At 39.5% G+C, this 288,358-nt stretch overlaps 4 protein-coding genes, 1 long non-coding RNA gene and 1 pseudogene across 7 annotated transcripts; 3 read left to right on the forward strand and 3 right to left on the reverse strand.

Moving 5' to 3' along the window:
• Positions 1-2,077: 2,077 nt before the first annotated feature.
• On the reverse strand, positions 2,078-2,541 carry LOC117016033 (40S ribosomal protein S17-like). Its single transcript, XM_033095034.1, has one exon. The coding sequence runs from the start codon at positions 2,536-2,538 to the stop codon at positions 2,131-2,133; it is 408 nt and encodes a 135-aa protein (XP_032950925.1). The 5' UTR covers positions 2,539-2,541; the 3' UTR covers positions 2,078-2,130.
• A 2,132-nt stretch (positions 2,542-4,673) lies between these two features.
• LOC117015717 (uncharacterized) lies at positions 4,674-35,593 on the forward strand. Its single transcript, XR_004421785.1, has 3 exons — positions 4,674-4,759; positions 31,426-31,521; positions 34,183-35,593. It is a non-coding gene; the product is annotated as an uncharacterized LOC117015717 (long non-coding RNA).
• Positions 35,594-39,475: 3,882 nt separating this feature from the next.
• XRN2 (5'-3' exoribonuclease 2) lies at positions 39,476-124,695 on the forward strand. The gene is made up of 30 exons (XM_033095033.1): positions 39,476-39,654; positions 57,457-57,584; positions 57,669-57,780; positions 59,690-59,801; positions 61,318-61,376; positions 61,453-61,542; positions 62,750-62,822; positions 62,972-63,022; positions 63,501-63,658; positions 64,495-64,569; positions 64,656-64,789; positions 64,889-64,946; positions 65,030-65,137; positions 69,589-69,633; positions 71,067-71,198; positions 74,545-74,663; positions 77,888-78,023; positions 79,729-79,836; positions 79,924-80,013; positions 80,656-80,728; positions 84,779-84,862; positions 86,009-86,106; positions 86,752-86,831; positions 88,057-88,113; positions 95,934-96,002; positions 96,097-96,228; positions 98,263-98,390; positions 114,790-114,853; positions 119,583-119,721; positions 124,174-124,695. The coding sequence occupies exons 1-30, from the start codon at positions 39,580-39,582 to the stop codon at positions 124,237-124,239; spliced, it is 2,853 nt and encodes a 950-aa protein (XP_032950924.1). The 5' UTR covers positions 39,476-39,579; the 3' UTR covers positions 124,240-124,695.
• A 6,318-nt stretch (positions 124,696-131,013) lies between these two features.
• Positions 131,014-132,403, reverse strand: NKX2-4 (NK2 homeobox 4). Its single transcript, XM_033094242.1, has 2 exons — positions 131,929-132,403; positions 131,014-131,624 (listed from the first exon to the last, which is right to left on the reverse strand). The coding sequence occupies exons 1-2, from the start codon at positions 132,401-132,403 to the stop codon at positions 131,014-131,016; spliced, it is 1,086 nt and encodes a 361-aa protein (XP_032950133.1).
• Positions 132,404-207,039: 74,636 nt separating this feature from the next.
• Positions 207,040-208,363, forward strand: LOC117015710 (ATP synthase F(0) complex subunit B1, mitochondrial-like; annotated as a pseudogene).
• Positions 208,364-259,645: 51,282 nt separating this feature from the next.
• Positions 259,646-270,373, reverse strand: NKX2-2 (NK2 homeobox 2). 3 transcript variants are annotated; one of them, XM_033094401.1, is made up of 5 exons: positions 270,242-270,373; positions 268,044-268,197; positions 267,106-267,248; positions 262,032-262,697; positions 259,646-261,100 (listed from the first exon to the last, which is right to left on the reverse strand). In XM_033094401.1, the coding sequence occupies exons 4-5, from the start codon at positions 262,288-262,290 to the stop codon at positions 260,538-260,540; spliced, it is 822 nt and encodes a 273-aa protein (XP_032950292.1). In that variant the 5' UTR covers positions 262,291-262,697; positions 267,106-267,248; positions 268,044-268,197; positions 270,242-270,373; the 3' UTR covers positions 259,646-260,537. The 3 variants fall into 3 exon arrangements, with proteins under 3 accessions (XP_032950292.1, XP_032950294.1, XP_032950295.1); XM_033094403.1 differs by lacking the exon at positions 267,106-267,248; XM_033094404.1 differs by lacking the exons at positions 267,106-267,248; positions 268,044-268,197; positions 270,242-270,373 and adding an exon at positions 266,387-266,729.
• Positions 270,374-288,358: the final 17,985 nt, after the last annotated feature.

The raw sequence follows: 288,358 nt of genomic DNA on the forward strand, positions 1-288,358 counted from the left end.
AGTCTTTTTTCTTCAGCATGCATCTATCTTATCTCCATTCCCCTTTGCAAATTCAGACATTTATCCCCTCCCCTTTTGTTTTGTTGTCCCAAATTATGACTATTTATGCTGTGAGTTCATTTCTGAGTTGCAGTAACAAATTGTCTCTTTTCTTTCTCATTTATTAAAATGTTTTTATCTCCTTTACCCTTTATGTTATGTTTAAGTGTACAGTGCCCTATTCTGGGTCGAGATTGCAATTTCCTGCTTCTGTATGTCTGTTAGTAATCTTTCTCATAGTTTTGTATCTTTGTCTTTTTGTTTCAGGTAGAATAGCCCCCTTCAGTATTTCCTGTAACACAGGCCTTGTGGTGCAAAATTCCCTCAATTTCTATATATCTGGGAAGATCTTTCTTACCCCTTCATTTCTAAAAGGTAACTTTGCTGGATATATTATTCTTTGCTGGTATTTTCTCTCTTTCAATATTTTGAATAATTGATTCCACTTCATTAGCTTATAGAGTTTCTGCTGAAAAGTCTGATGATAATCTAATGGCCTTTTCATTATAGATTACCATCTTCTTTTCCCTGGCTGCCTTGAGAATTCTTCCTTTGTCGCTAATTTTTGACAGCTTCAGTATAATGTGCCTTAGAGAAGGCCTTTAAGGATTGAGGTAATTAGGTGTTCTGTTTGCTTCTTGGATTCAAAGATACAGTTCTTTCCATAGGTTTCGGAAGTTCTCATTGACTATTTGTTTGAATAGGCTCTCTGTGTCCTTCTCTCTCTCTTTTCCTTCGTTACACCCATTATTTTTATTTGCTCTTTCTGATGGAGTCAGATAGTTCTTGTAAAGTTCTGTCATTTATTTTAACTCTCAAGTCTCTTTCTTCTTCCATGTGCATCATTTCTAGATTTCTATCTTCGATGTCACTAATTTTTTCTTCCATCTGGTCAGTTCTATTTCCTAAGCTCATTATTTCATTTTTCATCTGTTTTATTGAGTTTTTCAGCTCCAAAATTTCTATTTGCTTCTTTTAAATTTTTTAGTCTCTTTCGCATTCATTTTGTTCATTGATTTTATTTGAGCTCATTAAACTGCCTACCTGTGTTTTCTTGCATTTTGTTGAATTTTTTAAGAACTGCAATCTTGAATTCTCTGTCATTTAAGTCACATATTTCCTTGTCCTTAAGTTTATTTTCTGGAAAATTTTCATTTTCTTTTTGAGGTGTCTTGTTACCTTGGTTATTCATAGTAGTTGATGGATTATTTTGCTTCCTGGGCATCTACAGAAACGAATTCTGCAGCAGTTTAATACAAATAGGTCTTTCTTTTTTTCCCAATAGGTGAACTACAAGCTGTGTTTGTGGCCCTGTCTCTACACTTCTCCTTTCCCTCCTCTGCTGTTTACCCTGCATCACCCATCTTCAGATGTTTCAATGCGTGATCTCTCAGATAAGTTTGTGGGTTCCACAGGGAATCCTTTGTTAAATTATACCTGTTCAACTTGTTGTAAGTTCAAGGGGAGAATTCAAGAAGGACATCTCCTGCTGCCATGTTTGACATCTGCTACTTCTTTTTTTTGAGGGAGAGGTCCTCCGTTACTTTTTTTTTTTTTAGTTTCAGGTGTACAAAACAATGTAATAGCTAGACATTTACACCCTTCACAAAATGATAACCCCCTCCAATCTACTACCACCCTGACATCGAATATAGATGTTATAATTCCATGACTATATTCCCTATGTTGTACTCCACCTCCCGTGGGGAAAAACATATATGTGTATGTGTGTATATATTTAATTATAGTTGACATCCAATATTATTCTACTTTAACTTCAGGTGTCTAGTGCAATGGTAAGGCATCGACACATCCATGAAGTGATTTCTCTGAGTCCAGTACCCATCTGGCACCCCACATAATCTTTACAACACTACTGATTGTATTCCCCAAACTGTATTTCATATCCCTGTGGCTATATTGTGACTACTAATTTCTAATCCCCTTACCTACTCTCCCATCCCGAACCCCTCCCATCTAGCAACCATCAGGTTTTTTTCTCCTGTATGTCTCAGAGTCTATTTCTTTCTTTTTTTTCTTTTTTAAGGTTGTCCATGGTTTATTGAAACTATGACAGCACAGAAGAAAGATTCAAACGGCTCCACGAGGTGTTTTGAAATTCATCCCAACTGTAGGCTGAGTGACCTGCAGGTTGGACAGACTGCCAAAGTCCAAGAGTTTCAGCATTTCCTTAGTATCTGGATCAACTTCAATGATCTCCTGATCCAGGGCTGAGACCTCAGGCACATAATTATCTCTCCTTTCTCTCTCCTCTTCCTGCAGCTTGATGGAGATACCTCTTACCGGGCCTCTCTGAATCCGCTTCATCAGATGTGTGACATAGCCAGCTATTTTGTTGCGGAGCTTCTTTCTTGGAATAATGGCGATCTCCTCGCACACGCACTTGTTGGTGTGGAAGTCATTGCCCAGGCACGTGCAGTACTTCTCGATGATGACCCTGGCCGCCTTCTTCACGGTCTTAGTGCGAACGCGGCCCATCTTGGCGGGTCCCTGGTGAAACTCAGAGTCTATTTCTGTTTCATGTGTTTGTTTATTCTGTTCTTCAGATTCCACATATAAGTGAGATCATATGGTGTTTGTCTTTGTCTGTCTGACTTCTTTCACTTAGCATAATATTCTCTAGGTTCATCCATGTCATTGCAAATGGTAACATTTCATTCTTCTTTATGGCCGAGTAATACTCTGTTGTATAAATATATCAAGCTTCTCTATTCAATCATCTATCGATGGCGGCTTTTGTTGTTTCCATATCTTGGTTATTGTGAATAGTGGCACAATAAATATAGGAGTGCATATATTTTTTTTGAATTAGTGTTTTGGATTTCTATGGATAGATATCCAGGAATGGAACTGCTGAGTCATGAGGTAGTTCCATTTTCAATTTTTTGAGATACCTCCATACTATTTCCATAGTAGCTGCACCAATCTGCAATCCCACTAACAGTGCACCAGGGTTCTTTTGTCTCCACATCCTCGCCAGTACTTGTTGTTTGTTGATTTATTGATGATAGCCTTTCTGACCGGGTTAGGTGGTATCTCATTGTAGTTTTGTTTGCATTTCTCTAATAATTAGTGACATTGAGCATTTTATCATATGTCTGTTGGCCATCTGTATGTCCTGTTTAGAGAAATATCTCTTCATGTCCTCTGCTCATTTTTTAATTGAGTTGTTTGTTTTTTGGTGTTGAGTTAAACGATTGTTGTACAAATTTTGGATATTAACCCCTTATCAGATGTATCATTGGTTAATATCTTCTCCCATTCAGCAGGCTGCCTTTGTGTTTTATTGATGGTTTCTTTGCAGTGAAAAAACTTTTTAAGTTTGATGTAATCCGATATGTTTATTTTTTCTTTTACTTCTTTTGCCAAAGGGGATGTATCAGTAAAAATATTACTCAGGGTTATGTCTGCAAATTTACTCCCTATATTTTCTTCTAGGAGTTTTATGATTTCGGGTCTTACATTTAAGTCTTTAATATATTTTGAATTTATTCTTGTATATGACATAAGAAGGTAGTCAAGTTTCATTTTTTTGCATGTATCCGTCCAGTTTTCCCAGCACAGTTTATGAAATAGACTGTCTTTACCCGAATGTAAATTCTTCCTTCATTGTCATAGATTAAATGACCATATAGGCATTTATTTCAGGGCTCTCTATTTTGTTCCACTGATCTAGTGTCTGTTTTTATGCCAATACCATGTTGTTTTTATGACTATAGCTTTGTAATATGATTTGATGCTAGGTAACACAATACCTCCTACTTTGCTTTTATTTCTTATGATTGTCGTGGCTATTCTGGTCTTTTAGGGTTCCATATAAATTTTAAGATTCTATATTCTAGTTCTGTGAAAAAATGTCATTGGCAATTAGATAGGGATTGTGTTGAATCTACATATTGCCTTGGGTAATATGGAAATTTTAACTATATTAATTCTTCCTACCCAGGAGCATGGTATATATTTCTATTTATTTCTGTCTTCTTTAATTTCTCTCTTCAATGTCTGTGTGGTCAGTGGTTTCTACAAATTCATTGTAGTCTTGGCTCCTGGACAGGTGTTGGGCCCAAGACCTCTCCACAAAACAAAGCATAAAACAAAACAAAACAACAACAACAAAACCCCACAAATACATGCACACTCAAAAGCCACACACAAAATCAAAAGAAACAAAAAGACAAGAAAACAAAAGCAAAACAAACCAGCAAACAAACAAAATAGAAAAAACTAAAAAAACACCAAAAAATTCAAAACAAAACAAACAGAAGAAAAACAGAACAACAGAAAGAATACAAAGAAAGAAAAAAAGAAAGAAGAGAAAAGAAACAAAGGAAAAAAAGAGAGAGAAAGAAAAAGAAAAAAAAGGAAGAAAGAAAGAAAAATAAACTAAGTCCAGCCACTGCCTGTCTATATTGCAGAGTAGGTTTCTGCTTAATGCCCTCTCGCAGTCTCCCCAGGACTTGCAGGTTGTCCTCTGCTGTAAAAATTCCAGGACTTGCAAGTTGTGGAGGTGGGGCCTGGCAATGCAGCTTAGGTGGGCAAGGCAGGTTTCCAGGGTGTTATGGGGTGTGGTCAGTTGTTTCTACAGAGTCAGTGCAGTTTCTGTACCAGCTTGCGGAAAACGCGCTGAGAACACCACGGCCAGAGCTTCTGAAATCCCAGATTCCCCTGCAGCCCATGTTGTGCTCTGATTACCCCACAGGTATCCACTCAGAAAGGTGGGGGTGGGGTGGGATATGGAAAGGCGGCTGGTGCTTGTGGCTCCAACTAGCCCAGAGCTGTCTTGTCCTCTCCCTCCCGCCCCCCCAGCTTTTCCCTCTCACTGGAGTGCATGGGACTATCAGTGCAGTTCTCAGGGTTGTAGATATTTTGTTCTTTAATCCAACACTGTTACCAGTTTCTTCTCAAGCCCACTTTTAACTCTGGGAAGGGCAGGGGTGGGGCGAGCTCCGAGCTCCGTGAGGGTGGGAGGGAGGCAGCCAAGCTCTGTTACTTTGTTTTCTGTTTTCTGCCTGCCATGTGGGCCTAAACCACAGTTTTCACTTGAGGTCTCTGCCTGGAAAGCTGGATTCAGTGGCCTTGTATGCTGATACTTCAGGCAGGCCGGTGGATCACAAGGGTTGTGTGAATTCTTTCCACTCCCAAGGCTGCAACTCTGGTCTGTGTCCTGGACCCCCAGCAGCCTGAAGCCCTGTCTTTGCACTTTTCCCCACAGTACGAGTCTCTCAGGCATACTTGTATGATGCGCAGGGAATTCTTTGTTGAATTATAGCTGTTCAATTTGTTGTAACTTCCAGAGGAGACTTCAAGAAGCACTCCTCATGCTGCATTTCTGTGATGTCTGACATCACTTTACTTCTAATCTCAGAAGATTAATGGTAGAAAAATGAGACAGAGAGATGGAGTGTGTCACGCTTGGGCAGAGGCAGGTGGTAGTTAGCTTGCATACCAACCCTGCCAGCTTTTCAGCCAAGCAGGAGAAGAAGCAGAGGGAGAATGAAGGGAAACCTTGCTAGCAGTCTGGCAGTTGGCATGGGTGCAACTTAACCCAGCCAAGGTAAGTGTGGTGGTGATAGGTCCTCCTTTTGACAAACAGCCTGCATCCTAGTAAGACTGGTTCTGGCTACACAGTTGTTCATGGAACCTGTTTTTTCCTCTGGATCAAGCCAACTGGTCCCCACAGAGATGTTCCTACCACCTGGCTGTCTTAGGCTACCGTTCCAATCCTGGGTCTCCAAGGAACAATTCCAAAAGTCCCTCATGCCTTCTCTTCCCTTCTGCCATGTACAAATTCCCTGAGAAATGTTTATACCCAGTGAGGAGAAGAGTTCAGAACATGCTCAGGAGCTCCCACTACGCAATTTCACATTTCCTTTAATGAGCACATTCTTTTTTCCCCCTTTTGGTGGTCTCTTTTCTTGTTTCTATTGTTATTTCAACATTGTCCTTTCCCCCATATAATCATTCTAACAATTTACTAAATGTAGAAATGAAAACACAGCAAAAAATGACAGTAAAGCCTTAGCTTCCCAAGCAAGCACTTTAAATTTTCAGCTTCAGTCTCTTCTAGTTTCCCTATAAAATTTTGTTTTAAGTGCCCAAGTAACACATGGATAGGTTCTCATTCTATAATATTCAAATAATAGGTAAGTGTCCTTAAAGATATTTTGTTGTGCATTTACAAACATGTGCAGACACTTAGGAATTTAAATTTCATGTTTCTGGTTACAAAAGTGCTACAGTTTATAAAATATTACTACCTATAACTTTACCTTGTCTTTTAAAATTGCTACAGAGTACTCCTGTATATCAATATACCACCTTTGTCTAACCATGCCTCCTTTCTACTATAAAGAGTGCTGTGTTGAAATGTTCTGTACCTGCCCCTTTTGCCCCCTCATGGGTTTAGACTAGAGGTGATTATCTGAGACTCAGCCTTTCCTGTTGCTGTTCCAACAAACTGTTGCTAAGGGAACCTGCAAAAACTGCTTTGCTAATCAACAAAAAGGACAAGGTGCGAACAACATTGTTCCTTAAAGCCATTTGTTTTTCCCCAAAAAAGAAACTCTGCTGCTTGAACCCTGGAGATGTGGCATCCATCTCTTACCTGGAGGACAAGCACTGTGGGTCACTTTGATTTGGACAAGCAGCCTCCACTTCCCCAATACAACTTAACCATTTATCTTAATTTTGTAGTTTCCAAGGAAATAGGATCCTCCTTCAAAAACAACCTTTGCTTTGAGCCTATCAAAATACTGCTTTTTTTAGGTTTTACCTAAACTCCACCTTTCTCCGATGCGAGAATGTCCCTGTCCCTTCCTTTGTTTGCTGAGGGGTTCCACAATTCCCCTGGAGTTATGTGCCTTATTGCAGCATGCTATCACGTCTAACTTTTGTTGGACTTTAGATTTGTCCCTGATAGTGTTTAGCTGTTAGACTCCATCACTGGCTACAGCATGACTTACCACTTTCTACTGCTTCCAGGCCTGGGAATTCCTGCTCTGACCTTTGGCTGCCAAATCCCTGGCTCCCAGACTAATCAGCATCAATTCTGGTTTGTAGTTTGTTTGGGAAATAAGAAAGAAAAGAAGCCCCTGGAGACTCTGTTAGCCTCTTGTGAGCCTAGTAGTGCCTCAGGGTGTGTAATGTCTAGTTGTTGTAGGTCTAGAGAGGCCGCAGAGAAACTTGATTTCTTATGACACTGGAATCAGAATCTACTTCTATCTATCTATCTATCTATCTATCTATCTATCTATCTATCTATCTATCTATCTATCTATCTATCATCTATCATCTATCTATATTTTAACATACAAAGCTTTAATATGTTATATATACTCAAACAATTCATTTTCTTTTTTTTTGTAATTTCCACTCTTCTGATACTAAAAAAATTTCTCTTCCAGTTACCTATTGATTTTTAACAAAACACTCCAACACTTAATGACTTAAAACAACAAATTATTATAATTTATCACAGTTCCGTGGGTTGACTAGGCTTAGCTTGGCAGTGCTTGCTTGGGGTCTTGGATATGGTAATGCTATGGCTGAAATGGAAGTCATCTGTATGCTTAACTGGGCTGGAAGTAAAAAATGGCATCTTTTTTGATCATTATTTATTTACTATTTTCAGTGACAGTTAATATTTAATATTATTTTATATTAATTTCAGGTGTATAGCATAGTCTATATAAATTAGACATTTATATAATTTATGCAGTGATCCCCCCGATTAGTGTAATACACCCCTGACACTATACATAGTTATGACAACATTATTGACTAGGGGTGGCCGGTTAGCTCAGTTGGTTAGAGCATGGTGCTAATAACACCAAGGTTGCCGATTCGATCCCCATATGGGGCCACTGTGAGCTGCATCCTCCTTTAAAAGAAAAAGAAAAAATTATTGACTATATTCCCTATGCTGTATTTCACATCCTTGTGACAATTTTGTTACTACCAATTTGTATTTCTCAATTTCTTCACCTTTTTCACCCAGGTTCCCAACTCCCCTGCCCTCTGGCAACCATCAGTTTCTGTACCTATGAGTCTGTATCTGTTTTATTTGTTCCTTTATTTTGTTCTTTAGATTTCATGTATAAGTGAGATCATATAGTATTTGTCTCTGACTTATTTCACTTAGCATAATACCCGCTAGGTCCATGTTGTTGCAAATGGTAAGATTTCATTCTTTTTATGGCTGAGTGATATTCCATTGTATAACAAGGTGTGATCAAAACATGTGGTGAATGCTACTGACAATGCCATCCAATGGAAAGGCAGGGATCTTCAATAGGGGAAGTGGCACATCGAATCTTAATAACAGTGTGTGACAAGTTTCAACTTGTTTGGTGCAGTCAGTTCAGTGTGAACTACAGTTGAGAGAAGGTGTGTTTTAATGTGTGCCATAAATCATGGATTAGGAACAGTACATTAACAAGAAATGGGCAAATGGTTTCATCCTCCATCACGACAATGCTCTGTGTCACACATTGGTTCTGGTATAGCAGTTTCTTTCAAATAATATTACTGTGTATCCTCATCTACCTTATTCATTGGATCTGTCACCGTGTGACTTCTGGCTCTTCCCCAAAGTCAAAATAACCATGAAAGGTAAGTGCTTTAAATTGATTCAGGACATAGAGGCAGCCATGACAGTGCAACTAAAGACACTCACGAAAGAGGAATTCCAGAACTGCTTCAGAAAGTGGCAAGAACGATGGGATAAATATGTTTGAAGCAAGGGGTTGTATTTTAAGGGGGAATAAAGGCAATGTGTCTTTTATTGTAATAATTTTTATTTATTTAAACTTTCACCATATTGTTTGATCACACCCAATGTATACCACCTCTTCTTTATCTTGGCTATTGCAAAGAGTGCTGCAATGAACATAGGGGTTCATATATCTTTTCGAATTAGTTTCTGGATTTCTTTGGATAAATGCCCAGAAGTGGAATTCCTGGGTCATATGGTAGTTCTATTTTTAATTTTTTGAGGAACCTCTAAACCTTTCCCCAAATTGGCTGCAACAATTTCCAATCCCCCAACAGTGTATGAGGGTTCCCTTTACTCCACATCTTCACCAACACTTGTTGTTTGTTGATTTATTGGTGATAGCCATTCTGACAGGAGTAAAGTGGTATGCTGTGTGGTTTAACTTGCATTTCTCTGATGCTTAGTGACATTGAGCATCTTTTCACATGTCTATTGGCCATCTGTATGTCCTCTTTGGAAAAATGTTTATTTATATCCTCTGCCTATTTTTTAATTGGATTGTTTGCTTTTTGGTGTTGAGTTGTATGAGTTTTTAATAAATTTTAGATATTAATGCCTTATCAGATGGATCATTGGCAAATATTTTCTATCATTCAGTAGGCTGTCTTTTCATTTTGTTGATGGGGTTTTCTTGTGGTTTTTTTTTTTCTTTTTTTTTTTTTTTTTACAAAATCTTTTTAGTGTTATGTAGTCCACTTATTTTCCCTTTCTTCCTTTTGCCCAAGGAGCTATATCAGAAAAAATACCACTACGAGCAATATCAGAGAGTGTACTGCCTATATTTTCCTGTAGGTGTTTTATGGCTTTGGGTCTTACATTTAAGTCTTTAATCCATTTTGAGTTTATTCTTGTATATGGTGTAAAAAGGTGGTCCAATTTCACTTTTTTGCATGTATCTGTCCAGTTTTCCCAACCTCATTTATTGAATAGTCTGTCTTTACCCCTTTGTGTGTTCTTGCCTCCTTTGTCATAGATTAATTGACCATATAGGTGTGGGTTTATTTCAGGGCTCTCTATTTTGTTCCATTAATCTCTGTGTCTGTTTATATGCCAGAACCATGCTGTTTTGATTATTATAGCCTTGTAGTATAGTTTGATGTCAGGCAGTGTGATGCCTCCAATTTTGTCCTTTTTTCTCAAAATTGCTCGGGCTGTTGGGGTGTTCTGTGGTTCCACAGAAATCTTAAGATTGTTCTAGTTCTGTGAAAAATGCCATTGGTGTTCTGATAGGGATTGTGTTAAATCTAAATATTGCTTTGGGTAGTATGAACATTTTAACAATGTTAATTCTTTCTATCCATGAGCACAGTATATGCTTCCATTTATTTGTATCTTCTTCAATTTCTTTCTTTTGTGTCTTATAGTTCTCCAAGTAGAGGTCTTTTATCTCCTTGGTTAAATTTATTTCTAGGGGATTTTTTTGTTTGTTTGTTTTGTTTTGTTTTTGATGCAATTGTAAATGGGATTGTTTTCTTAATTTCGCCTTCTGATAGTTGTTATTGGTGTATACAAATGCAACTGATTTCTGAATATTAATTTTGTATCTTGCTACTTTTACTAAACTCATTTATCAATTTTAATAGTGTTTGGTGGAATCTTTGGGTTTTCTATATATAGTATCAGATCATCTGCAAATAATGACAATTTTACTTCCTTCTTTCCAATTTGGAGGCCTTGTATTTCTTTTTCTTAGCTAAGTCCTGTGGCTAGGACTTATAATAGTATGCAGAATAAAAGTGGTGAAAGTGGGCATCTTTGTCTTGCTTCTGATCTTAAAGAGAATGCTTTTAGCTTTTCCCTATTGATTATGAGATTAGCTATGGATTTGTCATATATAGCTTTTCTTCTGTTGAGGTATGTTCCCTCTATTCCCACGTTGCTGAGTGTTTTTATCATAAATGGATGCTGGATTTTGTGAAACACTTTTTCAGCATCTATTAATATAATCATATGATTTTTGTCTTTCATTTTGTTTATATGGTGTATCAAGTTAATTGATTTGCAGGTATTGAACCAACCTTGGGTTCCAGGAATAAATCCCACTTAAATATGGTGTATTATCTTTATAATGTATTGCTGTATTTGGTTTGCTAATATTTTGTTGAGGATTTTTGCATCTATGTTTATCAGAATATCAGTCTACAATTTTCTTTTTTTGTAATGTCTTTTTCTTGTTTTGGAATGGTGGCCTCATAAGATGAGTTTGGGAGCTTTCCCTCCTCTAGAATTTTTTGAGAAGGATAGATTTTAATTCTTCTTTGAATGTTGGGTACATTTCATCGCTGAAGCCACTTGGTCCAGGACTTTGTTGAGAATTTTTTGATTATTGATTCGATTTCATTAGTAGTAATCTGTTGGTTCAGATTTTCTATTTCTTCTTGATTCAGTTTTAGAAAATTTTTTGATTCTAGAAATTTATCCATCTCTTTTAAATTGTCCAATTTGCCGCAGTATAATTGTTTGTAATATTTTCTCATAATCCTTTCTATTCAGTGGTATCAGTTGTCACTTCTTCTTTTTTATTTCTGAATTTATTTATTTGGGTCCTCTATATTTCTTGATGAGTCTGGCGAATGGTTTATTAATTTTGTTATCCTTTCAAAAACCCAGATCTTGTTTGCATTGATCTTTTGTATTGTTTTTGTAGGCAATATTTTTTTTATTTCTGCTTTGATCTTTATGATTTCTTTCCTTCTACTCACTTTGGGCTTTGTTTGCTATTCTTTTTCTAGTTCCCTTAAGTGTATGTTTAGATTATTTATTTGAGAATTTTCTTGTTTCTTGAGGTAGGACTGTATTGCTATGAATTTTCTTCTTAGGATCACTTTCGCTGTGACCCATAGACTTTGAGTTGTTTTTCATTTTTATTTGTCTCAAGGTATCTTTTAATTTCCTCCTTGATCTTGTTGTTGACCTATTCATTGTTTAGTAGCGTGTTATTTAGCTCCCATGTGTTTGTGCATTTTTTAGCTTTTTTCTTGTAATTGATTTTAGTTTCATACCATTGTGGTCAGAGAAAACACTTGACATGATTTAAATCTTCTTAAATTTATTGAGACTTGTTTTGTGGCCTAACATGTGTTCTATCTTGGAAAATGTTCTATATGCACTTGAGAAGAATGTATATTCTGCTGCTTTGGGGTGAAATGCTCTAAAAATATCAATTAAATCCATCTGGTCTAGTGTGTCATTTAAAACCACTGTTTTCTTGATTTTCTGTCTGGAAGATCTGTCCATTGGTGTCAATGGGTGTTAAAGTCCCCTGCTAGGATTGTATTACTGTGGATCTCTCCCTTTATGTCAATATTTGCTTTATGCATTTAGGTGCTCCTATGTTGAGTGCATAAATGTTTACAAGGGTTATATTGTAACCCTTGTTGGATTACTTGTTGGATTGACCCCTTTATCATTATGTAATGTCCTTCTTTGTCTCTTATTATAGCCTTTGCTTTAAAGTCTATTTTGTCTGATATAAGTATTGCTACCCCAGCTGTTTTTTTTTTTTAATTCCATTCATATGAAATATCTTTTTCCATCCCTTTACTTTCAGTCTGTGTGTGTCTTTCATTCTGAAGTGAGTCTCTTGTAGACAGCATATATATGGGTCTTGTTTTCTTATCCATTCAGATACCCTATGTCTTTTCATTAGAGCATTTAGTCCATTTACATTTAAAGTGATTATTGATAGGTACATAGTTATTTTCATTTTATTGTTCATATTTATGTTCCCTTTCCCCCCCCTTTAACGTTTCTTGTAATACTGGTTTAGTGGTGATGAACTCCTTTAGCTTTTTCTTGTCTAGGGAATTCCTTATCTCGCCTTCAATTTTAAATGATAGCCTTGCTGAGTAGAGTGGTCTTGGTTGTAGGTCCTTGCTTTTCTTCACTTTGAATATTTCATGCCAATCCCTTCTGGTTTGCAAAGTTTCTGTTGAGAAATCACTTGACAGTCTGATGGGAGCTCCCTTGTAGATAACTAGTTCCTTTCTCTTGATGCTTTTAGGATTCTCTTTTAGTTTAACCTTTGCTATTTTAATTATAATGTGTCTTGGTGTGGGCCTCTATGGGCTCATCTTTTTGGGAGTCTCTACACTTTCTGGGCTTGCATGTCTATTTCCTTCACCAGGTTAGGAAAGTTTTCAGTCATTATTTCTTCAAATATTTCTTCTCAATCCCTTGCTTTCTCTCTTCGTCTTCCCTATGATGCAAATGTTGTTATGCTTGATGTTGTCCCAGAATTTTGTTAAACTATCCTTATTTTTAAATTCTTTTTTCTTTTTGCTGTTTCGATTGGGTGTTTTCTGCTACCTTGTCTTATAAATCGCTGTCTTGATCTTCTGCTTCATCTAGTTTGCTGGTGATTTCTTCTAGTGCATTCTTTATTTCATTTATCATATTTCAGGTTTTTTTTATTCTTCACTTCTAACTGGCTCTTTTTATGGTTCTTATATCCTTTTTTTATGCTTGTCATCTCTTTGTTGAAGTTCTCATTAAGTTCCTAAAGAATCCTAGTAACCATTGTTTTGAACTTGGTATCTGTTGGGTTGCTTGCCTCCTTTTCTTTTAACTTTTTTTCTGTAGTTTTCTCCTGTTTTTTCATTTGGGACATATTTCTTTGTTTTCCAATTTTGCCTGCCTCTCTATGTTTGTTTCTATGTATTAGGTAGAACTGCTCTGTCTCTCGGTCTTGGCTTGGTGGCCTTATGTTGTAGGTGCCCTGTGGGATCCAGCAGCAGTCTCCCTGGTCACCTGCACCAGTGCTTCAGGAGTATCCTTTGTGTGGGTTTTGTGTGCCTTCCTGTTGTAGTTGAACCTTGGTTGCTGTTTGCATGTCAATGGGATGGATTGACTCTCAGGCTGACTGGCTGTGGGATTTGGCCAAGTCTACAACTTACAGGGTGCTCTGTGGGGGCTTTCCCCATTGAGTGAGATACACCCTAGTGGGCTCTCATGCCTGCTGAAACTGCCCTTTGTGTGAGCCACTTGTGATATTAATTGGGTGGTGCTCTGCTGTAGTCTAAATACGACCTCTGTATATATTGGTTTTGGGGCCACTTGGGAGAGACTTTTGTCCAGGCCCAGGTCAGCCTCTGCCTGTTACTGGCCATGGGCTCTCTGGTAGGAGTACAAAGCAATCTGTGGTTGGTTGCTTCCTGTGCTGGACCTGGAGGCACATGCAAGATGCCATGTTGCAAACTGAGGGTGGCTTCCAACAGTAACTGGCCTGGGGTAGCTCAGCAAAAATCCCAGGATCCCCTGAGGCTTGATGTCACCTGCCAGCTCCTGTAAAGCTCGGCTGCTGAGAGAATATGAGAGTTGGGTGAGGTGGGGCCTCAGGGGTTCACCAAGGTGGGACCAGTGTTCTCCTCGTTAATGTAGATTCTCTGTTTGGTGCCAATGCTGAGCCTGGAGCTGCTCAGTAAAAGTTTCAGAGCACACTTAGGCCAGCCGCTGCCTGCCTGGGGCCCAAGAACCCCCAAGAGTTGTCCAAGAAGGAGTGCAATACTAGCGGTGCTCACTGCTTATTGAGAATATGCCTCAGGCATTGAATCAGTTGGGTGGGGTGGGGTCTCAGGGAATCACGAGAGTAGCATAAGTGGGTGGAGTGAGTGAAGTTCACCAGGCCAATGCAGATTCAGATTTGGCTGTGTGTGTGTTGGGGTGGGGGTAGGGGGAGCTCAACACAGGAAATATTGTGCCTGCCTGCCAGCTGCACAGGAAGAGGGTTCTATACAGGGAAAATGGTGATTTTTCCTCCAGTCCTCACCTGGAAGCCATATAACTCAGTATCTCCCTGTATGTCTCTGTTGCCTCCTGAGTCACTGTCCCTCCACCAGAGTCCAGGGTGAGTGTCTGCGAGGGAGTGAATTTGCAAGCTGATGCTTTAAGAGGATATCTGGGTTTCCTGCAGCCTTTTGTCCCACATAGGTGGTCGGAATCCCCACTGTTTTTCACAGCCAGATGATGTAGGGGCTCCTCTTCCCAGCACTGGTACTCGGGGCGGGGGAGCCAATGTGGGGCTAGGGTTCCTTGCTTCTCCAGGGTGTTGGGGGGTGGGAAGAACCTCTGTGGCTGAGATATCCCTCCCGATTCTCAACTGCCACAGGCAGGTGTGGGGTTGCTCATTCCGCATCTTGGCCCCTCCTACCAGTCTCAATGTGGCTTCTTCTTTATATCCTCAGTTATAAAACATCTGTTCAGCTAGCCTTCAGATGGTTCTCCAGGTTGATTATTCTATAATTTAGTTGTAATTTTAATGTAGTCACAGGTGGATGCAAGTACAGCATTTATGTACTCCACCATCTGGGATCCTCAAAAAACAAAAAATTAAAATGGGTTCTTAACTCTTCTGTCTGACACCTGGACTAAGATGGCTAGAAAATGCTGGATTAAAAAAAAAAAAAGGATTAAAGTATAAGAATACAGAATAAGTGAAAGAAAAAGGATGGGAAATTTCTCATCTGGCAATTACCTTTAAAAGCTAGTATAACTATATTAATGTTATACAAATTAGATTTTTATGACAAAATAGTCACTTCATAAAGATGTAACACTGTAACAATTCTAAATTTGAATACCCGTAACAACGTAGCCTCAAAATATGTAAAGGAAAAAAAATATTGACAAAACTACAGAGAGAAATAAATAAAATCACCCACTAGTGGGTAGTTTTAACATGCCATTTCCAGTGATGAGTAGATCCATCAGACCAAAATATAATAAGGAAAGATATAAAGGATTTGACACAATTAGCAGGCTTTATCTGACCTATACAGAATACTGCACCCCTTTACTGCAGACAACATTAATAAACATTAATTGCATACTCAGGCACAGAGCAAGTTTCAACAAATATGAAATGATTTATTTAAGTGGCAGGCTTCACAGCTGCACTCAAGGAGTGTATCAGCTGCATTGGACACAGCTGTTCACTCTCTTTTTGCATCATGTTCCTCTGTTGGCCTCCAGGACACAGTCTCTTGATTTCCCTCTCATCTCACTGGCAGCTACTTTTCAGTCTCGTTTGAGATTTTTCATCTTTTTGGTCTCTAAATACTGGAGTATGCTGGGGCTCAGTCCTCAGAACTCTTCCTTATTAACACTAGCTCAAAGTAATTGCATCCATATTAATGACTTTAAATACCACTTATATATTATTGACTTCCAAATTTAAGTCTCCAGCCAAATTCTTCCCATGGATTTCAGACCCACAGATCCACCTGCCTAATCAATATCTCTGCTTGGAAATATAATCAGTATATCACACTTAATATGTCCAGATCTGAATTCTTGATTCCTTCCCCATCCTCCCTCATTCCTTCCCCTGTTCCTCTGTCATTCTTCCCATCTCAGTAAATGACAACCCCATTATTCCAAGTGCTAAGGCCTAAATCCTGGGTGTTGTTCCTGTGTCTTTTCTCTTTTACTCCACAATAACAAATCTTGTCATCTCTCTTCTTACTGCCTCCACTCCTACTACCCTGAGCTAAGCCACAAACATCTCCCACTCAGATTAATAGTCTCCTAACAAGTTGTTTCAGTTATTTATTGTCATGTAATGGACAATCTCAAAATTAGTGGCTTCAAGTAGTAACAGTTTATTATTTCTCATGATTCTGTGGATTGACTGGGTGGTTCTACAGTTTTTTGTGATGCCAGCAGGGTTGCTAGGATGGCTATAAGGACTAATATGACCTCACTCTCATGGCTGACAGTTGATGGTGATGGCTGTCTATTTGGGAGCTCAGCTGGAGTTGAGTCCCTGGGGCTTTGGTTTTCCTCCACCTGGGTCTCATTTCACCACATAACTGTATAGTTTCCTCACAGCATGCTTCTAAAAGGATGCTGCACTGAAAGGAAACATGCAAATTTCTTAAATTAAAGCCTTAGAAGTTACACTGAGTTATTTTTGTGTATTCTTTTTAGTCAAAGCAGTGACAAACCTGCCCAGGTTCAAGTAATGAGAAATAAACTTCACCTCTCTATGGGATAAGTGAAAAAAATTTGTGGCCATCTTTAACCCATCACACAGTTGTCCCTGCTTCCACCTTTGACACCCCAGAATTCTCTACATAACTTCCAGACTTCCTTTTAAAACATAAGTCAGACTATGTCACTCCTATGTTAAAACCTCTCCAATAGCTTCTCCTCTCATCCAAAATAAAACCTAAATTTCTCACCATGGTCATCAAGACTCTATCTGATCTGGTCTTACTCTCTCCCAGATCCTGTCTCCTGTTCACTCCATTCAGGCCACATTGGTCTCTTTGCTGTTTCACAAAATCACTTGTCACATTGGCCCTCTGCCTACATCACATGGATATTTGCATGGATCACTCACTGCCTTACTTCCGGCAGGTGTCTAATCAAAACTAATTTTATCCTAAGGGCCTTCCCTATCTAGAATAAGCAAAATCAATCTATGACAGTAAAAGTTAGAGAGAGTTACTTCTGGGGCCGGCCCGGTGGCTCAGGCGCTTGGAGCTCCATGCTCCTAACTCCAAAGGCTGTCAGTTCGATTCCCACATGGGCCAATGGGCTCTCAACCACAAGGGTGCCAGTTCGATTCCTCAACTCCCGCAAGGGATGGTGGGCTGCGCCCCCTGCAACTAACAACGGCAACTGGGCCTAGAGCTGAGCTGCACCCTCCACAACCAAGATTGAAAGGACAACAACTTGATTTGGAAAAAGACTTGGAAGTACACACTGTTCCAAAATAAAATCTTAAAAAAAAAAAAAAAGAGGTACTTCTGGGTGAAGGAGGAATTAACTGGAAGGAGCATAGGGAACTTTCTGGGGTGATACTTTATTTTAGATGGTGATTATATGGGTGTTATCTTTGTTATCTATTGCATTGTAACAAATTGCTTCCAAACTCAGTTGACCAAAACAACTATTTATTATCTCTTAGAGTTTCTATGGAATAGGAATTTGGACAGGGCACAGTGGGGATAATTTATTTTATGATGTCTGGAACCTCAGCTAGAAACCTTGAAGGCTAGGGGTTAGAATTATCCAAAGACTCATGGTGGTTGATCTTCGATGTTGACTGGGACCTCAGCTGGGACTGTTGGCCAGAACACCTACACATGGCCTCTCCATGCTGTAAGGGTAACACTTAGAAATCAATAACTTAGCCTGTAGCTTGATTCACCTCATAGTTTACTGTTTAGCTGTTTTCTCTTTGTTTCTCCCCCCTCTCTGCTTGAATTAATGACTGCTTTGTTCTTTTACTCAAGGCTACACATACTTTGCTAATCCAGTTAATCATCAGAGCATTAACCGAAAAAAAGTACCATATTTTGCCATATATAATGTGCTCCAGCATATAATGCACACTCATGTTTTTGGCTCAAACTTTCAGGGAAAAAAAAAAGTCTTTTTTTTTTTTTTTTTTAATAAACAGGTGTTATACTCTCAATTATTTTGTTTTTAAATTCTGTCACAAGGGAATTTTTAGACTTTTTTTTAAAAAATTTTTTATTGGGGAACAGTTTGTTTCTCTAGGGCCCATCAGCTCCAAGTCGTTGTCCTTCAATCTAGTTATGGAGGGCACAGCTCAACTCCAATTCCAGTTGCCGTTTTCAATTTTTAGTCGCAGGGGGCGCAGCCCACCATCCCATGTGGGAATTGAACTGGCAACCTTGTTGAGAGCTCATCCGCTGCCCTTTTGTTTTAATTTTTAATTCAAATTTTTATTTGTTTACATTTAGGTAATTGTTTTTTGTATTATAAAGGAATATTAGCTTTTATTTTTTAACATATTTTGGTACAAGAAATTTTATGTAACAAATAATTACGAAACACAAGAACAGATACAAGGTACAAGAAATTTTATGTACTGGTAACAAATTTATGATATTTACACATCATAGAAGGCCAAGAACTCTTGGTCATTGCAAATTCGTCTTAAGTTCAACAAAACTGATTATTACATTCCAGGGTGTTATTTTGCATACAGATATTGTTATTGATTTCTAGAGTTACACTTTTAACTCATAAGCATAAATAAAAGAATTTAAAACATTTATATAGATACAGAATTAGTACTGAAGCAGAGCCCGGTTGGCAGTCCCATAGTAGAGGCCTCTCCACCTCCCCAGCCTCACCCTTACTTGAGCTTCCTATAGCTTAACAATAAATCATCCCCCTGTGGCTTAAGCTAGGAATGTCCCTGTCCCACCCAGTTCCGTTTTAGAAAATTACCCTTATGATTAATACCCTTAGGCTTATTGATCACGATCTCAAGGGTCTACCAGGCTAATCCCATCATTGTTCCTGGGTTGCTGATTCCATCATAGAATCACGTGGCCACAGGGAAAGCTCTATGCAGACCCCCAACCCCCGAAACCATTACTAGCCTCTGGAGGAATGCCCAGATTTTCCCTTAAGTATCCCAGGCTAGTCTGAGAATGTTAAGGCAGTTTTTGGAGGTGTTAACCTGCTGCCTTCTCAGACCACCAGTGCTCTGATAATAAATGCTTATTCTATGATCCAACTCCTGTGTTGGTCTATTGGTTGAGTGGAGCAGGCAGCATGAGCCCCGGACTCATTTGGCCTCTGGTTTCAGTACTACCCATGTATAATATGCATCCTTATTTTCCCCTCACAAATTTGGTCAAAAAAGTGTGCATTGTACACAGCAAAATACGGTAATTCCTTAGTCCTCAGGCATCCAGGTGCCAGAATCCATTTTGTAACTCTCTTGCAGTTTTTACTGGATCCATAAAGCCCCAGGCGCCAGTAGCTGAGTCTGGAGATAACATTATCTTAAAACAGAGCAGATCCCCCGGGAAGCAACATCAGCTCTCGGACCTGTCTGACAAATTCCCCCTTTCCTTTGTTCTGCTTCTTCTTAAGTACTTATAAAACCTTCTGACCATTGTAGGAACAGGGAGATGGCCTTTGGACAGGAGTCTGCCATCCTCCCAGAATGCTGGCAATCTGAATAAACCTGCTTTTCTTTCCACCAACCTTGTCTTTCAATTTTTAACTTTTCAAGTGGCAGACAGCCAGACCTTAGCACAGTAACAATGTGGCGTGGGCTTCCTCACAGCATGGTGGAGGAAGAAGAAGTGAGATAGAGATAGAGATAGAGATAAAGATAGAGATAGAGGTAGAGATAGAGACAGAGATAGGAAAGTTGTATTGTCTTTTCTAACAAACACAGAAGTCATATCATGTGCCTTCTGCCATATTCTGTGCATTGAAATCAAGTCACCAAGGCCAGTCCAAATTCAAACGAAGGGAATGATAAGAGTGCCACAAACATTTCAGCTATGTTTTAACACTACTACAGGTCTGTACAATTGTCAACTGAACATTTAAGAACTGTTCATCTTATGTGTTAGTCACAGCTGGAGGAATGAGTCCCGGGAGACCAAAGTTGGTCTGTTAGAACTTATTTGGCATATTTGAGCTGCGGGAGGTCAGGCTAGAAAAGACCATAACTTCCCTGAGCAAAGAGGGGTATGGAGTTTTATAGGAGGGGGTAAACGAGGCTGTTCCCCCTTCAATGCTTTAGGGGAGTTTTCGTTGCATTATCTCTAGCAACCAAGGGTTTTGGGACATAACCAAGCCCTCGGACTCCACACCCTCCTCCCCAAGCATCCGTCTGGACCGCCCAGGCCTGCTCAGGCCCGCTGATCACAAGCCCCTAGGAGACAAACAAAGTACAAAGCAGGACAGGATAAGATGGTTTCTATATTCCAGGTGGCTTCTCCAGACCTACGGCAAACATAAGTCAGTAGGTACAAGGTACAAAGCAAGACAAGATGGCTTTTAAGATAAGAAGGTTCCTGTTCCTGACCTAAATATGGCCTAACAAATTCCCCCTCTGGATTTGGTAACTATTCTTAGGAAAAGGGGCAGTGATCAGTCTTCTGTAAGTGCTTCCTGCTGAGTGGGGGTGTCAATCAGGGTCCCTAATTAGAGTTTTGGGTGAGGGGGCTGTAACGGTGTTCTTGTAAGAGCATGGTGAGAACAATTTGCCTGCCGATCATTTTGACAAGCCGGAATAAAGGGTTTGGGGATTACAGCTCAGTTGGTATATAGTCCATAAAGTTCCCCCGTCAAAGGCCAGTTCCCAAAAACTTGTCCAGCACGTACCTGTGAGGTCTTATTACTCATGTGGTCTGTTGCTTACGTATTGTCACCTTCATGTTCCCTGCCTGAGTGCAGGTATAAAGGTCTGGTGGAGTGTCTGGCTGGGGTCCCTCTGGCTGCTCCAGCTTCTGTTGCTTTTTGTTGGTCTATGTCCCAGGTTGCTGGTTCCGGCGCCCTTTTAAGCCTAGATAGGTAAATTCAAGAAGGTATTCCTAAAAGTTTGGCTGTTGTGGGGGTTGGTAGGATGACCTGATAGGCTCCTTCCCATTTGGGATGGAGGGGGTGAACTTTGTCTGGGAGAGCCTTCAAGAGGACCCAATCTTCCGGTTCTAGAGGAGTTGCTGGAATTTTAATTCCATCCTGAGGTGTGGGGAGGAAGGTATCAGTGTGGTAGCAGAGGAGGTGCCGGGTGAGAGAAAGGGTAGGGAGACAATCACCAAGGAGAAGTGAAGAGGAAGGGGGTATGTTGCCAAGGAGGAAAGGGCGACCATACCTGAGTTGAAATGGGCTGAGGAAAGTTGGAGCGCGGGGGGCAGTGTGGAGGAGGGAAAGGCCAATAGGGAGGAGGGCAATCCAGTCCTGGTGGTGTTCTAAGGACAGCCTGGTTGATTGAGTTTTGAGGGTAATGAGCCCTTTCTACTTTTCCAGAAGTTTGGGGATGATAAGGGATGTGCAGTTGCCATTGAATACCGAGAGGTGGCAACTTGTTGGGTGATTTGGGAAGCAAAACTAGGACCATTGTCACTCTGGATGGTTGAAGGGAGGCTAAAATGGAGGATAATGTGGTGGAGAAGGGCATGTGCGACTGGGGAGGATTTTTCAAACGTGGCGGGGAAGGCTTCTAGCCATCCGGAGAAAGCATCCAGGAAGGTGAGGAGATAGCGGTGTCCGCGGATGCGTGGCGTGTGAGTGAAATCAATTTGCCAATCTTGGCCAGGGATGCGGCCACAGGCTTGATGGGATGGGAAGGATGGGGGAGGCTGAAGGCCCCCCTGGGGGTTGGAGAGGTGGCAAATAGAGCAAGCCTGGGTGAAGTGGGCTAACAGGGAAGAAAGACATGGGTGAGTGATAAAGGGATGCAAGAAAGTGAATAGAGGTCTATGTCCAATGTGAAGAGAGTTGTGGAAAGCCGCAAGGATGTCTAAAGCCTGGCTATCAGGCAGGATTAGTTTGTTGGCAGAGGTAAGCCAGGGGCCCTCCCAATGGCTCCTGACTGGTAAGGGAAGTAATTTCATCAGGAGTGTATGTGGGATGAAGGTTAGGGATGGCAAGGATTTGGGTAACAGGTTCTCGAGAACCGAGGAAGGCGGCCCTGCTGTGCCTCCCAATCAGCCTTGTTGTTACCAGTGGCAACAAGGCCAGAGCCCCTTTGGTGGCCCCTGCAGTGTATAACAGAAACACAAGCAGGGAGTTGAAGAGCCTCAATAAGCTTGAGGATTAGGCGGCCATGGGCTACAGGGGAACCTTGGGAGGTGAGGAAGCCACGTTTTGCCCAGATTGCAGCATGGGAATGGATAACATGAAAGGCACATTTGGAATCTGTATAAATGTTGACAGAGCATCCTTTGGCTAGAGTTAGGGCGCGGGTAAGGGCAATAAGTTCAGCCTTCTGAGCAGAAGTGTTGGAAGGGAGAGGGGAAGAGTCTATGAATTCACAGGCAGAGGTAACAGCACGGCCTGAGTAGGGCTCTCCGTTACGAATGTAACTGGACCCGTCAACAAACCAGGTGTAGTCGGGATCTCAAGAAGGGGGTTGTCAGAAAGGTCAGGGTGAAGAAGCCAGGAAGATTCGAGTTCCTCAATGCAGGAATGGGATACAGAGGTGGAAACAGGAAGAAGTGTGGAGGAGTTAAAGGCAGGGGACTAGAGAAGAATAATGTGGGGAGAGGTCCGAAGAGGTTGATAATGAGTAAGATGAGAAGAGCTAAGAAAGGAAGGGGTTTTATTATTAAGAAGATTAAGGACTGAATGGGGCGAGAAAACAGTGATAAGTTGAGAGTAAGTAAGTTTGGAAGCTTCTAAAGTGAGGAGGACAGAGGTGGCAAGAGCATGGAAGCAGGGGGGCCAGCCCCGGGCAGTGGGGCCTAGTTGTTTGGATAAGTAAGCGACGGCTTTGAGACCAGGGCCTGATGTCTGACCCAAGAGGCCTGGAGCGAGCCCCTGAGATTCATGGGTGTATAGGAAGAAAGGCTTAGTCAGGTCAGATAAAGCAAGGGCGAGGGCAGAAATGAGAGCCATCTGGAGTTGAGAAAAAGCAGAGGTGGTCTCTGAAGTAGGCAGGAGAGGTTCCTGGAGGGGGCCAGCAGTGGCCTGGGCAAGGGGTTTGGCAATGAGGCTAAAATTGGGGATCCAGATGGGAAAATACCCAACCAAGCCAAGGAAAGAGAGAAGATGCTGTTTAGTGGAGGGAAGGGGATAGAGCGAATGAGCGTTTTGCGTTGTGTTGTGGTTTCCTGGCGACCTGGGGAAAGGCGAAATCCTAGGTAGGTGACGGTTGAGGTGGAGAGTTGTGCCTTATGGTGGGATATACGATAACCGATAACCTTATCGAGGGAAGCCAGATAATTAAGGAGCCAGCAGGTATGGGAAGTGGAGATATTAGGTGTAAGGTTACAAAGGGGATCATCAACGTATTGGAGAATCATAAGAAGACCATAAAGGCCAGTTCTAAAAGATCTGTTTGGGATGTGTGAGGACCCCTCTCTAGTTTCTGAAGCTTCCTGCAAATATCAGGGGCCAACTAGGAGATGAAATGCATCTGGCGTCTGGAGAGTCAGGATTACTGTTAGTGTAGGTTTGTAGGGCCTCTGAAAGGCGGGAGATTAAAACAGCTGGGTTCTCATGGTGGTCCTGGTAGATTTCCCTAACTTCTTCAAAATTGACCCCTTTCTGAATGGCTGCCTTCATGCCCTGAGGGAGACTATTAACTATATGGTCTCTCTTTAGGCAGTCAGGATTGGGCTGGGGGTGAGTCTGCTCATTCCAGTTAGGATCCTGGGTAGGAATGGCTGTCTTCCTAGGGGGATAGGTGTTATTATTTTGGTGACGCATGGAGTCTATTTTCCTAGCTTTTTGAATGATACGATCCTTTTCATCAGAGTTAGTGTATGTGGAGAGAATAATACAGATGTCCCACCAAGTAAGGTCATAGCTAAGGGTGAGGTATTCAAACTCTTTAGTAAAGTGGGAGGGATCCAAAGAAAAGGAGCCCAGCTTAGATTCAATCTGACTCAGGTCCGTCATCGAGAAAGGGACATGGACCCTAACAGGGCCTTCAGCACCTGCTACTTCCCTGAGAGGCATCTGGGCGCCTGGAGTGCATAAGGTAGCCCAGGTCGGGTATGAGGAGGGGAGGAAAGGTCGGGAGCAGGCCGGGCAGTAGTGGAGGAAGTATTGGGTGGTATGTGGAGGCAGCGGGTTGATACAGTGAGGGGATTTGAACTAGCGGAGATAGGGAAGGAGAGGAAAAATCAGGGGGGTCAAAAGGATAAGCTAAACCTAAGAGGTGTGATTCGCCCTTAGGTGGCAAAAGGGACAAGTCCCGTTGCAGCTCAAAGAAAGCCAGGAGGTAGGGCACCTTGCTCCATTTACCCTGCCAGTAGAGGAGGTTGTCTTATATTGTGGCTAGGCCACACTTGAAAAGGAAATAAGGCATTTAGCCCCTAAAACAGGGTAAAGTCCTGTCTTAATGCAGTCCAAAAGCACTCCCAAAGGGGAGTCCCTGGGGTAAGAGGAGGAGCCGCAGCCCATAGTAATGAAGGAAGGGAATAGGGGGCTAAACAAGGTAAAGTCCAGACCCCCTTAATCACCCAGAGGACAAGGGAAAACGGCAGGGTGTCCCGCTGTCGGTTTCCTCAGGTCCGGAGGAGGACCTGAGTTGGAGGATGAAAGAGGGAAGGCTTACCTAAGTCATTCACCGAAGGGTACACGAAGAAGGCTCCCCATATGGGCCACCAAATTGTTAGGTACGGCTGAGTCGCAGGAGGCCAAAATTGGTCTATTAGAATTTATTTGCCCTCCCCCACCAACCATCAGCTAAAGTGCTCTCTGTGAAAGTTAAGAGATTTTAAAGCCGGTTCTCCTTAAGTGATTCCATGATAGATAGAAACACGTTACTGCCACCCACTCACAGAAAAGCTGTTGGATCCTTACCTTTGTTACATTTCTGAGAGCACTGATTAATTTAAGGCATTCTCCTATTGTGCTGTAATAAATTCTGGAGTATGAGCTGCTCCCCACATTGTGCAGCCATAAGCGAAATAATGACTCCTTTTTGCATAACACAAGTGTCCAATTCTGTTTTAGTTCTATTCAAGTTTCTTGAATGATTCTATTTATTGATTAATTTATTTTTTTATTAGTTTCAGGTGTACAAAACAATGTAATAGACATTTATCATTTATATCCCTCACAAAGTGATAAAGCCCTTCCCCCAATCTACCTCTGATATCTCATACAGCCATTACATTTCCTCTATCTCTATTCCTAATGCTGTACTCCACTTCTTGTGACTATATATATTTGAGATATATATGTAAAATTATAGTTGACATTATTATTCAGCTTCAGCTTCAGGTGTACACTGCAGTGGTCAAGCACCTACACCGCCCATGAGTGGTCTCCCTAATAAGACAAATGTCCATTGAACACCCTACAAAATCTTTACATTATTGATAGTCCCCAAGCTGTCTTTCGTATCCCCGCGGCAATCTTGTGGTTACCGACTGTGCTTTCTAATCCCCTCACCTTCTCCCTCATCCCCATCCCCCCTCTCATCTCGCAACCCTCAGTTTTTCCTCTGTATCCCTGAGGCTGTTTCTAATTAGTTTGTTCATTTATTGAATGATTTATTTAAATAACATATGTTGGGACAAAGAAAATGGCTAGCCCAGGTAGAAGACTCATTTCAGAAAAGAATATGGGGATGTGGATACAGAGACCAGGACAAACCAGGTTTAAAAAAAATGGAAGAAATGGTGCTTGCACCCTTTCTACACTAATATATTTTTTCTTTCAGATGATATCATTGTCTTACAAGCAAAATGGGACATTGGTGATTTTTAAAATGCAGAATTCTTTTCCCCTCTATCCTTGTTTTCATCTTCATGATTAGCATTACCTTGTAGAAACCACAGGCTGAGCTCAGGGGACAGTACGAGGCAAATCTTGCCCATGATGACGCTTCTAATAGCGACAGACTCCATTCAAATTCAGCATCACCAAATGGAAGATTTAAGTTTATGTGCTTAAGCAATGAATGAGTAATGAGGCAGGTGGGCTGCATTTTGCTTTTGTCTTTCTCCTTGTAATTGTCATGAACCTAGTTCCTATTTTCCAGTTTGGGCTTCAGTTAAAATCACATCAGCCCACTTAGTCACTTCAAGCTAAGAGTCATCTGCTACTTTCCCTCTTTTAGAACTTCAGTGACTCACTTCCATATTTGTGTCTCCCACAAAGCTCTGCTAATAGTAGATGCTCACTAAATGTTTGTGAATGGAATCTATGAAGAGAGATTGCCCTCTGTACTCCTCCCCCTTCAAAAAAGGGATTTCTGAAATCCTGGAAACATGTTGAGAGAAGTAAAATTTCAAAATTAATCATATCTGTGACATTTGTCTTAAGAATGTGTGAGTCACACATCTAAGTTAGTGCCTAAACCATCACATGGACAATGAGGCAAAAAGAGGAGCTGGACTAATGTAAATTCATTTGCAGTCCTGGAAGCACCGTCACTTATGTGTGGTTCCACTGTGGATGAGCTAGTCCAATGGTGTGTGAATGAGTGAAGTGAGCATATACCAGAGCAGTGGAAGGTAAAGTCTGAAAAGCAAAATACGGACCAATGGCAGAGGGCCAAACGTTGCTAGACTAAGGAGGGTGATTTCCATTCCACAGAAATCAGAGAGCCTTCCATGGTTTTTAACAATGACAACAAAGCTCATGGAGGCCATTCCTATAATCACCAAGCATATATTTAGGTAATGGTACAACTACTTTGAAAACAGCTTGGCTGTATTTTACAAAGTTAAACACATACCTATCATGCAAACTTTATTTCTAGTATTTGCTCCCAAGAAAGTAAAGTGTATTTCCACAAAAAAACGTGTACACGAATGTTCATAGAAGCTTTATTCCAAAAAACTGAAAACAACCCAAATATGCATCAAAAGGTAAATGTGTAAACAAATTGTGATACATCTGTAGCATACCACAGTGATAAAAAGAAAAAAAAGATTGTTTCACACAACACGGGATGAATTTCAAGAACATTATACTTAGTATGAAGCCATACAAGACGATAAATGGTATGATTTTATTTATAGGAAACTTTACAAAAACTAATCTAATCTATAGGGACATAAAGCAGTTCAGTTGTTGCCTGTGGCCAAGGGAGTTGCAAACACACAGGAGCACAAGGAACTTTTTGGGGCAATGGAATTGATCTACATCTTGGGTGGTTACAAATGGTGGTTACACATTTGTAATCATTCTATATCTTGATTATAGTGATAGTTACCCAAATGTATGCATTTTTCAAAATTCAATGAACTGTATACTTAAAGATAGCTGCATTTTAATGTATGTAAATTATACCTCAATACAGTTGACTTGTGCACAAATAAAAGAACTTTGGAAACATGGCAAAGAGGAAACAGGAGACTTTCCTAAGGTGCTTGGTATCTAGTGTGAAGATGAGGGGCTGCCCTGTTACATAACGACCCTACAGTGTGGATGGCAGTGTGAAGTACGTGACCAAAGAAGTGTATGAACAAAAAAGTAGAGGAGAGTGTGCTCACGTGCATGTGTGTGCGTGTATGAGCATGTGTGTAGGGGGGTGGGTAGGATCATGGAGTAATGGCCTGGAGTTAATGACATATTTAGGTGAAGATCTTATTATTTATGTCACTCTTTCATCAAGACCTGTTTCCAATCCCACTTCCTCCATAAATTCTTGCTTGACTCCCAAACCACAGAAACTTTCTTCTTTTCTCCTCTGAACTCTTATAGTAAGTTCTGTTTGTTTAAATTGTTTAGAAATAACCATGGCTTTTTTTTTCTTGAACGGCTATTCAAATTGCTTACCTCTACTTAATTTTAAATGTGGTTAAACCTTATCTCATCATCTATACAAGCTCCTTAAGAGAGAACTGTACCCTGATCTTCCACAGTTCCTGAACCATAGCAGCCAGGCAGATTTTGTAGATGTTCCTGATTCAGCCTGATTTTCAGTTCCTAAAACTGGGGTAAGTGTTAACAATTTGGAGTAAGAAAGAGACATCTACAATTCTGATTATAAGTAAGCAGGGAGATATTGAGCTTTGTGAACCCCTTGGCAATTCATCTCCACTTCTACTTTAAGCGACAGACCATAATTACTTTTACAAAGCCAAGAAAGACCATCTTTAGACAATGTCCTCTCTGAGGCGAATTGAAATTGAGTTGCTATATTTACCCAACAATTTCACACCTCAATGGGTTTTCTTTCCAATCAGAAATTTTAGCAAGGGCAGTCACATTTGTATCCGTAGCCTGCCAACTCTGACCAGAAATCAGGTTCTCGGTGTATCCATACCTTGACAAGTGGATCAGATGTTCTAGTGAAAGGAACATAAATGTCACTCATCTCACTATAAAAAATAAGTCTGGGCCTGCTTATCTGCTTGTAGGGTTGAAGTCTTACCATCAACACTTCTGAGTGCTTTACACTTTATTATCCTTTAAATGAGGTCTTTTCCATCCAGCTATCTCCATTTATACCCTCAGATGGAATTATTACCATTCAACTCTTTGAAACATGTACCTTCTGTCAACTACCTATCTTTTGCTTTGGGAGACAATACAACCTGTGGCCTTAAACATAAATTTGCCAGACTTTTCTCAAATGTTGTATTAAGGAAAGAAATGTAGGAGGATCCTTTTTCATAGCGCTGGATCTAGGACGTCTTGTACCTGCTTTACAAGCAAATCATGTTCTAGTGGGCTTTCACTGTTAGGGATTATGTTTTAGAGCATGGGATTTGTCATTGAAATCCATGTAATAACAAGTATGAATTTAGATTCGTGGTTTTGTCAAATCCTGTTCTTTGAAACCTAAGTATATACAGCCAAAGCTTCCTAAAACATCAGTAGTGGCCTGTCCACACTTCCCAAAGTGTGCATCATTTCCCAAAGTATCTGAGGGATACAAGGCCCATGAACTATCTTAGGTTTTCATGGTTACGTAAGTTTAGAGAAGAGGTATACAAAAGGCTCCAAGATGGCCACAGAAATGCAGTTGGCTTAGCTCAATTTAACCCAGAGCTCCCAAAGTTATTTGACAACAGATCCCCTTTCTCAAACACTTTGGGGTACACTACTCATTGTTATGTCTTCAGTTAACTTAAGGTGTGAGCATAGACTGAGAAAGTTTAGAATTAAATAATCTTCCTAAATACAACGTGGACATATTGAGGCCTTAAAAACACATCTTTCAGGTACCTGCATTTCTGTATTACCGTTCAGTACCTACCTTTCTGAGCTACATTCTGAAGCTCAATGAGTATAAAGCTGAATATAAACAAACATTTTGTATATTTGCTCACCAATGTCATGTTCATTTATACGAGGTCAACAATGAAGTTTGTGTACTCACTCTAGAAAAAGTGCTACATACCTCATTGCTGAATATCACTACAGTCACTTTCAGAGTAATACCCTTGGGAGACTATGCACTGATGCCAGAGCCCAGTCCACCCTTCAAAGCAATTTTGGAACTCTTTTTCTAGAATGGCCATCAAAGCTGTCATCGTATTACCCTTGATGTCCTGAATGTCATCAAGATGCGTTCCTTTCAGTATTTCCTTTATCTTCGGGTAAAGAAAGAAATCACTGGGGGCCAGATCAGGTGAGTAGGGAAGGTGTTCCTATACAGTTATTTGTTTACTGGCTAAAAAGTCCCTCATAGATAGTGTTGTGTGATCTGGTGCATTGTTGTGATGCAAGGGCCATGAATTGTTGGCGAAAAGTTTGGGTCATCTAACTTTTTCACTCAGCCTTTTCAGAACTTCCAAATAAACTTGGTTAACTATTTGTCCAGTTGGTACAAATTCATAATGAATAATCCCTCTGATATCAAAAAAAGGTTAGCAACATGGTTGCAACAAGTTCACAAACTTAATTGTCACACCTCGTAGTTGTGAATTACACACAGTGATAATGACTGCAGATTGTTGCAGGTAGCAAGGAGTATTTGTGACAATATCTGAATACATCAAAATCCTAGAAATTTGAAAAAGTAGGTTTGGATGGGTTCTAAGAGCAGGTTGTAGATTCCATTTCTATTTTTATGATCTAAGACAGAGGTTCTCAAAATTTTTGGTCTTAGAACTCCTTTATACTCTTAAAAGTTACTGAGCACCCCAAACTTTTGTTTTAAGTGGATTATACCTATCAAAATTTACCATGCTAGAAATCAAACCTGAGAAAATTTAAAAATACTAATTTATTAATTCACTTAAAATACCAAGAAACCCATAGCACATTAACATACTTTTATGAAAATAACTATATTTTCCCAAACAAAAAAATTTAATGAGAAGATTGGCATTGTTCTACAGTTTTGAAATTCTTCAATGTCTGCCCTAATAAAAGACAACTGGATTGCCACATCTGCTTTTGACAGTCAATCTATTATCTCGTCATATAGCCTCTGAAGATTTCTACAACACATTTGGAGAATTAAAGAGGGGGAATCACATTTTAATATTATGAAAAAAATTTGGACCTCATGGACCCCCTGAAAGGATCTCTGGGACCCTGAGTGTCCCTGGACTGTATTTTGAGAATTACTACTTTAGGAATTCAATAAAAAAATTTATTGAGAATCTACTGTATTCCCACCACAAGATAAATAGCTCCCTGCCTCCAAGATACTTATGTAGTGTCTCCTTCTACTATTTCCAACCAAATCTTACTGATATTTCAAGACTCAGTGTTGTTCTGCTTTCTCCCTATTATCTGATTACCCCTTTAGATGACATCTTTTCTAAATGTCTGTAACAATTATTGTCTGTGCAGTTCATTTGGGATTTTATCATATGTATACTGCATTGTGAGACTTCTTCATTGTTGGTCAAGCTTGACTTGTATTATTATTTCATATTTTGTGATTGTATCTTGTCCTTGTTACTGATTTTTGAGGGCAATAACTTATTTTACTTATGGTACTCAACATATGTATCAAAGACTGTGGACCTTAAATATATGTATCTAATAATTTGATTTGCAACTTAAGAAGTATGGCAGAGGTAATTCTACGTATTCACCAATCCTGTTTAATTTTCCTATTCTTGGGCATTCAGTAATACTATATTTCCTAATCTCCTCTGCAGTTGGGTTGGGAACTTGTGACTGGGGTTTGGTCAAGTGGATGTGAGTAGAAATAGTGTAAGCCACCACCGAATATGCCCTTAAAGACAGCCCTCCTGACCTGTCATCCTTTTTGGTAGTGACTATGGTCAGGCAGAACCACAGGATGAAAGTAGCTGGATCCCTGAGACACCACATGGAGGACAGCCCTGGAGAGTAGCCCAACCCCATATATGGTAAGCTAATGAGATTTCAGACATTACTTGTTACTGCAGCAAAGCCTAGTTTATCCTGATATACGTGTACCTTGGAGATACTATGGGTTTGGTTCCAGACTACCACAATAAAGCGAGTTGTAATCTTTCGCTGGTGGAGAGTCCTGCCCTCAATTTGTTAAAAAAAGCAAATTTGTGAAGTGCAATAAAGTGAAGAGCAATAAAACAAGATATGCCTGTGCATTAAAGGAAAGAGAATGTTCACAAGTGAAATAGGAAATAAGACATAATACCATATGTTAGAAGTCAGGGAGTGCCATGGAAGTTAACAGTAGATAGGAAACAGGTTTGGGCTTGTGTATTGGGAGAGATTTATGGAGAGGAGAGAATAAGAATTTGAATTGGCAGTATAAACTCAGTATGGTGGGAGTGAGCAGGAAGCATAAGAATAGAGAATGAACACACCCTTGATGTTAGAAAGTTAACACTAGATGGGGCCTGGGAAAATGAGGCTCTATTAGATTATTAAATTGCCCAAAACGTTTTAAGTAGAACATGCTAATATGATTGTGGGGCTTCTTCAAGGCAAACAGTGTGAAACCCAACAGATACCCATCCAATGGCTAACAGTTGCTGGGTGCTTAGAATGTTTTGGGTTGTGCTCTGAGTGTTATATCATTGAATCCTCAGAGAAATCCTGTGATGTCTATAATCCTCATTTTAAAGATGAAGAAACTAAGGTTTAGAGAGGTTAAGCATTTTGCCCAACATATTAGTCAGGATTCTCCAGAGAAACAGAACGAATAGGATGTACATGTGTGTGTAATACTTATACATTATATATACAAATACATAGGTGGGCAGGTAGGTAGATAGATAGATGGATAGATAGGTAGGTAGATAGACAGATAAATGGGGGGTGAGGGTGATTTACTTAAAACAAATGAACCCATGCAATTGTGGAGGCTGGCAAGTCCACAGGCTAATTAGGCCGGCTGACTGGAGACTCGGGGAAGAGTGGCAGTTCAAGACCAAAGGCAGTCTGCTGGCAGAATTCCTTCTTGCTCAGAAGAGCTCTTTGTTCTATTCAGGCCTTCAAATGATTGGATGAGGCCTGTCCACACTATGGAAGACAATCTGCTTTTTTACTCTACCGATTAAAATGTTAATCTCAAATAAAACACCAGAATAAAATTTGACCAAATATCTGAGTGCCCTGTGGCCCAGTCAAGTTGACACATCAAATTGACTATTACAACTATTATTTTAAATACATCAGTTTATTTATAATGAATTTTGTAAGGATAATGAGGGATGAAGCACTTGATAATCTATAGAGCAATAATAATCATCACAGATTACTATATTACAATATACATGGGGCTTTAAAATGAATTTATGAATGCTTACAAACATTCTGGTTTTTATATTCTATGTATTTAATATTATTCTTCATATTGATAAAATCCAGATATCAGCTGGGGTCTTTCCTCCTCTGCCTTGAGGTCCAGGCAAAAATATTTCAATACCTCCTGGTTCCCAGCCTGCAGAATTTCAAAGCCTGGTTCCATGTTCCTGTAGATTTCCAATATTTATAAACTTTCCTCGCCTCTTCTGCTTCCTGAGCTCGGCTATGTTGCCCAGCCGTGGTTCTGGACCACAGTGACCTCAATGAGACTTATCCTGTCTTTGATTTCTATAACAACAACAAAACCCACAGCAAGCCTGAGTCTGCTAGACTTTACTAAAAACATTATGCTGGGGAAGGTGTCACACCACTTAGCCTAGATCCTCTTGTCACCTTTCAGATCCCCTCTCCTTTCTACTTTTCACCCTCCCCTTTTCTGAGTGCCCAAAATTCCAATTTTTGTACCTCTTTTACACAAAGCAATTTTAGCACCCAGGTTAACTAGCTGTGTAGTCCCCAAATTTTGTTACTGGTTTGTTTGGACTCTTTCCTTTGCAAGGGGTAGGAATTTAGTCCAGACTAGCTTAAGGCAAAAAGAGAATTTATTGACTAGTGGAATTAAAGGACAGGTTTACCAAACAACTGTAGGAATGAGACAGGTTAGTTAGTATGACATCAGGCAGTTAGAGACTCCTTGGTAGACAGAGCAAAAACAGAACACAGGACAACTGTACCAGGACAAAAATGTCATCAATCATACTCTGGGACAAATGGGTTTGTTTTAATGGTCTCACTTTACATTCATCATAGGTGGAAACAAAACAGTTCCCAATCACAATGGCAACCCCCTACACCTTTTTGTTTTGACCAAATGCCTTCCTTAAAAGCTTTAAGCATGTATTCCCTCCTTAAACATCTTTATTTAGAAGGCCACTATTATATTAATCGTGCCATCAATTTTTGTGATGCCCAGAGTTACGGCATACACCCCTCTACCTTAAAGCACCTCATTATCGGCCACAGCCTTTACTGACCTGTGGGCCAGCACCAGATGTTTAGGCGGGGACACACACACCGATTTGGGTAGGTGCCCACCTGGAGGCACGGGCCGGGCAGCCCAGGAAAGCACGACTAATCCTGGTGTGCCGTGTCTCCCTACTAGCCCTGGAATCGGTCGTGCGACGTCCGTGGCCCATGCATCTGGGGGACGCCCTAGAACAAGTTGTGGGAGATGAATTGCAAAGGGATGCCTTTCTGTTCTTCCTCTCTTCCAGATGGGCAATCAGCCCTCACGCGTCTTCACCCCTCTAAATTGCATCTTGAAACATTGGGACAAATCTGATCCTCAGACTTTGAAGAAGCGGCGTCTGGTTTTCTTTTGCTCCGAGGTTTGGCCTCAATACAAGCTGGAAGATGGGGAAAGTTGGCCTTCTGAGGGAAGTACTAACTATAATACTATAATGCAATTAGATCTATTTTGTAAGCGGGAAGGCAAATGGTCAGAAGTTCCTTATGTATAGGCTTTTTCACCCTAAGGGACAACCCAGATCTCTGTAAGAAATGTAGAGTTGACTTGGCTCTTTTGGCTGTGAGCTCTTGCATCCCTACTCCTAGGGAGACTCTTTTTAAGGAGACTCTCCCTAAGGAGACCCCTCTTAAAGGGACTCCTTCAAAGAAACCCCCAGCGGGATCCTCCTCTCCTGAGGAGGTCCCTTTAATAAACACCCAGTCAAGGGATCATCCCAAAGCTCTATACCCTACTGTTCCTCTGGAGCCGGCTCCTACCCCAGCTCCGTCTTGTTGCGCTACATATCCGGGACCTCCTGTACAAAGGCGCTCCCAACTAAGAACAAATCTCCTTCCCTTACAGGTGATGCCAGGAGAATTTGGGCCTGTCAGGGTTCAAGTCCCTTTCTCCCTACGGGATCTCAGACAAATAAAGGGGGACCTAGGGAAGTTTTCAGATGACCCTGACAAATAAATAAAAGCCTTCCAGAACATAACCCAGGTCTTTGACCTTTCTTGGAAGGATGTTACTTTTAAATCAGACTCTCACTAACTCTGAAAAGCAGGCAGCTTTATAAGCAGCCGAAAAATTTGGGGATGATCAGTTCCTGGAATATCATGATGAACAAACAGAACGAGACCCCACTCTGGAGCGCTTCCGTACAGGAGAGCAAGCAGTACCCGCTACAGATCCACAGTGGGACCCTGATAAAGCTATGGGAAACTAGCAGAGAAAACACATTCTGGCATGCATTTTAGAGGGTCTGAGGAGAACTAGGACTAAGCCCATCAATTATTCCAAACTATCTACCGTTAGCCAGAATTCAGAAGAAAATCCCTCAGCCATGTTAGAAAGACTCAGGGAGGCCCTAATCAAGTTCACTCCTATCGGGCCAGACTCCCTTGAAGCAGAAACCCTTTTAAAGGATAGGTTTATAACTCAGACTGCCCCAGGTATCTGCAGGAAATTACAGAAATTGGCCATTGGTCCCAAAGGCACCTTGGATCAGTTACTCAGGGCAGCCAACATTGTCTTTTACAGTTGGGACCAGGAGGAAGCCCAGGACAAGGAGAGGAGAATAAGAAAAAAGACGGAGGGCTGGCCCAGTGGTTCAGGCAGTTAGAGCTCCGTGCTCCTAACTCTGAAGGCTGCCGGTTTGATTCCCACATGGGCCAGTGGGCTCTCAACCACAAGGTTGCCGGTTCAACTCCTCGAGTCCCGCAAGGGATGGTGGGCTCCGCCCCCTGCAATTAAGATTGAACACAGCACCTTGAGCTGAGCTGCCTCCTGGATGGCTCAGCTGGTTGGAGCACGGGCTCTCAACCACAAGGTTGCCAGTTCGATTCCTTGACTCCCGCAAGGGATGGTGGGCAGCGCCCTCTGCAACTAGCAACGGCAACTGGACCTGGAGCTGAGCTGCGCCCTCCATAACTAAGACTGAAAGGACAACAACTTGACTTGGAAAAAAGTCCTGGAAGTACACACTGTTCCCCAATAAAGTCCTGTTCCCCATCCCCAATAAAATGTTTACAAAAAAAAATAAAGACCCCACTCTATTTCCTCGCCAGAGGCAATACCCTCTAAAACCCGAGGCACAGAAAGGACTAACACCAATCATTACCAGTCTCAAACGACAGGGCCTTCTTAGAGAATGCAGTAGTCCTCGCAACACCCCCATCTTAGGAACTCCAAAATCCAATGGAGAATGGAGATTAGTTCAAGATCTCTGAGTCATCGAGTTAGTTATTCCTCTACTCTCTACAGTTGCAAATCCTTACACGCTCTTAGCCCAAATATGTGCCAGATGGTTCCCAGTTTTAGACTTAAAAGATGGCTTCTAATGCTTACCTGTACCCTCTGACTCACTATATCTCTTTGCCTTTGAGGACCCTGAAAGCCAGACTTCACAGCTCACCTGGACGGTCCTTCCCCAAAGGTTTAGACACAGTCCCCACCTCTTTGGACAGGCCCTCTCTAAGGACCTGTCAGACTTTTCTTATGACAGTTGCACGCTCTTACAATACGTCGATGATCTCTTATTATGTGCTCCATCTGAAGACCTCATCAGCCGGAGCACCATTGCTCTTCTGAATTTTTTAGCCTCTAAGGGCTACAAGATTTCCAAGGTCAATGCCCAGATACGTCAGACTGCCTGTCAATATCTTAGGCTAATTACCTCTAAAGGGACTAGGGCCTCGAGAGAAGACAGGCTCCGTTCCATCTCCATGTATCCCCTACCTAACCCTTAAACAACTAAGGCCCTTCCTAGGCATCACCGGCTACTGCTGCCTATGGATCCCAGGATACGGAGAAATGGCCCGTCCTCTCTATCAATTGATTAAAGACACTCAGACTGCAAATACCCAGCTGCTACTTTGGAGCTGAAGCAGAACACGCTTTCAGCCTTTTAAAACAGGCTCTTTTAAGCGCCCCAGCTTTAAGTCTGCCAACAGAAAAATCCTTTCACTTATATGTAACAGAGACAAAAGGAATGGCTTTAGGAGTCTTAACACAGCCCAAGGGACCCTCATAACAACCTGTGGGCTATTTAAGGAACTAGACCTTGTGGTGCTAGGCTGGCCAGCTTGCCCTCAGGCAGTAGCAGCAGCTCTTCTTCTGGTCCCCGACAACCAAACTTAAAATGAAACAAGAGTTAGGATAGGTCAGAGAAACAGTTCTTGAAAACAGAGCTGCCACAGACTACCTACTCCTTAAACATAATCAAGGATGCGAACATTTTAAAAGATTATGCTGTTTCAATCTTTCTGATAATTCTCAGCTAATTGAGGATAAAGTTCAACAAATTCATAACATAGTTTCCAACATTAAATAGCGGACAGGATTTTTTGGCGTTGATCTATCCTTTCTTATTTCCTGGCTTCCTAGCTTGATGGGATTTAAAGAAGTTTTTCTAATTTTTCTTTTGTTCACTATTATAGAAATTACTTCATGCTGTTCCCTATAGTGTATCCTAGCTTGCAGACCAGCCCTCCGGTGGCTATGATGGCTGAGAAACAACGCTGCCCCCATTTGAAATCGCCCATCTACCGGGGTCCTTCAGAGAGACCTCTGGACCAGCCCTACCTGCCGGTCTCTCTACGCCCCTCCTCAGCCTGAAGTAGCCAGAGCAGTCATCACCCCCATGCCCTAACGGCAGTTAGGATTTTATCTTCAGAGGGGGAATTGAGACAGGTTAGTTAGTATGACATCAGGCAGTCAGAGACTCCTTGGTAGACTGAGCAAAAACAGAATAAAAACAGAACACAGGGCAACTATACCAAGACAACCGCACCAGGACAAAAATGTCATCAATCATACTCTGGGACAAATGGGTTTGTTTCCATGGTCTCCCCCCAAGCTGAGCAGTAGAGCTAGTCTGGGAAATACTGTATCCATAGACACCCACATCCCAACATCCCCCACCCAGGCAGAAATAAAGGTATATAAACACAAGCTTTTTGCCTTAGCTAGTGGGCATCCCATCTTCAGGTCCTCCTCCCGCTCGGGAGCTGTAACTCTGCTTACTATAATAAACTATCTTACTGTGCCACTCTTTGCCTCTCCTTGATCCGTGTGTCCATTCTTCGGCTCCACGAGACTACGAACCCCGGCATTCACTAAGCAACATCCTACATCAGGAAGAGGGATTTAGCTGTACTTACTCACTGAACCAGGGACTTAAATCTACTTCTCTCATTGCAGACTAGCAAGTCCATTCTTACCTTTCAGTTTTCAATCATCTGGGAAGGACTACCTTACTTTCCTTATGGTTTGAAGTTCAAAAATGCTGGGCAAGGGCTGTCATGGCCCAACTTGTCCAGTTGTCCATCCCTGTATCAATCGACTATGGTGTGTTTGCTCCAATAAAAACATAGCACCTACCAGGGGAACCAAATACTTGATGAAGAGGGACTATTTCCAGGAGAAACGAGGGAGTTCACCAAAGACATAATATTCTGGAATAGTTTTCACTATCCTTAAGTAAAATATGGGCTAACCATTTCTCTAATTGTCACGGCAGTTTAAACAAAGTGGCATCAGACCACAGAGGAGAGGGCAATGAATATTGCATGTCAGGTAGCCCAGAGAAATACTTTCATAGAGACCTGTTGAAGTGAGTTTTTAGGACTGAGTGTGATTTATCAAGCCAAGAGAGGATTCCAGAGAGAAAGGCTTCCAGCCTTGAGCAAATGGACATAAACACTTCTTCTTCCAGACTTTTTACATGCTGAAAAAAATATATTTGAAGCCATCAGAAAACAAAAGATGTAAGTATGCTTTTAGGGCCAGGACAGAGGATTAAATGATCTTTCCTTGGACTGAACCACACGCAGTGTGAACAAGCAAATGTCTTAACCCCTCTACAACTTGGCTTTCTCATCTGTTATGTGAAGATGGTAATAGCCCCCTCAGAAGGCGCAAGTGACGATTAAATAAGATAATCCTTTAGCTAATGCTTTAGCACATTGTAAGCGCTCAAATAAATGGAGACTGAAATCAGCAATTATTTTATACTCATAAGTGTAGCTAGAAGGTTGAATTAGATGCTAAACACCGGCTAGATTCCATCTAATAACTCAGGTGAGTTACTTATGTAAACCAGCCATCATTAGTACAAAACACTCCTTTTGAACGTACTGTAGCACGAAACCAGGAAACAGAAATAACGAGTTAGTTTAAATGCCTTGATTCTACTCTGAATTGAGATGGGTGAGAAAGAGGTAATCAAACCCGCTAGGAAGAGGTCCCCCAGAAGGCTGCGGAGCGCGGAGATTCCGTCCCAGGGGAGCCCGAGGACTGGGGAAGCGAGACCCCGGGGGAGACGTGGCGAGCGTGAGCTCGACCTCGGGCTCGGGGAACGACGCCACCAAGAGCGAACGTACCACGCAACGCAGGCCGCAGCCCTAACCACACGCTACACCGCCGAACCCCACCTCCGACAACAAGTTCGGCCGCGCCTGGCCCCGCCCCGCTCGGTCGCGGGCGGACGTAGCCGGTTTTGAGACTCTTTCCCGGCTTCCCCAGCGGTGGTACCGCGACATCACTTCCTGTCGCTGGCGCGCACGTGGGAGGAAGTGCCGGTGCCCGCTACCGCCGCTCCTGCCTGTTTCTCAGGTTACGTTCGTCCGCGGACCCGGCTGCTGCTTCCAGCTGGACCGCCGCTATGGGAGTCCCGGCGTTCTTTCGCTGGCTCAGCCGCAAATACCCGTCCATCATTGTCAACTGCGTGGAAGAGAAGGTGAGGGGCAGAGCCTGGACTGCCAAGCTCTGAAACGACGAGAGCCCCTGCTTGCCTAGGCCGCGGCCCTCCGGGCCAGCTGCCTGCCCTAGGGCGCGGTGCCCGTCTGCGCCGCTCTGTCGGCCTCGCGGACAGCCGCGGTCCGACGCGCGGTGAGGCGCCGGCATTCTCCTTCGGGGTTCCCGGACAGCGGCCTGGGCGGGGCTAGGGCCGAGCGGGACTGAACTGCACGGGAGGCACTCCTCCCCTGCCCGCTTTTTCCCGGACCGGAAGGCCCCGCCCACGGCTTTGTTTCCTCCGGGCACCGCGCAGTTTGGGTTTCGAAAGAGGTTGGGAGGTTGTTGGGCCGCACTCCGCTGTTCCGTTCAGTTAACTAGTTCGGGTTGCGCGGATGCTGATCCCAGCCTTTAACAACCTTGTAAAGTAACTCGGCGGCGAGATTTTTGTTGTTTACTGGCCGTACCTGAAAGGTTTTGTCGTAGTGTGAGAGACCGTTTGTTGCTGTAGTTAGATCGTACGGTGAAAGCAGCACTTTAAAAAGTCTAGGGCAAGATAGAAGTCTGATCAGTGCCCCTTCCTTAAGGTTCCCCGACTGCTGGATGGCATGCTCGTTGAAATTTTCAGAATTCCTGCATATACTTGAACGACACTTTCTGTGGTCAGTTTGTTAATGTGTGTGTTGACTTATGGCCATTCTTGAGTTTTGTATTTTTGTATTTTCCATGATTCCGTCCAAGTTCGATTTTGTACTCTTAATTAGAATTTATGGATCGAGAAGGGTAAGGGCCGCATCTTGGCCCCCACCCCTTCGTTTTTTGAAGGAAGTGCCCGTCTGTCGCTGTGAACGGATTTCTTTTGCTTAAGTTGGTTGGTGAGAGACTGATTTTTGTTTTAGTCCCTATCCAAGGAGGGAGGAACCAAAAGCATTGTTTTGATGACATGAGATTTCCTGCGTTTTTCTCAAAGATAAACTGTTTAGCTCAATGCTCGTTTCCTTTGTTTTTAAAACTTTTATCAAACTTTATTAACTTTACTTGAATCTCATCACATTTTTACTCTCCAGTGATAACCACTTTCAACTGTTTTGGTTCTAGCTCTAAATGTCATGCTTATACCTGAGTCCTTGGTTTTGAAACTATCTGTTGAATTCTAGCTGTGTTAAAAGAGGTTTTGGTCATTTAGGCAGCCCCTCCTCCCCTTGCCCGTCCTCCTAATAATAGTAAGTCACATCTTTATTTCTTCTGTTGGTCAACTTTGTAACTTTAAGTAATATGCTTTGTTTAAAAAATTTCCTCTCATATATAAAATATCCTTGATTTTTCACTTTCTGTGGTTAGGTATTATCTTTTCTAGCTCTGCTGCCCTTATTCCTCACCCCAAGCTTGTCAACTGTACTTTTGTCCTGTTGGCATCCAATACTAAATTGTCAGGGCTTTGGCTATACAAGTTTGTTTTAAAAGGTGAAAAATCAAATGGTATTGTTGATTATTGTCATTGTGCAGATGCAGTTTATGTACTGTGATTCTGCTGCTTCTGCTACTTTTGCCTTTTTCTTGGTATTACTGGTCTCTTTACATGACTCCCCTTCCAAACCATGTTCTATCAGATATTCTCTCAAATCCTCTTTTCTTCTTAGAGACTCCTTGAGGTCTTTATTTCTGTTGCTGTCACACCTGGTTGTTTAGGCTTTCTGGAAAGCTGCCTGAGATTTTTGAAAATTCCTTTCCGCAGTTGGAGGTACTGTTTTCTAATCACGATCTTTCTGGGCTTAAATCCTTCCTTGCTTTTTCTTCTCAGTTGAATTCTCAAGAGATGCTGTGTGGGATGTGAGTTTTTTGAGTCCATTCTACGTTCATGTACACATGAACAGTCATTAGCTAGCTAAGCATAGCGTTTGAATTCGAAAATTAGTTTCCCTCAAAAGTTTGGAAGCATTGTTTTTTTTGCTATTATCATCCAGTATTGATGAGAAGTTGAATGTTAATGTGATTGATTTATTTAACCAACACCTAGGTGGTGTTTACCATACACCAGGCACTGTTCTAGGCACTTTACAATTATTAAATCTTTATAACAACCACATGACATTATTATTATTCTTGTGTTATTATTGAGAAAACTGAAACACAGAGGGGTTAAGTAATGTACTCAAGGTCATTCGGCTAATACATGTTAGAGCTAGTGTCAAATCCAGGAAGAACATGCTCTTAATTTCTATGTTCTGATTTCATTCTTTTGTAGTTGATCCGTTTTTCTAATTTTAAAGAGATCTTTATCCTTGGTAGTGTAAGCTTTCATGATTTTGTACTTAAGTGTAGATTTTTAAAATTTAAATTTATTTATTTATTTTTAAAAGATTTTATTAGGGAAGGGGGACAGGACTTTATTGGGGAACAGTGTGTACTTGCAGGACTTTTTCCAAGTCAAGTTGTCCTTTCAATCTTGGTTGTGGAGGGCACAGCTCAGCTCCAGGTCCAGTTGCCGTTGTTAGTTGCAGGGGGTGCAGCCCACCATCCCTTGTGGGAGTCAAGGAATCGAACTGGCAACCTTGTGGTTGAGAGCCCACTGGCCCATGTGGGAATCGAACTTGTCAGCCTTCAGTGTTAGGAGCATGGAGCTCCAACCGCCTGAGCCACCAGGCTGGACCCTAAAATTTGAATTCACTTACATCAATACTTTGCTGACTCTCTGAGTTTGGAGACTTGTCTTCTTCAGTTGTAGGGAATGTTCTTTGATTATTTTATGTATGTTTTACCTCCTTTTTTTCTGCCCTCTCTGAACTCTGGATACTGGTCCTCCTAAATTGATTTATTTTTCTTTTTTCTCTCTGTTCTCTCTCCCCAAACCCACTTCTTTCCCTTTCCCAGCTTTATTGGGGTATAATTGACCTACAATAAACTGCACATATTTAAAGTGTCCAATATAATACATTCGATGTATGTGTATATTCATGAAACCATCACTACAGTCAAGATAATGAATATCACCGGTAAAACATTCATCTTGCCCCTTTCTTATTTCTTCCTAACACCTCTTCCTGCTACCTATCTTTAGTCAACCACTGATTTATTTCTGATTCTATAAATACGTTTTCATTTTCTACAATTTTATGTAAACGGAATTATACTATTTTTAACTGCTTACTTTTCATTCAATTATTTTGAAATTTATCCACATTGTTACATGTATTAATAGTTCATTTCTTTCTATTTGTGAATAGTATTCTATGTTGCACTTATGCGTATATCACATTTCGTTTATTCATTCACCAGATCGACGAAAATTTGAATTGTTTCCCAGTTTTTGGCTATTTTTTTTTTTAAAAACTATGAACATTATTGTACATCTTTGTGTGTACATATGCTTTCATTTCTTTGGAGAAAATACGTAAGCATGAAATGGTTGAATTGTATGGTGTGTGATTATTTAAAAAGAAAAACTTGCCAGATTGTTTTCCGAAGTGGTTGTGTCATTTTACATTGCCCCCAGCAGTGTATTAGAGAGTTCTAGTTGCTCCACTTCCTTGTCAACACTTAGTATGGTTAGTCTTTTTAGTTTAGCCATTCCAGTGTAGTGTTGTGGTTTTACTTACTGTGTTTCCCCGAAAATAAGACCTAGCCAGACAATCAATCAGCTGCAATGCGTCTTTTGGAGCAAAAATTAATATAAGACCCGGTATTATATAAGACCCGGTCTTATAGTAATATATAGTAATTTTTGCTTCAAAAGATGTATTAGAGCTGATTTTCCAGCTAGGTCTTATTTTTGGGGAAACAGTGTAGCAATTCTCTAGTGACAAATGACTTTGAGCATCTTTTGGGATTTTTATTTGCCTTCCATGTATCTTCTTGAGTGAGGTGTCTCTTCAGATCATTTGCCCATTTTTTTTTTCTATGTTCCTTCCCCAATAAATCTTGGCTTCCATCCGACATTAATCACTTTGAAATGGCCTGAGAATTTATTTAATGTCACTCCTTAATCACTTTATTAAATGTCACTGCTCCTAAATGTGAATATTTGCTTTTTATCTCATCTCTGACATCTTCCATAGTTCCTTAATTGGAGAACCCCAACTCTTTTTCAAAAGAATATGAGTTTGTCACTGTGCATCCTATTCGCCATCCTGTGCAGTAAACATCAAATGGTACATTCCGAGATACAGCAGAAAAACCATTCTCTCTGCCATCTCCCATTTGATCTTATTGTTTGAAATCCTATCATAGGAAGTTACTGCTATAAAGTAAGTATGGCCCTCTCCAAAATCCCTCCCTTATAAGGGATACAATGTTTCAACTTTTTTAAAAATTAAATTTATTGGAGTGACAATGGTTAGTAAAATTATATAGGTTGCAAGTATATATTTTTATATACATCATCTATATATTGCATTATGTGCTCACCACCCAGAGTCAGTTCTCCTTCTGTCACCATATATTTGACACCTTTTACCCTCATCTACCACCCTCTCCTCCCCCCTTACTCTCTGGTAACTACTAAACTGTTGTCTGTGTCCATGAGTTTTTGTTTCTTTGTCTTGTTCCTTTGTTGCTTCCAGTTTTATATCCCATGTATGAGTGAAGTCATGTGGTTCTTGACTTTTTCTATCTGATTTATTTCACTTAGCATTAAAATATCAAGATCTGTCCATGTTGTCACAAATGGCAGTATTTCATTTTGTCTTATGCTTTTGCCCATTTTTAAGCTGGGTTTTATTGAACTGTAGTTTGTTACATATTGAGATATCTTTTGCAAGTATTTTTTCTTAACTTGTGGTTTGCCTTTCTACTTAGTGCAAAGAAGAGGAACATTTTTTAATTTTAATGAAGTCTGATTTATTTTTTCTTTTATATTCCTGCTTCATGTGTTGTATTTAAGAAATCTTTGCCAAAGCCAAGGTCACTAAGATTTTCTTTTGTGTTTTCTTAGAGATATTTTAGTTCATCCTATGGTTCCTGTTTTTAGTTTTTTAATATGGTGAATTACTTTACATATTTCATACATTTTTAAATGTTGAACCCACCTTGTATTTTTTGGGTAAATCCCACTTGGTTATAATGTATTATTTTTATGTACTGTTGGATTCAATTTGGTAACGTTTTCTTGAAAATTTTTACATTTATGTTCAGAGAGGATATTTGTCTATAGTATTCCTGTAATATCTTTGTCTAGTTTTGGTATCAGTAATGTTGACCTCACCTTGAGTATAAGTTTTCTGACCCTCTTCAGTTTTCTGAGGTCGGATAGAATTCGTTTTATTTCTTCTTTCAGTATTTAGTAGAATTCACCAGTGAAGACATCTGGACATGAAATTTGGGGGGAAGGTTTTTAGCTATAGAGTCACTTCCTTCAGTAGACATAGAGCTATTCAGATTATCTGTGTCTTTTTGAATGAGCATTTGTAGTTTATATCTTTCACAAGTTTTGTTCGTTTCCTCTAAGTAGTCAAATTTGTTGATATCAAGTTGTTCATAGTATTTTATTACTATTGTTTAATATTGATAGAAAATACAGTGATGTCTCTTCTCTCATTCCTGACACTAATTTTGTCTTTTCTCTTTTGTTTGTTATGTATATTTTCCAGTATCAAAAGATTAGACTGATCTCAAAGAACTTTGATTTTTCTCTATTTTTGTTTTGTCTTGTTTTCTTTTTCATTGATTTTTGCTGTTACTATTTATTTCTTATGTTCACTTTTAGTTTAGCTTGTGTTTCTTCTCCTTGTTTTTTAATCTGAAAGCTGAGGTCATTGCTTTGGAACATTGCTGCTTCTTTGAGTGCCATAAACTGCCTTCTAGGTACTGTTTCAGCTACATGCCACATATATTGACATGTTGTGTTTTCATTTTCATTCACTAACAAATACTTTCTAATATCCCTTTAACTTCTTCTTTGGTCCATTAGTTATTTAAAGGAGTGTTCTATAATTTTCAAATATTTTGGGGATTTTTCAGACATTTTTTTCTGTGATTGGTACCTAATTTAGTTCCCTTGTCAGAGAACATACTTTGCTTAATTTGAATCTTCTGAAAACTTACCTGATTTATTTTATGGCCCAGAATATGGTCTTGGTAAATGTCTCCTTTTGACCTGAAAAAGATGCAAGTTCTGTTGTTGAGTGGAATGTTCTATAAATGTCACTACGCTGGTTGATAGAATATGGAAGACTTGAACAGTACTTACTGATTTTCTGTCTCCTTGTTCTATCAGTTATTGATGGGTATGTGGAAGTCTACTATAGTAGTTGTTTGGATTTGTCTATTCTTTCAGTTTTGGTTTTTGCTCCTTGCATTTTGAAGCTTTCTTATTAGATGTGTGAACACTTAGGAGTGTTAGGTCTTAATGAATATACATTTTATCATTATAAAATGACTTTATCCCTGGTAATCTTTGCTCTGAAATTTACTTTGTCCGATATTAGTATATTCAAATCTCTTGCCTAGTGTTAGCATGGTCTGTTTTCATCCGTACACTTGTAGCCTGTGTCTTTATAGTCAAAGTATTGGGGTTTTTTTTGTTGTTGTTTGTTTGTTTGTTTTTTGGTAGGCAACATACAGTTGGGTTTTGCTTTTTTATATGTACAATTTGATGATCTCTGCCCTTTTTTGTGGCAAAATACACATAATGTAAAATTTGTCATTTTAACCGTAGAATTCAATGGCATTAAGTACATTCACAGTATGTGAAAACATCATCATTATTCATTTCTAGAACTTTTACATTTATCCCAAGTAGAAACTCTGTACCCATTAAACAATAATTCTGTTTTCCCTTCCCCCGTACTTTCTGTCTTAGGAATTTGCCTATTCTAGGCACCTAATACAGAGGGTGCAAAAAAAAAAAAAATGTATACACATTTTAAGAAAGGAAAAAACTGTATTAAAATTGTAATGATATATACCAATAACAAAAGATGAATACAAGTCATGTGTATACATTTTTTTGGCACCCCCAGTATAAGTGGAATCATATAATATTTGTCATTTTGGTTTGGCTTATTTCACATAGCATAATGTTTTTAAGATTCATCAATGTTTAGCATGTTTCAGAGTTTCATTCCTTTTTAAAGCTGAATCATGTTGTTATATGCATATATCACATTTTGTTTGGACACTTCGGTTATTTTTACTTTTTGACTATTGTGAATAATATTGCTATGAACACACCAGATTAGTGCTTTGGGTATGTACCAATGACTGGTCCATTCTTTTACTTCTTTTGGGTATATACCTATGAGTGGAATTGCTGGATCATATGGTAATTCTGTGTTTACTTTTTTGAGGAACTGCCAAACTGTTTTCCCTGTCTCTGCCTTGTAATTGGGGCATTTAGAACATGTAATTTGATTATCAATATGATGAGATTGAAATCTGTGGTATTACTATTTGTTTCCTTCTGTCTCATCTGTTCTTTGTTTCCGTTTTCCAATTCTTCTGATTCTAGTGGATTGATGTTTTCCGTTTTCCAATTCTTCTGATTCTAGTGGATTGATGTTTTTCATGATCCTACTTTATCTTTTTTTTGCTTTTTTAACTAGTCTTAATTCATTCAACCATCAGTTCCTTCACTCTGTGTTCTTGGCTCATACAGTCTTCCATTTATTCATTAGCTTTCTAATCTTGGAAAATGACTTAAACTCTCCTAAACTCTAAAGAACTGGAGCTTCTTGCATTACTCTGCTCTGCTCCCTATAGTCTCTATTCTCTAGTCATCTCTGTACGAGAGCTGAAATAAGGCAGAGTGTCACTTCGTTTGACGTAAGCTGGGAATGTGCGTGTTGGCGGGTACAACTCTTACTGTTGTGCTAATGTTTGTGAATGACCTCGAGAGAGCCACAAATATTGATTTAGAGGTTACAAAACAATTTCAGTGAATAGGTGAATTGTCAAATCTGGAATTTGTGAATAATGACTGTCAGGTGTATATGTACTACATAGGGTGCTTGTGTGGATTAAATCAATGAATACAAGTTAAATGCTTCCAACAGTGTCTTGCACAGAAGCACTTGATATTTCAGAATGTTATTTGGTAGGTTAATTTTCTGTAGTTTATCTATCCACGTAAAAGTGGGGATGTTTTTGTATCTAACTCTTGGTATCATTGGATAGTGTAGAGTTGTGCTGTTTTCATGTAGTGAAATCCGGGTTTCCTACCCTGATTTTTTTCTCTCGCCCTTCTATTTCACTGAGTACTTTTTTTTTTTTTTTTTAATGACAGGCACTGCTCTAAGGGCGGGGAGGATAATAATAACCGGGGGTTGGGTGGGGAGTGTTGCTCTCTGACCCTGCATTTTATTTTCTTCAACATGATATATTTTTAAAGCTGGCTATTTTTTGGCAGTTTTATTGAGATATGATTCACATACCATACAGTTCACTCATTTAAAGTCTATAATTCGTTGTTTTTTTTAATTTCTGTATGTTCACAGATGTATACAACCATCACCACAGTCAATTTTAGAACATTTTCATCACTTAGGAAAGAAACTTGTACCTTTTAGCTATCATTCCTTTATCCTCTGTCCCCACTTCCTCCATCCCTAAGCAACCACTAATCTACTTTCTGTCTCTATAGATTTCCCTATTCCGACTCTCGTGAATGGAATCATATATCGTATGGGTATTTTAATCTGGCTTCTTTCACTTGAAAACATTTTATTTTTACGGTTACATCTATGCCTGTGTCAGTACTTCATTTTTTTAATGACTAAATAATGTTTCATTATATGGATATACCACTTTTTGTTTATCCATTTGTGTATCCATGGATATTTGGGTAGTTTCTACCTTTTGACTATTATGAATAATGCTGCTACATTTATGTACAAGTTTCTGTGTGGACATGTTTTCATTTTAGTGGTATATGCCTAGGAGTGGAATTGCTGGGTCACATGGTAACTATGTTTAATTATGTGAGGAATTGCCAGACTGTTTTCCAAAGTGACTGCAACATTTTACCTTCCCACCAGCAGTGTTTGAGGGTTCCAGTTTCTCCAGTAATTGCTAACATTTGTTATCTGACGTTTTTATTTTAGTCATCCTGTTGCCCACGCAGTGGTATCTCACTGTGGTTTTGATTTGCCTTTCTCTCATGGCTAATGATACTGAGCATCTTTTCATGTGCTTATTGGCTATTTGTATTATCTTCTTTGGAGAAATGTCTTTTCAGATTCTTTGCCTATTTTTAATCTGTGTTGTCTTTTTATTATTGAATTGTGAAAGTTTTATATACATGGAGTACAAGTCCTTTATTAGATGCATGACTTGCAAGTTTGTTTTTTTTGTCATTCTGGATAATCTTTCCACTTTCTTGACAGTGTCATTTGAAACAAAATTTCTTAATTTTGATGAAGTCTAATTTATTTTTTTGTTGCTTGTGCTTTTGGTGTCCATTGCAACACCAAAAATTTATGCCTGTGTTTTCTTCAAAAAGTTTAACAGTTTAAGCTCTTAAATTCAGTCATATGATCGTCTATTTTGAATAAACTGTTACTTATGGTGTAAGGTTAGAGGCTAAAAGAGGCTAACTTTATTCTTTTGGGTGTGCCGCTCCAATTTTCACAGTACCATTTGTTGAAAACTATTCTTTCCTCATTGAATGGCCTCGGTAACCTTCTCAAAAATCACTTGACCATAGGTATATGGGTTTATTTCTGGTCTTTTAGTTCTGTTCATTGATCTGTATGTTTATCCTTGTATCAGTACCACACTGTTTTGATTACTGTTGCAATGTTGTAAGTTTTGAAATTGGAAAGTATGTCTTCCTATTTAGTCTTCTTTTTCAGGATTATTTTGTCAGTTCTGGCTCCCTTGCAATTCCATATGAATTTTTGAATCAGCTTCAGAGTATAGGTTTTGCATTTCCTTGGTTAATTATTTTAATTATTTATTCCTGTTTTTGGGATATTACTTAATTTTCCTAATTTTATTTTTGGATTGTTCATAGCAAGAAATTAAATTTTTTTTAATATTGATCTTGTATCCTGCAACCTTGCGGAACTCATATTACTTCTAATAGAATTACATAGGATTTTCTACATACCGTGTTTCCCTGAAAAGGAGACCTAGCCAGACAATCAGCTCTAATGCATCTTTTGGAGCAAAAAGTTATATAAGACCCCGTATTATATTAATTATATTACATTACATTATTATATTATACCTGGTCTTAAAGTAAAATAAGACCAGGTCTTATATTAATTTTTGCTCCAAAAGATGTGTTAGAGCTGATGGTCCAGGTAGGTCTTATTTTTGGGGAAACATGGTATAAGGTCATGTCAAGCAAAACAGGGATAGTTTTACTTTCTCCATTCTAATGTAGATGCTTATTTCTTTTTCTTTCTTTTTTTTTTTTTTTTTTTTTTTTTTTTTTTGCTTCATTGCTTTGGCTAGAACTTCTACTACAGGTTAGAATAGAAATAGCAAGAGTGGACAGACATCCTTGTCTCATTCCTGATCTTAAAGGGAAACCATCCAATCTGTCATCAAGTATATTAGCTGTTGTTTTTGTTTGTTTTTTTGTAGTTGCCCTTTACATTGAGGAAGTACCCTTTTATTCCTAGTTTTTTGAGTGTTTCTTTTCCTTAATCAGGAAAGGATGTTGGATTTTGTCAAATGCTTTTTCTACATCCATTGAGATGGTTGTGTGATTTTTTTCATTCTATTCTTCGAGTGTATCATTTTAATTGTTTTTTGGGTGTTAAACCAACTTCGCATCTCTAGGACAAATCCCACTTGGTCATGGTATGTAATTCTTTTTATACAGTGCTGGATTTAGTTAGTATTTTGTTGAGGACCTTTATATATCCACGTTTTGAAGAGATACTAATTTGTACTTTTGTTTTCTTTTGACATCTTTGTCTGGTTTTGGTATCAGGGTAACATTGGCCTCATAAAATGTGTTGGAAGATGTTTCTTTCTCGTGTTTTTTAGAAGATTTGTGAAGAATTGGTGTTAATTTTTTCTTAAATGTTTAGTAGAATTTAGCAGTGACATCATCTAAGCCTGGAATTTTCTATGTGGGTAGTTTTTTGATTACCAATTCAGTCTCTTTACTTTTTGCAGTTTATTCAGATTATCTGAGTCTTTAATTTGTGTCTTTCTAGTAATTTGTCCATTTCATCTAAGTTACCTAATTTGTTGATGTACTGTTATTCGTAGTATATTTTTGTAATCCTGTTTCTGTAAGGTTGGCAGTAATGTCCTCTCTTTTCTTTCTGATTCTAGTAATTTGAATCTTTTTTATTGTCAAACTGACCAAAGATTGGTCAACATTTTCAAAGAACCAGGTTTTGGTTTCATAGACTTTTTTTTTTATTATCTATTTGATTAATTTCTGTTTTAATATTTGTTGTTTCCTTCCTTCTGCTTGCTTTGGGTTTAGTTCTAATTTTTCTAGTGTCTTAAGGTGGAAAGTTAGGTTTAAGGGAAGTCTTAAACACCAAGTTCTTTAATTTGGTGTCTGACTTCTAACTGTAGAAACTCTCGTTCCAGTGGAACCTAAGGCATGATTCATGATTTTTCTATGGCTGCTGTTAAGTACTGTGCAGGCTTAAACAAAAATGCATTTATTTAGCTATTAGTAATAGTAGTGGTGTCTGCCTCACGTTTGAGGAGCCAGAAAGCCTTATAAATTTGACTGGAAAGATAGGTTGATGTGAAATACATTTGGGGTGGTTTACTTCGAAACCTGTGGAGTTTTTAATTAATTCATTTTTTGTTAGTTTCAGGGGCACAAAGCAACGTAGTAGACATTCCAACTCCTCATAACGTGATAACCCATCCCCCAAGCTACTACCCCTCTGATATCTTATATAGCTGTTACAGTACCATCGACTATCTTCCCTATGTTGTACTCCACATCCCGTGACTATGTATTTAGTTATAGTTGACATTCAATATTATTGTCCTTCAGCTCTTCAGGTATATGGTGCATTGATCAGGCAACTACACAGCCTATGAAGTGGTCCCCCTGATAAGTCCAGTGCCCATCTGGCACCTTACATGATCTTTACAACATTGTTGATTATATTCCTTATACTGTATTAATTATCAATTTGTATTTCTTAATGCCTTCACCTTTTTCACCTTGCCCCCAACCCAATTCCCATGTATCACCCTGATAGACCTACTACCTATCTGGCACCATTCCTGGTTATTATAATATTATTGACTATATTTTTTATGCTATATCCTACATCCTCATGACTACTGTATAACAACCAATTTGTACTTCTAAACCCCTTCCCCTTCCACCCATCCTTAACCCCCTCCCATCTTAAAGAAGTCCCTCTAAGATTCCTTGTAATACTAGTTTGGTGGTGATGAACTCCTTCAGTTTTTTCTTGTCTGGGAAGCTCCTTATCCGTCCTTCAATTCTAAATGAAAGCCTTGCTGGGTACAGCACTCTTGGTTGTATGTCGCTGTTTTTCATCACTTGGAATATTTCCTGCCACTCCCTTCTTGTCTGCAAAGTTTCTGTTGAGAAATCAGCTGACAGTCTTATGGGGGCTCCCTTGTAGGTAACTAACTGTTTTTCTGTTACTGCTTTTAAGATTCTCTCTTTGTCTTTAATCTTTGGCATTTTAATTATGATGTGTCTTGGTGTGGGTCTTTTTGGGCTTATCTTGTTTGTGCCTCTGCACTTTCTGGGCTTGTATATCAATTTCCTTCACCAGGTTAGGGAAGTTTTCAGTCATTATTTTTTCAAATAGGTTTTCAATTCCTTGCTCTCTCTCTTCTCCTTCTGGTACCCCTATAATGCGAATGTTGGTACGCTTGATATTGTCCCAGAGGCCCCTTAAACTCTCCTCAGTGTTTTGGATTCTTTTTTCTTTTTGTTGTTCTGATTGGATGTTTTTTGCCACTTCTACATTGCTGATTGGATCCTCTGCTTCATCTAATCTTCTGTTAATTCCCTGGAATATATTCTTTATTTTCATTATTGTATCCTTTATTTCTGACTGGTGCTTTTTTATGGTTTCCATCTCCATTTTGATGCTTCCTATCTCTGTGTTGAAGTTCTCCCTGAGATCAGTGAGCATTCTTATAACCAGTATTTGGAACTCTGCATCTGATAGTTTGCATATCTCCATTTCGCTTAGTTCTTTTTCTGGAGCTTTCTTCTGTTATTTTATTTGGGACATGTTTCTTTGTCTCCCCATTTTTGCTGGTTCCCTGTGTTTGTTTCTATGTGTTAGGTAGGGTTGCTATATTTTCTGGTCTTAGTAGAGTGATCTTATGTAGTAGGCATGCTGTGGGGTTCAGTGGTGCAGTCTTTCTGGTGACCTGAGGCACACACTCCAGGTGTGTCCCTTGTGTGGGTTGTGTGTGCCCTCCTGTTGTTGTTGAGCTTGGGTTGATAACTGCACATCAGTGGGAGGGGCTGACCCTTGGGCTCACTAGTTGTGAGGACTGGCCTTGACTACAGTGGAGGAGTTGTCATGCAGGGGCTGATCCTACAAAGCAGGATCTGCCTCAGCAGGACTTTGGTGCCTGCCCAATCTGTCCCTTGGGTGTGTTGTACTTGGAGGCAGCTGGGTGATGCTCCAGCTCATTTTGAAGCTGGCCATTAGGGATGCCAGCCCCAGGACCACCTTGGAGGGGATTCTACTTTGGCTGCTGCCCCTGCTGTGCTTGGAAGCACCTTGAGAGGCCAAGCCGTGAACCAAGGCCAGCTGCCACTAATGCCGGCTTAAGGCTGCTCAGACAGAAGCACAGGACACACTCAAGCCAGATGCTGCTTGTCTGGGTTCTGCATACCTTTGAGGGACCCTAGGAAAGTCTGCAGCTTGAGCCAAGGCAGGCGGTCTGCATGAAAAGCCACTGAAAGCCACTTGGGTGTGCCCAAAAATTGGGCGGGGCTGGGTCTCCAATCAGATGTGGCGGAGACTGAGATATGGCAGCCACCTGTGTGCACATGCCAGGAAGGGGGAAGGCTCAACATGAAACAATGGCCTCTGCCAGCTCCCCCGTCCAGGAGAAAGCCACTTTTCCAGCCCCTGTCTCAAGCCAGACAACTCAATTCCCCACCGTTTGTCCCTGCTGCCTTTCCAACTGCTGCCCCAGTGCTGGAGCTCAGAGCCAGTGATTCTATCGGTAAGTTGGTAAGTCCGTGCGCAGGCCCTGGAAGAGGAGCGCTTGTGAGTGCAGCTGCACTCTCTCTCTCAGTTGTAGTCTACACTGGTTTTCACAACCAGAAATCATGGGGACTTCTCTCCCCAGCATTGGAACCCTGGGCTGGGGTGGGACTGAGATCTCTCTCTCCTCTAGGAGATGGGGGGACCCCCACAGCCGAAATAGCCCTCCCGATCTGTAATGGTCACACATGGGTGTGGGAGCAGTCGGTTCTGCATCTCTGCTCTTCCTCACAGTCTGGAGTTGGCTTATTTTGCCCGTCCTTAGTTGAAAGGCTTCAGTTCAGCTTGATTTTAAGCGGTTCTCAATAATAGTTGTTTTGTAGATTAGTTGTAATTTTGATGTGGTTGTGAGAGAAGGTAAATACAGCATTTATCTACTGTGCCATCTTGGTTGTCCTTTTGCTTTTTTTAAAATACAAGCTCACTATTTTTATATTTGTACCATCTTTATTTTTTAAAATACATTCTTTATGTTGATTCCTTGCCATTTTTTTACACAAGTAGTATAATTTTCCAACTGCTTGTTTGGGATATATGTATCCTTATTTTTATGAAGTGAGGGAGGAGTGGGCTACCTGCTAGGCTGCCAGCCTTGACTGCCAGTTTTCTGGGTCGGCATGCTCCCTGTTCCTCTGGGGAACTGCACTGCCAACGTTACTGCACTGCCCTTCGTACTCAAGCACCCATATTCTCTGGGAATGTCTTACCCACGTGGAGTCCAAGGCGGGTAAGGGAAGAGCAGAGTGCAGGGATTGACCCACCTGGCTCTTCTGCTGCTGGAGTTGATGGATCATCCAGAGGCTGTCCCTTCACCACCCTCTCTGAGACTGGGGCCCTCTTGTATTCTCCCACTTCCTGGCAGCAGAGCTCCTCTCTGCATGTTTTAGGCTGTGCATTCTATCTTGTCAGATCTACTAGTTTTCCACATTTCAGGCATCTCTCATGATTTCTCAGCCGCGGAGGGTTCTTGTTTTCCAGCACAGTACACAGTTGTAGGTCTGTGTGTGTTTTCAGTCTTGTGGACTTGGGGTAGAAAGGGAAGGCTGCAGTGTGTGCTCAGTTTATCATCTGGAAAAACCCCCAAATAGTGAAAACTTAATTGAAATGAATTGGTCTTAGGGTTCAGAGTGGCTTTCCTTTAAGCTGCCCTTTGGCTGATTAAAGATCTGTCTTTAACCCAGCTGGAGACACACTGGTGTTGTATTTGAGTGAGTTACTTTGTTGAGAGCATCAAAATCTTCTCAAAGAATTTGTAAAGTTAAATAATGTGTTGAGTGTGTGTGTGTGTGTGTGACTTCTGAAAGGACCCCCCTTTCCTCATGCTATACTTTCTAGGTAGTAGAAGTAGAAATCCTCAGGCAGCTACACTCAACATTCATTGAATAGCTGCAATGTGCCTAGTGCTGCACTATGCACTGGGGCAGAGGTTAGCAAGCCAGTGACCTCCAATTTTTATAAATAAAAGTTTATGGGAACCCAGCCAGACCCATTCATGTCCATATTGGTTATGGCTGTTTTTACTCTACAAAGGAAGATGTGAGTCGTAACTGAAATCATGTGGCCAACAAGTCTAATACACTTATTTTCTGGCTTCCAGGGAGCATAAATAGAAAGTAGGTCTTGATTCTCCTGAGTATGGTGTCCACTTGGTGTAGAAGAAAGAAAAATGTGGACTTTGGAGTGTAGAGGTTAGTTAGATGGAGAGGTAGAGAGCCTCCTCCCTTCATAGAGTTTGTTTTTGTTTAGGAGTCATCAAGTTATCTTCTTTGATAGAACCCGAAAATTGACCTCCTGCTTTCCTTCCCACTAATCCCATTCACTGCTTTTGATCAAGCCCCTTTTTTCCTGATTCACAGCATGTACGTGTAGAGCCTTGTCTGGTAGCTTCTTCCCTGCTTTGCCCTTTTGATACCCTTTTCTTCCAATTATAAATACGAATTGAAGCCCTGTCTCATTCCTTCTTTCTGTCAAAGATAACCACTGTTCTGACATTGGTGTTTATCATTCCCTTGCTTTTCTCTGTGCTTTCACAGTATGTGTATTCATACATGAACAATACCTAATATTGTTTTGTCTATTTTATAACTTTGTATGAGTGGTATACTGTGTGTTTTATTCTGCAGCTTGCTTTTTTGGCTCAGCAATATATTTGTGATTATCCTGCTCTATTTCTTTGAATATCATTTGTATCTGGCATTCCAGTATATGAACATACCATAGTTTAATTCAATCAGTGAACTCTTTTTTTCCTAAGCTTTTTTATTTTTTAAGTTTTATTGAGCTGTAATTTATATATCATAAAGTTCACCCATTTGAAGTATACAATTCAGTGACTTTTAGTATGTATAGAGTTGTGCAACAATTGCCATTATCTAATTTGAGAACCTTTTCATTACTCCCAAAAGAAATGCTGTACACATTTGCAGTCACTTCCTATCTCCCTCACCCTTGCCCTGCCCTGATATTGAGGCTAATCTATTTGTCTACATTTATCTTCTGAAACATATAAATGGGGTCTTTTATGGTCTTTTGTGACTAGCTTTCACTTAGCAGGATGTTTGTGAGGTTCATCCATGATGTAGCACATACATGATCAGCTTTTAAATTATTAAAAAATTTTTACTATTACAAGTGATGCTTTGTATTTATTGGGGAACTGTTATTTTTAAAATGACTTCTAGTATTAGTAGTAGTAAAAATCCGATCTCATATTCTTATCGTTTGCTGAAGCTCTGGAAGAAAAAGACAAAGGTATAATGTTCAATACAGAACTATAACAGAGGGCCTCCAGGAGTGAGTAGGGCACAGTCCTTACCCTTTGAAGAACTCACAGTGTAGTTGGGTTAGAATGACAAATTAATTATAAAACCATGGAAGTGCTTCAAGTGAATAAGCAAAATTCTGAGGAAATGCAGGATGAGCAGTTAGTTTTTTGGGAGATGTGTGAAAAGTGTTATAAAATGAGTGACATTCGATCTCAGTCATGGAAAATTATTTCAGGAAATGGGTATTGGCTGGGAGGAAGAAGGAGAAGCAGTGTGCAAAGGCATGGAGAAATGAAAGAGTGTTTTCAGGCAACTTACAAGAGAGGGGGTGGCCTGATGGGTATTGAGGCAGGATAGGAGACTTGTCAGGGTCCAGGCTCATTGGTGTGTACCTGCTACGGGAGACATTGGACAAATTAGGCAAGATTAAGCCACATTTGTATTTTAGAAAGAAAACTGACAGCCTTGAGGGTGGGCTGATGACAGGAGAGTCTAGAGGTGGGGCAGTCCATACGAAGACTGTTCTAATCTTTTAGGTGAGAGATGATACCTGATGTTGATAATGGTGATGGGAATAAGAGGAGATGACATTGGGGGGCATTTTTCAGGTTAAATTGGTAATCGGTGGTGAGGGAAAAGAATACTAAGATGATGCCCATGGTTTCTCACTTGAACAACTAAATTAATTGAGAATTTGATAAATATGCCCCACAAAATTAATTTGTTGTGTTGGAAGCTATCACTTTCTATAGATGAAATATCTGTTTTAGTTTGCTTTAAGGAGTGAAATATCTTCTTATTTTATAATCCAACTCAGAAATGAAACAGGTTCATACTAAGCCTGGGAAGCTTCAAATTTAGACTTGAACAATCAAACTACTACTATTTATCACTTCCTCATAGCCAAAAGAATGCAATGGTGTAAAGATTCCTGTTGATGCCAGTAAACCTAATCCAAATGATGTGGAGTTTGATAATCTGTATCTGGATATGAATGGAATCATCCACCCCTGTACTCATCCTGAAGACAAGTACGTAACCTGTTTTTGTCACTGATACCACAGGTTACAGAGGAGTACTGTATTGTATATTACATTGTTTGCTTGTTATTATAGACCAGCACCAAAAAATGAGGATGAAATGATGGTTGCAATTTTTGAGTACATTGACAGACTTTTCAATATTGTAAGACCAAGACGACTTCTCTACATGGCAATAGATGGTGTGGTAAGTGCTAAAATAATCAACTTAGAATCCTTCATTTTTGTTTTTGCTGTGCTCCCAGTGTCTAGAATGAAAGTCAGCTAAATAGTGAAAAATGTTGACTGTGGTAAATTTAAGAAAGAAAGCCTCATCCTTCAGTCCTTCATTCAAACATGGTTTGTGCCAGATACTGTGAGATGCTGGGGATATTGCCTTTGAAGGGTTTACCACTAAAGGGACAGAGACATAAGCAAACGAGTGAGGTTATTAATTAATTAATGGGCTTTATAACCCATGCAAGGTATTGAGGGAAGACGGAGTCAGTGCTACTCAGGAAGTTAAGAGACAGAGAGGAAGTGACTTCTGTCCTAATCATTGAAGGATAAAGAAGAATTGGAGATTGGTGGGCAGTGGAGGGGAATGGATGGGACAGATGTGGGGAAGGAGGACCTTCCAGATTTCTCAGATGTGCCAGGTAAGCACACTTCCATGCCTTTGACCACACTGACGCATGGGCAACTGCAGGTGTTTTAGATTAGAAAGGGAAGTAGAGCAATGACTTGAGAAGGCCTCACCTGCCACACTCAGGAGTTTGGATTTCATCCTATAGACAGTGAGTAGTCATCAAAATGATTTAAGAGGGGAATAACTTAGTGACCTATGATAACGATACCAAGTGGTTTCTGTTATAAATGATCAGCAAACTACATATCAGGGTTTAAGGAAAAATAAGGTAAATCATAACCGTAAATTTATTTAGCCATATGCAAATAGATTTTCTTTCTTTTAGATTTAGTAACCCTAGTGACTAATGGAATGATTTTGAAAATCCAGAAAGTTTTGGGTCCAAGAAGGTTAACTTTTCTGTGGGTTAACTTTTCTGTTTACTCAGTGAAAAATCTTAGATGCCTGATAACTTGTTAAGTTGCAGTTAAAATAAAGAATACAGGGAACAGGAATATGTCTTATTTGTAGGATGTTCCAATTCACATTCAGCTAAATTTCTTGAAGGAAATCTTTGACTTTACTCCAGTGTGCCTTTACTGCTAGATCAAGCATAAAATGTGTGCATATTTGTATGCATATGTACACACATATGCCTGTAACACATTTTTTTAAAGATATAAACGTACATCTTAGAACTTGGTATTTGAAAGAGATTAGGTGGTCTCATTTTACAGGAAAGGATGCTATTTAAAGTGAATACAAAATAACTTAGATGTAGACAGGATACTTCAGAGTCCCTTCCAACCACAAAACTCAGTTCAATAATTTCACAGCCTTACAGTCCAATTCACTTTGTTTAAGCTTATCCAGCGATTTAAATTATATTTGGTTAGAGTGATTTAAAAGTACTTTTGGTTAAAACTTTGTTCCCTTTCTAACTGCTGTGCCTTACTATAGAGACAGAGTAGTAATTATGAGCCTCATTGTGGGAAATACAAAATAGAAGCGCCATATGTATCAAGAAGTAGCTTTCTGTTGCTTTTATGGGCTATTGTAAATCCCATTTGGAGACCATCCTTCTTTTTAGACTTGGACATAGGGAAGTTCTTCCTGATCCTGGTTCTGTAGAAACTATTCATTACACGCAGGCTGGGTCTTAGTAGAATGAGCTTTCCTTGTTGGGAAACGATAAACCAGTGGCACTGGTGTTAGGTTGTGGGCTCTGCAGTGGTAAGTGTTGTGGCTTCATAGGATGTTTGTCCATTTGACGTGCTACTCACCCTCCTGAATGAGTTCAGCTTTTAGGTTCTTGGTCCAAATTTAAGTTCTCAGGATCTACTGTCTGTGACAAAAGGATTGTTAGACGTACTACTTACTTTTTCCATCTTAGTGTACTATTTTTATCAGAACAACTGATTCAAAATAATGTACAGATTTAGTGAATATTTTGAATAGTATTATTTGAATATGAAATACATGTTTTCAGGCACCGCGTGCTAAAATGAACCAACAGCGTTCAAGGAGGTTCAGAGCATCAAAAGAAGGAATGGAAGCAGCAGTAGAGAAGCAGCGAGTCAGGGAAGAAATATTGGCAAAAGGTAAAGAATATGTTTCTTGAAGTTAGACTTTTTACATGATGTATGGAGAAGGGGATGGGGTGGCAGCTTTTTTTAAAGAATAGGTGAAGTTTTCATTTAACAAGGATCCCAGAATATCCAAGGAAAATTTATGTTCACTGTTGAGGAAAAATAGTTCATGGAACCCTTTACTCGCATTAATAAGCCTGTTCATTTCCACACCCTATAGTCAAAGGGAAACTTAGGAATAAAAGGAGGGAATTCTGGTAGGGAGAGCACATTGTCAATACCTTTCAGGGCGAGTGCAGCTCTTCCGCTAACTTTTATGTATCTATAAAATAGAAATACACTAAGAGTGCTTCTTTTTTTCTATGGGGGGCTGTTACAAAGCTACATTCCTGTAAACATTTTCCTCAAATAGTCTTGATGGCTTGCTTATTGCTTCCCCTTAGAACTCAGGTCTATATGAGGAGGCCTGGGATGATGTGATTCATATTTATAGGCTTTCATCAAGTCATGCACACTTTCAATATAGGCTGATGCAGCAGGTGCTGAGGCCAGGAGGTACCCAGAGTTTCCTCATTGCGGGGAGGGGTGGGGGTTAAATGGAATGAGGTAATCTTTGCAATTCCCCAAAGTCTTGAAATTCCTGATGGGTACATGGGTAGGAGTTGACTAAGTCTCAGGAGGAAGGTCAGGGGTCCTGATGCTCAGCTCACTGGGACTGGTTCTCTCCCAAGATACCTGTGGATGAGATGGGGTGTGATTGTAACAGGATGATTTGTTGGGTGTTTTGTTACATAAGGCAATATGCTAGATCAGGAAAGCCTTATTTATTGGCTTTAGATATTGTACTTGGCAGTTGGTAAAAAAGATACCATAGTGTAATCAGCTCAGGCCAGCAATTATGATCAATTTTTATGTTATTTTAATTTGATGGATGTATGCAAGTATATAGTTATTTAGTTGCAGCTTGTAACACTCTAAAACCTGTTTGGATTTATAACAGATTGTCTTTGATTTTGAAGATGTCTTCTTTCTTGAAGATGTTACGGAATATATTTGTATCTTGAGAAAAAACTAATCAGTGCTAGAGGAAAAAAAGGATTATTATTACCATCTAGCTGACAATTTTATTTATCAAATAAAGCTGTGATAAACTCAGTATTTTAATTTTGTTTTTCTAAGGCACCTTTATCTTAAGAGCTTATGAAAATTAGAACCCCTAACCCCGTGTGTGTGCATGCGCTGCTGCTGCAGAAGGCATTGGGAAGAATGTCATAATTTTTATATTTTTATGTAATGGTATAGTATCTTTTGTGTATCGTATGTTGTTTGACAGTCATATTAAAGCTTCATTTAAGTTTTGAGGGGAGGAATCTTATTTTCCTCCCAAAAGGGAGAACGTTGTTCCTCAAGTGACAACATTTCTCTTTCTTTTGTATTTGAACTTCTTGTTATTGTTTATCTGGCTTGATATTGAATAATTTACCTTCCTTTTTATGGGGAGAACAAAGCATTGCCTCTTTTTTTCTAGGTGGCTTTCTTCCTCCAGAAGAAATAAAAGAAAGATTTGATAGCAACTGTATTACACCAGTAAGTAGTCTCAAACATTGCTACCTATTGTTAACTCTTATATGATATGTTAATTTATTTCCTTCTATCATTTTAGGGAACTGAGTTCATGGACAATCTTGCTAAATGTCTTCGCTATTACATAGCTGATCGTTTAAATAATGACCCTGGTTGGAAAAATTTGACAGTAAGTTTTGCATTTTGATACTAAGGAAGAATAGGGTGATCATAGCTGTACTTTGGTATGACTGATGCTATTTGTCCGTTCACCCGCCTCCCCCCATAAAATGTTAGTTGACTGTCAGAAGAAAGAGAAGTTTCCAGGATTATTGGAAATGGGATGCCTTGCATAGTCCAGTTTTAGACAGCTGAATTTTCTCAGTGCCAATTTTGTCCTCTTACTGGGACTTACGATTTAAAAAATATATATGTATGAGTATATATACACATATACACATACGCTATACATATATATACACCGATATATGCATATATTATATTTTTAAAATATATATGTATTATATATTTAATTTATGTTATATATAAATTTAAAAATATATACATATATATGTACATATATATACATATATATGTATATATACGTGAAAATTTCTTTTATTACCGTATTTCCCCGAAAATAAGACCTAGCCGGTCCATAGGCTATAATGCGTCTTTTGGAGCAAAAATTAATATAAGACCCGGTCTCATTTTAATATAATATAAGACTGGGTCTTACATAATATAATATAATAATAATATAATAAATATAATATAAAATATGAAAAATATAATATAATACCGGGTCTTAATATTAATTTTTTGCTCCAAAAGACGCATTAGAGCTGATTGTCCTGGTAGGTCTTATTTTCAGGGAAACACGGTAGAAATTTACAACAAGATTAAAGTTGTGGGTCTGCCTTTAAAAAAAAAATGGCTTTGTTCTCAAGTATTTAAGTAAAATTTAAATGAGCTTTTATGTAATTTTAGGTTTACAAGCTTTTTTCCCTATTAATTAGATATGGCAATTTGTATTTAATGGGTATCTTTTATCAGTTACTCCCAGGGCTTAATATGTATGGTTCAGTGCTACATCCTTTGATAGTTGTGAAAATAGTAGAAACTTGTGAACTGGTCAGGTTTTCTAATGGATAAGTTTGACCCAAATGTTTGATTTTTTTTTTTTTTTCTATTCTATGTGATAAGTTAATCAGTGAAACAGTTTGGGTATTGCTAATACACACACACTCTCACGCACATAACTCATTAAGAAAAATTGCTAATAAATAACACTATCTGAATAGAATTATCTCAATTTACTTTTAAGATATTCAGTTCTATTGATCTTTGTGCTAGAAAATTGGGATGAGCTGAAAGTGTTAAAAACTTTTTTATAGGTTATTTTGTCTGATGCTAGTGCTCCTGGTGAAGGAGAACATAAAATCATGGATTACATTAGAAGACAAAGAGGTAAAACTCACTTGTAAATATTTGATTATATGTTCTACTGGAAAAAAAAATAAGCCATTACATAGAAAATATTTGGTAAAATGTGATATTGCTGTGGTATAAATATATAAATATTTATAAATAAATATATATGTTTTCCCCCTCTTTAGCTCAGCCTAACCATGACCCAAACACTCATCATTGCTTATGTGGAGCAGATGGTAAGTTTCTTTTTTGGGATTTAATTCTCTTGGATTAAACCATAGTAAGTCGGTGGGTTGGTGTGTAGTAATGGATTACCCAGGGTTGCCTGGAAATTCTAAAATGCCTTGCTTATTTTACGTTTGAAAGGGAACTAGTATTGAGTTGTTGTTTAATCTATAATTATTAATTCACCTATCTTTAACTTATTTTACATTAAAATCTTTTGATATTGCTACACATAACCTATAAAATGGAAAATTTCCCAGGTGTTGACTCCTGAGTGGTAGTCTAAATTCTAGGCATATGAAGTTATTTGGAGGACATTTTGTTGGCTGACAACTGCTAGGAAGTGTTCGGCTTTTTGGCTTTGCCGTCTCTGTGTACAACAACTTTGTGCTGTTGTCTTGTGTTATGGTAATGTCCTGTGTCTTTGCTTATGGTAAGGATTATCTCAAAGTGCTCACTGTGCTGTATTTTGTCATTATTGATCGATAGCTGATCTCATCATGCTCGGCCTTGCTACACATGAACCCAACTTTACCATTATTAGAGAAGAATTCAAACCAAACAAACCCAAGCCATGTGGTCTTTGTAATCAGTTTGGACATGAGGTCAAGGATTGTGAAGGTTTGCCGAGAGAAAAGAAGGGAAAGGTAACAACTTTGAGATGGTAGTTGTCTTATTTTAAAATTTTTTATTTTTTTAAATTGTGATAACACGAAATATACAGTGTTAGCCATTTTTAAGTGTACAGTTCAATGGCAAGTATATTCAGGTCACCTCATTTTTTAAATGAATAAAGAACACACTGTGGTTGGATTTTTACCTACTGCTCTGTTACCCCTCACAGAGATGTATTTTCAAACCTCTTTAAAGTAAACATACATTTAAAAGAACACTCGTTCTTTCTAGTCTCCACTTTTTCTAATATATCTACATATAGATACTACAGGTAATAATGCCCATTGAATATGATTTGATTGTAGAAGTCATTTGTTTCAAATGGTGGTTCTTCTGGAAAAAAAAACAGGTAGGAAATATATGTTCACAGAGAAGGATCTAGAGGCATTTGTATCAAAATATTAATATTGATTGGGTATGGGTCAGGAGTTGGCAAACTACAGCCCTTCATATTTGGCCTATGAGCTAAGACTGATTTTTTTACATTTTTAAAGGGTTGTAAAAACAAAATGAAAGATAAAACATTATGCAGCAGAGACCATATGTGACCCCCACAGGCTAAACTATTTGCTGTCTATGCCTTTGTTAAAACAAAACAAAACAAAACAAAACAAAAAAATGCTGATCTCCTGTGTAGGTGATTGGGATTATGGGTAATTTTTATTTTTAAAATGGTTTGATGAGTTCTTTTTTTATTTAATAATTGTAATTTAAAATGAATCTTTAGAATAAGCCATATTTATTTGGTTGGAAAAAAATGTACAGGATTTAGAGTAGACTTGTTTAACCTTTACTCCCCTTCTTGCAGCATGATGAACTTGCAGATAGTTTTCCTTGTTCAGAGGGAGAGTTTATCTTCCTTCGTCTTAATGTTCTTCGTGAGGTATGTAGCAATAATCATTGGAATTGGCACTCTAAAACAGGGTGTCTTTTGATAGCTTTAATAGCAGTGTTCCATTTTGGTTGTAGTATTTGGAAAGAGAGCTCACCATGGCCAGCCTACCGTTCACATTTGATGTTGAAAGGAGCATTGATGACTGGGTCTTCATGTGCTTCTTTGTGGGAAATGACTTCCTTCCTCACCTGCCATCGTTAGAGATTAGGTATGTGTGTTCCTGTAGTTTTCCAAGTTATTGTGTTAGCCGCTTTGCCTTTATAGCCCATGCTGGTCCTAATGCATAATGTTTGTTTCTTGGTGGCAGGGAAGGTGCAATTGACCGTTTGGTTAACATATACAAAAATGTGGTACACAAAACTGGGGTAAGTTCACTCTTGAATAATTTCAAAACAGAAATATTTGCTTTTATAAGAAGATCATTTTACATGTATTTTATCACTTACAGGGTTACCTTACAGAAAGTGGTTATGTCAATCTGCAAAGAGTACAGATGATCATGTTAGCAGTTGGTGAAGTTGAGGATAGCATTTTTAAAAAGAGAAAGGATGATGAGGTAAAGTGTTTCTATTGCAGTAGCTAAATTGCTCCTATCTCTAATAGGCTATGATGATCCTGTGATTGTACTTTTAACCTCTTTGAGAGCGTTGTTATATCGTTACAGAATATAAAACACCAATATAATCATGAGTGGTCAGTGCTTTCATTATTTTATAAAGGTTATGATGCTTGCTCTGTGGAACTATGTATTGCACACTGTGCGAGTTGCATTATCATTTTTTCGCTCTTCATAATTTTAGTTAAGATATAAACCCAAATGCCTGTCTACTCAGTAGGATGTGAAATGAGGGTTCCATGTTACACGAATGCTGGGGTTGAACTAGTAGCTGCCATGTTTGTACTAAATCTTTATGCTCTGGAAGATAGGTTAAGAGCTAGGAACTCTGTAGTTTAGTAATAAAACGTAGGGGGTGTGGGTTGGATTGCATCAGCCAAGGCAGATGGTTGCAGCTCTGAGTAAGAAATGTAAACATAAAAGAAGGAAAAAAGTGCCTGGAAATTTATTACATATGATAGGCTGAGGGCTTAGGTGAGAAGTCCAAGTTTTTGGCTTGGGTAATTGGGAGTTTTCTACTGCCATTCACTGAGGGTTAGGGTGGCGACAAGGTAGAAATTGAGTTTCATTTTGGAGATACTGAGTTTGAGGGACACTTCAAGTACTCAGGACACCTGAGAGGAGAAAAATCCATGAAGCAATTTGATGGATGTGTGTAAAGGTTAGGGCAGAAGTTTTTTTTTTTTTTTTTTTTAAATTAAAGTTTATTGGGATGACAGTTGTTAGTAAAGTTACATAGGTTTCAGGTGTACAATTCTGTGGGGCAAAAGTTTTTTGACAGATTTTAGAACTATTCGCTGGGAGGTACTTCAAGTCATGAATATGAACTTGAAATCCCTGGGAACTTGTATGGAGTGAAAGCGCCTCCAACAGAAACCTTGAGAAGTGTGGACACTTGAGAAAGAGGAGCCAGTTCTACAGAGAGAGAAGGAGCCATTGGTACTGCCTGAGATGTCAGGGTGAGATGGACAGGCCCCTAGTCCTCTGCCAGGGTTCAACGGCCCTGGTGTGTTAGTGGGGGAGAGGGGCAGCAGCCTGGAGGCAGAGTGGGTTGGAGGGTGATTGTGGGGGAATGGCAAGGGAGATAAGCAATAGGTAAAACGAGCGAATAGTAGTAGTTTCTTACTGAAGGAAATCCTTTTGAAAACTGACTTTATAAAAAGTCATATGCCTATTTTGAGCAAATAGCCACAAAATAATATTGCTGTATTGCTTCATGACCTCCTGACAGATTAATACATATCATTGTATCTGACAAGATTTCATATTTTCTTCAATTTTAAATACTGTAGCTAGTGATCTCTTATTTAAGTAAAAGAGTGAGTGAACTGTAAGCATTCTTTCCAAAGACTTTGGTACTTGGTAATCTTATGTGATGACAAGAATTTTTCGTATGTAAAATTCAAATAACAGAACTTTGTCTGGGATATCAAATATCTACTAGAACAGCCATTTTTAAGTAAGTCTTCAACAATTACAGTGGCTCCACTTGACCTGCTGCCATTTATGCTTAAGAAAAAACTGTATATACTGTATACTACTTGGTATAAGAACCTCATGTTAGAACAGTCTTTTTATGTGGCTTTAGCAGACTCTTAATGCTTGGTGATATTTGGTATTAGGGTAGGATGTATGGGATTTCATAGATAGCAGAGTGCTTCAGATTTAGGCAATATGGTTTCTAGCTGGCCTAGCAGAGAAGGCGTTTTAAAACTTTGTATATTTTTTGGTGCCCTTGACGCCATACGATGTCCATCAGCATGGTTGAGCATCCAGGGTGAGGTGGGGGATTTATGAACCCTCAGAAATTCAGTATAAAAGTATATGGGGTATGTATTTTCCTGGGAAGTGTGTCCACTTTTGACAGATTTCTAAAGGAGTTGATTGCACAAAAAGATTAAAGATCAGTAAGGTCCACCCAGATGGACCTGTTCTTGTGTGACTACTATCCGTAGAATAGGTATTTAACTGACCAGCAGAACAGATAGTAGAAAAGGAATACATCGATATTTGTTATTAAAATTGAACAGTTAGGTTAGAAATGTGATGCTTTTTATTTTATGAGGTTTGATGTTTGCCTCTTATCTTGTAAATGTTCATTTATTCAAGAGTATTTATTAAGTGTTATCATGTGCCAGATAGTATTTTGAGTGTTACTGATAACAGCAACAACAACAAAAATACACAGACAAAATATCCTGATCTCAAAGAGCTGACATTCCTCTGGGGAGATGAATGACAAACACAAAAACTAAGTAAGCTCTGTAGTGTGTTAGTGATAAGTGCCATGAAGAAAATTAAAGCAGGTGAGGAAATATCTGGGCAGATGGAGATGGGGAGTTTGCAATTCTAGAAAAGGTGACTAAAGAGGGCTGCACTAACAGATGACTTTAAATGGAGACCTGAAGGATGTGAGGAAATAAACCATGCGGATTATTTGCAGGGAGAGCATTTCAGACAGAGAGAGCTATTCCTAGCCAGTGGAAAGGCTCTGGAGCAGGGGCATACCCAGGATGTTCACAGAACAGTGAGCCAGTGTGGCAGGAGCAGAGGAAGATGGAGGGCCAGATCTGATAGGACCCTGTAAGTCACTGTGAGGACTTTAACTTTCATTCGGGAGGGTTTTGAGTATAAAAGTGACAAAATCTGACACATACTGTCAAAGGATCACTGACTCTGCCATGTTGAGACTAACTATCTGGAGGCAGAGATGGAAGTAGTGAGCGCAATCCAAGGGAGCCAATATGGTCATAGTGGAGATAACAAGAGGTAGTTGGATTCTGAATGATTTGAAGATAGAACCAATGGGGTTGACTGATAGATTAAATGCAAGGCGTGGGAGAAAGAAAGTGATCAAGAATGTCTCGAAGGCTTTTTATCTCAGCAGTTGAAAAAATGGTGTGAGCAACTGTGATGAGGAAGCCTGGGAGGTGCGAAGCTGGTGTGGGGATTCCATTTTGAAGATATTAAGTTTGAGATACCCAAGTGGCGATATTGAGTGGAGGGAGATCCCGGTTGAACGGTTATAAACATAGATGGTATTTAAAGCATGAGACTAGATTACTGCCATGAGAGAAGAGAAATGAAGACGTAGGTCTAAGTAGTGGGCTTAGAAGAACAACATCAAGAGGTTGGGGAGTTGAGAAGTGAGGGCAGACAGCAAGAGTGAAAGGAGAACCAGGTGAGTATAGTGTCCTAGAAGCCAAGTGAAGAGGATGATTCAAGAAGGAAAGAGTCATAGATAAGGACCGAAAACTGAATAATGGATTTCAGTCTATAAGTCATTGGTGACCTAGATAAGAGAAGTTACCTCCATTAAAGATGGAGGTAAAAGCTTGATTAAAGAAATTGGTGGTTTTTGTATCTTAGGTGGTTTTAAGGTAGTTAGTCACCATGTATCCCACATTCAGTCCCTCTCCCACAGAAAGCACAAATTTCAATTTGTCAAGATGTTATAGTGTAGTTGGCAGTACTGGGAAGGGGTAGAAGTGCAGCTAGTAGGCTGATTGATGGTCAGTACAGTACCAGGTGGCCCCTGTTTTAGGCCATAGCAGCAGCCACAGATGCCTTAACTGTCATTTCAGTGCCTTGATAGTCACAGAAACTTGAGCATGGGAGGAGTGTCTTCAGGGTAAAGGAGGCCTTTGAAGAACAGCCCAAATAGGTAGTGGGGAGCAAGATCACCCCCAAATCTTGTGCAGTTTAAACCATGGCTACATTTTGAAAATGAGTGGAGGGGAAGAATCAATGCATACTGGATGGACCCTTTCCTGTGAATTAAAATGGCCCAGAATAAGCAGCTCAGACATCTGCATTTCCTTCCTTTCGTAAGATTGACTTTTTGGAACCTGGAGGTGAGGGTGGTATTTACATAGAGCCCACTTCTCTCTTTACCCACTGTGTCATACATGTTACAGAGTTAGGAACTGTCACACCCTTTTTAGGTAACAAGAGGCTCGTTATTAAATTGTCCTGTTGATTTTTAAAAATGGAAATCTTGATTATTAACTGTGTTCAGCTACAACTGAAGAATTGTTTGTTTTCTTACTTGTTTGTATCTTTTCCATAATGGCAGCTTATTTGCTCCAGGATGAAACCAATGGTCTTTGTCATGACTCTTTCATTCTTTCCTGAAATGATGTAAAAAGCTATCTGAAAAAAATTAGGAGGAACAATTAAATTTTATCTAAACTGAATATAGAATGTTCTAGCCATCTAAAGTTCTGGTAGCAGCTTTAAACGTATAGTCCATTGCCTAGTTTAATTATGTACCTAGGTTTCTGGGGTCTTCCTTTAAAACTTTAATTGTCTTCCGAATCATTCCTGGTAATGTTTAACTCTTACATTTTTGTGTAATTATTTGACAGAATATGTGGATTTTATACTTTTAGGACAGTTTTAGAAGACGACAGAAAGAAAAAAGAAAGAGAATGAAGGTGAGTTTTAATTAATTTCATAAGATTGGCAATAGCAAAAGTTTACAGGTTTGGAGGAAGATGTTCATTATAATAGGTTTTTAGTCCTTATTTAGTAGGAGTTGTTTAGGGACATAATGTTTACCAGCTGCCTCCTTACCAGGAGAAAGAATGCTGGGTGGGTTTTCAACAAGTCCTTTCTCAGGTCTGGAGTCTGAAGGGATATACTTGATGGATAGGAGGGGGCAGGGGGCACTTAGCTATTTGAATTTTTTACACTAATCAGGTATTGTTTTTGTAATCAAAAGAGTTAACCCTTTGTATTTTCTTGAAAATGACTACATTCTGTCTATATCTTTGTCAGGTTAGTCTTCCCCAGAACATGACACTTGAAACTTGTTTCTCTGCTTAGAAATCACCAGAGACTCCTTAGTTCTCTCAGAACCCATTTCTGTCTTAGTCAGGCATGCAGAGCGCTCTATGATCTGGTTGAATTCTAGCTGCCCAGCTTTTCCACTGGTGTCTTCTAAATATTCGATGTCCCCCCAGACTCAGAGCATTGCTTTCATTTGGTACCTCCAAATGGATTTTTGACTTCACTACTCCCTTACATCTTACCTTTCCCGCAAGGCCTCCCTGTTGCTTCTGCTTATAGTCCAGGTTGAGCAGTCCTCTCTTTTAACTCTGGTGCTTCTTGCTGTGATACTTGTTTTCATACTTAATTGCATGCTTTATGGTCACTTAACTTTTTTAGTTCTTGTTTTTCTTGTCTTCCTTACTAGATTTTAAACTCATGGAGTTTAGGGACTGCCTTTTATTATTATATTTTATTGGAATTGAGCAATTCAGGAACCTAAAAGGGAGAAAGTAGAGTTGTTTATTATTGCAGGTAGGTTCAAAAACACTTAGATTGGGAGGGGCATATTTGTTTCTACCTTATATATAATTATTTTCTTTCAGTCATTATCTGTTTTAAAAAGTATTTGTTTTACCAGTCAGCCATGATTGTCCTATTATAGCTATAATCATAGCTCTGATTAATTAGAAAGAGTTAAATTCTAGCAAGGTGAAAGGTAAATAAAAGTCATATTCCTAAGTATAAATCAAGATCTTAAGTTACTTTTTTACCGTAATAGTTATATTTATTTGCTTAAAACTGTCTTGCATGTGTTCTGAAATTGTAAGTAAACAAAATAGCCTAATGAGACTTGAACAGAATTTCTTTGTATATCATAACAGTGAATTATATGCAAGTTATTAAATATTACAGCCCATTGTTTACAGGGCAAGTTACCATCAAATCAAAGTGTCGAAAACCCTGTAATGTTAACGGCTATCTGTTTCATCTTTTAAGTACTTATATAGTGGGGACTCTATTTCACTGCCCTCTCTTCTTCCTATCGTCTGTGTTGTGATTTAATTTTAATTTCTACATTCATTTCTATTTATGTTAGAGAGATCAACCAGCTTTCACTCCTGGTGGAATATTAACCCCTCATGCCTTGGGTTCAAGAAATTCACCAGGTTCTCAAGTAGCCAGTAATCCGAGACAAGCAGCCTATGAAATGAGGATGCAGAATAACTCTGTAAGTGACTTACTTTTATGTAGTGTTGAAGAGTGGTGACGACCAGACGCCCCTTGCAGTTGTGTGTGAATTTTATCTCTTAACCTGAAGTTGTTTTGTTTTACAGTTTTTTAAATTTCTTTTGCCTTGAGATATTTTTAATTCTATTAAATACATTTTGATAAATATGAAAATATCTAAATGATGTAAAAGAAATGAAAATGAGTGTAAATATAGATAGCTAAGTGGCTACAGTGATTCTGTAATGCAAATGGGCCACAGTGTTTCCCTCTTCCCCCAAAGATACTGGATGGTGGTGGTGGTAGAAACATGATAGGGACATCCAAATGTCTCATAGCTGGGGCAAGAGAGGAGGGTGGGTTTTGCTGCCTATTTCGCCTTTCCTTCCAGAGATCAGTCATGGTCATTTTGCAGAGTAGTATTCCTCAGTCTATCATATATAGGTACTTTTTACTGCCTACATTCTCACCCTCCAACTCAGCTTCCTGTAAGAATGGCAACAGACCATGAGCTCAGAGCATGTGGCAGAGCATGGAAACAGTTTGTCAGCTAAAATTCACAGACAGCAGATAAGCAAAGTTATTGCTTATTTAGGGCCAGTAGGCATGAGAGAGAATGTGTTGTAGAGGGAGGCAAGATATCATGTAAGGCTTGGTATCTTATGCAAACTATTACTATGATATATCCAAAGTAATTGCGTAAGTTTGGATATTTAAATTTCATTCTAATAGTTAATCCTATTGATGTCAAATCCCTATTATAAGGTAATCGTATATGCAGAATTGTTCCCATATCATGAGATTGATTGGATTTATATTCCCATAAATCCACACCTAGAAGTTTTAGGACCTTAGATTTGGAATTTGAAAACTGAGATTTTGCGCCTCTTGGGAGAAGCAGCCTGGGTTTCTGTTGTGTTTTTTGTTATGTTTGATTTTTTTCTCGCCTTATTCCTTACACCATTAATGGAATGGGATGTGGAGGGTCAGTGAAGGGGATTATAGTGAGACACTTAAGTAGAATAGAAAAAACTCATATCCATCATTGAAGATTATAATGACTGTAGTCCCCTCAGAGTGGAGCTGAGAGTGACTGGTATTTTCAAACACAGCATTGATAATAGAATACTTTTTTTTTTTTTAAGGAGTGTTCAGCTCATAGTGGCTCATATGGGGATCGAACTGGCAACCTTGGTGTTATTAGCACCGTGCTGTAACCAACTGAGCTAACCGGCCACCACGATAATAGAATACTTTTGATCTTAGGGAGGCAGATAGGTTTCAACTTTGCCAGCTGTGATGCTTTGAGAAGGATTCCAATGTTGTATTCAGGCTCCACAGGACTAGACCCACTGTTGATTAACAAGGTCTGCCTTATTAGTAGGAGTCGTGAGATTGATGATTAGTTGCTTACTTTGTCCTGTCTTAATTCCTCTTGACATAATTATTTCTGTTGGAGGCTTTGCATAGAGGGATTTTCTTCTAGAATATTCCCAATTTAAGGAAATCACGAAGCCAAATTACCAGTTAATTGAAAGGGAGCCTTTAAGGTTATGTTTTATTTTTTCTAAATGTTTGGATTATGTTATTCTCTAGTGGTTGACAAGTGTCTACTGATGGTCAGCATTGTTAATGTTTTGTTAGCTTTTGTTTCCTCATACATATGTGTTTTTAACTGTTACATTCTGAAATACGGTTTCATTATATCTGCAGCCATTCTCAATTTAGTAAAATTTGATCGCAAAAAACAGCTTTTTATGAAGAAATTTGAATTGGTATGAATCTTTTATGTTCAGGAAAGAATACTTTTGTTGGTAGAGATAGAGCAGAAAGGATAAGTGGAGATTTAGTATTAAAGAGCATACACCTTTTTTTTCCTTCGGTGGTATATTATTTTTGTTATCTAAAGATAGAGTGTATATCTTTTTTGTCATTTTGGGAAAGTTTGCTTTTTACAACTTCTCTGTACTTAGGTATATCATTCTCATAATTTGATCCAAATGGATTAAGGATGGGTTTAAAAAATAAAATAATAGTGATGACCTACTGAATGATTAGTCACCATGTACCAGGCAGGTAGTATGCTATTGATCTTTCACACATATTTTTTTATTTAATCCTGGCCATAACCTGTAAGGACGTAGAACATTATCATCCTATTTGAAGTCCAGGCTGACAGAGGTTAAATAAATTGCCCAGGGCCATATAGCCAGTAAGATTGGACTTGGTATTTTAAACTCAGATCTGTCTAACTTAAAACACCCACCTCATTTTCCAAGTACAACAGTGCCTTCCTGGGTTTATTTTTATTGTTTTGTTTTTTGACAGTATTGGCCATGTAGTGTCATGAATAAAATTTATATTATACATTTTACAAAAGAAAGGGTCATAAGCTCAATGAAATATAATTTTGCTGTGTTGTAACTTTTCTTGGACTATGGTGTGAACTCCTTCATGCTAAGGTTTTAGTTGTAGTATCATTAAGAGCCCCCTCAGCTCTCAATTTAAAAATAATTCAATTTACTCAAAATATCTCATATAATATGAATGACAAGAAGAAAACCTTTACCATGGAAACCTTTTCTGCCACTTGTGTATTTGGTCATTTAACATAAAACTAAAGTTGTAGAAGTTTGTAATTTTTTACTTATATGTTAAAATACTTCAGAGTGCTACTGTGTTCATTGAATTAGGTACAAAGGGAAGATAATACTGATAACTACTTTAGGATAATACTTCAAAATGGTATCCAAGTCTGAAATAATAAAATCTGCATTTTTCTAAGATGACTAATAGATTTTTATTTGTACATTAAATTTTAAAACAGTATATATAAAATAATTTAACAGTTATCTGGCAGAGTCTCATTAAACTGTTGTTTTCCAGAGTGGTTGTACTAGGCTGAACACTTACCATTTAACTTCATTCTCACCAGTATTGACTTTTTAATGTATTATTTATATATTATTTGTATACATATATCTTTTCCATTTACAAGTTTGTTATTTGTCTGGTAGAAAGTGATCGTGAATTTATAACAGGGAACCACCAAAGGAAAAAATAATTCAAATCCTATATTTTAAGTCTACGAAATTAAATATTTCTTTTTTCTTCTGAAGCAGTTTTTACCCTAAGTATTCAAATTATTTTTTGAGTTTAAGCATAGGAAGCTTGGTACTCTTTTGGGAGGAGGTGGAGTAGGCCAAGATCAGTCTTTGTGCTTTCTAAATATATTTACCATATCTATTTGATAGCTTTAAAAAAAGTATTAACTGTGAAGTTGGGTGTAACTTCTTATGTGAAATGAATCATTAAATCCTTCCTCTTAATGTTGTAATTGTCTGCAGAGTCCTTCGGTATCTCCTAATACGAGTTTCACTTCTGATGGCTCCCCATCTCCATTAGGAGGAATTAAGAGAAAAGCAGAAGACAGTGACAGTGATCCTGAGCCAGAGGATAACGTCAGGTGAAGCCATTTTTTGGTAGCATTTTGTTAGCAAATTGCTGAAATAGATGCGACCTAATTAATGCTATTTAGCTTAGAACAGCAGTGCCTTCAGATACTTGCCTGTGATCTTTTTATCCACTAGTAATTAATGTGGAGGGTTAGACTAGTCAATGAATTCCAGTGAGATGTGTAAGCGATAGCTGTTAAACCTAAGTATCTAGATTAGTATGCATGCAGGTTTTTGTCCTCCAAACCACTTTTCCCTCTGAGACCAGGCGCTACATGGGCTAGACATGAGGTGTTTAGCTCTGGCTATGTGATCTGAATGTTTCTGTTTTGATATTAAATTTTTAAGCAGCTTAAACTAGAAAGTTCAGTTACACTTGGATACTTAATATAGTTTGCTTTCATCTTCTCAATTGGAAAGGTTATTCCTCAAAATGAAATACGCAAAAGTCATTTGGTTAAGAGATAAATATGTATATTTTTAAAAACCACAAACTTGAATATGCACAATTATATTTCATAACAGAGAAGTTTCCTTTGACTGTATATTTCCTATTTATAATAGGAAACTTTGACTCTTTAATTTATCCAGAAGTTTGAAGTCATTAAATCAACAGCCTCTTGTAATTCAGCTTTGAAGCCTGGGCTCCAAGTACAGAAGACCAACAATCTAAATAATCATAACTCATTAAGAATTTGGAAAAATGATATATTTCAAAGTTAAACAAACAATAGTGGTAGTTGTAGTATCATTAAAAGCAGCTCATGCTGCTTTTATAGGACATGGATGACGTGTTTGTATTTATGATAAGAAACTTCGTAAGTGTCATGTATGGTCTGCATTTTCTAAACATTCTTTGATGTGAGATTCTGAGATCTGTGGTGACTTGTGATTGAACAGTTACCTGGTCTGAGTTTTTATTCTCTGTAACTGAACTTTCTTCCTAGAGTATTTTCTTTTTTTTTAACTGTGTAGCCATTGTGATCAATACCAGCTTAATAGTTAACTTGATTTATTTAGTACTTTATTGTTTAATCCTGTTGCTGAGGGTAATCAAGGTAAAAATGCTTCTGTCAAGAAATGTTTGGGGTTCTTAGCATGTATTTCATTGATATTTTCTGTTAAATAGTGCTAATCCACATTATGTGTAGTGGATATTTCTCCTACTTGGTGTTCTATGAATTCTTTGTGTGTGTGTGAAATTAAAATTGGTGTGGTGTATTCTGAAACATAACTGAAATTAATAAGATCTGGTATATGGTAGAAAATAGCCGTTTAATGGATAATCATCTTGATGATTTTCATCTGTCCTGATATTTTTGGGTTTTTTTTGTGTTCTTTGCTTTTTTGTGTTCCTTCAATAAAATATTTAAATGTTTTAGAGAATGAGAGATGAGTACTTACAAAAACATATACTTTGGATGAAAATGTGGTTCTTCACATTGTATTTTCAGTGATTAGTGATAATTTGGTGAATTGACTTGCTTCTCAGTTTTAGCAGAACATACGTACATACCTGGTGTGATAGAACAATTACAATGAATGTTTAAATTTCAAAAATGTATTACAGTAAAAGACACATTCCCATTAATTCCCCTCAAAATACTCTCCCTCACTTCAAACACACTTACCCCATCGAACTTTTCTGAAGCAGTTCTGGAAGTCCTGTTTCGTGTGTCTTTACTACTTTATCCTCTATCATAACAACGCTCCATGTCACACATCGCTTCTGGTATGACAATTTCTGTCAAATAAAAACATGATGGTGTGTCCTCATCCACCTTATTCATCAGGTCTGGCATTGTGAGACTTCTATGTCTTCCCCAAAATCAAAATGACCATGAAAGGTAAACGTTTTGAAGCGATTCACAACACCGAGGCAGCCACGACAGCTCAACTAAAGACATTTATGAAAGAGGACTTCCAGAACTGCTTCAGAAAATGGCAAGAACAATGGGATAAATAAATGTGTTTGAAGCGAGGGGGAGTTTTTGAGGGGACTCATGGCAATATGTCTTGCACTATAATAAATTTTTTTTCCTTTAAACATTCACCATGTTTTTTTTATCACACCTCATTTGTGTGTGTCCTTCCCTTAAGCCAAAACAACTCTTATCTGAAAGAGAGTTAAGGCCCTAGGATAGAGAGAGTAGGTATACACATAATTTCTGCTTGGCTCCTAGATTATTCTTTTATAAACCATTTATTACCTTTTAGAAACTAAACCATGCAAGTCAGTATTTTAAAAAGTAATTTGACTTTCTTTGTATAGTTTAAATATAAATAAACTGAGGAACTTGATTATATATAAAATATCTTCAGTATTTGAATCTTTGTTTCTTCCCCCTTCTTCCGCCTCTCCCATCCCCATTCTGGTTCAAGCCATTGTTTCTCAGTCTAGTTGTGTAGGACACAGCTCCCTGGCCCATGCTGGTATTATGAGCCTTGCACTCTCCCCGGCTGAGGCAGTTGGTCGCTCACAGCAGTTCACGCCAGCTGCCAGCCACTCACACTGGCCACCGGCTGTTCCTGGCAGCACGTGGTAGCCCATGGCAGCATACAGCAGCCCACGGCAGCCCATGGCTGCGCACGCCGACCTTTGGCTGCTCATGGCAGCCCAGCTCCAGGGGGGAGCCGTTGTTCACAATCTTAGCTGTAGAGGGCGCAGCTCACTGGCCCATGTGGGAATCAAACCGGCACCGGCCTTGGTGTTAGGAGCACGGCGCTCCAACTTAAGCCACTGGGCCAGCCCCCCAGTATTTGAATCTTAAAATGTAGGTTTAGAATTGTTCACAATCAAAAACATGTAAAACAGTATGAAAATTTGAGCAAACAAATGTTCTGTACCTACTTTAATGGTTTGTCTCTCTTTTTAAAATGTAGTTTTGAAACCTATGTAAATTTACTAACAATCGTCACCCCAATAAACTTAAAAAATATATATATATACTTTTATAATGGCTTAGTAGAATCAGTGTTTGGGTTTTTGATGTTTAGCTATCTTTAATTTGATAATGAATCCTGTGAAAGTGGACTTTTTAGAAATAATTAAATGAATTTAGAAATAATTATTAAATAATAATTATTAAATAATTATAAACAGTCATGTTAGTATTACTGTTTAACTCATTTACATTTTACCTGGATATTAAATATAAATTGATTTGGGTGATAAATCAGGAGACAGTTACTGAAAGTACTTATTTAACATAAACTGGCTTTGCCTGGTTTTTAGGCTGTGGGAAGCTGGTTGGAAGCAGCGGTACTACAAGAACAAATTTGATGTTGATGCAGCTGATGAGAAATTTCGTCGTAAAGTTGTACAATCTTACGTTGAAGGGCTCTGCTGGGTTCTTCGATATTATTACCAGGTACAAAAGGAATATTTTCCTTTAAATCTCTAGCTAATCATTTTAGGAAGATAATAATTTCTATAATAATGTGTATTATTGAGCTATATTTGGAAATTAAGCCCAGACTCACTTTTTAAAGCTTCCTATTTAGACGTTCATTACCTTGATTATTTAAATAATATTTGTAAAACTCCTTTGATGTTAATATATAAACAAAGCTAATTTTTGTTGTGTTAAAGGATTTCAGCATTAAGTCTGTGGTTGAGTGTACTTTGTCTTTCAAATGCTTAAAGTTTAGTGTTTTTTTAATTGGAATAAAAAATAACTGATAATAGACAGTCACTAAATGACTGAACAAAGGACAAAGCTGGTAAGAATTTGAAAGGAATTTGAATGATGCCATTTTCTCCATGTAACGTAGTGATATTACATGAAGTGCATTCTAATTGGAGTAATCCCTGTGTGACTTAAAGCCTTTGATAATTGAGATGTCAGACTGGTGAGAGATTAGGTAGACATATAGGGGATTTAACACTGATAATATCTGGTTTTGTGCTTGGAGAGAAGCAAGTTAGGTTTAGTGTGACTTGGGAATAGATGAAATTTGTAGGTAAGTAGAAAGTAATTTAATGTCCTAAACAGTAATACAGTATTGATTGTAAAATACTCTAATTTTATGTTTTACTCCTACCCTCAAGATTTTAATTCCCTAGGCACACAATTAAACATGTACAGAAGACTCCTCTTTTCTATGGGTATAACTTGCTCTTGTTTTAATTTTGATGGATTAACTTAAATACTTTCATAGTAAAGAGAAATTTGTTACATGAAAATATAATAGGGAATTGTAAAAATGAGACTTTCAGCTGTTTTACTCTCAGTTACTGTTTTAGTGATGTCCCTTTAGGCTCAAGTACCGTGTTCCCCCCAAAATAGGACCTAACTGGACAATCAGCTCGTGTCTTTTGGAGCAAAAATTAATATAAGACCTGGTCTTGTATTATATATTATATTACATGGTATTGTATTGTATTGTATTATATTATCTAAGACTTAGTCATATATTATAGTAAAATAAGACCGGGTCTTATATTAATTTTTGCTCCAAAAGACGCATTAGAGCTGATTGTCCAACTAGGTCTTATTTTCAGGGAAACACGGTAAGTAGTAAGTGTCAGCTGCAATTTCTCTTTATTTTATTTGATAATAGCAGCTCCAGAATTGTAGAGAAATGTCACTAAACACATTTTAAGGGTAGAAAATCTTGACCAAGTTACGTCTGTAAATGTGAAGTTTGGTGTTAACTGATTATATTAAAGATGCTTAGCAGTATTTTTAAAAAAAAATTTTATTGGGGCATTGTGTTTTTCCAGGACCCATCAGCTCCAAGTCAAGTCATTGTTTTCGATCTAGTTGTGGAGGGTGCTCCTCACTCGCCCATGTGGGAATCGAACTGGCGACCTTGGTGCACTCTAACCAACTGAGCCAACGGGCTCGCCCAGCAGTATTTTTTAAAATCAAGGATCCATTGATATAAAAAGTTCAGATATAATCCAAACAACTTTTAGGACTTGTGAAAAAAAATTAATATATGGAATATATACTAGAAGTCATATGTTTTATAAATAGAATATTATAGATTAATAGTCTACTTTTTATTTGCTTTTCTGTGATTATCATTAACACAGATTTTTGTTTTTGTTGTTGTTTTTAATGATTTCAGGGCTGTGCTTCCTGGAAGTGGTATTATCCATTCCATTATGCCCCATTTGCTTCAGACTTTGAAGGTATTGCAGACATGCCTTCTGATTTTGAGAAGGGCACTAAACCGGTAAGCTTGGTTGTTTAGAGCCATAATAGAATTTTGGCTTAGATAAAAATTATGTGTCTTATCTTAAACGTTTCTTCTTCCTTGCAGTTTAAACCACTGGAACAACTTATGGGAGTTTTTCCAGCTGCAAGTGGTAATTTTCTACCTCCATCATGGCGGAAACTCATGAGTGATCCTGTGAGTCTTAGTATTTTGAATGTGTTGGTAACAGGGTTTTTGTCATATGTTTTACTAACATTAATCACAGTTGGTTTTGCATCTCAGTTGAAACAGTGAAGGGCAGAAACAAAGTAAAAGTATTTGTATATTTTTCACTACTTTTCCCCTCCTGCTTTCTTTGTCATCAGTACCCTACCCAGTAAATAAAATTGATTTGTGTTTTGGGGAAATTCTTATAACAGTCGTTTTGTTCTCAGCCTATTATTTTTACTTTTTCCAGCCCTGGTGGTGGTTACCAGAGCTCAGAATACTGACCTACCTGAAATCGCCTCTGAGCTTTTGTGTGCTAGCTAGAAAGAGTGAGACCCAGCCAGGAAATAGGAATTATTACAGTCAGTGAACTCTTCACTCACTGTCTTGGGCCCACAGTTGTCAACTCTATGATTCTATAATCCTTTTTTCCATCATTTAAAATAAAATTGTTGATTTTGTTTTACTAGACCTGGGATTAATGACCTGATACCTTAATAACAGCTTTTAAAAGGAGTAAAACCTGATTTTCTCATCAGACTTCATAACTTGAACGAAAATTGTATCACATTCTATATAACAGAAACATGTGACTTTTGTTTTGAATCTTTACTTTTCTCCCTGATGTAGGATTCTAGTATAATTGACTTCTACCCTGAAGACTTTGCTATTGATTTGAATGGGAAGAAATATGCATGGCAAGGTAAAATTTAGACATCATTCCTTTTTGTTAAAATAATTGTTTTCTTTTTGGTAAAAGTGAGCAAACATGATTTATGGGATGAAAAAAATCCCTGTAAAAGATAAGTATTTTAAAAATTATATGTGAAAATTTGATATATTTTTCCATTTAACCTGGGATTACCAATGATTAATAGTAATTTAAATAGTAGTATTCTGATAAACAGAAAATTGAGTTGAAATACATTAATCATTATATCTTTTGTTTCCTTTGTGATTAATTCATAAGACTTGGGACTTGCTCCTTCTAGTTAGCAGCTCGTTGATGCCTTATTAGGTTGCTGAGAGAGATAAAAACATGACAGTGTCCGTGCGGAGAATGACTGAGACTCTATGGAGACTTTTGAAAAATGTATTAGAAATTTAGTTTAAATACTAGGCATTAATCATTACTTAGAGTTTATTTCTTTCTTATTTGTTTTTTTTTGTTTATTTTCTCATTCCTTTTGTTCACAGATTTTGTAAGAATGGCAATATAAAATTAATACTAAGTTCAAGGTGCTGTTTACCACTCAGCAAATGTGTGGTGATGATTGATTGTAAAACACAATAAAGAGTCTCTCACACAGTAAGCCAAATATTCACACCAAAGCCCCTTTCAGCAAGTCATTTTAGCCTTGTCTTCCACCATATATTTTCTAGGATAATAAGCATGTTTGTTAAAATCATGTTTTCACTTTTTCCTGGTGCCCATCAATGACCAGTAAAATGACTTAAAGAGAATTATGTAGCAAAGGGAGATAAACAATAACTTACAAATTGAAAATCATTTTGTGATATTTTCAGAGTTGACTTTTGGTTTATGTAGTAACTGAAATTTCGTATTACTTTAACGGGATGATAATGGAAAATGCGACTCATTGCCTGGGGTTATGTAAGCGTTGTGCTCTGTGGCCATATTTTGTTATATGCAAATGAATTGGGGTCTTAGATGGTTTTTGAAGGTGCTTTGTGGAAGATCTTTTGATTACAATAGAGGGGAAGGAGGCATGGGAGAATGGGAGATGGTAAAGTAAAATAAACGTAAATATATTTACATAAGTGTTAAATAAACCCTTGCTTGGATTTGTTACATAAGTAAATATATAAGCATGCAGATGACTTGCTCACTGTATCATTGTAGTATAAATTGTCCAGAGAGGAAAAGTAAGGCAATGCACAATGGTTGCAATTTCTCTACATCCTCTCCAACATTTGTTAGTTTCTGGTTTTTTGATAATAGCCACCCCAAAGGGTGTGAAATGATTATCTTACTGTGTTTTTTATTTTCATTTTCTTAAAGATTGGTGATGGTGAGCATTTTTTTCATGTGCTTATTGGCTATTTCTGTGTCTTCTTTGGAAAAATGTTTATTCAGATCCTTTGCCCATTTTTGAATTGGGTTTTTGTTGTATTGTAGGAATATTTTATATATTCTGGTTACTAATCTCTTACCAGATATATGGTTTGCATATATTTTCTCCCATTCTGTGGGTTGTCTTTTCACTATTGATGCTGTCCTTTGATGCATAAAATATTTTAATTTTGATCAAGTCCAGTTTTTGTTGGACTATTTTGTTCTTATTGTTGCCTGTACTTTTGGTGTCATAGCCAAGAAATCATTGTCAAATCCATTGTCATGATGAAGCTTCCTCGCTGGGCTTTCTTCTAAGAGTTTTATAGTGCCAGCTTTTACATTTAGGTCTTTGATCCATTTTGAGTTAATTTTTGTGTATGGTGTAAGGCAAGGGTCCAACTTCATTCTTGTGCATCCATTTCCTTAGTACCTTTGTTGAAAAGACTGCCCTTTCCTTTGTTGAATGGTCTTGGCCCTCTTGTTGAAAATCGTCTGACTGTTATGTGAGGGTTTATTTCTGGGCTCTCTGTTCCGTTGGTCTATATGTCTGTCCTTATTCCAGTACTATACTATTTTAATTAGTCCATTTTCCAGTACCTTACTAATTAATTACTATAGCTTTGTAATAAGTTTTGAAATCAGGAGGGGTGTGAATCTTCCAACTTGATTTTTCTTTTCCAAGATTGTTTTTGCTATTTGGGGTCCCTTGAGATTCCAAATTAATTTTAAGATGGGTTTCAATCAACCCACACCTATAATATTTTATATAAATATTTTTATTTATTAGACTGTAATAAGAATGCACCTTTCTTGAGGTAAAATTAGTTCTATTAGGAAATATAGTTATTTCTCCATGTACACACGTCTTTAAACTTATTGAAAGTAATGATAATACTTTAAGTTCTTGCCTAAGTTGAGCACATCTTAAAACGGTAGAAGATAAAATGTGTTTGGATACTTTTTCAATATTTATTGAACATGTGTACTTATCAACATTATATGTAATAATAGCAATGTGTTTTCATAGTATTTGCTTAGTATATATAAGAGGAATATGGCATAGTTATTTGGAATGCTGTGTATTTCATACACAAACAGAATTTAAGTAATTTGATCAGTCACACAGTGGCAGAACTGATATCTGAACCCAGAGAGTCTGATCACTATATTTACCTTGGTATTGCACTACTTGGGCTACCTCTAGGTTGTTGAGAGGATTAAATGAGCTAACGCATGTAACAAAGAAAATAAATGCTCAGAAAAAAGTAGCTGCTATTGTCGTTTTTCCTATCAGCTCACTCGCAGGCACTACCATTATCACATCTGGGTGTAAGGCATTCCTTCCTACCCTGGCCAATAGGGCTGCTTTCTTTCTTGGTAACCTTATTGTTGTCATTAGCACTGCAAATTGCTTACTGTTTGGAGTTAGCTTCTGGAATTGATACAGTAGGAAAGTCTTTCTGATAATTTGTTTATATCCTATATCTAGTAGGTAGTAAACAAAAGCTAGATAATGTTGTAGTTTTCATGATAAAAATTTTCTTAAGTGTATGACTAAAGAAAACTTGAGTAACTCCCTAGTTTTTTTTCCATTTCAGTGTCTACCAGTAATTGAAATACCCTGACTCAGATGATGGATGTTCATATCCTTGAAATCACTCTTTAGGCTCTTCAAAATTCACACTAGAACTTAATTTCTTTTTAACTTTAAAAATATCCTCCTAGGTAGTAAAATTGAACATTGTCTAACTTTGAAAATACAGTAGCTAAATAATTAATGACAACTTTGGAAACCTTTCATTTTTCGTCAATTTTAAAGACAGTAGTCACAAAGACAGCAGTTTTGAGTAACAATTAGTTTCAAAATTATTTAGCTCTAGTTAGCCTATCTCTTTCCTATCTTAAAATTTTTATTTAGCTAAAATACTATTTATACTGTTTATAGCAGAATGTATATAGCTTCAATAATTTCGTGTATTTTTCTAGTAATACCATATTACTGCTGTGCTTCTTTGAAAATTATGCATTTATGTGTAAGTAAAACAATGAGCTTAATTCTAGCACACTGAAGAGAACAATTTTCAGCCTAGAAGTGAACATCCACTATTCAATCCCCCTAAAGTTATTTGAACAAGTCTCTAAAAATTTTTTTGCATATAAATTATTAGGTTTTAAAATGTAAACAGAACACTGTGCAATTTTAGAACTGGAAAAGACATTCCAGGTATTCTAGTTGAACAGATCCTCTGAGTATTTTAGTTGTATGATGTCTTTTTACAAAAGAAGAAACCAAGACTTAGAAAGATCAAAGAATAAGTTCAAGCTCTTGGGAGATTAACTGGCTTGCCCAAGGGTATCCTAGTAAGGCCAGAACATAAACTGATGTCCAGGTGGCCACTTGTTCATTTAATTCAAAAACTTTATCAACAGAGAGTTAAGATTCAGCAAACATTGCTTTCCATATGAGCCATTTTAAGGGTGGAAAATATAGAGTTTTTTCTTCCACTACCATGTAGAAAGTATTCACGCCTCAATTTTGGGCAAATAGAGTTCAGTTCCAAAGTATTTTGATATTAGCAGGAATACTCTATTAGAAATGTTTATTTGGATCAATGGTAAGTTGGAATTTAGGTGATCCTAATAGCTGGGGCGGGTGGTGTGCATTTGTTTCCCTAGGTGTTGCTCTGTTGCCATTTGTGGATGAGCGAAGGCTGCGAGCTGCCCTAGAAGAAGTATACCCAGACCTCACTCCAGAAGAGAGTAAGAATTATACTTCCACTTGGTCAACATTGAGTTTGTGTAATGTAGACTTTACGCTTTCTTACAAAATTCAACCCTTTTTTTTGTTTGTCAAATTTCCCATAAAGGAAGTGTAAATAATTGATTCTACTTTATAACAAAAGGTGACTTTGCTTCTTAAAATGTATTATCCATAAATTGAGTACTAATTAAATTAAAAAATTTAAGTTTAAGTTACAAGTGTTTGTTAAATTTATAAAAAAGCAACATTTCAAGAATATCCTTTAACTTTTTGATTCTTACATGACATGCACACACAAAAGTAGTTTTGTGCGTTGGGAGGGTATTATAAATTTCCCACCTCTGTCTTCTTCCCATCATCTGCCCCAAATAACACTAACTTTGCTTGAAAGGTTAGGTTGAAACAGAAACATTTGCCCTCAGAGTGCTAACTTTGAAATGTTATTTTGCACAAAAAGGGGTATTTTGTCATTACTACTAATAGTTAAAAGTATAGGGAAATTGTAAAGCTGGACTCTGTTGGAAAATTTATTCAATACCAGTATAATAAACCTATAGAAGTAATTTCTCTATCAACCACCCTTAGAATAATCTTTGTTATTAGATGATACAATTTGTTTCCTCAGGGAATGTTTATATATATCTTACAGTGAGAAATTGAGTTCTTGGGGCGGCTCGTTGGCTCAGTTGGTTAGAGCGCATTCATTGTTCATAACACCAAGGTCGCCAGTTCACTTCCCACGTGGGCCAGTGAGCTGCCCCCTCCACAATTAGATTGAAAACGACGACTTGACTTGGAGTTGATGGGTCCTGGAAAAACACACTGTGTCCCAGTATTAAAAAAAGAAAGAAAGAAAGAAATTGAGTTCTCTATAAATAAGAAAACTTTGTCCTTTATCTTGCAATACTGTATTCAGATATCTTTTAGTTACAGTTTTTTTCTGATAGTCAATGATCTTTGAAACCTTATTGTCAAAGTTTTTTTCCTCTACAGAGACACATCACACATGCAGGTCTATTTTAAAGTATTTTTTATAAACTTTATAATTAAAGTTTTTATAATTTAGATGCTCATTTTATTTTCATAAAAATTGCTGTTGCAGATGTAATTGCTTGATCTTTATTCTTTTCTTTCTTTTTCTCCAGCTAGAAGAAACAGTCTTGGAGGCGATGTATTATTTGTAGGGAAACATCACCCACTTCATGACTTCATTTTAGAGTTATACCAGACAGGTTCCACAGAGGTATGGTCTCTTTTTCAAACATGAAGTATTTTTAGATAATATATTTATTTTGTTAATCAGGAATGCATTTTTAAAATTTTTGTAAAATATAAACATTTTATATAAATATAAAAATATAAAAAGTTACCATTTTAACCATTTTTAAGTGTATAATTTTGTGGCATTAAGATCATACACAATATTGTGCAACCATCACCACTATCCATTTCCAGAACTTTTTCATTTTTCCAATCAGAAACTCTGCATTAAACAATATTAAACAGTAACACTCCATTCTGCCCTTCCCCAACCTCTGGTAACCTCTCTTTTACTTTCTGTCTCTATAAATTTATCTTTTCTTGTACCTCACATAAATGGAATCATATAATGTGTGTCCTTTTGTGTCTGGTTCACTTAGCATGTTTTCAAGGTTTATCCATTTTGTAGCATATATCAGAATTTCACTCCTTTTATGGCTGAATAATAAATAGTACATTGTATGCATATACCATGTTTTGTTTATCCGCTCATCTGTGGATGGGAACTGAGTTGTTTCCACTTTTTGGCTATTAATAATGCTACTATGAGCATTGATGTAGCAATATATGTTTGAATCCCTGCTTTCCATTCTTTTGGATATATAATCAGGAATGCATTTTTCCACAGCCAATGGATGTACCACCTGAATTATGTCATGGGATTCAAGGAAAATTTTCTTTGGATGAAGAAGCCATCCTTCCAGATCAGTAAGTGTTCATCTGTGTATAATTGGGGTGACTGGGATGAAGTTTCGTTAGCATTTTTACCTTTTTGCCTAAATGTTTTATTTTCTAGTGATAGTGAGAAAATAGAAAACAAAACAACAGAAAACCTGTTAAACGACTTGGGTCAAAGCCCAGCTCTTCAACATAATACCTATGTTACTTTGTGCAGGGAGCCCAAGGCATTCCTAAAACCCTTGTAGGAGATCCACAACATTAAAACTATTTTCATAATAGTTCTAAGACGTTATGATGATATTATCTGCTTTTGTCACTCTCTTTCTCTCTTGAGTGTACAGTGGAGTTTTCCAGAGGCCAAGTGTAGTGTGATAACTCTAGAGATTGAATCGAAGCAGATAAGAGAATCCAGCTATTAAAGAAATTTTCAAAATGTAAAACAATGATGTTCTTCTCGTTTATCTTTGTTTTGCTTTGTAAAAAATAGTTTTTCATAAAAATGTTATTTACATTAACATGTAATAGGTTTATCACTGATACTTTTAAATTCTTATTTTTAAAATTTCTTAGGTTTAATTTTTAATAGGTACATATTGATAGATCTAAACATAAAATCTCTTTGGGATCCTCAATTTTTAACATCCTCACAGTTTGAGAACTACTGCTCCAGGTTATATCTCCAGGAATAGAATTGCTGGTCATAGAGAGAGTATGTGTATCTTCTTTTTTTCTAGATAATTCCGGGTGGTTTTCCAAAGTAATTACACTTATTTTATAATCTCAACAGCAGTTTGTGAGAGATCTTGTTCCTCTGTATTCTTGCAAAACCCTTGGAATTGTTACAACCTTTATTTTTGTCAAACCTGATGGATGCTTATTGTCATCTTAATGTGGTTTACAATTGCATTTCTCTGATTACTAATGAGAATTAAGCCATATTTATTTGGTTTTCCTCATTTATAAAATACCTGTGCTATTTTTCTACTCATTTATCTGTTCCCCTACCCCCTTTTTGGTTTGTAGGTATTCTTTACAAATTCTGATATAAGCCCGTTGCCCATAATTGTTTCTGTTAATGAGATTATAAACAAGGGAGACAGGGTCCTTTTTTAAAGATAAAAAATGATTATATTGTTTTTTGTATTTTAATGATTTCTGTTTTCTAAAGCATAACAAACATAGCACCTTCTTACTTCCATTTATCTAAAAGGTTATACTTTACAAATAAATGCTTCTTCTCGTTTCTCTTTAGAATAGTATGTTCTCCTGTTCCCATGTTACGGGATCTGACACAGAACACTGCAGTCAGGTAAGTTTTCCAAAATTCATGGCATTCAGCACACAACTCTGAACTTGCAAATAAGTTTAAGAAGACTGATTCACAAGGAAATGGCAGCTATTATTCCACCGGTACTTTGAGTTAGAGAAGCCCCTATGTTGCAGACCTCAGAGCGCAGAGCCTCTTGACTTTAAATTATGTATATTGTTAAGGTTACTGATTTAACAAACTTGAGTCTCTGCTTTCTGGTTTCCCCTGACAACCTCTAATTCTTCCCAGATTAAGAAAGTGGGAGGTAGAAAGTAGGAGTCTCCGGGAGTAGTTTGTTGTATTGGAGCAAACAGAGCTTTGCATACTAGAGGCCCATACAGCCTCACTGTTAAGTAACAGATTATCTTAATTATATTTTTAGTTGTAGCCCTGTAGAGTTTAAAAACAAAACTTGTGTACTTTATTTTGCCCAAGATGAGATAGAATGAATTTGTAGTAATTTCAATCAGCAATTGTTATAAACTTACAGGGCTACTTTCTGCTACCTAGAAAACTTATACCTCATTTCTTCAATGGTGACAACATTTTCTGTTAAGAATAATGTAAAATATAATATGACTGTTTAGAATAAAAATCAACTAACTTACTACTCATTTGTATAATTGTTGTATATAATTACCAATCTTGATGACAGGGTTTATGTTGTCACTTTCTTCAATCTTTAGATGAGAGTAAGACGGACACATCCTAGTAATTCAAGGATTTTGCAAAAGCTCTTCCTAAATCCTCCTTTCCCACTCGTTATTATTTCTCTCACTCTCAGGAAATATTTTAGTATTTACTTAGATTTCTCATTGTGAAGTATACCCACGTTTATTTTCCTATCTTGAACGGATTTAGGTAGCAACTGCCATTCTAAAAAGGCTTTTATTTAAAGAAAACCATTGTGAATTTGGAAAATCTTCCTAGACTAGTTGCTTTTGTTTATCTTTACATATAATTTGTCCTGGCTCTTTGTCTTTGGACTCTTTTGTTAAGTGTGGAGTTCAGAATTGTAAGCCTATGTCCTATGCCCATCACAGTCTGGCTCCCACAGATCGGCTGTGGACACTGCACATCAACCCTTGGGGTCTCTGGCTTGCCGCGATACTTCAGGCCAGTTAATCTCACCAGTTCTCTCTTTGGATTGTCACATGTTTGCTTGTGCTCCTCAATTTTTCTGCATGTTTTCAAGGTCCTTTCTGCCCTTTAGAAATAGTTAATTCTACTTAACTTTCTAATTAGGTTAGAGTGTCTTGCCCAAGGGAAGAGTACAAAATCGACAAATCCTGGAGTTATTGTTTGATGTCGTTGATTGTTTCTGATCCTGAAAGGTCCTTTGGTATTATTTGGTATCTTCTGTGTTCACAAGATTATTAAATTTAAAAAACAAATATCGATCCAGGTGCTTATTCCGGTGTATGTTGAAATAACTTCAAAATAAAATTGATTTGATTGAGTTAATATCCTAGAGAGTCATGAAAGACCAGTTACCTTTTACCTTCCTAGTCTATGAGTTAATTCTCAATGTTTCAATATTTTCTTTGAGGGGTAGTGTTGAGGGCAAAATCCAGTTTACTGCAGTTTTTATGTGTTTGTTTCAGGTGTATCCCACTGTCGTTTTTGCTTTACAAACGAGAATCTGAAAATGCAGCTTCCAGTGCTGGTTGTCAGTTATTTCTCTTTATTTTGATTCCTGGCATTTTCCCCCTTTCTCTACTTGGATACATCCAGCATTACATTCCATATTTGAAAAGTTGTTTTCTCGTTGAGTTTAGGTGGGTTCTACCCATCACATTAGGACTTAATCTGTAGTGTTAAGAAAGTATACTGTAGAGGTTATTGAAGTGTCTTAAAAGTCATAGAAGAAAATATGGTTAGCTGTGACCTAGGAAATTTTTTTTTCCAATTCTGATTCCGTAAATCATTCAACCTATCAGCAGCTTAACTTTGAATAGAACTGAACTATCTCCCTTAATTTAACTCATCCTGCTCTTCACCATTGTAATTTGCTTTGACTTAATATTTATTTTTATAGTAATTCTTTGTCAACTCTAAATATATAAATCCTGCATATGATTTTAAATTACAGAAAAATAATTTTCCTGTTGCAGCAGCACAATTTTCTGTCCATCTGGAGGATTAGATATACACACACATACCTTTGTTTTACCTCAGACTCGGTGTTCAAACTACTTTGTCCTATGTCCTTCACCAGTTCTCCTTGCTGATCTCTCCTTTCTGTCCCTGGACCTCCTGTTTCCCCAGTTGCCCAGACTTAGGAGCCCATTATATGCTTTGGCTTCTCACTTTACATTATTACTCCCTATGTCTGCACCACTATTCTGAAAATTATTTTCTTTCCAATTATTTTTTATATCTAGCTATTCCCCGTGAGCCTATTTTTTTATTCTCTTCTCCTGGTGATCTCCCAGCTGATTTATTTGATTCCACCTTCCCACTGAATCTATTGGCATTGGCACGTAATATAAGGCTTATCTTTTTTAAACATTGCCGCACCTCAGAAATCTGGTTACTCTGTAGTGCCAGTAGAATTACATTCCTTTGCTTTTTCAAGGCTGTCATAATTTGGCAGAGCTGTAGTTCTGTGCCTGAATCCCCACAGTTCTTCAAGGTCACCTCTTTAACCAGGCTTATCCTTTCAGTATCCCATTGAGCTTTGTGCCTTCCTCCCATTGTTTGGAATGCTCTTCCCTTTGTAACCTACCCTTCATTACTTTTCTTTTCTTCTAAAAGGTAATCTATAAAATATATAACCTATTATATATATTCTTTTCATCAGTAGCATTGTCAGGTTTATCTTTTCCTCTCATAGCATCTAGCATAGTTCTAAACTTATGTAAAAGCTCAGTTGTTCATAATGTTGGAACTGGTGTTTATCAAAGTCTTCTAAGAGTTCAAACTTATTCCTTCAGAGAAGTGTTTCTCAAACTTTCTGTATTCACCTTTGGATGGATCAGGCAAGGGATAGAATGTTTTATCTCTTCAAGGAGATTTTTTGAAAACGCAAATGTGTGTGAAGATGGAATTTTTAATGTAACCATTACTGCAGTGATTATAAAGCTCATGGTTGGCAAGCAGATACCTTGAAATCCAAAGCCTGAAGGAAGTAGAGTACAAGCAGTCAGAAACAGACTTAATGGGTTGAAAACACTTGGGAGGGTTTAACTTTCACCGCCTGTGATACTTCATAGGACACTGAACTGGTTAACCTCTTCTGAGAAAATGTCAGAGAAGACGTCCTAAGTCCTATAAACTCTTTAAGTGTTTTAAAATGTCAAGTATATGAATCACACAATTTTCCCTGCAAGAACAGTTTGCATTGGTATGCTGATTTATCATTAATTATGGAATGTATTAGGGAAAGGTAGAGTAAAAATTAAACTTGATATTTGGAGTTCTCTGCTTTCTTTGTGAAGTGTGCTAGCATTCTCAAACAATAATAGTACTTAAAATACTGTTTCTAATAAAAAACATTTCTAAGGGTAATTCTTAAAGTGAATTGAATCCAAAAAAGGTGTTGTATATTCTATTACTTTTCTGTTGAGACTTTGCTACAAGTTTTTTCTTACAAATAGTTTTAAAGTGCTACTTATGAAACAAAAACACTGTTCAGTTTCCTTACTTTCAACCATGTTTAGGTTCACATTTTTTTTTCGGGGGGGGGGGGTGGCGGTTCTTGGTGTGTTTATGAAGACACTTAGGTGATTAAAATAGGGAGGTTACCTGCCAAGGAAGGGATCTGTTATGCTACTCCTGGGTCAGAGCTGGTCTGGTTCATAGAAGGTTATGCTGGTTTAGTCAGCACTATTCCACCTGGAAGAAATGGTTCAAAGCACTTCTCCTGTTTACCAAATTAGATGAAACAATACAAATCAAAACACAAATTTTCTTACCTCAGCTGGGCAGCCTGTTTAATCCATAGGCTGTACTGTTAACTCATTTCCTCCCTGAGAGTGCTTCTTTCTTATCTCAGTGTTATTGCTTTCCCTCCCCTGATAAACTCCACAATTAATCCCTTTTGGTTCTGGTGATGGAAATTTGTCAATGAGTAATCTGTATTTTTTTCCCTTTATTATTCCCGTATTATTTCTATATTTTATTATAATAAAATTATTTCCATTATTCTTAGTCCTCTACCTATAAGAATTTGAATTACATAAATATGAAGAAAACGAAGAAACTTCCAAAGTTTGGATCCAAATGAAAATTACCCTATGGTCTTTGTCTAATGGGATCCTGCCTAGTCTGTCTATTTCACTTTTAGGAGATTTGTTTAAGTTGTGGTTTATATTATCACACTGGAAAAGTACAGTTGAGTTGTGCTCCAGCTTCTTTTATTTAATTTCTAAAAACATAATAGTTCTTAGTATATATTTTTGGGAACAAATTAAAATACTGAAAATCTCTCAACCATTGAAAGCTTAAATCGTTTTAGGAGAGTTAAGTCTTTAAATTGTTTTCAAAGATCCAATGGAAAAGAGTGCTTTAATCTTTGAGATTATAAATAGTGTTCCTTGTCCGTTTACTAGGGATCTCCAAACTTATTTTTAGATACTCCTTTTCAGAGCATGAGCAATATTTTCCCTTTCAGAGCATGAGCATGAATAATGGAATTTTTAAAACAATTTTATTGAAGAATAGACATATAGTAAACTGCACATATTTGACGAATAAATGAATTTGTTTTCCTAAACATTTGTTTCATCTATCAAATCTCTTGTTTATAACCATTGTCTGTCAGGAGAGAGTATCCCTGTACCCCATGATTATCTCTTTTGCCTGAAGCGTCTTACTTTGGCTGTCCCCTTCCTTTTCTTAGTTTCAGCTCTTTCTTTGTATGACTTGCAGATCTTCTACCTTGAGCCCTCACCTTAATGTGCTCTTCATTCCATTTCCACCCCTGCCATTTCTTGTGCTTGCCGTACATTTCTACCTCAAGTACATGTTGAAGGCTCCTTTTGGTTTTCTCCCCCTGCTCTCTCTAACACTGCTGCTGGGTGATTCTTTTTGAATTGGATCTTTGATTGCTTTTACTCCCTTACTGACAACTTGTAGTGGCTTCCATGTTACGGTCGTAACAAGCCCTTCACGACAGTATACCAGTTCAACCAGCCTATCTTACTGCCCACTTCTGTTGACATACTTTTGCACTCCAATCTTGCCCTTCTCAACTGTGGTGCCACCTGAGAATTAAATCTGAGAACTTAAAGCATTCTTTGCATGTAATGAATCAGTCTGTGTCCTGTGCATTTAGAGCGATACTAGTTATGTATCTTCCTTGGGAGAATTGAGAATATAGTCACTCAAATCATTTTTTTGAAGGCTTGCTTCTCTCCCAGTTCCCCATTGAGAAGGCTGCTTTAAACTGAACTATTCCTTGGTCCTGGGACCCCTTTTCTTGTCTGTTCCATTTATTTCCTCTATCATCCTATAACCAATTCTGTCCCATCTTAAACCATGGCTTTTTTTTAGGTTGGTGCACAAATTGCGGTTTTTGCAATTGTTTTTAACCTTTTAAACCACAATTACTTTTGCACCAACCTAATAGATGACGTTTTCCTTGATCCCAGGTGAAAGAATCACCTTCCTCTTCCACCATGCTTTTAGCCTACACACTCACAAAGACTTGTATGTGGTGTGCACATGCTTTGACTCAGCTTTTTTTCTGTGCTTGTTGTTGCCTTTTCCACTTTACTCCTTATAAAACTGTTATTAAACATTTTCTGTTTCCCTTATTAGAAAGGGAGGCAGGTTCGATGTGTTTGTATCTCCACTCCTACCATGAGCCATGTATGTAGTTGGGCACTCTTAAGAGTTCGGTAAACTGCTGAAAAGCCCTGCGGACACAGAGATAACTGCTTTGAGACACTTTTGTTGCAAGTCTTGCTTTATTACCAGTTTTCTCTTTATTTTGTATGAGCCCAAGTACTTAACTACTGTTTTCCCTGTTAACCTCTCTGAAACGTTTAACACTGCCTGTCCTGACTTGCCCTGCTTAAGCCACCTTGCCCAATAGAGAACATTTGAGATAAAAACAGTTGCTAGTGAAGAATGAGTTGTAAGAGGAACAGATGGAGTGAATGAAATGTTACTCAGCTGTTGTTGAGCTCATAGCATTTTTTTAATAAACAAATCTTTTTGTGTACTTAAAATATACAGTTAAATCCTACTGCAATGAAAATTTCTCTATTACAAATGGGCCCTAATAATTTAAAGTAGCAGTATTTGAAGAGAAAAAAGTTAGCTATCTAAAAGGTCAACTAGTTCAATAAAACCTTTTTAAACTGATTGCAACAGTAATTTGTAATCACTGGAAGAATTTTAGAAAATATTAAAAAAGCACAAAGAAGGAAAAGAGATGGTTGATTATATAGAGAATATCATTGGTAACCTTTTGGTAAATACATGTCTAGTCTGTTTTTTATATATATATATATGTTCTCATGCCATTATTCCATTGCCAAAATGTTCAAAATATTAGCTGAATATTCCATTTTTAGGAAAAACTATAGTTTTTTAAACCAGTCCACTGTTATTCATGGACTTAGGACCACTTAGGTTTTATGGTTTTCTACATTATGAATACTGATGTTATGAGCATTATTAAGTACTGGGGGTGCCAAAAAAAAATATGTACAAGTGGACTCTCGTCGACTAATCAGAAGTGTCTGGAGGCTGATGGTAACCACTTTGAGCATCTTTTGTAATTGCAGAAGTCAAGTGACTTGTATTCAGCCTTCATTATCAGTATATATTGAGTATTACAATTTTAATAGATTTTACGTTCTTAAAATGTATATATATATATTTTTTGACACCCTCTGTATAAATCAGACATTTGTCCAGAGTCCTAGAGAGGCATTGCTGTGTCAGAAGAAAGTCTTCTGTACTTACCAACCTTTGGGATAGATACATACACATACCACCAGAAAGGAAGTTTAACCTAGCTTATTATACTCAAAGTCTGAAATGTACAGCCTTATAAAATAAGCTTTTGTGTAGTTTTCAAATTGTGACTGTTTCATTTATTGAAGAAACACACATTAGTAGAACAGGATACCGGGTTACACCTGGGAAGTTTAGTGTTTTTTTTCCCCCCAGAGATTATTTGTATTCATTTTTTTTTTTAACTTGTATTTATTTAAGTGTGTTTTTCCAGGACCCATCAGCTCCAAGTCAAGTAGTTGTTTCAGTCTAGTTGTAGAGGGCATAGCTGACAGTGGCCCATGTGGGGAATCGAACTGACAACCTTCTTGTTAAGAACACCTCGCTCTAACCAACTGAGCTAACCGACCGCCCTGTGTGTATTTTTTTATTTTGCAAATGTTTGTATTGTTGTTTTCATCTTTTCCTTATTGCAACAGGAGCTGATCTTCCTTAGAATGCTCTTAGAAACTCTTAGAAACTCTCCTTAGGGAGAGTGTTTGCCAGGGACTGAACAAAATGAAAGGTGTTTTTTTTATTTTTTGTTGTTCTGCACCTCTTCAACTTGTCTGTAATATACTAGAATTTCTCAAGAGTTGAGGTGAAGCAATGTCTACTATTTCTCTGTGATCAGAGCTAGAACGGCTAGAACGTGGCTCTTACCCCAGAGAGTTACATGAAGGCTATGTATTAGTAATTAGCGGCAGTTTGGTGAGGAACATATTTAGACATTTGGCAAAACTATTGACTGAAAAATAATTTTTGGAGAAGACTTTTGGATTTTATTCTGTTTAAACATGAATATTACTTTAGTGTATGGGATAGTTGAGCCAGGCTAATAAATCATTAAATTGTGTATTATTCTCTTCTAGTATTGATTTTAAAGACCCGCAGTTTGCTGAAGATTATATTTTCAAAGCTGTAATGCTTCCGGGAGCAAGGTAACAACAATGTAGTTATAAAATATGGACTACCTGAATTTGTTTTATATAAACGATGTTCATCTCTATAACTCTTGTATTTTCAAATGATCAGAAAACCAGCACCAGTACTGAAACCTAGTGACTGGGAAAAATCCAGCAATGGACGGCAGTGGAAGCCCCAGCTTGGCTTTAATCGGGACCGGCGGCCTGTCCACCTGGATCAGGCAGCATTCAGGACTTTGGGGTGAGTGGTAGGTTTCTATCCTTTGTATAGTTTGCTTTTTCTGAAGCATCCATAAAGCACTGTCAGTATTTTTGCCACAGATATTTAAGAGAGTATTAGATACAACTTTTTACAGACATTTTAATGATTTTATACTTTTCTGGCTTTTCTTCAATTTTAAAATTCACTTTTGTTTCTTTGATTTATATTTTACTTTATGTGTTGCTTGAGAATTCCACTGTTTTCTCTTGAGAGTTTGCTATCTTTCTGACAGTTATTTAAAAAGAAAACATTCCCTTTACTCTCAAGAAAGTTTTAGCTGAATTAATGTACAATAGAATCTGTTTAAAGTGTTAACCAACACAATAGTACACAAAGCCCCAATTCTCCTAGATTTTTACTTAACCAATATTCAAGCAGTTATATCTATCTCATTGTTGCTTGAATTTTTCATTGCTTTGCTTATTGGTTAGATTGAGTCTCTTTTAATATGTTTACTGTTAATTTGTATTTCTTCTGTGAATTTCTGATTTTTATCCTTTGCTCTTATTAGCTATTGAATTATCTTTTTCCTAGCTACAGAGAGAACTATATATAGAGAGGGGACTTTATTGAAACAATAACAGGTAAAAAGTTGGGATAAAAAGAGCAATGGGCTGGGGGAAATTTTAGTGAGTTATTGTTTATGAATTAATAATGATAACTCACATTTAGATATTTCCAATTCATAGGAAAACCTTAAGATTCAAAATGGGATTTCGGCATTAGGTTGCCTTCAGCATGTACTTTATACAGTAAGGGACAGCGTGGCATAATCGTTAAGAGCATGGGCTTTGGATCCTAAATGTCTGGATGCAGATGCCTTTTTACCACTTAATACTTTCGTGCAAGCTACTGAACTGCTCTATGCCTCCCTTTTCTGTGTGTGAAATGGGAATAATAATTATACCTATCTCATGAAGTTGTTAGGATGAAGTGAGCTAATGCCTATCAAGTGCTTATGATAGTTCCTCAATACTGGAAGCATTAGCTGTTATTGTGGTTGGTTCTTTTGGAAGTCTTTATTCCTAATAGTAAAAGAAATACGAATTTAAAATATTCTTAAGATATCTCTTTGCATTATTTCAGCTGTTTTGGAATGCAATGTAGAAGTACCTCTAATTTGAGTTCTGACTTCTGAAGATGCTCTTAACTTTGATCCAAATTCCTACTTCTTGGAATTAATCCTGAGAAAATAATTTTAGAGGAGCATAAAGTTTTATGTCCAAATGTCTCTAGTGCATTATCTATAATACTATTAATAGTACTAAATGAGAGGAGTGATTTAGTTGAATATGAGACATCGACATGGTAAATTGTTCTATAGTTATTATAATTATGAAGACTATGAAAGATACCGGGAAATGTTTGATATAGTAAATTGAAAATAGTAAGATATAGAGTAGTAGTGTAGATAGATGGCCCCTTGTAGCCACAGGTTTTGCATCTGCAAATTTCAACCAACTGCATCAAAAGTACTGGGGAGGGAAAAATCCCTAACAGTTCCAAAAAGCAAAACTTGAATTTGTCACGTGCTGAGTATTACACTGACTCTACGTAAATGATGTTATTTGTAAGCTTATCCTGCTGTAGCTTATATGCAAATCTAGGTTACATGTAGGTACTATACCATGTTATATAAGGGACTCCTCAGATTTTGTTATCTCCAAGGCATCCTGGAATGGATCTCCCATAGATACTGACAGACAACTGTAGTGATAGACAAAACTGAAATGTAACCCAAAAAAAGAAAAATAGACATATTTTCGCTTAAAGTAATTAGTAAATATTTAAATGATTATCATTAAGAATCTTGTTGTGACAAGTAACATTTGCTGTCACCATTAATACCAGGTACTGTTTTGAACCTTTTTAATCTTTAAATCTGTGTTATCTTAATCATATCTAGTAGTAAAGAGATGGCTACTAGCACTTGATTAATTTGTGTCAGCTGTGATGTGATGGATATATCTAGATATAATTGTTTTCTGATTTGGGCGGGGCTTCCTTTTGCAGCCATGTTATGCCAAGAGGCTCAGGAACTGGCGTTTACAGTAATGCTGCACCACCACCTGTGACTTACCAAGGTAACTTATACAGGCCGCTGTTGAGAGGACAAGCCCAGATTCCAAAACTTATGTCAAGTAAGTTTTTACTAATTGGTTACTTTACATGCTAAATTAAATATTACTACAAAGGTTGGTTTCTAATCTTCATTGCTAAAAAAGATTTATTGTATCAGTGCAGAGATAGTAGACTTAAAAACATGTAATTTAGAAGAATTAGAAGAGAATACTCCTTGCAGTGTTCAGATATTTTTCTTCATATAGTTAATTAAATATATGAATTAGATTTCTTATTTTCATTTGTAAATCTTCTTTTGAGTGAACATATGCAAAAAGAGGTATGTGGAATGCACTGCTATTTATTCCATTAATCCAAGTAGTGGGGCAATTAAATCACATGCAGTGGATATGGAATTACAACCACTTAATAGAAAGATAACAATATCCCTTTCTTGAACAAATTGTATCTCATTACCACCAAAGATGAAGCCAGCCACTGCTTTCGGTAGGAATATGCTTTTTACCCGGTGGTTCTGTAAAGACTGCCTTTTCCTGACCCCTTATAACTTGTTTTATGGGCAGAAATGGTTCAGAAATGTTAACCAGTAGAATAATTATATGGTATTTGGATTGCAGTGGAAAAGGGTGAAAGTTGAATGTTAGGCTTCATAGATTTTGCATTATTTTTGAATTGTATCCCCATTTGATGTTGTTTTTGAATTCCATGGCTGTGCTCATTTATCAAGAAAGTCTAAGTTGTGCCAAGTTTTCAAAACCTCTTTCTTCATGAAATCCTTGCTTCTTCATTCCTGGTTGTCTGGTTGCTACCGAACCAGACAATGTCAGAATGTCAGGGAAAGAGAGTGGGGCAAGATGCTAACATTTGTTAAATCTAAGTGTCATCATTTCAAATATTTTTCTGAATGTTTGAAATGTTTCATAGAAATTAAATTAAAAAGATAGGGCTTTATTCCTTACATTGTATATTACATCCTTTTGACTTATTTTGTAACTGGAATTTTGTATACCTTAATCTCTTCTTTCCTGCTCATCCCCTCCACCGCCACCGCCTTCTCTGGCAACCAACAGATTGTTCTCTGTATCTGAATTTGTTTCTGTTTCGTTTTGTTTGTTCATTTGTTTTTTAGTTGCACATTTAAGTGAAATCTTATGGTATTTGTCTTTCTCTGACTTATACATAGCATAGTACTCTCAAAGTCCATCTATGTTGTTGTAAATGGTAAGGTTTTGTTCTTTTTTTTTTTTAAATGGTAAGGTTTTGTTCTTTTTTTTTTTTTAAAGATTTTATTGGGGAAGGGGAACAGGACTTTATTGGGGAACACTGTGTACTTTCAGGACTTTTTTTTTCCAAGTCAAGTTGTTGTCCTTTCGGTCTTAGTTGTGGAGGGTGCAGCTCAGCTCCAGGTCCAGTTACCGCTGCTAGTTGCAGGGGGCACAGCCCACCATCCCTTGCAGGAATAGAACCAGCAACCTTGTGGTTGAGAGGACGCGCTCCAACCAACTGAGCCATCCCGGAACTCAGCAGGAGCTCAGCTCAAGGTGCTGTGTTCAATCTTAGCTACAGGGGCTGCTGCCCACCATCTCTTTCGGGACTCGAGGAATCTAACTGGCAACCTTGTGATTGAGATCCTGCGCTCCAACCAGCGGAGCCATCCAGGAGGCAGCTCAGCTCAAGGTGCTGTGTTCAATCTTAGTTGCAGGGGGTGGAGCCACCATCCCTTGTGGAACTCGAGGAGTTGAACCAGCAACCTTGTGGTTGAGAGCCCACTGGCCCATGTGGGAATCGAACTGGCTGCCTTCAGAGTTAGGAGCACAGAGCTCCAACCGCCTGAGCCACTGGGCCGGCCCAGTTTTGTTCTTTTTTTATGGCTGAGTATTATATACCACATCTTCTTTATCCTATCGATGGACGTAGGTTGCTTTTATACCTTGGCTATTGTAAATAATGCTATAATGACCTTAGGGGTGCATATATCTTTTCGAATTATTGTTTTTGTTTTCATCTGATAAATACCCAGAAGCGGAATTGCTGGGTGGTATGGTAGCTCTATTTTTAATCTATTGAGGAATTACCATACTGTTTTCCATAGTGGCTGTTCTAGTTTCCAGTACCACCAATACTGCATGAGGGTTCCCTTTTCTCCACATCCTCATCAATACTTATTTGTTGTCTTTTTCATAATAGTCATTCTTACAGATGTGATGTGATATCTCCTTGTGCTTTTGGTTTTCATTGTCCTGATGATTGGCGATCTTGAGCATCTTTTAATGTGCCTGTTGGCCATCTGTGTGTCTTCTTTGAAGAAATATGTATTGAGGTCCTGTGTCCATTTCCTAATTAGATTGTTTGGTTTGTGATGTTGAGTTGTATGAGTTCTTTATATATTTTGGATATTGACCCCTTATTGGATATATCATTTGTAAATATATTCTCCCATTCAATAGGTTTCCTTTTTGTCTTGTTGATAACTTTCTTTCGCTATGTGAAAGCTTTTTGTTTGATGTAGTCCCATTTGTTTATTTTTGTTTTTGTTGCCTTTGTCTGAGGAGACATACCCCAAAAAATACTGTTAAGGTCAATGTCAGAGAGTTTACTGCCTATCTTTTCTTCTAGGAGTCTTGACAGTTTTGGGTCTTATATTTAAGTCTGCTATCCATTTTGAGTTTATTTTTGTGTTTGGGATAAGAATGTGGTCTAATTTTTTTTTTTTGCATGTATCTGTCCACTTTTTTTAACACCATTCATTGAAAAGACTGTCTTTTCCTCCATTATATATTTTTGCCTCCTTTGTCATAGATGAATTGACCACTATAGCATTTGCTTATTTCTAGGTTTTCTATTCTTTGATTTATGTATCTGTTTTTCTGCTGGTACCATACTGTTTTGATTACTACAGCTTTGTAATATAGTTTGAAATCAGGGGGTGTGATACCTTCAACTTTTCTTCTTTTGCAAGATTGCTTTAGTTATTTGGGGGTTTTTTTGTGGTTCCATATAAATTTTAGGATTATTTGTTCTAGTTCTGTGAAAAATGTCATTGATATTTTGAGAGAATTCCATTGAATCTCTAGGTTTTTTGGGTAATATGGACATTTTAATGATATTAATTCTTCTAATCCATGAGTACAGTATATATTATATTCTTTCATTTATTTGTCTTCTTCATTTCTTTTATCGATGTCTTACAGTTTTCCAAGTACAGGTCTTTTACCTCCTTGGTTAAATTTCTTCATAGGTATCTTACGTTTTTTCAATCGGTTGTAAATGGGATTGCTTTCTTAATTTAGTTTCCTGGTGGTTCATTATTAGTGTTTAGAATTGCAACAGATTTCTGCATATTAATTGCAACATCACTGATTTAATTTATTCTAATAGTTTTTGTTGGACTCTTCAGGGTTTTCTATAAATAGTATCATACCATCTGCAAATAGTGACAATTTTACTTCTTCCTTTCCAATTTGTATATCTTTTGTGTTTTTTTCTTGTTTGACTGCTGTGGTTAGGACTTCTAATACTATGTTGAATAAGAGTGGTGACAGTGGGCATCCTTATCTTGTTCCTGATCTTAGAGGAAAAATCTTTCACCTTTTCATCCTTGAGTATGACGTTAGCTATGGGTTTGTCATACAGTGTCTGACAATTAAGTTTGTGCACTCATCCTAGAAAAAGTGCTATATATCTCATTGCTGAATATCACTATAGTCACCTTCGAAGTACTCCCTTTGGAAAGCTATGCACCAACGCCATGGTCTAGTCCACCCTTCAAAGCAATTTTGGAACTCTTTTTTCTGGAATGGCCATCAGAGCTGTCATCGTATTCTTGATGTCCTGAATGTCATCAGATTGTCTTCCTTTCAATGTTTCCTTTATCTTCGGGTAAAGAAAGAAGTCATTGGGGGCCAGATCAGGTGAGTAGGGAGGGTGTTCCAGTACAGTTATTTGTTTATTGGCTGAAAACTCCCTCACAGACAGTGCCGAATGAGCTGGCGCATTGTCGTGATGCAAGAGCCATAAATTGTTGATGAAAAGTTCAGATCGTCTTTTTCACACAGCCTTTTCAGCACTTCCAAACAGTAAACTTGGTTAACTGTTTGTCCAGTTGGTACAAATTCATAATGAATAATCCTCATATTAAAAAAAAAAAGGTTAGCAATGTCGTTGCAACAAGTTCACGAACTTATTTGTCTGACCTTGTATATCGTGCTGTTATTCCCTTCTGACCTGCAAAGTTTTTGCTGAAAAACCAGCTTATAGTCTTTTGTACATAACCAGCTGTTTTTCTTTGGATGCTTTTAAGACTCTAACTTTTGGTATTTTAATTATGTTGTCTGTGTGGGCCTTTTTAGGTTCATCTTGTTTGGGACTCTTTGCTTCACTTGGATGTCTGTTTCCTTCACCAGGTTAGGGAAGTTTTCAGGCCTTATTTTTTTCAAATACCGTGTTTCCCCGAAAATAAGACCTAACTGGAAAAGAAGCCGTAGCATGATTTTTCAGGATGCTCGTAATATAAAATAAGCCCTAGTGCGTCTTTTGGAGCAAAAATTAATATAAGACCCGGTCTTATTTTCAGGGAAATATGGTAGGGCTTATTTTATATTACTGGCATCCTGAAAAATCATGCTATGGCTTTTTTTCTGGTTAGGTCTTATTTTTGAGGAAACATAATAAGTTTTCTGTCCCTTTCTTTGTCTTCTCCTTCTGGGACCCCTGTGATTCAAATATTTGTGTATTTGATGTTGTTCCAGAGGTGCCTTAAACTCCTCTTTTTCTTTCTTTTTTTTGTTCTTCAGATTGGGTGATTTCCACCACCTTGTCTTCCAGCTTGGTGATTCGTTTTTCTGCTTTATCTAATCTGCTATTGATTTCCTTTAGTTTATTTTACATTTCAGTTATTCTGTTCTGTTCTGATTGGTTCTTTTTATATTTTCTCTCATTATTAAAGTTCTCACTGAGTTCATCTATTCTTCTCCAAGTTCATTGAGCATCTTTATAACCATTGTTTTGCAGTCTTAGTCAGGTATTGCTTGTCTCCATTTTGTTTAGTTCCTTTTCTGTTTTTTTTTCCTATTCATTTGTTGGGAACATATTTCTCTGTATCCTCATTTTGAATGTCTCTCTATTTGTTTTTATAAATACATGAAACAGCAATCTCCTGATTTTGAAGGAGTGGCCTTGTGTAGTAGCTTTCCCTTTATGGACTGTATGGGCTGAGTTTCTTTGGCGTGCCAACTGAGGCTGGAGCTGGGATGGGCATAGGCCTCATGGAGACCTGGGGGCATGCTGCGCCGGGACCACCTTGGCAGGTCAGTTACAGCTGTAGTTGGAGATGACTTAGGCCATGGGGTGTACTGGGGGTAAGCTACTCAGGAGCTGCCTTGATAGTCATATTGGAGCTATAGCTGGAGTGGGTTCAAGCTATGGGGAGTACCAGGGGCAAGTCCTACACTGCCATCTTGGAAGCTGGCTTAACGACATTGAATGGAGCATTGTTAGATTCCGTCATGAAATCTATGGACTTCTGCAGTTTTATTCTATTTAGTGAAGCACAGAAAGGACACAGAGTTTAATGGGCCTCTTGGAGAACTGCTTGGTGCAGTAGTTTACTTTCCTGCTTTTCCTCTTAATATTTAGTAAACAACATTTATAAGTATTTCTATATATACACAGTATACGTGGAATATGTATCCAGCCATACGCATAAAACAGAAGGATCTATCACTTTGAAAGCACTATTAGTACCCTGAGATTTTTACCAGTAAATGGTGAAAGCACATTCAGGTTATTGTTAAAGCAAGCTGCTTGTTGACACATTCTTATCAGTTCCTTTTTTCTTATGGCTCTTGGACATTTACTTCTGCCCATAATGGTATCACAGCTTCCAGACTGACCACTGACCAACACTCCTGGTGTCTGTCAGGAAAAAGTAGAAGAAAAGCTATGCCCTGTAGCCGCCATAGCCCTCAAAACTGTTAGAACTGGACCAACCAAACCTCAGGTGAACAAAACTGAAGAAACAAAATCTTAAAAGGCTGTGGTTTATTGCAGGGGGCCAGGGGAAGAGAGAGGGGAGAGGAAGAATGAAGTCAGATAATGCCAGCAGCCAAAGGGGTAAAATGGTCTGTGACGTTACCCTGTCCAGAGCTTGAAGGTGCACAGGGACATAGGGGCAATTTACACTGACACAGCTACTGCACCAGTAAATACAACACGCACTCTTGTCAATGGCCATGCATCTTCAGTCCAAATTTACACACAAATGTGCACACATTCCTTTAGTGGATATAATGTAGAAGAATCCTTGTGGTGAGATCAAATACCAGAAATAAGAAGAAAATCACATTGCCATGGAATAGCTCAGCCTGAACAATGTGGTGATCCCAGCTAATCCATCAGATATGGTTTCTTTGCTCCCTTAATGTCCTTTGGAAATGGTGATAGCATTTGTAGGCTTGGTGGTAAAGAACTGAAGATAACTAGTGCTGGATAGAGGAACCTTATTTTTGATTCTGGCAGCTTGCTATTTTGGTAACATGGTAATTGAGTTGACCACAATCAAAGTACAGTGTACTTGATCTCTCCTTCTTACTGCATGAGTGAGCAGATGATGAAATAGTGATGTCAGCATCCTTGAACATATCTAAGAGGGCAGTGTTGGCTACAGCTTCTGTTTGAAGTGATGCTGTGTTTTGGTTGTGGCCTGAAGTTTTGAAGTGCAGCTTGGTATCTCCTTTCTTCCATGGAGCTCTTACCATTCAAACACCACAGATTTGGTAAAATAATAGTTAGGTTGACTTTCGCTTACCTCCACTCGGTCGTTTTTGTATGAATCCAAAGGGATTGGTGTTTTGTTTGTTTTGTTTTGTCTTTTTAAAAGTTTTTAGCTGATAGAAGAACGATGAGTACTTAGAACTGTGCCACTGATGAAAAGATAATCCTATTTTTTTAAATTTTTTTTATGGAGTGTGCAGCATGTCTATAATTTTGTTTAGATGACTGCATAGCATAGTGCTATCGGTCTTTATATATATGAGGTGTGATCAATCAATATGGTGAATGTTTAAATTTAAAAAAAAAATTACCGTAAAAGATACATTGCCGTTAATACCCCTCAAAATGCTCCCCCTCACTTTGAATACACCCCATCGTTCCTGCCACTTTCTGAAGCAGTTCTGGAAGACCTCTTTCATGAGTGTCTTTAGTTACATTGTCATGGCTTCCTCAATATCCTGAATCATTTGACTTTGGAGAAGAGCCAGAAGTTGCACGGTACCAGATCTGGTGAATAAGATGGATGAGGACACATTGTAATGTTTTTATTTGACAGAAATTGCTGTACCAGAAGCAATTTATGACATGGAGCCTTTCTGTTGTGATCACAAATATGGTGAATGCTGCTGCTGAGTGCCATCCAACAGAAAGGAAGGGCTCTTCAGTATGGGATGCAGCACGTTGAACCTTAGTAACAGCGTGTGACAAATTTCAACTTGTTTGGTGCAGTCAGGTGTGAGCTATGGCTGAGAGAAGGTATGTTTTAAAGTGTGCGGTAAGTCATCCTCCATCATGACAACACTCCATGTCACACATCACTTCTGGTACATGGCAATTTCTGTCAAATAAAAACATTACGGTGTGTGCTCATCCACCTTATTCACCAGATCTGGCACCATGCAACTTCTGGGCCTTACCCGAAGTCAGAATAATTCAGGACATTGAGGCAGCCAAGACAGCACAGCAAAAGACTCATGAAAGAGGACTTCCAGTACTGCTTCAGAAAGTGTCAAGAATGATGGCATAAGTGTATTCAAAGAGAGGGGGAGTATTTTGAGGGGAATTAATGGCAATGTGTCTTTTACTGTAATAAATTTTTTTTTTCTTATTCAAACATTCACTGTATTGTTTGATCACACCTTGTAGGTATTGCCATTTTATTATTCATATTTTTGGTCTTTTTTTTCCTTCTTCTTAAAGAAGTCTCTTTTACATTTCTTGTAATACTGGTTTGGTAGTGATGAACTTCTTTAGCTTTTTCTTGTCTGGGAAGCTCTATCTGTCCTTCAATTCTAAATGATAGCCTTACTTTGTAGAATAATTTTGGTTGTAGGTCCTAGCTTGTCATCACTTTGAATATTTCCTGTCAATCCCTTCTGGTTGAGAAATTAGCTGACAGTCTTATGGGAGCTTCCTTATATTTACTAGTTGCGTTTCTCCTGCTGCTTTGAGGATTCTCTGTCTTTAACCTTTGCCATTTTAATTATAATGTGTCTTGATTTGGACCTGTTTGGGTTCATCTTGTTTGGGACTCTGCACTTTCTGGGCTTGTATGTCTATTTCCTTTGCCAGGTTAACAAGTTTTCAGTCTTTATATTTTCAAATAGGTTTCAGTTCCTTGCTTTCTGTCTCTTCCATTTGGTATCCCTATGATGCTAGTATTATTGCACTTTATATTGTTCCAGAGATCCATTAAACTGTCCTCATGTTTTAATTGTTTTTGGTTTTTTTTTCTTTTTGGGTGTTTTCTGCTGCCTTGTCTTCCAAATCACTGATTTAATCTTCTGCTTCATCTAATCTGCTATTGATTCTGTCTAATTAATGTATTCTTTATTTCAGTTATTGTGTTCTTCATTTCTGACTAGTTCTTTTTTATGGTTTCTATCTCTTTGTGTAAGTTCTCACTGAATTCATCTATTCTTCACCTACTTTAATTGAGCATATTTATAACCAGTATTTTGAACTGTGTATCTGGTAGATTGCTTGCTTCTCTTTTGTTTGTTTCCTTTTCTGCACTTTTGTCCTGTTCTTTCATTTTGGGCGTGTTTCTTTGTCTCCTCATTTTGGCTGCATCCTTGTGTTTGTTTCTATGTATTAGGTAAATCTGCTATGTCTCCCAGTCTTGGTAGGGTGGCCTTATGTAGTAGGTGTCTTGTGGTGCCAGTGGTGTAGTCTCCCTGAATCACCTGAGCGAAGTGCTCCAGGGTTGTCCCTTGTGTGGGTTGTGTGTGCCTTCCTGTTGTAGTTGAGCTTTATTTGCTGTTGGTACATCAGTGAGTGAGATTGACCCTCAGGCTGACTGTTAGGAGTGGCTGTGACTACAGTAGATGAACTGTTAGTAGGGGCTGACCTCATCTGTTGGTTTCTCTGTAGTGGGGCTCTGGTGCTTGTTGAGTCCACCACTTATGTTTGTTTTTTGTGTAGCTAATCAAGTGGTGTTCTAAGGTGGTCTGAAGCCAGTCACAGGTGTGTTAGTTCTGGGACCTCTTGGGAGGACCTCTGGTGCTGGCCAAGGATGGTAGCTGCCTGTGCTGAGCTTGGAGGCTCCTGGGATTAGCTATACTGAGAAACGAGGCTGGCTGCCACTAGTACTATGTTGGCAACCACTTACCAAGTGTTACAGGGCATGCTAAGGCCAGTAGCTGCTTCTTTGGAGTTTATAGATCTTTCAGAGATTTTAGGGAAGTCAGGAACGTGGACCAGGGCTGACTACTAGTGAAGTACAGGTACTGAAAGAGCTTTGGGCCTGTGTGCGAGTTGGGTGGGGTGGGTTCTCAGGGAATTCCTAGGATGTGTTGAGCAGTGTTTAGCCAGTTTGTTGGAGGCTTAGCATTGGCACCCGCCTGTACCTGCCTGCCAGCACTTTTATCCCGGCCAGAGCCACCCCTCCAGTTCTCGCCCTGAAGCTAGATACTTCAGTTCCTCCTCGTATGTCCCCAGTGCTGTTACAAGTGCTGCACTAGAACTCAGAGGGAGTGAGTCCATCAGCGAGGAAGTCCATGCGCATGCCCTTTATGAGGAATACTGCAACTCCAGCAGCCCTCTATCTCACCTAAACAGAATCTTCTCTGGTTTTCACAGCCTAATGTTGTAGAGACTTCTCTTCCTGGTACTGGTGGTCCAGATTGTGGAGTTTAGTGGGGAGCTGGGACCCCTTGCTCCTCAGGGTGGACCTCCACAGCAGAGATAATCCCTCCTGATTCTGCCACACATGGGTGTGGGACCAGCCTGTTTAACGTCTCCACCCCTCCTGCCAGTCTCAGTGTGGCTTTTCTTTATATCCTTAGTTAGAGGAGTTCCGTTCAGCTAGTCTTTGTTTGGTTCTCAAGGATGGTGGTTCTATGATTTAGTTGTTATTTTGATGTGGTCATGGGAGGAGGCGAGCACAGCATTTACCTACTCTGCCATCTTGACTTCAAATTAGTATTTTAGATTTCTTTAAATAAATACCCAGCAGTGGAATTGCTGGGACATACAGTTGTTCTATTTTTAATTTTTTAAGGATGTTAAATACTGTTTTCCATAGTGGCTGCACCAGTTTACAATCCTACCAACCATATGTGCAGGTCCTCTTTCTCCACATCCTCACCAACACTTGTTGTTTATTGATTCATTGATAATAGCCATTCTGAGAGATGAGAGGTGATATCTCATTGTAGTTTTGATTTGCATTTCCCTGATGATTTGTGATGTTGAGCATCTTTTCATGTGTCTGTTGGCCATCTGTATGTCCTCTTTGGAGAAATATTTGTTCAGATCCTCTACCTATGATTTAATTGGATTGTTTGTATTTTTGATATTGAGCTATATGAGTTCCTTATATATTTTGGATACTAACCCCTTATTGTTGTGTATTATATTATTGGCAAATATCTTCTCCCATTCAGTAGATTGTCTTTTCATTTTGTTGATGGTCTTAACCATGCAAAACCTTTTTGTTTCATGTAGTCCCATTTGTTTATTTTTTTCTTTTGTTTCCCTAGCCCAGGAAGGCATATCCAAAAAATATTGCTAAGTCCGATGTCAAAGAGTTGACTGCGTATGTTTTCTTCTAGGAGTTTCATGGTTTCAGGTCTTAACATTTAAGACTTTAATCCATTTTCAGTTTATTTTTATATATGGTGTAACAAGGTGGTCCAGTTTCATTTTTTTGCATGTGTCCAGTTTTCCCAACACTATTTTTTGAAGTGGCTGTCTTTACCCCATTGTATATTCTTGCCTCCTTTGTGTCATGATACACTATTAATATCTTTTTAATGACTATAAGACTTTAAAGTTAATTCCTGGTGTTGGTAATGTGTGCTGTGCCCCTTTTCTTGATTCGTGTTATTAGAGCCTATTTAATTTTGTTAGTTTAGTTTTTTGTTTATTTTTTCATTGAATTAGCTTTTAGCTTTGTGGTTGTTCCCCACCTTCACCCACCCATCCCCAGCCCCATTTAAGTACATTTATTTTTCCTTCTTCTCTTGTTTCCTGTTGATTTCTGCTTTTGTCTTCATTCTTCTAGTTTCTTTAGAATTAAATTGGTGTTCTTTTTAAATCATTTTTGGAGGTGAAGACTTAGGTAATTTATTTTCAGTTTTTCTTAACTAATATATGCACTTGATTACAATAAATTTTCCTCTAATAACTTTAGCTTTGTCATACATTCCTTTTGTTACGTCATATGTTCATTGTCATTCACTTCATAATATTTTTCTGATTTCAATTCTTTTTAATTATATAGTCATGGATATGTTATTTTTTTAACATATGTTAATTTTTTAAACATATGTTGCTTCTAATCTTTTAAAATAGATTTCTTAATTATAAACTAAATTTCTACAAATGGTATTGCTGGATGAAAAGGTATGTTGAATGGACTTTTGGTTATTATCACTACATTAACCTCCAAGTAAACGCATACCAATTTACACTTATGATAGCAGCAGGTGAGAATTTCTAATATCCCAACTTCCACCGATACCAGGTGTTACCATTTTTTTAAAAGCTCTTTATAACATGATAAGCAAGGAAGAATGTATTTTTGTTTTAAGGTATGATTTTTTTTAAAATTGCTGCCTGATCATATTCTTACTAACCAGTTTTTCTTTCATAAATTTTCTGTTCTTGTCCCTTGCTGATTTATTAATTTGTATCTGAGTCTCTTTATTTGTAAGAGCTTTTTAAAGCAGAGGAATGCATAATTACATTTCCTTTCTAGAACCACAGCTCTGTTTGGCTATGGAAAAAACTTGGTGGTGATTCTAGTTAGGAAGAGATAATGAAGGTTCAAAGTGATTTTTGGCAAAGTAAGTTCAAAGTGGAGAAAGTGGGAGAGGAGAAACTGAAGGGCTGTATAATTGAATGTGATAAGTGAGGGAGAGAGAAGGTTCAAGATGAGGCTCACGTGTACACTGTGGATACCTGGGTGACTAATGACGCCTTTAACAGAATTTGGAAACTCAGGAGGGTGAAGGACTATGGAAGAACATGATGAATGTGACTTTGGTGGAGGTTGCAGTGTTGAAGACATTTAAGTCATCTTTCAGGAGTTAGTAATATGGGTCTGATAGTTGCTGGAGAGCGAAGATGGTTGGAGAGAGAAAATTGGGAAGTATCTGCATATAAGCCAGAGATGTAAAAGTTCAAGAGGATTGGGATAGATTAATTTTAATTGTCCTTGGTTATAAGAGAACTTAGAAAAGCTAAGGGGTTGTGAGGTTGGACTTCCTGGCGGACGGCCATGTCATATCACAAATTATTCCCTGATAACCTTTGTGAGAGATGTGTTGGATAAATAATTGACCTAATCTAGAATGGTCATTGCCCGATAGTAAATGGTCACAGTTGTATGATAAGCCCAGACAAATGGCTGCCAACTATCAAGAAAGGAAATCGCATGTTCTGTGATGTTTCCCCAATACTCTTCATACATAGTTCAGTCTATCATCCATCCATCCATCTGTATCTCTGTCTGTATCCTGTTGTAGTTTTTATCTGATCATATATACATATATGTGTGTGTGTGTGTGTGTGTGTGTATGTGTATATATATATATTTTAAAGTGGTGAAAGAGATGTTTATTAGAAGAAATAGTACACTCCAAAGAATTAGGATTGAGCCTGAGCACAAAGAAAAGCTGCTCGAGAGGCTGCGGCTCAAAGGCCATATATTTTTTTGAATACTGAATCTTTTATGGTAGTAGTACCCTTTTTAAAGGGGCAGTGATTTCATTGATTTTAACCAAGACCTTTTCTTACTTTTTCTCCATGAATCCATGTTTGTCAAGATAATTACTACCAAAGTGCATGTGTTAATTACATTTATTTTTCCTTCCTCTTTTAATTAGATATGTGTAATGTTAATTCTAAACTTTCGAAATGTTGGAAAATTTCAAATTCCTAAACTGCCTTCTTGAAAAATCCTAAGCTTCTGAGCCTCCTGGTTGAGGAGGTGGTTCTCCTCTGGTCCTTCTGAAATAAAATAACATGAAGAGTCACCTCAACCAACAGCACAAGTGCATGTGAAACGGAGTAGCATAGTGTAGTGGGGAGTGGTTAAGAGAACTTACCCTCTCCTGTGGCTTTCACTCTGCCCCTTAATAGCCTTGTGACCTTAGGAAGATTTTTGTCAGTACTCCCGTTTCCTCATTTCTAAAATTGTACAGAGAATACCCATCTCAGAATATTTACAGTAAATGAGTTTAAGTTATCAAGCACTTGAAACAGTGCCTGATGCATAGTGAGTGCTATGAGAGTATTAAATGATTAAAAGATTGGTTTCCTTTTTTATAGAATTTTGAACTTAAAATTTAGTCAGAAATAGTTTGTTTTAGTAAAATAAACATCTAAACCCATTTTATCAATCTCTTAAAATATTTTTAGTATTATAGCTATTGCCTTCATATGGTGCTGCAAAATTACACTCAAGAAAGGCCATTCGGTCAAACTGCAAACTCTGTCAAGTATCTGTTGTAGGTGTTCTTACTGTTGGTCTTTGATTTGTCTTTAGTGTGTCAGTTTTTGGCTGATGAGTAATTGTCTGGTTACTGATAACTTCTTGGAGTCAAGTGCAGCCCTGAACACTCGGTGTGAATAAAGCATTTTGTTTCTACAACCCGGAGAATCTGATATGTCACTTCACTTAATTTCAGTCAGTAAACTTGTCAATTAGCGGCATTTGAAAAGTGATTTTTGATTAGTGCAATTAGTAAACATGGGATCTTTTCTGTGATTACCATGCTGATTAGGTAAATTAGTCATTTGAGGAGTTATTGGCGAAGCCTTGGTTTGTGTGACCTTAGAGCTCTAGAAAAGGGATGTGTTTTTAAAGACCAAAGGAAAAATTAACTAATTTTTCCTCTACCTATACCTTTTGGAAGTGCAATTCACTATCTCAGAATTCTTTTTGCTCCCTCTGAAATGAATCTTTTGTTAGAGCCATTCAAATGAATGATAATAAGTTTCTACTTCATTACTTATCAGCCAGGAAATGTTTTTGCTTTATGTATACTTAAGGGCTATATATGTTTTGCTCAGAGCCACATGAAAAGATTTGTTTAAAGGTAGCCTTGAAGTTTGTCTTTGATCCCTTATGTTTTTCTTTTTTGCATTTAAAGCAAGAGATGTTTTAATAATTGACAATTTTTAAGTCTTGCAAAATTTGGTTAGGTTTTAATAAAACTGTAGTTTTTGCATGTGCTGAGTCTATGTGAGAAAAAATTGTTCTGGAGGTGAGAAATAGAAAGAAAAAGCAAATAGAGTGGGAAGTACCTAGTATATTAGAATGATGGAATAGGAATTTTTGTCATTTTTCTAGGTACTTGTTAGTGTATAGGTAAGACTATTGAAGGGTTGCCCCTCCAAAAAAAGCATTTATACTTAATTAACTTTACATTCCCATTCTACTTAGAAATATTGGTGCGCTTAATCTAACATGTAGTATATTTGAATCTAATGAACATGTATTCCTGATGGTGATGACATTCTCTGAATAAAATATACAAGCTTTCTTTCTGTATTTATTTTTCATAAAACATTAAGATAAGCACTTCTGAAGTCTTTTCTTAGTGCACATGTGTCTTTTTTATTATCTTCATTTAATTTTAAATTTATTAGGGATCCTGGGTGGAAGCTTCTGTATGTACCATGACGAGTATGTATTCTTTGATGATACCATATATAAAGAGACACCATGGAACTAGAATCACGGAATTAAGCCTTAATGGTAATAGGGGGCATGTTTCCAGGGTGACCACAATGATTCTGGAACATGTGAAGTACAGAGCTAGACAGGAGTCTGAATGAAATTCACTGTATTTCTTTTGACTTTTGTTATATTAGCTAATTTTATATATGTAAGAAACTTAAACAAAGTACTTCTGGGAACACTTGAACAAGTTTTCATTAACCTAATTTTTATGCAATATCTGAATAGACCAGTGGACTTCAAGTTTAACAAAATAATGATCAGAAAAAGTAACCCAAATGTTGATTTTAATTTTCAATGTATTGCTTTCTCGTAAATGGTAACTCATTGAAAAACCAAAATGTGTTAAGGTAAATGTATCTTGAGTTTTTCCATAGAAATCACACAGATGAAATGATGACTGTTTTCTAAGAATTTCTAGGTTTATATCCTCTAATTATGATTTTTCTGATAGTGTACAGTCTGTAGTAGAAATTCAGAAGTTATTCTGGGCCTAGACTAGTGATCCTTCTTGCCCTGTTTCTGTGAATTCTTTGGTGATTAGTTTCCTGAGTTTCCATTCAGGTTTTGAATATCTGATAACCACCATGAAATTTCCTCAGCATTCTTCATCAGTTTGCACTAATTTGGTTTTTAAGAGATAAAGAAGGGATTTAAATCAACTGGAGACGCCACCTTTCTTTCACTTCAAAATGGGATTCTTCTTGGAATTAACGGTGGCTTCCCTGTTCCTTTCCAAGAGAGGCGTCTCGTGGGTTTCGTTACCGGTGACTGCGGGGCAAAGGGCTATGGTAGACAAGACTGGAGACCAGAGTAGCAGTTGATTGATACCAACCTACTGAGCTACTAAACGCCCTACTGACTGGTGGTGTGGGGTGTTCCTTTAATCCTGCTTACATAGAGGAGAATCAGCCATTTAATTGTTTCTTATAGTTAGATGTTGCTAGTTCAGTTTTGTGTTACGGGAAGAGGTTTGACTATCAGAAAACGATAGAAAAGTGTGTGTGGGGGTCCCCTTTATTAACTCATCTTCCTGGTGCTCTCTGTTTTTTTGTTATGATAGCTAGGTAAGTTAGGGTTCCTTTCCCTATCATGTTTAGGGAAAAAAATTTCAGGATTTCTATTAAAGTTACTATACTTTTTAATTTGTATTTATGGATAAAAAACTAAATCCCTTCTTTTTGCACAGCATTTGAAACATAAATGTAAAAAGTATATATACCTTTATACACATACATACATACATACATAGCTGAGAGAAAGAGAAATGTGTGAGTTTAATGACCAAGGTTATAAAACTGTTTACCAAAGGAAAAATAATAAACGAACAAATTTACTGACCCTCTTAGTTTTGTATCTTTTTACATTTCCAGTGTGTATGATTATGCTAGTTTAGTTTATATTCTGTCTCAATATTTTTTCAAGAATTTTTAATTATAAAATATCTAGGTAGTTGAATAGTGATTACTTTTTTAAATCTCCTGTTTATTTTGCAGATATGAGGCCCCAGGATTCTTGGCGAGGTCCTCCTCCCCTTTTCCAACAGCAAAGATTTGACAGGTAACAACACTTTTAAATATTTTTCCACATCAACACTTAAGGTTTGGGTTTTCTCTATGGTTTGAAATATACTTTCCCCCCTCTAAACAGTGTCTCTTGTGCCTGTCCTTTAGGAAAATAGACGGTTAACATGTAGAAGTAAAAGGTTCATGTTTATATACTTTCCTACTTTTCTTGGTTCTTAGCCTTTTGTTATTGAAGCTTTTGAGGTGCCCTGAAAAATGCAACACAGAAAGCTTAAAATTGTACAAGGTTTTGGTAAGGCTAAACAAATTTCTTTTTAGAAGGGTTGTGTAGCTTAATGAGGCATAACTAATGGTGTTCCACTTTCATCATTTCTGTGCAGGCAACACAGCATTAATACAGACCAACCATTGATTCTTGCTACAAACCTCTTGAAGTCCTAATCAGCGTCTTTGGTACAACTTTTTCAGAGCTGACAAGTCTATTGTAGGGCAGTGTCACTGTAGGTCAGTAGTTATTAGTTGCCACTGAAAACAGTTTCTTTAACTACTTAAGACTGAACTGAATTAAACGCAGAAGGGACTCAGAAGAGGATTATGGGATCTGCAGTCTAATAAGTATCACGGACTAGGAAGAATGTGACATGGTTTAATAACAAGGGATGTTTGGACATGTGTTCTTTCATTGATAAGTTGTGTGCTTCTAAGTCAGATGGTCGCTACACAACAAGACAGCTAGGCATGTTATGAATAATTATATTGACTTCTGTAGAATAATTTCTTAAAAGACAGCTTTAAAAATCTATCGCTTCATGCTGGTTTTGCCAACCTCAGTTAGTTTTAAGATGAATTAAGCCCCAATCATAGTAAGGTTTCCTACTTTGCCTTCCCAGTTCTAATCTGTTTTGTCCCCTTTCCTCTGGTGTTTTAGCACTCTGATCTGTTAATGTCTGAAATGAATAAAGTGTTATAAACAGAGTTATAAATGCTGTTCCCCTTTTAAGAAAACTCTAGAGACTCCAAAACTTCATTATTTTCTTCAAAAAGATAAAAGAAATCATGTTCAGTTGTTTATTAATAGTATCATCTACTTAGTGCAAGCTGCATTTGACAACTGACAATGCCTATATTTGTTTGGTTGTCAGTATAAGTGCTCAGGGCACACTGTATGTACTCCTTCAACATCATCACAGTAGCACCATTTCCAAACAGAAATTAAATGAGTAAAGGGCAGATTTTTTCTAAGTTACATATTACTATCACGTTACAGCTGATCTCTTTTTTAAACAACTGTCTTTCTGCGTTACTTCTGTCAAGTTTGATTTTAAGACTTGGTTTCCCCACTGTGTTGCTTTCTGCTTTCCCACATTATTAATAATTGCTAACATTTATTATTTGCTTACAAAGTATCAGCACTGTGTTAACGTGCTTTTACAAACATCATTTATTGCTCCTAGCAACGCTTTAAAGTAGATATTATTTTTACAGATGAGGAAACTGAGGCACACAAAGTTCAGTAGCTTAACTAAGGTTTCCCGTCTGTATTATTCTTTACTAAGAAACTTTCACTCGAACAGAACTCATCAGAATACTTGGAGCATAGCATTATAGTAAAGCCATAGGGACTTCAAAGGACATAAAGGATCTACTTCCACTTCGGGGCCACTCTTTCCCAATAGCTTTCCTTCCCTCTGCACATGAGAAGTTTTCCTAAGATCATCACTATTGTCCTGATGTCCATCGTTTCTTTGTTCTTCTGCCCTGGCCAAGTATTGGTATTATCCTGACTGACTTTGTGAACCCAGCTAATTAGGAACAAGTTTTGTGGGAGATTTTTGGTTTAGTTTCAGTCAGAAATTTAAAATCATGCTTTAAAACAAAAGTTCAATGTGTGCATAGTAGAATTCTGTCATATGTCTTAAATCATGGTCATTTAAAAACACACCACTTATTCATAAAGAAAACAAAGTTTCAATTCAGCCATCCTGAATTTCTCCATTAGCCTCTTAGCAAATACAGTACATCACTCATTTCTGTACACTTTTCATTCTAACCATTCCGATCTTATAAAACAGAGGAGGAATTATAAACTCTTCGTCACTTTGACTTTGCTGAGATGTCACAACTAGTAAGTAGTAGGATTCTTACCAGAACCAGGTATTACTGATCCTCAGTTCAATGCTTTTCCACTGTACAATTTAGAATGATTGGTTGAGAATCCTATAGCAAAAGAAATTTTGAGTGTACCTTTTTTCTAAATTACACTGTTTCTTAAATTGTTTCCTACTTTGAGATAGTATATTTAATTCATGTATTTATTTAACTTAAAAATACAACAGGAACACCTCCCCCTTGCTTCTCCACACAAAGACAACCTAGTGTTAATGTTACGCACAGATGTCCAACATTTGAATTCTCTGCATCACTTGAGCACATTATTTGAGTCCCATTATTTGTGTTCTTGCCAGTGGAGGCTTCTCTTTTCTGGCCATATTCATGGGGGCTATTTCATTTTTAACTTACGGGTGTTACACTCAGTTAGTATTGAAAAATCTTTAAAAATTCTGATTTGCCATTATTATAAATTAAAAACATCTAGATTGGTAATAGTTACTTCATATTGCCAGCTACTTTCCAAAACAGTAATTTAGAAACTGAAGAATATTGTCGCCATCCATGATGCCAAATGCCTCAGATGATTTGTCTCAATCGATGGCTACTAATTTTAAAAAAGTTAAAATGTGTTAACCTCAATTCCTCTTTGCCAGATTTAAAATGTATTTTCCAAGGCAAATTTCAGTTTGCATTTACAAATTAATAAGTATAGAAATCTGATCGACTAGTGGAAAACAAAGGCCTTTCCGCCAGTAAAAAAGGGGGAAAAAAGTATATGCCCCTCTTACTTTGTTCTTTCTGTTTAATTTTAATTAAATTATTTAATGAAAATTATCTTTTGGAAACATTTAAAATAATAACTTCAAACAAAAAGGAGAACTTTGTGTTTTTAAACTGTGGCTTTATTCCTAACCTATTTTTAGAACATAAAATACTGTAAAATTACATTTATAATGTATATTATCCATACTTAGCAGATTTTCCTATAATTCAGTTGAGTGAGTTTTATCATTGTAAAATTGAAAAGAAAAATTGATCACAGTTAATACATGAGTTGCAATGTGTGAGTTGCATTTTTGGCACGTGGGTTTTGCATTAGTGGCCCAGTTTTGATGAACCTCTTTGGTCACAGCACACACCTTAACCCTCACTCTGCAGTGACTAGAAGAGACCATTACTGACTTTGTGCATAGAGCTGTTATTGCTAAGCAGATAAGGTATTCCTGCTAAAATATATTTGTATTAATAATGAGCCCGGAAAATAATGAAAAGTTCTGAGTATATGCATATTCTTTCTGACATATAGATTTATTTTTTTATTTTATTGATTTACATACAGCAAATTATATTATTAGAGCTCTAATTTCACCATTAACCGACGAATAGCCTTGGCCTTTCTAGAGAGCTTCAGAGAGCTGTTCTTCAAGCCATCACAGAAAAATAATCTTTGGTATTTAAAGAAAAAAAAAGTTCCAAATGAAAGGAGAAGAGCCGGGGGCAGAGAGAATGGATTTGGCTTGAATAACTGAGAAGAATGCATTACCCAATGAGCCCAACTTTGGGCTTTTACCCCCTAAGATCTAGGAAGTGAAATTCATATGCCGATACAGATATAGCTAATACCAGCTAGTCAGTGCTGTATTAAATTTAAAGTTTTACTGTAATTTCCCCTAACATTTTTAATAGTCCCAAAGCTTCTAATGTTAAAATATACTGGAGAATTTTTTTCCGTTTATCATTTGTACTGACTGTTCTATAAAATTGAAGTTGAGGAAAATGCATCAAGGAGAAAGTTATATCTTAAATGGTGATTGCCTTTAGAAGATATATCTTTGCTATGTTGTTTATGTGACAGTTTTAAATTACATTATGATTTCTATACATCATACCTGTTGCTTTGTATCTGCAAAGTTAAAATAGGCACTTGAAGACAATTAAAACATTTCTTTTGACTAGTAATCTGGGCTGGCAAACTGGGTTATAATAGCTGTTGAATCTGTGTTCCCATGTAAACTGTACACCAAATGCCAGTCAGCCCATGCCAATTAGTGCTCATGTTGCTAGGTCACCATGGTCAATTGAAAGCTGCATCAATAGAACTTGAAAAGGTTTCTTCCCGATCAGACCTTCTGACATATTGAGCAGAATAATGGATGGGAAAAAACAGCGAAGTCCCCTACCCTAGATTCAAAATACTCAGCAGTAAGAATTCATTTGCAACCTGCAATTAACTAGAAAGAATGGACTCCAAGAACCAGTCTGGACATTTTTTAAAATAAAGCCTCATTCTCTTGTCTTGCACATGTTTACTCTTTGGATAGCATCTTAAATGTAGGCAACTTGGAGGTCTTGGGTCTAAATCTTTATGTGACTAAAAAGGAAATTTCGCAGTTGAAAAATGAACAAAATATTTTTTTAAGTCAGACTTTTCTAAATTGTGTTTTAAACACCCTTTTAAATAAATGCTCATACGTCATGAAACAGATTATGCTTGATATGCGGGACATAAAGGCTACTCTGATACTATATATCCCATATGACAAATACAGCAAAATTGGATTGTCCTAAAATTGAGTTGATACCTGCCAGTTTTAGGCTTTTGGCTGTATAACATGCCTGACTTGTAATGCATACATGATGCTTTTCCACAGAGGCGTTGGGGCTGAACCTCTGCTGCCATGGAACCGGATGCTCCAAACCCAAAATGCAGCCTTCCAGCCAAACCAGTACCAGATGCTAGCCGGACCCGGCGGGTATCCACCCAGACGTGATGATCGTGGAGGGAGACAGGTGATGCTCTGTGGGCTGTAGGACAAAGAGCGTACTGTTCACTTTGTACTTAACCATGCCTCTCAGGACTCCATACTTCTTAAAAATATTTCTGGATAAGCTATTGATAAGTAGCTCAGCTAAACATTGGTCCCTCATTAAAAATGTTTATTGATGGGGTGAATATCTGCTTCATTAAATAGGTTATATACATTGAAGATGCTGAAGCATTTCCAGACCAAAAGCCCTTTTAATAACAGCACTCAGTGGTATTTAGCACGAATGTGGTCAGTCACCAAAACACATTGTTTATCCTTTAAGGACATTGCTTTTTATTTTAATACGAACTAGATCTCACATAATAGATGATAATTTCCTAGAAGCTGAAAGCAGGAATCTACCTTGTTAGCTTTATTAATCTTAGAAGTCTCCTGTCTTTTTTTATTTTATTTTAATTTTAATTTTTTTGTTACTAGTTTCAGGTGTACAAAACAATGTAGTAGTTAGACATCCTCACAAAGTGATAATCCCCCCTCCCCCAATCTACTACCCTTCTGACATCGTATGTAGCTGTTACAGTTCCACTGACTCTATTCCTTATGCTGTACCATCCTGGCCACATATATATATAATTATAGTTGACATTCATTATTATTCAACTTCAGGTGTACACTACAGTGATCCGTTACCTACACCGGCCATAAAGTGGTCTCCCTAACAAGACAAGTGTCCATCGGATACCCTACGAAATCTTTGCAACATTATTCATTATATTCCCCAAACTGTCTTTTGTATCCCTGTGGCAATCTTGTGATTGCCAATTGTGCTTTCTAATCCCCTCACCTTCTCCCTCATCCCTACCCCCCTCTCATTTAGCAACCCACAGTTTTTTCTCTATATCTCTGAGGCTGTTTCTGATTAGTTTGTATGTTTATTCTATTCTTAGATTCTACATATAAGTGAGATCATAAGGTATTTGTCTTTCTCCATCTGACTTACTTCACTTAGCGTAATGTTCTCTAGTTCCATCCATATTGTTGCAAATTCTAAGATTTAATTTCATTCTTCTTTATGGCCGAGTAATACTCCGTTGTATAAATGTACCACAGTTTCTTAATCCAGTCATCTACTGATGAGCATTTTGGTTGTTTCCATGTCTTGGCTATTGTGAATTGTGCTGCAATAAACAAGGGTGTATATATTTTTTTTCGAATTAGTGTTTTGGATTTCTCTGGATAGATACCTAAGAATGGAATTCTGAGTCGTAAGGTAGTTGCATTTCCATTTTTTTGAGATACCTCCATACCGATTTCCATAGTGGCTGCACCATTCTGCAATCCCACCAACAGTGCACAAGCGTTCCCTTTTCTCCACATCCACGCCAGCATTTGTTGTTTGTTTATTTATTGATGATAGCCATTCTGACTGGGGTGAGGTGGTATCTCATTGTGGTTTTTATTTGCATTCCTCTAATGATTAGTGAGGTTGAGCATTTTTCCATATGTATGTCGGCCATCCTCATGTCCTCTTTAGAGAAATGTCTCTTCATGTCCTCTGCCCATTTTTTAATTGAGTTGTTTGTTTTTTTGGTGTTGAGTTGAATGAGTTTTTTATAAATTTTGGATATTAGCCCCTTATCAGATGTATCATTGACAGTTATCTTCTTCCACTCAGTAGGATGTCTTTTTGTTTTATTGAGGGTTTCCTTTGCTGTGAAAAAACTTTAGTTTGATGTAATACCATATGTTTATTTTTTCTCTTACCAAAGGGCTATATCAGTAAAAATATTATTACAAAGGGTAATGTCTGCAAATTTACTTCCTGTATTTTCTTCTAGAAGTTTCAGATCTTACATTTAAGTCTTTAATCCATTTTGAATTTATTCTTGTATATGGTGTAAGGAGATGGTCCAGCTTCATTTTTTTGCATGTTTCTGTCCAGGTTTCCCAGCACCATTTATTGAATAGACTGTCTTTACCCCATTGTAAATTCTTGCTTCCACTGTCGTAGATTAAATGACCATATAGGCATAGATTTATCTCTGGGCTCTCTATTCTGTTCCATTGATCTATATGTCTGTTTTCATGCCAGTACCAAGCTGTTTTGATTACTATAGACTTGTAGTATGATTTGATGTCAGGTATTGTCACATCTCCCACTTTGTTCTTATTTCTCAAGATTCCTGTGGCTATTCGAGGTCTTTTATGGTTCCATATAAATTTTAGGATTATATGTTCTATTTCTGTGAAAAATGTACTTGGTAGTTTGATAGGAATTGCGTTGAATCTGTATTTTGCCTTAGGCAGTATGGACATTTTAACTATATTAGGTCTTCCTATCCATGAACATGGTATGTGTTTCCATTTATTTGTATCTTCTTTAATTTTTCTCTTCAGTGTCTTATAATTTTCTGAGTACAGGTCTTTTACTTCTTTGGTTAAATTTATTCCTAAGTATTTTATAGTTTTTGAAGCAATTGTAAATGAGACTGTTTTCTTAATTTCTCCTTTTGATAGTTTATTATTGGTGTATACAAGTGCAGTTGATTTCTGAATATTAATTTTGTACTCTGCTACTGTACTAAATTCATTTATCAGTTCTAATAGTTTTTTGGTGGAGTCTTTGGGGTTCTCTGTATATACCGGGTTTCCCCAAAAATAAGACCAGGTCTTATATTAATTTTTGTTCCAAAAAACGCATTAGGGCTTATGTTCAGGGGATGTCATCCTGAAAAATCATGCTAGGGCTTATTTTCCAGTTAGGTCTTATTTTCAGGGAACCACAGTAGTATCATGTCATCTGCATATAATGAGAAGTCTCCTGTCTTGATTCATCTGATCTCTCTTATGGAAAGAAATCTCTCCTTCATCAAAAAATTTTCCACATATTTTTCTACCAAATTTAAACAGCTGTACATTGAATGAGTATAATTTCTAGACAAATTTAGTTTGATGTAAGCTTCATTCCTTCTCTTTATAGCATCCAGTTTTAGCAGTATTTAAGACTGAGGTCTGTTTGCTTCATTCTATTTGTCTCTCAGACATTTGACACCCTGATCAGTATTTATATGCCTTTTAATCAAAATCCTTGCCAGAGAACAGGATCGGAATGCTGTGATTCAGAGTGTGTGGTGTTTGTGGAGTTTGGTACCTGCAGTGCTATGAACTGGTTTTAAATTGCTTACCTGGTGTTACCTGCAGGCCTGAATACTATCATCCCAAGAACTCTTTAACTATCAAATTAAGACTTTATGTTACTAGAGTGGATAATACTAGGCAATCTAAATAATGAGTATTATTGAAATGAGGATATACTTATAACTAGAAGATATCTCGGAGATTGTTTAGTTCAGTCACCTCATTTTCACAGTCAGGAACTAAAACCCTAAAACACTTGCAGTTCGGCAGCAGAGCTGGGGACGTCAGTATTTCTGACCCCAGTTCATCATCTTTCCTTCCTCCTTCAGAGGAGATCTTCCCTTTGAAGAAGCTCTCTGCTATTACAGGAGGTGAAATTCTTATTCACTTAGGAGATAAAAAGCAATTGGTAAATTTATAATTCTTTTAGGATCTTTTGGAAATACATTTTTTTCTGTCTCTTTTCCACTGATTTTTATTAAATCACAATTTTTGAAGCACTGTTGTAGCAGTTCATTGTTAAAAAATATGATTATGACTTCACTATATCTTTAGTGAAGTTTATATGACTAAACAAGGCCTTAGCCTACTTTGTGTCCTTGAAGGGTCTACACATATTCATATTATAATTTACTGTACTGCTCTGAGTGACAACATGGGGCAGGGACAGGGTCCATTTCAGAATCCTGGAGGCCTAGAAACAGTATTGAGATGGAAGAAGTGTTACATTTCTCATATATTGTACAGAAATGTTATTTGCAAGCATACTAGGACATGTTATGAATGTCACCAGTAATTGATATGTAATAACCTAATGTGCTACTTAATGCTGTACTATTTATAGCTAAACAAACAAACAAAAAATCCCTAAAATTAATAGTTAAGTAGGCCTTTACTGACTTAGCAAGCTCTGCGTTGGTTAAGCAAACTGACTTTCGTAGTGTAATGTGTCTAAAGATAATGTGGGCACCTTATTACAATTTGGATTGAATTACTACTGGGGTTGGTAGAGATGATTGAGACCCGCAAGTGTTTTACGCAAAACACCTAACTACAGTTTATTTGTGTGCATGTTAAGGAATTTTTTAATTGCTTGTTAAGGCTGTTTTGTTAGTTGTCAGTAATAGCAGTTGTGCTAACGTCTCACTTTGCAACAGGCTTTGTACATATAAAGCTGCAGACCAAAAGCATCTATGTATTTGTGGAGATGTTTCATGTAATACACCTTTAACACATATTTACCTTCTTTGTGGTGTTTTCCTATAGAGCTGTAAAATTAATTTCTTTGCAGGGGTGTTAATCCAGAAAATAAAATCTTTCTTTTGCTTATTTTCAGGGCTATCCCAGAGAAGGAAGGAAATACCCTTTGCCACCACCCTCAGGAAGATACAGTTGGAATTAGGCTTTTGTAAAGATTTCCCAAATCCTTTCATCATTCTACAATTTTATGCTATTTGTGGAAAGATTTCTTTCTCAAGTAGTAGTTTTTAAGAAAACTACAGTACTTTGTGTATTTCTTTTAACTGTGTATATTTCTACTGATACGATCTCACTGTTTTATGTTGCTTTCCAAAGATGTGTGTTGCATAATACAGTGGATCTGAATTTATTATTGCTTGTAAAACACTTTGATGGAATAGGAATACTGGTTTTTCATTATGGTTGAAAATCAAACCAGCTGTGGATTTCAAAACACAGTGTATTCTAGATCATCTAAGATCCATGCTGATTTTTAATGCACAAGAATTAGGTATGAACTCTTGAGCTGAAACCTTCAGCCAACTAGAGTATATTGTTCAGTATTTCTTTGGAAACATTTCATTAATGTACTTGTCTTAATGGAAATTTCTGGACTTTATTAAAAAAAAAACAACTTAAAACTCTGGTCTCTTGTGTTCTTCTTTTACAGTATTTCATCTTTGAAAATCTTGGCCAAACATGTTGGGTTTTTTAATCAATTTTTCAGAAAACAATTCATTTCTACAATTAGATGTCAAAAGAAAATCAGTGAATAGATGTTAAGAGAGTATTCTCAGCAAGATAACCCAACCAACCCATATGTTAGTGTGTATGTCAGCTACTGATTTGGCTAACTGTAAAATCTTTGTGAGAATAAATTATTTACATTTAACAAATTTCATGTAGACTCCTGCTCTAGTTTTAAGGACTTTTAAAAAAATTATTAAGAAAAGTTGAATTCATAGCTCCTTAGCATATTTTTTGCATTGTTTCATAACAGATTGCAATTTGTACTCATTTTTTTCATTGCTACTAAGCATACTATAATTCCTTAAATTTATGCTTGGAGTTCACACACAGCACTTCCATATGCATTTTCATTTGATTACCACAACAAATGTAGACACACATATAAAGACTTACTGCTTTGTCTCCTTTCTATTCTAGCGTAAGACTATAAAATAAGATTTCTCTTTGACCTTTTGACTTAGGACATTTTTGCTTTAATATTCAACTAAAGCACACTTGTTAATAATAGTATATGTGGGGTATATGTTAAGGTGGGGGATCCCACCTTAACCTTAAATAGGAAGGTATTTTATTTTGAAGCTGTTAGGTTCATTGCTGGTAATGGGTGAATAGAGCAGGGTCCTTTATCAAGACAGTCTCCACTGGGAATTACACAACCATTACATGTTATCTTCACAATAGCATAAAACTGATAATGCCTTCTGTTAAATTTTTCTAATTTATCTTCCAAAATATTAAAAATGTATATTGCCACCTAATCAAGTACTGCAAATTCCAAAGCCCATATAAATATCTTAACTGTGTATAGCTTCTTAGGTACCCAAAGCCCACACTTCTACAGAACCTGTATTTTGTCAGATCTTTAGTTTTTTGTTTTTTTTTAAGCTATCATGAGTGTGTCTGTAAAATATTTGTTTTGACTTGGCTTTTTTTCACAATTACATGTAATTGTTCAAATTAAATTTGAAAATTGATGTTTAAAGTGTTTTGAAGAAGCCTAAACAAAAATCCTGATGGAAAAATTAAGACAGCTGAATTCCCTCTAACAGGTGGTGTGCTCTAAAGGACATCTGCCAGCTAGCTGAACCCTTACTTCTGGGCCTCCTCCATTCCTTCACCCTTGCTTCCATCTCTCTCTATTCTACCTCCATCTCTTTCCAACTTGTCCGCGTGTCTGTTCCAGAAATGTCCTGTTATTTCAACAAGTAAAAGATGTTTAGAACTTTAAGTGGAATGTTCAAGGCTACAAATACTCCTCTATATTCAGATTAAATAGTTAACGGGCCAATTTAAAATGACTGTATTGTGGTATCTTTAGGGCAAAGTTTTTGAGGGTCTCGTATTAAAGATTAATCTTTAAAAAATCTTAGAACCTGGAAACAGCAGGACTTTATTGCGGTGCTAAGGGCTCTTAATGAGCAGTTGCCTTTCCTTTAAAGATCAAATGAGAGAATGCACGTTAAAGTGCAAAGTCATCTACAGATGACTGTTAGATTGCCATTTAGCCTTAGGCAAATTGGGGGTAATGACCGGTAGGTTAAGTTTTGCGCGATGACGCGGAACGTCGGGGACAGGCTGGGGTGGGGCTGGGGGTCCCGAGCTTGCGTTTTCCGTGGGGCGCATTGGAGGTCGGGCCCCGGGGCGCGGCGACTTCGCAGCGGGGGCTTGGTGGTGGCGATGCCCGGGAGCTTCGGGCCTGCCGCGGCGGGGACTGACGTGCTGCTTTTCAGAGGTAAGGTCCTGGGTCCGCGGGCCCAGCCAACTTCCCGTCACCCTCCCGCAGAGCCCGGCAGCGCCAGGCCCTCGGTGCACGTGGGGCGTACCCTACGCCGGGGCTCCAGCTCCTCGCGCGTTTGCTGCTCGGCGTGGCCCGCGCTCCGCGAGTCCCGTCGCAGCCCCCACCGCTTGACCGCCCCGGAACCTTGCGAGCTGCGGGCGTCGAGCAGGATGGGCGCGGGAAAGCTCCGACCTCGGCTCCTTGGGTGGTCGTGTGCAAGCCGGAACATTGCAGCGTCATCCCTCGGTTCCCCGGACGCGGTGCCGCAGCTTCTCAACCTGCCCTGTTGCATCATCTCAACTCCCTGCACCAAGGCACCGAACCTGGAAGGGAAGAGCGGAAATGTTCTATCTTCCGAGGCTGCTCTTTTTAAGTTCTGAGCCTGGACGTAAACGAATTTAGTTATGCTTAAAGATCTAAAATGTAGATATTCTCCGGAGAGTCCACTAAGATTTCCCATTCCCAGCCTACAGAGTGACTGCCTGGCTCCATCGTGCTCGTCGGACGACTCTTCCTGCCCACCCTAAAGTCGTGGAGCTGAGATGCCAGACAATTCCTGACGATTGACAGCTCTACTAATTCTAGCCAGAAAAAAAATGTCAACAAACTAATAAAATAACAAGTGCCCCATTCTCGATGGGGCATCCTTCTACTCAGGGTTAAGTTGAATGAATGCTTGTGCGGCTTGTTTCTCCATTACCGCATTTATGGAATGAGGGCCAAGAGAGAACATGCTTTGGTTTGTGTGTGTAAAATGGGAATGATGCTAATCACTATTACAAAATAGTTTGCATAACTTCAAGTTCGGAGAATTTGTGGTTAAACTCTTATTAGAAGTCATCCAAACAATTACTGAAATGAGGAATTTAAAATAAAACTGAAATAAAAAGCATTTCATTCAATTTCAGGTAAACTTCTAAAGCAAAAACAAATGAAACCAAAAATACCTCTCCCAGAAGCTTCCCCTACCTCCTAACTTAAAAATAATAAAATGCAAGTGATCTTGAAATCACAAATTTATCTCAATATTTACTGGAGGGACGGAGTCACTGACTAAATGTGAATAGTATGAGTATAGTTTTTAAATCTTCTCCAGATGCTCATCAATTCTCACTAGCAGTAAAAGTTTTTAAATAAAATATATCCTAGTTCCCTGTCTTGCTGGTTTTGGGCATGGCAAGTAGCCGTGAAATGATCAGCATACAGGGTTTTATCCACACATTAGTGTTAACGTTAAGCATTTGGGCAACGTCATTCATGCTTTGAACTACATCTGAAATTTATATTGCCACTATAATTCATTGTTTTCTCTTATCTACAAATTCATATCTAAAAATGCAATCAATGGGCTTTTATGTGATTATGATTCACAAATTTATTGTAAGAGTCTTTCTAAATCATCAGTATTCAATGGAACAAACAAAGCAAGTTTTTGGAAGGTGCTTGGCATTTAGTAAACAGGATTGAGTCTCTGATTTGCTTTAAATTTAAAGTCTCTAGCAGAATGGAGTTTGAACACAACATCTGTTGGTAAGTCTGATTGACTACTTGTTCTGACCATTAGTTTTTTCGTTCTAAGCAAAGCCTTAAATAGAAGACAACTGGGTTACACCCCCACCCTTCCATATACAAAACACCCTTCCTGTGTTCTTCAACATTGCACACTCACACAAACACTTTACACCCCCAACAGATTACAGAAAAGTACCTGTAATCCCTGTCGTTCCTCTCTGCAACTTTGATTCTGGATTTTGGTTTCTGTGTCTCAATTGGAAAGGATAAGTTAGACTGATAAAACCCCAAAACATTTAGGAAAATGTGACATCTGCAGTTAGCATTTCTGAAACCGAGTTTGGCTGTGGCCTCTGCTAAACTTTGAGGGGGCTTTGTTCCACTCAGACCCTATGCCAGCCCTCCCTCTTGATTGTGAAGACACTTATCCTCCTCTTCAGTTAATGAGTTTCACCTAGTCTGGCCATTTGTGTTTTTACAAAAGATCTGCAAAACACTAATTGCAAAAGAAGAAAAAAAGTTCTTGTTTTGCATTAATCAGAATGTGGACTTCTATAGTAAAAATTTTTTTATTTTCATGTTTCAAGAATTAAACCTTATTCTAATTTCAGGATGTGCACACATAAACTCAGTAATTTCTGGGTATAGAATGTTAAGCCCTCTGCAACAATTACTTCTGGCTTGGGTCCTTAAAAGAATGCTGAAAGGAAAAAAGACATGCCTGTACCACATATACTTTCAGAAAATAGTGTATAAGGAAAGCTATTTTGTCTTAATGATCTTTTTGATAGTTTACTTAGCTTAAGGGATTCTTTGTTCTGGAAATAATTACAAAGGAAAAAACTGTTCATGAAGATTTATTTTCTTATGTTACTTGGAGACCTTGGTCCATAAGCTATTATTGTTCTTGTTGAGTGTTGGGCTGTTAAAATATATATATATTTTAATATATATATATTATTATATATAAATATATATTATATATATTTTATTATATATTATAATATTTTAATATATATTTGATATATATATCAAACTATAGATTTTTGGAATGTTTTCTAGAATAAAATTTTAGAATTCTGGTACACTATGAGGGAATTAATTCAATATAAACAAGCATTTTGAAATTTGGGACATCAGTAATAGTTTTATGCTTGCTTGGTTAAAATTTTGAAAGTCAATCCATTAACATGCAAAAGCCCAAATTGGGAGAATTTTCTATAGGTATTGCACCATTTTATACTAACTTTTCAGCTCAAATTATTTTTTATGTAAAATGTTTTAAAAATTAGTTCTCATTTTTCAGAAATGCATTCACAGCCCCTTAATAAAGGTTGATTCCCTTGCTTCTTTAGTGTTTTCATTTCCTCTGTGAAAGTGTCTAAAGTTTATTGTTACTTACTATATAAAATACAGTTTAGAGAAAATGAAAGTTTAATTTCTGAAACACCTTCCTAAGGATTCACTTTACACATTTAGAAAAACACCCAACAAAAATTAAGTAAAATAAAATGGTTCATCCTCAAACTGTAATTCTAAAACTTCAAAAGTAGAAGAGGTTTAGGATCTCTGGCAACTTTTGATCATTTATATAAATCACGCTTTATCCATGTTATGTCTTTAATTTTCATTAATTTTATAAGTTCACGTTCTTTAGCTTTTAGTATTTTTACTCCAATGCCAGTTATTCAAATCATGAGTAAACTGAGCTGTATTGTCACAACAAACCAAAACAAAATCTATACAACTTAGTGAAAAAGAAATGACCACTTGACTTTCACAAAAAAAAGTACTTAAGTTTCTTTTAAGTTATATTTAAATATCCATTTGAAACATAGGAAATATAAATTGGCATATTAAAAAGTAAATACATTATTTGTACAATAAAACACCAACAAATCGGTGTGCAGCCCCTATTAAGTTCTAAATATGATGAAAAATTATATTTTAGTTACTTATTCTTTACATCCTGATTACAATTCAGTAAATCACCTTCTTCTTTCTTCCTGACATGCTTTGAAATATAGATTGATGTCAGTTTTCGCAATTTTGCTTGCTTGCTCTAGTATATCATCAAGGTATTCAAAATCAGACAAGTAAATACCTTAGAAAGCGTAAATAACATGTCTACAGAAGGATGGGGAGTACTTTATCAGTTGATTTGGGAGACCAGATTCCTTACAGAAATTAGTTTACAACTGCTTGGTGGGGTGGGGGGTATCCTCTTTTAGGGTAATATACAAACACTCATTTACCAAATAACGATCAAACATTTTAAAATCAGCATTAAATTTAAAAAGTTGTATCAATCCATATAAGCAGTGTTTTGATTATTTTTATTCTATTTATTACCTAAATGGCAATAATTCCTCTGCAATAATGTTGCTATGTGCACGATCCATCTTCAGCTACAATTCAATTTACTTCCAATCAAACATTAATGAAATTGCACTTAAGGGGGGGCTCTTTGAAAATTAATCTCCCAAGGTAAGTTCCACTTTTCACAGATTCATTGTTAAAGCTGGGTTGACTTTTAGAGCTACAAACACCAACAAAGTTTCCAACGTTTAAAACTCTGAGAGCTTTGGCTTGGAACTTGGTACCGGTAGATGGGGACTTAGCTAGCTAGCTTTTCGCATAATTTGGAACTTCTGGAAGAAGGAAATCACCACCTCAAAGCCTTCTGCCTGGCATGATGTTACATCTTTCGGTCCTGGGGCTGTTGCTGTCTCCCGCCCCCAGTAAAGAGGTTCAGAGCCTGCCCTTCTCCATGACCCGTTCGTTTTGATCGCCGTATACACAGCAGTCAGCTTGGGTACCTTTTCCCCATCTACTCTCGCAGTTTTTTGCAAACCCTACGGGCGGTAGGCAGGACCCCGTCCCGGGGCACCCGCGCGGTCACCACGTCCTGCCATAGAGCAGGTTGGCGCCGAGCACGCCGCCGCCGTAGTCCCCAGCGGCTGCGTCCAGGGCCGCCAGTCCGCCCCCCGGACCGTGCAGCGCGGGCGGGCTGGGCGATAGCTCCTCGAGCTCGGGCGCGGGCGTCGGGGCTGACGGCTGCGGACCGGCCTGGCCGGGCGTCGGCGTGCCAGCGCCGTTCTGGCACGGCTTGCCGTCCTTGACCAGCACCGGCACGGCCACGCGGCGCGGGGACGGCGGCGGCGGCGGGGCCAGGCCGCCCTCCTGCTGCAGCTGCTGCGCCGCCTTGTCCTTGGCCTGCCGCTTCATCTTGTAGCGGTGGTTCTGGAACCAGATCTTGACCTGCGTCGGCGTCAGGTGGATCATGCTGGCCAGGTGCTCACGCTCGGGCGCCGACAGGTACTTCTGCTGCTTGAAGCGCCGCTCCAGCTCGTAGACCTGCGCTTGCGAGAAGAGCACGCGGCGCTTTCTTCGCGGCGCCGCCGCCGTCGTGTGCAAGGGTGCCAGCGACTTGGCGGCGTCCGCGATGCCGGTCAGAGACCCCATGCCCGCCACGTTGACGCCCGCCGACGGCCCCATGAACCTGGAAACTGGGAAGGGGCCCAAAGGGGAAACCCGGTGAACGCCAAGCCTCCTGGGAGCCCGCTCGCACCACCGCCGCCCCGTTCGCTTCACACCGAGGCGACTGCAACGCCGACGGGACCGCGGCTGGGTTCCAGCACCCCCACCGCGAGCCGCCAGCCGGGTCCCGGGACCCTCCACCCATTCGCAGTCTCGTCCCAGGACGCCCCGCGCGCGCCCCAAAGCGGGGGTCCAGCAACCCGCCCCCGCGCTGTGGCGGGAGGAGCCACGGGTTCCTCCTGCCCTCGGCCCCGCGCTCCTGGCCCTGCTCACTTGAGGAGTAGCGCGGGTCCGGGTTGGCGCTGTACCAGCCGGTGGCCGCGGCGGCCGTGCCGCCCCGCATGCCGTCTGTGTAGGCCGGCAGGTCGCCCATGTTGGCCATGTTGGCCAGGCCGCCGTTGCAGTAGCTGCCCATGGCGCTGTGCGGGAACTGCGAGACGCCCGGGGGCATGTGGTAGGTGGCGGCCGCGGCCGCCGCCGCCGCCGCCGCCGCCGCTGCCGCCGCCGCCGCCGCGTTGTGCCCCGCCATGGTGTGCGGCGGCTGCATACCCGCCACGGGCGCCCCCTGCGAGGAAGGGCCGGGCGGCGGCGCGCGGTAGGCGGCGGCGGCGGCGGCGCCCAGGGACGCCCCCAGGCCGGGCGGCGCGCCGTCCATAGCGCCGCCGCCGAACTTTTTGTAGGTCTCCTCGATGGGGCTCAGGATGTCGGACACGGAGAAGGGCGTCGTGTGCTTGGGGCTCAACGACATGGCGCGGCGGACTGCCAGGTAGGGGGGCCCGGGGCGGGCACAGGCCGGACGCGGCGGCCGCTCGTCACCGCCTCCTCGACCGCGGCCGCAACGCCTGTGAGGAGGACTCGGAGGCGCGGCGAGCCCCCAGAGCTGTGGATCTGGGGTTTGTTTTAGTCCGGCGCCAGGTTTACGACAGACTCGGGGGGCGGAGCAACATTCCAAACGAGCAAACAATGGTCATTGACTTCTTTTTCTCTCGCCCTCCTCCCCATAACGGAGGCAAAAATGGTAACGGGGGCAGTTGGATTGTTTTGAACGATCACACCCCACCCCCCGCCTTTGCTTTCTCCATCCTTCCCGCCTCTGTCCCAGGCAGTTACCCCAATCCTCGAGCACCAGAAACAGAAACTCCAAGACCCGCGTCTAGGCTTGAAGTGAAGGACTCGGAACTTCTCCCCATCCAGACTCCCATTTTCCTAAAGTGACTTAGTAGCAACGTCCAGTATAATTGTAGAGGGAGATGTGGTGCTAACTTGGGGGGTAAAGGGGACGAGCGTGCAGGGCTCGCTTCCTCCTCTCCAGCTACCAGCTCCTCACTCGCTCGATCATCTAAAGTGTTAAAAAAAGAAAGAAACGGCTCTTGGGTCCCACCATAAGAGCGCATAAAGAGAAGAGGTACAATGACCGTCCTCTGCCATTGTAGGGTTCCTAATTTATGCATCTTTAGACCCTTAAGCATCGTTTTGTGGGCAACCAAACGGGCACTTCCAAATTAGCTCAAAGTATCCACATCCAAAGAAGATAGAAAACTCACGCAGAGAGACACTCACTAATACACAGATGCTAACCTGTAAGTATTCTGCTTTTACTCTGTGGGGATGGAGATTGGTTAAGGGAAATAGGGTAATTTTTATTTGCTAGAATGTTACTTTTCAATTTGTACCTGTAAAATTCTTTACAGCTTTCTTTCCCCCCCCCATCCAATTTAGGAGTTAGTCTATCATAACCATGGTAAAAAAGAAGAGAAAGGAAAAAGAACCCCGAAAATACAGAGATTGTTCAAAATGGGTCTTTTGTTGTTGGAAAAATATAATCTGTTCAAGGAAGGAATATTAAGTGGATACAGAAATCAGGTGAAAATGGTAAATTGATTTATAAAAAATGTTATCAATTTGCAAATTTACCTGCATAGCCAAGAAGAATTTAGACATTGTGATCTCTCCACCAAATGCTGAACGTGACAAAGAATAAGACAAAAGAAGTGTGCAAAGCATATTGACTAAAATTTTAAAACAATCTTACAGTTAAAAAAAATGATAAAGGGGAAATGAAGATAGAGTTTTTAACTTTTCCTGGAGACTGGGCAAGAGAAGAAAAACAAGGAAAGTGCTTTCTAAAGCAAGATTGATTTTATTTAAAGAAGAAAAGGATGTGTACAAATCATTTCAGTTTAACCTAACAGTACATGTCTTGAAGGCAAGACTGTTACCTATTCCATTTTCTGCTTGGTTTCAGTCCTTTGGAATGTCCTCTGTGATTTTGTTCTTATTGTTTTAATCTTTGTTTTGTTCATTTCAGTGTACTTTTTGCAAAGAATCTGCCCTTGGGGTGTGGGGGTGGGACTAATATGGTCACCTATGGGAAGAAAGTATCAACAAGGCAAGTGTGTAGAGTTGTATTTTAGAATACTAAAAGAACAAAACACAAGATTATGTCAATTGTTTGCAAACATCATTTATTGACTTAGCAAGATTAGTATTGCTACAATTTTAACATGATGTTACTTTTACAGGTCTTTCCTGAACTTGAAACGGGCTAGTTAGTTCTTCATTCTCACCTGCACTGGAACTGCCTACTTATTTTTTTTTTATATTAGTAATACAGAAAGAAGCATTTACAAATGTATTTAAGTGGTTGCTGGAATCCTGAAAACTGTAGTTTGGCTTTTAAGTTTTGGGTTAATTCAAATTGTATTATTTACTTGTGTTAGCTTAAATAAAAAATACTAGAAAATCTTTCATTTCAAACTTTCCTCAGAGATAACAGGGTAAGTAAAAATAGTTGTTATAACATCTGTGGATATAAAAGTCACTTACAAACCATTACATTTTTCAAGTTCAAACATGTTTCAGAAATGAAACCCATTATCATAATCTTCATGTCAATTAGTTATCCAAATTGAAAATATGTTTATCATATTTCAAAATTAGTTATCCAAATTGAAAAATATATAGTTTTCCCCCCCGGACTATTATTATTTACTGTATTTTCAGGCTATACATTTCATCTCATATAATTTTTTTTTTTTTTTTTTTACAACTTCGGGGTAGCAGTTCACATCAAGTCGTTGCTTATTTTGTTTTTCAATTGTATTTGGTCCTGCTACAGGTGCATTTACATCTAGAAGGCTCCCATCTTTAAATAAAACAGCATTTTATCATATCTGGAGGCTCTCCAGAAAGTCATTTTCTAACTGCTTGGGAACTTGATACCCTAAATAGTACTCCTTCACTGTAGGTGGGCAGTTCTGGAAAAATAAAAAAAATCCACAACCTTCATCAATTTTTCCCTATCAGTTATTTGGGTTTCATTCTAAAAATTATATACTTTCATGTTGGAAACACTATTTGGATGTTTGCAGATGATTCTGAACACAGATGTAGTCTGGAGGATGCCTATGTACATTTATGTACAGATACAAATTTAAATAATTCAACTGATATTTCATTAAAGCTTTTCGTTTAATTTAAATTAATTTCATCTGATTATTGTCTGCCTAAATTATGTATGGAAGTTTATACTATTGACTAAATTGGATTTCACAGGAAATGTATTCCTAAGGAATGTTTTCTTAAAAGCAGTACTGCCACTTAGCAAATAAATAAATAAATACGGGTAACTAGATAAATAAAAAGCAACTACTACTACCAAAAGAAATACAGAATACAGAGAAAAGAGATGTCCCTCCCATTCCATCTTCTATCCTCCCAATTTCCCTCCTCAAGGCATCATTACCTGTTTCTTCTGGGATGGGTATACATCTGGAAGAATACTACCATTTTACACACTAGTGGTAGCATATTCTATGTCGTTTGGTACCTTGCTTTTTTCATAGTTTAGGCTTTTGTAGTTTACATAGCACACTTAGCTTTGAAAACTTAATAAATGGGCGGTGGCAGATACAGAAAATTTTCCTAGACAAAGAGATTCAGTAAAATTTCTTGGCTCTCTGACAGAAAATGTGGTATTTGTTAAAAATTTCTGATGTGTTAGTTAACCTTAGGGCCAAAGATATTTGGCAGAAAAATTCTGAAGTAGGAGCCTTCCCTAGATTTGGGATTTGCTGTTGTCAGACAGAAACTCAGAGAAAGGGGCCTGAGAGATGTTGAGAAACCTTCTAACATATCCAGCCAGTACTTAATGGGAAATACCGTTTTTTTTAGGGTGGCAAACAGATTTCTAATGTATGACAAATTTCTTTATAAAGACAAACTGTGTTTGAAAATACAATTTTCTGCTTGATGGAAATGAGAGACTTGATGCAGTTGTGATTAGTTTAAAATAGTTGCATAATTTGATTAATAAAATCTTCATTTTGTGGACGTAGCTTTAAAATGTCATTTTTGCATTTGGGAAGGAATAAAGAAATATGTCAGGATACTAGTGTTTTGTAGCAAATTTTAAGGTTATAAAGAGGAAACAAAACTGCTATAGAGATGAAAGAGTTTATTTTTTAATTTTTGCTAATTTTACCAGTTCCTAAAATCTGGTTCTCATGTCTTTTTATTCTTCCTAAAGACTTTTTGTTTTAAACATTCATTTCAATTATTTTTGAATCTCTTATGGTAATTTCACACTTTTATTTATATGACTTTGTTATTTCTGTGTGACACAGTCATCCTTTTATATTTTCTTCACAAAATGCAATTCTCTCCTTGTAACTGAACTCCTATTTAAAAATCTCTGAAGTCATCCTTTCCTGAGATTCAGATGTTGTAGACTGAAAGTAGTTTTCTAATTTTTGACCAATTAATTTATTTTAAATGAACATGATTAGTACAATGGGAAAATGAATGGTAGGTATTAAAGACAGTATTGTTGTCGAAGTCATCATAATAATGAGGCCCAATTAAATGATTCCTATAAGACAGAAACAGCTAGAAGCTTCCCCTTCTAGAGTCAAGATGTAATACTAGTTTTTACAGTCAAGGTAAAGAATAATATTAGGCTATAGCAGAGGCATAAAACTATGAAAATTACCTGTTATGTTACAACTCTCTCATCCTAGGATTGTGAGCTTGAACTAGAAATTTAATTTTTCTGTTTTGAAAATTGTTTTTAGAGTAATAAAATACATGACATGGGAACACAATGGCAATATTGAAATAATTTTTTTTAATTTCTGAACACATTTATTTGTATTATCTTTCTTGCTTACACAGAAAGTTTAAAACTTTTTAGAATATAAGGGCATTTCCATTGAGCAATATCTTTGACATTTTTCACAGGTTTTGGAATGTCATTAGATGACTTATAGGAAAACAGTTCTTTGAATTTTAGGCAAAACCATATTTCTGTTATTTTGTGTGAGGAGCTAGTCATTCTTAAGGTTCTACCATATCTCTACACATACCTGATTAGAGTGAATACATATATTACAGCTTTTAATATATATATATATATATATATATATATATGCTTATATAAATTTTTCTCACATGCTCTCAATTTTTCCAAATCTAAGAGGTTCAGTTAATTGAATGTAAAGTCTCTTCCTCTCCTACAAGTTCCATTAAAGATATATTACCTTACATTTGCAGATTAATTTGTAATTATCAAGGACGTATCAGTCTTTACACCTGACTCAGTAAATTAGGTTATTCATTGCCATCACTTCATCACTTAAAGGAGAAACTCCAATTTTTGACATTTTGATAAATGGATCATTTGTTGCATTTATTAATAAAGTTTTACTATATATATTTAGTAAGAAATAACTATGATAATTATGTAGAGAATAATTTGCACAATTTTGTCCTTTATTCTACTGTGTACTGCTAATGTTGAGAGATTTGACAGATATGTGTATGTATCTGTCTGCATTTCAGGTTGAGAATTGTGTTTAAAACAGTTGGCTAGTTATTGTTCACATCATAAATCAATATCAGTTGTGGTAGATTTTAAACAATTACTGATTCAATATTTTGCATTAAAAAGCTTAATATGAAATAACTTCATTAGTCCACTTTATACAGACATTGAGTGTCATAAGGAGAACCTGACTGATAAAAGTTGCCTCAGTTTCCTTAATAAAAAAAAAGACAAAAACAAAACCTAATGAGTCTTAAACCACAACAAACCTGTCAGATGGACTTGAAAATTACTAATTATCCCTTCAAGTATCCAGTTTGTGAAGTAAACTAATAATGGGATCTGACTCATCAGTAAATCGAGTGTTTATTAAATTCTTGAAAATGAAGTTCTAAATTTCAAAGGTAGTTTGATCTTGTCACTGTATAGGGAATTATGCAAGGGTCATACTGGAATAGTGATTCAAACTGGTTTTTTGCTTTTAGAAATAAAGGAAATTTCACAAAAGTGCCACAAGCCACAAGCTATGAGAATTGAGCCAAAAACGTCAAGCTGGGGAAATAAGAATTGCTTGAGAAAATCAATACCAGCTTGAATGAAAGCAGCTTATCATTGGTATACTTTAAAAATATGTAATCATCTAATAGAAGAAATAATATATACCATTTGGAGATCATCTCTTCCAAAATAAGAAGTATACATATCCAAAATAAGTTAAAAAAAATTAACCATAAGAATAAATGGAAAACCTCAATGTGTGAAACATTTTTAAAAATTACACAGTAAAAAAAAAGATTTGAAATCGAATTTATAATTGTTTAAAGTTCACTCTTTAATGAGATAAATAAATCTTGGACTGTGAAAGGTATATTAAGGTTGAATGTTCTGCATAAGTTGTTTGGAATTAGATAATGGAATACTTTACAAGGTAATGGTTTTAATATGTTCATTATATACTTTATATGTTTACTATTATAAACTTATAAAGTACTCTGAAAGATCTGAATAAAAACTATTACACATATGAAATTTTATTTTTCTATAAATAGTCTGGTATGTATGATGATTTCTTTTAGAATTGATTCTCTTTAATGCAGTATTTCTTTAGATAATCAGTGATAATGCATATATGATTGAGCTACTATTGTGAACATAATGGATGGCAGACTGCCTTGATATAGCTCTTACCAACAATTTCCAGAGATTAAAAGGGTGGTGGAAATGTGGTTCAGGAATTGCTTTCTAAAGACACTAGAGGATCAAAAAGAAATCTGGGATTTCCAGTGCCCTCTGAAATCATTTTAACAGAAAACCCATGTTTAGTAGGTATAAGTGTTGCTTAAGTACTTTGCTCATGACAAAAAAAAAAAAAATATATGTGGCATAAAGAAATTATTTGGTCATGGGTCTTAAATGAACAAACCGGAGTGTCAATTCTTATACCCGTTTCAAAGGAGAAACGGAGAATGTTCTGAATATTCAATATGCCATATGTTGTTGCTTTGAACTGCACAGGCAATAAATGAATATACATAAATACTCATGAAAATCAAACACTTTCGATACCTAAGAAAGTCTAATCATGAATTGTCTTTAGTTTTCTACGTATCGACTGCCACATTTCCTGTGTTCAAGCAAGTAAGTTGTATCTCACATAGATATTTTGAAATACTCATGAGGAAATAATTACGCATACATGAAGCAAAAAAGAAAAGCTTAATTACACATTTGTTCTTCCTCTAACTTGATCCATAAAGGATATAGAGCAATTTATAAATAAATATATTTGTGGACATTAAACATTTACTAAGAATCAGGACCTCATAAATAAAGATTTTATAAAAGAGTAGGAAGTTAAGATATGGGTTAAAACATCAACTATACAGACCACAAAGCCTACCAAATTCCTATAGTTGAATCTCAAATTAGTTCTAAGCTTCCTAATGGTCAATTGAAAACTCCTGTTACACTTTCCTTATTTTTAGGAAGGAAAGAAAAACCCTGGTTCCTCAGGGAAAGAAGCATTTCCTAACACTTGGCTCTAAAAGAAATTTCTCATGGTGGGGTGGGGGGCTTCACATAGTGAGGACTGAATGCAAACTTCGTAATAGTTTTGTAGCAGATGAAGTTATTTCCTAAAGTTGGCTCATTATAGTGGCCATTCCTCAAAAATTTGAGACCTAACACCAAATCAGCTCGATTAAGGTAATTCTGGGGGTGGGAGCAAAATAATAGCGTCCAGGTATGTAGCCTGCTGATTCCAGGAATGAAAACAGCATACATTTCAAAGACTTCATAAAACCCACATTATTCTGCAGTCTATTAGGAAGTTCTTATACTGAGGCTAAATATGTCACTGTAATTTGCAGGTATTAGTCCTTGTTCAGTCCTTTGATGCCAAATTAGAAGTTTAGTCCCTTCCCATAAAACTCTCTAAATATTAGGTTGGTGCAAAAGTAATTGTGGTTTTTGCAATTATTTTTAACCTTTTAAACCGCAATTACTTTTGCACCAACCTACCCTGTTTCCCTGAAAATAAGATCTATGACAATCAGATCTAGGACAATCAGCTCTAATGCGTCTTTTGGAGCACAATAATTTAAGACCCGGTCTTGTATAAGACCGTCTTATATTATACCCGGTCTTATAATAAAATAAGACTGGGTCTTATGTTAATTTTTGCCCCAAAAGATACATTAGAGCTGATTGTCCAGCTAGGTCTTATTTTCAGGGGAACACGATCATATAAAAAGATATTGTGTTATCCTACTTATGTTTTCTCCTTTTCATATAAAAAAACCTCCAGAACAAAAAGACCTGGAATGAACATATACAATTGTATGAACCAAGAATTGATTATCGAGTGATTATTATATGCTTAAGAGTATCCTGAGTGCTTTAGAAAATTGGGAAGGGAGCCCCTCTGATACCAGAGAGAAGAAATTTATTCTTGGGGTCTATATCCTGATCTTGAAACAGTACTTTTAAATTGTATGTATGTGTATTACTTTATGTATTATTTAAAATTGTGTATATGTGTGTGTGTGTGTGTATATATATATATATATATGCATGTGAATATATATGAATATTTCTTTTCATCTATTATCTATCTATCTGAAAATGCATGCCAGGTTCTAAATAATTGCCTTAGTAATGAACTTTTTGGAACATACTCCATTTGTAATGTGGAGATAAGGCTAAAATCCTAAAACCTGCAGACATTTATTAATCTTTTACTAATGTACTAGGAACATTCATGAGCTTTAGGTGTGTATCTCATTTAATAGTTACACTAGAAGAGAATTTAAAGTGTGATCGACATTGACAGTGAATTCAAGTGACAAAAATATTCTGAAAAGGAGTGGGAAGGAGATCCCAAAATTGTTTATATGTACTGCTTTCCTGCATCTCTACAAAGTTGATAAATCAGGATTTAAGTGGTATTTAAGTAGTTACTGTTAATGAGACTATTCTTACATTGTTAGACTATTCTGATGGTTATCTAGACAAAGTTTACAAACTTACTATTCAACTGGATATTTGTTTTGAAATACATTTTCTTTATAAAGACATCAGAAAGTAAAATTAAAAGGTGTTTCCTTCCTATAGTTACTACAGTAGTAAAATAATTACCTTAGAGAAACTATAATTTCTCAGGTCATAATGAATATAAATATTTTCATTTGTATATCATAGACATTAATTATAGATATCAGCTCAATATTAAAATTATTGAAGTAATAAATAGAAGCTTCTTGCAAAATAATTCAAACTCATGTGGAAGTATGTAGAGCAATGCTGTTCAGTAGAAATACAATTGAGTCACATTTGTAATTTAAAATTTTCTAGGGGCGGCCGGATGGCTCAGTTGGTTAGAACGCGATCTCTGAACAACAGGGTTGCCGGCTCGATTCCCACATGGGCCAGTGAGCTGCATCCTCCACAACTAGGTTGAAAATAATGAGCTGCTGCTGAACTTCCGGAGGAGGAGCCGGATGGCTCAGTTGGGTAGAGCCTAAGCTCTCAACAACAAGGTTGCTAGTTCAATTCCCACATGGGATGGTGGGCTGTGCCCCCTGCAACTGAAGATTGAAAACAGTGACTGGACTTGGAGATAAGCTGTGCCCTCCACAACTAGATTGAAGGACAATGACTTGGAGCTGAAGGGCCCTGGAGAAACACACTGTTACACAATATTCTCCAATAAAAAAAATTTTTTTTAAATTTCTAGTGCTACATTAAACAGTAAAAAAAAAAAGGTGAGAATAAATAAAAATATACTTTAACCCAATATATTAAAATATTTCAATATATAACCAACATAAAAATTACTGAGTTTTTTTTTATGTACTAAGCATTTGTAATTTGGTGGCAAATTTTATATTTTTTAATTAAAATTTATTGGGGTGACAATGGTCAACAAAACTACATAGGTTTCAAGTGTACAATTCTATAATATATCATCTATATATCGCATTATGTGTTCACCACCCAGAATCAGTTCTCCCATCACTATATATTTGAGGCAAATTGTACTTCACCTTTCAGAATCTCTGTTTTCTCATCTGTAATACTGTGAAGGTTATATTAAATAGCTTTCAGTAATAGAGGAGATCACCTATGATTCCTGTTCCATAAAATGTTTGTTTATGGTTCCTATCTTTTGCTCTCACTGCTTTTTTTCTGAGAACAACAAAAGGACATATTTTCTAAAATACCATGTTTTATTGCAGAAGTTGGTGACCCACAATATGTCAAAGGAGTTAGCTAAGAAGTACTGCTAATATAGTAATGGGTCTGGACTTGTGCAGAGAAAGATTTATTCCTTGAGGACTGAGTCCTCTCCTCACCATCCCGACACCTTCCCTTTACTTAATGTCCTCTTGTCCCATGATATTCCACAACCCCTTCCTTTTGGGAAAACATGAATCTTAAGGCATAAAGGAAGTACCTTTCTCTTTTAGAAGAAAATCAACTGGATAATTCTGGAATCAACCAAACCGAAAAGTTTCTCAGGCAGATAATTTGCTTTTGGAAAGTTCTATGCCAAGATAGAAACACCTTGAAGGTTATGTCTTGGAAAAGCCTAATGGGAACTCTTCAATATTTAACATACTGTATGTTACTGAAGGACACCTCTGCAACTAGCACAATATTTTACATATGTTTATTCCAGTATTGTTTGCTAAGCTAACAACTGCTGAATTTGTGTCTAGAGATGGAGTGGCTTTTAGCCCTTGGAGAAAACACCAACATGAATATGTGCTCTATCCACTCAATTCCTCATCCAATAAACATTTGTGGACTGTCCACCACATGCCAAGCTATAGATACAGAGAAAGAGAAAAGACAGGCTCTGTCCTCAATGAAGCCCCCCCCCCACACACACACACCTGGTGGGAGCAAGGAAGGGAGAAGAAAAGAGAGATAAGTGAGCTAACATTTACCATTTATTTTAAAAAGTTGCTATAGTAGCATGAGGAACTATGGAAGTGCGAAGGAGGGGCCCCTAACTCAGTCTGAGGAGAGGAAGTGGGATGTGGAGCATCAAGGAAGATAACCTAGCTTAAGTGATATGGATGAATTTTATAAATCAGGGAGTTAGAAGGTGGAAAAGGTATTCAAATGCACAGAAGCAATTCAAGTGAATGAACATTTACTGAATGTCTACCATGTGCCAAGCCCAAGAAAGCATGGAGTGTGCAGGGAAGGGCAAGTGGCCACATGTGACTGGAGCATAAGCTACAAACTGGGAGTTAATGGAAGGTGAGATTGGAAAATTCAGTAGGAGCCAGATCATCAAAAGCCTTGTATACCACGCTAAACAACTTGGATTTTATCTGTAGAGAGCAAGACTGGATTTTTGTTCTGGAGAGCCATACCAGCATCAGTACAGGGAATGAAGTCAGGAATACTAATATTGGTGGCAGAGCATCCAATGAAGAGACTATTATAAAAATACAAGCAAGAATGAATGCTTAAACTAAAGCGGCAGCCATGGAAATGGAGGACAGATCTGAGAGAGATTCAAGAGGTAGAATAGGTAGGTCTAGAAACCTAGGAGTTACCGTGTATTAATCTTTCTCCCTTAATCCCCTTTAGAAGTTTTAGTTCTATTAACTTAATATGTTAATACACACAAACGCACGCACGCACGTACACAGTCCCAGGTAGAAATTCAGGCCACTGTTTTACATTTAAACCTATATTGTATTATTCATAGCTATTTTTGGTTGCAGATTACAGGAACGTGACTTGAAGTAGTTTGTGTAAAGAGGGTGACTTATTTAAGTGATATTGGGTTTGGTCTCATAGACCAGAGAAGGATACGCATGCAGCTTGGTGTCAGGGACAAATGGACCCAGAAACTCAAATGTCATCAGGTCACTCACCTCCTGACATGTCTGTGCATATTGGTAGTTTTTCTTCAATTCCTTTATGTGGCAAGAAGTGGCCTGCAACCGTTTCTGGGCCTCCCATTCTGTGGTTCCCTCCTTAGAGAGTGACTTCCTCTCTAATCCTAAAAAGGACTAATTGGCTCACCCACTGTGGTCACAGTTCTATGATAGGAAGTCACCACTAGAACCATTGGAGTCAAGATATGTGTATGTTTAAGAGGAGGTAGATAGAACATCCCTAACAGGGAGGGTCAGTATAGAGAAAATAAAACATGGCCACCAAAACTCTGTTGTCAAATCTAATAGTTTTCATCCAGTACTTTTTATTTGACTTCTGTGCTACAACTGATGCTACTGACCATTTTTGCCTTCTGGAAAACTTCTTCCTTAGTTTCTGTTACTCCTTCCCTTCATTCTATTATTGTCACGCAGCAGCCTAACCATCTGTCCCCTCATGCCTATCCCTAAAGAAAGAAGAGTCTGTGAGACTGTTCCTTTCAGGGACTTTGCTTCACCTTTGTGCTTACACCTCATGTCTCTATGTTTGGCCCCAAAAAAATGGCTGGTCAGTCAATGACGGGTAAGATTCCCCACGGAAGGAACAACCCAAGCCCGGCGCAGCCGAGTGGGGACCACCAGAAGAATTCACGGGGTCGATAGAGGTCGGCACAGCCCCCCACCTTCCCCCTGCTAAGGAGAGCTTTTGCCTACGTGGCTATATTCCTTCCCACAACCTGCTTGGGAAGTGAGTCGATGTGATAACATCAGTACTCCTTCCATTCTTTTTTTTTCTTTTTTTAAATTTATTTTTAATTATAGTTGTCATACAATAATTATATTAGTTTCAGGCGTGCAACATAGTGATTCAACATTTACATACCGATGTGATCACTGTAAGTCAGTAACCATCTGTCACCATACATGGTTATGATATTGACTATATTCTCTATGCTGTACACTACATCGCTGTGACTTATTTTATTCCTGGAAGTTTTGTATCTCTCATTCCCTTTTTCCTTTTCCGCCCATCCGCCCCATCCCACTCCCTCTGGCTGATATGACTTTGTTCTCTTTACCTATGAGTTTGCTTCTGTTTTATTTCATTTATTCATTTGTTTTGTCTTTTTTTCATATGACACATATACGTGAAATCATATGGTATTTTTCTTTGTTCGAGTTATTTCACTTAACGTAATACTGTTTAGGTCCATTCATGTTGTTGCAAATGGCAAGATTTCATTCCCTTTTTTAAAAAAATTTTTTTATTAGTCTTAGGTACACAAGACAAAGTAATACTTAGACGTTTATCATTTATGTCCCTCACACTGTGTGAACCCCCTCCCCCATCCACTATCCGTCTGACATCGCACAGAGCCATTACATTTCCACGGTCTGTATTCCTAATGCTGTACTCCGCTTCTTGTATATACATACATATATATAAAATTATAGTTGGCATTCATTATTGTTCAGCTTCAGGTGTACAGTGCAGTGATCAGGCATCTACATCATCCCTGAGGTGGTGTCCCAAATGGGACATGTGTCCATCGGATACCCTGCAAAATCTGTACAACATTATTGATTACGTTCCTCAAATTAATTTGCAAAACCCCGTGGCCATCTTGTGGTTACTGATTGTTTTCTAATCTCCTCACCTTCCCCTTTACCCCCACCCCCCTCCCATCTAGCAACCCTCAGTTTTTCCTCTATGTCTCCAAAACTGTTTCTGATTAGTTCATTCACTTATTCTTTTCTTTACATTCCACACATAAGTGAGATCATATGGTATTTGTCTTTCTCTGACTTATTTCACTTAACATAATGTTCTCTAGGTCAATCCATGTTGTTGCAAATGGTAAGATTTCTTTCTTCTTTATGGCTGCGTAGTACTCCATTGTATAAATGTACCACAGTTTCTTAATCTAGTCATCTACCGATGGGCATTTCAGTTGTTTCCATGTCTTGGCTATTGTGTATAGTGCTGCAATAAACATAAGAGTGCATAAAGATTTTTGAATTAGAGTTTTGGATTTCTCCGGATAGATAACTAGGAGTGGAATTGATGGATCATAAGGTAGTTCCATTTTCAGATTTTTGAGATACCTCCATACTGTTTTCCATAGTGGCTGCACCAATCTGCAATCCCACCAACAATGCACAAGGGTTCTCTTTTCTCCACATCCGCGCCAGCACTTGTTGTTTGTTGATTTATTGATGATAGCCATTTTGACTGGGGTGAGGTGGTATCTCATTGTGGTTTTCATTTGCATTTCTCTGATGGTTAGTGAGGTTGAACATTTCTTTATATGTCTGTTTGCCATCTGTATGTCCTTTTTAGAAAAATGTCTCTTCATGTCCTATGCCCAATTTTTAATTGGGTTGTTTGTTTTTTTGGAGTTGCGTTGAGTGAGTTTTTTTTAATAAATTTGTGATATTAACCCCTTATCAGATATATCATTGGCAAATATCTTTTCCCACAATCAGTAGGATCCCTTTTTGTTTTATTGATGGTTTCCTTTGCTGTGAAAAAACTTTTTAGTTTTATGTAATCCCACATGTTTATTTTTTCTCTTACTACCCTCGCGTGAGGGGATATATCAGTAAAAATCTTACTCCGGACTTAAGATAGGAATGGTGACAGCGAGCCACACTTTCTGAGTTCTACTCCGGATCTTATTACAAACGGGACCTATAACCCATCAAAGAACTCTTTGCTCATCACACAGAACAGTTAAGAGACTTGTGGAAGGATTACTTGAAGGTGCGCTAATTGGGCGAGCAGGGGAAGGAAGGAAGGGAGCAGAGTGAAAACGCGCAGGCCCGCGGCAGAGTCCGGGCAGGCGGCGGCGGCGGCATCCCGGCCCGGGGCGGCGGCGGCAAAAACCACGGTGGCACCTACAGTTCCAAACACGCAGGGGATCCCAGAGCGGAATAGAGAACACAAAAACCAGGAGGTGGGCTCTTTCCCTGCTTCCCACGGCTGATCTCTCCCGCCGGGAGGGCGGCTAGTGGGCCCTAGGGCGGACAAAGAACACAGACTCCATACCTGGGCCCCTCCCCCCGCTCTTCCAATCCTACCCCCACCCTTCCAGAGATTTAAACTAGCCCCTGAACTGAGGAGTAGTGTCAGATTACAGAGGAGCCAGAGTAGTGCTCAGGCTCTGGGAAGACTGATAGGCAGCTCTGACCCAGGGAAGAAGCTGGGAACAGTGTGATGTTGGCTGGATTAGGAGAGAAGAGACTCCTTCACCCCTAGCCACCACCTTTTCTGGCCTGCGGGAAGAGGGTGACGTGGCTGGGCTGGGAGAGAGAAGACCCCTCCATCACCGGCCCCCACACTTTCTGGCCTGCCTAGGGTGGAGCAAGTGCAACTGCGGAGGCACTCCCAGGGATCAGCAGTAAGCAGCAGACGCAGCTCTGGGCTTTCAGCAGCTCAGAAATCTCCCGCCCGCGCCCCTCCCATACACACAGACACTGAAGAAGTGCCCTAAGACTCAGGAGTACTGGACACGGGGCTGGTGGTGCTACTCTCAGTGTGCATATGTGCAGGCAAGGGCAGAAACTGCACTGACTTTGTAAAAACTATCATCCAGACCCCTCAGGCCCACGCATTTACATCTACAGTACCAAAGTCACTCTGGGCACCAGGTGACCGGCTCTGCCTGCGCAATAAGCAGGGGGCTCTTTGGTACAGCAGAGGACAATCTGGACATTACTTGGTGGGCTTAAGCAAAGACTGGTGATGCTTTTTGTTTTGCTGTTTTGTTTTGTTGTGTTTTGTCTTTATATCTTTGATATCTTTACCTGTGTCGAGTGGGGGTTATCGGGTGTTTTTACATATGAATGTATTTGATTTTTTTCTTTGTTGTTGTTGTTGTTGTTGTGCTTGGTGATTTGCTTTGTTCGGAAATTGCCCTACCAGGGCCAAGCTTAAGAGGTACAAGATTCGACATATCCAGAGGCCAACTCCAGACCAAACCAGAGTACCACCGGGTTTGACCTACAAGTCACACACCCAGAGGGAATTCTCTGCAGGCACAAGAGCCCATAGAGGCCAAACCACATTTAAGTGGTCAACCCTCACGCAGCAGAACGCCCTGCTGTGGGAAGAGCCAAGTCTCACAACTAGTCAGCCTACGAGTTAACCCCACCTACTCACAAGCGAAAAGCAATTAAAGATCTTCTTGAACAGGACAATATACACAACACTAGAGTCACCTTTGGAGCACACGCAGAGGAGAAGAACGAAGTAGTGCAAGTCAAATATAAAGGACACATACTACATAAGATAACCTAGCAAGAACTAAGAACTCTTGGGGATCTACCTAATACATCAAAGCAAACACAGAGAGTCAGCCAGAATGGGGAAACAAAGATACACGTCCCAAATAAAAGAACAGAGGAAACCTCCACAACTGGACCCAAATGAAACAGAGGTAACCAACCTTTCAGAGACAGAGTTCAGAACACTGGTGATAAGAATGTTTAAGGAGCTTAGAGGAGACATAAAGAAGGACGTAGAAATCATAACAAACAATCACTTAGAACTAAAGAACACAACTACTGAAATAAAGAACTCACTTGAAGGAATTAACAGCAGGTTAGATGAAGCAGAGGATCGAATCAGCGACTTAGAAGACAAGGTAGTAGAGATCACCCAAACAGAACAACAGAAAGAAAAAAGAATAAAAAACAATGAAGATGGTTTAAGAGACCTCTGGGATAACATCAAGCGCAACAACATGCGCATCATAGGAATACCAGAAGGTGAAGAGAGGAAGCAAGGGATTGAGAATATATTTGAAGTAATAATGTCTGAAAACTTCCCCAACCTGATGAAGGAAACCAACATACAAGCCCAGGAAGTGCAGAGAGTTCCAACCAGGATAAACTCAACAGGTCCACACCAAGACACATTATAGTTAAGATGGCAAAGCTTAAAGACAGAGAATCCTAAAAGCAGCAAGAGAAAGACAGAAGGTTACATACAAGGGAACTCCCATAAGACTATTCAATGACTTTTCTACAGAAACATTGAAGGCCAGGAGGGAGTGGCAGGAGATACTCAAAGTGATGGAAAACAAAGGCCTACAACCTAGATTGCTTTATTCCGCAAGGCTATCATTTAAAGTTGATGGAGAGATAAAGAGCTTCCCAGAAAAGAATAAGCTAAAGGAATTTATTACCAAGAAGCCAGCATTTCAAGAAATACTAAAAGGACTTCTGTAAATAGAAGAAAGATCAAAACAATCTAACTACAAATGTAAAAATGGCAATCACTATGTACCTATCAATAATCACTTTAAATGTAAACGGATTAAATGCTCCAATCAAGAGACATAGGGTGGCTGAGTGGATAAGAAAGCAAGACCCTTGTATATGCTGTATACAAGAGACTCACCTCAGATCAAAAGACACACACAGGCTGAAAGTGAAGGGTTGGAGTAAAATATTTCATGTAAATGGAAATGAGAAAAAAGCTGGAGTTGCAATACTTATATCTGACAAAATAGATTTTAAAATGAAGAACATATTAAAAGACAAAGATGGGCACTATATAATAATAAAGGGATCGATCCAACAAGAGGACATAAACCTAGAAAACATCTATGCACCCAACATAGGAGCACCTAAATATATAAAACAGGTACTGACTGACATAAAGACAGAGATCAACAGTAACACTATCATAGTAGGGGACTTCAACACACCTCTGACAACAAGGGACAGATCTCCCAGACAGAAAATCAATATGGAAACAACAGCCTTAAATGATACCTTGGACCACTTGGATTTAATCAATATTTTCAGAGCATTTCACCCCAATACTGCAAAATACACGTTTTTCTCAAGCACACATGGAACATTTTCCAAGATAGACTCATATGTTAGGCCACAAAACAAGGCTTGATAAATTTAAGAAAATTGAAATCATACCAATTGTCTTCTCTGATCACAGTGCTATGAAATTAGAAATGAACTACAGGAAAAAAACTGGAAGACACACCAATTCATGGAGGCTGAATAACTTATTACTAAATAATGAATCGGTCAAGCAGGAGATCAAGGAAGAAATAAAAAGATATCTCGAGACAAACGAAAATGAAAACACGATGACCCAAAATCTATGGGATGGCACGAAAGCAGTCCTAAGAGGGAAATTCATAGCTTTGCAGGCCTACCTAAAGAAACAAGAAACATCACTAATCAACAGTTTATCTTCACACTTAAGCGATCTGGAAAAAGAACAGCAAAATAAGCCCAAAGGGAGCACAAGGAAGGAGATAATAAAGATCAGAGCAGAAATAAATGAAATAGAAACCAGAAAAACAATACAAAAGATCAATGAATCCAAGAGTTGGTTCTTAGAGAAGATAAACAAAATCGACAAACCTTTAGCCAGACTCATTCAAAAAAAGAGAGAGAGGACCCAAATTAATAAAATCAGAAATGAAAGAGGAGAAGTGAGAGCAGACACCGCAGAAATACAAAAAAATTTAAGAAATTACTATGAGCAATTATATGCCAACAAATTTGACAATTTGGAAGAAATGGACAATTTTCTAGAGGCGTACAACTTTTCAAGGCTAAATCAAGAAGAAACAGAAAACCTGAATAGACTGATTACCACCAGGAAAATTCAATCAGTAATCAACAGTCTCCCAACAAACAAAAGCCCTGGACCAGATGGCTTTACAGGTAAATTTTACAAAACGTTCAAAAAAAAATTATCACCTATTCTCCTCAAGCTCTTCCAAAAAATTCAGAAGGAAGGAAGACTCCCAAACACTTTTTACGAAGCCACTATCACCCTGATCCCAAAATCAGACAAAGACACCACAAAAAAGAAAACTACAGGCTGATATCTCTAATGAACATAGATGCAAAAATCCTCAACAAAATATTAGCGAAGAGAATTCAGCAATACATTAAAAAGATCATACACCATGATCAAGTGGGATTTATCCCTGGTATGCAAGGGTGGTTCAACATCCGCAAATCAATTTATGTGATACACCACATTAACAAAATGAAAAATAAAAATCACACGATCATATCAATAGATGCAGAAAAAGCATTTGATAAAATCCAGCAGCCATTTATGATAAAAACCCTTAAGAAAGTGGGAATAGAGGGATCATATCTCAACATAATAAAGGCCATATATGACAAACCCACACCTAACATCATACTCAATGGGGAAAAGCTAAAACCATTCCCCCTAAGATCAGGAACAAGGCAAGGTTGCCCACTATCTCTACTTCTATTCAACACAGTGCTGGAAGTTCTAGCCATAGCAATCAGACAAGAAAAAGAAATGAAAGGCATCCAAATTGGTAAGGAGGAAGTAAAATTATCATTGTATGCAGATGATATGATACTATAGATAGAGAACCCTAAAGACTCCACCAAGAAGCTATTAGAGCTGATAGAGGAATTTAGTAAAGTAGCAGGATACAAAATTAATATTCAGAAATCAGTTGCATTTGTATATACCAATAATAAAACATCAGAAGGAGAAATTAAAAAACAATCCCATTTACAATCGCTCCAAAGACTATAAAATACCTGGGAATAAATTTAACCAAAGAAGTAAAAGATGTGTACTCAGAAAATTATAAGACACTGAAGAAAGGAATGAAGGAAGGTATAAAGAGATGGAAACACATATCATGTTCATGGATAGGAAGAATTAATATAGTTAAAATTTCCATACTGCCTAAGGCAATATACATATTCAACGCAATTCCTATCAAACTACCAACGTCGTTTTTCACCGAAATAGAACATATAATCCTAAAATTTATATGGGACCATAAAAGACCCCGAATAGCAAAGGCAATCTTGAGAAATAAGAACAAAGTTGGAGGTATAACAATACCTGACTTCAAATTATACTACAAGGCTACAGTAATCAAAACAGCATGGTACTGGCATAAAAACAGACACATAGATCAATGGAACAGAACAGAGAGTCCATAAATAAATCCATGCCTATATGGCCATTTAATCTACGACAATGGAAGCAAGAATGTACGGTGGGGTAAAAACAGTCTATTCAATAAATGGTGCTGGAAAACCTGGACAGACACATGCAAAAAAATGAAGCTGGACCACCTCCTTACACCATATATAAAAATAAATTCAAAATGGCTTAAAGACTTAAATGTAAGATCTGAAACCATAAAATTCCTAGAAGAAAATATAGGAAGAAACTTCACAGACATTACCCGGAGTAAGATTTTTACTGATATATCCCCTCGCGCGAGGGAAGTAAGGGAAAAAAATAAACATGTGGGATTATATCAAACTAAAAAGTTTTTCCACAGCAAAGGAAACCATCAATAAAACAAAAAGGGATCCTACTGAATGGGAAAAGATATTTGCCAATGATATATCTGATAAGGGATTAATATCACAAATCTATAAAAATCTCACTCAACTCAACTCCAAAAAAAAAAAAAACAACCCAATTAAAAAATGGGCAGAGGACTTGAAGAGACATTTTTCTATAAAGGACATACAGATGGCAAACAGACATGAAGAAATGCTCAACCTGACTAACCATCAGAGAAATGCAAATAAAAACCACAATGAGATACCACCTCACCCCAGTCAAAATGGCTATCATCAATAAAGCAAAAAACAACAAGTGCTGGCGCGGATGTGGAGAAAAGGGAATGCTTGTGCACTGTTGGTGGGATTGCAGATTGGTGCAGCCACTATGGAAAACAGTATGGAGGTATCTCAAAAATCTGAAAATGGAACTACCTTATGATCCATCAATTCCACTCCTAGTTATCTATCCGGAGAAATCCAAAACTCCAATTCAAAAATCTTTATGCACTCCTATGTTTATTGCAGCACTATACACAATAGCCAAGATATGGAAACAACCGAAATGCCCATCGGTAGATGACTGGATTAAGAAACTGTGGTACATTTATACAATGGAGTATTACGCAGCCATAAAGAAGAAAGAAATCTTACCATTTGCAACAACATGGATGGACCTAGAGAACATTATGTTAAGTGAAATAAGTCAGACAGAGAAAGGTAAGTACCATATGATCTCACTTATACGTGGAATCTAAAGAAAAGAATAAGTGAATGAACTAATCAGAAACAGTTTTGGAGACAAAGAGGAAAAACTGAGGGTTGCTAGATGGGCGGGGGGGTAAGGGGGAAGGTGAGGGGAGAACCACAAAATGGCCACGGGGTTTTGAAAATTAATCTGGGGAACGTAATCAATAATGTTGTAAAGATTTTGTAGGGTTTCCGATAGACACGTGTCCCATTTGGGAGACCATCTCAGGGAAGATGTAGATGCCTGATCACTGCACTGTACACCTGAAGCTGAACAATAATGAATGCCAACTATAATATTATATATACATATATATAATAATACATATATGTAATGTTATATATACATATATATTATATATACATATATATATTATATATATATATAATATATGTATATATAGGTATGCATACATTTACAAGAGGCAGAGTACAGCATTGGGAGTGGAGATAGTGGAAATGGGATGGTTCGGTGCGATGTCAGAGAGATAGTGGATGGGGGGAGGGGGGTCCACAGTGTGAGGGATATAAATGATAAACGTCTAAGTAAAAAAAAAAAAAAACTCATAGACACAGACAACAGTTTAGTGGTTACCAGAGGGTAAGGGGGTTGGGGGATGGGAGATGAAGGTAAGGGGGATCAAATATATGGTGATGGAAGGAGAACTGACTCTGGGTGGTGAACACACAATGTAATTTATAGATGATGTGATACAGAATAGTACACCTGAAATCTACGTAATTTTACTAAACAATTGTTACCCCAATAAATTTAAAAAAAAGAAGAAGAAAAAAGAAAACAGTCTTAAAAAAAATTTCTTACTTATCATCATTAAGTAATGCATTGTCATGTATCACGTTGGTACAAAAGTAATTGCAGTTTTTGCAATTATTTTTAACCTTTTAAACCACAATTACTTTTGCACCAATCTAATATATATAGAAAATGTATACAATGCTTTACCTCTCAGTTTTATCAATATTTTTACATCATCTTATGTCAGACATTTTTTAAGTTTAATTTCAGGGAAGAAATTGTGTTTGTAAATCATTTAAAGAATGTTTATTAAATATTCAGACTGAATTCTAAGATGATGATGACTATAATTGTCAACAATTTATGTTCTGTTAGGTTCATGATTTCATACTGTTAGGAGAGGCACATAAATATTAGGAACAAAAATCACTTTATTGTACTTCACATCATATGTAAAATATAATAGTAACAAGACAGTTTAATTCAGGAAGTATCTTAAAACCAGTCTAAAATACTCAATTGGCATTCATTTGTTCAAATACTTTCATTCATTTTAAAGCCAATTCTGATAATCACCTACTTAATTCTATTATCCAATATTTCTTATGAATATAGCTAAATATTTCCAATGCTAGGAGATTTTAATACAACCAATCTTACAATAAATTTTTACGTGTAAATTGGTTACCATCCTGGCATCCATTTCTTTTATTCCCTACCAACAGTACTCTGATGTTCCTTGGAGAGTTCTCTCTTCCCAAATCTTTAGGCATGTGGCTGGAACAGTATTGACCTCTATGTCCAGCCTTTGAATTAAGCCCTGTAACTGGTTCAAGAATGGAAATATGTCCCTTTCTAGACCAATAAAGAGAAAAAGTCCCATGACATGTGCACAAGCTATGGTAGTTGATCTCCATTTAGAAGGCATGCCTAACGTGTACGAGGCTTGCCTTAGGTATTTTGTGACCTGAAAGAGAGCCACCATGTAAAGACTGAGATTAAAGATGACAGAGCAGAGAGACAAAGAGAAGTCAAATCTTGGTGACATGTTTTAAAAATCTGGCTGGATCAGTCCACACTGAGTTAGCTGTACCACTAGATTTTAAGATAAAGCCAGTGTGTGACTCTTTTGTTCATTTGTTTGTTTTAGCTGTTCTTTTTTCTTTTCCATTATATGTATCTAAAAGATTTCTAACTGACATAGAAACTGATAGACTTGACTTCAGAATTATCTGGAGTTATACTATATATGTATTTAAGATGTAACACAGCAGATAAATTCATTTCTGCATTTAAAAGATAAAAAAAAAAAAAATCTTACTCCGGGTAATGTCTGTGAAGTTTCTTCCTATATTTTCTTCTAGGAATTTTATGGTTTCAGATCTTACATTTAAGTCTTTAAGTCATTTTGAATTTATTTTTGTATATGGTGTAAGGAGGTGGTCCAGCTTCATTTTTTTGCATGTGTCGGTCCAGGTTTCCCAGCAGCATTTATTGAATAGACTGTCTTTACCCCACCATACATTCTTGCTTCCATTGTCGTATATTAAATGGCCATATAGGCATGGATTTATTTATGGACTCTCTATTCTGTTCCATTGATCTATGTGTCTGTTTTTATGCCAGTACCATGCTGTTTTGATTACTGTAGCCTTGTACTATAACTTGATGTCAGGTATTGTTATACCTCCCACTTTGTTCTTATTTCTCAAGATTGCTGAGGCTATATGGGGTCTTTTATGGTCCCATATAAATTTTAGGATGATATGTTCTATTTCGGTGAAAAACATTGTTGGTAGTTTGATAGGAATTGCGTTGAATATGTATATTGCCTTAGGCAGTATGGACATTTTAACTATATTAATTCTTCCTATCCAGGAACATGGTATGTGTTTCCATCTATTTGTATCTTCTTTCATTTCTTTCTTCAGTGTCTTACAATTTTCTGAGTACACATCTTTTACTTCTTTGGTTAAATTTATTCCCAGGTATTTTATAGTCTTTGCAGCAATTGTAAATGGGATTGTTTTTTTTTAATTTCTCCTTCTGATGTTTTATTATTGGTATATACAAATGCAACTGATTTCTGAATATTAATTTTGTATCCTGCTACCTTACTAAATTCATCTATAAGCTCTAGTAGTTTCTTGGTGGAGTCTTTAGGGTTCTCTATATATCGTATCATGTCTTCTGCATATAATGACAATTTTACTTCCTCCTTACCAATTTGGATGCCTTTCATTTCTTTTTCTTGTCTGATTGCTGTGGCTAGAACTTCCAGCACTATGTTGAATAGAAGTGGAGAAAGTGGGCAACCTTACCTTGTTCCTGATTTTAAGGAGAATGGTTTTAGCTTTTCCCCATTGAGTATGATGTTAGGTGTGGGTTTGTCATATATGGCCTTTATTATGTTGAGATATGATCCCTCTATTCCCACTTTCTTAAGGGTTTTTATCATAAATGGCTGCTGGATTTTATCAAATGCTTTTTCTGCATCTATTGATATGATCGTGTGATTTTTATTTTTCATTTTGTTAATGTGGTGTATCACATTAATTGATTTGCGGATGTTGAACCACCCTTGCATACCAGGGATGAATCCCACTTGATCATGGTGTATGATCTTTTTAATGTATTGCTGAATTCTGTTCACTAATATTTTGTTGAGGATTTTTGCATCTATGTTCATTAGAGATATCGGCCTGTAGTTTTCTTTTTTGTGGTGTCTTTGTCTGATTTTGGGATCAGGGTGATAGTGGCTTCGCAAAAAGTATTTGGGAGTTTACCCTTCTTCTGGATTTTTTGGAAGACCTTGAGGAGAATAGGTGATAATTCTTTTTGAACGTTTTGTAAAATTCGCCTGTAAAGCCATCTGGCCCAGGGCTTTTGTTTGTTGGGAGATTGTTGATTACTGATTCAATTTTCCTGGTGGTAATCAGTCTATTCAGGTTTTCTGTTTCTTCTTGATTTAGCCTTGGAAGGTTGTACGCCTCTAGAAAATTGTCCATTTCTTCCAAATTGTCAAATTTGTTGGCATATAATTGCTCATAGTAATTCCTTAAATTTTTTTGTATTTCTGCGGTGTCTGTTGTCACTTCTCCTCTTTCATTTCTGATTTTATTAATTTGAGTCCTCTCTCTCTTTTTTTAAATGAGTCTGGCTAAAGGTTTGTCGATTTTGTTTATCTTCTCTAAGAACCAACTCTTGGATTCATTGATCTTTTGTATTGTTTTTCTGGTTTCTATTTCATTTATTTCTGCTCTGATCTTTATTATCTCCTTCCTTGTGCTCCGTTTGGGCTTATTTTGCTGTTCTTTTTCCAGATCCCTTAAGTGTGAAGATAAACTGTTGATTAGTGATGTTTCTTGTTTCTTTAGGTATGCCTGCAATGCTGTGAATTTCCCTCTTAGGACTGCTTTCGTGCCATCCCATAGATTTTGGGTCGTCGTGTTTGCATTTTGGTCCATTTTGAGATATCTTTTGATTTCTTCCTTGATCTCCTGCTTGACCCATTCATTATTTAGTAACATGTTATTCAGCCTCCATGAATTGGGTGTCTTCCAGTTTTTTTCCTGTAGTTCATTTCTAATTTCATAGCACTGTGATCAGAGAAGACAATTGGTATGATTACAGTTTTCTTAAATTTATCAAGACTTGTTTTGTGGCCTAACATATGGTCTACCTTGGAAAATGTTCCATGTGCGCTTGGGAAGAACGTGTATTCTGCAGTTTTGGGGTGAAATGCTCTGAAAATATTGAATAGTCCAACATGTCATTTAAGGCTGTTGTTTCCATATTAATTTTCCATATTAATTGGACTATTAAATCCAAATAGTCCAATGTGTCATTTAAGGTTGTTGTTTCCATATTAATTTTCTGTCTGGAAGACCTGTCCCTTGTTGTCAGAGGTGTGTTGAAGTCCCCTACTATGATAGTGTTACTGTTGATCTCTGTCTTTTTGTCAGTCAATATCTGTTTTATATATTTAGGTGCTCCTATGTTGGGTGCATAGATGTTTTCTAGGTTTATGTCCTCTTGTTGGATCGATCCCTTTATTATTATATAGTGCCCACCTTTGTCTTTTAATATGTTCTTCATTTTAGAGTCTATTTTGTCAGATGTAAGTATTGCAACTCCAGATTTTTTCTCATTTCCATTTGCATGAAATATCTTACTCCAACCCTTCACTTTCAGCCTGTGTGTGTCTTTTGATCTGAGGTGAGTCTCTTGTATACAGCATATACAAGGGTCTTGCTTTCTTATCCACTCAGCGACCCTATGTCTCTTGATTGGAGCATTTAATCTGTTTACATTTAAAGTGATTATTGATAGGTACATAGTTATTGCCATTTTTACATTTGTAGTTAGATTGTTTTGATCTTTCTTCTATTTACAGAAGTCCTTTTAGTATTTCTTGAAATGCTGGCTTCTTGGTAATAAATTCCTTTAGCTTATTCTTTTCTGGGAAGCTCTTTATCTCTCCATCAACTTTAAATGATAGCCTTGCGGAATAAAGCAATCTAGGTTGTAGGCCTTTGTTTTCCATCACTTTGAGTATCTCCTGCCACTCCCTCCTGGCCTTCAATGTTTCTGTAGAAAAGTCATTTGATAGTCTTATGGGAGTTCCCTTGTATGTAACCCTCTGTCTTTCTCTTGCTGCTCTTAGGATTCTCTCTTAGTCTTTCACCTTTGCTATTTTAAGTATAATGTGTCTTGGTGTGGACCTGTTGGGTTTATCCTGGTTGGAACTCTCTGCACTTCCTGAGATTGTATGTTGGTTTCCTTCATCAGGTTAGGGAAATTTTCGGACATTACTTCAAATATGTTCTCAGTCCCTTGCTTCCTCTCTTCACCTTCTGGTATTCCTATGATGCGCATGTTGTTGCTCTTGATGTTATCCCAGAGGTCTCTTAAACCATCTTCATTTTTTTAAATTTTTTTTTCCCTTTCTGTTGTTCTGTTTGGGTGATCTCTGCTACCTTGTCTTCTATGTCGCTGATTCGATCCTCTGCTTCATCTAACCTGCTGTTAATTCCTTCAAGTGAGTTCTTTATTTCAGTAATTGTGTTCTTTAGTTCTAACTGGTTGTTCATTATGATTTCTATATCCTTCTTTATGTCGTCTCTAAGCTTCTTAAACATTCTTATCATCAGTGTTCTGAACTTTGTCTCTGATAGTTTGGTTACCTCTGTTTCATTTGGTTCCATTTTTGGAGGTTTCTTCTATTCTTTTATTTGGGACATGTTTCTTTGTTTCCCCATTCTGGTTGACTCTCTGTGTTTGCTTTGATGTATTAGGTAGATCCCCTAGAGTTCTTAGTTCTTGCTAGGTTATCTTGTGTAGTATGTGTCCTTTATATTTGACTTGCACTACTTCGTTCTTCTCCTCTGCGTGTGCTCCAAAGGTGACTCTTGTGTTGTGTATATTGTCCTGTTAAAGAAGATCTTTAATTGCTTTTTGCTTGTGAGTAGGTGGGGTTAACTCCTAGGCTGACTAGTTGTGAGACTTGGCTCTGCCCACCGCAGGGTGTTCTGCTGCATGAGGGTTGACCACTTAAATGTGGTTTGGCCTCTATGGGCTCCTGTGCCTGTAGAGAATTCCCTCTGGGTGTGTGACTTGTAGGTCAAACCCGGTGGTACTCTGGTTTGGTCTGGAGTTGGCCTCTGGGTATGTTGAATCTTGTGCCTCTTAAGCTGGGCCCTGGTAGGGCAATTTCAGAACAAACCAAATCACCGAGCACAACAACAACAGCAACAACAACAACAACAAAGAAAAAATCAAATACCTTCACATGTAAAAACAACCGACAACCCCCACTCAACACAGGCAAAGCTATCAAAGATATAAAGACAAAACAAAACAAAACATAAAGCAGTGCCAGTCTTGGCTTAAGCCCACCAAGTAATCTCCAGGTAGTCCTCTGCTGTACCAAAGAGTCCTCTGTGTATTGTGCAGGCAGAGTCGGTCACCTGGGGCCCAGAGTGATGTTGGAACTGAAAGTTTAGATGCATGGGGCTGAGGGGTCTGGATGGTCGTTTCTACAAAGTCAGTGCAGTTTCTGCTCTTGCCTGCACATGCGCACTGAGAGTAGCACCACTAGCCCTGTGACCAGTTCTCCTGAGTCTCAGGGCACTTCTTCCGTGTGTGTGTGTGTGTGTGTGTGTGTGTGTGTGTGTGTGTGTGTGTGGCTGGCAGGGGATTTCTGAGCTGCTGAAAGCCCAGAGCTGCGTTGCATTTGTAATTACCCCGCCCTAGGCAGGCCAGGAAAGGTGGGGTCTGGGGATGGAGGGGTCTTCTCTCTCCCAGCCCAGCTGTGTCACACTCTTCCCACAGCCCAGAAAAGGTGGTGGCTGGGGGTGGAGGAGTCTCTTCTCTCCTAGCCCAGCAAAAATCACACTCCACACTCTTCTCAGCCTCTTCCTTGGGTCAGAGCTGCACGCCAGTGTTCCCAGAGCCTGAGCACTAAGGCTCCTCTGTAATCTGACACTACTCCTCAGTTCAGGGGCCAGTTTAAGTCTCTGGAAGGGTGGGGGTAGGATTGGAAGAGCAGGGGGACGGGCCCAGGTATGGAGTTTGTGTCCTTTGTCCAGCCTAGGGCCCAACTGGAGGTTTCACTGAGGTTATTGCCTCAAATGCTGGATATGCTGCCCCCTCAGCGGGAGAGATCAACTGTGGGATGCAGGGAAAGAGTCCACTTCCTGGCTTTTGTGTTCTCTGTTCCGTCCTGGGATCCCCTGCATCTCTTCAGCTGTGGATGCAGGCCGCGTCTCCACTCCGCTCCCTTCCCTCTTCCCCTGCTCGCCCAATTTGCCCACCTTCAAGTAATCCTTGCACGAGTCTCTTAGCTGTTCTGTGTGATGAGCAGAGAGTCCTTTGATGGGTTATAGATGTCCTGTTTGTGATAAGATCCGAAGGAGAACTCAAAAAGTGCGTCCCGCTGCCGCCATTCCTATGACGTCACTCAGTTCTCCTTCCATTCTTATCAATAAGTTTCAACATAAAAGATTTGTCTCTGTGGAGGCACATACCATAATTGTTAAGACATCATGGGACTTTTGATTCCGGCTGTTTGCAGGCAAAGGTGAGTGGTTTGAATCAGTTTTCTGGGATGATGTATGAGACTCACAGACTGTGGAGAAAACAATGCTACTTCCTTGTGTGTACATCAATAAAAGCCACAACGTGGCCCAATTCGGAGGGCTCAGTCCTTTGAGGCTGGGACACCCTTGGCCCCGTTTCATAACTTTCTTGATTTCTGTTTCTTTCTTAACCCTTCGCCACCCCTTCTTGTTCTCTCACTGCCTGTGTTGCACTGGACGCGACATTCTGTGACTCCTATACTGGCTCCCTTTCCTCTTCTTGCCCCTCACAGTTAATGATGTTTAAAACTCAGTCCTTGCTATTCTGATGAACAGATCTCAAAGTTTTGATTGTTTATCTCAAACTGGTTGATGCTACCATATTCCCCTCTCTCCACTCATTCTGAATATTCAGCAGGGAGAGGAAGAGTGCAGTTGGCTGTGCCACTTCTCTTCCAGATTCCACTGGACACTACCACCAGCTCATATCTCTGTTGCTGTCATGGGAGGAGAGAAGTAAAGAGCCAATCTTTTACAGAAGAACTCTATCCCATTGCTTTGCATTCCAAATTTCATTGTTCTTATGGCTTCAGTAACATCTCTCTGTGAAGACTATTTCCTAACCATTCTACTTCTAGAATACATGTTGTGATCTAGTCAGGCTGTTTGTCTTATTTCATGGTCTCCAACCATAGTCCTACCTTCTGCCTTTGTTCCTGTCCTTCTCCCAACAATCTACATACTACCCATGCATCAAGGCCCAGTTTAAATTCTCTCTTCCATAAAGATTTTCCCAGCTACTCCAGCCCTTTTGATCTCGCCAATTTAAAGTTTCTATTACATGATTACATTTATCAACTGCATTTTTGTTGTTATTTTGTCATTGTTGGTGAGCATTATGTGGAAAGAGCTGAAGTATAATGCCAGCTCTAATATTAGCTAAGAATATAAAATTGCACAAGTAACTTGACCTCTTTGAATTGGCTTATACGTGTGTAGAATGAAGGGCACTGACTTGGTTCTGAAAAACAAAGGAAAATGTTATTGATTTGATTTCACAGAGATTCAAAATCCTGTGAAACAAAAGACATCACAAGCGTGGCTAAAAGATGCATGACTGAGGAAAATGTATGTAAATACGAGGTACGATCAAACAAAACAGTGAATGTGTAAATTAAAAAAAATTATTACAGGGGCCGGCCCGGTGGCTCAGGTGCTTGGAGCTCCGTGCTCCTAACGCAGAAGGCTGCCAGTTGGATTCCCACATGGGCCAGTGCGGGCTGTCAATCACAAGGTTGCCAGTTAGACTCCTCAACTCCTGCAAGGGATGGTGGGCTCTGCCCCCTGCAACTAAGATTGAACTCGGCACCTTGAGCTGAGCTGCCGCTGAATTCCCGATGGCTCAGTTGGTTGTAATGCAGGCTCTCAACCACAAGGTTCCCGGTTCGACTCCTTCAAGGGGGCTGCGCCCCCTGCAACTAACAACAGTAACCGGACCTGGAGCTGAGCTTCACCCTCCACAACTAAGATTGAAAGGACAACAACGTGACTGTTCCCCTGTTGCCCTTCCCCCCAATAAAAGTCCTGTTGCCCTTCCCCCCCAAAAAAATTATTACAGTAAAAGACACATTGCCATTAATCACCCTTGCTTCAAACACACGTATCCCATCATTCTTTCCACTTTCTGAAGCAGTTCTGGAAGTCCTCTTTCATGAGAATCTTTAGTTGCGCTGTCATGGCTGCCTCCATGTCCTGAATCGATTCAAAACGTTTACCTTTCATGGTCATTTGACTTAGGGGAAGAAACAGAAGTCACAAGGTGCCTGATCTGGTGAATAAGGTGGATGAGGGCACACTGTAATGTTTTTATTTGACTGGTACAAATGCTTTTATTTTACCAGTAACTGTGTGTGACACAGAGCCTTTCCATTTATGCAAAAGATTAACATTGCTGTTATAAAAGGGCCTTTAAACAAATAAGCCAGTACAGAATGGACAGTTCACAAAAGAAATAACACACCAGTAAAAGTCCCCAGTAATATTAGGGACTTGCAAATTAAAATAGCCATGAGGAGGCTTTCCTTTCCCCCAGGAAGATTTACTTTCTATCTAAAGTTGGAGAACATAGGACCACAAGGACACATTGTTGATTAGAGTATAAAGTGATACAGCCTTTTTAGCCTGAAATGTACATACCCTTGATCTATCAAATTCATATCCAGAACTGTAACCTGCAAAATTACTCGTACTTGGATCATATATGAGGTCCAACAATTAAGTTCACAAACTCATTCTAGAAAAAGTGCTACATACTTCATTGCTGAATATCACTATGGTCACCTTCTAAGTACTCCCCTCGGAAAGCTATGCACCAATGCCAGTTCCTAGTCCACCCTTCATAGCAATTTTGGAACTTTTTTTCTGGAATGGCCATCAGAGCTGTCGTATTACACTTGATGTCCTGAATGTCATCAAAATGTCTTCTTTTCAATATTTCCGTTATCTTTGGGTAAAGGAAGAAGTCATTGGAGGCCAGATCAGGTGAGTAGGGAGTGTGTTACAATACACAGCCATGAACTGTTGGCGTAAAGTTCAGGTCATTTTCATCTAACTTTTTCATGCAGCCTTTTCAGCACTTCCAAATAGTAAACTTGGTTAACTATTTGTCCAATTGGTACAAATTCATAATGAATAATCCCTCCGATATCAAAAAAAGGTTAGCAACATTGTTGCAACAAATTCTCGAATTTAATTGTCAGACCTCATACAGACATATAGAGGGTGCCAAATAAATGTATACACATTTTAAGAACAGAAAAAACTGTATTAAAATTGTATATGTGCTGCTGAAGCGAGCACATGTATTAAAATTGTAATACTCAATATATACCAATAATAAAAGATGAATACAAGTCACGTTTGACTTCTGCAATTACAAGAGGTGCTCAAAGTGGTTACCAGCAGCATAATTTTAATACAGGTTTTTCCTTTCTTAAAATATTTGTATATTTTATTTGGCACCCTCTGTATATATAAATTTCTGATAGCACAATTTGTAGTATTACAAATAATCTGAATTCCCATCAATAGGATAATCTAAGTAGTTACCAAAAAGAGAGGGAGGGCTGCATTCAGCTGCATTCATAGCCATGAACAGATATCGATATCAGTGATTTTGCAAGTTGCAAAACCATACAGTATGATCTGATTTTGTAAAAAAAAAAAAAAAAAGAGAGAGAGAAAGTATCTTGTATTTAAATATATACTTAAAACTTCATTAATCTGTTTGTGTGTCTAGAATATTATTTAGAAGGAGTCACGCCAGTTACAAAGATCTACTCCTAGGGAAAAGGAATAGGGGAAGTAAAGGGAGGAATTTTTACTTTTTAAACATGGCTGTGATTTTTAGGGATTATCTGCTTTTAATACATTACTCTTATCTCCCCAATTAGTTAACTTTTTGGCTATGGATAATGTCATCTCTTCCTCATCATAATACTGATCATATAAATACTTGATTCTACTCTCTTCTTGTTTGTATGGTTTCTGATGAGTAGTCTGCTGTAATTTTTATCCTAATTCCTCTATAATAAGGTTCTCCCCATTAGCCCCCTGCCCCAACCTGCCTCGCCATCTTCTTTAAAATTTTCTGTTCATCTTTGATTTCCTACAGTTTGAATATTATGTGCTTAAGTGTAGATTTTTTTGTATTTATCCTACTGGAATTCTCCGAGATTTCTGGATCTTTAGTTTGGTGTCTGTAACTAATTTTGGAATATTTTTGGCCATTATTACTTCAAATATTTCTCTTTTGCTCTCTCTTTCTTCACCCTCTTGTATTCCAATTATGTGAATGTTATACCTTTTAAAATTGTCCCAGAGTTCTTGGATGCTCATGTCTTCTTCATTCTCTTTTGATCTTTGCGTTTCATTTTGGGAAGTTTCTGTTGACATCTCTTTAAACCCTCTGCATGGTTTTGACTTCTAGCATTTCCTTTGGAGTATTTTCTAGAGTTTCCATCTCTATGCTTACATTACCCATTCTTGTTGTCTATTTTTTTTCCATTAGCGTTCTTAACATACTACTCAGAATTATTATTATTTTTTTAAAGTTCTTGTCTGTTAATTCCAAAATCTGTACCATATCTGAGCTTGGTTCTGATGTTTGCTTTGTCTCTTCAGACTGCTTTTTATTGCCTTTTAACATACCTGGGAATTTTTTTGTTAAAAGACAAATATTATTTATCAGGTTTAGGAGCTGTGATAAATAGGCTTTTACTGTGAGGTTTCAATTTTAGTCTGTCTGAGTTGTGTTTAAAGTTTTCTGTAGCTGCAGGTACCAGAGACTTCACATTTCTCTAATGTCCTTTCTTTGGTCTCTCCTGGTGTTTTTGAACTTCACTAAGAACTCTTTCTTAAATAGAGTCTGTGTCCTGCATCTCATTAGTAATAATCCACTGTTATGATGCTGGAGCCCTGATCATGTGTTGGTAAATTGTGGGGAAAGGAAAGTGTTCTATAATCTTATGATTCAATCTCAGACTTTTAGTGGGCCTGTGTTTCTGGATGGGATCTTCACAAGTAACTATCAGCTCCACCCTACACCACCACCAAACCCTTTGGTGAAGCAAGAAAGGTAGAGAGGGCTGGAGTTGGAGAAAAGCCCTCTCCCTAGATTGGATAAGTCTCTGGTAAAGTTGTTCCCTCTGAAGAGTGGGCATTTGTAGAAGAACGCTCTGGGTGTATTTCACAATAGTCTCTCCCTCTCCGTCAGAACCTTGAGGGGATCTTTCTTGGCTTTGTATCATAAGAACCTGGTATGATTCCAGGAGGCAAAACCCACAGAAGTATGAATCCCCCTAAGACTGCATCCCTCAAAAGATTCTCACTCTTGTACTAGTCCACCCTCAGCCTCTAGCAATTCATCAAATTTACCACTTAAGTGTCCCTACAATTTATGGCTCTAGCACTTCTGCTCCAGTAGACAGATCTCAGCTGTGACTCTCTGGGTTCTCCTGTCTGGCTAGATTTCAAGGTGGCAAAGAGCCTTGCATTCTCAATTCCTAATGGGTCTAAGAAAAACCATAGATTTTCAGTTTGTTCAGTTTTTCTCTTATAAAGAGGAGAGTGATGACTTTCAAGCTCATTACAGATTGGAGGTAAAATGTGTTGGCACTTAGTAGTCTCTAAGTAAACTTCTCAGACGGTAGAATTTTGTGTATTTATTTAAGAACTTCTTATTTTGTTCTGGGAATTTCCATCTTACATAAAAAACAAGCAAACAAACACTTAAATGGAAAATTAAAGCTGTCTTTAAATAAGAAACTTATAATGTGAAAGGAAGATTAGATTTGTTCCTGATGGCATCCAAAGATCTATCAGTGGAAATTTCATATATGTGGGTTGATCTAAAGATTATAATTCACTATAAGAACCTTCAAACAAAATTATTCAACAGTGTTGGAAATAGAGGTGGTAGTTCATGAATTTGAAAATCCATTTCTAATTGTGAATTGATTTGGGAATGCTATTAAGTTTTCTCTACTCACCTGGGTACTTATGGTGAAGGATAAACTATCTTGGATGAGAGGTGGCACTATGTAACTTCTAACGTGGAGATTCTTTGATTTTCAGGCAGTGTCTTTTAACCCTCTCCAAGGAGAAAAAATCTACTGCTCTTCCAAACTTTTGTCTAAATAGAGTTTAAATCCATTTACACACTTATAATGGTGCTGGCCTTTGGGGAAGCTAATGTACTGTGTCCTGAACCCCATTCCAGGTTTGCAGCTAGGAGTTAGGCATGGAGCTCCTCTGAATCAGGAGACTGTGTATGAGTTACCAGCCTAACCCATAGCCATGCACCTAAACGAGACCCAAGTGGGCAAATTTTCATGGATGTGAAGTGATGGGCCATTGTGACATTGCTTACAAGTGTGTCTGTGAGGTAGAAAAGAGAATATGCCTTGTGCGCAAGCTCCTGTGTAGTGACTTTCCCCTTCTGCAAGAAGTTACGTGCAGGGAAGAGATGGGATCAAAATGTTTTAGGATTTATCTCCATTGCTGGAAAACTGCTATATATGGCAAGCTTGCTGAAAATATAAAGCTTGTGTGTGGTATGACTACTTTGTATTACTTTTACACTAAAAACTTTATTGCTAATATAAAAGAGAGAAAGACCTTGGTTAGTTGTTTTACATCTACTGTTGTTGTTTTTTTTAAAGAAATATTTATGTTCCCAAAGGTTAAAAAATAAACCAAGTCTCTTAAACTTTTTTTCAAGTGCTAAGAAATACTATTGAAATAACTATATTTCTTAATTTTATAATTCATGGTTTCTTAACTCTGTACAATTTATTGGTTTTTTTTCCCCACTCAAATCAACCCAAGCTGTATTTGTGAATATATTTTTATGTGTTCCAGGAACCACTTATACTGACTTCTTATTAAAAAGCTTAGCCCAGAAAATTTAGGTTTTGCCCAAGTGACATATGATGGTTAGTGGCAGAGTTGATAGATTTTATGTAGTCATCCTTTCTTAGCACACATTTTTAAAAAAATAATTAAATTAAGGTGTAATTTATATATATTGAAGTTCACCCTTTATATTGTTCAGTTCTGTGAGCTTTGAGGCATGCATACTGTTATGCAACCACCACCACAGCCAAAACATGGACTATTTCCATTAACTCAAAAAATTCAACTGTGCCTTTTAAAGTTTTAGATTTTACTTTTAGGTCTATGATCCATTTCAGTCAGGCTGTGAGGGAGTATGGATCTAGTTATTTTACTTTTTAAAATTCCTTTTCCTCTGTCCCTCCCTCCTCCTTTCCTCCCTCCTCCATTTGCAAATGAATATCCAATTATTCTAGAACCAATTGTTGAATTGCCTTTTTGTTTTTGTGGAAAATCAATTTACCATATATGTGTATATCTAAAATGAGCTCTCACTTCTAGTTCATTGATCTATACATCTGTAATGCTCAAATTTTAAATTCATTAGTGTGGTTAAGACCTAATGCTTACTGCTGTCATTATCTCATTACTTAAGCTGTGACATGCCAAAAAAGTACAAAGCACGCTCTCTCTTCTCTTTCTCTCTCTCTCTCTCTCAATCTCTCTGTACTTTTTTTTTTTTTAATTTAAAAAATGTCTTAGGCAACTGTAACTCATTGACATTTATATTTCATAGCTAAAATATAGAGATTACATTTGGATCAACACCTTTGGTACTTATATTCTGAAAGTAATTATGTTGCCAGTATAATGAAATGAAAATGTTAACATGTTTAAACCTGTCATGTGAAAAAATTTCAAATATCGTGATGAAACCATTTATGCCATCCTGGTTGTATCAGGTCCCATAATTACTTTCTATTTTCTAGAAAATCTATTTCAATATTAAACTTATTCAAGAATAAAACATTACTAAGGAAGTTGAGATATTTCTTTCTGTGAACTCTTAGTAAAAGTCTGTTTTTGTCTAGGTTCATCTGACTTGGCCTGAGTTTGAGTTACAGAGTGTACATCAAGATTGGGGGAACCCCAGCTTCTCCTTTGCCTACATCCAAGCAAGACTTCTTTAGTTCCTTTGACAATAGCTGTATTCCACTAAATGTCTGGTTCTAATGTTCCACTAAATGTTCTGGTTCTCTCTCCAAGCCTGAATTTCTCTGTAGGTACATTTTGTTCCTACTGTTGGGGTGGGGTGGGGGTACAGAGAACAAGGGATGGAGCACCAACCAGTAAAAAATTGTGCTCCTCCCTACACCTAAGGTCTTCACTTCTAAATTATTCTCTCACTCCTGTGGATAGCAATGGTTGTGGAAGGGAAAGGAATGAGGGGGAAGATTTTTTACTATGACTCAGAGAACTGATGTATTATATTCTCTTCCTCAGTGACTCTTATTCTCTAACTACCACTGGGTTAGCCCTGGAAATGTTCACTATATGAGCATGGTCACTCAGAAGTCACAGCTCCCTACTACCCCATACCATGCACATGACTGAGCACCAGATTCCAGAAAATTGCAGCTGGGCTTGCAGATAGGGACATTCACAGCACCTGTTAAGGATTGCACTAGGCTGCCTTTACTATGCTGTGGGGTTTCCTCCTTGCCAAAGCCCTGGCTCCCTCTCTTCCAACTTGACAGCATGCAGACTGTGCCTCTGAAGGGCCTCTGCTCCAAAATGCTTTGACAGCTCCCAGAAGGCAAGCCACTGCCCTTTTCTTACTCCTCTCCCTCCCTGATAAAGTGAGTAGCCCTCCTTACCATCTACCTCCTCCGTCTAATTCACAGCAAAACTCAGTAAGCCAGCCTTCAGGGATAACAGAGTTCCTCAGCACTTTGCAACATTCTCCCACCCTTACCCAACCCCAGTATTACAACAGACCCTTCATCTTCCTTTTTTTAAGCCCGGAATAACTAGCTGGGTGTTGCTAACATGAAAATGTATTCTAAGTCTCCTGATTGAGCCACTCACCCTCATTGTGCTCATGGAACATTATAGGGACTGCTATAATTGGAGGATATCTCCCTGTACTCTTAATGACCCAACAAATGGAGCAGCAGCCAGCTGGGGCCAGAGGAGAAGCTGATTTTTACCTGCAGGCTTAATCACCCCGTTTTTCTTTCCAAATTTCAGATTTTTAGGGAGGCACCTGTGCAAATGATCCCAGGGCCTTTGGTCATGCCTCCCTTTGCTCTCTTTTTCAAGATGTGACTCCAAGAGTCAGCCATTTAAAAATTTGGTATGTAGTCTAGGTTCTTCTTCTTCTCCTTCTTCTCCTTCTTCTTCTTCTTCCTCTTCTTCTTTAACTTTAATTTATTTAAGTATGTTTTTCCAGGATGCATCAGCTCCAAGTAAAGTAGTTGTTTCAATCTAGTTGAGGAGGGCATAGCTCACAGTGACCCACGTGGGGATCAAACCGGCAAACTTGTTATTAAAAGCATCATGCTCTAACCAACGGAGCTAACTGGACGCCCCTAGATTCCTTTATGCATTTTTAAAAATATGCATGGGATGATATACACAGATTGTAGTCTTCTTTATTTACTCCTATGTTGATAGCATTTTCCATGCTCTCAGCTGCATGAAATTCCATTGTATATTTACAGCATGGTTTACTTCACCAGTCCCTTACTGACTGATGTTCATGTTGCTTCGATTTTCAGATATTGTGAACAATAGTCCCATGAACATCCATATTTGTACATCTTTGTGCACCTGATTTATTGTGAATGATTTATGAGGTCAGACAATTAAGTTCGCGAACTCATCCTAGAAAAAGTGCTACATATCTCATTGCTGAATATCACTACAGTCACCTTCGAAGTACTCCCCTTTGGAATCTATGCACCGTCACCAGTGCCTCGTCCACCCTTCAAAGCAATTTTGGAACTCTTTTTCTGGAATGGCCATCAGAGCTGTCTTCGTATTACTCTTGATGTACTGAATGTCATCAAAATGACTTCCTTTAAGTATTTCCTTTATCTTCGGATAAGGAAAGAAGTCATTGTGGTCCAGATCAGGTGAGTAGGGAGGGTGTTCCAATACAGTTATTTGTTTACTGTCTAAAAACTCCCGCACAGACAATGCCATGTGAGCTGGTGCATTGTTTTGATGCAAGAGCCATGAATTATTGGCGAAAAGTTCAGGTCATCTAACTTTTCACGCAGCCTTTTCAGCACTTTCAAATAGTACACTTGGTTAACTGTTCAGTTGGTACAAATTCATAATGAATAATCCCTATATGATTAAGGGATTTCAAAAAAAGGTTAGCAATATCATTGCAACGAGTTCACTAACTTAATTGTCATACTTCGTACTTAGGATGTAGCCTTAGAAGTGGAATTGATGGAGTTTATATTTTGATACACACTACCCTTCAGAAAAGCAGCACTATTTATGATTCCACCAGCAGTATATAAGGACCACCTTTTTCCTGCACTCTTGCCAGCATTGGGCTTTATCATTCCTTTTCATCTATCTCAGACCATATCCATACCAGGGGAAACATTGTATTTTATTATTTCAGTTTGGATCTCTTTGATTATTAGTGGAGTTGAGTATCATTTGGATTTTTCTATAAATTGCCTTTTCATATCTTTTTTCTATTGTAGTGTTCATCTTTTTCCATTTTGGTTTGTAAGAGTTCTTTATATAGTAAAGGTATTAACTCTGTCTTGTGTATATATTGCAGATATTTCCCCCAGTTTGTTGTTGGTCTTTTAATTTTGATTCTAGTGTCTTTTGCCAAACGGACTTTAAAATTTTTATGTAGTCAAATGTGTTGGTATTTTCCTTTGTGTCTTCTGATTTTTCACTTTTTTTCCACTCAAAGATTATGAAAATATTTAAATGTACTTATTGCTTCTAATGATTTTTAAAAATCTTCTAAGCATAGAAATCTGTTTTGTTAAGGGACGGAATATTGTAGGATGACTTCCCCTGCTGAATGGAGAAGGGTACTGTGAAGTCACTTGATAGGTCTGGTGAAATGGAATCTTATGAACACCATAGAAGTTGAGTAGAACCAAGAATCCAATTTGATGATGTTGGCTGTGTCTATGCAGTTTACATAATTGCCCCAAATGTTTCATACGTAAAGGAAAGCTAGAATGATTCTCTTGTTATTAAGTTGAATAAATCTTTGGTTTCCAGACTTGACCAAATATATGCCACCTTTGCACTTTTTAGAGCACTAACCAGTTGACCTAGATTTTTCTGTACAAGAAGAAAGAAGACTGATTAAGCAGTATGTTATTAATTACTATTGTAGCCACTCTGAGAAACAGAATGAACAGCCTCTCAAAATTTGTTTCAGATGTTGAGATTGATGATGCCACATATACACCAAGAAGGTATGAAAAGATTAATTATGTACGTAATAGAGGTCTCTAGGGAGAGAAGGATAGGCATCCAAGGAAGTCAGTGTGAAGTGGCTTGAGAGAGTGACAAAAAGAGACTGGCGTTGTTGTTGTGGTTGGGGTAGGAGAGGGGTCTTATGTGTGGGCAGGGACTTTCTTACTTTAAACGTTCTGGTATCAAAAGAGGGAGCACACAGGCTTTCTTATCAGCTTGCCCAGATGTGGAATTGGAAGGCAGAGGAAGTGTTGTGACTTAAAAAGAAATAGTAGTCAGAGTCCTTATTATAACCATAAATCACTGAACAGTCACATTTATATATCCTTAGGCTCCTGGAAGTATTGAAAGGTGGGAGCACCCAGGATGTTGAAGAGTTCACTTTCCCAATATGCTAATTTATACCCAAAGGTGTTTATGTAGTTGCTAATAGCCAGAGACAACCAACCAAACACCCTAAAAAAAAAAAATTGTGTCAGGAACTCCAAATAATCGTGATGTGGATGTTCACCACCCCTAACCTGAGGCCCCTTGATAGCTCAGACATTTATGCTGAGACAGATTTTAAATTACGCCTCAGCCACATGGGTGTACATGACCTTATACTTTTCTAAAAATAATGCCTTAGTCCTGAGTTTTTCCATTGCATGGTGAATTAGTTATTAATGTCCTATGAATCAGATGTGAGCAATGCATTTTTTCTAGAATGCTGAGTATTAAAGATTGGGTAAATGTGGCTGTTTTCCATTGTGAAAATTTTATTCATTGATATGTGATTTTCTCATTTCCTTCTGAAATCATTCCATCATTGTCAGTAATTTTATTCTCTCTCTTTAGGCAGCAGTTACTGTCCTTGACTGCTTGCTTTTCAGATTTTCTATAACCACTTTCAATAGTACAAACTGACATAGTGGAACATTTATTTTTTAGATATTCCTGCTTTTGTTGAGAGTGTAAATGGCCATTTGATTTCAGTGGGCTCTTCGACTTAGATTAGTTACATATATCTTTGTGAACATATTTAGTTCTGAGATAACTTGGGCTTCATCTTCAATAATAATTTCCAAGGCCTGAACGATTGGTTGGGAAAACTGAAGAATCAAATATTACTCATTTTTTCACCACTTAATGCTATGCTATGTGATTAAATTTTGCATTCTGTAAAAGCTATCAGATACCAGGCTCTTGAGTCATAAATTCCATTTGTAGTTATTTGTTTTTAAATAATTGTATTCTGCCCTGTTGTTTTTGTACTACATCTTTTTTAATCCTTTCATCCATGCTTCCTATATAGGTTTTTATTGAATTACAAATAATTTGCTTTCTTTTTCAAGGTAGTATTCGTGTCTTTCACTGCACAGATCCTTTTATTCCATTTTTCTGCCTGTTGGATTTCCAAACCAGAGATTTCTGAGAGATCAACAGGAATTTCACACTTAGATCAAGTTCATGGGGTTGAGGAATTTCTATATTAGACATATTTGACAATTATAAAAAGTGTTAATATAGAAACCTCAAAAATTAAAAATAGGGAAGTAACAGTCCTTGGTCCAGCTTTCCTGGAAAATGTTGAACAAATTTTCACTTAAAATAGGGACAGTAATTTTCTAATCGAAAGAGTAATGTTGGTTCCCTATATTTAAAACTAGAAACTCAGTAATGAAATACAAAGAGATTGTGGTACCAGCATTAACATGGATTAGATTTGTTTCTTAAATCAAATGAAATTAAATAACTAAACACAGAGCTCAGAAAAATGTCAGCAAAAATGTCAGCAAATGCAATCCTAATGGAACCTACACTATAATAGGACCGACATAACCATTATAATCTGATATCAAAATTACCTACACATTAATTACTAAAAGATAACTGGATTGTTCCCTATGAAAATGAACATACTACTAATATGATGATGAAATAATGCTATAAAGGTGTAATCATGATGTTATCAGAAATAGCTTCTAAGAAAAGTTGTCTAAAATGTTAAACTTTAATACAATGTGATTATTGTCCAACATTACTCTTAAATGTTCTTACTGATGCCTAAATTATAAGGTAGTATGGCAACAACAAATATTGTCAAATCATTCACCATTAGAACATTCATATTGTCTTTTAAGAAGTCTGAATAAATCATGGAGCATTTTTCAGGGGCTTCTATATTGGTGAATAATTACATATTCCACTTGTCAGTGAATCAGATTCTGGCTTATGAGTCTGTGGAATCTTAAATCATTAGGAGAGTCTGGAATTAGGAGTAGCATGATGTTTGTATGTTTCTAGTATTTAAATACATACTAAGAATTCTAAAACTCCACTGGTGTGACGGTTAATTTTATATGTCTATTTGGCTAGGCTATGGTGCTCATTGTTTGGTTAAACACTAGTCAAGGTACTGCTGAAAAGGTATTTTTTAGATGTGATTAACATTTAAATCAATAGAGTTTGAGGTAAGCATTTCACCCTCCATAATGTGGCTGAGCCTCATCTAATCAGTTGGAGGCCTTAAGAATAAAGACTGAGGTCCCCAAAAGAAGGAATTCTGCCTTCACACTACGTGTGGACTCAAGACTGCAACGTCAACTCTTCCTTGGGTCTCCAGCATACAGCCTGCTCTAAAGATTTCAGATTTGCCAGCCTCCTTCAATTGTGTGAGTCAATTCCTTAGAATCTCTCTCTCTCTCTCTGCATATAATACATACATACATACATACATACATACATATATATATATATATATATGTATGTATACATATATATATATGTATATAATGATCAAAACATATGGTGAATGTTTAAATTAAAAAAAAAATTACAGTAAAAAACACATTGCCATTAATGCCCCTCAGAATACTTCCCCTCACTTCAAACACACTTATCCCATCATTCTTGCCACTTTTTGAAGCAGTCCTGGAAGTCCTCTTTTGTGAGTGTCTCTAGTTGCACAAGCTAACTGGATGTCCTGAATTGATTCAAAATGTTTACCTTTCATGGTCATTTTGACTTTGGGGAAGGAGCCAGAAGTCACACGGTGCCAGATCTGGTGAATAAGGTGGATGAGGACACACTGTAATGTTTTTATTTGACAGAAATTGCAGTACCAGAAGCGATGTATGACATGGAGCCTTTCCATTGTGATCAAAAGGTCTGGTGAATGCTGCTGCCGAGTGCCATCCAACAGAAAGGCAGGGATCTTCAATACAGTAAGCAGCACGTTGAACCTTAGTTAACAGTGAGTGACAAGTTTCAACTTGTTCGGTACCATCAGGCGGGTGTGAGCTATAGTTGAGAGAAGGTGTGATTTAAAGTGTGCTGTAAATCATCCTCCATCATGACAATCCTCCGTGTCACACATCATTTCTGGTATACAGCAGTTTCTGTCAAATAAAAACATTATGGTGTGTCCTCATTCACCTTATTCACCAGATCTGGCACCATGTGACTTCTGGTTCTTCCCCAAATTCAAAGTGATTCAGGACATCAAAGCAGCCATGACAGCACAACTAAAGACACTCACGAAAGAGGACTTCCAGAACTACTTCAGAAAGTGGCAAGAACGAGGGGATGAATATGTTCGAAGTGAGGGGGAATATGTTGAGGGGGATTAATGGCAATGTGTTTTTTACTGTAATAAATTTTTTAATTTAAACATTCACTGTATTGTTTGATCACACCTCATATACACCATAGTTGCTCAACATTTATGTATCTAAAGAAGTGATGACCATAAGTCCAACAACCATCTGACACCATACCACACTATTGTAATATTATTGACTATATTCCCTATGTTGTACATTACCTCCCTATGACTTTTTTGTTATACCTGAAAATTTGGACTACTAATTTCCTTCACCTTCCCCCCCTTTAAAACTTTCAATTACAGATGATATTCCATATTATTTTATATTAATTTCAGGTATACAGCATAGTAGTTAGACATTTGTGTAATACAAGAAATGATCCCCCTGTCTAGTCTAGTGCTCACCTGACACTATGCATAGTTATTATCATATGACTGACTATATTCTCTATGCTTTACTTTACATGCCCAGGACTATTTTGTAACTAACAATTTGTATTTCTTAATCAATCCCTTCACCTTTTTCACCCTTGTCCCCCAACTCCCCACCTGTCTATCACCCTGAATCTAGTACCCATCTGACATGATACATAGTTATACAATATTATTGACTATATTTCTTATGCTATAACCTACATCCCCATGACTACTTTGTAACAACCAATTTGTACTTCTAAATCCCTTCCCCCTTTCACCTGCACCCTCAACCCCCTCCCATCTGGCAACCTTCAAAATATTCTCTGTATCTATAAGTTTGTTTCTATTTTGTTTGTTTGTTTATTTTGGTCTTTAGATTTCACATGTAAGCAAAATCACATTGCATCTGTCTTTCTCTGTCTTACATCCCCACTCAGCACATCTCCACTCATCTTCCAGGTCCATCCATGTCGCCACAGATGGCAAAAACTCATTCACTTCTATGGCCGAGCAATATTGCATTGTATATATGTATCACCTCCTCTTTATCCATTCATCCATTGACGGACACCCAGGCTGTCTCCACATCTTGGCCATTGTAAACAATGCTGCAATGAACATATGGATACACACACATCCCCCTGAAGTAGCATTTTGGGTTTCATCAAATACCCAGAAGTGGGATTACTGGATCCCTCTTTGTCTCTTGTTACAGCGTTTGTTTTAAAGCCTACTTTGTGTGATGTAAGTATTGCTACCCAAGCTTTTGTTTGTTTCCATTTTCAGGAATAACTGCGTCCATCCCTTTACTTTCAGTCACTGTGTGTCTTTCAAGCAGAAGTGAGTCTCTTGTAGGCAGCATATGCAAGGGTTTTGTTTTCTTATCTATTCAGCCACCCTACATTTTTGATTCGAGCATTTAATCCATTTACATTGAAAGTAATCGTTGATAAATATGTAGTTATTGGCATTTTATTATTTTATTATTTATTTATTTATTTATTTATTTATTTATTTATTTATTTATTTATTCTGTTTTAAAGAAGTGCCTCTAACATTCTTTGTAATACTGGTTTGGTGGCTTTTTTCTTGTCTGGAAAACTTTTTAGCTTGTCCTTTGATTTTAAATGATATCCTTACTGGATAGAGTAGTCTTAGTTGTAAGTCCTTGCTTTCATCACTTTGAATGTCTCATGCCAATCCCTCTGGCCTCCAAACTTTCAGTTGAGAAATTAGCTGACAATCTTATGGGAGCTTGCTTTTAAGTAACTAGTTGCCTTCTCTTGCTGCTTTTAGGCTTCTCTCTTGGTTTTTAACCTTTGCCATTTTAATTATAATGTGTCTTGGTGTGGGTCTGTTTGGGTTCATCTTGTTTGGGACTCTCTGCACTTCCTGGGCTAATACGTCTATTTCTTTTGTAAGGTTAGAAAAGTTTTCAGTCATGATTTTTTCAAATAAGTTCTCAATCCCTTGCTTTCTCTCTTTTCATTCTAGTACCCCTATCATGTGAATGTTGTTACACTTGTGGTTGTCTCAGAGTTCTCTTAAACTATCCTCATTTTTTTGGAATTCTTTTTTCTTTTTGCTGTTTTAATTGGGTGTTTTCTGCTACCTTGTCTTCCAAATAGCTGATTTGATCCTCTGCTTCATGTAGTCTTCTGATGATTCCTTCTAATGCATTCTTCATTTCATTTATTCTTCACTTCTGACTGGTTCTTTTTTATGGTTTCTGTGTCTATTTTTATGTTTCCTATCTTTTTGTTGAAGTTCTCACTAAGTTCCTTAAGCATCCTTATAACCAGTGTTTTGAGTTCTGTCTCTGGTAGGTTGCTTGCTTCCATTTTGTTTAGTTCTTCTTCTAGAGTTTTCCTTTTCTTTCATTTGGGATGTATTATTTTGTTGCCTCATTTTGGCTGCCTCTGTGTGTTGTTTCTCTGTATTATATATATCCACTATGTATCAGTCTTGGCTGGGTGGCCTTATATTGTAGGTGCTCTGTGGGGCCCAGTGGCACCGTCTCCCTAGTGACCTGTGCCATGTGATCCAGGAGTATCCCTTGTGTGGATTGTGTGTGTCCTCCTGTTATATTTGAGCCTGATTAATACTGGCACATCAGTGGGTGGGATTGACCCTCAGAATGATTGGTTGTGCAGTTTGGCCACATCTACAGCTTACGGGCTGCTGTGCGTGGAGCTTAACTCATGGAGTGGGATTCACCCCAGTGGGCCTGGTGCCTATTGAGACCACCCTTTGTGTGTGCCATGTTTGGGGCTAATTTGTTTGTGCTCTGCTGGGGTCTGAAGCCATCCTCCAAGTATGTTGGTTATGGGGCCTTTGGGGAGGGACTTCAGTACACGCCCAGGTCAACCACTGCCTGTGACCAGCCACAGACTATCTGGTAGGTGCCACAAAGCATTTAATGGTTGGTGGTCACTGCCTGTGCTGGACCTGGGGTCCCATGGGAGAGGCCACACTCTGAACTAAAGATGGCTGCCACCAGTACCAGGTCTGGGGTAGATCCACAAAAATCCAGGACACTCTGAGGCTTGTTGCCATATGCTGGCTGCCATAAGGTTCAGCTACTGATAAAGCCTCCTACAGTGAGGAGTTGGTTGTGTTGGGGTCTCAATGAATCACCCGGGTGGAGCAAGCAGAGCTCACCAGACCAAGTCAGATTCAGATTTGGCTGTGGTCCTAGGGATAGGGCTCAACACAAGAAAGATGGCACCGCCTGCTGGCTGTACAGGAGTAGGACCCCAGACAAGGAAAGTGGCCACTGTCCTCCAGCCCTTGTCCCAAAGCCACATACGTCAGTCTGCCCCCCATAAGCCTCTGATGTCCTCTGAGAAACCATTCCTCTGCCAGAGCCCAGCGTGAGTGCTCAGGTTGAGTGGGTGCTCCTCTTCCTGACACTGGAACTCTGGGCTGGGGAGCATGGTGTGGTGCTGAAGTCCCTCACTCCTCCAAGGGGAATCTCTGTGGCTGAGATATCCCTCTTGATTTTTAACCACCACATGGAGGTTTGGGGCAGCCTCGCATCTTTGACCCTCCTACCATTCTTTATATTCTTCTTTATATCCTTAGTTATAAAACTTCTGCTCAGCTAGTCTTCAAATAGTTCTCTAGGTTGGTTGTTCTATAATTTAGTTGTAATTTTGATGTGTTCATGGGATGAGGCAAGCACAGCATTTACTCCACCATCTTGGATCTCCCAGCATTTCTTTTTAAAAGTAAAATCAGTTTAATCTAGAAAGGGAAAGAAGTCACAGAAGGGCTATGTGGTCTGAAGTTTGTGTGTGAAAGTGAGAAGAGGCAATTGCATTCTCTTTGGTGGTGGCAGTGGTAGTCTTTCAGGTCAAATAGACTCGGAGAGTACTAACTGATGTGGGATCCTGCTTCACCCATTTCCATCTATACCACATGGTTCCCCTGTACCACATTGGAACCCCTGAAACATGTGGCTTCCTGTTAGTCATTCATTTGAATATGCTACCAACATTTATTGAGCACACAGAAGGTGCCAAGACTTGTGTAACAGCTGGTGTTAGAGAATATGAGTGAAATCCAGCTTCTCCCCCAGATGGATTATACTCTAGTCTGTAATGCAGCATGACAAATACTAGAATAAAGATTTGTAAAACTGAATCATGGAAAGACCATCCTTTCTCCACTTCTTTGCTTTGTCTCTTTTGTTACAAATTTAGGTTTGGTTCTTTTTTTGTATTTTACTCTGTGCGATTAGCTCATTTGTCTTTCCATGTACTAATACATGCTGTCTTATTTTCTGTAATGTTATAACGAGTTTTGATACCCAATTAAGACCTCCTACTATCCTCTTCTTCAAGATTGTCTTGACTATTCTGGGTCCTATACATTTCCATATAAATTTTAGAATTGTTTTCTCATTTTCTACAAAATAGTTTTTGGGATTTCGTTTGGAACAGAATTGATTCTATAGATCAATTTGAAAGAATTGACTTATTTATATATAATGTGAACTTTCCAATCCATAAACATGGTATGCCTTTCCATTTGTTTATGTCTCCAATAATGTTTTATAGTTCACTGTGTAAAGATCTTATATATATTTTGTTAGACTTATTTCTAGGAAAATGATTTTTAAAAATATTATTGTATAGGAATATTTAAAATTTTTCATTTTCTAATGGCTGCTCATTTATAGAACTGTAGCTGAATGGAAATACTTTAAATACAGAAAATTGCTGAATACAATTATTTTAGTAATTTATTTGCAGATTATCTTGAACTTTCTACACAAAATCATATTGTCTGTGAATATGGATAGTTTTAATTCTTCCTTTTCAATCCTTATAATACCTCATAACAAAGCAGGCTAGAAAGACTATGTGTGGAGCTGGGCCCCCTTGTTAACTCTCTAGTCCTGATTTCTTGTTAAACTTTATGGTAACTTCTGGGGGAGGGATTTTTATATATGGAGGTTATCTTTGGAACTCTCTTTCTCTCATTTTGCATGTGTAAGGCCGGTTGGAGCCCCGGCCGGAAGTATGCATTCCCACACTGCTGTGGTGGTTTTGTTTCTTTTATTTTTCCTGAATAAACCACTCTTTTGGTGGACTACCTGGCAAATTAGTTTGTCCAGCTGACATTTTAGGCTCTTGTCTGGGATCCAGAGAAGAACAAAACTCTGGTGGCTTCTGACCAGGAGCAAACTATGGCACCTAACTGAGCTGTTCAGGCTCGATTCTTTGCTACCTGGCTTAGAAGACTCGCATGAGTTCTGTCCTAGATCTGAGCCAATGAACCATTGAGTCTGGAGCTCTCCAGGCTTTATTCAGGAATTGTTTTAAATTTTCGTTTGTTCATTTGTTGCTGTGCATGTGTGTGAATGCGTTAAAGGCCTATTTGTTTGTCTGTGTTGTCTGAGTACTTCAGAATGTGGCACGTCAGCTTGAATTGTTTGGAAACATTGAGACAAAGACTGGCCTTCGCCTCAAGTCCCTTTGGGGATAGAGTTTATTTCTACTGAAATTGGTCAGTCTTGGCTGGTGTTAGACTGTGTCATCTCATTGAGAAAGTGAGAAGAGTGCCACCCAGCTCAGCCTATAGGTTAACTCCCTGAGAGTTGCCTGTTTCCCTGGAACTGGCTTTTACCATTCGGCCTGATTCTCAGTGATCAGATTGTTTCAGAGTGAGGCGGGCTGAAGACTTATGGGTTGTGAATTGTGGAGTGGTTTGGGCCTGGTGCCAGCTCTGCCTGTAATTTGACTTCCTAAGATTTGGTTATTTGCCTGGAACTGTCTCTAGCCTTCAGCCTGATTCGTAGTGATCAGACTCTTCCAAAGGGAGAGTAAGGCAAGCTGAAGCCCTGAAGGTTGTTGCAGTAGTGAATTATTTGGGGCCCAGTATTGAAAATGAGATCCCTGCTGTCTAAGACTTCTAAAACTGTCCCTCCTTCAGGGACACCAGCCTAGTATATGTTTAAAACCCACAGGGAATTTTTGTGCACGTATTTAACTAAATGGACAGATCTGACTAAGAGTAATTTAAAAACTCAGTGGCCACTTTTGGGACCTTTGAGATTCCCAAACTTGATTTTCTGAAAATGAAATTGGATAGTAACAGCGCTGTAACTAAGAAATAGGAGGGGCATGCCTATTTGGAGTGGTATATTAAAGTTTCCAAACAAGACTGTAAATCTAAAGTTGTCTTTTTACAAAGAAAAGTCTCAAAGTTAATGGAGATTGTTAAAAGTGCTAAAAGAGGGAGCAGCTGGTTAGCTCAGTTGGTTAGACCAAGGTCCTCTTAACAACAAGGTTGCCGGTTCGAGCCCAATTGTGAGCTGTGCCCTCCACAACTAGATTGAAACAACTACTTGACTTGGAGCTGATGGGCCCTGGAAAAACACACTTAAATGAATAAAAGTTTAAAAAAAAATTCTAAAAGAGACAAAATTGGCACCTGAAACCTCTACAGCACTGCCTTGCCCTCCCCCACTGCTCCTTTGTCTCAAACTCCACCTCCATCACCATCTTGCTCCTCATTGCCGCCTCCTCCGCTTTCAACTCAGCCCCCAGTGACACCTTCTCCTGAATCTTCTCCACTCTCTCCTTCCTTGGAACCTATCAGTACTTTTGCATTTAAGATTAAACTCTGTGGAGATCCTAATAAACTCCATGTCTCCTATGTTCCCTGGACCAAAGCTGAGTTTCAAGCTATTGTAAAGGAATTTCCTAAGGTAACTAGGGATTCTAGTAAGTTTGCTGAGGAATTTGATATTACTATTCAAGCTGATCAGCCTGGGTTTTCTGATTTGTACCAGCTAATCCATATGTTGGTTGGTGAAGGCCAAACTAGACATTGGATGAGGATTGCCAGATGGGAGCATCCTGAAAGGGATTTAGAAAAGCCAGCCCCCAATTATTGGGAGGAAGCCAGGGAACTTGCTCAGAAACTACATCAAGCAATTCCCAAGGTTTTTCCAAAGGCTGTCAATTGGAGCAAAATTGAGGATTGCTCACAAAAGCCTGATTAATCTGTTCATGACTATTATGAAAGATTTCAAAAAAAAAAAAAAAAGGATGGAAAGAAAGATTTCAGTTTATTTTTAAGAAAAATTCTGATCTTCCTTCAGATGTTGGCTATACATGGGTAGCTTTTAATCTTTGTTTGTCAGTGGGCTGAATGAAGACCTTTCCCTCCTGGTTAAGAGATCCAGGATGAGATGGGGAAAAAATGCCTACCTAGACTTGACAAATTTGGCTGATGAGCTTGCTAATACCATAGGCAGGTCACCTGGAAATAAGATTGCCAAGGCATTTGATTTTCAGCAGAGACAAATAAGAGGTCCTGTGGGAAACCAGACAACTCCAGCTTTTTGCCGTTACTGCAAGGATCAAAGACACTGGAAAAGGGATTGCCGTAAGTGTAAGCATACAAGATGCTCTCTGCCTTCTGACCAACCTCTTTTAGGCCTTCCTAATTCCCAGTGACGGGGCTCCGAGGAAATATAGGGGCTGTTTCCAGTCCTTCCCCTTAATCACCTTGGCGAAACTTCTCTTCAAATTGGGAAGGAAACTATTTCTGTTCTTATTGACACCAGTGCTACACTCTCGGTGCTCAAACCCACTGTTATAAACTGGCCCCTGCCTTGGAGTAATAAGACATTTCACATAGTGGGGATTACAAATAAACCTCAACAGGTTCACATATATGAACCTATTCCCTTTTGTCTAGGTCCCTTAAGAGATGAACGTTGTTTTCTCCTTAGTTCTTCTGTCCCTACCCATTTATTAGGCAGAAACTTCTTAGAGAAGTAGCATGCTGAAATATCCTTTTCTTGAAAAGGAGACATAATGTTAGAGTTCGATGGTAACCATCAGAATCACCAATCAGGTGAAGTACATGACGTTTCATCATCTTTTATTTGTGCTGTCTCTGATGGTACAGTAGTTGAATCTGAAAATACTGATCAATGGTCCCTATTGGACCAACTACCATCTTCATGAGCCAAATCTTCAACTGATATTGGCAGGATTCACAGTGCACCTCCTATCAAGGTTCAAATTGATCCTTCAAATCCTCTGCCCAGAATTAATCAATATCCTATCAGTAAGGAGACCATCCAAGGTATAAAGCCCATAACAGGAGATTACATAACTCAGGGTCTTATTATTCCTCGCACTAGTCTTGTAACACTCCTATTCTACCTGTGAGAAAGCCAAAGGGACGAGGGTAGAGGTTTGTCCAGGACCTCTGAGCAATAAACCACATTGTTATCCCTCGATACCCTGTCATTCCTGACTCTCATACACTGCTGGCATCCATCCCAACTGTAAAGCAAATTCTTTACAGTAATTGATTTATGCAGTGCATCCTTTCACTTGGGAAGGAAAACAATTTAATTTACCTGGTCTCAGGGATTAACGGACAGCCCTTCTTATTTCTCACAGATCCTGAAGACCAATTTGGATGATATAGTTTTCCCTAAAGGTTCCAATTTGTTACAATAAGTGGATGACTTACTTCTTTGCTCTTCTTCTCAGGTTTCTTGCAGGATGATAGCATCCATTTGTTGACACTATTGGCCTTAAAGAGACATAATGTCTCTAAAGAGAAATTACAATTTGCCCAAGCTCAGGTTCAATACTTGGAACATCTAGTATCGGAACAAGGTCTGTACCTGAATCCAGACAGGCACAATGGCCCAAAACTAAGCGCCAGTTGGGAAGTTTTCTTGGGCTAGTTGGCTATTGCCAGAACTGGATCCCAAATCTCTCCCTTATGGCAAAACCCCTATATTAAGGAATGACAGTCCTGACCCAATTTCATGGGAAGAACAGGATGACATGGCCTTCAAGGTCTTGAAGGAGAGTTTCATAAACCCACCTTTTCTTGGGCATCCCAACTATAAAATTCCCTTCTACTTTTTGTGCATGAAAAGGAAGGAAACCCCCTGGGGGTGCTCACTCAGAAACATGGGGATCAACATAAACCCCGGGAAACTATAGTCAGCAACTGGACCCCATGGCTCAGGGATACCCACCTTTCCTCAGAGCTGTAGCTGCTACTGCCCTCTTGGTTAAGGCCACAGAGAAGATTGTTGTGGGATCTCTGCTAACCATCTTTGTGCCTCTCCTGAATTCTCGTCATACACAGCATCTTTCAGTTAGCTGCCTTACTTCCTATGAAATCCTTTTGTTAACTGCTTCCCATATAAACATTTCACATTGTAATAACTTTAATCCAGCTGCTTTTCTGCCTTCTGAGACTGAGGAAGCCCCTCATAACTGCATGACATTAACAGATCACCTCCTGACTCCTCGTGACAATTTGCAGAAAACTCCTCTGGTAAAGCTGATTTCTCACGGTTTACCAAATGGTTTGTACTTAAAAAATGGCAATGGTGAGTACTTTGCTGGTTATGCTGTTGTAACTCTCTCTGAAGTCATCAAGGCAACACCTTTGCCTCTCGCCACTTCAGCACAGCAGGCTGAATTACTAAATTGGTGCAAAAGCAATAGTGATTTTTGCAATTATTTTCAACCGTTTAAGCCGCAATTACTTTGGACCAACCTAATATATGGCCTCACAGGAGCTTGCATTTTAGTAAAGGGTAAATCTGTCAACATTTATACTGATAACAGATATGCCTTTGGGGTGGCTCATAACTTTGGGATGCTATGGAAACAATGTGGTTTCCTTACCACCAATGGAGATAAAATTAAGAATGGTCCATATGTACAGATATTATTGGACATTATACTTTTACCTGATGCCTTAGCCATTATTAAGGTTCCAGGGCATTCTAAACTTGATTCCCTGGAAGCCAAAGGGAATCACCTGTCTGACATTTCTGCTAAAAATGCTGCCCTTAAATCATCAGCAGTGATCGGGCCTCTGTCATGGTCCAGAGAGAATCTTCTCCAGCTGATAACTTCGAAAAACTGGCTAGAGAAGCCTAACAACCTTCTGAAGAAGAAAAATGTAACTGGAAATCCAACAATTGTTGGTTTAATAAGGAGAAGAGACTCTGGTTCGGACCAAATAACAACCCAGTCCTACCCGAAACTCTAAAATTCCCACTCTTAACCACTGTACATGTATTGAACCATTGGTTAACTGAAAAAATGGTAGCTTTCATGCACCAATATTGGTGGGGAAATATTAATAAGTATGCAAAAACTGCCTACCTCAGGTGTCCCACCTGTCCAAAGTATAACTCAGGGAAGCCTATGTCCACTGCCGTTGGACATTTTAAACTGCCAAATGGAACATTTGAGGTTTGACAACAAGACTTTATACAGCTTCCCCCATCTCAAGGATACAAGTATGTTTTAGTCATGATATGTATATTTTCTCGCTGGACTAAAGCTTTCCCTTGCAGACAAGCTAATGCATCTGCAGTGGCTAAAGAACTGTTAGAGAAGCTTATTCCTACTTGGGGAACTCCTCTTGAACTCCACAGTGATCAAGGAACTCATTTCACTGGTCAGGAACTAAAGCAAGTCTGTGCTGTTTGGCCAGTCCTACAACATTTTCACTGAGCTTACCATCCTCAATTTTCAGGATTGGTTGAAGGCACTGATACTGTGTTTCCTAGAAAATAAGACCAGGTCTTAAATTAAGTTTTGCTCCAAAAGATGCATTAGGGCTTATGTTCAGGGGATGTCATCCTGAAAAATCATGCTAGGGCTTATTTTCCTGTTAGGTCTTATTTTCGGGGAAACATGGTAGTATTATTAAGACTCAATTGGCAAAATTTACAGAAACTCTTCAAATACCTTGGCCAGAAGCATTGCCATTAGTCCTTTTAAATCTCAGGTATATCACTTTTGGGACCCATAAGCTCTCACCTTTTGAGATAATTACAGGACATCCTATGCATTTAGCCCCTGATACATAAGCTAGGTTACTATGTTGTTCTAATTCTTCCTTTAACTTTGATCTATTTAAGCTCTGCTTTTGATGCCGGTTAACACTGGACTCCAGCTGTTGCCCAATCCATGCACTCTTCCCTTGATGTAAGGGTCAGAGGAGGCCCTTCTGACATTGAGGGACAAAACTCTGAACAGACATCGAGGGACAAAAGGCTAGACACTGGAAAACCTGAGACTAGAAGACCTGACTATTGATCAATGATGCTTTTAGAGAAAAATAATGATCAAAAGGGAGAAATGATAAAAGTGAACTGGCATCTTAGGATGACTAGTCATAGAGCTGGGAGAACTATAGGTGGAGCTGGGCCCCTTGTTAACTCTCTAGCCCTGACTTCCTGTTAAACTTTGTAGTAACTTCAGGGGAGGGATTTATGTATAGGGAGGTCATCTTGGGAACTCTCTCTCTCTTTTTGTGTCGCTGATTAGAGCCCCAGCCAGAGGTTTGCATTCCCACACTGCTGTAGTGGTTTTGTTTCTTTTTGTTTTCCTGAATAAACTGCTCTTTTGGTGGACTACCTGGAGAATTATTTTGTCCAGTTGACCTAATGAACTCACTATCAACAATTGAAAGAAGAAAAAGCAGGTAATTCAATAGATGCAGAAAAAGCATTTGACAAAATTCAATATCCATTCATGATAAAAATAAACAAAAACAAACAAAGAAAAACCCCCAAACCTCTCAAAAACATGATAAAAACTCTCCCCAACCTGAAAAGGGGTATATACAAAAATCCTACAGCTAACATCAAACTTGGTGAGACTGAAAGATTTCTTTGTTCCTTAATATTAGGAACAAGGCAAAGAAGTCCACTCTTACTACTCCTATTCAGCATTGTAGTGGAGATACTAAACAGTGCAATATGGCAAGAAAAAAAAATATGCATATGTCTTACAAAGGAAGAAATAAAACTGTATGTATTTGCAGACTACACAATTGTGTATGTAGAAAATCTCAAGGTATCTCAAAAAAAAAAATGACTAGAAACCTATAGCATGGGAGAAAATATTTGCAAATTGCATATCTGAGAAGGTGTAAATATCCAAAATACATAAAGAACTCAAACAACTCAACATTAAAAAAATCAATCTGATTAAAAGATGAATATTTTTCCAAAGATATACAAGGTGTGATAAAAAAGATACAGTGAATGCTGCTGCCAAGTGCCATCCAACAGAAAGGCAGGGATCTTAAATATGGGAAGTGGCACATCGAACCTTAGTAACAGTGTGTGATGAGTTTCAACTTGTTTGGTGCAGTCAGTCGGGTGTGAGCTATGGTTGAGAGAAAGTGTGTTTTAAAGTGTGCCATAAATCATCCTCCATCATGACAATATTCCATGTCAAACATCACTTCTGGTACATGGGAATTTCTGTCAAATAAAAATATTACGATGTGTCCTCATCCACCTTATTCACCAGATCCTGCACTGTATGACTTCTGGCTCTTCTCCAAAGTCAAAATGACCATGAAAGGTAAACGTTTTAAATCAGTTCAGGACATTGAGGCAGCCATGACAGTACAACTAAAGACACTCATGAAAGAGGACTTCCCGAACTACTTCAGAAAGTGATAAGAACAATGGGATAAGTGTGTTCATAGCAAGGAGGAGTATTTTGTGGGGGATTAATGGCAATGTGTCTTTTACTGTAATAAATTTTTTTATTTAAACATTCACCATAGTTTTTGATCACACCTCGTACAAATGGCCAACAGCTACATTAAAAGACACTTAGCATCACTAATTATCAGGAAAATGCATATCAAAAGCACTGAGTTATCACTTCACACCTGTTAAATGGCTACTATCAAAAAGACAAGAAATAACAAGTGTTGGTGAGGATATGGAAAAAAGGGAATCCTTATACCAGTTGGTGGGAATGTAAATTGGTGCAGCCACAATGGAAAAAGTATGGAGGTTCTTCAAAAAATTAAAAATATAACTACCATGTGGTCCAGTAATTCTACTTATGGGTATGTGTCAAATGGAAACAAAATCACTAAATTGAAAAGATATTTGCAATGTTCATTGCAACATTATTTATAATAGCTAAGACATGAAAATGTCCTAAGTTGCCATTGATGGGTGGCTGGATAAAGAAAATGTGTACAATGGAATATTATTCAGCCACAAAAAAAGAAGAAAATCCTCTCACTTGCAACAACATGAATGGACCTTGAGGACATTATACTAAGTGAAATAAGTCAGAAAGAAAAAAGACAAATACTGTATGATTTCATTTATATGTAGAATCTTAAAAAAACTGTATTATTTCATTTATATGTAGAATCTTAAAAAAACAACAAAAAATCAAACAAAAAACCAAACTCGCAGAGAACAGGTTGGTGGTTGCCAGATGCAATGCGTGGAAGTGGGTGAAATAGGAGAAGGTGTTCAAAAGGCACAAAACTTTCAGTAATGAGATTCTGGGCAGGTAATGTACATCATAGTGACTATAGTTAACAATACTGTATTATATATTGAAAGTTGCTAATGGAGTAGATCTTAAAAATTGTCATCACAAGAAAAAAAATCGTTAACTGTGTAGTGATGGATGTTAACTAAACTTATTGTAGTAATCATTTCACAATATATACATATTGTTGTTATTATGTTGTATACCTAAAACTGATATAATGTTATATGTCAGTTATATCTCAATTTTTTAACAAAGCTACTAGAACTGGGTGGCTGGTTGGCTCAGTGGTTGGAGTGCGGTGCTCATAACACCAAGGTTGTCTGTTCAAGTCCCACATGGGCCAGTGGGCTATGCCCTCCACAACTAGATTGAAAGCAGCGACTTGACTTGGAGCTGATGGGTCCTGGGAGAGCACATTATTCCCCAATATTCCCCAATTAAAAAAAAAAGCTACTAGAACTAATAAGTGAGTTTGGCAAGGTCATAGGGTATAAGGTCAATACAGAAATCTCAATTATATTTCTATACTACACATGAACAATTATAAGTTGAAATTTTAAAAGGCACCATTTAAAATAGCACCAAAAAAGAAATATTTAAATATAAATCTTACAAAATATGTGTAAGACCTGTATGCTTAAAACTACAAAACACTGATGAGAGAAATAAAAGATTTAAAGGAATGGAGAGGTGATCATGTTCATCGGAAGACTCAGTATTTCTAAGATGTCACTTTCTCCCAAATTGTTTCAACACAGTTTCAATCAAAATCCCAGAAGAACTTTTTACAGAAATTGACAAGCTGATCTTTTTATTGTCTCTATAGTTATGCCTTTTCAAGAATGTCATATAGTTGGAATAATACAATATGTGGCCTTTTCAGATTGACTTCATCCACTTAGTAACATGCATTTAAGTTTCCTCCAAGTCTTTCTATGGCTTGATAGCTCATTTCTTTTGCCCTGAATAATGGCCCTTTGTCTGGGTACACCACAGCTCACCTACTAAAGGACATCTTGCTTTCTTCCAAGTTTTGGCAATAATAAATAAAGTTTCTATAAACATCCATGTGGAAGTTTTTGTGTGAACATGTTTTCACCTCCTTTGTGTAAATACCAAGGAGCATGATCTTATGTTAAGAGTATGTTTAGTTTTGTGAGAAACTGCCCAACTGTCTTCCAACGTGGTTGTACCATGCCCACAGGAACATTTTACACATAAAAATTACAGAAAGGGTAATAGGGGTATTGCCTGTTTTAAAAGTATAGTCTGATAGAGAAATTAAGAGAATTTAGAAAATATTTGCAAAACAGGCATCTGATAAAGGACTATTATCCAAAATATACAAAGAACTCTTACAACTAAAAATATGAAAACAACCCAGTTAACAAATGATCCAAAGACCTTAACAGACGCCTCATTAAAGAAGGTACACAGATGGCAAATAAGCATACGAAAAGATGTTCCATGTCATATGTCAATAGGGAAATGCAAATCAAAACAACAATGAGATACACACCTATTAAAATGACCCAAATCTGGAGCACTGAAAACACCAAATGCTAACGAGGATATGGAGCAATAGGAAATCTCATACATTACTGGTGGGAATGCAAAATGGTACAACCATTTTTGGTTACTTTTCTTTGTGTTATCGATTTCTAGTTTAATTCCACTGTGGTCTAAGAGCAGACATCGTATGATTTTTAATCTTTTAAATTTGTTACAGTATATTTTATGGCCCAGAATGTAGTTTGTGTTGTTGAATGTACCAAAGTGAGCTTAAGAAAAAATGTATTCTGCTGTTGTTGGATGAAATCATCTACATATGTCAATTACATCCAGTTCATTGATTGTGTTGTTAAGTTCAACTATGTCCTTCCGGATATTTTGCTGGATCTGTCTATTTCTGAAAAAGTGGTGTTCAAATCTTCCAATCATGATAGTGGATTCATCTGTTTCTCCTTGCAGTTTTATTAGGTTTTGCCTCATGAAATTTGATGCTCTGGTTTAGATGCATACATGTTAAGAATTGTAATGTCTTTTTGGAGCATTGACCCTTTTATTATTATGTAATTTCCTTTATCTCTGACAATTTTCCTTACTTTGAAGTGTGCTATGCCTGGAAATAATATTTGATTGGTGTTACCGTGGTATATTTTTCTCCATGCATATGTCTTTATATTTAAGATTTTTTGTTGTTGTTGATTTTTTTTTTTTTTTTTTGTAGAAACCCATATAGTTGGGTGGTGTTTTTGGTATACTCTGACAATCTGTCTTTCAATTAGTTCACTTAGGCCACTGACATTCAAAGTGATTATTGATATAGTTGGATTAATATTTACCATATTTTTAAATGTCTTCTATTTATTGCCCTTGTTCTTTGTTTCTATTTTTCTTTTTCTGCCTTTTGTGATTTTAATGGAGCATTTTATATGATTTTGTTTTCTCTCCTTTCTTAGCATATCAATTATACCTCTTTTTTTGTGTGTGTGATAAACTTTATTTTAGTTGCCCTAGAGTTTACAATGTACATTTACAACTAATTCAAGTCCAATTTCAAATAACATTATTCCACTTCACAGATCAAGTGATTCCTTACAATAACAAAATAATCCTAGTTCCCTTCTCCCATCCCTTTTATTATTCCTCTCATTTATTTCATTTATATATAAATATACATAAGCATATATATACAATCAAGTACATTGTTACTATTGTTGTTTTGAACAAACTGTCATATGTTAGATCAATTGAGAATAAGAAAAACAAAAAATTGTATTTTATCTTCACTTATTTATTCTTCAGTGCTCTTTCTTTCTTTATGCATATAAGAATTTCTGACATATTATTTTCCTTCTCTCTAAGGAACTTCTTTTAACATTTCTTGCATGACAGGTCTACTGGCAACAAATTTCCTCAATTTTGTTTGTCTGAGAAAGTCTTTATTTTTTCTTCAATTTTGAAGGGTAATTTTGCAGGGTACAGAATTCTACTTTGGTGGGGTTTTTTTTTTCCCTCTCAACATTTTAAATAGTTCATTCCACTTTCTTTTTGCTTGCATGGTTTCTTAGAAGTTAAATATATTTCTTATCTTTGTTCCTCTATAGATAAGGTGTTTTTCCCCCTCCAGCTTTTTTCGTAATTTTTTTCCTTTATCTTTGATTTTTTTTTTAACTTATTGGGGTGACAATTGTTAGTACAATTACATAGATTTCAGGCGTACAATTCTGTATTACACCATCTATAAATCCATTGTGTGTTCACCACCCAGAGTCAGTTCTCCTTCCATCACCATATATTTGATCCCCCTCCCTCATTTCCCACCTGCGACCCCTATTACCCTCTGGTAACCACTAAACTATTGTCTGTGTCTATGAGTTTTTGTTTCTCATTTGTTTGTCTTGTTCTTTTGTTGTTTTTGGTTTATATACCACATATCAGTGAAATCATATGGTTCTCTGCTTTTTCTGTCTGACTTATTTCGCTTAGCATTATACTCTCAAGATCCATCCATGTTGTCACAAATGTTCCTATATCATCTTTTCTTACTGCCGAATAGTATTCCATTGTGTATATATACCACAACTTCTTTATCTATTCATCTATCGAAGGACATTTTGGTTGTTTCCATGTCTTGGCCACTGTAAACAAAGCTGCAATGAACATTGGAGCACATGTGTCTTTATGGATAAATGTTTTCAGATTTTTTGGGTAGATACCCAGGAGAGGGATTGCTGGGTCATATGGTAATTCTATTCGTAATTTTTTGAGGAACCTCCACACTGCCTTCCATAACAGCTGCACCAGTCTGCATTCTCACCAAGAGCGTATGAGGGTTCCTTTTTCTCCACAGCCTCTCCAACACTTGTTACTATTTGTCTTGTTGATGATAGCCATTCTGACTGGGGTGAGGTGATATCTCAGTGTGGTTTTTATTTGCATTTCTCTGATGATTAGTGATGTTGAGCATTTTTTCATGTTTATTTGCCATTTGTATGTCCTCTTTGGAGAAATGTCTCTTCAGGTCCTCTGCCCATTTTTCAATTGGGTTGTTTGTTTTTTTGTTGTTGAGTTTCATGAGTTCCTTGTATATTTTGGATATTATCCCCTTATCGGAGGCACTGTTTGCAAAAATCTTCTCCCATTCAGTTAGTTGCCTCTTTATTTTGTCGATGGTTTCTTTTGCTGTGCAGAAGCTTTTAAGTTTCATATAGTCCCATTTGTTTACTTTACCTTTTACTTCCCTTGCCTTTGGAGTCAAATTTATAAAATGCTCTTTGAACCCAAGGTCCATAAGTTTAGTACCTATGTTTTCTTCTATGCAGTTTATTGTGTCAGGTCTTATGCTTAAGACTTTGATCCATTTTGAATTAATTTTGGTACATGGCCTCCAGTTTCATTCTTTTGCACGTGGCTATCCAATTCTCCCAGCACCATTTATTGAAGAGGCTGTCTTTCCTCCATTGTATGTTTTTAGCTTCTTTGTCAAAAATTATCTGTCCATATTTATGTAGTTTTATTTCTGGGTTCTCAATTTTATTCCATTTGTCTATGTGTCTGTTTTTCTGCCAATACCATGCTCTTTTGATGATTGTAGCCCTGTAATACAAGCTAAAGCCAGGGAATGTGATACCTCCAGTATTGTTCTTTTTTCTTAAGATTGCTTTGGCTATTTGGGGTCTTTTGTGGTTCCAAACAAATCTGATGATTTTTTGTTCTATTTCTTTAAAAAACGCCATTGGGATTTTGATGGGGATTGCATAAAATCTGTATATTGCTTTGGGTATATGGCCATTTTAACTATGTTGATTCTTTCAATCCATGAGCACGGAATGTCTTTCCATTTCTTTGTGTCTTCTTCAATTTCTTTCAAAAATGTCTTATAGTTTTCAGCATATAGGTCCTTCACATCCTTTGTTAAGTTTATTCCTAGGTATTTTATTCTTTTTGCTGCAATTGCAAAATGAATTGTTTTTCGTATTTCTTTTTCTGAGATTTCATTGTTAGTATATAGGAATGCAATGGACTTTTGTACGCTGATTTTGTAGCCAGCAACTTTACTGTATTCGTTGATTGTTTCTAATTAGCTTTTTGGTGGAGTCTTTAAGGTTTTCTATATATAGCATCATGTCATCTGCAAAGAGTGATAATTTAACTTCTTCATTCCCAATTTGGATGCCTTTTATTTCTTTCTCTTGCCTGATTGCTCTGGCAAGGACTTCCAACACTATGTTGAAAAGCAGAGGTGATAGGGGACAGTCTTGTCGTGTTCCTGAATGTAGAGCAAAGGGCTTCAGTTTTTCACCATTAATTATGAGATTAGCTGAGGGCTTGTCATATATGACCTTTATTATGATAAGGTATTTTCCTTCTATACCTATTATATTAAGTGTTTTAATCATAAATGGATGTTGTATCTTGTCAAATGCTTTTTCGGCATCAATTGATATAATCATATGATTTTTGTCCTTTATTTTGTGTATGTGATGTATCACATTGATGGATTTGAGGATGTTGAACCATCCTTGTTCCCTGGGGATGAACCCCACTTGGTCATGATGAATAATCTTTTTAATGCATTGTTGTATTTGATTTGCTAGAATTTTGTTTAAGATTTTTGCATCTGTATTCATCAGAGATAGTGGTCTGTAGTTTTCTTTTTTTGTGTTGTCCTCACCAGGGTTTGGTATCAGGGTATTGTTGGCCTCAAAAAATGAGTTAGGGAGTACTGTCTCTTCTTCAATTGTTTGGAAGAGTTTGAGCAGGATTGGTATTAGATCCTCTTTGAAGGTTTGGTGGAATTCACTAATGAAGCCATCTGGTCCTGGACTTTTGCTTTTGGGAAGGTTTTAGATGACTGATTCAATTTCGTTACTGGTGATTGGTCTGTTTAGAATTTCCTGTTCTTCATTGTTCAGCCTTGGAAGCCTATATGTTTCTAAGAACTTGTCCATTTCTTCTAGGTTATTGAATTTTGTGGCATATAGTCCTTCGTAGTATTCTTGGATGATCCTTTGTATTTTTGTGGTGTCTGTGATAATTTCCCCTTTTTCATTTCTGATTTTGTTAATTAGTGACTTCTGTCTTTTTATCTTAGTGAGTCTAGCTAAGGGTTTGTGAATTTTGTTAATCTTTTCAAAGAACCAGCTCTTTGTCACATTAATTTTTTCTATTTTTTTTTGTTCTTGATTTCATTTAGTTCTGCTCTGATTTTTGTTATTTCCTTTCTTCTGCTGACCTTGGGTTTCACTTGTTCTTCTTTTTCTAGTTCTTTAAGGTGTAACATGAGGTTATTTATTTGGGATTTTTCTTGTTTCTTGAGATAGGCTTGTAATGATATAAATTTCCCTCTTAAAACTGCTTTCGCTGCATCCCAAAATTTTGGTAGGATGTATTTTCATTTTCATTGTCATTTGTTTCTATGTATCTTTTGATCTCTCCTCTAATTTCTTCTTTGACCCTGTTGTTCTTAAAAGTATGTTGTTTAATCTCCATGTATTTGTGTTTTTTCCTGCTTTCTTTTTGCAGTTGATATCCAATTTCAAAGGCTTGTGATCAGAGAAAATGCTTGGTAAGATTTCAATCTTCTTAAATTTGCTGAGGCTGATTTTATGTCCCAATATATGGTCTATCCTTGAGAATGTTCCATGTACACTAGAAAAGAATGTATAGTCTGATGTTTTAGGATGAAGTGCTCTATATATGTCAATTATATCCATTTCATCTAATGTGTCCTTTAGGGCTGCTATTTCGTTATTTATTTTCTGTTTGGATGATCTATCCATAGCTGTGAATGATGTATTTCAGTCCCCTAGTATAATGTGTTTTGGTCAATTTCTCCCTTTAGTTCTGTTAGTAGTTGTGTGGTATATTTCGGTGCTCCCTGATTGGGGGAATAAATATTGATGACTGTTATTTCTTCTTGTTGTATAGTCCCCTTTACCATTATGAAATATCCGTCTTTGACTCTTGTTCCCCTTTTCACCCTGAAGTCTGTTTCATCTGATATCATTATGGCTACACCTGATTTTCTCTGGGTACCATTTGATTGGAGTGTCAATTTCCACCCTTTCACTTTGAGTCTATGCTTGTCTTTGTAGCTGAGATGTGTCTCTTGGAGACAGCATATGGTTGGGTTTAGTTTTTTGATCCAATCTGCTACTCTGTGCCTTTTTATTGGTGAGTTCAGTCCATTTACATTTAGGGTGATTATTGATATGTGAGGATTTCATTCTATCTTTAGTTTTCTGGTAAGGCTGTGTCTCCATTGTTTCTTTGCCTTTTTGTTGTTGTCTATTATTTCTGTGTGGTGGTATATTCTATGATGTTTCCCTCTGTTTCTTCTTTTATTACAGTATATATTTCAGTTCTGGATTTTTTTTTGAGTGGTTACCCTTAAGTTTATGTAAAAGAAAGTTTGATATTTAGAGTATTCCATTTTCTTCAGCACACTTACTTTCTCCATTCCCATATTCCGGTTCAGGCCTTTACTCTCCCCCTTTTCATGTTTTGGTTGCCACAAATTGTCCCTGTTGATGGTGGTCGAATCATCCTCCTTTAGTGTTTCTTGTGGTGCAGGTTGTGTATTAGAAAATTCCCTCAGCCTCTGTATATCTGGATGTATATCTTTATTCCTCCTTCATATCTAAAGGATATCTTTGCTGGATATATTATTCTTGGCTCATAATTTCTCTCTTTCAATAGTTTGCATATTTGGTTCCACTGCCTCCTGGCTTGTAGAGTTTCTGCTGAAAAATCTGATGATAATCTAATGGGCTTTCCTTTGTAGGTTACCGTCTTCTTTTCCCTGGCTGCCTTGAGGATTCTTTCTTTGTCGTTGATTTTAGACAGCTTCAATACAATGTGCCTTGGAGAAGGCCTGTTGGGATTGAGGTAATTAGGTGTTCTATTCCCTTCTTGGATTCGAGGATCCAGTTCTGTCCACAAGTTTGGGGAGTTCTCATCAACAATTTGTTTGAATATACCCTCTGTTCCCCTGTCTCTTTCTTCTCCTTCTGGTATGCCCATTATTCTTACATTGCTCTTTCTGATGGAGTCAGAAAGTTCTTGTAGAGTTCTTTCATTTCTTTTAAGTCTCAAGTCTTGTCTTCTTCCATCTGTGCAATTTCCAGGTTTCTATCTTCGATGTCACTGATTCTTTCCTCCATCTAGTCAACTCTACTACCTAAGCTGGTTATTTCATTCTTAATTTCTTCTACTGAGTTCTTAATCTCCAGAAATTCTATTTGGTTCTTTTTTAAAATTTCAATCTCTTTAGTAAAATGCTTATGTTCTTTGATTGTGTTTCTGAGTTCATTAAACTGGCTTTCTGTGTTTTCTTGCATCTCATTGAGTTTTTTCAGAACTGCAATCTTGAATTCTCTGTCATTTAAGTCACATATTTCCATATCTTTAAGTTCCTTTTCTGGAGACTTTTCCCTTTCTTTCTGAGCTGTCTTGTTGCCTTGGTTATTCATGGCAATTACTGATTTATTATTTCTCTTCCTAGACATCTACAAGAGTGGCTTCTGCAACAGGTTGATAGGAAGAGGTCTTTCTTTTGTTTTCCAGTACTTGTTGGGAGCATGTTTTATTTTCTCTCTGATTGCAGCCTGTTTTTCTCTCTCTCATCCGGTAGTGCTATGTTTTCTCTGCACTATTCCAGCTTCTCACACAATGGGGGTGTGAAGACAGAGCCCCAAAAAGCAGTTTCCAGGCTCTCGGCCTCACATAGAAAGGTGCTGGCTCAGGTAGTAAATGGCCATCAACTGTGATCAAATGGCCAGCAGCTGTGGCTAGTTGGCCGTCAGCTGTAACCAGTGAGCCATTGGCCATGAATATAACTGCTGTGGCTAGGGTAGCAGAAAAAAAAGGGGGAGTTAGCAAGAAGATGGTGGCTGAGTCTGCAAGCGGCACAGTGAGGGTTGAGAATTGTGTTGCTCCTGGGTCCTGTGTCTCCAATCCAGCCGCCAGCGAGAATATAGTGGTATGACTCCCTTACCTATGGCTCTGTGGGTGTTCCTTTTTGGCCTAGCCATATCCTGAGTTCTTATGTGGGGAGCAGGACCAGAGACCCCGCCTGACGCCCCGCATGACACATGGCGAAGTCGGCAGGATCCCCTGCACTACAGGGGGAATTCCCTGGGAGACGGGCTTCTCCTCTGTTAATAGTTTGCCTGGGTCACAGGGCGCAATGTCCCGGTCGGTATGCGGAGAGCTTTTGAAGTTCCAAAGCTCTTCCTGCACCTGATTCAGAGCCCGTTTGTTTCAGCAGTTCTGTTTACTCCTGCAGGGATCCACCCAGATAGGTGGGGCCAGGGGCGGGGTGAGTTGTGAGAGTTGGCCCAGAGCAATGGCAGTGACCACCACCGCAGTGGGTCCTGCTTCCACAGCTCCGTCCCCTTTGCCAGAACTAGTTGGGCTGCGAATCTGTGTCTGTGGTCCACAGTTCTCAGAACAGCAAATATTCTGTTCTTTTGATCTGACACTGCTACTGTTCCGCTTCTAGCACCAGGCAGGTGGGGGTGGGGCGAGCTCTGGGAGGGTCGGGAGGGTGTGGCTAGTCTCAGTGCCTAAGTTCTCTGCTCGGCAGTGAAGGCTTAAACCACTGTTTTCTGCCTTCTTCCCTCAGTCTTTGCTCCTAGGTCTCTGCCGTGAGCGTTGGGTTCATCCATGTTATATGCTGCCCCCTCAGCCCCGTGGGCCATAAGCGGAGCCCTAGCAGTCCGAGTTCTTCCCTCTTCCGCAGCTGCGGTAGCTCCGGGATGCAGCGAGCTCGGAGCACTGAGCTAGGTCTGCGTCCTGCGCCTGTGCGGCTAAGTCTCCGCACTTCTCTCTTCCCTCCTCCCATGCTTGTGCGGTTCGCCCACCTTTCAGTGAATTCAGTAGTGGGCCTCTTCGTCTTGCCTGTCTGCTGTGCAGGGAGTCCTTTGTGGAGTTATAAGTCTTCAATTTGTTGTAAATTCCAGGGGAGCTTTACAGAGGCTCACCTCAAGCCGCCATTTTGATGACGTCACTCAGTGTTTTTGTTTTTGTTTTTTATCTCTAGCATTTATTTTTGGTTCTTTCTTAAGGTTTCCAGCTCCTTATTACATTGCACGTTTGTTCTTGCATGCTGTCCACTTTATTCATTAAAGCCTTTAGCATATTGATCATAGTTATTTCAAATTCCCAGTCTGATCATTGCAACATCCTGGCCACGTCTGGTTCTGATGCTTACTTTCTTTTCAAACTGTGTTTTTTGCCTTTTGCTATGCCTTGCAGTTTTCAGACATGTACCAGGTAAAAGGAACTGCTGTAAATAGACATTTAATAATGTGGTGCTGAGGTGTGGGGGGAGCGGAAACTTTCTAAAGTCTTATGATTAGGTTTCAATCTTTTAGTGGGCCTGTGCTTCTTGTCTGTGAACTTCACAGTGTTTCTCAGTTTTTTCTCTCACCTTGGTTAGGACAGGATGGCTAGAGATAGGTGGAGTTGGATATTTCCCTTCCCTAGGTCACTTAGGCTCTGATAACACCTCAGCCCATTAGGCTCTGGTTAACTAGTTTCACCTAGGGCAGGACTTGTCAAAAAGAACAGAATGTTCTGGTATATTTAAAAATGATTCCTTTTCCCCTCCTCCTGTCAGAAGCAGGAGGGGATTTTTCTCTGATATTTACTATAGGAATCTGGTTGAACTTCTGGTGGTAAATCTTACAATATTGTGCCCTCCCTGTGATAACTGGGTCCCCTGGGATTTTTAACGCTGCAGAGTTGTCTGCGCTGAGCCTGCAGCAGTTTTTCTTTTTTTCTTTCTTTTTTTTTTTTTAATTTATTGGGGTGACAATTGTTAGTAAAATTACATAGATTTCAGGTGTGCAATTCTGTATCACATCATCCATAAATCACACTGTGTGTTCACCACCCAGAGTCGCAGCAGTTTTTCAATTAAAGTTCAGGTTTTGCTACCCTGACACTGGTTTACACTCCTGAGTTTCTGTGTCAGAAAGTTATGATTATTATCAGACATAAAAGTAAGCAATTATTACATAAGAAATATCCAGTCTCTCTCTCTCTCTCTCTGTGTGTGTGTGTGTGTGTGTGTGTGTGTGTGTGTGTGTGTGTCTTATTTTTACTTTGCTTTTTTCACCTAAATGTATATCCGGGAGGTCACTCTATAGAGATATAGATATATTTTCCATTCTTTTTTATAACTGTATGATACTCCATTCTATGGATATACCTATTCAACTTGTCCCCTATGGATGGAAATTTAGGTTATTTCCAGTCTTTTGCTATTACAAATGGTGCTTCAGTGAATAGTGTGCACCATTTCATAGTTTTCCTCATTACCTGAAAAATGAAATTTTTGCCCTTCCTTATGCTGTTTTCTTCAGTTTGTTAGATTCTGTTTAACATTTTAATTGCATTTCTTACCTCCTCAAAGGATTTTGGGAGGCTGTAGTGTGCAGTAGACAATATTGATATATAAAATAGAATACATGGCATATCAAGAAGCAGCTTATCCATCAATTAGTCAGTTTCGGTGTGATGCTTAGTTTGGATATTGTGTAGAGCATGTAAAATATACTATAAACAAGGCTGTTGTTGGACTGAGGTTTGTAAAACAAGTTGTTTACTAGTAAGGACGCAAGCCAGGAATATGGCTGCACATGTGTGAGACTGATAAAAGTGAAGTGAAAATAAACATGTTCATGTGTGAAACTGAGCATTACAAAATTGAGTGATAAACACATTCACCAAAACAATTTCTGGTAAATAACTTCTGGTTATCACCTAAGAAGTAAATAAGTCTAAGGAAAAGAGGATAAAAGCAGAGCTCATGAGCAGTGCCATGAGTAGTCTGACTGGGCGCTCTGGCTAAGACCCCCTGTGAGTCTGAGACACACCAGAGTGAGACACTCTGGAATGATCCTCTTGGACATTCGTCTGGGCGATTGGACAGAGTCCTCTGCAAGGTGTAAGCTGCGATACCCCGGAACTCTCCAAAGTTCTTCCTTGTAAGACCAGCTTTCCTTAGCCTCATCGGGGGCCTGGTCGTGTCTCCCGGACGAGGGACCTTCTCCATCTTGATTGACTCTGGGACTTGGTCCGTTACTAAATTCTATTTTATCTTGTATAACCTACTGTGCTTACCAGAGCACTAGCCTCTGGAGAGACATTGGTTCCCAAATAAAGCTGTGTTACTCACTCTATCTGAACATGTGTGTCGGGACTTTGTTCTGCACTTGTGTCATGAGTACCACACAGGGACGTAGGGCCCTTCTGAGGGATTAATGTCCCCTTGATTTTCAGGAAGAGACTGAAATGTGGCAACTGCCCTTCCAGGCGACAGATGTGGATTTAGAAGGGCAATTCTTTCTTTCTTTTTTTCCTTCCTCTCTTTCACATTGAACATTACCACATGGCACAGTTTCTGCTAGGTGACACAATAGTATTATAGCAGAAACTGTTGCTGTCTTGCCCATATCTCCTTTGCACTCACCATCCCTGTGTGTGTTGACCCCATAACTTCTAACCATCAGCACCTTGACTTTTTTGCTGAAGGTTTTGTTTAGCCTTAGGACAGAAATACTGAGAAGTTAATGCTTCCCCCCCCCAGCAGCACTCGAGCTATGCCAGATGGGGGTTGGTTCGTATATAAATCTTCAAGGGAGGACAACTCTGAGGCATGTTCTTGATAGTATTGCAGTAGTCCCAGCAGGGTTGAGCCCAATGGCACATGGTGGTGACCTGCTCAGTAACGCAACCTTTATTGACTTCCTTCTTTTCTCTGTTCACTTTTTCACTCCCAGTGGTGCTTCCTGGGATCACCTCCCAATAAACCAAATGGGCTAAAATCCTTGTCTCAGAATCTGCTTTTGGAGGAACCCAAACCCAAACATCTGTGCTTAATGGCACTTACTGCTGAGCGAGAAAGACAAATCATCCCATATATGCTCATATAATTCATTCATATGAGGCATCATTACACTTCTGTTTGTAACTGAATATACTCTTTTAAGTGCTGAGGAATATATTTTATTTTGGAAATGGCTCGTGCATTGTTTAGAAGATTAATTTTTTTAATAAAGCATTTAACACATGCCAGATACAAGAAGTAGAAAACACATTTACACAAGCTACAGGAAGGTAGTATTAAATAAAAGTGAATCTAAAACACTTTCTGTCTTCTTTGATTTTTGAATTCTAAAGAAGACAGAACAAACATAGACACATAACAAGGAAGTTTAAATATCATGTTTTCTGGATGTCTTCTTAATCACTGCTTTCTCTGTGTTGTGCTTTTATGATTAAAAAAAAAAAGAAATAAAAGAAAAACACCTGAAAACGGTTAGTTGCTTATATAATCAGAGAGTTGACAATAATCCCAGAAAAATTATCTTTATCTTTCTTTTATAATGAATTCCAGGAGCAATCAGGTCAATGGGGAATCTTAGATGCTGCTGAGAACTACCGATTTTGTGACAATCATTGAAATTGTGCTGCATTATACCTTCGTTGAGGACATACAAACAAAGCAGGATGTAAATAACCCTCTTTACTTTTCTCGTTTCAGCTTTATATTTTTTCCACGTTAAACCCAATGTTATTGAAGACAATATGGCATAGAAAAGCATATCTGATTTTTTCCCAGGTGGTTATTTTTTTACAATTATCTGGCAAAATAAGGACCAATATTTAGTTGGTTCCCATATGTGAGACATTTTCCTTCTGCTTTATTTATGATACATGAAAACCTACTTAACAAACATAGAGAAATATAATGCATTCAGTAATCAAAAATTGGAACTGACATCCCTGGTACTAAATAAGATGAGCTAGGGTTGTGAGATGGGCTTTTATGGGGAGACTGTTTTATAACCATGGATTGTGGCCCAAATCCCTGTTTTATAACCATGATGATATGTAAACCTTCACAGAGGCAATGTAAAGTGAAAAAAACAATGGAGTCAAAAGGCTGCTGCCAACTGCTTAGATGACCTTAGACAAGTCTGTTCGTCTCTCTGGGTCTCAATTTTCTTATGTGCAAGTTGGACAGTTTCTTCTAAGTGCTCTTCCCATCTATCCAAGTCAAGGTGTAATCCCACCTCTTCCAAAAGCTCAGGTTCCAGAGAAGAGGGCAGGAAAGAGAAAGACGGGACATTAGGACAGTGCAGGATGCCTGACTAGCACTCAGGGCAGGGCAGGGCAGGTCAGAGGTAAGAACCAAAGTGGAAGCCAAGGTCTTATGTATGGAGCCAAAATTGAGCAGTAGAGAAAGGAACAAAGAGCTGTAATTGGGTTTCCAACAAAGAAACTTCAAAACAAGATAACAGACTTTGTTAGAAATGTCTCAGGGCAACTAGCATAATTGCAGCATGAAGAAATGAACATTCATTTAAATATTTGTTGGGAGCTTACCATGTGTTTAGGGATTGATGGAAATCAAAACTGGACCATACATAGCTTTGCCTTCTAGGAGTTTAAAATGTAAAGGGATAGTCATGTGCACCACTAACTAGGTTATACTTTAGTTTGCAGATAGCATTAAAACAGGAGTTTAAATCAAGTGCTGTGGGAGCTCAGAGAATTAAGTCTTGTTCAACTAAATCTGGTAGTAGGGATAAGGAAAGGCTTCATAATAGAAGTGATATTTTAACTTGGCCCTGAGAGAAGAGTAGGATCATCAGGTGGAGGATTGGTAAGAGGAGAGAGAACAGTATGTGGAGAGGCGTAAAGGAATGAGGCAGCATGATGTGCCTGTTATCCAAGAGAAGCTGAGTGTAACTGGAGCATGAGGAGTGCTGTAGAAGTGGTAGGTGGTGATGCCAGGTGTGTTGCCCCTGGATTGGGAAGGGCTTTGTTTCTCATGCCAGGGATTTGGGCCACAATCCAGTAAGAATCTGGATGGTGTCATTAATACGAGCCACTCTAGCAGGTTTTTAGTAGGCAGCCAGGCCCAGCTCCTATTGAAGGCCAAAAGCGGAGGAGAGAATGAGGTAGCAGAGTTAGGAAGGGGAAGAGAGCAGTTAAAGCAATCTTGCGATTCCAAGCTAAACTGAGTGGTTAGGGATTTTAGTGATTGAGATGTGGACTACAGAAGGTTTGAAGAGAGAGAGATGGTAAGTTTAATTTTCGTAAAATTGGATACACCTAAAATAACCTTATAATTAGGCTATTGATGATGTAGTTCTGGAATTTGGGAGACAGTCAGGGATGGATTTAACTGCCTGGGAGAAAGCAGTGAGAATGAATGAGCGGTCTAGGCAAATGGAAAGAGAATGAAGTGAAATGTCTTGGAGGACAGCTACCTGATGAGGAGTCAGTGAACATACCAGGAAAGATGAGAAAAGTAGGGGAAAAAATAAAAGAGAGTTGTATTGCGGAACACATAGGAAATTAAGAATTTATAGAAGAGTTGGGAATTTTTAAAAGCTCAAAGTAACTCAAGATGGATGAAAGATAAAGAGAGGTAATTGGAATTGGAACTTACGTGAGCACGAAATGAGGAAGTGGAGTCAGTAAGTATAAGAATGAGATCATAAGAGAGGAGAGAAACAAGTTGTTAGCATTAGGTGAAAACTAGAGTGTAAGAATGTTTGGTGACTTTTTATTCAAATATAATTTCAAACTTGCAGAAAGGTTGTAAAAATAGTACAGAGAGCTTCCATATACTCATATTCACCATTCACCATTTGTTAACTTTTTATCTCATTGTTTTCTAATCCTCTTTCTTTCTCTCTTTAAATGATCCGAGTCGCAGGCATCATGCCCCCTTTATGTCTAGGTGTTTCAGTGTGTATTTCCTAAGAACTAGGCCATTATTTTCCATAACAACAGTACAGTTATCAGATTGAGAAATTTCACATGGATATAATACTATTATTTACGTAACTTCATTCCATATTTAAGTTTTAGTAAGTATCCCCAAAATGTCTCTTATAGGAATTTTTTCCCCATTCTAGATCCAAATCAGGATTGTGTATTTCACTTAGTTGTTATCTCTCTTTCGTTCCCCTTGAATCTGGAACAATTCCTCAGCCTTTCTTTGTCTTTCATGACATTCACATTTTTTGAAGAGTACAGACTGGTTATTTTGTAGACTGTTCTTCAATGTAGGTTTGATAATACTTCTTCAAAATTTGATCAAGTTTACTAAATTTTTTCAGGTAAACTCCAGAAATGATGTTGTATTCTTCTCAGGGCATCATATCAGGATGTTTTGTCCTTGGGGATATGAACTTAGATCACTTGATAAGGTTATGTCTGCCATGTTTCTCTACTGTAAAAGTAGCAATTTTAATTCTATAATTAGTAATTTGTGGGGAGATATTTTGAGACTGTGTAAATATCCTGCTCCTCAGTAGATAATTCCCTACTAGTTTTAATATGCATTGATGATTTTTGTCTGAATCCATTATGTTTACAAAATGTGATGATTTATAAAAATTTGTTCCTTTTGCATTTATTAGTTGGTTTATCACTATAATGAAGAAGTCTCCCTTATTTATTTATTTATTTGTTTATTTATTTCTTCATATCTGTGGATAAAGAAGGTTTTTTTTTTTAAAGGGATGTGTGACTACTTGAACTTTCTTATAAAAGGAATGAAAAGAGCCAGTGGGTAATACAGAGAATATAGAGGATAATTAAAGCAACTAAGTCTAATGAAAGGATGGGATTAAGAGTGCAGATTGAGTTGGTAGTGGACAGGTGTGGAAACTAGGCAATTTGAAACCTGAAAGCAAGAAAAGATAGGTGACTGCAGTTTAGGGAACTCACACCTGATGCCCTTCATTGCTTGCATGAAGTATGTGGCGATGTCAGCCACCAATATGCCTGATTCGATGAAAATGTCATAATCCCTACCCTTAGATGGCTGGTGAGATGGACAATAACAACTAACTTTAATACCAAGTACTGTGGTGAGCACTAGGTATAGGTCTGCAATCCCACATCCAAAATCCTTGAGGCCAGAGGTAATATGGAATCCAGAATTTAAGACAATATTGTACATATAACCACATTTTACATAACACCTCCACCAGGCATCTGGGGCACATGAAGTGATCACACCCAATTTTTATTTCTAAAGTGAAGTCAATATTTCTAAAGTGAAATATGAATTTTCATACTGAATATAGTTTCATGTCAGTTTGAGTTAGGTTAGGCCACCAAAAAACTTTGCATCAAAATTACAAAAAGAAGTTTTGGTATTTGGGGCATTTTGCATTTCTGAACTGTAAATAAAGGCGTGTGGACCTGTATAAACAGTACCGTGTGAACAAGTACTTCCACCTCAGGGAGTCAAGGAAGCTTTGCAAAGGAGATGATGTTTGAGCAAGGTTTTAAAGAAAGTGTAGGCTTTTGATTAGCAAAAAAATGGGAATTAAAGGTAGGATAGAAGAAAAGACATTCCAAATAGAGGGAAGAATTTGAGCAATGGCACAGAGTCAGGAAGGTCCCTGACTTGTCTGGGAAATTTTAATCTCATTTTACTGGACCATAGGGAGGTGGGAGGGAATGGCAGAAGATCAAGCTGGAAGGTGGGTTGGAATACAAACACCAAGAACTCTGAATACTGTTCTCAAGGTCTGAAACTTTATTCTACCATCAGTTACCTCTCTGCTGTTTTCAGGTGGACCCTGAACTGACTGGGCTGTTGCACAGTGCCAGTGCAGAGCATTGATTGGAGTGGGGAGGCTAAGGCAGGGAGGCAGTTGCGCTCACGGAGTAAAGATTTCATGAAAGCTGGTGCAAGCACAGCATGGGGAGAATGGAGATGTGAGAGCCAAGAATGGGTGGTTTTAAGATCCAGATTAGAATCAATGGGACTCAAGTAATTGAATAGAGAGGGTGGAGGAAAGGGAGATTAAAAGATTGGCCCATTGCTGAACCTCGAGGACAGAAAGCAGGACAGCATAGTGAGTGATGAAGATTGAGGGTTAAGTATTCGTCTGCCTGGGCTTATACCTCAGCTCCCACTTCCTACCTGTGAGATTTACAACAAAGAGCTTAACTTTCTCCTCGTCTGCAAATGGAAATAATAATAGCATCTACCTGAAAGCATAATAGTATGGCTTAAATGAGTTAATTCATATTTATATGAATTAACTAATCACAGGACCTGACACATAGGAAACATACCACAAATGTTTGCAAATTTTATTGATGATTTTGATGATGATGACACTGAGTGAGAGAAATCCCAAAGAAATGTTTTAATTCTGGAATTGTCTATAGATTGAATTGTAGTTATGAGGTCATTACAGGAAAATTTCTTTCTCATTTTTACCTCTTTGAATATTTAATACAGAGTAAAACATTTATGAAGAGTAAAAGAAAATCCTGTCAACATACTTCAATGTATGATAATAGATATTTCCTGGCCTTAAGATAACATATATACTCTATCCCTGTATCTATTATTAATACTTTAGAAAAACAATCAATCACCAAACCACTGTAGCAACCATCTCACTCCTGCCCCTGACAGATCCTCCTGCCCAGGTCACTGGGACACCATGCCGAACGAATGGACCCTCGCTGACCATGTTGTCCCAAGTGGTACTTTTTGCTGTCACCACAGCAGTCCCCTTTCTGAAGAACACAGCCTCCTTGGTCCAGGGATATTGCAGGCAATGCGGATCTTTCACATCTGGACAGTCAAGTCTTGCCTTTGTACCATCTGTTCCTGAATAAAGAGGAAAAATTTGTCATGGACTGATCCCTGACAAATTCTTCCAATTCCTTTATCCTAAAACTGGTGTAACAGGATCTTACGAGGTCTGCCAATTAAGTTTGCGAACTTGTTGCAATGATGTTGTTAACTTTGTTTGATATCAGAGGGATTATTCTTTATGAATTTGTATCAACTGGACAAACAGTTAACCAACTTTACTGTTTGGAAGCGCTGAAAAGGCTGTGTGAAAAGTGAGATGACCTGAACTTTTCGCCAACAATTCATGGCTCTTGCATCACAACAATGCACCAGCTCACATGGCATTGTCTGTGAGGGAGATTTTAGCCAGTAAACAAATAACTGTATTGGAATGCCCTCCTTACTCACCTGATCTGCTCCCCAATGACTTCTTTCTTTACCCGATGATAAAGGAAATATTGAAAGGAAGTCATTTTGATGACATTCAGGACATCAAGGGTAATATGACAACAGCTCTGATGGCCATTCCAGAAAAAAAGTTCCAAAATTGATTTGAAGGGTGGATTAGGCACTGGCATCAGTGCATAGCTTCCCAAGGGGAGTACTTCGAAGGTGACCATAGTGATATTCAGCAATGAGGTATATAAGCACGTTTTCTAGGATGAGTTCGCGAACTTAATTGTCAGACCTTCTTATCTGCTTGGAACTGAGCTTATTTTATATTTTCTATGCAAAGAAATATATGTGAGTACTCCAGAGACCATCTTTGCCATATCAATAATAGTGTTGATTGTCTGTGTAATCAAAAAATATGGTGCCTTTATTGGGAAATGTGCTGATAAACTCAATTAGCAAAAAAATTCCCAACTCGAAGAGGCGAAACAGGTTTCCATCAAAAACATCCAGGATGCAACTGATCTGGAGAAGTCACAGCACACACTGGGTCAAAAGTGCCATTACCTTTTTGATGTCCAGGGGAATAATATTGCTATGGCCTTCGAGGTTACTTACGAGGAATGGCTGCATACAGTAAACAGGAGGTAAAGAATTGCCTAGACTATGTTATCTCTGTGCAGAATATGATGCGTTGAAAAGAACAGGTGATAAGCTAAATAGAGAAGCACATGGTGCAGAGCAGGAAAAGGAAACAATTGCCAAGTACTTGCAGATGTAAAGCTGCTTGCAAAGAAGGCTCAAGCACAGCCAGTTCTGTAAATGCATCTATACTAACTGAGGCAGCTAGAAACAGTTGACTGACTGAATGGAAACTAGCATGTGTGACAAAATCTTTCTATATTATAGTCTACTGAAGTTACAGTTTACTTCACCTAAAAATGAAAAGCTTGAGTTTCATATAGTGAGGAATTAAAACAATCTATTGATGAAAAAAATCACCAAAACACTGCTATTAACTAGGGGAAAAAAGGTTTTAGAGGGGGTGGGGACTGTAGGGTGTAAGTTGAAGTTGCAGTGAAAGAAAAGAAACTGCTCATGGACAGAATTTTACCAAAGTGAAATTCAGAAAATTAGTTACAGATATTCAAAATGGCATTGATCAATATGGCAAATGTTGAAAGATGATTTTGAATTTCAGTCTGATTGGAGAACTGTCAATTAGGCTTTCACAAGATGCTCTGTGTGGCTTGATCTCTTTAAAATTCTTCAGAAGAATTGCTAAGTCTTCTGGATTTTACACACACACACACACACACACACACACACACACGGTGCCAAAAAATGTATACACATTTTAAGAAAGGAAAAACTGTATTAAAATTGTAATAATATACACTGATAGCAAAATATGAATACAAGTCATGTGTATATATTTTTTTGGCACCCCTGGACTCCTCCCTATCAAGAAGTGCCCAGCTCTCCTGGGCTTAGGTCAGGCGATTTGACATTCAGTCCTCTCTGAAGCAGAGATGTGATTGAGGCTTTGTGAGCATCCTTCAGAAAGCATTTGTTGCAGAGAAAAGGGGAGAGTTGATACAGACGTTGATTGAGGTGTGTCTGAAGTGGAACTTAAGCAAACTGTTGAAAATCTTCAAAAATCATCACAATCAAGTACTTAATCATGAAAGAATTGCAATTGCTGAGATTCTAGGTAGAAAATTCAAGTGCAAATTGAGAGACACATTGGAAAATGTCTTTGTGGCAATTAGATGCCATATATATTGAGTTATGTAAACTTATAAACACTTTTAATAAAAAACTAGTGTTATCTATAAAACCCTTTCTTTTTTCCCCCCTTTGGTGATGGACCTTTTTTTTTTAACTTTTTTTTATTAGTTTCAGGTGCACAAACAATGTAATAGTTAGACATTTATCATTTATATCCCTCACACAGTGACAAACCCCCTCCCCCATCCACTATCCCTCTGACATCGCACACAGCCATTACATTTCCACTGTCTATTCCTAATGCTGTACTCCGCTTCTTGTGTGTGTATATATATATATATATATATATATATATAAATATACTCCGCTTCTTGTATACATATATAAATATATAAAATTGTAGTTGACATTCATTATTGTTCAGCTTCAGCTTCAGGTGTACAGTGCAGTGATCAGGCATCTAATCATCCCTGAGGTGGTCTCCCTAATGAGACAAGTGTCCATCAGATACCCTACAAAATCTTTACAACATTATTAATTACATTCCCCAAATTGACTTTCGTATTCCTGTGGCAATTTTTGGGTGACCGATTGTACTTTCTAATCCCTTCACCTTCCCCCTTATCCCCACCCCCCTCCCATCTAGCAACCCTCAGTTTTTCCTCTGTGTCTCTGAGACTGTTTCTGATTAGTTCATTTATTTATTCTTTTCTTTAGATTCCACATATAAGTGAGATCATATGGCATTTGTCTTTCTCTGTCTGACTTATTTCACTTAACATAATTTTCTCTAGGTCCACCCATATTATTGCAAATGGTACGATTTCATTCTTCTTTATGGCTGCGTAATACTCCATTGTATAAATGTACCACAGTTTCTTAATCCAGTCATCTACCGATGGGCATTTCTGTTGTTCCCATGTCTTGGCTATTGTGTATAGTGCTGCAATAAACATAGGGGTGCATAAATTTCTTTTGAATTAGAGTTTTGGATTTCTCTGGATAGATACGTAGGAGTGGAATTGCTGGATCATAAGGTAGTTCCATTTTCAGATTTTTGAGATACCTCCATACTGTTTTCCATAGTGGCTGCACCAATCTGCAATCCCACCAACAATGCACAAGGGTTCCCTTTTCTCCACATCCTCGCCAGCACTTGTTATTTGTTGATTTATTGATGATAGCCATTTTGACTGGGGTGAGGTGGAATCTCATTGTAAAACACTTTCTCTTATGTGCCATGTTGATTGTATAATTTTTACAAATCTTGCCTCATCTTTAACAAAGTGTTCTGCATTTGGAAGACAGTTTCTCTTAAGTGAATATAATGGAAGTTTCTGATATAAAGAACCATTATATTTTCTAGAGTTAAAAAGTGTTTGGGAAGGCATGTTTTTTCCATTTCAGTATGTAATTCATGTACCTATTCTATAAAAAAGCCAGTGGTGACACTCTCACATTCAATATTAAAAAATATGTGTGTCTGCAGCTCTCAAGAATGAGATGAAGAAATCACCAGTATGAAGTGCAATTCTAGGGACAATGAATCACCCTCAAACACAACTATTTTGGGGGATTACTAATACAATATAGTAATAGCAAACATGTAATACAATGTTATATTTCCACGTGGACACCTGCATTATGGAGGAAATGTACTCCTCAGTAGCTTTAATATCAGGGAGTCAGAGTAACCCAGACTTGTCTCAGTCAGTCCAAATAAGGCAAAAACCAAATGCTTTTGAAATTATTTGATATAGGAAATATTACCAGGAGCCCACAGACATCAGAAGAAAAGCTATGTTCAACAAGAATGTTGTACATTTAACTTTTCACATTATGCACAGATGCATCAATATTAAGCTAGAATAACCATTACAAAGTTAACTAGTCTATCTTTTAATAAGCTATATCTGCTTATTGAAAGTTAAGACCTGTACAAATGATCTAGTTCAAATAAGCAGCACTCCCCTTTCTTTCCCTTTTATCTCAAATATCCATGTAAATTTTCTTTTATTCTTGAATTTGTTTCTTCATTATATTTTGCCTGTATGGATAGACCCAAAAGAAATAATTAGAGTTAACATTATTGAAATTAATATGAAAACACACACACACATCCAACCAGGAAAAAAAATTAACTGACCTTTTGAGAGCTCTAAGACTATTTACATAACACCTAATTTGAAAATATTGCAGGTAACAGGAGTAGAATACTTAGATTTAAAAATAAATCTCTAATCTTAAGATGAAATCTCAGCAATAAGAAAAATATAAAAGAAGCCTCAAATAAATGAAGACACTTGTGTTTCTGGGAGGGAGAGCAAAACTGGGTAATGAGACCTAATTCTTCTCAAATTAGGTAACTAATGTAAAGCAGTTTAAGATTTGTTTTTGAGGACTTTGAAGAAATAATTCTAAGTTCACCTGAAAAAAGATAAAAGGGTAGGTTTTGTCAAGCCACTGATGGGAGAGTCCCAATAAAATGTAAAAGCATGCTTTAAAGCTACACAGTTAAAAAGAGAATGGTTAAGGTATAAAAATAAGTAAGTGTAGCAGAATAGGTAGCTACATGATTGTACTTATACGTGAAAACAACATTTGATAAAAGAAGCATCATCACAGATTAGAAGATGGATAATTCAATAAATGTTTTAAGAAAGTTGGCAAGCTATTTGAGGGGGGATGTCGATCCTTCTCTGCTAAAATTTTATGCAAATTTCAGATGAATTTAGAACTAATAGTATTTGAAAAAAATGTTGATAAATATTTAACTGATATCTAGAAGAGGAGACATTTTCTAAGCATAATGAAAAAAATCACAAAGAAAACATCAGTATTTTTAAGTTTATAAACTTTTGTCTCTATGCTTAAGAAAGGATAAAATACCAAAAAGTAAACAAAACATATGAAAAAATATGACTTCAAATATGATGGCTTTAAATGATTAAAAATTCATACATTAGAATCCCTAGAGACACATGAGTAAAGAACAAGAGTAGGCAATTTTGCAAAGTAAATATAAATGGTAAATATGTGAAAAAAATTCAGACTCATTTGTAAGGAAGAAAATATCAATTAAAACAGCTGTAAGATACCATTTTGTTTATGAAATTTGAAAAGATTGGAAATTGATGATGCCATTGAGATTGTGTTGAACTGGGGCTTTCATAACAGCTGGTGGGACTGTGAATTGGTACCTTACCTGGAACAGGACTTAGCACTGTGTACAAAGAACAGGAAAACATTGATAGCTTTTGGCCTGATAATTCATCTTCTAGGAATGCATACTGAGAAATAATCCAAAATGCAGTTAGAAATACAGAGTTGTTCACAGCAGTACTATTATTATTGTGTTCATAGCAGCAAGTGTCATTGTTTGGTTCATTAGAAATACAACATGTTATCTTTGTGTTATACCAAATACCAAATAAAAAAATTAAAATTGTAACGGTTTGTAAATTTTGGCTTCTTTAAGACTTCCCAGGCATAAAAGCTGAAAATGTTAGTAAATCAACACTGTTTTACAACCTTTCGCATAGTGCCAGTTAACATTTAAAAGTGTTTCCATGTTTACCTCTTCATATTTCTTTAAATTCGATTCAGTCAATCAAGAGTAAAAGGTATTTTAGGCTAAAAAGAATTCTAACCAAAGACAATGACATACCCAGGTATAACCTTTATTAAACAACAGGTTTTAAAAAATATTTAATGATATTTAAGAGTACATAAAATCTTACTGTGATCATTTCTAAAAAGTGTAATATTTCCTGTCTTCCCCTTCCTTTGGATTTTCTCTTTAACCAGAGATGGGAGAAGGTATGAGGAAGAAGCAAATACCCTTATTCCTTTCTTCTCCTGCTTCCTCCTCTCCCAACTGGAAGCCAGAGGGCACAGGAGCCCAGATAATGTTGCTTATAGAGGTCAGTCTCCCAGGGCACAGAGCTGAGCCAGAGAAGGGTGGAAAATAGCCCGGGGGGCGGGGCATACAGAGAATCCTCAGCAGGAAGATGAAGGATGATTGCCTCTTCCCTAGGGACAAACATAGTTACTGTTCCTTTCTGCTTGACTGCACAGGATCAAACTATGAACGTTTGGCAATTAAGTTTGTGAACTTGTTGAAAGGATGTTGCTAACCTTTTTTGATATCAGAGGGATTATTCATTATGAATTTGTACCAACTGAACAAATAGTTAACCAAGTTTACTATTTGGAAGTGCTGAAAAAGCTGTGTGAAAAAATTTCTAGAAGCGATGTGTGACACAGACTGTTGTCATGATGGAGGATGATTTACAGCACACTTTAAAACACACCTTCTCTCAACTGTAGCTCACACCCGACTGACTGCACCAAACAAGTTGAAACTTGTCACACACTGTTACTAAGATTCAATGCACCACTCCCCATATTGAACATCCCTGCCTTTCCATTGGATGGCACTCGGCAGCAGCATTCACCATAGTTTTTTTTATCACAGTGGCAAGGCTCCATGTCACACCTCACTTCAGGTATGGCAATTTCTGTCAAATAAAAACATTACAGTGTGTCCTCATCTACCTTATTCATCATATCTGGCACTATGAGACTTCTGGCTCTTTTCCCAAGTCAAACTGACCATGAACGGTAAATGTTTTGAATTGATACAGCACATCAGGGCAGCAACAACAGCGCAACTAAAGACACTCATGAAAGAGGACTTCCAGAACTGCTTCAGAAAGCAGCAAAAATGATGAGTGTGTTCTACGCGAGGGGACTTATTTTGAGGGGAATTAATCACAATGTGTCTTTTACTGTACTAATTTTTTTATTTAAACATTCACCATATTGTTTGATCACACCTCATAAGTAGAAAACCATAGATGACATAAGTATTTTCTATAAAATAGGTGTAAAGTTGAATGTATTTCTATCATCATGAACCTCAGTCTTTATAGAAATACAGGGAATAGAGAAACAAGTTTAAAGACATCAATAGGAAATAAACAGACCAATGTAGCAGGTGACCCAGTATCTGGACAAATCAAGAGCAGGAGAAAGAAAGAGATGAGGACTGACCTAAATAAAAGGCATAGAGAGATAGTGGCCCAGAGTAAGTGGTGACTCCTCTTGGATCCCAATGTGAACAAACCAACTATAAAAAGAAGGTTTTGAAACAAGAGGGGAAAGATGATTATGGATTGAATATCAAATACCAGAGATGATACTAGGGTGAGGCAAGCCAGGTGCCTCGGGGGGCGAACTCTAAAGAGGCTCCCCACGCTTACACCCCGCGCTGGCGCAGCTCTGAGGGCAATGCTTCCTTACATTTCACACCCTTGGCCCCTCACTTGCTTCATCTGAGTCTTGGCCCTTGCAAGTAATGACTTTTTTTCAGGTGTATTAATGACATTGTGATTATATAACAACATGTTCCTACTCTTTAGAAATATTTATTATGGCAGGGAGGGGTGAAATGACAGCCTGGGATTTGCTTTAAAACACTGCAGCGAGAAAAACGGGTTTATAAAAAAGGGCACATGAAGCAAGTATGGCAACATCTAGGTAACTGGAAACTGGATGATGTCTATATGGGGGTTCATTGTATATTTTGAATGCTTGAAAATTTTTATAATAAACTTTGTTTTTAAACTGGATAACAGCAGTTGCCACAGCAACACAAATAATGGCCTCACCTAAATGATATTTGCTGACCTCCCAAATCTTCCTGTTCCTTCGCATCCTTTATTCATGGCCTCTTCTCCCCTTCCCAGGCCTGAATGCAGGCAACATGACACTCTTCCTACCACCAGTGTGCACTGCTAAGAAATTCAAAGCACCGCTGCTCTGGGTTTCTCCTGGTGACTTGGACTGGATGGGAGCCACTATTGATAAAGTTCCACTTTATCTGGAACTTTAAAATAAAAAAAGGCGTTACTTGAGGCCCCCCAAAAGACACTGGGAGTTGAAGTGAGTTCAGGGACACAGGGTCAGACCTTTTATGTTCAAATCACTTAGCAAATCACTTAACTTTTTTGAACCTTGATTTCTTTGGTTGAAAAAATAGGAATATTAATATTTATCCTGAAAGAATTGATATGAAGATTAAAAGAGATGACATTTTTGATAATCCCTAGCACCTTGCCTAGCTTATGGCAGGTGCTTTCTTTTTTAACTCCTTCCTTAAAGGAAAGAAGTATTTGGCATCTTCAGGCTTTAGTTGTGCATTATACGGGTGAGAGTTCTTTTTTCTTGGGATATAAGAGCTGCCATATCTGAAAAACTTGGGTAATCCTTGTTCTTCTTACTTATAGTCAGAATAACTTTGAGTTCTGCCCTTCCTAACCCTCTGAGAGGATTCTGGCAATGTTCTTCTCCTCCCAGGGTCCACACCTATTGAATTCCACCTTTTCCCAATTTCAGTCCTCCAGGACTGGCCCCCTGACCCTAAAGTCACTACTCTGCTGACCACATTCTCATGTTGCCTGAGAAGTGATGACTCTACAACCAAACCAGCTGAGTCTCCCAAAAGAAAGGTCAGTTTGCTGGTGTTTGAATTGTCCTCTCTAGAGCTCCCAGTGGAAAACTTGCTGAGGCCTCTGTACAACCTTCATCTGAGCACCTGATAGCTTGTGAGAGATCCAGGGGATTCTGATGTGCAGCCCAGCTTGAGATTTAGAACCTGCTTTCTCCAGGCAGTAATTATGGGGTGATAAAAGTGTTTCTACTTAACATTCTATGTCATATTTGTATAAAAATACGGACACACAATATGCATATTAACTTGTGTGGTTCTGAACCTAATAATAATAGTTCATAAAGAAGTGTAGATCTTGGATGGGATAGTTTGGCATGGCTTCAGGGCGAGGTGTCTTTAGATGAAGGGGAAACTTGGAGGTTGAACAGATAAAAGAAAAGGAAGGAATGAAGGCATTCACAAGCTTAACTTCCATTCAAGAACCTGTTAGATTTTTCTCTATAATTTACAATCAAAAACTTCCAGAAAAGCTATCAGGTGGGTTCATTTTAGAGTAAGCTGAAAAAAAAGATCATATTGAAAAACTCAGACCACGGTTTAGGATCATTTCTGAGTGTTTGTGAAGGTAGAGTGTGCACAACAATAGGCAGACTAGATCCATGAAGCTCTGAGATGGGCTTCCTCTGTTCCTATAATGCATAAAGTAAATCTAGAGGTAATATGACATTTCTGCCATTAGTACAGCTTATACTTTTAATCTTCTTCACCACAATAAGCCAAGACCTTAAGCATGCACTTTGATGTATAGGGTTTTTTTTCAGGCCAGAGTATGATTGAAGCAGCTGGGTGGGCAGTCAGTAAGGGCAAGGATGGAGGGAGGATTAGTGGAGAAGCTCATCCCAGAGGAGAAGACTAAGCTCCATGTGGAACAAAGTTGCTGAGGTCCCACAGGCCTGGGTACCTGCTATGGCCTGTAGCACCACCTCCCGTCTTGAGCCTTCTGAAAATCCTGTGATGCTAGCCTCAGACAGTAGGAGCTCCCAGGGCAGCAGAGCTACTTTTAAAAAATCCCAGGGCCTGGGAATACCAGAAGAATAGAAGGAGCAAGGGATTAAGAACATATTTGAAGAAATGATGACCGAAAACTTTCCTAACTTAGTGAGAAAAAATGACATACAAGCCCAGGAAGTGCAGAGAGTCCCAAAAAAGATGAACCCAAACAGGCCTACACCAACAGGCCCACAGGCCCACACCATAGTTAAAATTGAAAAAGCTCAAGACAAGAGAGAATCCTAAAAAGCAGCAAGAGGAAGACAGCTTGTTACTACAAAGCAGCTCTTATAAGACTCTCAGTTGATTTTTCTACAGAAACTTTGCAAGCCAGAAGGGAATGGCAGGAAATATTCAAAGTGATGAAAAACAAAGGCCTACAACCAAGATGGCTCTATCCAGCAAGGCTATCATTTAAAATTGAAAAAGAGATAAAAAGCTTCCCAGGAAAAAATAAGCTAAAGGAATTCATTACCCCCAAACCCGTAGTGCAGGAAATACTAAAAGGGCTTATTTAAGCAGAAGAAAGGTGAACCAAAAAATGAAACAAAACAAAACAACAACAAAAACCTTATAATAAAGACCAGAAATACAAATAATAAAATGGCAATAACTATGTACCTATCAATAATCACTTTAAATGTAGATGGATTAAATGTTTCAATCAAAAGACATAGAGTAGCTGAGTTGATAAGAAAACAAGACCCATGCATACAAGAGACCCAACTCAGATCAAAAGACACACTCAGACTGAAAGTAAAGAGATGGAATAAGATATAACATGCAAATGGAAATGAGAAAACAGTTGGGGTAGCAATAGTTATATCAGAAATAATAGACTTTAAAATGAAGACTATAGTAAATGACAAAGAAGGGCACTACATAATAATAAAGGGATCGATCTAATAAGAAGACATAACCCTAGTAAACATCTATACACCCAACATAGGAGCACCTAAATATATAAAAACAGATATTGACCAACTTAAAGACAGAGATCAACAGTAACACACCGGGACTTCACACCCCACTGACACCAATGGACAGATCCTCCAGACAGAAAATCAATACGGAAACAGTCGCTTTAAATGACACATTAAACCAGTTGGATTTGATATTTTTAGAGGATTTCACCTCAAAACAGCAGAATATACATACTTCTCAAGTGCACAAGGAACATTTTGCAAGATAGACCACATGCTATGCCATAAAACAACTCTCAATAAATTTAAGAAGATTGAAATCATATCAAGCATCTTCTCTAATGACTGTGCTGTGAAACTAGAAATCAATTACAAGAAGAAAACAAGAAAACACACAAACACATGGAGGCTGAATAACATGTTACTAAACAATGAATGGGTCAACAATGAGATCAATGAAGAAATGAAAAGATACCTTGAGACAAATGAAATTGAAAACACAATGACCCAAAATCTATGGGGTGTAGCAAAAGCAGTCTATGAGGGAAATTTATAGCAATGCAAGCCTACCTAAAGAAACAAGAAAAATCTCAAATCAACAGTCTATCTTTACACCTAAGGGAACTAGAAAAGAAACAGCAAAATAAGCCCAAAGGGAGTACAAGGAAGGAAATAATAAAGATCAGAGCAGAAATATGTGAAATAGAGACCAAAAAAAAACAAATACAAAAGATCAATGAAACCAAGAGCTGGTTGTTTAAAAAGATAAACAAAATTGACGAACCTTTTAGCCAGACTCATCAAGGGAAAGAGAGAGAGGCCCCAAATTAATAAAATCAAAAATGAAAGAGGAGAAGTGACAACAGACATCACAGAAATACAAAAAGTTTTAGGAAAATACTCTGAGCAACTATACACCAACAAATTAGACAATATGGAAGAAATGGATAAATTCCTAGAAGCATACAATCTTCCAAGGCTGAATCAAGACAAAACAGAAAATCCGAACAGACCAATTATTACCAATGAAATTGAATCAGTAATCAACAAGCTCCAAACAAAAGCCCTGGACCAAATGGCTTCACAGGTGAATTTTACCAAACATTCAAAAAAGAATTATCACCTATTCTCCTCAAACTATTCTAAAAAATCCAGAAAGAGGGAAGGCTCCCAAGCTCATTTTACGAGGCCACTATCACCCTGATTCCAAAACAAGACAAAGACATTACAAAAAAAGAAAACTATAGGCCTATATCCCTAATGAACATAGATGCAAAAATCCTCAACAAAATGTTAGCAAACTGAATTTAGCAATACACTAAAAAGATCATACACTACTATCAAGTGGGATTCATTCTTGGTATTCAAGGTAGGTTCAATGTCCACAAATCAATTAATGTGATACACCACATTAACAAAATGAAAAATAAAAATCATATGGTCATATCAATAGATGAAGAAAAAGCATTTGACAAAATCCAGCATCCATTTATGATAAAAAACTTTAGCAAAGTGAAAATAGAAAGATCACATTTCAATATAATAAAGGCCATATATGATAAACCCACAGCTAACAATATACTTAATGGGGAAAAGCTAAAGCTATTCCCCTTAAGATTAGGAACGAGACAAGGATGCCCACTTTCACCACTTTTATTCAACATAATACTGGAAGTTCTAGCCACAACAATCAGACAAGAAAAAGAAATAAAAGGCATCCAAGCTGGTAAGTAAGAAGTAAAATTGTCATTATATGCAGATGACATGATTCTATATATAGAGAACCCCAAAGACTCCACCAAGGAAGTAAAAGAACTGTACCCAGAAAATTATAAGACATTGAAGAGAGAAATTAAAGAAGATACAAATAAATGGAAACATATACCATGCTCATGTATAGAAATAATTGATATCATTAAAATGTCCACACTACCTAAGGCAACATACAGATTCAACACAATCCCTATCAAATTACCAATGACATTTTTCACAGAACTAGAACAAATAATCTTAAAATGTATATGGAACCATAAAAGACACTGAATAGTCATGGCAATCTTGTGAAGAATAAAGTGGTAGGTATCATGCTACCTGACATCAAATCATACTACAAGGCTATAGTAATCAAAACAGCATGGTATTGGCATCAAAATAGACACATAAATCAATGGAAGAGAATAGAGAGTCCAGAAGTAAATCCATGCCTATATGGTTATTTAATCTATGACAATAAAGGAAGAATTTACATTGGGGTAAAGACAGACTATTTAATAAATGGTGCTGGGAAACCCGGACAGACACATGCAAAAAAATGAAACTGGCCCACCTTCTTATGCCATATACGAGAATAAATTTAAAATGGACTAAAGACCTAAATGTAACACATGAAACCATAAAACTCCTAGAAGAAAATATAGGAAGTAAATTCACAGACATTACCCTTAGTGATATTTTTACTGTTATACGACTTTGAGCAAGGAGAGCAAAAGAAAAAATAAACATGTGGGACTACATTACATTAAAAGGTTTTTTCACAGCAAAGGAAAACCATCATTAAAACAAAAAGACATCCTACTCAATGGGAGAAGATATTTGCCAATGATACATCTGATAAGGGGTTAATATCCAAAATTTATAAAAAGCTCATACAACTCAACAGCAAAAAATACCAAACAACCCAATTAAAACATGGGCAGGGCACATGAAGAAACATTTTTCTAAAAGAGGACATACAGATGGCCAATAGACATATGAAAAAATGCTCAGTGTCACTAATCATTAGAGAAATGCAAATAAAAACCACAATGAAATACCACCTCGCTCCAGTCAGAATATCTATCATCAATAAATCAACAAATAAGTGCTATGAGGATGGGGAGAAAAGGGAACCCTAGTGCACTGTTGTTGGGATAGCACTATGGAAAACTGTAGAGAGGTGCCTCACAAAATTGAAAATGGAACTACATTATGATCCAGCAATTCCACTTCTCGGTATCTATCCAAAGAAATCCAAAACACTATTTGAAAAATATATGCACCCCTATGTTTATTGCAGCACAATTCACAATAGCCAAGATGTGGAAACAACCAAAATGCCCATTGATAGACAATTGGATAAAGAAGTTGTGGTACATTTATACAATGGAGTATAAAATACTCCATAAAAAAATGAAATCTTACCATTTGCAACATCCTGGGTGGGCCTAGAGAATATTATGCTAAGTGAAATAAGTCAGAATGAGAAAGACAGATATGTGGAATCTAAAGAACAGAATAAACGAACAAACAAAACAGAAATAGATTCAGAGATATAGAGAAAAAACTGATGGTTGCTAGATGGGAGGGGACAGGGGATGGGGGAGAAGGTGATTAGAAAGTACAAACTGGAAGTCACAATATAGTCATGGGGATGTGAAAGACAGTTTGGGGAATATAGATTTTGTAGGGTGTCAGATGGATATTAGGGAGACCATTTCATGGACCATGTAGATGCCTGACCATGCGCTGTACACCTGAAGCTGAAGCTGAATAATATTGAATGTGAACTATAATTAAATATTCACAGGATGTGGAGTACAGCATAAGAAATAGAGTCAATGGAAACATAACAGCCATATATGATGTCAGAGGAGCAGTAGATTGGGGGAGGAGGTTATCACTTTGTGAGGGGTGTAAATGTCTAACTATTACATGTTTTGTACACCTGAAAGAAATTTAAAAAAAGAAAGAAAGAAATATATTTGTAAATTTTCAGATGAAAAAAACATCCCTGGGCCCAACAAAGGACATCAGAATCTCTGGGGTGGGACCCAGGCATCTGTGCTTTTTTAAAGCCCTCTAGTTAATCTCATGTGCACCAAGATTGAGAACCTCTGCTCTAAATATTAGCACTGTAGTCTTTCCAGACCCTGGCTGCATATTCTGCATATTCAAACCACCTTTGAAAATTACTCAATCTTCTAGGCCCAATCCCAGAGATTCTGATATCATTGGTGTGGAGTGGGTCAGCCCAGGCATTAGGAGTTTTAAAAAGCTCTCCAAAGTGATTCTAATGAACAACTAAGGTTTGGACCACTGCTCTAATTTTAAAGAGAATAGCTAACAACTGAGGCCAGAATCCATTGCCCCACACCCTCCCCAAGAAGTGGCAGAAACAGCTCAAGCAGCCCAGTCCTCTCCTCTTCTGCTCAGAAGTACACGGTGCCTCAGGGAAGGGAGACGTTAGTGAGTCAAGTTATTCCCTTCCTCCCTACTCAGAGTGGTAGTGTTCCTTGCCCACAGGCCAAGTAAGCAGGGAGGCTGCCCTGGGACTCTGATAGAGGTGAGGGTCCAAAAGAAGGGAAAATGAATGAAAAGCAGTTCCCAGCAGAGTGGCTCTCCCGTCAGGGACCTTGGGAAGAGCCGCTGCTGCTGGTTGTTGCTCAAATCTACCCAAATGCCCCGTGAAAGCTGGTACATGGAGTCTGCCTCACTGAAGGCCTCAGGACCAGGTATTCTCAGCCAGGGGAGAGAGAATGCCTGCTAAGGAAGAAGCGCAGTCCTCCCTCTCTCTTCATCCTAACATCTTTTCCCACCCTGCACACCACATGCTCACCCACTCCATATCGTCAGGGGCCTTGCTGAAGCCCACACTGGGGACAGGAGGAAATGAGATTTCAATAGAGTTCTACGGACTGAATTTAATAACCAAAAGCAACTGGGAAAGTTTTCTTTTTAATTAGGACATAATTGACACAAAACACTGTAAATGTATGGTATATAACGTGTTGATTTGATACATTTATATATTGCAACATGATTACCAACATAGCGTTAGCTATCACCTCCATCACGTCACATAATTGTCATTTCACTTTTGATGAGAACATTTAAGATCTAGTTTCTTAGCAACTTTGAAGTATATAATACAATACTGTTGACTACAATCATAATGCTGTGCATTAGGTCCCCAGAACTTATTCATCTTACAACTGAAGTTTGTACCCATATCCTCCGAATTCCTCCACCCCAGCTCCTGGTAACCACCATTCTATTCTGTTTCTGTGAGCTTGGCTTTTTCAGATTCCACACATAGATGAGATCATGTATAATCTGTCTTTCTCTTAACTCACTTGGCATGATGGCCTCAAGGCCCATCCATGTTGCAGATGGCAAGATTTCCTTCTTTCTCATGGCTGAGCAATAGTCCATTGTGTACCAAGTCTGACAATTAAGTTCATGAACTCATCCTAGAAAAAGTGCTACATGCCTCATTGCAGAATACCATTACAGTCTTCTTCAAAGTACTCCCCTTGGGAAGCTATGCACCAATGCCAGTGCCTAGTCCACCCTTCAAAGCAATTTTGGAACTCTTTTTCTGGAATGGCCATCAGAGCTGTTGTCATATTACCCTTAATGTCCTGAATGTCATCAAAATGTCTTCCTTTCAATATTTCCTTTATCTTTGGATAAAGAAAGGGGGCCAGATCAGGTGAGTAGGGAGGGTGTTCCAATACATTATGCTGAGGGATTAATTAGGTGAAACATTGCTGGACAGTTTATTGCTGCAACTCTCCTGTATTGACCTTTGTTCTGAGAATCTTGGAGGTTTCTTGGGCATAGGATAGAGGAATTTCTACATTTTAATCCCCTTAAGTCAAGAGGAGAAACAAGATGCTATTTTTAGTGTTGAAATGAGTTCTGATACAAAAATTTATCCTTTTATTTACAGTGATGCTCTAATGAACAATCTGAAAATATGGCCTGAGGGAAGAGGGTTGCCAGCAATGATAAATGTATGATAAAGTAGTTTAATATGCAGAAAATTGCTTTTAAGATATACTAGCTTGTGACAGCATGGATGGAACTAGAGGGTATTACACTAAGTGAAACAAGTCAGACTGAGAAAGACAAATAGCATATGATCTCACTTTCATGTGGAATATAAAGAACAAAATAAACAACAACAACAACAAAAAACAGAAACAGACTCAGATACAGAGAACAAACTGATGGTTGCCAGATGGGAGGAGAGTTGGGGGGCGGGGTGAAAAAGGTGAAGGGATTAAGAAGTACAATTGGTAGTCACAGAGATGTGAAGTTCAGCATAGGGAATATAGTCAATAATACCGGGGGTGTCAAAAAAATGTACACAAGTGGACACTTTGGTCAACGTTGCTCAAGCAGTAGTTCGTCGTAATCAGAAGTGTCTAGATGCTGATGGTAACCACTTTGAGCACCTCTTGTAATTGCAGAAGTCAAACATGACTTGTATTCATCTTTTGTTATCAGCATATATTTAGTATTACAATTTTAATACAGTTTTCCTTTCTTAAAATGTGTATACATTTTTTTTGGCACCCTCTGTATTGTAATAACTATGTATAGTGCCAGACGGGTACTTGACTAATTGGGGGATCACTTTGTAAATTATATAAATGTCTAACCACTATGCTGTAAAGATAAAGTTAATATAAAATAATATTAAATGTCAACCATAATTGAAACATAATAAATAAATAAATAAACAAACAAACAAATAAATAAATAAATAGTAGGCATTGGGACTAAGGGCTTTCCTTAGAGTTACCCAAACTCTGATGTGATGGAAAGTTGGGGGGGTGGGAAGATATACTAGCTGGTGTTACTGAGGAAAACAATTGTTCTTAAGATTGTACCATGCTTCCCTCTTTTTTTACAAAAATATTTATCTTATACTATTTCCCTACAGTCTTTTTCATGTTCATATTTTACAAGGATATCAATTACCAAATATATACAATTTTGCATTCTTTCTTCATTTAATATCTAACATAAATGTTTTCACGTTATTAGTCTAGATACCCATAATTCTAATGGCTGAAAAATATTTTGTTAGATAATTTAAAATAATTTATTTAAATATAACCCAATCTAAGAATTTGAGTTTGCTTTCAGTTTTATTATAGAAATGCCATTTTTGCTGTTGTAATAATGTGTTGTGTGATGTGCCTTTTTATTATCTTGAATTATTTAAGAGTATGTTCACAGAAGTGGAGTTTTGGGCACAATGTTTGAAGGTTTTTTTTTTTTGTTGTTGTTCTTGATAACATTGACAAATTTCTTTCCAAAGTGGTTATATCAATGTACAATTCCACCATCTACAGCCCTTGTTTTATGGTCTCATGCACTTTTTTAAATTTATTGAGAAAAGGGTGGAAGCCACTTGTTTGGTATGATGCTTTCCCCAAAGATGCCCCAAAATAAAAATGGAATTTGTACTAATTTGTACATATTTGTAGAGAGAAGAAAAGGTGGAGAAATATAGTATAGAACTATCACAACGGTGTACATGTGTGGGTGTGTGGGTAGTGTGGAGAATTGGGGCTCAATGTACCTAACAAATGATTAATCTTTTGCCTGAAAAACAGGCTGAGCTGACCAGATGGTAAGTGGGATGAAATCACTTTCCTACAATTGTGTGCAAGATTTCCAACTCTTTGTCACCCACTCTGTTCTTAGGCAGTAAAGTCAACGGGGATGCTTGCTTGCAAACGACAGGAGGCAAAACCCCATTTCTACCCTAATTTTTCATCACTTGTTCAGTACCTATTCATTTAGACTTTTGTTTTTAATACATGTATTTTCCTTTAGCAATACCATTATGTCTTTTTTTTTTTCGGGGGGGGGGAGGGTTCTCTTTCTTCGCCTTAATCATGATGCACACAAATGCAATGAACATAGTATTCCTTCATTTGAGTCTCTTTTATTCTTTTAATTCTAAACTGCTGCTCTTCCTGAAGGAGGACTGTTACAAAAGAATGGAATTTTTCAGACAATGTTTAGTACATAATAGTTTTAAGAGGCTTCATGTTTCCAAGAGACAAATTAAGCAGCCTCCTCTAATATGTAGACAACATCTGTTACACAAAGTCACCATTAATGATAACACCGGGATCTCCTTTGTTACTGATTTTCATCCAGCTGCACCTCCCCATAAAAGACTCCAGCAAAGAGGGCTGCACATTCGTCTGTCAGTTCAAAATGATTTTGGAAAACGGCACATAAACCCAAAGTAAATCTTTGTTCACCTCTGAAATCAGAGTCTCCATAAATCACTGCTAAGGATATCGTATAACTTCCTCAGGGCCAGCTCACCATCTCTATTTGGTGTTTTATAAGATGCTCCAAATTTGACAGTGGTAATACAGAAGAAAGCTACACACCAAGTAGCTGAGCCTTATGGCATCCATCTGTAAAGGGACTAACATGCCCATTGATATGTCAGTTACCAGTTCTCACTCCAAAACTTAATTCAGACAACATTCCCATTTGTAATAGCAGGTCTATTACTAAATAATAAAAACCCTATAAAATCCTTGATAGAGCTAGTTAGCTATGGCTAATAGTTTGATTTGATGAATTGTCATTATTTGCTTTGATATTAAACATTAAGAATCTTAAATGAAAACCATCCAGAAGATTAGTAGAAGGGCTCCACTTTCTTTACAAGACTGAGATGCATAAAATCTCTCTCTTATAATTTGGTTGCGGAATGTACTCAGGTATATATTCTTCTCTGGGTTTCTCTGTGGATGTTGACCTTATACTGTAGCATGTTAGTTCCTCATTTAGTACCTACTTGAGTTTCTGCTGTTTCAAGCTTGGTGCTAGATGCCAGGTATACACTGAGGAGCAAGGTAAAGTCCCTGCCCTCAGGTAGTTTTACCCACTGGAGGGTGAGAAAAACAACAAATGACTAAAATGATAAAGCAAGAGTGATTGAGTGGTGGCACTTTAAATGGGGTGTTCAGAGAAGGCCTCTATTTGTACAAAATTTGAAATGAAGAAACGGAGAGAATAGTGTGAATATGCAGGAAAAGAACATTGCAGGCAGAGGGAACTACAATTTCACAGGCCCCGAACTTGGTAAATGCAAGAAACAGTCTGAAACCTGTATGGCTGAATGCAAGAGGGAAGGCAGATGAAAGCAAGCTTGTGAAGGTGGGCAGGGATCAATACTAGGAGGCCTTGAAGGCCACAGTAGAGAGTAGGGATTTATATTGTGTGAAAGAATGCCTCAGGAGGTTTAAAAGCAGTAGTCTGGTTTATATCCACTTCAATGCCAAATTGAACCAAATGCATACATTTCACACCGACTGAAATATATCTTTGAAGCATAAAGAAATGAGAAGGTTTCCCTAAAATGCAATTTTAACCTAGGCTTATGGATTTCCAGGGGTTTCACAGATGGCTTCCAGAGAGCCCACAGAATGCTTATAAAATGTTGTATGTTTAGGCATGTGTGTAAGAAGAATCTAGTCCTCACAAAGGCTAACAACCATTGGTTGAGATGACCCTAAATTCAGTTCCAGCTTTTCTGTTCCATGATCTACTAGGTCCTAAATATCGCTGGCAGGCCTCTATTAGTCGGATTTTTTTAAAAAATGTGGGACCTAATTGTTCACTGACTCATTTCCTTTCTTCATAACCAATCAGGGGTATATTTTCAATTCTCTTTGTCCCATCTGATAGATTGAATTAAATTCTTTATCCCTTTCTGGATTGGTGTTCTTTGCCATGTGACTTTGCAGTGTTGGGTGCTCTTTCACACACCTTAACTCTGGCCAAATGGCCAAATGACTTGCTTTGGCCAATGGGATGTCAGCAAATGAGACACAAGCAAAAGGTTGGAGAGCACCTGTGAACTCTTGCTCTTTTGCTTCCGCCATCAGCATGAGAAGGACCTGCCTAGGCTAACTTTCCAGTCCCAGGAGGAAAATGAAAGTGAAGCAGAGCTGGATCAGCCAGCCAACCCCAGGGTAAGCTGGTGGATGCCTAGACATACAGATTAGTGAGCAAAATAAGTGCTTGTTATATGCACCTGATAATTTTTTGAGAGAGTTTATTATGCAGCAATAGTTAAATGATATGCCATATTGCTACCATACTTATAGGCCCCTTTTACAAAACACCAAATTGGAGATCCTGAAAGTTATATTCATATGTACTCATTTAGAGCCCCTCAATTTCAAATTTCATAACTGCGTTAATCAACTCTGGTTGTTTATACTTCCTTACTGTCACCCACTGCAGCTTTCTCTTCAAAGACTGGCACAGCTGCTCAAAGACGCCAAGTACTAGAATGTTCCACTAGTGGCAGAAGGGTGAAGTTTGCAGCCCTAATCTCATAATGCTGTGATACAGCCTGACAGTGGTATATGCCTCAGCATCCTCGCCTGATACAGGAATGCTAATGAAGGGTACAAATCCTCATTCAAAGTGGTGTGTGTGTGTGTGTGTGTGTGTGTGTGTGTGTGTGTGTGTGTGTAACCCATAGAACCTTCTAAATGGCTGTGATTACTGTAAACTGCAGTATATCAGATGAATCTTGGGATGTGCTTAATTGCCCAGTGTGGCTTAATTGTCAGCCCTGCCAGTTGCAGGAGGATTACTTGTCTTTGATGAACTCAGTAGAGAGTTGAAAGTAAATTTTCTTAAGTAATAGTAGTATTTAGAATAGGCATAACAGAAGAATCATAATTAACTGCTATTGAATGTAAACTATAACTAAACCTAAGGCTGCTCTTTTTAACCAAGGACTGCTTTCTCAAAGAAAGGAGAGCACCAGAATCTCTTCATTTAAGCTTTTATTAAATGTAATATGAGTCCTGAGGACAACAGCAGGTTCTATTTAAAGCTATTGTGACCAAAATACATGACTATCCTCTCAAAGTCACAGTTCCTTGCATGAGCCGTCCACAGTGGGGGGACATAAAGGCTTTGCTGATCTTGAGCTTCCCTGATGGCAAGTTCCACTTCTTCCCCAAACAAACGGAAATGAGGTAGACTTGGTTCTTACTTAGCTCACTAATAGTTTTCTTTTAAAAAGGTTTTTCTGAAGAGGTGCTACAGGTAGTTGGTAAATTTCTTTCAAATGTAGGGAAATAATGACAATTAAGCCTTCTTCAATTCCCCTTTATTGTTTTTTAAATTTATTATTAGTTTCAGGATTACAAAACAACGTAATAGTTAGACATTTACACCCATCACAAAATGATAACCCCCACAATTTACTAACCCTCTGACATTGTACACAGCTGTTACAATTCCATTGACTATATTCCCTACTCTGTACTCCACATCCATCGCCATCTATATACAGAGGGTGCCCAAAAAAATGCATACACATTTTAAGAAAGGAAAACTGTATTAAAATTGAAATACTCAATATATACCAATAACAAAAGATGAATACAAGTCACATTTGACTTCTGCAATTACAAGAGGTGCTCAGAATGGTTACCATCAGCGTCCAGACACTTCTGATTATGGTGAACTACTGCTTGAGCAATGTTGACCAAAGTGTACACTTGTATACATTTTTTGGCACCCCCAGTATATATACATATACATATATATATAGTATGTATATACAGTATATATATGTATATACTGGGGGTGCCAAAAAATGTATATACATTTTAAGAAAGGAAAAAACTGTATTAAAATTGTGATACTCAATATACGAGGTCAGACAATTAAGTTCGTGAACTCATCCTAGAAAAAGTGCTACATACCTCATTGCTGAATATCACTATAGTTACCTTCAAAGTACTCCCCTTTGTAATCTATGCACTGACACCAGCACCTAGTCCCCCCTTCAAAGCAATTTTGGAACTCTTTTTCTGGAATAACCATCAGAGCTGTCATCTATTACCCTTGATGTCTTGAATATCATCACAATGGCTTCCTTTCAATATTTCCTTTATCTTCGGGTAAAGAAAGAAGTCATTGGGGGCCAGATCAGGTGACTAGGGAGGGTGTTCCAATGCAGTTATTTGTGTACTGGTTGAAAACTGCTTCATAGGCAGTGCCGTGTGAGCTGGTGCATTGTCGTGATGCAAGAGCCATGAATTGTTGGCGAAAAAGTCAGGTCATTTTCGTCTAACTTTCGTGCAGCCTTTTCAGCACTTCCAAATAGGACACTTGGCTAACTGTTTATCCAGTTGGTACAAATTCATAATGAATAATCTCTCTGATATCAAAAAAATGTTAGCAACATTGTTGCAACAAGGTTGCAAACTTAATTTTCACAGCTCGTATACTAATACCAAAAGATAAATACAAGTCATGTGTATACATTTTTTTGGCACCCCGGTACATATATTAGTTGACATTCAATATTAGTCAACTTCAGCTTCAGGTATATAGCACAGTCTATGAAGTGGTCTCCCTAATAAGTCCAGTGGCCATCTGACACCCTACATAATCTTTACAATATTATTGATTATATTCCCCTAACTGTATTTCATATCTTTGTGGCTATATTGTGACTATTAATTTGTACTTGTCCTTTATTCTTAATCCCTTATTTCACCTGAGGTGAGTGGGATATCTTGTTCTTTGTGATACCTAGCTTCAAATCTACAGACTCAGTTTAACTGAAGAACAATTACGACCATCTTTTCCCAATATGGAAAGCCACAGAGTGTTTTAAACTATAGCAAACTCTATTAATAGATAACAGTATGTATTGTGGAGAAAAGAATTGTAACCTCTTCATATATATTGGCTGCTGTGGAAGACTGCTGTTTGCCTACTGCAAACCTCTTCTTTCCTTCTTCATGTATAAAAGAAGCTCAACTTTATTTAGGACATACGGGATCCAGTAAAAGGCTACATTTCCCAGCTCCTAGATGGGTGTGGCCATGTGACTAGATTTTGGCCAATAAGTTGAAAGTAGAAGTGTTGTGTGATATTCCCTCAAGAGCAGAGGCGCATCTTTCTTTGCTCCTTTGCCAGCTACCCTGGAACATAGATGTGATGGCTAGGCCTCCAACCATTTTGGATCATGAGGATAAGTTTCATTATAGGGGTAGTAGAGCAGAGAACTTCAGAGAACCTAGGTTCCTGATGACTTTGCATTGCTGCCCTGCCATTCCTGGACTGTCTGTCTCCAAGTTAGAGAGAAAAATAAATTTCTATGTGAGATAAGCTACGGTCATTTGAAATTGTCTGTCATTCCCAGTGAACCTAATCCTTACTGCTGTGTTTCCATATTGCTTCTGAGTCCCTGAAACAGCAGCAGCAGCAGCAGCAGCAGCAGCAGCAGCAGCAGCAGCAGCAGCAGCAGCAGCAAATGATCTCATGGCACATCTCTCAGCCGCTGGCAAATGTGGGCTTTGCACAGCATCAAAGAGCCAATGCCTCTTATACTCAAAGTGACACCACGTACGACTTTCTAACGGTGGTATAGGGAAAATGAATAAAAATTCCTGTTTTTGTTCTAGCCACTCAGTAAATGATGTCTCTGTTTTGACCCTGCCATTGCCATTGGAGGTATTTATGGGGCCCAGTGCTTTTATAATAGTTTTATCAGTCTCTTGTTTTTAAATTAGTTCTTCTTTCAACACCTCACTCCTTATTTAGAACATGGACTGCTGGCTCTGCCACTCTTAGCAGCCCCAGGAGCTGAGTGAGGACGCATTCCTGGGTTTGGTCCTTTCATTTTCTCTTGCCCTTCCTTTCTCTCTTAGTCTCTTCCTCCATCCCCCCCCACACTGCCTCTCTCTTTTTCTCTCTTTCTTCTTCCTTCTTTCCTTCCTTCATTTCTTTCTATTGAGCAATTACTAACACACAGTGCATAATCTTAAGTGTACAGCTCCATGAATTTTTACATATATGAACTCCTATATATATAAACACCACTCAGTTCCATATAAGGAATATTTCCGTTACCATAGGAGGTTCTTTTAGGTCCCTTTCCAGTTCATATTGTACACTTAACTAGAAGTAATCACTACTCTGACTTCTATCATCATCAATTATTTTTTGCCTGTTTCTGAACTTCATATAAATGGAAACACACAATACGTGTTCTTTTGTTTCTGTTCTTCTTTCATTCAATATAATGATTTTGAGATTCATCCATGCTGTTGTTTATATCAGTAGTTTGTTCTTTTTTATTGCTGTGTAGTATTCCATAGCATGAATATACCAAAATTTGTTTGGTATTCTCTTGCTGATGGACATTTGAGTTTTTTCTAGTATCTAGCTATTATGAACAAAGTTGCCATGAACATGCTAGCACACGTACAAGTATGTTAGTGGATATAAGCACTCATTTATACCTACAAGTAGAATTAATGGGTAATAGGGCAGGAGTAGTAGCTTTAATAGACACTATTAAACAGTTTTCCAAAGTGGGCTTGCCAATTTGAAAATTACATTTGCCAATTCATCCTACAAATACTGCTACATACCTTATTGCTGAATATCACTATGGTCACATTCGAAGTACTCCCCTTGAGAAGCTATGCACCGACACCAGTGCCTAGTCCACCCTTCAAAGCAATTTTGGAACTCTTTTCCTGGAATGGCCATCAGAGCTGTTGTCGTATTACCCTTGATGTCCTGAATTTCATCAAAATGTCTTCCTTTCAATATTTCCTTTATCTTTGGGTAAAGAAAGGAGGCCAGATCATGTGAGTAGGGAGGATGTTCCAATACAGTTATTTGTGTACTGGCTAAAAACTCCTTCACAAGGCAGTGTGAGCTGGTACATTGTTGTGATGCAAGAGCCATGAATTGTTGGCGAAAAGTTCAGGTTGTTTTCATTTAACTTTTTCACGCAGCCTTTTCAGTACTTCCAAATAGTACACTTGGTTAACTGTTTGTCCAGTTGGTACAAATGCATAATGAATAATCCCTCTGATATCAAAAAAGGTTAGCAACATTATTTTGACTCTTGATTTGGGCTGACAGAACTTTTTTGGCCATGGAGAATTGGTTGACTTCCATTGTGCGCTTTGACGCTTTGTTTCAGGGTGGTATTGGTACACCCAGGTTTCATCACCAGTGATAACATGGCCCAAAATATCATCTTGCCTCTGCAAAAGGTCTTGGTAAACTTTGACTCTCCTTTGCTTTTGTTCATTGATGAACTCCTTCGGGATCATTTTTGCACACACTTTTCTCATGCCAAGATTTTCAGTGAAGATTTTCCTGTTTCTCTACCGATGTTTACTGGTCTGCTATGCTTCTCACAGTCTGCCAACAATTTTGACATACAATTCGATGAATTTTTGCAATGTTTTCATCAGTTCTGCTCGTTACTGGATACCCTGACCTCTCTTCATCAGTGACGCATTCTTTCCCCTCAGAAAAAACATTTAATCCATTTGTACTCTGCCACTTTTGTCATGGCATTACCCCTGTATACTTGGACTAAAATGTCCCTGATTTCACTTCCACTCTTGCCAAGTTTAACAAGAAATTTAATGTTTGTTCGTTGCTCTAATTTAAGCTCAGATACTCTTGCAATGGCACACAAAAACATGCAACAACAATAATGAATGCCACTCAGCAAGATACTGCCACACATCAACACGAACACAGCTGGGAGACACTGATATACCAAGGTCATGAAACCTTACCGAGCTCTTTGTACAGTGCTGCCAATATAAGCACACGGTAGTTCATGAACTTAATTTTCAGAACTTCGAATAACACAATGGAAAACTACTCTGCCGTAAGAAAAGATGAAATAGTGCCATTTGTGACAACATGGATGGCTCTTGAGATTATTATGCCAAGCGAAATAAATCACACAGAAAAAGTTGAGAATCATATGATTTCACTGATATGTGGGATATAAAACTGAAAGCAACAAAGGAACAAGACAAACAAATAAAGAAACAAAAACTCATAGACACAGACAATTGTTTAATGGCTACCAGAGGGTAAGGAACAAGGGGAGTGGTAAATGAGAATATCGTGGTCAAATATATGGTGATGGAAGGAGAACTGACTCTGGGTGGTGAACACACAATGTGATATATAGATGATGTATTACAGAATTATACACTTGAAACCTATGTAATTTTACTAACCATTGTCACCCCAATAAATTTTAATTAAAAAAAATTTTTTTTGGCATGTATAAAAATACCGTCCCTTCTTTACTTTAGGACTTTTAATTTTGAATAAACACTTTTGAATTTTATTGTACCTGTAACTTAGTTTTACTTTAATCAGTCACAAATTTCTTTTGGAAATAGGTAATATTTTTAAGAAATAAGCAAATTCAGCAGTTTCACTCCTAGGTACATACCCAACTGAAATATATACATTCGTTTTACAAACTACATGGACTAGAATGTCCATGAAAACAATATTCATAATGGCCCTAAAATGGAATCTACCCAAACATGCCTGTGTACCCCAAATGCCCACCTATAGTACAGTACATAGTAAATTGTGCTATATTCACATAATGAATACAGCAATGAGACTGCAAGAACCACATTATATGCAACTATAGAGGTGAAATCTACAATTATAATCTTGAATGAAAGAAGCTGGACAGAAGAAAATACATGTTGTATAATTCTATTTATACAATTAAGTTCGTGAACTTGTTGTAATGATGTTGCTAACCTTTTTGATATCAGATCGATTATTCATTATGAATTTGTACCAAACGGACAAACAGTTAACCAAGTGTACTATTTGGAAGTGCTGAAGAGGCTGCTGAAAAAGTTAGACGACCTGAACTTTTCACCAATTCATGGCTCTTGCATCATGACAATGCACCAGCTCACACAACACTGTCTGTGAGGGAGTTTTTAGCCAGTAAACAAATAACTGTATTGAAACACTCTCCCTACTCACCTGATCTGACCCCCAATGACTTCTTTCTTTACCAGAAGATAAAGGAAACATTGAAAGGAAAACATTTTGATGACATTCAGGACATCAAAGGTAATACAACGACAGCTCTGATGGTCATTCCAGAAAAAGAGTTCCAAAATTGGTTTGAAGGGTAGACTAGGCATGGAGGTTGGTGCACAGCTTCCCAAGGGGAGTACTTCGAAGGTGACCATAGTGATATTCAGCAATGAAGTATGTAACACTTATTGTAGGATGAATTTGCGAACTTAATTGTCAGACCTCGTGTCTTAAGTAAAAAAACTAGACAGAATAATCTATGCTGTAGAGGTCAGGATAGTGGTTAACTCGGGTGGATAGTGACTGAGAAAGGGCAGGAGTCCTTGCTGGTGCTGGGATGATCTCTTTGTTGTTCTGGGTACTTGTTTCATGGATGTGCTCATTTTGCAGAAACTCATCAAGCCATGCATTTGTAATATGTGTCTTTTTTGAGTGAATATTAAACTTTAAAATATTAAAAGAGAAATAAACAAGCACCTGTTTATTCTCTGTCTTCATTCTTCAAGGGCTTTTACTACTGACAAAGAGTGTCCAAGATCACATTTTTAGGGTCTGCTGAAGGGTCCTTGTCTTTCATTAGTTCCTTTTTCTTTGTATTTCTAAGACTCCCCAGGAATGCTGTTCAGTTCACAAATGCATCCTGGTGGTCACTTGGTAGATCTTGCATGGGGCTTCAACATCCATTCCTTCTCCTCTCTTATTGTTGTTCTCCATCATGCAGCATTTCTGCCAGGGATGTTTTGTCCTAAAGGGTGGACCCAAAGCAATGCCAAAGCAACAGAAAATAAGGCTAACACAACTAACTCAAAATCCTCACAAACTTTTCTGAAGGAGAGATATGAAACTATAACACAGAAAGGGAAGACTTTGGAAGGAATATTGGATACTATAATACTATTCCAGTGGTCCATTGGACCATGATCTTTCACACAGGATGCCCTCCTGGGCCTAGTTCTGATGACCCGCACATTTCATCCCCTGAAATCAATAACCCTTTCACTTTGACTTCCTTTTCTGTGTCTATAGTCCCAATTCCCAGGAAACAAAAGACCAGTTCCAGTCTTCATAATCTCAGGAGAAATGGTCTCTGTCTCTAATAAAGACAACACTTTTCAGCATTAAACAAGATATTTACTATCTTAATATGAAAGGCTTCCCTAATAACAGTGAAATATTTTCCTACTTCACATTTGCTTGATTAGAAAGGGTTTATGAAAAACGGTCCCTCCTAGAACAAAGAAAGGGGCCTCACCCTGAGCAAACACCACCTTCCACTTTGATGTCTAAAAGTTGTTTATGACCTAACCCACCTCACCCCACATACATATGAAGGACAATGCTATTTCAAATGCACTCACATGTTGTGTTATTCATTTTCCCTGTGATAGTGTAGCTTAATAAATTATCCCCAAATTTCAGAGGTTCACAACAACATATATTTATTTTTCTTGCTCCAGATATATGGTTCAGTTGCAATGGCTCTGCTCCAGATTACTGGGTTAAAACTACTTTGTGTGTCTTTCATTCTGGGACTGACTCAGGATGAAGGAGTAGTGGCTAACTTGAATACATTCCTCTTGTGGCAACAGGTAGGAGTTCAAAAGTACTGTCAGAAAATTCCAATATCTTTTAAAATGTCTGCTTGGAACTAGGACACTGTCACTTCTGCTTACATCTCACAGGCCAATGCCAATATAAAACTCATATAGCCAAATCTAACATCAATAGTAAAGGGAAGAGAATTCTCCTGTGGGAAAGGAGAGTGAATATTTGCTAAACAATAATAAAAAGAGTCTCTCTCTCTCTCTCTCTCTCTTTTTCCCTCTCTGTCTCTCTGTCTCTCTCTCTCTCTCTCTCTCTCACACACACACACACACACACACACACGCTCACGAACAAACATGCCCTACTTTGGGGAATATGGTGGATAAAACTGCCCGAGGGACCCTTCTACTGTGAACCATGAGACCTTTGCTGGGATTGCAGAATGCAAGGAAAACCTCCAAGGGAAGTGGGAAGGAGTAGCAAAAACAACAGTGAGCTGAAGCTAGAGCAGAAAACAATAAGCCAGGCACACAAACACACAAAGGCCATTATCAGCATTTCCAAGGTTAAAAGGTGTGTATGTGTTTGTTGAAAGGGGAGGTAAGTTAGGGATGTGGGAAGAGACCTTGAGACCCCAGGTTTAGGCTGGGGACTACTGAAGGGGGCAAAAGTGACCCCAGGTTATTAATATCCCTGGATCTTTGCAGAATCAATTACAAATCCACTCTGGAAGAAAGAATCTTCAATTTAGGTTCTCAGGTTTTCCACACATTAAAGGACCAAATATGAGCTTAAAATGAAAGGTTTCCAAATACAAAAGGAAATAATTCTCAATCCTGCTACGGATCCTCTGATAGTCTGCGTGTAGAAGTTTTTCACCAAGAAGTGAGGAAGTTGGAGTTGGGGTATTTACCCACTACCTTCTGCCCCTCCTTGGCTGAGGGATGCTCTTTGGTGTCACTTTTCTCACCTGCTGTGGGGAGAGCATGCTCCTGCAACCAATGAAAATGCTCAGAAGAAATGCAAGTGTATTGAGATAGGAAGCCATCAATTTGTGTAAGAACTGCTCCACCAAAGTTGCTGGTGACTTACAGGGTGATCTGGGGGATGTGGCACTCAACACTGTCTGTGACAGAACTGAAACCCAAAATGTATGGCAGTAAAATGTCAACAACAGTAGGATTTAAATCAAGAAGTGAGTGATCAGAGTTAAATGTTCTGAAGTATTATTCAAGAGCAATGTTAAGGTATTAGCATTAGATTCTATTAAAGTAAACATGCAAAGTAAAATTTCACAGTTTCCATTAAATGAGTAGAAATAGGTTGTATAACATCCAAACCAGTTAAGAGGGAGAAAGAGGGTACAAAAAGAAAAAAATTAATAATAAACAAAACAAACAGATTATAAGCGGGTGCAGGTTATAAGCGATAAGTAAACCAGCAACAGAGAAATTCTGGGGATGAAGCTTGGACATGTGTACTTTTCACAAGCTCCCAATGATTCTTGTATACCTTACAATTTAAGAATCACTTGTATATGCCCAGAGCAACCATCTAAGTGGCTCTCTAGAAAACTCATGAGAAATAAATATGTGGCAGAAGCAGTCTCTGATTTCAAAAAACACTCCACTATGGCACCTTTAAAATGTGACCACAAAAATTTTAACATTCCTTCCATCAAGAGGTGGGGCCTATCTTCACTCCCTTTGAATCTGGACAGACTCTGTGACTGCTTTGACCAATAGAACATAGCAGAAGTGATGCTACATGACTTTGAAGGCCAGGTCATAAAAAGTCATAAAGCTTCTCTCTTCCCTGGGGAATGCTTGTTTTTGGAGCTCTGAACTTCTATGTAAGAAGTTCAGTTACTATGAAACTGCTATGCTGGTGAAGTCACATGAAGACGTTCTAGTTGACAGTCCCAGCTGAGACCATCCTTCAGCCAGCCCAGCCCAGATGCCAGTCATTGCAGTGAAGAAACCCTCTTGGAATGGGGTCCTCCAGCACCATGGCTCCAGCCCCAGTTTGGACTATCTGAGGCTCCAGACACTGAGAAGCAAATATGGGCTGTTCCTACTGTGCCCTGTCTGAATTCCTGACCCACAGGATCTGTGAGCAGAATCAAACGGTGTTTGATGCCTCTATGTTTGTTATGCAGCAATATATGACCAGAAACACCTGAATTAGAAACTGGTCACACATATGAAAAATGCCACTGTGCTGCCCTATTCCACCCCTCCAAACTCAAACCCAAAAGCTACTGGTGACCCTATGTGCATGAGAGGCAATATGATGAAAACTTAGTTAATACAGATGATGAAAGGAAGCCCATGAAAAGCAGTAAGAGCTAGGGGTGTGGAGTGCAAGCCTGGAGACAAGTTCTTGCACAGAGCTGGTGTCTCTCTGTGGTGGAATGTTCTATATATAATATTAATTAATTCAATGATACTACTTTCCCCTGACACTCGGAGAACCTCTAGGAGGAAAAAAAAATTTTGAAAGAAACATGAGTAGAAATCTAGGTGACATTTATCGGGACCCTTAGAAGGGTAGGGTATCTGTCTCCCTATCCTACTTTCCTCCTCTAACTGGTCACTTTAGTCTTCCTGCTCCACTACCTCCCTTGGGATGCTTGCCTCCTTCTCAGAAGAAGTAAATGAGCCCCAGATTTCAATTCATCCTTCTTTCTTTCAAACTCTCTTTCCTTCAGCAGGGTGTTAGTAGGTTTTCCTTGCCCAGGGTTCTGCTACTCTAGAGAGGGAGGGCCCCACAGGCAGTGGTCCCATGGAGTTGCGGACACGCCCTTTCTATTTCAACTCTCTGACAGCAATGATGCAGCTACTTTCCTCTTGAATTCACCTATGAGAAAACACACCTAGTCACAGCCAGGGGCGATTAATTTTCTTCCAGACTCTAGTCTCATGTAAAGAATACGTGTTTCTTCCAGTATCATTGCTTTGACCTACTCTTGTCTATAATTATGCAGATATGTTTGCATTAAAGAACTGATTGCCTACTCTGAGGCTTAAAAAGAGACTTCATGTTAGCTGAGATTGGCTTTGTCTGGAGCCAGGACATATGAGGTGTGATCAAAACATATGGTGAATGTTTAAATTAAAAAAAAAAAAAAGTTATTACAGTAAAAGATTGCATGACAAAACACATTGTCATTAATCCCCCTCAAAATACTCCCCCTCTTTTCAAACACACCTTTCTCATCATTCTTGCCATTTTCTGAAGCAGTTCTGAAAGTCCTCTTTCAAGAGTGTCTTTAGTTGCACTATCATGGCTGCCTCAATGTCCTGAATTGATTCAAAACGTTTACCTTTCGTGGACATTTTGACTTTGGGAAACAGCCAGAAGTCACACAGTGCCAGATCTGGTGAATAAGGTGGATGAGGACACACTGTAATGTGACATGGAACCTTTCCACTGTGATCAAAAGATACAGTGAATGTTGCTGCCAAGTGTCATCCAATGGAAAGGCAGGGATCTTCAACACAGGAAGTGGCACATTGAACCTTAGTAACAGTGTGTGACAAGTTTCAACTTGTTCAGTTCAGTCAGTCGGGTGTGAGAGAAGGTGTGTTTTAAAGTGTACCGTAAATCATCCTCCATAATGATAACACTCCATGTCACCCAGAGCTTCTGGTATGGCAATTTCTGTCAAGTAAAAACATTCCGGTGTGTCCTCATCTGCCTTATTCACCAGATCTGGCACCGTGTGACTTCTGGCTCATCTCCAAAGTCAAAGTGATTCAGACATAGAAGTAGCCTCAACAGCACAACTAAAGACACTCACAAAAGAGGACTTCCAGAACTGCTTCAGAAAGTGGCAATAATAATGGAATAAGTGTGTTTGAAGCGAGGGGGAGTATTTTGAGGATAGTTAATGGCAATGTGTCTTTTACTGTAATAATTTTTTAAAAATTTTAAACATTCACCGTATTGTTTGATCACACCTCATAGAGTGCTGATAACAAGTGGATACTTTCTGATCACATGCCCCCACCCTGATGGAAGGAAATTTAAGGGAGTTGTGTTTCAGGTAAGCCTGCATTCAGGTATGAAGAAGCACCTTTACTCATGCCTTCAGTGTGGCCCAGAGGAGCTGTCCTCACTTGATAGGCATGTTATGATGGCTATGAGATACAGGCATACCTTCTTGTATTATATTTCACTTTTATTGTGCTTCCCAGATATTACATTTTTTTAAAACAAATTTAAGGTTTGTGGCATCAAACAAGTCTATCGGCATCATATTTCCAACAGCATTTTCTTACTTCCTGTCCATATAGCACATTTTGGTAATTCTTGCAATATTTCAGACCTTTTCACTATATTTGTTATGGTGATCTGCGGTCAGTTATCTTTGATGTTACTATTGTAATTGTCTTGGGGTGCCACAAAACATGCCCTTATAAGATGGCAAACTCAATTGATAAATGTTTGTATTCTGACTGCTCGACCAGTGATTTCCCATTTCCCACTGCTCAGGCCTCCTTATTCCCTGAGACACAACAATATTGAAATTAGGCTAATTAATAACCCTACAACAGCCTCTAGGTGTTCAAGTGAAAGGAAAAGTCAAATGTCTCTCACTTTAAATCAAAAGCTAGAAATGGTTAAGCTTAGTGAGGAAGGCATGTAGAAAGCTAAGACAGGCTGAAAGTTAGGCCTCTTGCACCAAATAATTAGCCAAGTGTGAATGCAAAGAAAAAGTTATTGAGGGAAATTTAAAGTGCTACTCCAGTGAACACACAAACGATAAGAGAGCGAAACAGCATTATTGCTGATATGAATAAAGTTGTAGTGGTATGGATAGAAGATCAAACCAGCCACAACATTCCCTTATGCCAAAGCATAATCCAGAGCAAGGCCCTAACTCTTTTTCAATTCTAAGAAGGCCGACAGAGGTGAGGAAGCTGAAGAAGAAAAGTTTGAAGCTAGCAGAGGTTGGTTCATGAGGTTTAAGGAAAGATACCATCTCCATAACAAAAGTACAAGCTGAAGCAGTAAATGCTGATGTAGAAGTTGCAACAGAAGATCTAGCTAAGAGAATTAATGAAGGTGGTTACACTAAATGACAGATTTTCAATATAGATGAAACAGCCTTATATCGGAAGAAGATGCCATCTAGGACTTTCATAGCTAGAGAGGAGAAGTCAACGCCTGGCTTCAAAGCTTTGAAGGACAGGCTAACTCTCTTGTTAGGGACTAATGCAGCTGGTGACTTTAAGCTGAAGCCAATGATCATTTACTATTCCCCAAATCCTAGGGCCCTTAAGAATTATGCTAAATCTCTACCTATGTTCTACGAACGGAATAACAAAGACTGGATGACAACACATCTATTTACAATATGGGTTAGTGAATATTTTAAGCCCACTTTTGAGACCTACTGCTCATAAAAAAGAATTCCTTTCAAAATTACTGCTCATTGACAATGCACCTGGTTACCCAAGAGCTCTGATGGAGATGTACAATGAGATTGATATTGTTTTCATGCCTACTGACATAACAACCATTCTGCAGCCCATGGATCAAGTAGTAATTTTGACTTTTTGGTCTTATTATTTAAGAAATACATTTGTAAGGCTATAGCTGCCATGTAGTGATTCCTCTGATGGATCTGGGCAAAGTAAATTGAAATCCTAGAATTAAAAACTATTCTAGAAGTCATAAAGTACATTCATGATTCATGGGAAGAGGTCAAAATATCAACATTAACAGGAGCTTAGAAGAGGTTGATTCCAACCCTCATGGATGTCTTTGAGGGGTTCGAGACTTCAGTGGAGGTAGTAACTGCAGAAATGGTGGAAATAGTAAGAGAACTAGAACTAGAAGTGGAGCCTGAATATGTGACTGAATTGCCACAATCTCATGATAAAACTTTAATGCATGAGGAGATGCTTCTTATGAATGAACAGAGAAAGCAGTATTTTGAGATGGAATATACTCCTGGTGAAAATGCTATGAAGATTGTGAAAATGACAACAAAGGATTTAGAATATTACATAAACTTAGTTGGTAAAGGAGCAGGGTTTGAGAGGATTGACTCCAATTTCGAAAGAAGTTCTACTGTGGGTAAAATGCTATCAAACAGTGTCGCATGGTACAGAGAAATTTTTCATGAAAGGAACAGTCAATTGATGCAATATCATTGTTGTCTTATTTTAAGAAATTGACACAACCAACCCAAACTTCAGCAATCCTAATCAATCATCAGCTATCAACGTCGAGGCAGGACCCTCCACCAGAAAAGATTATGACTTGCTGTAGGCTCAGATGATGTTTAGCAGTTTTTAGCAATAAAGTATTTTTAAATTATGGTATGTACATTGTTTTTTTAGACACAATGCTACTGCACATTTAATAGACCACAGTATAGTGTAAACATAACTTATGTGCACTGGGAAACCAAAAAATTTTTGTGACTTGCTTTATTGCAATATTAACTTTATTATGATCGTCTGGAACCAAACCTGCAATATCTACAATATGTCTGTATCAAGAACTCACCTAACCAGGTAAGGATAATTCTGACAGCAAGAGGATTACTTCAGAATCAAGACTAGATTTCAACTGCGTTGGGCAGATCATATTTTGAACAACACTGTTCTCAGTTCCCTTTTTTCCCCAAATGTCTACCCATGAAAATCAAAACCACCTTTACTTTCCCTGTGGGTTTTGAGTAACTCAGTTCTTGGGTAGCCTTGACCCTTTTATAACAAGTTCTTTCCTATAAAGCCTTTTACATTTTAGGGTAGAAGATTACTTCATTCCCCATCTCCTGGGCAAACAACCTTCACCTCTTGACCATGTTTCTCTCAAAGTATAAGATACTCTACTTGAACATGAATATTCAGAGCCATCTTGGAAACAGAGCAAAGCAGAAGTTTGTGGCTACCTTCGGTGGTGGTTCTTAGTTGTTTTGAGGACAAGCTTCTATGTCCTTTGAAAGAAGTTTCCAGTTAATAAACACTAAATTAAATACCCATAAATGGAGATACAAACAGCACATTTTAAATTTACCTCATTTAAAAAATCATGTCTGCTTCCCAAAAGCATGTACAAACTGGGTGGTGAGTATCCTGGGGTTGGTTGCTCAGCATCAATACTTAAAGCTCCTTCTACCCCCTCACTGTCCATCATGCCATTTTGTAGCATTTACTCGTTGAGGATACCTTTAATGTCTGGTTGAACGTGACCAAACTTCAACTGTGAGAAATCACAGTTGGAATAAGAGGAGGGGACCCTGGAGACAGCTTTTGAGATCATTGGAAGTTACTATTAGGAAGAAATCTTCAAGGACATTAACTCAGTTTTGTAATACCTACACACCTATTCAAAAGTGTCCTTGTGAATGAGGAAACAAGAAAATCACAACTAGGCCAACACCACCGTAATATTGTACTCACTATAGGCATGATCCCTCATGGGAAGCTAAGATCAGAGGGCAAATGTTTGAAGGAAACAAGATATCTGCATATAGTCCCATACCCTGCCAAAATATTTGTTAATTACAAAGGGAAAAACAGTAACCTAACAGTGGAAACACCAGGCAGACACCATGTTATCCAAATAACCCAGTTCAACATCACCGGTGACAATTTGCATCAATGTCATGTACTGAGAAAACCGCAACATTACTCCTGTGGTATTCTTGCCCAAAATGCACAATTTCTGTCTCAAGAGAAAACAGACAAACTCAAATTGAAAGACATTTACAAAGTAACTGGCCAGTGCTCTTTAAAAGTTTCAAGGTCATAAAAGATAAGGAAAGACTAAGGAACTGCCCAGATTGGAGATGACTACAATTAGATGGAAAGTGGGATCCTGAAGTGGGTCCTGGACTGGATAAAGGACATCAGAGGGAAAACTGGTGAAAGCCAAGTGAAGTATGTAGTTCGGAGTGTTGTTCCACTGTAAATTTCTTGGTCTTGTTAATCATTCAGTGGTTATGTAGTAGGTTAATATTAGGGGAATCTGGGTCAGGCACAGACCCAAACTCTCTGAACTGTTTTTGCAACTTTCTGAAAGTCTAAAATAATTTTAAAACACACACACACACACAAAAATTATAAAATGTCCTTTTGAACAGGAAGTCTCCAAATATGGATAGTTGCTTTGGCAAGTTTTATTGGCCTGCAGATGTAAAGCCATAAAATTATAATATAGAGCTATTCAAAACAGGTTCTTCCCACGTTAAGGGGACAGTTGAAATAACAACAAAAAAGTAAAGCTGTTTTGTTATTCCCTGATGACAAAATGTGTCGTTGATTCAGCTATAATTATAGCTGTGTGGAAAAGAACTTTATATTTGTCCAACTGACATCTTGTCATGAAATATCCCAAATCCTAACTTTTGGAAGCATAGAAGAGACCTAGCGGTGTTTTCTTTGGTTAAAGCTGTCTTAACGCCAGAAAGCCAGATAAACAAAGGCTGATACAACCTGTTAGGAGGTTTTAAGATTCACTCCCATAGTGATACTGGTGAGGAGGGAGAGGGGAATTGCAAAATGTGTGCATTTTTATTTGAGAAACTTCTTTGCTTTTCACAAAGTTGGTCCAGAGATTTTTAAAGTGTACTTTCCCCCTCTTACATAGTAATTCCTCCAGGAGAGTTGAGTGTAGCCTATTCCTTGGATTCATATTTAACTAGAGTTGCCACAGTCTAAACATTTAAGAATCATTAGGTAACAAATGCCAGGAAAAAAGATCATATCCCAGATTCATTGTTGATGCACTTCAGTGTTCTTTCATCAAGATAATGATTAGTAATCTATGTAAAAGTGACATTTTAATTAATACCTTCAATTTCCACCATGCTTTGTGGGCTTTAAAGTTTTTTCTTCTTATTTCAGCAGCAACAGCAAACATAGATTGAGTGCCTACTGGAGTGGGACTCTGTGATCCTGTCCTGAGTCATTGTCAGCCTGGCCGAAGACTGGGATGAATGCAAAGGGCCAAGCCCCACCATCAACCAAAAGAAAATGTAGAAGTTGGGAATCCAGGAAAGAGCAGCTAATTTTGGGGGCGATGAAAAACACTTTCTGGGTTAAGGCAGAAGGCTGTGGAGGCCAGCAAGGGGAATGATGGAAAGTGGATGGGCATGCAAATGGAGACAGCCTCCCAGGCCAAAACGCAAGCTGTGGTATTTTCTAAAGCAAGACTGTATAAAATTGTATTTATGAAGATTTATTTGAAACAGTATATAGAACAGTCAGGACTAGGGAAAAACAATGCAAAGACTAGAAGAACAACTGGTAGCGAATAAAATGATCAGACATTCATTGAGAGCTTCACCAGGACCATGCTAAAGCCTTTATATGCAGAATCGCATTTAATCTACCCAGTGTTCCTGAGGACTAGGTCACTGTTATCCCCATTCTATAGAAAAAGAAAGGAAGAGGTAGAGATTTAAAAACAAAAATTTATTTTTTAGTTTTTCAATTATAGTTGACATACAATACTATCTTAGTTTCAGGTGTGCAAAACAGTGATTAGATATTTATATACCTTACAAGTGATCACCCCGTTAAGTCTAGGACTCACCTGACGCTATACATAGTTATTATAATATTATTGACTGTATTCCTTATGCTGTACTTTACATCTCCATGACTATGTTTAGAAATGCCATTTTGTACTTCTTAATCCCTTCCCCTTTTCACCTTCCGCCCATCCCCCCCACCCATCTAACAACCAGCAACTTGTTTGAAGAGGTAGAGATTTTGAGTAGAGGAATCACCCCATCACAAAAGTAAGTTTGACCTAAACTCAGATTAATTGATCAAAGAGCTGGGACTTTAAACCAATAGTCAGCATTCAGATGATAATACTGATGGCAATAAGAAAAATGCCAAAGAAAGCAAATGATCTTGTTATTGAACACTCATGGCAGAGAGGCACTGTTCTAGGTGCTTTGCAAATATTTGGTTCTAGGAGTGGGGTTGTCAGGTTGGCTTTCTTATCTTCAAGAATGCAGACTATGGGGGCCAGCCCGGTGGCCCAGGCGGTTGGAGCTCCGTGCTCTTAACACCAAAGGCTGCCGGTTCAATTCCCACATGGGCCAGTGGGCTCTCAACCACAAGGTTGCCGGTTCAACTCCTCGAGTCCCTCAAGGGATGGTGGACTCCGCCCCCTGCAACTAACAAGGGCAACTGGACCTGGAGCTGAGCTGCGCCCTCCACAACCAAGAGTGAAAGAACAGCAACTTGACTTGGAAAAAGTCCTGGAAGTACACACTGTTCCCCAATAAAGTCCTGTTCCCCTTCCCCAATAAAAATCTTAAAAAAAAAAAAGAATGCAGACTATGATCCATGATAAAGGCCTGAACTTGGGGCAGATGGGCTGAGGTTCAGTGCTATGAATGTGGGGTTCCTTGGGAAGGAAGGGAGGAGTGAGATACATCAGGCCTGTGTGGAGAAGGCCAAGGAGACAGCTGGTGGAGAGGGAGGAGGGGGGCATTGTTTTGCTTTTAGTAAGCTGGAGACCACTTCCTGCTCTTGGTGGGGGAGGGGCGGGAAGGATTGTACCTACTGAAAAGAAGAAAAGAGTGAATTTCCTTAAATTTTATCTAAACAGCGTTAGCTATAATTTTTGAAGGGTATATTAAATTATAGACTGGTCTTTAGTGAATTTGAAATCATTAAGAACCAATAATCCAATTAAGTGGGTAGGTTTAGTTAGCATTATCCTTAATTTTCTGAAGTCATATAGAAAGGAAGAGTTTTTATTCACATAAAAATCATTTGGAATAGTTTGAGAATTTTATGTCTCAAACTACTGCTTTTCATTTTTCTGCTCAACTGTGTATTGGAAAAGTCAAACCTTTACTTATTATTGCTGGAGTTATTATTACGCACGCAGAAATATACATTCAAACAGTGTAGAAGGTATAAAATGAAAACCTAAAATATTCTAGTCCTACTCCTCAGAGATACCATATTTGACCATGTCTATTTTTCGTTCTTTTGGTTATTTACACTGAATCTAAATTGTTTATTTCCTCAGAAAGGGCACGTATTTTGGAACTTGAAAGCTTGAATTGTATACAAAATGGTATAGCATATTGCATTACTTCTACTAAGATGAATTGACCCATTATACCTTTTAGAAACAGACTTTATTGAAATTTTTAGCAGAGTTCTAAAATGTTGATATTTAAGGTAAAAGTATGTTTTTAGTACCTGACACAACCACAACCAGCTTCACTGCAACCATTTCTAAACATACATTATTTGAATGACTTTCATGCCTTGTAAAATGTGAAGAATTAATGTGGTGTTAGAATAAATAAATAATTTTGCTTCTAAAACCAGTTTTATCAGAATCCATGAAGGTTATATTGTAGCATAAATGTGCATACTGTAATATGCTAGGGGGAACAAAAAGAAAACAAAAATTTAAGAATGGAAAAATTCCTGTCAGGTGTAATATTACCAGTTTATTATTCTGGGATCATTATGAAAGTATTTGTTAGCATTGTCTTCTCTTACTTTTCAACCACATAGTTGAACTCAATCAGAGTATGATTTCCAAGTTTACAGTCATTAAAAATAAGGATTCACAAAAGAATGGATTGCCTTGTTTATTTTGCACCCTTTGCATTTGAAAGCTCTGGATACTAGTACTGCTGCAAGATGAATTTGTATCCCGTTTCCTCATTTGATTAATTAACTCAGCTGCAATAATTGTTTCAGCATCCCTCAGTACAAGCAGCTCTCCTGACACATTGCCCAAGTCTCCGTTAGAGCCTTTCATTTCAACCAGTTGGTCTGGGGGGTGCTCGACAACAGTGTTCATAACTGCTTTGTCTAATTGCATAGGATCAGGGTAGGTAAATTTTAAAAGGGTAGTTACATCAGTAGTGGTATTTCAATTTTCCTTGTTATTTTCTCCTGTTGCTGATATTATGCCTAAGTTTACGAAATATCATTATGTTCACAGAAAGTACACAAATAGGAGTTAACATGAGAACAAACGCTGCAGGCCCCCACTGAGCCTCTCTTCTGGCCCACAGGCCCATTAAGACCGAAATTCTGCTTTGGGGCAATATTGTCCCTCTACTATCTCACTATAACTTCTGTAGTGCAGGGTGACTTCAGATACTCTTCCTTGTCACAGAAGGCAGTCCTTCTGTCTTCCAAGGAAGAAGTCCCTCTGCCCTCCTTGGTCTTCTTGTCTTGATTCCCCCCTAGATGGCAAAGCTGGTGGGAGAAAGGGCAGGGGTGGCTAAAGGGATTCACTCTGCTGAAATTAAGGAGCACTTAATCTGCAGTTTCTCATCCCCAAGTGGTAGAATTACACTTCAATTTAATTTCCTTTATTTATAACTAAAATTCATTTTTCTGAAAAGGATTCTCTAAGATTTTCTAGCCTGCCAAAGAGGTCTTTGGTCCATAAGATTAGGAACCCCTGGGAGGCGGCTGAGCAGTAATCGGCATTTCTGAGTCCTCCCACTCCTACCCCCCCCCTTCCATCCAGATATACAGTCAGGAATCAACCAAGACTCCTTATATATATATATATATTTTTTTTTTAAACTTTTTGTTTTTTATGGAAGGTTATGCAGCCTGAGACTTTTGTGATTGAGGGCAGAGAGCGTGTGTGAAGGGATAGACATACATCCACACTCCCACCGCGTTCCCCTGCCCTTGCCACCTGTGGCTATTCATTTCCGAGTGAACTGGAGGTTTCCTAAGAGCAGTTGAAGACTTGTGAATGGCGGTTAATTGCAGTGATGCTAATTCACGTTTTATAGAAATACAGTGAGAAAGGCCAATTCCTACTTTCCTTTTACAGCTCCACACAAATGTTGGGTATGGTCTAGATCTTCCCCGTCCAATAAAGGAGCCACTGGGCACATGTGGTTATTTAGTTTTAAATTAATAAAAATTAAGTAAAATTTAAAAATCAGTTCCACGGTTACACTAGCCACATTTCTAGTGCTTGATAGCCACATGTGGCTAGTAGATACTATATTGGAAAACATAGACACAGGACGTTTTCCTCACTGCAGAAATGTCCACCGGACAGTGCACCTTGAGGACTTCTGTGTCTTGTTCACCTCGCTCCAGAGCCTAGCCCGGCCTGTCCCCCCAGCTTCCTCCTTTACTCCCCCAGTCCCTTCTGCCCTCACTCATTCTGAGTGTTTGATTCCCACCTCACCCAAGTCCTTTGCCATGAAAAAGTATGTGTGAGGGCATTCTTGCTGGGAGTTCAGTGCCACCATTTTCAAACGAGTCAATACATTGACTACCTCCTTGTGACTCCCTTTGACTTAGGAAGGAAAGGTATACCCTTTTCAATTGTTTTAATCAGTGGGGAAACGGGCTCAGAGAGCACAAGTAACTTGTACCAGGTTGCAATTGACGCAGGCCATCTTGTGATTTCTGGTATAGGCTTCTTCTCATGGTTTGTGCCTGTAAAAATGTATTATAGCTGTGTGGTCTTAATTTTGAAGGTAGATACATTCATCATTTGCTATGTCTCTCTGACACGGTGTCACTGTGGAAAGGAGGTACATTGGCATGGCAGCAGGGGGACCCAGCTTCGAGTCTCCTGTCTCTTCTGTGAGCCACCTGCCTTTGTGACCTGGAGCAAATTGTTTTCATCATGGGGCCTCAATTTCTTCATATGAAAAATTCGGGGAGGTAGTATTTACAAAACGATGCTAAGATTTCTTCCAGTTCTAATAGTCAATATATATTTTGGATTACTTTTTACTCATATGGCTCTTGATTATTTATTTCCCAAATGATTCAAAGACCTTTAAAAAAGTTTCCCTGCCCTTGTTTTGGGGTGGCCATCACTCTAGCAGGTTTCCTGTTAGTAATTTAATAGGGTTATCTTTAGCAAGACACATGGAGCTGTCATCTAGGCCTTCCCTATCCCAAGGGTGGCCCTGCACCAGCAGCCCCTGGGAGCTTGTTAGAAATGCAGAATCTCAGGCCTGCTGAATCAGAATCTTCATTTTATCAAAATCCCAGGTGATTCATTTGTGCCCCAAAGTTTGAGCAACTCTGATCCAGGGCCTGGCGAGACAAGAATAAATGCAACTCACCGACTAGAAATCTGCTTCAGAGGGACCAAGCACACACAGGATACCTGTTATTGCTCCAAACCCTCCCAGCCTCTCCCCTCAGGGGTTTTCCATTGGGGTTGGAGCTCCTTCCCTGGGCAGTGATATATTCTCTCCTACATCTGTCTCATAAACATGAGAGAATTCATGGAGAATACTTTTGGCCCTGGAGTCTACCTACTTAAGGATTCACATCTGCTCTTGTTCTTTCTTCCTTCTCATTAAGACTCTGACTAAAGCCAGAGAGCTTCTCTGGGAGCAGTGTTTCCATGCACACCCTGTGGTCCTGCAAAGTCTGTAAAGTTGGGGATTAGAATACTGGGTCCATGGGTTACACCCAGAGTTAGGTGCGCTCTAGGTAATGTGGCTGTGTCACTAAATGGCTCGATGACCCTGGAGTCCACCAGAGGCCTAGAGAAACTCAGTCTCTCCCTGTGTGGGGAATAAGAGCAGGATTCCATTAGGCCAGAGCCTTGGGAAATGGTTATTTCAACCTTGACAAGAGTACGAGGTAGGATTCAGTATACAAAAATCTAAGACTGAGTGAAATTCCAAGTAGAAAATGTCTAGGCTATGAGACTCTGAGTGCCTGTGTATAATAAGCCTGCTCAGGCTGCCATAATAAAGTACCACAGACAGGGGACAGAAACAACAGACGTATTTTCTCAATCTGGAAATCGAAAGTTTGAGAACAAAGTGTCAGTAGGGCTGGTTTCTTCTAAGGCCTCCTTCTTGGCTTGTAGATGGCTGTCTTCTTGCTGTGTCAGCATATGGTCTTCCCTCTGTATGTTGATGTCTTCGTTTCCTGTTCTTATGAGGAAACAAATCATGTTGGATTAAGGCCCACCCTAATGACCTCATTTTTAAAATTACCTCTTTGAAAACTCTATCTCCAAATACATTACAATCTAAGATACTGGGGTTTGGGTCTACAATACAGTGGTACCTCGGTTTTCGAACATAATCCATTCCGGAAGACCGTTCGAGTTCTGAAACGTTCGAAAACCGAGGCACAGTTTCCCCATAGAAAGTAATGCAACATGGATTAATCGGTTCCAGACCTTAAAAATCAACCCTTAAAACTACAAATTTAGCATGAATTTTACTATCTAATGATACCATAGATCCATAAAATTTACGGCATTTGTAATTCAAAATGTTTGTTAACCGAGACGTTCAAAAACCGAGGTACCACTGTATATGAATTTGGGGGACACAATTCAGTGTATAACATGCCATCTCCATAGCCTCTTCTGAATAACAAGAGTGGCTGTTTCTGAACGTAGATGTCAAACTCTATGCCTGTGTTATGTGTCCCAGTGCCCTGTGTGTCCAAGTCAAAAGTCACCATGCAGGATGAACTTTAGGGAAGCCAACTGCCCATCAGGTGTTTTGGACCCAGAACCTGACCAACAGGGACTCTACAAATTAGAGAGTGCCTGCCTGACCTAATCAGCTTCTCTCTCTTTGGAGGTAGGAAAGTGAGCTGTTCTCCGAGAAGCTGGGAGCTCCTTTCTGATGGGCAAAGACTAAGTCAACTGGTCTTGAGGCTGGATCCTGAGGGAACAAAAACCATAGTTTTGGATCTATGTGTGAGGGTGGCTATATGTCCCAGGCTTGACCATGAGATCCAGAAGGAGTGGCCAGCTGCGGGTTAGTCTCCGTGTCCATCATTGCACAGTTGCCTGGGCTCACTGATTGCTTGCCACCCCAAACTCTAAGTAGGACAGAGGATGCATGAACCGTGGACATTCCCAAGGAACACATGAAGAAAGGGACCATTGGGATGGGCCATTAGGTCACGGGTGACCTCTGAGAGACCAATGTCAGGTCCAGGATGAAGACAGAAGTGAGATTTAAAGTATCTGTCTCTCAGTTTGGGTGCTCCCAGAAGCAGATCCTGAGACAAGATTTATGTACAAGTAGTTAATAAGGAGAGGATCCCAGGAAGGACCAACAAGGAAATGGGGAGGTGAGACAGGGAAGGGAAAAACCCCGTTACAAAGTGTGTTAATAAGCAGATTGCCATGGAGGGCAACCGGGGCTCAGTTCTATTGGAGAACTCCGTAGGATAGCACAAAACATGTCTCCCAGTTGTTCCACCTGCCCCGTGGAAGCCACAGTATTTATCCATCAACTTCCACCTGAAACTGATTGAAGACCATGAACTTCCCAGCATTTGCCAACTGTCCCAGGGGTCTTGCTGTCTCCTGTTCCCTCTTCAGGTAGCGACTTGCAGATGCTATCTGTAGGCAGCCCTTTGCACAAGTGGGAACATGGGGTACCCAGGACCTGTGGGCACCATGCTGCTGTCTGCAACGAACACTTCCTCCTATCCAGAGCCACGTCTTTCCACGCCCGGAGGAGTTGACCATGTGAAATGGTGGAGAAAGACTGGCTATTGTGGTCAGACTATCAGGTGTCTGATCCTTTACCAAAGACAAAAATTAGATTCCTTTGGCTTGACCTCATAAATCCAACTCCCCCTTTTTACATCTGTCTATGCTGAGGCCATTATTTTATGTTGTAGCTAGCAGAGCTAAAGAAACATGGAGAGGTCTGGAAGTAAGTGCTTTAGTAAAACTCCCTTTAATAATTATTGTAAACCTCTCAGATTAGGGAGTCAGCTCTATACTCAAAAGAGCATAACTTGTATTTTCTGTTTTCCCCCTATCAGGTAAAAGACAGGTAATCATTTAAAGATATGAGATCAATTGGCAATTGAAATCTATTTTTCTTGTGCCCTTTATCATTCGGTGGGTGGGAGGAGACTTGCTTTTGTCACCAAAACCAAGGACATCGCAGACCACTGGCTCAGGAATGACAACAGACTCAGAGTGTGCCCCTCAGGTGGACCCCTCAGCCTGTTTGCCCTCACACAGCACCCTGTGGAGGGGTGTGGTGTGCACGTTTCTTGGAAGATGCCAAAGGGCTGCCACCCAGACCAGCCAGATTGGGACCTGGGGCTCACTGCTAATGGGAACTGTCAGAGCCTTGCACCATGGAGCAGCCCGCCCCCCAGCTGCCTTGTGAAGAACAGGAGGAAGTCTTTGTCCTCCCCTACCCCATTTCCTCTTCTCCTGAAATAGGATAGGACACCCTGGTAAATCCCACCTCCACCTCCTTTGTTAAGAACGCTGCCTTTTTCATATGCACAGATGCTTAACTTCTCTGAGACTCAGCTTCCTCATTTGTTGAAGGACAGATTAGGTGTGACAGTCAAATAAGAGGCTGTAGTAGGAGAAGCACCTAGCAGGTGCCTGGACATAGTGGATACTCAATAAATGGTGGTGCTGGTCCCTGTCTTCAGGTGTGGGGGCTGAGGGCAGATAATTGTGGCTTTCTCTGTACTATATTATGGACAAAGACAAAAGTACCACAGGTGAATACAAGCAGCAAGGGATGTAATCTTTTTCATTAAAGTTTTCAATTTATGCCAATAAGTATTCTGGCAAGAGGAAATATTTTGGGGTGATGGAAATGTTCTATGTCTTGATTGTGGTGATGATGGCTACATGGGTGTCAGCCTCAGCAACCCAAGAAAAGGGTGAAGAAAGGGGTTGGGCTGGGATGGATACCTTTTAGCCTTTTCCATCACATTCTAGGCACCAAGTTCAAGGACAGAGAATTTTAATTGTTCTGGAATTAAGATTTAGCAATCTGTCCTTCCTTTTCCGAAATAAGTGGATACTACTCGCCTACATAACACACACCACCACCACCACCACCACCACCACCACCACCACCACTACCACCACCACCACCACCACCACCTTAGCTCTGGTGTAACGGACACCTCACCCAGACATACTACAGGTGTACACCATCATCCAGGACAGTGACCGATGGGGAAGTCTTTTCTTATCCAATTGCGCCACCCGGCGGACAACTTTGGCACTGCAGACTCCCTCATCCGACCAACATGCAGGTGTTGAAGGCAGGGGTGAGGGTGAGGTGGGGGTTGGGGCTTAAGTAAAGGGATCAACGTTTGGAGCCACTAGTGCCTTCGATAGGAGGCAGATCCAACTCGTGAATCCACAGTAAAATCAACGAAACGAGATGGAATTGCGGGCCCTATTTTGGGGGAGTGGACACTGAGGAGTTTAACCCTATCGGCCCCTAGTCGCTGCCCCAGACCCATCCTCTCAGGAAGGCAACACGGCGGGGGTGGAGATGAGAGACATCTACAGTCCGGTGCCCTTTCCACTCTTGGATACCCTTGCGCTCCAATCGAGGCCTCAATAAAAGGTAATCTCAGCTGGTGTCGGGAGGCGTTCTCTCGCCTCTCTTGCCCAGACCCACAGCCGGGTGTCCGCGTGGCGTCTCCACCTGGTGGCCAGATGGCGCCACCGAACCGCTCGCTCGTAGCTGGGGAAAAGGCGCGACGCGGTGGAGGGCTTCCCTTTGCGCCCTTCTTCGCTGTCAGCCGCACGCGCAACTGATTGGGATTGGGGATGATAAGTAGTTGAGACCCCGACTCGATGGTGGGCGAGCGGTGAGGGTCTCTTCTTCCTAGTACTCCCTTCCTTCTCCCCACAACCAAAATCAGAATCCTTTGGCATCATTCTCTCGCTCCTTGAACCACTTGGACCCACCGCACCCTGCCAGAACTGCCCATTCCGCGTTCACCCACAGGGGCCAATCTGTGCATAAGGACCGCTTGGGATGGCGCCCTGGTGCCCCGTGGAGCCCTCCTCGTGCCCAGTGGGTGCCTGGACCACAAGATGGAGAAGGATGGGGGGAAATTACAAGCGAGGGAAAAGAGTGCCGCAAGTGCAGATGGCCCCTGTCGACGCGCACTTTCCAAGCCGCCCGGGGACCCGCAGGTCGAGGGGGAGCGGGCGGCTCTCGCCGCCATCCGACTGGAAAGCTCTAATCCTGATTCGGAGCTGCCATCTCCTTCTCTGGCCCTACACCAGGCTGTGGCCACGCTTCCGCGAAAATGTAGCCGGGGACTTGGGGAGCAGTTCTGCCTCCCGGCGCAATCTCGCGTCTATGCGGAGCGCGCAACCACGCGGCAGGAACGCGGAGCTCGGGCGCCTCCTGGCGGCGGCGCTGGCGCGCGGGCCACGCAGTTTCTCCATCCCCAGGCGGTTGGTCTGCCAGACGCGGGGTACGCGCGCGGGCCTGCATTTTCCCCTTGCTCGGGTGGCGGCGCTGAGGCCTATTCGTCTTTTTGTCAATAACGATGCCCGGGAGGAAGAAAGAAAATTAGAGCCTTTAAAACCAGGCAGGGTGGAAAGGGAGGGCGCACCAGTGTGTGTATGTATGTGTGGAGGGAGGGGAGGGGAGGGGAGGAAAGGGGAGGGGAGGAGAAGCGAGGAGAGGAGAGGCGAGGAGAGGCGAGGAGAGGAGAGGCGAGGAGAGGCGAGGAGAGGAGAGGAGAGACGGGGCGTTGGTGAAAGCAATAAAACTCAAACCGCTTCCTTGGAGAGATAGCGGTGGCTATAATGCGCTGGGGGTATCAGGCGTTTATTTGCAGATCCTGGATAAAAGATGATATATTAACACAGTTTAGAGTGTCATTGCGCCTGGCCTCTCAGGAAGCCACAAGTACGTATTTCCTGAAATACCGGCCAATACAATATCTAATCCACACACCACTTAAGCACGAGAGGGGAACCTCAGCATCTCACACGTTCTCGCCTGGCTTCCTAGTTCTGGGTGGGAAGACCCCACCCGGCAGGATCTGGTGCTCTTGGATGCCCCCTCTCCTGGCCTTTGTCTTCAGTCCAAGTAATCAGTGACGGGCCTTAATAAATACTGTCCTTATGCTCGGTAAATATTGGATTAGCTTTTCAATGACCAGGCTCTTGAAACGGCTCGAGAAATCCACACCAGGTCTCAATTAAGCCCCACAGTCAATAGGTAAGGAAAATAAGTGATTCCCCTGGCTGGGGTGGGCGCGTTGAGAAGAGGGTTCCTACTCTTATCAAGTTATCTGATTCTACTAAGTATGACAGTAGTACTAAACAGAAAAGGGGGTAGTGCCCAAATTTTGGATTAGCTGGAATTTCCACCATCTCTGGTTGTGCTCCTTAGTGTTGAATCACTTTGCCCAAGGGGGACATTTGTAGGTTCTCTTTTTATTTCCCCAGCGCTCAGAATGAACTTTTCGTTTATCACATATTTTTTTGTTTGGGGGCTGCTTATGGGAGTTTCTGATACGGTTATTGGGGGAGGGTCATGACCCAAATAATCTCCGAATGCCCTGCTCTAATTAGGACTGCTTAGGTGAGGCAAGAATGGGCAAATTCCCTGGAAGCTCTGCTCTGTCTCCCTGTTACTGAAGTTTGCTAACAAAACGATTCTGGAGACAATGAGAATTAAAGAGGAAGTCCCTCTCTCCTCCAATACCGGGTGAAGGGGGAAGGTGGGGCTGCAAACGAAGTTTCTCAACTGGTTTCCGGTCGCACAGAGATGCCAGTGGGATACAGGAGCATAATTCGAATGACGGGGTTAGTAACTGAGCGGTGCCGCTGGGTGGAAGTGGCCTCAGAACCGGCCGCGGAGATTGAGCTGGGCCTAGGACTGAGGGGGCCCCTTGGCCTCTCCGAGCCTTTTCTGCGGTGCGTGGAGGGGTAGCTCCGTCAGGACGCGTCGGGTGCGGGAACTAGGGGACTGGATTTTCGTCTACCCTGCAGCGGAGAAACCCGACGAGGCGCCGAGCATCCCCCAGGCCCTGAGCGCCCGGTCTTCTTCTGAGCCCAGTACAGTCCGACGGCTTCAGTGCAGGGCTCCAAGTCAGGAAAAGCCTAGTTGCTAGCTCCGTAGCATGCAAAGTGCGCGAAATGAGCCCAAACACTGAAGGCCTGAGCTCTACAGTTACAGCGGACCCAGGCACAAAAGGCAGAGGGGAGGGGAGAGGACGAGAGAGATCTCTCCGTTGTGAGAGATCCAGAGATCTAGCCCTCAGTGTATCACGGGGCCTAGGCGGGGCAAGCGCCCTCTGAAGCCATCAAAGACAGGGGTTGCTTTTTTCCCCTCCTCCAACCTCCTCCCCAATAGATATAGCACGAATTTTTAATGCGTCTTCCTTTCACAGACAACAATAAAGGGTTTGAAAGCCGGATACAATTTGGGTTTTGTGCGGGTCCCTCCTCGCGCTCCCTCGGCCCAGCTGGCCATATGGAATCCAGCATGGAGCCCGAGGATGACAAAGGGACCCAGTGACAGGCCCAACAAAACCCCAAGGAGACTTCTGCCTGACTCCGGGATTCACTGCCTGCGATAAGCGCGCTGAATGGTGCGGGTGGAGGGGGGGCGGGCCCTTTCTCCCTCTTCCCCACTCTCAGTCCCCTGAGACCCATTCTCTGTCCCTTTTTAATATGCACGCCTCTAACACCCTTGCTCCCAGCTCTCCCATTGTGCCGTTTTGTGCGGCCCGCTGTAGATTGGGCGAAGATAGACTGCCTAAGCGGACTCGGCGCCGGGTGCGCTCCCAGGGCGCCGGGGTTAGGGCCACACAGGTCCTCCGCGGGCGCTTTTTATTGACTCCATGGGGGCCCGAGAACAGAAAGAGGCGGGCGCCAGGCCCACCTCCTTGGTTCCTGGCCGCGCGAGCGCACACCCAGATTGCAAGCCTGCGGGCCTGGCCACCTCCCCAAACGCGCCTTCAAAGCACACACTCAGTGGAAGCCTTCGAGAATTTGGACTTTGAAAGCCGACTCTTTCCTCCCCGGAGGCTTGGAGGCTTCTATGATCAATCTTGGCCCCCGGGAAGCCCTAGGGCCAGGAATGGAGTCTTGGGGCTGTGCCTCAAGCCTCCTGTCAACTCCATTCCCTGAGGCTCAGAAAATCTCACCTCCCTTCCGGGTGGATTCGGGGGTTACAGGGAAGTTACGAGTGGGATGTTGAGTGGTTGGTACCAGGGCAAGTTGGACATTAGGTTATTGCACAACAGAAGACTAAGGGGAAAATTCTTCTGGCCTTTACAAAACAGCAAGAAATAAAATCCCCAAGCGTTTCCAAACTAGTGTGGGGAACAAAGGGAGACTTTTCAGCATTTAGGAAAACCTGGATGAACCCAGAAGAACCTGGAGATATGAAAGGACATTTAGGATATTAGAAGGACTTTCGGGTCCTCAATTATCCAGGGGCGGTGCACAACGCGGGAATAACTGGTAATCACATCCCTGGGCGTGTTGCGCCGAGTGCTATTGACGCACAGATTTGGTCACACGGATGATCATGTTTGCTTTAGATATTGAATTAAACCTGATCATCAACTGGAGGGAGTGAGAAAGTCAGCTGGGACTGCTCCTTTTGCTCAGCCTCCTCGCCCCCGCCTCCCCCTCCAGGCACGAAGGTGGAGCTGGGGAAGGAACAGAGACAATTTCCGAATGGGTCTGACTTTCAATACCGAGGCGTCTCAGAGCGCCCACTGAGCTCTGAACTACAGAACCCTGGGTATTTTCGGAAATCCGTGAGATAGGGGAGAGAGGCGCCCCTCCCCTCAAGTTCGCAGGGCCTCCTGAGACGCTTCCCCCCGAGGGCAAGTGTGCACCAGCATCCGCCGAGGAGATCTCTTTGCGACGAGGGTGGAATGGAATCAGTAGTCTACTAGAGAAGGACTGATGCGCCCTCCCCTGGGCGAACCCGGGGCTGTTTCATCACTTCCCACTCCTCTCACCCCAGCCCTGGAGGCCGGGGCGCACCACCGCACCTCCAAACCCCTACTTTCTAGCAAGCAAGTCACCCAGCTTCACGCCATAAAGCTCTCCTGGGGGACCACGCGCAGCCAAATACTAGGAGGGTAGAGGACCGAAATCAAGTCCAGGGGCAGGAGGCTGGAAACCCAGATTTGATGGGGGCGGGAGGGAGGGGGAGCCTCTGTTAGAAGGGATTGCCACTGGCTCCCGCTCCCTGGCTCTCCCTCGCTAACGAGTCTACAGGAGGCGCAGCACCCCACTCCTCCCCCCACCCCCGCGCCCCGGGTCCTTCCTTATTGCCAAAGCCTCGAGGGCCTGGAAACCCTCCCCACGCCCCCAAACGCATTTCTTGGAGCGGTCTCTTAGGCCGCCTCGGGTCCGCGGATTTTTAAAAGGAGGTGGGGAATAGAGAAAAAGCTGACCAGTCTCAGCCTCTAGCCCTTCCCCCCCCCCTTCTTAGCGCGAGGTAAATCAAATGCAACAAAGTGAAAGTCATCGAGTGTAGTGGCTTCAACAGCTTCTCAGGCTGAAGGAGCCTCTCATAGATTTGGGCGAGCGAGGGGGGCTTGCTCCCTCGCCTTTGCGTTTTCCAAAGTCATTTTTTTTTCTGCCAAAGTCAGGACGCCGCTGCCCGGGATTCAGACAGCGTGAGGCCAGGAGAGAGGCTCGGGAGAGGGCGGGCGACACCGGGCTTCGGGTCGACAGCTCGCAGGCCCGAGGCCAAACGCTCCCTCCCCAGCCCAGGGTCCGAGGGTCCGGGCCTCGCCCTCCTGCCCAGGTGAGTCCGGTCCGGGAGCCTTTCCTGCGTCCCTGGTACCCCTGGCCGGGTCCCAGCTCCCGGCCTCGACAGGAAGCGCGGGTAAGAGAGCTGCAAGCGGCCTGGCCAGGGTTCTTGACCAAAGCCTCGGCCCGGCGCAGGGCGACAAAGTAAGACAAACGGGAGGGCCGGGCTTTTCTTTTCTTTTTTTTTTTAACACAGGATTTTTATTAAAATTCTCATTTAAAAAATCGAAAGCTTTCAGCGCCCGGCGCTCTTGGGGAACCGCACCGAACTGTGAGCTCCAAGTTCCGGGGCTCAGGACCCGGACGATGGGCAGGGGCTTTGCGCCTACACATTTTTCCTTTTTCATATTTGAGAAATGCTTACACTGAACAAAATAAAAAAGAAAACAAGAAAGCAGGGGTAACTAAACGTAAGCAAACCAAAACAAACCACAAAGAAAGGAGTTGGGCTTCGAGGGGGAACAGGCCCATCCCGAAGGTCATTTTGGCAACAATCACCACCGATATTTACAACGAAAGGCGAAATCTGCCACCAGTTGTCAGAACGTTTACATGACCATAAATATTTAGCATTTTCTTATTTTTTAAAAAAGGAGAAAATCCTCTATATTTTTAAAGTGTTCTTCACTTGCTTTAGAAGAAGACGGTTGACAATATCGCTACTCACACAAACATATTTTACAAAATTCACAAAAGCAATGGGAGAGGAAGGAGGATTGGTCTTTTTCTCGTTCTCAAGTGAGGACGTTAACGCTGGGACGATTTGGTGCCCCCGGGGAGAGGCGAGAAGCAAGCTGCGCAAACATTCTGTAAACAAGGCTTATAGTTCAGCCCTCTCCAAAGGTTCAAAAGGAGAGAGGGACGCGGCAGCGCTTGGTGGATGGAATCTGCCACTCCAAGGAGGCGCAGGCAACCTCCCTGCACCTCCCCAATGAAGTCGAGAGTCAACCCGACTCCATGATAATAATTATAAGAATAATAATAACCACCGTTAAGGACCAAGTCCTCTTTGCCGCCGCCGCCGCCGCCGCCGCCGGGATGGGGCCTGGGTCTGGGGCCGCGAGTCTCGGAGGGGCGGCGCTCACCAAGTCCACTGCTGGGCTGGGACCAGAGGGTGAGCTGTCGGGTACTGGGGGGTGCCGGCCGAGCTGTACTGGGCGTTGTACTGCATGTGCTGCAGAGACTGCGCGCTGTAAGCCGAAAAGGGAATGCCCGCCTGGAAGGTGGCGGCGGCCAGGTCCTGGGCTTTGAGCGCGTGGCACGGTTTGCCGTCCCTGACCAAAACCGGCACGGCCACCCGGCGCGGTGAGGGCAAGGGCGTCACCTCCATACCTTTCTCGGCCCGGGCGCGCTTCATCTTGTAGCGGTGGTTCTGGAACCAGATCTTAACCTGCGTGGGCGTGAGGCGGATGAGGCTGGCCAGGTGCTCACGCTCCGGCGCCGACAGGTACCTCTGCTGCCGGAAGCGCCGCTCCAGCTCATAGGTCTGAGCTTTAGAGAAGAGCACCCGCCGCTTCCGCTTCTTGCCCGCGTCCCCCCCGCTGCCCGGGGTCTCCTTGTCATTGTCCGGTGACTCATCGGCTGAGGGCTCCGGAGACTTGGAGCTCGAGTCCTGGGGCGCTGCGCCGGCCGCCAGCCCGTGCACTGCGGGAGAGAAAAGCGCATCAGGCGCCTGGAGGCCGCGCGCCGGCTGGGCCAGACACTGCGCGCTCAAATCCTCCGTGCCCCATCGGCCCTCCGCTCCCCGCAGCCCGACCCCACTGTCTTCGCCTTGCCCCGCGCCCTGCTCCATTCTTGACGAAACCGTCGGTGTCCCCCGGGGAAAAGAGGAGTAGCTGCAGGAGTGGGGACTCGGGGTTCGTGTTTCTAGGGGATTGCACAGTGTGGCTGCGTATTTGGGGGGAGTGGCACTTGGAAAATATCATCGTGGGTTAAGGGCTTCGGCCCCCTTAAGCAGTTTCCTTTCCGGAGAAACGTGGGTAGATTTTTAAAAGAAAAAACCCACAATCCGGGCATTGATCGGCTCGGCCATTTAAGGCAGGTTTTTGGGGGCTTCAGTTTTTTGCTTTCGGACTTTCTGGACACCCGCTGCATTGCACAAAGCGTCCTCTAAGATCATTCAGGGGGCAGGGTGAGCTATTTATACCCGGGCCACCGGGAGCCTCCCCCACCTGTACCCGAGGAGGCTTGCTGGCTCAGTCCAGTGCTCCAGGCCAGTCCCTCCTGCCTGTCGGAATGGGGCGCGGGGTGGGGGTGGGGGTGGGGGGGCTATAGCATGAGCCATCAGTCCTGGTTGACTTCTGGAACCAGCCTTGGGAGGTATTCCCCACCCCTCTAGCTCTTAATTTCTCTTTGAAAATAAAACATCTGAGACCATGTCCTTTTCTGGGACTAGGGGTACTTGACGAGGAGAGTTTGGGTATCCTAAACAAGTGTTAAAAATCTCTAGAGGAGCAGGGTGAGGGATTCCGGGCTTCAATGGCTCCTTCCCCTTTCTCCCCCCAGCGTCCAACGTGGGCTTCGGCCACAGGAACAGAGGCAGCCACGACCAGGGCAGCGAAGTTTCGCTACTTACGGGAGTACTGGAGGCCCTCGGTGCTGGCCAGCCAGCGTGTATATGGGTTGTCGCTGCTGTCGTAGAAGGGGTTCTTCAGGGGCAGGCTCTGCACGGTGTCCAGGGCTCCCTGCCCCAGCGGCCCGGCCCTCTTGGCGGGCTCCGGCCCCTCGCTCTCCTCCTCTGGCCCTTCGGCCACCGAACCCTCCTCATCGTTGGTGTCCGGCAGGTCCAAGATGTCCTTGACCGAAAACCCCGTCTTTGTGTTGGTCAGCGACATGGCTCGGGACCCCGGAATTTATGCCGCAAAGTTGTAGCTTCACTTGGTCAAATCGTGGCGCTCCCCACTTGGGACAGGGAAGGGGTAATGGGGGGAGGGACTGGGGAGGGGAGGGGGGGTGGGATTTAATTATTGAGATAATTATTATTTTTAAAAGAGAAATAAACTATGGGGAAGGGGGGGAGCCCAACGCAGCGCCTGTGTTCTCCGAAAGCACGACGAAATGGATGCAGGGAGCTGAGCAACCCGCGCGCCGGGCCTTAGTTTGTAACTCCAGGAGGGGTGCCAAGGCGGCGTCAGCTCGGGCTCCGGCAGCCGCTCGGCGCGCGGTGGCGGCTGGTGGCGAGGGAAAAATGGGCCATTGCCCGAGCGATCAGTCCATATAAGGCTGGGCTCCACTCGCGAACCTGGGGCGGGCGGGGGGAGAGGGGGAGAAAAAGAGGGAGGGAAAAAGAGAGGGAGGGAGGGGGAGCGAGTGAGGGAGCGAGAGAAGGGTGGAAAAAAAGGGGGGAGACATTAAAACGCAAAGGTTGGACACGTGTGGGCGGGTCTTGGAAGTCAAGTGGATGAAGACAGTATTTGCAGATGTGAAATTGTGGGTTTTGGGGAGCTCTGCGCTCCCAGCCAACGGCCCTCTAGAGCAAGATGAGAGGTGTAACGTGTCAATTAATTGCAAAGACGGGGCGAGCCTTTTTAAACCCAGTATTTACATACAAAGGACCACCGCGTTGCTTGCGAGTCCTCACACTTGAAAGCGCCGTTTTAACAAATTGCATCTTTAAAAAAGCAGGGGAGGAGGAGGGGAAAACAAAACAGAAACCGAGAGGAGGAAAAATAAAATCCTCCTTAACATTCACCGGTTCCTACCTCCCCGCCCCCGCGCGCCCGCCCCCCAACAAGCTGGAAAATTCGCGATTTGTGGTGCCTTTGGAAAGGGGGGAGGGGGAGAAAGCTGAGCCGCGGAAATCTCTCCTTCCCATCGCTGGTGGCTCACTAAACAAGATCCGGTTCAAATGGCAAGAGCCCAACTTCTGTAAGCCTCCTAGGTCAATATTTTGGTTGAGGCTTAAGGATGAGTACTAGAAATGACAAGGCAAGTAATTGATTCTAGTTAACGCCGAAAGAGCCCAAAACCCAGGAGAGGGATCGGAAGGAGCTGGCCGCAGTCACTACCAGGCAACAACCCGCCCACCCCCCCTTCAGCCGCCCTTTATTTGCTAAACACTTATTTATTTCCTTCACTCCATCTTCCCTTCCTCCCCTCCGTTTCTTTGCAGCCGAGGACCGCGCAGTTCATTTACGGCTGTGCAGGCCTCCAGGGGAGGGGCGGGGTGTGTGTGTGGGTAACTCTAACTTTGGGTTCGGACCGCGACTTTGCCGCCTAGGGGATCCGCGGGCTGCGTTTTCCGGGTGGAGGGAAGGGCAGACGGCCCCGCAACCTAACTGCCCTCCGTTAGGCCTTCCTCTCCAGCCCCTCCCTCTCCAGCCTCCTGTGTTGGTGGAGTCGCGGGATACCGGAGAGGAAAGGGGGCGGGGGCGCTGTCTCCAGCCCTGGTGAGGACCTGCGAAAGCCGCGGGGGAGGGGGCCGCAGGGCGGGCGGATGATGCTGCATTTTCTTCTCCTAAGCTAGTCCTTTAATTTCGTCTCCTTTTGGGCACCCCAGGGACGCGTTCCGAGGACAAGATCCAGGCTCCCAGCTTGCCAGCCTGGAAACTGAACTTTCCTGGGACAGCACGTCCTCCTGGGCACTTCACTTCCCGCCCCTCCCTCCAGTTTCTTTTTGGGGGTTGAGGGTGGGGGGAGGTTTGCTACCTGATGCTTGCCTACCCTGGAAAGAGCGTCAGGAGGGTGCTTTGCCTGGGGGCGGGAGGGGCAGATATGGCCGCTCGCGGGAGTCGGGTTTCGGCTCCCTCTCAGCGGGTAGCCAGGGCCGCCGCAGCGCGGGCCCAGCGGAAAATGCGGGCACCGCGTCCTCCTCGCGCGGAGCTGCGATCACTGCCGCACCCCGGTCGCCCCACGGTTGCCAGCGCCCAGCGAGGACGCCTCGCCCCAAGCCGCTCAGCGGTTTTCTGCAGCCCTTGCTGCCTCGCCCCCAGTATGTGACGTGGGTGACAATGGCCCAGGTTAGAGCAAGCCCCTCGTCGGAGCGTCCTGGGTGGTCGGACCCCGGCAAACACAAATACAAACCGATTGCTAAGCTGCGGACAATGAGCGAAATGTAGACAAATGTCCCGCTCCCGTTGGAAGCCTTTGTCCCGGCTCGGTTTTTGCATTTATTTCAGTGGCGAAATAATACATGATTGACGCTCTCTTTCAATGTGTCCTAACTGTTTGGAATAAATCTAAGGTTGTTCCTAGTTGTCATGGCATTCAACCCTTTTCAATGGACTATCTCTTCATTCATTTCTGAATCCGTCCACAATATTAAGGAAACCCCTTCATGTCGACGCTTCCTATTCCTCTTTCTCCTTCTAACTTTTTCTTTTCTCCTTTCTACCCTCCCTCTTTTTCCTGCAAGAATTGGAAACTGGTTTGAGTCGTGTTCCTCGAACCCATTACTTTTCGTGCTTTTCCCCCCCTCTCTCTCCAGTCTCTTTCTCAGCCTCCCTCCCCGTTGTTTTTCCCTGCCCCCTTCACGTGGGAGCTCTCTGCCCTGTCCAGCCGGAGGAGGGAAGTTGGTTCTCCAGGAGTAGGGGGGCCCAGAGTTTGGAAGAAGGGGTGGGTGGGCCTGCCCCAGCCATTGTTACTCAGCTGCTAAGTAAATAACTGGCCAGAAAAAAGTTCCTCAATCTAAGCACTGCAGAAAAGATCTTCCTATGATCCTTGCTCTTATTCCTATGTCCCAAGGGGGTGGGGTGTGTGGGTGGGTTGTCTCTTGGGGACTAGGGCAGGCTCCAGGGATGGGGAAGGGCGAGGCCAATTCTTGGGTTGGGTGGAAAATGGTCTTTTGACAAGAAGCGCTCAGGAGCTCCCCCAACGTGGGCCTTTTTGCGTATCTCCTGAGCCATCTTTGGGGGGAGAAGTCACCCCAAATGCCTTCCTGGGAGCCTGTTCATTTCCTCACCTTGGAACCACCTGGTTCCATTTAGTTCCCAACTTCTTCCTCCCTTCCCCCAACACAGTGTGCCCTTCTCACTGGGTCTAATCAGCACAACCAGTGTCTATCAAGTCCTCCTCCCTTCCTTCTGGGGGCCTCTACCGAAGAGCACCCATTTTCCTTTGGTAATCCAGGCTCCTAGGAATTGATCCTGGAGAGGGAGTGCTGACAGTGGCGTCTTGAAAAGAAGGGCCCCAGCCCTCCTTCACTGAAGGTCAGGCTCCTCAAGGCACCTGCCCCTTGACCTCAACCAACTCGAGTTTTTCCAGCCTCAGGTCTCAGGGTCCCCTTCCAGGAGCACTGGCAGCGCCACACTTCCCCTGATCACACAGGCCATTGCCTGATCTCTGCTCCCCCTCCCCCCTTACTTCAGCATTTGCTCCTGTTTTTCCTTCCCCCGCCTTGTAGCAGCAAGGCAGAGAGGGAGTTGGGAGCCTCTGCCTTGCCTCCTGCTACCAAACTGCACCCTGCCGGAACCGGTGCACTGAGTGTCTCTCTCCTGGGACCTCGTGAGTCCAAAATATTTTCCCCATCGCTTAGCCGCCCGTGTGGTTCCCGCGATCGCTTCCAAAGTGCTGATATTTGCAATTGAAAAGGCTCAGGGAGGCCTCTGGGAGGCTTGTAATTGAAGGGGAGAAACTACGTTTGTTAGAGGAAGATCATAAAATACGTGTCCCCTGGGAATAGCCTGCGGACCCAGGGACGCCGGTGAGGGACCAGCTGGAGGCTGGGAGCAAGTCCGGTGCCCAAACACGCTCCAGGGTCCCCTGGATTTCCTGCGACTGGAAGAGCGGGGGCCAGACACCAAACGCATCTTTCCACACAAATTAACCAAGTGATTGTATTCCGAGGATTCCCTAAAAGGTTCCCCCAGAAGCACGACAGCCCGGCCTTTAGAGTCCGGGATCTCCTGTTCAGCGAGATCCCGCACACCCAGCAGGCTGAGAGGACTCGGCCCCGCGCCCCTACCCCTTCTCCAAAGTCCTCGCAATACCTACCCTGTCGGTTCTAAACGTATCAGCGTCCCCTAGCACCAATTTCAGCTCTACTTGGATATGCTCTAGTCTGCCCAACTCAGATTCCTTAGTAAATTCTTTCCAGGTTCCATCTGGCAGCGAGGAGAAAATGTCCTGAGTTCCATCAGGTCAGGGTTTGGGCTTTGGGCTCTTGGCCCGCGTTGGCGGAGCTCCTGAGCGCTCTACCATAGGCCTTCTTCTGGTGCGAATTTGGGGACAAAGTTGAGAGAGGTGCTGGAAGTTTGATCACAGCATGTTCTAAGCCGAAGGGAGACAGGCTTGGCTCTCTAGTGGTACGAACACGACGTAGAACTCCTGCCAGGGTCACCTGAGCAGCCGGAGGTCCTCTACCCCTGGTCTTCTTAGCGTCGAGGCTCCAGGTTCCTTACAAATTTCGAACTCTGTATTCCTTCTTCACTTTAGGATGGGCGCAAAAGGAGTCGCAGACCCCGAAGGGATGTGGGGGAGGGGAGGAAGAGAATCTTTCTCGCTGAAGGCTAGAGGGAATTTCCTTTGGGAGGCATCACAGGCCGCTAAGATGCTCTTTGCTGCCCAGGGCTCCGGAGGGACTGAAGCGCAAGCGGCTGGAGGGCGGCGGGGTGCTGAACAATCGGCGGAGGCCCATGAGGGGGGATGAATGTACACAGGCTAAGTGGCCCCACTCCAGGACAAGTGGCCCTCCAAGTCGGCCCAGTGTTTACCTGTTTACTTTTCCAGGTAGCTCAAACACCAGCGCCTTTTTGGAGCTCCGGAGCCTGGGGGCGGCCCTGGTGCGCGGTGCGTTCCCAGCTTCTCACTTCACCACACCGCGGCTTTACGCCCCCTGTTGGGGGAGGGGTGAGGTCTAAACAGCAGCAAACAAGGCAGAAAAGATACTTTGGCAAAGTGAGGAGAGGCCCGTGCACACCCCACTACTGGAATACTGACTCGGTGGGCCTGTGGATGAAGTGGGCGTGCTGGGGTGGCATTGAGCTCTGCCCTCCACCTCTCTACCTTGGTTGTGATTCAGGGCCACTTGGGAGGCACTCTGCTCACATCCTTCCCTTTTCAGGCTAGTGAAAGCTTGCTGGATAGGTGCGTCCTCCAGAGGAGTTTAGGGCAAGAAAAGTCCAAGTGGGAGGTACTTGGGGGCCAGCTCTAAAAGGAGAGGGCTGGCCTTGAGGAGCCCAAAGCTTGGGCAGCCCTAGGCAGCGCCACTCGGCCTCCTCACCCAAAAGGGCTTCCAGTCATTAAAAACACAAGGTCTTTTCCCTTTATTTGGAAACACTAATTTGTTTGATTTGATTTGATTTCTTTTTTTGGAATGAAAAGAAACTCCTTCCCTGGTACAGTGTGAGCTGTCAGTCTCCCCCCCTCCCCGCCCCCTATCCCATCTCTGATAACAGCCTTCAAGTGGATTAGTTTATTGTCTGGTTAGCGCCAAGGTGCAAGCGTTTGTCTTCATTCACTCCCGAAACAAAGCGCGTTGCACCTTCCTGCTCCAGCGAGGATTAGCGGCGTCGACACAAAGGTTTTGTCCGAGAGGGAAGGTTTATTTTATAGCGGGTTGGAGACTAGGAGCGTGGCATGCATTCGAAATCAATGGGGAAGGAAAACGTCACCCAATCTGGTCCCTGAGCCTGGCGATAAAGCCGCTCACCTTTAAGATGCAAACCTCCAAAATGGCCCAAAAGGCGTCTCTGACGTCAGGTGGGGGTGCAGGCACTGCAGGAAGCTGGGCTGTCAGCTCTGGCGTCTCGGATGAAAGAAGTCCAGGAGTGTGGCCCAGGATACCACCCCAAACGGAACCTTTCCTAACCAAAAGACTGAAAGTCAGGTTTTTAAACCGACGGGTCCAAGCACCAACTGACATCGCCTTCTGTCCCTTGGAAAAGGCAGCTGAGGTCCCTGGAAGTCCCTGCAGCCTTTCGGGCAGCAGAGTGGAGCGACTGAATTGGGGAGGCCTAAAGCCCTGTCAGTGTGCAACTTTCACGAGGGGAGACCGTGATAGGGGCTGGGCAGGACAGACCCGCAGCCATTGGACGGATGGACCAGACAGGGCTAGTGTGAAGGGAAAGGAAATCTCAGCCCACTTTGGGCTCAAGCCGGAGGTGACTGTTTTATTTCTTTGGCCCACATTGTGGTAACCCTTAATATTGCCCTAGGAGGGGAAGAATGAGTGGGTGACTCCCAGGACAGTCCTCCCAAGTCACCAAGAAGGTGTCGGTCAGGGAAGTTTTTCAGACATAGAGACAAAGCTCTGATTCTGTCTTGGGAAAAGCCCCCTTCACCTCACCCCTTCCTACAGGGCACAGGAACTCTTGTGAAGCCATGGAGAGAAAAACTGATCTTGGAACCTAGAGCCTGGAGTCCCCTGTGCAATTAATTGTGGGTGCAGTACGTAGGCATCCGAGTGAGTTACCCCCCTTCTTTTTTCATGATGAAATACAAGTTTTCCCAATTATCTGTCTCAGAAGAAAAAAAAAACGGATATCTCCCGAGGACATAAATTGTAACAGAAATGAGGATTTCTCTTTCTATTAATCAGCTTCATTTTGTGGGCGTAAGACCCCGCGGACATATGTTAGGACTTTGATAAATGCACTTTAATGAGATCTTTGAAAATGCATCCAATAAAATAAAAGGAGAGAAAAGCCGTTTAACTTTCATGGATGTTAAATTGAACACGAAATGTGGCTCCGGGCGCACTACAAAATGGAACCGGCCTCACTCCAATATTTTCTTTTAAAACGCAGCTATAAGCCCCCCTCGGGCCAAATGAGTTATCTCAGCCAATCCATTGTCACCGGTTTATTGGGGGAACCAAACACCATGTCCCCCTTGGCGAACCCCTTTGCTTTATTCGTTCGCGCTGCTCTAATGATTAAATATGTTACAATGAGATTACGCATCATCAGTGTTGCCTTCAGGAACGTTCTTCCAGCCGTGCCCTACCTCCCCCCATAAGGGCGATTTCAATGCAGGAGATTTGAGTTTCTCAAGGAAACATGGCGTTGAAAGCACGTTCTTATCTGAATTTACTTCTTAACACGTGACAAACTCGTTACCACAGGACTCAGGAAAAACAATCGGCCTCTCCTAACGGGTTAGAATTCAGCATTTAAAGCTGGGCCAGGCGGACTGAGGTGAAATGCAGTCATCGCCAGCGCAGGGAAGCCGCGGTGTCCGCCTGCGCTGAAAAGGGCTGGGGCCTGGAAGCACAGGAACCGACCCGCGAGGGCCCTCGAGCACAGGAGGAGGGTGCGGGGTTCCTGGGGTTCTCCCTTTCGTTTCTCCAATCTGAGCACCAGAGGTCCACAACCCTCCCCCAGACGCAACGCCCCCGTTCCACCCCCAAACATCATCCAAGTCTAGAAGGCGCGAGTGGCGCGCAAAGGTCTCTCTCTCTGTCTCTCTGTCTCTCTCTGTCTCTGTCTCTCTCTCTCTGTCTCTCTCTCACTGTCTCTCTGTGTTTGGAGACGAGGGGGGCACCCCTTGGAAACCAGGACCTTAACAGACCCCGCTGAGACGCATTTCTGATCCTCTGGCGATCTCTACTGACGCAAATGAGAACTGTCTCTCTTCTGGCGCGGCCCGGGAGACACTAGCTCCTTCAAAGTCTAAGCTGGAGCTGCCTCCTCAGCGACCCCCGACAGCTCCTTTGGCCTCCGAGTCCTTCCTTATTCCCCTCCTCCTCACAGCCTCGAACCTCTTGTCCCAGTTCTGACCGGGGAGGACCCCTTTCTCTAAATTAGGCGCCATCTCCAAATTACCTTCGGGACTTCTGCTTCGGCCTGAACCCCCAATCGCCTGAACCCCCAATCGTGAGACCTCCACGGCGCACAGGGGGAGACTTACCCGGCGGAGGTGGGTGCCGAGCCGCCCTCTTCCTTACGGAGGCGCGGTTAGCGGAGGACCATCCGGCACCCGGCAGTGGGGAGGGGACTGGCAACGCGCTCCGCGCGCCCGCTCCGCCTCCCTCTCTCCCGCGCTGCGGCGACAGCCCCGCTGCATCTCCAGGCGCGTCTTTATCTAGCCCTCCACCTACTGGACCCCCGCTTCCATGGGCCCCTCCCCCACTGCGCGCTCTCCGGGCGGAGCTTGTAGTAGGACTGCGGCTCTCTCCGCGCCGCGTCCCCCACTCCCCTTTCCTCTCGGCCCCTGCACCTGCCCAACCCCTGATCCCCGGAGGTCCAGCTCCCCTCGCGGTGCCGGAAAGTCAGCGGCTGCCCGGCACCCGGCCTCAGTCGCAGGTAAAACTTTTCCTGTCCGCGGGCTCTGCGGGCCGGCCCGCTCCTCACCAAACTACCCTCGTCCCAACCCGCGGAGTCAGCGGAGGACTTCTGACGCTCAGCTTTGCCACCTGCTGCTTCCGGACTCCGCGGCTTGGGGAGGAAGCAGAATCCGAGTGGCGAGAGTGAGGGGCGCTCAAGCGATCTCGCAGGGACCCCGAACTCTGGCACAGCTTGGCGGCGACGGCGGTGCCAAGACCTCCCTCCCCTGGACCGCCGCAGGGGCTTTGCCCAGAGCGCTTTGCCGCGGCGGCGGAGGCCAGCGCGGACTGGGGCACCAGGAGCCGGCGGTCCGCGCCTGACAGCGAAGGGCGACGCCCGGCTCCTTCGCGGCTCCCGGCCCCGCCGTGTCCCCCGCGTCCAGTAGGCCACCCGGCCACGCGCGCGAGCAGGAGGCTCACCTGGAGCGCGGCTGTGCCGCGGGAACCCGGCTCCGCGAGCGCGCAGATCCCCGGCCGCTCAGTATCCCGAGCCGGGGGCGGGTGTGGGGTCGCAGGCGTTCCGGCAGTGGCGCGGCGCTGCATGCGAGCGCCCCCCTCCGGGCCTTACGGCCCCACCCTCCCTGACCCGGCCGGGCCAGGCGGCCGCACAGCCCCAGCGGAGGGGGCCGCTCCCCCGCGCTGCGCGCACTGTTTGTTTTCCTTGCCCGACTGACGTGAGTCAAAATATTGGCCATATGTTCAGCGGTAATAAATTGGGTATGAGCGCAAACACACTTGGGCTTCTATGGCTCTTTCAGCTGCCACATGGTCGGCTTGGGGGAGGGGGAATGCCACCTTGCGCCTGCCCCGAACCCCAAATAAGCTGGTAGGTTCCATCTCCTTAGAGACCCCCTGCGCTGGAGATCTGAGACCGACGTCTCTCCTTTCCCTCGCGCCTCCTTTGGCCCCAGCAGTGCTCTGGACCCTGCAGTTCCTGGTGAGCTGGGTCTGCTGATTAACAAGGTTGCCATCTATAAATTGCTCGGTCGCTAAGACGCCATAAAACCGAAGGGCCATATGTGGCACGCTATTTATGTGCGAAACCGCGTTTACACTAGATATGCCGATCCAAGGTCTATATCACGACTTCGCGGGAGGTCACAGACCTCTCTCCTTGAGCTCCAGCCTCCTCCTCCAGCACCATCTCCCTCCAGATTGAGCTGTGTTGGTTTTTCTGGGAAAGGGATTCAGCTCTCCGCAGCGCAGGAAGAAAGTGATTTCAGTGCACTTGTGCCAAGGTGCCACCTGTCCAGGATTAGAAGCAGCCTCTGTGATTTATTTCTATAGCTTTTCTGTTTCCTTTCTTTCACAGGGACGGGAAGACTTTTATTTCCCAGGCGGTTGATACGTTCCATGGGCTTTGGTCTGAACAGGAAGGTGGTATTTGGAAGCTGAAGATGATCAAGCTTGCGCGTGCGTGAGATTTGAGGGTGAGGGCCTCCTGAAGTCCAAGGGGGGGACACTTGGGGGCGGTCGAGGCAGAGATGGCAGTGAAACAGGTCACCTGGCTGAGGGAGACCTGATACTACTTCTACCTCGAGCCTGATGGTGGACTCCAGTGTAATCTGTTAGGCACCTTATTTAAGTCAAATGGCAGCCAAGGTACTCAGACAGGAAATCCTAGCGTCGGACATGAAATCCCAGCGGCTCTGTATGCTTCGGGAAAGGGAGGTAAATACTGTGTAGTAATAGAAAACAATTGTTTCATTTTTCTCCCCCAGAATGAAGGCAGCCTTGGGACTGCATGTCCCCAAACTGGTCACCTCACACTTTACTCACATGAATTTATTAAGAGTCATTGTCGCTCCTGTGCCATTATTTTACTATTTCTTGAAGTGAACCAAATTCTCTCTGTGGTTAATAAGCACTGAGCCAGCCCCCCTACCTTCCTTTTCATCTTCAAAACACCTGGGGTTCCCTGAATGACATCTTCCATCTGGCCAAGGAAAATAAGAGATGAAAAATGTTGCCCTACTGCAGGGAAAAACATAAGCATTTGACTTTGCTATTACAAGTTACCCTGGGTCTGTGTTCACTGGATAACTGTCCTTAGTTGGCAGTTAAGGGTGGAAAAATGATGCTGTTGAAAGGGGGTGGGAGAGAAGGGGAGAGTAGATATGGAGTGGAGGTGGTAAGGAGGAACCCATTCAACAGGTGCAAAAAATAACTAAAAAATGAACCTCTTAACCTTAAATGCTGAGCACAAACAGCACCTCCCCAGGTGTACTCTCCTGGGAGTGAGCTCCCAGAAATTTTCAGTTATTGCAGAGAAATATGGGGCTACATGCAAGCCTGACGGGGTTATCTTGGAAAATTACTACTGCATTTCATCTTTTTCTCTTGGATTTCAAGTCTTTATAGTTAACAAAAAACAAAATCTAGAGTGTATTTTTGGGTTTACATCACTTCCGAGTGTAAATTCTGGGACCATCAATGAATAGCTTTCTTCGGTTGAAAACATTGCTTCATGCCCAAAATCGAACAAGGGGATTTGAAGGGACACCTTCACGTATATAGTCCTCATGGGAATGGGTGTCTTTGTCTAACAAATGCCCTGTGTAGTTTCCCTGCCAATATCACAGATACCTGCTAGGCAGTGAACAGAGATGCAGACAATGAATTTAGAGAGTCTGTGTGTGGTGGTCTTAGGGTAGAAAACAGATGTGAAGCAAAGAGTACATCAAGTCAGTCTCTATATCCTTCCATATTTAGGAAATCCTGGTTTAAAAAAAGCAAAATGTGCCATGGCATCAACTAAGTAATTAATAATAAAAATCCATTATAAAGGAGATGCAGTTGGGAGCAAGATAATAACTGAAGCATAATGCTTACATACGACTCATTTTGGGCTTATATAGCAATCTGGTGCTAAACTTGATACACTTAAGTATTCTTAAACCTAGACAGATTTCATGCAGTACCTTTTCTTAGTTCCATAGTTGCTTATGCTATTTTTACTTCAGAGACATTCCTGTCCTACCACGGGCTCAAAATTCTTGGGCTTTTCACACTGGGAAAACCTTCCTCCATTAAGTTCCCCAAAGGTATCATCAGCTGCAAGGTGCTTGTGTTCTTCCCCTCTGGGAGCAAGCAATTCTTGGTAATTATAAGAATCAATGAAAACAAAACTTTAGACTGCTTTGAATTAAGCTAAGATATAATTGCATTGTCTTGAGAAGACTTATCCAGTGGTTCCCACAGAGTTCCTCCCTCCTTACAGCTGCTTGGGCTTCCGAGTAGTCCAGTCAATCAAAGAAGGCAGGTACTTTACTTGTGCTTTACTTGGGCATCATACTTGGTGGCCAGAGTGGCTCCACGAAGGTGAGATCTGAGATGGACTTGGAGGAAAGTCAGTGCCCACCACCCCTGACAATGGGGGGGATTTAAGGAAGCTCTGTGTATCTGCAAATATCAGAATGCAAAATGAGGTGCAGAGGAGACTCTGCAGATGGGTGATGCCCCTCCCAGTGCCCTCAACCAGTGAAAGGGTCAACTGAGCTCACCCGATGTGGAATCTTGGTCCACTTTATTTGAAAGCAGACCTGCTTCTTTCCCTCCATTGCATCCCTCAGCAGAGCCAGAAGGTAGATGGCATGGTCTTATGAGGCCTGTGGTCCCCTAGAGGCAGAAAATAATAACAGCTTCCTCTTGTCTCTTGCAGAGAACCAGGGTGAGCAAACACAGCAGGACACAGATCATCTGGGTAAAGTGTTGGCAGCAGGCAAGGAATTCGGCAATATGTGTCAAATCTTTAAGAAACAAAAAGCAAATGCATCTAGAGATAGAAACTAGATAGTGGTTGCTTAGGTTTGGGGTCATGGGGAGGCTGGAGAGTGATGGCTAAGGGGTGGGAGATTTCTTTTTAGGGTAATGAAAATATTCTAAACATAATTGTGCTGATGGTTGCACAACTCTATGAATATACTAAAAACCATTGAATTGTACACACTAAATTGGGTGAATTGTATAGTATGTGAATTATATCTCAATAAAGCTGTATATCTCAATAAAAAATTAAAGGCATCTCTCTTTTTCTTTGGGCTAGAAGGTGCTAGGCTAGAAGCTAGGAGGGAATGGAGGAGTTGGGGGAAGACAAGTTGGGGGAAGACAATATATAAAAATTGTTTTCTATATTCCCAATTTTTATTCTGAATATTTTTTTAACAGAAAAGTTGAAAATATAGTAGAGTGAACATTTTTATACAATCTGTCTGGATTCAACAATTATTAACATTTACCACGTATGCTTTATTACTCTATAATAATGCATGTTCATTTTGTTAAACTATTTGGAATTAAGGTTGTGGGCATCATGATACTTCCCCACTGAGTATTTCAGCATGTGTCTCCTAAGAATAGACATTCTCCAACATAATTACACCACCATTACTACGCTTTAGAAAATTAGCAATAATTCCATAATTTATTCCTTATTCAAATTCTCAAATTTTACCCAAAACAAAAGGCAGTTTTATGGCCAGTTTATTTATCTTTTTCAGATCTAGGACCTACTCAAGTTTAATGCACTGCATTGCTGCATTTCATTATTTTTTTTTAGTTTTTTATGTCCATATTCTCTTAATTTATAACTGTGACTATCCTTGTTGTCTTCTTTCCTTCCCTCCTTTCTGGCATTGACTCTTGGGAACCCAGACCATTTGTAGAATACCTCCCTGCTCCTTTCCAGACTGTTTTCTCCTGGTGTCTTTGCCCTTGCCCCGTTAGTCCCTGAACAGTCACAAACTGGATGTTAGATCTATAATCTGTATTAGGCCCAGGCTACATATTTGTGATAGGAAAGCCACGTGTGTGGTATGTCACACTGCATCTCATTAGGAAGCAAATCATGTCCCTCTATTAGTGAGGCTAAGTTTGATCACTTGGTTAAGGTAGTGACTGCCAGATTGTCCCATGTGAATTAGTAAGTGATTAGTAAGTAATCTGAGGGGTGATACTTTGGTATCATTTCAATATTCTTTGTCACTGTGGAAATATACTCCATATTCCCCAATAACTTTTATCCAGTGGTCTTTAGCATCCATTGCCTGAATTCTATTGTTCATTCCACATAACTTGCTGGTATTTTTCTGTAAAGAAAAGCTTCCTTTCCCTTAACCCCCATCACGGGCTCATGGAATTAAAATTTTAATATGATACAATCAATTAACACCTTTCTTTTGATGCTCAAATTATCCAAATTATTCATTGTACAGCAATGCACTAGAAAGTGCTGAGGGAAAAGTCAGGCATAGAACATGATAAAAAAAACTTGGAGTAGCCCATGGAACTTACAGAATTAGCAGTGCTCAGTGGTTCTCAGCAACCCAAGTTATGATCGAACACTTCTGTGTATGTTTCTGACCAACAATGATTGACTCATCATCAATCACAAAAATAGCTCATTCCACATTTCCAGGGTGCTCAAATGTGTTACGTATTAAAAACAATCAAAATCCTGAACGTATCTCAAGTATTACACTATTAAAAGAAGACAAAACAAAAGAGATTGCTTTTAAGCGATTAGCTTATGCAATTAGAGGCTGGCAAGTCCCAAATCTGCAGTGAGCCGGCAAGTTGGAGACCCAGGGAACAGCTCATATTGCAGTTCAAGTCTGAAGACCATCAGGCTGGAGAAATCCTTCTTGCTCAGGGGAGGCATACACTTCTTTTGTTCTATTCAGGCCTTCAACTTATTGGGCAAGACCCACCCACATTACGGAGGGGCAATCTGCTTTACTCAAAGCCCACTGATTTAAATGTTAATTTCATTCAATAACATCCTCATAGAAACATCCGGAATTATGTTTGACCACATATCTGGGCATCGTGGCCCAGTGAACTTGACACAGAAAATGAACCATCATAAGCCCTGATTCACCCATGTTGGAAATTCTACCCCAGTATCCAGGAGTGTTTGTGGAAAGTCTTGAGCTAAGTTTCTGAGCAGCTACAACCACATGATACCACACAATGCCATGTCCTCTTCTCCAAATCTTGCAGTTCCTGTTTCCTAGCATTGGCCTGGACCTCAGGGTGACATTCCTGATAAATACTCTTCATTATGATTCAGACATTGGATACACTTCCTATAGACAAACACATGGGACTAAGATAATGCCCTTTGCAGGCCCTGAAAATATCTAGTTATTTGTAGGTGGGAGGAAGATCAAGGAACTTGTTTTGGGTTTGGAGGGTAAAAGAAGCCCTGTGGAAGCCGAATACACAAGGTCCCTAAATCTTTAATCATCATAGAGTAAACTTAGCCTTGTGGCATACTTTGAAACAATGTTACTCTCTGTCTTGATTCTATGAATGAATTAAGAAGCCTGTTGACATTTTTAAGGCCATATAATGCCTTCTTTCCAAAAAGGGATATTGGATTTCAAGAACAATGCAAATTTGGGGTAAGCCATGATTAATATTGGGCTAATTTTTGGAAGAGAATGATGAGCACTGTGAAATGGACATCAAGTACAATCTTGGACCATTTGGACCATTCATCTTCTTGCCAGTATAGGGGATTAGATCCTAACAGCATATGTTTTATTGAACACTTACTATGTCCATGGCACTGTGCTAAGGCCTCTTTTGTATATCATTTCACTTAGTTCCCAAAATAACCTAATAAGTTAAGGAACATCAATTATTAATTACCTTTGTTTTAAAAATAAGAAAACTGATGTTTAAGGAGGTTACACAAAGATTCAGGAGTCACAGTGCGTGGACCTAAATCTCCTATCTTTCTTATGACCTCAGCAAATTACATAACGTCTTTGAGGCTCATTTCCTCCCTGTGTAAAATGGAGCTCATAATAGAACCTGTTATGATTGTTGTGAGGTTGAGATGAGATAATATATGTAAAGCTCAGAATCTGCGGGTGCCTGATGCATGGTAGACACTTCGTAACTTCTTGCTTCAGTTGCTATCATTATGATTAGCTCTGGTAACAGAAAAGCTGGGATTTCAATCCAGGTCTACCTGATCCCAGAAGCCATGCTCCTGACCGTCACAACATGGCAGAGAACTTCGTCACTGAGTTTCAACTGGAGAGATTCCAGAAAGTGTTTCCTTTCCCTGAAGGGAGTTTTCTTGGTTTTTCTCCTCCATTCCCTTTTCTTTAAGTATTTTCCCTCTCGCAGTGTTTTCTTTGTCTTTTTTCCTAAAGATTTTAATTAAAATATGGCTAACATATAGTATTATATTGGTTTTAGGTATACATCATAGTGATTCAACAGTATACACCTGACACGATAGTTATTACCGTATTATTGATTATATTCCCTGTGCTACAGAAGTGATCACCATGATAAGTCCAGCAACTATCTGACACTGTACCACGCTATCACAATATTATTGATCTTTTCTACACCTTTAAAATTTTTCAAGTAGAGTTGACATTCAATATTATTTTATATTAGTTTCAGGTGTATAGCACTGTAGTTAGACATTTATATCATTTAGGAAGTGACCCCCTGACTAGTACCACTTGGCACTATATATAGTTATTACCATATTATTGATTATATTCCCTATACTTTACATCCCATGACTATTTTGTAACTACCGACTTATATTTCTTAATCCCTTCACCTTTTTCACTCTGCCCCCAACTCCCCTCCCATCTATCACCCCATAAATCAAGTACCCATCTGACACCATACACAGTTATTACAATATTATTGACTATATTTCTTATGCTATCCCCTTGACTACTGTGTAACAACCAATTTGTACTTCTTAATCCCTTCCCCTCTTTGCCCACCCACAACCCCCCTCCCATCTGGCAACAATCAAAATGTGCTCTCTATCTATGAGTTTGCTTGTTTATTTTGTTCTTTAGATTCCACTTATAAGTGAAATCATATGACATTTGTCTTTTGGTATCTGACGTATTACACTCAGCAAAGTATCCTCTATGTCCATCCATTGTTGTCTCAGATGGCAAGCTTTTGTTCTTTTTTATGGCTGAATAATATTCCATTGTATATATGTACCACCTCTTCTTTATGCATTCATCCATTCAGGGGCATCCAGGTTGCCTTTATATCTTGGCTTATGTAAATAATGCTGCAATGGATATTTGGATGAGCACATCCCCTTGAAGAAGCATTTTGGGTTTGTTTGGATAAATACCCAGAAGTGGGATTACTTGGTCCTTCTTTGTCTCTTGTTATAGTCATTGTTTTAAAGTCTATTTTGTCTTTTGTAAGTATTGCTACCTCAGCTTCTTGTTTGTTTGTTTCCATTTTCATAAAATATCTTTTTTCATTCCTTTACTTTCACTCTGTGTTTGTCTTTCTATCTGAAGTGCGTCTCTTGTGGGCAGCATATGTAAGGGTCTTGTTTTCTTATCCATTCAGCCTCCTTATCTTCGTATTGGAGTATTTAATCCATTTTCATTGAAAGTAATTGTTGATAGGTATATAGTTATTGCCATTTTATTATTCATATTTTTGATGTTTTTTTTTCATATTAAAGAAGTCCCTCTAAGATTCCTTATAATACTGTTTTGGTGGTGATGAACTTGTTTAGCTTTTTCTTGTCTGGGAAGCTCTTTATCTTTCCTTCGATTCTAGATCATAGCTTTGTTGACTAGAGTAATATTGGTTGTAGGTCCTTGCTTTTCATCACTTTGGAATATTTCCTGCCAATCCCTTCTGACCTGCAAAGTTTCTGTTGAGAAATTAGCTGACAGTCTTACGGGGGGTCCCTTGTAGGTAACTAACTGCTTTTCTCTTGCTGCTTTTAAGATTCTCTCTTTATCTTTAACCTTTGGCATTTTAAGTATGATGTGTTTTGGTGCTGGCCTCTTTGGGTACATCTTGTTTGGAACTCTGCACTTCCTGGGCTTGTATATTTATTTCCTTCACCAGGTTAGGAAAGTTTTCTGTCATTATTTCTTTAACTAGGTTTTCAATTCCTTGCTCTCTCTTTTCTCCCTCTGGTACCCCCATAATGTGAATGTTGGTACACTTGATGTTGTTCCAGAGGCCCCTTACATTCTCCTCAGTTTTTTGGATTCTTTTTTCTTTTTGCTGTTCTGATTGGGTGTTTTCTACTACTTTATCTTTTACATTGCTGGTTTCATCCTCTGCTTCATCTAATCTACTGTTGATTTCCTGTAACGTATTCTTCATTTCCATTGTTGTATTTTTTATTTCTGACTGGTTCTTTTTCATGTTTTCTATCTCTATTTTTATGTTTCCTATCTTTTTGTTGAAGTTTTCTCTGAAATCATTGAGCATCTTTAATAACAAGTGTTTGTATCTCTGCATCTGGTAGATTGCTTGTCTCCATTTTGTTTTGTTCTTTTTCTGGAGATTTGTTTTGTTCTTTTATTTGGGAAACATTTCTTGTCTCCCCATTTTGGCTGCTTCCCTGTTTTTGTTTCTATATATTAGGTAGGGCTGCTATGTCTTCCGGTCTTAGTAGAGTGGCCTTATGTAGTAGATGTGTGCTGTGAGGATCAGTTGTGCGGTCTTCTTGGTCACTTGAGCCACGAACTCCAGGTGTATCCCTTGTGTGGGTTGTGTGTGCCCTCCTCTTGTAGTTGAGTCTTGGTTGCTATTTGCACATCAATGGGAGGGACTGACCCTCAGCCTCATTGGTTGTGAGGACTGGCCATGACTACAGTGGAGGAGTTGTTGTGCAGACGCTGACCCTACAGAACAGGATCTACCTCAGCAGGGCTCATCTGTCCCTTGGGTGTGTCAACCTTGGATGCGTCATCCTTGGATGCTATTGGGTGATGCTCCAGATCATTTCAAACTGGCCACTGGGGGTGCCAGCCCCAGGACTACCTTGGAGGGGATCCGCTACAGGTCAAGTTCAGCCACAGCCCATGCGCCACTCAGAGCCACTCAGCAGGAGCCACAAAGAAATCCACAAATGGCCACTGCCTGTGCTGTGTTTGGATGTGCCTCAAGAGACCAAGCTGTGAACCATGGCCTACTGCTGCTAGTGCTGGGCTTAGGGCTGCTCAGCCAGAGGTACATGACATGCTCAAGCCAGATGCTGCTTGTCTGGATTTCACAAACCTTTGAGAGACCCTAGGGAAGTCTGCAGCATGAGCTAAGGTAGGCGATTAGTATGAAAAAAACCACTGGAAGTGGCTTGGGTGTGCCTGAAAGTTGGGCAGATTGGGGTCTCAAATCACCAGGGCATGATGAATGAACTGCGTTCGTGAGTTTGATGGAGACTCAGATATGGCGGCGACCTGCATATGCAAGCTGGGAAGGGGAGGGCTCAACAAAGAAACAATGGCCTCTGCCAGTTCCTCTGTCCAGGAGAAAGCTGTGCCTCCAGCCCCTGTCCCAAGCCAAACAACTCAGTTTCCCCCATAGGTCCCTGTTGCCTTTCCAGCTGCTGCCCCAGCACTGGAGGTCAGAGCCAGTTAATCCATCTGTGGATAAGTTTGTGTGTGGTCCCTTTAAGAGGAGCGCTGGGACGACAGCCACCCTCTGTTTTTCACAACCAGAAATTATGGGGACTTCTCTCCCTGGCACTGGAACCCTAGCCTGAGGTGGCGTTGGGAACTCCCACTGCTCCAGGAGGTGGGAACATCCACAGCTGAAATATCCCTCCAGATTTTTAATGGTCACACATGGGTGTGGGACCAGCTTGTTCCACATCTCTGCCCCTCTTACCAGTCTCAAGGTGGCTTCTTCTGTATGTCCTTAGTTGTAGGGCTTCAGCAAAATTTTAGGCGATTCTCAATGATGGCTGTTTTGTAGTTTAGTTTGTTTTTACGTAGACTGTATGTTTACTTGGTGTATTAGTTTGCAAGGACCGTAGTAAAAAATACCACCAACTGGGTGGCTTAAACAGTGGAAATTTATTGTTTCACGGTTCCGGAGACTAGAAGTCCAAAATCAAGGTGTCAGCAGAATCGGTTCCTTACGAGAGTGGTGAGAGAAGGATCCATTCCAGGACTCGCTCCTTGGCTTTTAGACGACCATCTTTTCCCTGTGTCTCTTCACACTATGTTTTCTCTGTGCCTGTCTGTCCATGTTTTTAAATTTTCCCCTTTTATAAGGGTCTAAATGACCTCATTTAAGTTGATTATGCCTGTAAAGATTCTACTCCAAACACAGCCACATTATGAGGTTAGGATTTCAGCATATCTTTTTTAAGAGGACATAATTCAAACTGTAACACTTGGGATGGGTTTAAAGTGGGAGTGACGAAGATCATGGAAGGCCCAAAGCCCCAAGCCATACACTGTGATGTCAAAGTTCAGTCTAATTCTAGTGCCTGCCTCTGAGTATAAAAGCCTTGGGTTGGGTATGCAGTTGATGATGGGCATTTGGTATTCAAGGCATATGACTTTTAAATGAATGAAAATAATCATTTGGAATAGCACTTCCGTTAGGAAAATGGGCATATATATACTAAGTAGCTTAAGAGAAATAAGCAAGTCAGCTAGTAGTGTTCTTCCTACTGATGAAGCAACTGTGAACTTTGTATATTTGAACTTTGTCTACTATTCTATTGCGCTATCACATCTTTATTCTCATTCTTACTTTTTTTGATATTGAAATATCTAACTGTATATCTCTGATAGACATCTAATTCTCACTGAATTAATGGGAAATTTTAGGCCTTTCTAATAACTGCCAGTGAATATTAAGATGTAATTATAATGTCTTTATCTTTATATGACTTATGGCTTTTAGACACCCCCAGAATATAGAGCATGGCGTCATTACAAAGGATAACAGCATCCTCTTACCATCACTTGGACCTGAGTTGCAAGTATCACTACTGCTATATTGGAAGAGGAAAACCCAAGGAACAGAATAGGAAAGTCTGTTGTTGTCTAATACCACAAAGAGGACAGGAATGGCCACACTGTCCCTTTGTCATATCCTTTATTCTGGAGTGTTCTTTAGCTAGATTGTTTTCCAAAGCAATCTTTATGCTTTAGTTTAGCTTCCCCAGTTGCTGTTTGTGTACACTGCCTGGTGTCTGGGGCAGGAGCAGTTCTGGATGAATTGAGAAGAAAAACGACAAGACTTCTATTATAATGCACTGTTTATTATTGGATCAATATGATCGATGTCCAGCTGTCAGATCTGTAACATTATCTGGGAACCAGCAGATGGAGCTGTTACAGATAGCATTCAGAGGTTTGTTTATTCTCCTGCGCATGTGTTTCCCTCCTGAGGGAAAGACCACTTCATTGTTAGAGCAGAGGAGTTTTTTCTAGCCAGATGTTGCACACGTTTTTTCTCTTGTCCCACACACTTTTTCTCTTGTCCCAAGTCTGCAGAACTAGAAGGTCATTTAGGTGGACGGCCAAGGTTTTCATGTGGAAAAGGTATGATCAGTCTTGTACTGCTTCTCGGAGGCCTTCTCATGGCAGGAACAAATGTTTACTATGTACAAGGAGAAAACTAAATATACTGCTTTCTGGAAAGCCCAGACATAGAATCCTAGAAGTGTTCACATATGGCAGACTACAGGGGAAAAGAGAGATTTGGTTAACAATGACTCACTTTGTAAACACATTATCAATATTGATAGACCCCAAAAGTTTGCATATGCAGAATGTCCCTTGGGATTTGCAGGAACTGTTTGTCCAGGCGAGCATCCAGTACTATTCATTCCAGCTGGATAGGACAGATGTGCCTCACTTCTGTTGTGGAGGGTGAAGGTGGGTTGCTCTTCCCATCTTATGCTTCTGAGGATACTCAGAAAACTTAAAATGTATCCATGTTCCCTTTAATGCCCTTTAGAAGGCATTTTTTTCCTGGGGGAGTAATGGAAACTTATCAATGGTTTTCAAGTATACAAAAGACTACCAGAAGGAAAACTGGGACTCTGGCTTTCTACCTCTTGTGTGATCAGAAGGAAAGGAAATTCATTTTGGGGCAGCATGAAAGACATGGAGTGAGTGACAAGATGTTCCAATAGCAAAAGCTGATAAATATTGAAACATGTCCCCATGGCGTTTTCCTCTAGGGTGGTTAATAAATAATGATTTCAAAAATGATGTCTAAAGAATCTCAGATGGTGGTGAGACAATAAGGGGGATAAAAGAACACCCCGTGTAGTGGTTTATGTATGATGAGTCTTTAAAACCTACTAATTGATTTTCCTGAGGGAAGATGGTATGAAGTTCGCCAACACCAACTACTTTTTAAAATGTTTAAAGCTTTAAAAAGTGTTTTCTTTCTTTAACCCAAACTATAAGTAATTAGTGGGATTTTGGACCAAATGTCATTTTATTCCCTTCTAGCCTATAAGACTTTAGGAGTAAAACTTTATATCATAACTATAGCTTGAGGAGTCAGATTTTTATGGATATAACACTTAAAATTTAATTTAGAGCTAATATAATTTTTAGTTTTAATCTGTAGTTGGAAGTATTCCTAGAATGTATTTGTCCAAATTCTTCCAAAGTAGTTATAGTATACTGAAGATAATTGATCATTGTAATAAGTACTCTAGGATTTTGCAATTTCTGGAGTTATTGTACAGTTTTAGAAGACAAAAAGAGTGTGGGCAGTTAGACTGTGTTCTAATACTAGAGAGCAACCCGGATTCCCCCGTTGGAGTGGGAGAAGTGATTCTTTATCCCTGATTTGAGCAAGTCCATCTCTTTGATGGACTTCTACATTTCTCTAAGGGGTGGCATGTTGAAAATTGTCTGGGGTTCTAATTAGCTTAGTTACAGTCAATTAACGTTCCACTAGAACCGTAACTATCATTTAGGATATCACTTTCCAAATGGTCTTAAACGAAAAAGGCATTTTTCTATTTGGAAAATTTTTCTTGATTTTTAGATTTATTATTATGACATTTCCCCCAAAAGATGGAAGTAAAGTGCTTCGAAGGAAGGTGACTTTTCTAATTTGTATAAAACCCCATGTGGCCAGTACTGGGTCTATACTTACACACACATATTATGTATCTATATTACATCTACTATATCTATATAATATCTTACATATTATAGCATACAATATGCACTACTCTGTCTGCCTTTTTTCACTTACCAATATATCTTAAAGATCTTTGCATGGCTCTCCTTCATTCTTATTAATGACTGTATAAAATTTCAAAATATCAATGCACCCTAATTAATTAACTTATCTCCTAATGAGGGACATTAAGTTGTTTCCAAATTTTCACTATATTAAATACTGCACCAAAAATCTTTGACTGTACCATTTATTTAGAATAGTGTACCATTTATCTAGAAGAAGAATTTATCAGTTAAAAGTCTTACTTTAACATTTTAAAACATACTGCCAATCTAAGGCATTTGTCTATGCATCCACCTGTCGTGAATAATATAGCTCCTGGAGAAAGCGGATCTTAAAGGAGCTGAATAATGAAATCTTCAAGTGTTCCAAATATCTCCTTGTAGTATTTGAAAATAACTCTTTTCTCTCCTTCCTATAACCATGCCAGTCACACTTTTACTCTCTTCATTGCCTGAACCAGTATTTATTAACTGCAGACAGTGGCCTGGGTGCCTCTGCCGGAGAAGAAGGTAGTTGCTATACATTTTCTAATATCTACTGGCATGCCTGCCTTATATTTTGCTGGTTGGATAAAAGATGGCAAGAACTTTCACTGCCCTTTCAAAGTTATTTCTTAGATTTTCCCAAAAGGAAGAGGATATCGGGATGGTGGTAGTGGGCAAAAATGCCACCAGGCTTGCACTCAGGTGAAGAGAGAGTTCTTTACATGTGAGAAATCCTCTGGACCGTGGGAACATGGGATGGATATGACTATGCGACACTCGGAGCAGAGCAGGAGCAGAACTGGAGTGCAGTTGGGGACCTGAGAAGATGGGGCCAGGCTCATATATGAGATGCTGAGAACAGTGAGGAACCCACGGGAGAGGTAGGTGTTTCTTGGAAAGCAGGAACTTCAAGAAGCGAAGGAAGTAACAATACCAGGAGACTCAACGATGGTAATTCCATAATTAGGTGTGATCAGAGATCAGTATGGTCTGTTTGGTTTGAGTTCACTTATCCTGAACTCAATTGCTGCTCTCTGGTGTCATTTATTGACAATCTTTCGAACTTGGTAGAGATATCAATTGTGGTGTGCAGTGCAAGATGTGTGTGTGTGTGTGTGTGTGTGTGTGTGTATGTGTGTGTGTATGTGTCTGTCTCTGCACACACATGCATTTTCCTAGAGCATTATCTTAATTAGCTTAATGCAAGTTTTGTGAGTAAGTTTGGATTTTCAAAACATAGCGATGTCCAAACAAAGAAGAGAAATTGTCTGAACGCTGCTCTGATATGCAGTGCCAGTTGTCTTTACTAGCGGTCAGCTTTCCAAAATCCAAAGATGTGTATAAATATAGCATCTTGCCAGTTATGCAACAAAACAGGTAAGAAGGTGTGGGGACAGAGCCCCAAAAAGCAATTTCCAGGCTCTCGGCCTCACATAGAAAGGTGCTGGCTCAGGTAGTAAATGGCCATCGACTGTGATCAAATGGCCAGCAGCTGTGGCTAGTTGGCCATCAGCTGTAACCAGTGAGCCATTGGCCATGAATATAACTGCCGTGGCTAGGCTAGCAAAAAAAGGGGGAGCTAGCAAGAAGATAGTGGCTGAATCTGCAAGCGGCACAGTGAGGGTTGAGAATTGTGTTGCTCCTGGTTCCTGTGTCTCCAACCCAGCCGCCAGTGAGAGTATAGTGGTATGACTCCCCTACCTATGGCTCCGTGGGTGTTCCTCTTTGGCCTAGCCATATCCTGCGTTCTTGTGTGGGGAGCGGGACCAGAGACCCCGCCTGACACCCCGCATGACACCCTGCATGACACATGGCGAAGTCGGCAGGATCTCCTGCACGACAGAAGGGGTCCCCTCCTTTCCTCTTAAATTAAAATGTTGGTAACATTATTTTCGAAATGAAAAGCACAGATATATTATAGAGTAAGGACAAAATTCATGTGAATTTTTATAATAAAATATAACCTACGTAGGAAATTTCAAACCAGCTGCTGGCTGCTTCAAACTGTATTAACCGAATAAACCAAAAAGTTTATTTTCATATACTTTAAACTGTGATTTTCATCATCTTTTTCCATCTGGAATGTTAGATAGGGCAACTAGACTCCTTTCTTTAATAACTACATAATCATTGAAATGCGCATCTTTGCCATTTAAAGGCAAAGGATCCAAGCATGTTTTATGAAATTCATACTTTCTCACTGCTTGACATCTGCTGGCTCAGACATGTTTCTTTAAAGAAAATCAGGAGAAGACCAACAGCCTGAGAACCTTGGAGACATCTGCTGGCTTTGAAATTGTTTCTAAAGTTGGCGAGACGTTCACTTTCCTTCCTGCTTGTCACTAAGGTGGGACTCTTTCTGAAGAGCACCGAAACCTAAAGGAAAGAGGTTCTCTGAGTGAGCCTCTGACTTCTCTGGCACAAAGGATCTTTCACTACGAGCAGATGTAGCTCTTGTTTAGGGTTGAACTCACCTGGACTAAATTATTTCAGGTGAAAATGCTGTTTTGTCGCACAAACACATATAGGCTGTTCACCATGATCCAAAATGGCATGTAATGACACAGGAGTACCTGGCACAAAACCATACTCTAGGGAGACTCAGAAGGCACTTTTGAGGATAGAAACTGAACAGAAGCTGAGACACTAACCTCCCCACCCCCGCCTTCCTCAATGAGCTGAGCAGAGATGCAGAACACACACACCTGGGTGGAACAGATGGTGCTCTGGTGCTATTGTTATTTTACAGTCTGGCTGAATGACAGACTGAATGGTCAAGGACTGCATGTAAACTATTGCAGTTAAACAGGGGATTGTATCCCCCAAGAAAAGATTCTACCATCTTGGTGGAGTCAAGTATGACTGCGCTTCACAGAGGTAGTGAGTGCAGCTGAGATTTTTTTAGAAGCAGTGATTTATATAGTGATTCTTAGTGAATGATTTCCAGGTAACTGTCTGCAGCATTGAACTGTTTGAGCTTCCTGTTAGAAGTTTCCTGGAGAAGAGCTACAGCTTGTCTGGATCTTGAATTTCTGTTGCTTACAGCAAGACAGAGTTTCCATCTTGCAAACATAAAGGTCATATATATTTTTTATTTGACATTTCCAAAATATGACTAGTCTGCAAAATCATATGGATGAAACAGGTCTGATTGACAAGCACACAGCCTATGTGTGAGAACTTGGGAGGCAAGCAGAGGAAAAGCTCCTGGCGGGTTGTATTAATTTTTAACATGCAAAGACAGCCACACGTTGGAAGTTAATACTCTAGCAAGGCTGAAATCTATTATTATTTCAGAATATTAGCATTGTTTGGTGTAGAATAACTTAGCTGTAATGACACATTGAGAAATCAATATGACATGAGAGCCAGTGTGCATTTTCTTGAAGATGTACTGGATGATGGCTTTAGCAATATTTTAACAGAAGGAATAAGCAAATTTCAAAAGTAAATGAATCAGAAACTGATAAGCAAGTAATAGATTTGTAATACATAAATGATTTTGGTTTTAGCTTGAGATTATCTCCATATTGTTCTAGAAATATATATTATGGTCATTTACTTTGTGTGCAAATTATTCTACGTGTCCTATAGTTGTGCACATTTGATATATTTCAGGGACGTGTCACTCATCAGCAAGAAACTCAAATTTTCTTTTCTTGGAGGACACTCAATTTAGTGTTACTTGACAAGTTGGTACGAAAAGTTGAAGATGGAGAGAAAAAA

The sequence above is a fragment of the Rhinolophus ferrumequinum genome, chromosome 23, assembly GCF_004115265.2.
Source record: "Rhinolophus ferrumequinum isolate MPI-CBG mRhiFer1 chromosome 23, mRhiFer1_v1.p, whole genome shotgun sequence".
NCBI lineage: Eukaryota > Metazoa > Chordata > Mammalia > Chiroptera > Rhinolophidae > Rhinolophus > Rhinolophus ferrumequinum.

Excerpts from the sequence above, each read along its gene's own strand:
- LOC117016033 (XM_033095034.1), bottom strand. The coding sequence starts at position 2,538 with ATGGGCCGCGTTCGCACTAAGACCGTGAAGAAGGCGGCCAGGGTCATC.
- XRN2 (XM_033095033.1), top strand. The coding sequence starts at position 39,580 with ATGGGAGTCCCGGCGTTCTTTCGCTGGCTCAGCCGCAAATACCCGTCC. Across the intron at positions 61,377-61,452 it reads ATAGCAACTGTATTACACCA|GGAACTGAGTTCATGGACAA; the intron begins GTAAGTAGTCTC and ends CTATCATTTTAG. Across the intron at positions 78,024-79,728 it reads TTCTTCGATATTATTACCAG|GGCTGTGCTTCCTGGAAGTG; the intron begins GTACAAAAGGAA and ends TAATGATTTCAG.
- NKX2-2 (XM_033094403.1), bottom strand. The coding sequence starts at position 262,290 with ATGTCGCTGACCAACACAAAGACGGGGTTTTCGGTCAAGGACATCTTG. Across the intron at positions 261,101-262,031 it reads CGAGGGCCTCCAGTACTCCC|TGCACGGGCTGGCGGCCGGC; the intron begins GTAAGTAGCGAA and ends TCTCTCCCGCAG.
- NKX2-4 (XM_033094242.1), bottom strand. The coding sequence starts at position 132,403 with ATGTCGTTGAGCCCCAAGCACACGACGCCCTTCTCCGTGTCCGACATC. Across the intron at positions 131,625-131,928 it reads GGACCCGCGCTACTCCTCAA|TTTCCAGGTTCATGGGGCCG; the intron begins GTGAGCAGGGCC and ends GCCCCTTCCCAG.